The 288,358-nt window shown below is 42.6% G+C and overlaps 5 protein-coding genes, 4 long non-coding RNA genes and 2 pseudogenes across 30 annotated transcripts; 4 read left to right on the top strand and 7 right to left on the bottom strand.

Moving 5' to 3' along the window:
- Nucleotides 1-48,984: 48,984 nt before the first annotated feature.
- Nucleotides 48,985-93,956, bottom strand: LOC119873430. 2 transcript variants are annotated; one of them, XR_005364045.1, is made up of 5 exons: nucleotides 93,896-93,956; nucleotides 86,353-86,524; nucleotides 56,362-56,527; nucleotides 49,336-49,464; nucleotides 48,985-49,043 (listed from the first exon to the last, which is right to left on the bottom strand). It is a non-coding gene; the product is annotated as an uncharacterized LOC119873430 (long non-coding RNA). The 2 variants fall into 2 exon arrangements; XR_005364046.1 differs by lacking the exon at nucleotides 93,896-93,956 and adding an exon at nucleotides 88,217-88,269.
- A 28,931-nt stretch (nucleotides 93,957-122,887) lies between these two features.
- LOC609468 lies at nucleotides 122,888-124,342 on the bottom strand (annotated as a pseudogene).
- Nucleotides 124,343-141,119: 16,777 nt separating this feature from the next.
- On the bottom strand, nucleotides 141,120-183,555 carry UTP18 (UTP18 small subunit processome component). 5 transcript variants are annotated; one of them, XM_038547746.1, is made up of 14 exons: nucleotides 183,113-183,552; nucleotides 180,589-180,701; nucleotides 179,409-179,507; nucleotides 173,109-173,176; nucleotides 169,548-169,636; nucleotides 167,289-167,414; nucleotides 167,016-167,190; nucleotides 161,378-161,478; nucleotides 161,041-161,131; nucleotides 158,938-159,061; nucleotides 148,895-149,069; nucleotides 143,571-143,713; nucleotides 142,016-142,054; nucleotides 141,120-141,262 (listed from the first exon to the last, which is right to left on the bottom strand). In XM_038547746.1, the coding sequence occupies exons 1-13, from the start codon at nucleotides 183,449-183,451 to the stop codon at nucleotides 142,030-142,032; spliced, it is 1,668 nt and encodes a 555-aa protein (XP_038403674.1). In that variant the 5' UTR covers nucleotides 183,452-183,552; the 3' UTR covers nucleotides 141,120-141,262; nucleotides 142,016-142,029. The 5 variants fall into 5 exon arrangements, 4 of the variants coding, with proteins under 4 accessions (XP_038403674.1, XP_038403673.1, XP_038403675.1 ...); XM_038547747.1 differs by lacking the exons at nucleotides 141,120-141,262; nucleotides 142,016-142,054 and adding exons at nucleotides 142,080-143,119; nucleotides 182,351-182,474 and having other exon boundaries at nucleotides 183,113-183,445; XM_038547745.1 differs by lacking the exons at nucleotides 141,120-141,262; nucleotides 142,016-142,054 and adding an exon at nucleotides 142,078-143,119 and having other exon boundaries at nucleotides 183,113-183,553.
- On the top strand, nucleotides 181,281-181,996 carry LOC106559265 (60S ribosomal protein L27a-like). The gene has a single exon (XM_038547749.1). It carries the CDS (start codon nucleotides 181,583-181,585, stop codon nucleotides 181,964-181,966), a length of 384 nt encoding a protein of 127 aa, XP_038403677.1. The 5' UTR covers nucleotides 181,281-181,582; the 3' UTR covers nucleotides 181,967-181,996.
- Nucleotides 183,548-251,839, top strand: MBTD1 (mbt domain containing 1). 17 transcript variants are annotated; one of them, XM_038547733.1, is made up of 19 exons: nucleotides 183,548-183,920; nucleotides 184,858-184,921; nucleotides 187,241-187,330; nucleotides 206,904-207,105; nucleotides 214,725-214,864; nucleotides 216,162-216,276; nucleotides 217,083-217,165; nucleotides 226,535-226,652; nucleotides 229,289-229,423; nucleotides 229,685-229,773; nucleotides 229,988-230,222; nucleotides 230,832-230,887; nucleotides 231,232-231,336; nucleotides 236,439-236,586; nucleotides 237,442-237,524; nucleotides 237,983-238,217; nucleotides 238,718-238,795; nucleotides 243,321-243,512; nucleotides 248,624-251,839. In XM_038547733.1, exons 4-19 carry the CDS (start codon nucleotides 206,952-206,954, stop codon nucleotides 248,740-248,742), a joined length of 2,085 nt encoding a protein of 694 aa, XP_038403661.1. In that variant the 5' UTR covers nucleotides 183,548-183,920; nucleotides 184,858-184,921; nucleotides 187,241-187,330; nucleotides 206,904-206,951; the 3' UTR covers nucleotides 248,743-251,839. The 17 variants fall into 17 exon arrangements, 16 of the variants coding, with proteins under 16 accessions (XP_038403661.1, XP_038403658.1, XP_038403663.1 ...); XM_038547732.1 differs by lacking the exon at nucleotides 183,548-183,920 and adding an exon at nucleotides 183,960-184,205; XM_038547734.1 differs by lacking the exon at nucleotides 183,548-183,920 and adding an exon at nucleotides 184,671-184,685.
- On the bottom strand, nucleotides 191,575-195,133 carry LOC111097382. The gene is made up of 3 exons (XR_005364512.1): nucleotides 195,023-195,133; nucleotides 194,473-194,552; nucleotides 191,575-191,772 (listed from the first exon to the last, which is right to left on the bottom strand). It is a non-coding gene; the product is annotated as an uncharacterized LOC111097382 (long non-coding RNA).
- A 4,957-nt stretch (nucleotides 251,840-256,796) lies between the features above and the next one.
- Nucleotides 256,797-259,906, bottom strand: NME2 (non-metastatic cells 2, protein (NM23B) expressed in). The gene is made up of 4 exons (NM_001024638.1): nucleotides 259,781-259,906; nucleotides 258,874-258,975; nucleotides 257,992-258,104; nucleotides 256,797-256,914 (listed from the first exon to the last, which is right to left on the bottom strand). Exons 1-4 carry the CDS (start codon nucleotides 259,904-259,906, stop codon nucleotides 256,797-256,799), a joined length of 459 nt encoding a protein of 152 aa, NP_001019809.1.
- A 459-nt stretch (nucleotides 259,907-260,365) lies between these two features.
- Nucleotides 260,366-270,991, top strand: LOC119873293. The gene is made up of 3 exons (XR_005364508.1): nucleotides 260,366-260,781; nucleotides 269,405-269,690; nucleotides 270,720-270,991. It is a non-coding gene; the product is annotated as an uncharacterized LOC119873293 (long non-coding RNA).
- NME1 (non-metastatic cells 1, protein (NM23A) expressed in) lies at nucleotides 263,714-269,563 on the bottom strand. Its single transcript, NM_001024637.1, has 4 exons — nucleotides 269,438-269,563; nucleotides 265,975-266,076; nucleotides 264,796-264,908; nucleotides 263,714-263,831 (listed from the first exon to the last, which is right to left on the bottom strand). The coding sequence occupies exons 1-4, from the start codon at nucleotides 269,561-269,563 to the stop codon at nucleotides 263,714-263,716; spliced, it is 459 nt and encodes a 152-aa protein (NP_001019808.1).
- An 8,185-nt stretch (nucleotides 270,992-279,176) lies between the features above and the next one.
- Nucleotides 279,177-280,242, top strand: LOC102156713. The gene is made up of 2 exons (XR_005364509.1): nucleotides 279,177-279,644; nucleotides 279,994-280,242. It is a non-coding gene; the product is annotated as an uncharacterized LOC102156713 (long non-coding RNA).
- A 2,895-nt stretch (nucleotides 280,243-283,137) lies between these two features.
- On the bottom strand, nucleotides 283,138-283,937 carry LOC119873291 (annotated as a pseudogene).
- Between the last annotated feature and the right edge of the window lie 4,421 nt (nucleotides 283,938-288,358).

The raw sequence follows: 288,358 nt of genomic DNA, 5'->3' as shown, positions 1-288,358 counted from the left end.
ATTAACTCCAGCCCTTGTCAAAACTAACCACTGTTTTCAGAGCCTAGTAACTAACCCAGAGATTCTCCACAGGATTTTCAAACCTCTTACACATTAGAGTTGTTTGGGAAGCTTTAAAAAAAAAAAAATCAATGGTCAGCCAATCACAGATGAATCTTATCAGAACTTGTGGGATAGGTCAAGGTGTTGGTTTTTTGTTTGTTTGTTTGTTTGTTTGTTTTAAATATTAAAGTACAGGAAAAGCTCATTTTAAAAGCCTTTTTTAGGGCAGCCCCGGTGGCACAGCGGTTTGGAGCCGCCTGCAGCCTGGGGTGTGATCCTGGAGACCCGGGATCAAGTACCACATTGGGCTCCCTGCATGGAGTCTGCTTCTCCCTCTGCCTCTGTCTCTGCCTCTCTCTGTGTGTCTATGAATAAATAAATAAAATCTTTTTTAAAAAAAAATAAAAATAAAACCTTTTTATAAAGGGTGGGTTGGTGGCTTAGTGGGTTAAGCATCCAACTCTTGATTGCAGCTCAGATCATGATCTCAAAGTCATGAGATCAAACCCCAAGTTGGGCTCTACGCTGAGCATGGAGCCTGCTTAAGATTCTGTCTCTCCCTTTTCCCTCTGCCCCTCCTCCCTCCACTCACACTTGAGCTCTCTCTCTCCCTGTCTCTAAAATTAATTAATTAACTAATTAATTAATTAATTAAACCCTTTTTTAAAAAATAAATTGCTCCATGCAAAGCTTGTAAAAACCAAACATTAACCGATGCAAAAGTATAGACGTCCATTTTAATATTTTTATTTTCAATTTACTGAACAAATGCTAATCTCCTTACTTTCTTTTCAGAAGCTATTTTTTTCAATGCCTGTGCTAATTTGCTTATTATAATTTTCTAAAGATTTTATTTTTGGGACACCTGGGTAGCTCAGTTTTTGAGCATCTGCCTTCCACTCAGGTTGTGATCCCCCGGTCCTGGGATCATGTCCCACATCGGGCTCCCTCCAGGGAGCCTGCTTCTCTCTCTGCATATGTCTCTGCCTCTCTCTGTGTGTCTCATGAATAAATAAATAAAACCTTTAAAAAAAGGTCTTATTTTTAAGTGATCTCTACACCCAACATGGGGTTCAAATTTACAACACTGAGATCAAGAGTCACACTCTCTAGCAACTGAGCCAGCGAGGTGCCCCTAATTTGCTTATTATACTAATTAATTATATTAATGTTTATGTTAACTTGATACTTTCCTGTTAAGGGCTTTCTGGACTTCATATGCACTAAACATCTGAAAGGGAAACCCTGTTAGGAAGAAAGGGATGTGAAAATAAAGCAATAGGAAGGGAAGGGAAGAAACGTTCATTGACAATAATTAGGAAATATAATGTTTTATATTATTACTCTTTCAAAATCAGTTCCCTGGGCTCTCACTAATCAAATTATAGAAGTTGAAGGGATTATAACAAGAGATTACTTCAACCATAAAACTAGGTTTTTTAAAAAAAAGATTTATTTATTTATTTGTGAGAGTGGGGGTGGTAGGGGCAGAGGGAGAGGAAGAGAAAGTCTTAAGCAGACTCCATGCTGAATGTGGAGCCTGACTCAGGGCTTGATCTCACAACTCTGAGATCATGACCTGAGCCAAAACCAAGAGTTGGACTTTTCACCAACTGTACCACCCAGGCTCCCTCTAAAATTGTTTTCTAAAGCTCTTCATGTAACTGTAATATGCAACCAGGATTGAGAATCACTCCACCAACTACATGTGGTATTGAAACTTGATCCCCAAGTGGAAGCAGATCTGACTACAAACAGACTCCAGATGGGCAGCACCAAACTGGGTCCAAAAAAAGAAGAGTCCCTTCCAACATAGGCCACAGGGGGGGAAACTGGCAATGATTACAAAAGAGCATGTCAAGCTGCTTACATTTTCTAGACTGCCCCATCTTCTGCATGAGACCTTCATTTTTGTTCAGTCCCCAAGAGCACATCAAGAGACATCTAAAGAAAGAAAACCACAATCGCTTCTCGGCCTTTTGGCTAAGATCAAGTGAAGAAAGAAAACCACAGTCCAGGAATGCCTGGGTGGCTCAGTGGTTAAGCATCTGCCTTCGGCTCAGGGCGTGGTTCTGGGGTCCTGGGATAGAGTCCCACATTGGGCTTCCTGTGAGGAGTATGCTTCTCCCTCTGCCTGTGTCTCTACCTCTCTTTCTGTGTCTCTCATGAATATATAAATAAAATCTTAAAAAACCCACAATCCAGACTTCCTGTTGGACTCAATTTCCTACCCAAATCAATCAAAGAATTTTTTCCCACAAGATATATAAGACTTCATATCCTCAGATTTCAGCATCTCCAAAATAGCTTGGGGAAGACACCTGGCCTCCCAACACTGGACGCTTTTGTTAAGTTTACCCTGAAAGAACTGGCTACACTGCAGGAAATGTTTGCAAGGCAGACAGATCCTTGGTTTTATGTGCATACCCTACTGGGATATGAGTGCTATGGCATCTTTGCCAAGGTTGGTGACAGCAGCCTCAGCTTTCTCAGATCCTCCCTGTAGAGCTCAATACCAAATTTAGCATCCTTGCCCTGGTCAGGGGGACTGGCTGTGCTGAGGGTAAGCCCCAAGTTCCTCCATTCATTCAAGATTGCAGTTTCTCTTCTCTAGCTCCCCATCTCAATTCTAGCTCTCACTCAAGCCCACTCTCTGTGGCTGGGGTTCTGACAACTGTCTTGTATTTGCAAGTTCTTCCCCCTGAAAGCTAAGCCCTGTTCTCTGTGTCCCTGTTCATTGTCAGAAAACTCTGAAGGAATGTGAAAACAGGTACCTTATCCTCTTGAATATCCTTGGCCTTCTGCTCACAGGTCCACAAGGCTGAGTTCCACCACCTGCTCCATCAAGCTCAAAATGTTCCACAGCCTTTTCAACATAGGTGTTGGATCTCTAAGCCACCAGTATTTTTTTAGCATTTTATTCATTTATTTGAGAGAGAATGCAAGCAAGAGAGAGAACACAAGCAAGGAGAGAGGTAGAGGGAGAAGGAGACTCCCTGCTGAGCAGGGGGCCTGACACCCAGCTCAATCCCAGGACTCCAGGATCATGACCTAACCCAAAGGCAGACGCTTAACCTACTGAGCCACTCAGGTCCCCTTCTCAGTCATCCTATTGAATCTATTCACGTAGCTTCTTCAGGGTCCTTGGCTTCTGTCTTCCCCTTTTTTCCAGCTTTATTGACATATAACAGTATATAACTTTAAGGTATACAACATGATGATTTCGTGTATGTATATATTTCAAAATGATTACCACAATAAGGTTAGTTAACATATCCATCATGTCACACAGTTTCCTTTCTTTGTGTGTTTGGCAAGAACATTTAGATCTAATCTCTTAGCTACTTTCAAATATACAATATAGTATTGTTGTCTATAGTCACCATGCAGTACTTTACATCCCCAGAACTTATTTATCTTATAACTGGAAGTTTGTACCCCTGGACCACCTCCATCCATTTCCTCCACCTACCCTACCCCTACCCAGCCCTGGCAACCATCAATCTACCCTCTGTTCCTCTGAGTTCAGTTTTGTTACTTCATTTTTTAAAGATTTTATTTATTTATTCATGAGCGACACAGAGAGAGAGAGAGAGAGGCAGAGACACAGGCAGAGGGAGAAGCAGGCTCCATGCACTGGGAGCCCGATGTGGGACTCGATCCTGCGTCTCCAGGATCACACCCTTGGTGGAAGGTGGTGCTAAACCACTGAGCCACCCGGGCTGTCCCATTTACTTCATTTAGCATTAATGCCTCAGGAAGGATTTCCTTCTTTTTTATGGCTGAATAACATCCCACTGTGTATGTGTGTGTGTGTGTGTGTGTGTGTGTGTGTGTGTGTTACATTTTCTTTTTCCATATATTCATCACAAACACTTAGATTGTTTCTATATCTTGGTCATTGTAAACAATGCTGCAATGAACATAGAAGTAGAGCTATCTCTTCAAAATAGAAATTACATTTCCTTTGGATATATACACAGAAGAATTGCTAAATCATATAGTAGTTCTGGTTTTAATTTTTTGAGGAAACTCATACTGTTTTCCATAGTGGTCACACAAATTTACACTCCCAACAGTGCACGAGGGTTCCCTTTTATCCACATCCTCACCAACACTTGTTAAAATAGCTTGTCTTTTTGATCACAGCCATTCTAACAAGTGTGAGGTGATAACTCATTGTGGTTTTGATTTGCATTTCTCTGACAATTAGTACCTTTTCATGTACCTATTGACTATTTGCACATCCTTCTTTGGAAAAATACCTATTTAGGTCCTTTACCCATTTTTCAATTGGATTACCTGGGGTTTTTTTACAGAGTTGTAGGAGTTCCGTGTATATTTTGGATACTAACCCCTTATCAGGTATGATTTGCAAATATTTTCTTTCATTCCATAGGTTGCCTTCTCATTTTGTTGATTGTTTCTTTTGCTGTGCAGCAGTTTATATACATATTCCCACTTACCTATTTTTGCTTTTGTTGCATATGCCTTTGGTGTCATAGCCCAAAATTACCAAGACAAAGGTCAAGGAGTTTTTTTCCCCTGTGTTTTCTTGTAGTTTTACAGTTTCCATTCTTCTGTTTAAGTAGTTTTTTAAGAAAGAGAGAACTGGGGAAAGGCAGAGGGAGTAGGAGAGAGAGAATCTTAAGCAGGCTCCATATACAGCATGGAGGCCAACACGGGGCTCAGTCTCACAACCCTGAGATCATGACCCTAGCCAAAATCAAGACTCGGACATTTAACCAACTGAATCACTCAGGCACCTCCCCCTTTTTTAAATATTTTATTTATTTATTCATGAGAGACACATAGAGAGAGAGAGAGAGAGAGAGGCAGAGACACAGGCAGAGGGAGAAACAGGCTCCATGCAGGGAGCCCTACATGGGACTCAATCCTGGGTCTCCAGGATCACACCCTGGGCTGAAGGCGGCACTAAACCACTGAGCCACCTGGGCTGCCCTTGGGTGACCCTTATATTTAAGTCTTTAATCCATTTCAAGTTATTTTTTGTAAGTGGTGTAAGATATAGGTCCAATTTCATTCTTTTGCATGTCGATATCCAGTTTTCTCAACACCATTTACTGAAAAGATTATAGCTTCTCGTTGACTACTCTTGGCTCCTTTGTCAAATATTAGTTAACCATATATGTGTCGGTTAATTTCTGGAGTTTTATTAGTTTCCTTTGATAGTGTTATATGTGCCTGATTCTTCATGATCCACGTGGTCTAGCATTGGTGTCTGCGCATTGGAAAGAGCAAACAGCTCATCCAATCCTTACAGATTCGTTTTGGCAGGTAAAGACCACCCTCTGTCAGTTCCCCAGGCTGATGAGATTACCTCTGGAATCACAGTCATGCTGGGTTGGGGCCATATCTGCAGTGGGCTCTGCAGTTGGCAGTCTTGTTACCAGTCAAGCAGGCATAAATCTTGTTTGGTCCCTGGGTAGGTGACATTGACTCCAGTATCCTGTTCAGTAAGGTGGTGTGGGGACAAGGGTCCACTTTAGGGTCCACAGCTGGGTCCTTAGCTTACCTATTAGCAGCTGCATGGGTGGATATGGTTCCTGCCACATCCCTGGGAAGGCTCCTGTCAAGTCACTGGGTAGGTCCCTGGGTGGGCAGAACTAGCCCTGAACCCTGGTTGAGAGGGGCTGGAACCAAGTCCCAGGGCTGTTCTAGGATCCATACCCAAGACTGAGGTCTACAGACCTGGCTTTGGAGATACAGATGGGCATGTCTCCCACCATATTCCTGGGCAGACTGGACTGCTAATAGCCTAAGGCTGGAAGGCTTAGAACTTAGTCTAGAGTCCTTTCAGAATCTCCGTAGAGTAGAGGGGAGTGTCTCCCACTGGGTCTCTGGGCCAGCAGGATTACTGACAGACTGTCAAGCTCTGTCCTGACTTCTGGCACTTGCCCCAGATCCAATTTCCTGAGGTTCCAAGTACATCCCATGAAGATCCTTTCAGAACTGTGACTCTTGGAAATTCAGAGTTCCTCACATGGGAGGAAATGGCATTATCCTGTTACTTTGTCTTTTTCAAACAAAACAAAACAAAACAATGGGCATTGATTATACATCATGCACGACGACAGAATTTTGGACAGGAAACGATTGCTTTGCACTAGAGGGGCAAATAGCTTTCATCTCTAGCAACCCTGATCAATTAGCGATGTCCACCATGGCCAAGTGGAGAGAGTAGCAGGATGTATGTCAAATATGTGCAGACACTGAGTGTATTCCAAGTTAGCAGCAAAGTCAGGCCTAAAACCTAGATTCCCTGATACCCAGTTGTTCACACATTCAATTACCAAATGTCCAGCCAACATACATCTGAGTTTATCAGATAGAAATTGGGTATGATCTGTTGCATTGCAGAACAGTTCTTTGCCTTGAAATGTTTTTACATGGAAAATATCAAGTATTTAGTAAATTTTTTTTTAATTTTTTTTTTAATTTTTATTTATTTATGATAGTCACACCACAGAGAGAGAGAGAGAGGCAGAGACACAGGCAGAGGGAGAAGCAGGCTCCATGCACCGGGAGCCCGACGTGGGATTCGATCCCGGATCTCCAGGATCGCGCCCTGGGCCAAAGGCAGGCGCCAAACCGCTGCGCCACCCAGGGATCCCAAGTATTTAGTAAATTAAAGGGCTGCTTGGCAGAACATTAACTACTTGACAGCGAGACCTAGGAGTAGATCATTAGGGGCACTCATCGAATGACCGCCAGAGACAAATTAAGTTAAAATCTAAGCTCAGAGATGATCATGTAAACTCATAGTGAAAAACACATAGTTCAGAAGAATCCCATTTACCCTGAGCTTTTTCAGAATCATGCTCCCTGAGGGGATAAATATATACTCAAATTGTAAAGGGAAAAAAAAGCATAATATTTTATTTTTAGGTCTTCATAAGATGTGAACGTGATTCTTTTTGATATAATGATTTAAGTTAAATGTTCATTTCCAAAGTGAACGAAAGAGAAGAGTTTTAAAGTGTGAATATCCTTTGAGCCAGCAATTTTCTTGAGTTGATGGAATAGCCAGAAGTCACAAGAAAAGACTTAATACCCATCTCCTGGGAGAAGAAACCTCCAAGTGACTTTTCTAATTGTAGCTGAGGTGTAATGAGACATGATGGAATAAATAGTAAATTAAGGAAAGGTATCCAGGGACTGGTACTTGATAGACATGAGTTTTTGGGAAAGAGTAAGAGGAAAGAAGGAAGGAGGGAATTCGGTCCTGCAGACTCCCTGCTGGCCACTGAGCCCTGCTGGGCTGGCATTGGCTACAGACCCCTGACTGGGTGGCACAGGGGTCCTCAGGGGAATAAAATGATGAGGAAAGACAGTCAGCTGCCTGTGGAATTGCTGGTTAAGTGTCATTCTGGTTGATTCAGTGGCATGCTGGTGATCTGGGGTCATGCAGTGCTGGGCTCCAGGACTCAAGCCCACAGGCCAGGATTTAGGTACAGAGTCCCACACTTGCCCCCAGGGAAGACTCAGAACCGACTGCCTATCCCTGGTCAAGAGAATAGCTCACCATCACCTTTTGAATCTGCAACACAATCTAAGTCCACAGCATTTTGAAAGAACAAAGATTGCCAACAATAAATGAAGAAGGGGTTCAATATCCACAGTAGCAAGAGCAAATTAACATTTTTTTAAGACCCAGGCTACTACTCCTGAAACCAATATTGCACTGTCTGCTAACTACCTAGAATTTTTTTTAAGATTTTATTTATTTATTCATGAGAGACACAGAGAGAGAGAGGCCGAGACATAGGCAGAGGGAGAAACAGGCTCCCCTCGGGGAGCCTGATGCGAGGCCTGATCCCAGGACCCCACAATCACGACCTGAGCCAAAGGAAGACAGTCAAACACTGAGCTACCCAGGCACCCCACTACCTAGAATTTAAATAAACATTTAGGGCAGCCCGGGCGGCTCAACGGTTTAGCGCCGCCTTCAGCCCAGGGTGTGATCCTGGAGACCTGGGACCTGCCCCTTGCCTGTGTCTCTGCCTCTCTCTCTGTGTGTCTCTCATGAATAAATAAATAAAATCTTAAAAATAAATAAATAAATAGGGATCCCTGGGTGGCGCAGCGGTTTAGCGCCTGCCTTTGGCCCAGGGCGCGATCCTGGAGACCCGGGATCGAATCCCACATCGGGCTCCCGGTGCATGGAGCCTGCTTCTCCTTCTGCCTATGTCTCTGCCTCTCTCTCTCTGTGTGACTATCATAAATAAATGAAAAATAAATAAATAAATAAATAAATAAATAAATAAATAAATAAACATTTAAAAAAAAAAGACCCAAGATACTACCTATGTTATACCTATAAAGTGCAGGCATTGAAGCTGCATTGGGATTTCCATGTACAAGCTCCTCCCTTTATCCACAGATTTAATTACCTGCAGTCAACTTCGGTCCAGAAGCAAATGATCCTCCTTGTGACTTATCATCAGGTCAATAGCAGCCTGAAGCCATGTTACATACCTACATCACTCACCTCACCTTATCTCATCACATGGGCATTTTATTATCCCACATCATCACAAGAAGCAGGGTGCCTACAGTACAGGAAGATATTTTGAAAGAGAGATCATATTCATGTAGCTTTTATTATAGTATGTTGTCATAATTGCTCTATTTTATTATTAGTTATTATTGTCAATCTCTTGTTGTGCCTAATTTATAAATTAATCTTTATTGTAGGTATGTACAGGAAAAAGCATAGCATATTTTCCTGGTTTCAGGCCTCCATGAGATGACTGGGCACATACCCTTGAAGATAAGGGGGGGGGCCTACTGTATATAGACAGAGCTCACTGATTTTTTAATCTACCTTTTTTAATAAAAGGAGGCAAAACAAAATTATATCAATGATTCTTGTGGACTGGAACTGTATATCTATGTCAAGTGACTGCCTTTGGCAATTTTTTTTCATTTTTTTAACCGCATAATTACAAAGCTGCAAGGTGTACGGTGTATAATGAAGTCGCTGGTGTAACCTTAACTGGCTCCATGCTAATAGGTGTCTCTCTCGTTTTGCAAATTATAACCTGCAAAATGATGACATGCCTGGGAAGCAGTGATCGGGACTCATGAAGCTTAGCATCAAGAGCCAGAAAACGCCCATGAGAAGCCATCACAGGCAGATTTATGATGACATTAGACAAGATGTGTATGGCATTAATTAGACCCTCCGAGTTTTGCTAGATTGCAGCCCCAGACAGAGTGTCAGGCAGTAACGCCCCATCCACGGTGTCTCTCAGCCACTTACCAGTGACACCTTGACATCTTTGTCAGATGCAACCTGAAAACTAGAAGCCTCCAGGCCCAGGCCCAGAGGGCGCAGACTCTAAATATTCCATCCTGCCTCCATCTGGTGGGCAGCCAGGGGAAGCTAAGCTGAGGAGGAGGAAGCAGGGCCTCTCCCCCAAGGAGACATCTCAAGCTTGAAGGGAGAATGGATGGGCTGACTGAGAAGCTGGAAACAGGACTAGAGGGGCAGGAAGAAGGAGTTTGGAATTTTGTAGGTAAGACAAGACAGGGCTAGAAATGGGAGCAAGAAAAGAGGTGTCTTTGTATCTTTTGATCATTAACTTATTGATCCTCATAACAGAAGAGACCAAAAACTTCTAGCCAATCCTTGATCCTTAATCCCTGGTAGAACATCCCACCAAAAGCCATCCAAACCTACTTGCACAACCCTCAGCCACAGAAACTCACTACTCCCCAGGCAGCCATTTTGTCTTTGGACAACTATGATTAGCTCCTCTAGGACACCATCTTCCTGCGGAACTATCCCCCTGTAACAGACAGCTGCTGGAGGAAACGTGGAGTGGCTCTGCCCTTCTGCATGTGACATGTATATGCAAGTATTTTTGGGTTTTTGTGGGGTTTTTTAAACTTTATTTATTTATTCATGAGAGACACACAGAGAGAGAGAGAGAGAGAGACATAAGCAGAGGGAGAAGCAGGCTCCCCATGGGGAGCCTGACACGGGACTCAATCTCAGGATTTTGGGATTATGACCTAAACTGAAGGCATACTCAACCACTGAGCCACTCAGGTGCCTCACAATATTTTATAAAAGCTATTGTGTCCCACAGACTACCCTTCCTCAATCTGGCCTAGATCTGTCTCTGACCCACTGGGCCAAGATCACCCAGAGCAGTAAAGAGAAACATGTTAAATAGAGTAGTGTATAAGACATGTGGAAGAACTCACTGATAATGAGGAAGTGGTAAAGGATAATTTCCTCCTCCTCCATCTCCCCAAAAAGTAAAATCATGACTCTCCTACAGATAAATAAACATATGCTAAGGATTTTATTTAACTCATTCCCAAATGAGGAAACCGGTAAGAAATAACAACCAGTTGAGAGAAGAAACCAAAGGACAGACACACTTAAAGACAAGGAATATTGAAATGAATGGGCGGGCACATAGGAACAAAACTGGCTTCTCTCACAGTGTGGAAGGAAAGCCATCACCACCCCCCTTTGTGGCCGGAACTATCTTTGCAAGTCCATAGACAAGAATTCTTTTGCAGCTGGCTATCAGTGATTCACATCCACAGTTTAAAAAAAAAACCACTCAAAGACAACGGAAGATGTATTCGTTGTCTAGGGCTGCGTTAACAAAGTGCCACAAAGTGGGTGGCTTAAGAAATAGAAATGCACCGTGTCACAGTTCTGGAGGCTGAAAGCCCAAGATCAAGGTGTTAGCAGAGCCGGTTCCTTCTGGGGACTGTGCGGGAGGATATGCTCCATGGCTCTCGCCTGGCTTCTGGTGGTTTGCTGGCAATCCTTAGCATTCCTTGGCCTGTAGATGCATCATCCCAGTCTCTGCCTTCATGTGCACATCTATCCTGAGATCTCCCCTTTCTTCAAGGACACTGGTCATATTGGATCAGGGTTCCCAACCTATTCCAGTAGGACCTTATCTTGCGTTTGACTACATCTACAATGACCCTATTTCCAAACAAGGTCTCATTCTGAGGTATTGGGAGTTAGAATTTCAATGGATGAAGTGGGTGGCCAAGGAGGGACAAAAGTTGACCCATAATAGGCTCCAAGTCCCCATAGAATCAGAATACAATAATCTGAAAAGGTATGCTCCCATCAATACACAATTTTCCATGGAAATAGGAGGGGTTTTCTTAAAGAGCATCCATAAAACAATTTCAGAAAATATTGCAAATGTGGAGGCCTGGATGTTCAGAACTTGTTCCCGGTTTCTTTGTATGATTTGTCTAAAGAGTAAATTTTGTTCTGCTGATCATTCTCCAAATAGCCCAATGGGAAGAAACAGTCACAACTCAAAAAGGCTAAGGAAGTGCCCACTGCACCAAATTTACCCAAAAAAATCTTGTCTCTCTAACTCATTTGTAATGGAAGCTGGTTGCACTGATTTGAGGGTAGGGGAAGAATCTCTGTTATAACAATAATTCATTAATATAGTGTCTTCTAGTGTAATTCTCATGATCTTTTGAGGTAAGTTTGATCCCCATTTTTTTAGAGAGGGAAGGGACAGAGGGAGAGGGAGAAAGAGAATCTTAAGGAGGCTCCACATCCAGCATGGAGCCCCACGCAGGGCTCAATCTCACAACCCTGAGATCCTGACCCAAGCTAAAATCAAGAGTCTGACACTTAACTGATTGAGCCACCCAGGCATCCCCCCTTCCATTTTTAAAAAAGAGCTGAAGGATTCAAATTAATCCCCTAGAGCCAGAAAGCTGTATACAGGATGTATGGCAAGCATCCTTACTCTGCTTTATCTTACTGTCCTGCCTTCTTTCCCCTTTGTCCAAATATCCTTATCAGGTATTTAAACTGTTGATCAGTATTTATGTCTCATGCTATATCCCGATGCCTTCTGGAAATAAAACAAGGAATAAATAAGTTAAAAGCCACACAACCAGAACTTGAATGCAGTGCTTCTGCCTGTATCAGCACAGATACCAAGACGATGAGCCCTGCCCCCAAACACCACCACCACTTCCACACCAGGCTCCTTGCTCAGTGGGTCTGGTGAGTAACACTGGTGGTCAGAGCCCTGGGGGAAAAAACTGACAAGTGCCCCAGATTCTACATATCACACATGTAGCCAGACTTATGTCAAAAACATGAAAAAAGAAATTATAGCTCCTTGTAGCATCCTCATATCAACAAGATCAACAAAAATGAGAAGTATGGGATCTCAGGACTGCACAGTACCTGGATATGCTGTGTGGAGAAGACTCAATAAATATTAGCAGGTGCTCACTAAATATCAATTTGGTTAATTTCCCCCTTTCCACTTCTTGGGTAAAACCAGACCCACATAGCTTGCACATTAAATTCATCCCTTTCAGAACATATTTTTCATGCATTTTCCAGTGAAGTAGAAGGGATATATAGAGTATCCTTTTTAGAAGATGAAAATGTTCTGGAGCTCTGTTACATAATAATGTAAATATGCTTAACTGAATTGTACACTTAAAAATTGTTAAGATGGGGCGCCTGGGTGGCACAGTCAGTTAAGCATCCAACTCTTGGTTTCAGATCAGGTCATAATCTCAACGGGTGTCTACTTGAAATTCTCTCTCCTTCTCCTCCTCCTGCTTGGGCTTTCTCTCTCTCTAAATTAAATAAACAAATCTTAAAAAAAAAATACCTAGGGTTGGTGATACCTATATTATGCCACACTTTATTAGTTTGCATGTTGACTGCAAAAAAAAAAAAAAAGAGAAGAGAAAAAAGTAAGAAAGACATTTTAAATAGGACGGGGCTTGGTCTAGTTATCTTTAGGGAGGAGGTTTTCAAGAGATTCTCATGACAGCCACACTCTTTCTCAAGTTGCTGGTAATTTGGATGAACCATGCCCTTCCCCAAATCTCTCCACCCACCCTGACCCACCTCTGAACATACCCTTTACTTCAAACTCTCCTCTGTGAGTGAAAAGCAACAGCAAGTAGTAAAACCTATTACTCAAATATAAATTGCATGGTGACAGCAGAGGAAACGGCTGCTTTCTCTGCCCAGGTCAAGAGAGGAGAATCCACAAAGAAAGTCAAAATGGCTCTTTTGTTCATCAAATATTTATTGAGCTCCTACTATGTGCCAGATACTGTGATAGTTTCTTCAGACTATAATTCTAGGATGTGGCAGACATTTCTCTGCAGAGTTACCACTACTGCACAAGGGATGGGCAAATTTGTTCCCTCCTGGGAGCAAAACATTAGCTAATCCCTTGCACAGACAGAGATGTGAACCAGCGTTGCAGTAGAATGCAAATCCCTCTCTCCCTGGCTTAGAGTGTCTTTATATTCCTACAGCTGCAAACTACATACTTTTTCTTGCAATGAATTCATATGAATCAAAGGCTTTATCATGCTTTATAGACCCTTCACAAATAGAATTAATCCAGCAGGAAAGAGGCATGACCTGCCTGTCACCCACAGTGACAAAAGGGTGAAGGGCCACATCCTTTCACTCCGGTCTCCTCTTAAAATGAGAAGCACTGAGGACAAGAGCTGGAGAGAATTTCAGGAAATGTCCAGCCACCACGTCTTCTAGTTATGGTGGGGGTACCTCCTGAGACCCAGAGAAGTTAGGCAGCTTGCCCCCAGCCCACACAGCTGGAGCTAGTACACAGATCTCCTGACTTCATGCCAGGGACTTTCCCAACACACCTTAAAAGGTTTGGTTTAATTTTAAAGCACTCACATTTCTCCTCCTGCTGATTTTTAATACCTATCACGTTCTCCTGTGTTTGCTTGCTGTGGGTTTTATATTACTGGGGCTTTTCATAGTAAAATAAGGGAGATCTTGATTTAAGTATTTCTTTTATTTTTTTTTTTTTTTTTTTTTTTTTTTTTTTTTTTTTTATTTATTTATGATAGTCACAGAGAGAGAGAGAGAGGCAGAGACACAGGCCGAGGGAGAAGCAGGCTCCATGCACCGGGAGCCTGATGTGGGATTCGATCCCGGGTCTCCAGGATCGCGCCCTGGGCCAAAGGCAGGCGCCAAACCGCTGCGCCACCCAGGGATCCCATTAAGTATTTCTTTTAAAATTTCAGGCTAGCTCTTATGATCATTGGAGAATCACAAGCAGTAGTCTTTAACTGGTTTATTCATAACATGAAAAAATGCCAGAGCTCCTCCCCAGACTTACTAACTCTGGATCTTTTTTTTCCTAGCTCTGAATCTTAAAGAAGAGGTCCAGCTCTTGTATTAAGTGCCACCCCTCTCCTTCACCCAGTGACTCCAAAGATTGGGAATCATGGCTCCAGGTTGTTTCAGAGCAAGTTCTGCAAATGGTCCCTTCATGGGGCACATTTGTTCAGCGCAATCATTTGACAAGGAAACTAGTTCTTGTAAATATTAAGAAAATCAGATGAGGGGCTCCTGGGTGGCTCAGTTGGCTACATGTCTACCTTTGGCTCAGGCTATGATCCCAGCAACCTGGGATCAAGCCCCACCCCCACATCAGTCTTCCCACTCAGCAGGGAGTCTGCTTCTCCCTCTCTCTCTCTCTCCCCCCTCCCCATCACTTGTTCTCCCTCTCTCTCTTTCTCTCTCTCTCTCAAATAAATAAATAAAATCAGAAAGAAAAAAGAAAGAAAGAAAGAAAGAAAGAAAGAAAGAAAGAAAGAAAGAAAGAAAGAAAGTCACAGGAAAGAATACATACACATACATCCCCCTTCCACTCTAAAAACAGAAATGTTAGATATAACATTTTAAATATACAAAAATACATAGTTATGGGATACACAGATTAACTGTCCTACATTCATACAATAGAATAGTATTCAGTAATAAAAAATAATAAATGACTAAAACAAGTACCAATACGGGTGAATCTCAAAACCACTATGTCAAGCAACAGAAGCCAGATACAAGAGAACACATTGTAAGAGGGCATCTAGACCAAGTTCAAGGAAAGACAACACCTACGGTGATAAGAATCAGGTTAACTCTTGGGCAAATGGTACTGCCTGGAGGGAGACTTTTCTGGAGTAATAGGAACGTTCTCTCTTGATCTCAGGGTTGCCCCATAAGCACGCTTAAGTTTTTGTCTTTTACTGCATATAAATTATATCTCAATAAAGCATTATCAACATGAAAAGGCAAAAAGACAAAATTCAGGCCATGCTCAAAAACAGAAGAAAAGAAAAAAAGGCTGGAGGACTATCAGATTCATTTCTTTTTCAAATTCAGCAACTGCCTGTCAGGAGAGAAGGCATGGGTCCATGCACGGTGATGAAAGGAAGCTCACCTTTCTCTGCAGTGTTTCCTACCTTTGATGACAAGCAAAAAGGATAAAATAATTTTTAATTCTGGGCTATGAGACTATGGGTATTTGTTAAATTATCCTCTCCACTTTTCTGTTGTGGTTGGGTGTTTTGTTTTGTTTTGTTTTGTTTTAAGGAAAAGGAGAGATCAAAGTAAAGAGAGACCAAGGTCACAGAGTAACATGCAGAAGGCATGTCTTCTGTCACTGAGTTCAGCCACCTTTCCACTCTCCAAAGCTAGCTGCTGGGGGCATTCTTCCTCAAGCATGTGCATTCAAGCAGCCACCAGTGAAAGGGCCTCACGTGTTAAAAGATGTTATGCCTTGTAGTATTTGCATTTTATATTCTGTTTGGGTATTAATGTCTTCCCTTCATTCACTCAGATGCAAAGATGAGCCACAGCCTCTCCTCTGAAGCATGTGATCTATCTTAGTTTCCTCATCTATAAAATGAATAGATTGAACCAATGAATCTGTAAGTTTCTTCATTTGTTTGGGCAATTGGCCAGCTACCTGTTTGGAGTTTTCACTGTTTGCCAGTCTCTGACCTTATGGCCCTTTCAGGTCTGACGGTCCATGGGAGAATCAATCCAATCATTTATTCAATTTTGAAGGGACACAATTCAGCCCATAATGTGGAGCTTTGAAAAATAGCAATGCCAGGGTAGGGGCACTTGGGTGGCTCAGTTGGTTAAACATCCAACTCTTGGTTTCGGCTCAGATCATGATTTCAGGGTCGTGAGATCCAGCCCTGCAATGGGCTACAGACTAGGTGTGGAGTCTGCTTAAGATTCTCTCTCTCTCCCTCTCCTTCCACTCTCTCCATCTCCTTCTGCCCCCATCCCTCCCCTCAAAAAAAAAAAAAAAGGAAAAGAAAAATAACAATGCTGGGTCCCCACCAAACCTGATTTAGTGGGACACGGGTACTTTTTTTTTTACCATTCCCAGGGGATTCTAACATGTATCCAGCATTAAGAACCACTGGGGAGGGCTTCATTGGAGCTAAACAAATGTGGACCATAGTTTTCCCAACTATAAAGTGAACCAGCTAGACAAAATTATTTTAAAGTCTTTTTTCAACATTGAAATTTCATGGCTCAGAGAAAAGAAAATTGTCCATAGCCCAATTTTTCTTTTCATCCTAGACAATGCTACCTTTCATGGCATCCTCATAAGAAGTGGCACAACTGGGGTTCAAGAGCAAGTGTAAAGAAACTCAGAAGTTTTCAGGAGACCCAACTTCTAGCCAATGAGATGTTCCCCAGTAATACAGTCGGGCAGGATGCTCATGGCATGCTGCCCAAATGCTTTTGCAGCTAAAAGCTATCGGGAAAACATTAAGGGGCCCTGTCATTACTGTCTCCACACGGTTGCGATGGGACTCCTCTGAGAGCAAATTTGCACAAAGAGTATGGTATGCTAATTAAAATGGAATTCTGTGTGGATGTTTCATTTGTGGATTAGTTAAATGCAATTAGCATTTGGGGCAAAAGTGCTGTGGAAAAGAGGCTGAGCTGGGGACTTTGTTGGATGGAATAGAAAGGCTGAGCTTTGGCTAGGGTGCTTAGGGGAGCTGACTCTGCAGTCTCACTGGGGGCTCCGCCACAGTGAGGAGAAATCCACAGAAACAGGCTGGCGGAACCCAAAGGCCAAGCCATCTGACACATCTGCTGCCTACTTGAGCTTACACTGTCCTTCTTTCTACTTCCTGTCTTGCTCACCACCATTGGAAGCACCATATTATAATAGCAGAGTGCTACCTGACATATTCATCTGTGGCCAACTGGTAAACTAAGACATCAAATATCATGTTCTTAGAAAACCTCTACAAAGAATCTTTTTTCCAAAGGGGTTGGGGGAAGGTCCCAAAGTCCTAGATGTAGTAGATAGGGAGCCACTTGAGACAAATAGGTGGAGAGCATGTGTGAATTGGGAGAATTTCTTTTTCTTCCCTCTGCCCAAAGGCAAGATATAGAGGCCTAGAAATAAGAGACAAGGGTTGACAGAAGATGAAGCAAGTTAGAGGGAGTATAGTGGCTGAGATCCTCCAGTTAATGAGAGGGAAGTAGAGAAAAGGGAAGAAAAATATGAGAGAATCCCCAGGAGTTTGAGTGTATCTGTAAATGGATAGACTAAGGTGCTCACTCATTCATTCATTCATTTGAAAGAGAGAGAACAGAGGGAGACGGAGAGGGAGTAGAAGGTCTCCCTGCTCATCAGGGATCGATGCAGGACTTGCCCTGAGCCAAAGGCAGACACTTAACCAACTGAGCCACCCAGGTGCCCCTAAGGTGGTCTTTCTTGACTGACATTAGAAACTAAGAGTCTAGGATGCCTAAGAGGCTCAGCAGTTGGGCACCTGCCTTTGACCCAGGGCATGATCCTGGAGTCCCCAGGATTGAGTCACGCATCCCTGCATGGAGACTGCTTCTCTCTCTGCCAGTGTTTCTGCCTCTCTCTCTCTCTTTCTCTCTCTCTCTGTCTTTCATGAATAAATAAGTAAAAATAAGTAAAAAAAGAAAGAAAGAAAGAAAGAAAGAAAGAAAGAAAGAAAGAAAGAAAGAAAGAAAGAAAGAAAGAAAAGAAAGAAACCAAGAGTCTCACCAATGCCACACATATTACAAGACATGGACAAGACACCAGAGATGCCAGCAGATGTTCCAGACAGGAAATGGTCAAGAATGTCCCCACATTCCTTGCTGATTGCATCTGACATGAAGGAACCCCAGAAAATCCCTTGTGCCCAAAGGAGAGGAAGGGAGAGGCTCACAGAAGCAGAGAGTCTTGGTTGGCACCCTTGACCAGGGATTTCCATGTCAAGGGGCAAGATGATGCTGGAGTGGAAGGTTTGAAGGGCAGTCTGCCTCAGCCCCAGGATCCCAAGTTCCAGCCAGAACCAACCCTGAAGCTCCCCCAAAAGAGACTTCTAGTGTATTGGGCACAGTCCAGACAAATCATACCAGTTGTTTGTACAAAAGAGAATTTACTATCAAGAACTGTTAACTAGAAGGGGCACCTGGGTGGCTCAGTGGTTGAGCGCCTGCCTTCAGCTCAGGTTATGATCCCTGGGTCCTGAGATTGAGTCCTACATCAGGCTCCCCACGGGGAGCCTGCTTCTCCCTCTGCCTATGTCTCTGCCTCTCTCTCTGGGTCTCCCAAGAAAAAATAAATAATCTTTTTTTAAAAAGAGAGAGAGAGAGAGAAAAATGTTTAGAGAGATTTTTAAAAATCCTGAATCACTTGGTGAAAAGTCATCAGAATTTACATTAATCTCTTGAAGTTTTATCCTCATTTGTATTTTCATCACTGTGTACATCTGATAAATTTTAGAACAGTGACATTTTTGCCATTTTTCAATCATCCTAGTGTTGAATGTCTTATATTTTAGCCTCAAGTGACTTCACTAAGCTTAATAAAAAACAGTTCTGCAAATTGGGAAGGGTCACTTATATCAGATTGTACATTTTAGTCACTAATTATGTCTTCGATTGATATAGTTACTACAGTCAAATAAAGAGTTCTCAACTCCCAGACTTTTTGGGAACTTCAATTAAACCTGTTTACCAGCTGGTTCCCTTGAGAAGTCTCAAGGACAGAGCAGAGAGGGGGCAGGGTGATTAATGCAGAGGTGTCATTCTCAGTCAAGACCAGAGGCCAGGGACCCGATCTTAAGAGGGACAGAGCGAACGTGGTTCCCTCTGAAACCACAGCCTTGTTGACCACGTCCACCAAAGGATTCAGCTTCTCTTCCTCCACCCCTTGCACTTCATGCAAACATAAATGGGCAGTGGGGAAATTAATGAAGCACCTTGTGATTCCTGTCATAAATCACAAGCATGAGCATCTACCTTCGGTCTGGCAATTTTAAAGTTTATTATGTTCTGACTCATGCAGTCAAGAATGACATCAGTACCGTCTCAGTTTTGATATATAAGAGGATGACAACTTTGACGAATGCCCACTTTTACCTTCCCATTTCTGAAAGCCTATATGTGCCCTTTCTCCTTCCAGAGACAGTAAATTCACATTGGCTTAGAAGACACCTTCCCATGGCAGATGTCAAACTTTCTCTCAGAGTTTTTCTCCTTAGAACAATTGGCTCAGTGGGGTGCTCCCCAGGCAGAACTGTTCAGGGTTACTAGGACTAGAATCCCCCTCTCGGTGGTTATGACTATTGTTCCAGGGTAACTTAAAAAGTAGGCAGAAAAAAATTGGGCTGCCATCCACCAGAGCAGCTTTGTCATCTTCATGAAGTCCCATGGCCTGAAAGGAAAGTTAACACAGTCTCCAGCTTCTCTCAAAAATATCCATGTGTTGATCAACATCATGGTTGTGTGACTCCAGCATAGCCACCATCTATTCTTTTCCCCTTGCACACACATGCCACCCTCCTATCAAGATATGGAGTCTGGGAATAAACTGGAAATGTTGCCTTGGGCATTAGCTCATAGACAGAGCTTTTCTTAAGTCCTCCAGGCTGATGTGGGCACCCTCTTCCTGGTACCCATGGCGCTTGGCACATTCTTCCGTGACAGCACTTACCTTATCGTGGGTAACCGTTCCAACACCCATCAGATTACAAGGCCCTTGAGAGCTCCGAGCACAAGGTCTAGTGGGCAGGGGCATCGTAGCACAGTGATTAACTCCCAGGCTTTTGAAGACATTCAATATCATAGGTTTAATGACTGCTTCCTCCACTTGGGTGTGTGACTTTTGGCAGTTCCTGAATTTCTCTGATTCGTACTTTCTGTACCTGTGAAAGAGGGTGAAGATACTTATCTCACAGTATTGTGTGAGCATCACAATGAGAGGATATGTGTAAAGCACTCAGCCCAGGGACTGACAGAGCAAAGCCTTCAATATATGGTAGCTATTATTATTATTATTAGGTACTCAGCAAATGTTATAGAACAAATGAAAACACTTCTAAACGCTCACCTGCTCTACTGAGATGGCTCTCTATCTTATTCCTCTCCTGTCACCTCCTTCAATCAATAGCTTTCTACCTAAGCTGTACAATTACCTGGGGAGCATTGCAATGTCTGATGCCCTGGCTGCCTTCCAAGTCAATGAAATCAGGACGTCTGAGGTTGGACCTGGGCAGCAGGAGCCTTTATGGTCTCCAGGTGATTCTAACATGGGGCCAAGGTGGAGAACCACTCCCCTAAATAGAAGTGCTTCTCAAAGATTAGTCCTGTGTCCTCTGCTCCTCCTGCTTTACATGTCATCCCTGTGGGAATGCATCCCCACTCATCCTTCACAGCTGTCCCCTGGGCTGGTGACTCCGGGACTCTCCTTTAGGACCTAACTTCTGTCCCTAGTACCAAACGTGCATGTCCTTCTGCTGCTTGGCCCTTTCATTGAGATAGCTCACAAACCTTTGGACCCACAAATCCAAAACAGGAGTCTCTGTTCTCTCATCCCCACCCTCAATCTACCCTCGTCCTGGGTTCACCATCTCAGGTAAGGGCAGGAACAGCTTCCCACACACTGCTCACTCCTAACTCACTCACCTTCCAGCTTCATAGAAGTCAGTCATGCAGGGATTCCTGGGTGGCTCAGCGGTTGAGCATCTGCCTTCAGCTCAAGGCCTGATCCTGGAGTCCTGGGATCGAGTCCCACATCAGGCTCCCTGCATGGGGCCTGCTTCTCTCTCTCTCTCTCTCTCTCTCTCTCTCTCTCGAACAAATAAATAAATAAAATCTTAAAAAAAAAAAGTCAGTCATGCAGACTCTCAGTTTCAGCTTTGTGTGGCCTCTGCATCATCCCCATCTTTATGCTCAAACTGCCTCTGCCCTAAATCGAACCCCAGATGCCTCTAGCTTGGACTCTGCCATGATCTCTTATTCCAGTCTCTCATAAATCTTCCCATCTTTCTGCAAAGTGTTCCTAAAACAGTCTGGTCACACCACTTCTCTGCTCTAAGAATGTTTCCATTGTCCTCAGTCCAACCCCTTGCCTGGGCTCAGGGCTTTCTAAGATTTGAAACCAACTCCCCTTCCTTATCTCCCACCTAAACCACCCACAGCTTGCTCTCCAGCCATATGGGTTTATCCTCCCTTCCCAGGACAATTGGCCCCCACACCCTGCAATCTAGCCTTCCAACTTTCATCCAAGATGCAGCTCCCATCTCATCCTGTCTGGCTCTCTGCCTGCCTGCCTGTCTGTTTTTCTCTCTCTCTCTCTCTCCTCTTCATATTCTAGCTTTCCTCCTTCTTCAGAAGCAATGCACCACTCAAACCTCCAGAAAGAGTTCCAACTTCCTGCGTCAGCCACAAGCCATAGGAAGCCTAGCATTCCATTGGGTTTCCTCCAATGCTACTCTTATAATGGAAAATCTCATGATCCTCACTTCTCTGTATGATCCTAACCTGCCCAGATATGGGACAATTGAGCACGCTGAGGCTGCTTTCAACCCTGGATCTAAAGGGGGGTCCTGGCAAGCGGGAAGCTCATTTTCCTATTAGCCCCCATGATTGAATGAAGTGTTTTCAAGCCACTTTTTCACTATCTCAGGGCTGAGAATTTTATTACCTATCGTGCACAGGATTAAGAACACAGATTCTGGATCCAGGATGCTTTGTAGGTTCGACTCCTGGCCCTGCCACTTATCACCAGTGAATCCTTAAGCAAGCTACTTAGTGTCATTGCTTCAGCTTTTTTACTTGTAAAATGGAAATACTACTACTGACTTACAGGGTTGTGCTTGAAAATTAAATGACTTAATCTTTAAAGGTCCTCAGAAAACTGTCCAGCACATGGTAAGGTTGGCATAACTACTTGTCAAATACACAAGGAATCTTACTGAGCACATGCTAACAAGCCACCTAACAGAGTGTAAACCTCCTCGGGGCAAAAATAATGTCTATTTGTCAGGAATATTATTTCTGAGTTCGAGCTCAAAAAAATATGTGAGCGTGAGTGCTGATTGCTGGTAGAAGTGGAAACTGGTACATTTCTGGGAGATTATTGGATGATACATATCAAATTTTTTAACATAACTTCCCTTTGATCCAGTAATTCTACCTCTCAGAATGTTTTCTATGACTTAACTAAAAAATGTGAAAAGATGCAGCCATCAAGATTTTCTCTGTGTGTAGTAGGGAAAAATGGAAACAACCTTAATGTCCATAATGTTGGCTACATCAGGCATGGGACACATACATGATGGAATATCATGCATCTATTAAGAGATGATGTTGTGTGACTGTATTCTGAGGACATGGAAATATGTCTAAGATATATTACTAGGTTTCAAAAGTAAGCTACACAACAAGGCTGGGATGACTTTGTTTTTTACACATGCAGGTACATGTGTTTACATATGGATAGAAACACACTAGTAAGAATCCACATCAAATGTTAAAAGTTATCACATCTGGGCAGTGAGATTATGGATGACTTGCACCCTTTTTTCACTTTTAAATTATAAAAGGGTATGTTTTTAATTCATCTGTCCTTAAATGAAATAATATTGAAATATATGTGGTAGGAACAGTGAAGTTTCCCTCACCTTCCCTGGGCACTTACATAACATCACACCCCCCAGATGCAACTGAGTAGCGGTCTCCCTGAACACTCTCTTCTCGACCTTTGTCTATGTGTATCCACACATACTCAGGTATTACATGAGGTTTTTAGGATTTAAATAAAATTGGCACCAGTGCCCACAACTACACCCTGCAGGAGATCCAATGCCTCCCTCAAGATTTCTGCAAATCCCCAAAGACACATTGTCGTGACCTCTGTTGGCTCTCCATCCCTGTCTGCATCCATCTCTGTCTTGCTTATATCATTCATTCCCTCCCCTATATCTTCTTTCCTCTACTTTCCTCTACTCTCACCAATCCTAAGGGCTCCTTTTTCCTGACTTTGCTCAAAACCACACCCCAACCCACACATCAAGAATTTGCTGAGGGTTTGGTTGCCAAGGGTAAAGATTTATTTCACAGAAAGACAGTTTGCGATGTTGTATCAAAAATGTCCTCTTGGGGTGCCTGGGTGGCTCAGTTGGTTAAGCATCTGACTCTTGATCTCAGCTCAAGTATTGATTTCAGGGTCATGAGTTCAAGCCCCCAATGGTTTCCACTCTGAGTGTGGAGTTTACTTAAAAAGAAAAAAAAAAATTCTTGAAAATCCTCTTGTCTTTCCCTACCACTCCCCTCCAACCAATGGGGATTATTCTTCATTTCCTTCTCAGAAGATTCAAGGCTCCAGCCAGGTCTCTGGAACTCTCTGTATTGCCCAAGACCCTCCTCATATGTATTTTGTGTATTTGAAAGCTTATGAACTCTGCTCAACAAAATGTCATGTTCTTTGGGTCTCATCTTTATGGTGACATATAGAGGACCCCAAAACGCATTGGACAGCTGAAGCATCCAGATACTTCCCTAGCTGGTACCTCAAGATGAAAGTGGATGGTCACTGCATTCCATAGAACACTGGTCTATGTGGGTGATGTCTTCATGTCACCCTTCAGGAGTTCTAAAAATGATTCAAGATAAAGGATGAATATCCAATTCTCCCTGTAGAGACATCCCTCCTGCTTCATTGCCCTCTAGAGGGGCTTCTTCCTACCACTGACATTAATGTTACTCTATCTGCACAGAATCCTGAGTTCAATCAACTGATCCAAGGTGCCCCAGGCTTAGCACCAGATCATTGGGCAATCCGGAGGTATAATTCTACCTTCAGGAGCATCACCTGTCCCCACTTGCATCCTCACTGCCCACATCCCACCTCCCTTCCCTTCTCTCCTACCACTTTGGAAAGTCCCCTTAGGAATACCTCCCAAAAGTCTGAGGAAGTTGTGAAAACCCTCTGAGGTCAACCTTAAACTTGGTGGCAAGAGTGGGTAACCTGTTCAAAAGCCAGGCATACAGAGAATGAGGTCCAGAAATTTCCTTCTGGTAAAGACAGGCAAAGGAGGCCCCAAGAAGTGGGCCATAAAAATCAGCATCTATGAGACTCAAGATTTCTTGAAGGGTTGAAGTCTTTTTTTGGACTGATTAAAAATCCCTACCCAGCTCCACCTGCTGAGGCACTAGTCTGAGGAGATTGGCTGACGTGGTGCAAAAAGAAATCAGGAGCTCGATGGACTCGTGAGTAGCAGACACGGGCTGTGGGCACAGGGGAAATTCTAACGAAAGGCAATGCAGGGTCTGGGGAGGATCATTCCAATGTGTTGTTAGACACGCTCTGTCGATGTTGTAACAACACTGGCAAGGCCCCTGAACAGAGGCGTTGAGTGAGACAGTGAGGCTCTGAGTCCCCAGCTTCACAGTCGATGGCTTCTTCTGCTTCAAGGCCTCAGTCCCCACGGCTGGCTGCCTAACAACACTCAAGCAGGTGGTTGGAAATGTGGAGGGAAGTGGGCACACAGATGCTTGCATTTTGACCATGTACCAACAGAGAGGGGAAAAAAATCTCTTGGAATGTGCATGCAGAGAACAATTGCTAGAGACAGCATGGGCATTCTGAGCTGGAATTCTGAGCTGCTCGAGAGCAGCATCAGGGGGCATGCATCAAGGGGGTGCCGGGGCTCTAGGGTCTACCCTAGACATTCATGGCTCAGGGGAGTGGCAGAGGTCCCCATCTCTGTCACAGGGCTCCCAGCACAGACTTAGCCAGGCTCAGCAATCCTGTCCACTGTTTGGCTACCAGTAGAGATGGTTACATACCAACAGGTAAACTATCTCCTGATACTTCGCAAAGGGAATGTGGCAGATGCGGGACAGGGCAGAGGATGTGAACAATGCAGGTCTTGAGGATGTGGGGCTCTGAACGATCCCTGAGCCAGCTGCAGGCAGCCTTGGGATGACAGCCAGGCACTCTGGAGTTCAGCATTGCAAATACCTTACTGGATGAAGGATGGGCTTCACAGGCTCAGGCAGGGGGAAGGCAAGCCAGTAAGCAACAAGCTCCATCTGTGGATCTAAGACGTGCTGGCCCCATGCTCTTCCAGCCATGGCAGATGGGTGCTTCCAGACTCATCTCCAGCATGCTCCAGCAACAACTTTTAATGTTTGGGTGCGGGGGGGGTGGGGGGTGCGGGATCATTAAAGATACTCCTTCACATGTTGACAGCTCACCTCACTTCCAACTATAAAGCACTGTAAGTCAGTTGACCAGTGAAATCCAAACTCTCACAACACTGGTGCCAGAACCATCCAAATTAGCCAACGGTTATTGGGATCTAAGAAGCTGAGCAGGTGCATGTGCTGAGCAGAGACATCACTGTGCCAATTAAATAATCGCTAATAGAGTAGTGTTTATGGTCATCTTCCCATGTGTCACACACAGTGACAGTGCTGAATGCTCTGCACAGATAACCTCCATGGGAGGCCTACGAGGTAGCCATCTCTTTCATCACCATTTTCCAAGTGAGGAACTGGAAGCTCAGAGAGATTGGCTTATTTTTCCCCAAGCAGCACAGCAAATACGTTACAGAACTGAGAGTCCAAAGCCATGCTTTACATTGTCCCCTGGGAGGGGACAGAAAGGAACAAGCATGTATTCGGCTACTATGGTGTGCCCAGCATGCTTTTAAGGGCTAGAGAGACAAAAGTGAAAAGAAATGCTCTATTTCCTGAAGAAGCATAAGGTCTCCTGAGGAAGGAGTGCCAGTTATAAAGCAATAATAATATGAGGTCAGTGGTTTTCCACGACTTCTCCAAGAGCCCTTCCAGGCCTGCGCTGGGTGCTCACCACCACTCCCACAGCATCTTCTGTTGACTCCCCAGACGTTGCCTGTCTCTGTCTACCCTGGGCTCTGAGCGCATAGGGGACAGAATTACCGCTCGGTCAACACTGTGTCCCTGCTGTGCAGCACCAGACCTCACAAACGCCAATGTCCCAATTGAGAGATTCCTTTATTAAAATGAAAAAATCAAATACTGAATGTATATGTTAATTGGAGTGTAAAAACTGAGATGTTCACACCCTCAAGAAACAGAGGACATACAGGGACATGGAGAAGCAGACAGAATGTGAGGCAAGACCTAGTACAGAGCTCACACAAAAGCTCGCCCATCGGAAGGAAGTGGTTTAATAGTTGAAAGAGCACCAGGCATGAGTCAGAAGAGATCCTGGTTCAGCCAGGCCTCTGGTGAGATGAGGTCAGGTGGTTAACTCCAGAACCCCACTTCCATCATCTCCAAAACGGAAAGAATCGTGCTGGTTCTGCCTATGGCACACCACTGTGGCCAGGCATGCTCAGTCAAGGAGGAAGCCTGGTGTCAACAAGTACTTTCTAGGGGCGCCTGGGTGGCTCAGTGGTTGAGCATCTGCCTTTGGCTCAGGTCGTGATCCCGGGGTCCTGGGATGGAGTCCCAAATTGGGCTCCCCGCATGGAGCCTGCTTCTCCCCCTGCCTGTGTCTCTGCCTCTCTCTCTCTGTGTGTCTCTCATGAATAAATAAACAAAAATCTTTTTTTTAAAAAAAAAAAGTGCTTTCTAACTATCAAGAGCTCTTCAGGAGTCAGGGACTATGGTGGCCCATTTTCCCACCAGATGGACATGAAGGTCACCAAGGCTGGCATGGAAAGTGGCATCTCAGAGCCAGCTGAGAAAGACCTGACTAGAACCTCCTATCAGCCTCTTTCAGAAGCACTCGTCTCCCACTGGCTCCCAGGACTCCCCACAGCACCCCTTCCTCCCTCAGGCCCTGGGCCCAGTAGACAAATCAGCAGACCGGGAGCGTCTCTTCCCCAGGAAGACACCTGTGCAGCTCTACCCAGCCCGCAATCTGAGCGGAGTCATGCCAGACCCCTCGCTCCCCTGAGAGGCCCCTTCCTATGTTCTTTGCCTGAGGCCACTCAACAGTGTGAACGTCACTCACCTGGCGTGTAGTAAACCAGGCTCTGGTCTGATCTCTGCCTCATGTGGGCTGTGTTACCTGAGGGAGGGCGCTGTACCTCTTGGAAGCTATTTACACACCTGTAAATACCAAGACCAGGCTTTCTCAGTTTTGGCACCATTGACATTTTAGGTCACAGGATCCTGTGCTGTGGAGGGCTGTCCTGTGCACTGTGGGACATTTAGCAGCACCCGTGGGCTCTGCCCACTAAGGCTAGCAGTATACCCCCACCCCTAGCATGACAAGCAAAAACATTTCCCGACACTACGAAAATCGCCACCATTTGAGAACCACTGCCCTGAATGATTTCTAAGGATTTCCAACCAGTTTCAGCTTCTCCAGCCAACCAAGCTTTTGGTCCAGGCTTTCCCAGGCTTGAGACAGACACTCCCTCACATCAGCTGTCACCCCCTCTTCCACAACCACATCCAACACAAGAACATTCCCCTCTGTCTGTGGGTTTCATCAGTTATCTGCATTCTAGTATTTCATTTAAGGGATGGTCAGAGACGGAAATCGTAGCAGGAAGGATCCAGCCATCCTATCGCAGGGCCCAAAGGTAAAGCAGATTTCTGGAATGGCCCTGGAGTCAAGCAGAATCTGAACTTGAATCCTGATTCTGTTCTCTGTCCTGCCCAGATACACGGAATCTCCCCCAAGCTTTGGTTTCCTGTCTATAGAGTAAGATAATAAAATAAGGTTGGGGGAGGAGGGTTGACATGCAGATGAAATGAAGTAAGTATTGAATGGGACTGTCACTGTGTCTCTGGCTCTAGGAGGCTCTGGATGTGAGGGTGCCCCTCCCATCCCTCTGGCTGCTTAACTAGATGACTTGTTCAAGCCAATGTTTACAGCCCACGGCTCTACTCCAGCTCCCTTGGCTGTGCCAGCGTGTGGCCAGAGCGCTGGCCAGTCCTCCCTCTGGCCTCGGCAGCAGATGTCTGGTCCCTGGGCCAGATCTCCAAGATGAGAGCTGATCTCTATCTTCAGAGCTGCAACCAGGGCTGAGCGATGAAGCACATCTTTACATCCTATCGATACATCCGGACTAAGCGGGAACAGCTGCAGGGAAATTCATCCCTTGCTGAAAACAGAGTCCTGTTTTAACCCTGTCTTGCCTCCCCTTCCTGCTCGCCTTCCCTGATCCTTGAGGTTTGGTAACTTAAGGAGAAGGAAGTCGAGCCAACAGGAAACAGCAGCTGCCTAGCTGCTTATAATAAACACAGTGAAAATTCACTTCAAGAACAAATCTAGGGGCACCTGAGTGGCTCAGTCGATTTAAGCATCTGCCTTTGGCTCAGGTCATGATCCTGGGATCCTGGTATCAAGCCCCACAGGGGCTCCCTGCTCTGTGGGGAGCCTGCTTCTTCCTCTCTCTCTGCTGCTGCTCCCGCTGCTTCTGTTCTCTGTGTGTGTGTGTCAAATAAATAAATAAAATCTTTTTTTTAAAAGAACAAATCCAGGAGCACAGGCTGAGTCCTGCCTACTAATGAGGCTGTCCCTTTCCCTGACTGCAGTGACAGCATCTTCCCAGAGATAAGGCAAGGGATTCAAAAAGCACACGGATCTCCCAGTGTGTGTGTGATATGGGTCTGTCTGCCCAGTCTTCTCTCTGTCAGAGAACATCAGAGCACATCAAGTGCTTCAGGAGGCTCTGAGCAAGTTCTGTAACTGCTTCGTGTCTCAATTCCTCATGTGTACAGTGGAGGTGATGAGATCCAACATGGTGCCACAATCCGCCCAAGTTTTCTTGATTGCAGTCAACACTGGATTCAGAGGTGCTTGGGGGGGCTCAGTCACTTGAGCATCCCATTCTTGATTTCAGCTCAGGTCTTGATCTCAGGGTTATAGGATAGAGTCCTGCATCTAGCTCCACGATCAGTGGAGAGTCTGCTTGAGATTGTCTCTCCTTCTCCCTCTGTCCCTCCCTCCCTTCTATTAAAAAAAAAAAAAAAAAAACTTCAGATTCAGAGTTTCTTAAGAACTTAACATAAATATATTTTTAATCTTTACAATCATTCTATGTAGCTGGTATTATTATTTTCTATTTAATAGGCAAGAAAACCAAGACTTAAGGAGTTTTGGAGAGTTATCCAGGGCTACCCATGAGCCAAGGAGCCATGAAATATCACATCCAATTTGGCTTAGGTCTGTTTCATTCCAGAGCCTGAATATCACTGGGTGGCATGACCAGTACTCTTCAGAACTCTGGAAATGTCTGAAATTCAAAGCAAAGATTCTTGCTACAAGTTCACATTTAAGAAGTTAAGCAGAAAATTCTTCACTATTTACAGATCTATAGTGGCAAGGAAAAGAAACTGATTTTGCCTAATTATGGAAAAGGTAGTAACACCAAAGGAGATCAGAGGCTCTCAGAGTCAGTTGGAAGGCAGGACCCCAGCATGGACACTACTAGGGCATAGACAGCTCCTGGAAGGAGCAAGTAGAGGGATGGCAAGATCAAGATGCCACCAGTGGGCAACACCAGGCATTTGCAGGCTTTTCCTATTTGCTCAAGATTCTAATTCCTGAAAAGGATCATCTGATTGGCCTGGTTTGGTCACATATCCCTATGTTTATGGAAGGACAGGATGCCATCAGACTAAAAGCACTGTGGAATTGGTAATTGTCAAAAAAAGATTTTGGGGCATGGTTAGGAATGGAAAGTGGATGTTGGATGGCTGAAAGTATACCCTCCACTACCATGATGCTTCCCAAAGTTCTCACATCATGGCACTAAGAGAAAAGGAGGTGAGCTGGGCTATCTTGGGTGTAATGGAGCTAAATAAGAATCAGTTTGCTAGATTTTGAAGGAAACTTAGAATTATCCAATACACTCCCCCTTTCTTTGTTACAAACAAGGAAGCCAAGGATAATGAGTGACCTCAAATCTCATCACCAGTTAGCAGAGCTAGCACCATCCAGTGTTTCTTCCACAATATGAAAGCTCACTCACTGTCCAGAAGAATTGCCACCCATTCTGAACCCCAAGTCAAGACTCTGTGCAGTTCCAGAGATCTTTCTGGAAGATCAGATCAATCATCCTACTCTGGACTTTGTAGAGCTTCCTTCTCCTGAGGAGCCAGCCATTCACACATGTAGGAGGCAGAGAATGAGGAAGCTCAGCCAGCCACAGGACAGCCACATGCACACATTGGACCTGAAAGGGAAAACGAATTGCTCTTTGTGCATTTCTTCTTCTGCATTCCAGGCTTATGCAGTGCTTCTTTGCTGTGTCTTTCCATCCTTTCCCTTTCTGGGGGCCTTGATAGTCACTGTAACCACATTTCCCACTATCCTGATGTAGGGAAGCCTGGGGTGCCCTCCATAAGACATACCCAAGTGCCAAACTCAGATAAAGTGGGACTTGTTGGGTTTTGGTCTCTCGGATAATGACATATGGGCTGTCATTGCTTGTTATCCTCATTTAGATTCTGTATCCCCACAGAGGTGGAGACAGAGGGAAATATGTATCCCCAGATGCCAGGGCAGGGGTGGCCCCTGCAAAGATGCTCATCTTTCCAAATCCTAGCCCAGCTATGCAGCCTGTGGGGAGAGTGGGCAGGACTGTGTATAACATCATGCAAGGGTATCATTAACCTGTTGACTCCATACACTCTATTCATATACTAAGGTCAGGGTCATGAAGATAAATAATTAAATAGTCAAACTTCTGGAGAGGGAATAAAATCGCTCCAACTGCATTTTAAGTAATCTTCTGAGAATGTCAATGTCACTACCAGGAAAATGGCTTATGTGAGAGGAGATTTTTACTCTTAGATGGTGGAAAATCATGAATTACTTTATTTATTCTTCCTCCTTTCCAAATGCAAGAGAACTTGTGTTCCCCTAAATTAAAATGAGGTGCTCTCCAAAATCTTCAAGATCGTAAAAAGCAGTAAATGACTGAGGAGCTATCACAGACGGGAGGAGGCTACAGGCCCACAAGAACCAAATGCAATGTGGGATCATGGACTGGATCTTGAACTAGAAAAGGACATTAGCGGAAAACCCAGTGAATTCTGAAATATGTCATTTAGTTAATAGCATTGGGCCAAAAGATGTTCATGTTAACAGGAACTAGGTGAAGAGTATTTGAGAACTCTCCCTGTTACCCCTGCACCTTTCTGATGATCCAAAACTAAAAAAGTTCATTATAGGGGAGGGTCTCAAGTAGAGAAAAGGATGTACCACCCCCTGATATCATGCACAGAATGGGTAAAGGGGAGCCTTGAGTGAGACACAGTTGAGAGCAAATCTGGCTCAGTGTGGCTCAGGCCCTGAGCACTTAGAAACACTTCAGCAGAAATGCCAGAGAGCAGGCTAAGGGAGTGGGCAGAGATACTGTAGGAAGCAGGTAACCCCAGCAAAAAAAGCCAAGAAAGGTCAACCTGCTGCCTCTTCCCTGCCATGGGGATTCCTCTCATCCTTGTGAAAAATAAAAAGCAAATAAGCATCAAACTGGGCCAGATTGGGCACAAAGTTCCCAGATTTAAAAAAACAATAGAGGGATGCCTGAATGGCTCAGCGGTTGAGCATCTGCCTTCCACTCGGGGTGATCCTGGGGTACCAGGATCAAGTCCCGCATCGGGCTTCCTGCATGGAGCCTGCTTCTCCCTCTGCCTATGTCTTTGTCTTGCTCTCTTTGTGTCTTTCATGAATAAATAAATCTTAAAAAAATAATAAATAAAAATTTAAAAACAGTAGAGATGAGGGAGAGAGGGAGACAGCATGCAAGAGCGAGAGAGGGAGCTTTTTAATAAAGGCAAACCTTAAAAATTTTTAAGTAGCATTAAAAGTAGAGCAAGGTGATGGGTGCCTGGGTGGCTCAGTCGGTTGAACATCCAACTCTGGGTTTTGGCTCAGGTCATGATCCACGTCTGGCTCTGTGCACAGTTGGCTTCGGATTCTTTCTCCCTCTCCCTCCCCTTCCCCCCACTGTTCCTTCTCCCTCTCTCTCTCTCTCTCTCTCTCTCTCTCTCTCTCATCAATAAATAAAATAGTTAGAAAAACTAGAGCCAAGGGTCAGGGGAAAAAATGGGAGAGGAGAAAGATGAATGTGAGGGCTCCCAGGGGGAAGGAGAGATCAAGCTGAGCACACAAACTCACTGGAAAGCGGGTATGCCCTTGTGCCCTTCCAACAAGGCTTTCTGCGGGACTGTGCCCCGCCCGCCCCCCCCCCCCATTACTAGCAGGACAGCATCACACCAGTGGGCACCTGCCTGCGCAGTGAGCAGGCCGCCTCTAAACTGGGGCCCCCACCTGGCTGCACGTGAGGGCTCACAAAGCCCCACACTCTTGCCAGCACCTCCCCTATGTTGTGCAGCCACTTCTCAGCCAAACTCACCCAAGACACTAGCCAGCTGGGGGCACCTGGTGGCTCAGTGGTGTGGTTGAGCATCTGCCCTCGGCTCAGGGCATGATCCCAGAGCTCAGGGATCAAGTCCCACATGGGGCTCCCCATAGGGAGCCTGCTTCTCTTCTGCCTAAATCTCTGCCTCTGAGTCTCTCATGAATAAATAAATAAAATCTTAAAAACAAAACAAAACAAAAAAACGCAGCTATGAAACAAAGTCTGCTGAGAAAGGCTCCAGGGAGCAGTCTTCACGTTCAGGATACATCCATCTCTGGGCTTCCTCTCGGTTTTTCTTCGTTTCCCACACATCCATCAGTTGATTCAGCCATGTGCACTGCAGGTCTCAAAATTGTTGCAGGTGTGATCCTCTTATCCTTATTAAGTAGCCTGCTAGTTATTACTATCTTGGAGCTGAGGAAGCTGAGGATCAGTGGGGTTAGTAGATACTCATGACAATGATGGATGGCAGAGCTGAGACAAACACAAGTCACACTTCAAGGCCAATCCTGTCCGCAACATCACACAACCAGCATGAACTGCTTATTGTGTGTAAGGCTCTGGGGGAATATAAGAAGCTTTTTTTAATGGTCCCTGTCCTCAAGTAAATGAACAAAGAGTCCAAAATGCCCCCCCTACAACAAAGTGAATAAACACTTATTAATAATAAAATCTAAGCAAATGATGAAAATGTGAATTAAAACTGCAATGCAACTGTTAATGGATTCTTGAACTACAAAAGACATGCTCTAAGAAAAAAGGTTAATGGGGAAAAAAAAAAGAAAGAAAAAAGGTTAATGGGACACCGGGGTGGCTCAGTGGTTGAGCTCCTCTCTTCAGCCCAGGGTGTGATCCTGGAGTACGGGGATCAAGTCCCACATGGGGCTCCCTGCATGGGGCCTGCTTCTCCCTCTGCTGTGTCTCTGCCTCTCTGTCTGTGTGTCTCTTGTGAATAAATAAATAAAATCTTTAAAAAATAAATAAATAAATAAATAAATCTTTTCTTAAAAAAAAAGAAAAAAAGTTAACATAGGGGCATCTGCATGGCTTAATTGGTTAAGTATCCTACTCTTGATTTCAGCTCAGGTCATAATCTCAGGGTCATGAGATCAAGCCCCACATCAGGATCTGCCCTGGGCAGGGAACCTGCTTAATATTCTCTCTCTCTCTCTCTCTCTCTCTTTAGGGAAAGAGAGAGAGAGAGAGGAAATGAAAAGAAAAAGGAAAAAGTTAACATAAAACTAAAATTCCTAATTATTTCAACAGAACTAAAGGGATATGATTATTATTTCATTTTTGTAACCATTAGCAAAATATAAGTTTAAATATGTATATTAAATGTTTAAATGTAAACAGAATATAAATACACACTAGAACTTCCAATTTCCGAATATGTATTTGAACAAATCATAGCTGAAAACTTTCCTAATCTGGAAAGGGAAACAGGCATTCAGATCCAGGAAATAGAAAGATCCCCCCCTAAAATCAATAAAAACCATTCAACACTAACACCATTTTGAAGACCAAAGCTTATGAAAAATGCCTTGAATTGCAAGCTACTCATTCACTCTGTTATAACCATGCAAAATGAAAATTCAAGACTACTGTATCGGATGAGTAACTTTTGACCAGGATAATAAACACAATTTCAGAGAAAAAAAAAAAAAAAAGTTCAACACCTCGACATCTAATAGTTAAGCTTACAAATTCCAAAGATAAAGAGAAGATCCTTAAAGCAGCAAGAGACAGGAAATCCCTGACTTTTATGGGGAGGAGTATTAGGGTAACAGCAGACCTCTCCACAGAGACCTGGCAGGCCAGAAAGAGCTAGCAGGATATATTCAGGGTCCTAAATGAGAAGAACATGCAACCAAGAATACTTTATCCAGCAAGACTCTCATTCAAAATGGAAGGAGAGATAAAGAGCTTCCAAGACAGGCAGGAACTGAAAGAATATGTGACCTCCAAACCAGCTCTGCAAGAAATTTTAAGGGGAACTCTTAAAATTCCCCTTTAAGAAGAAGTTCAGTGGAACAGTCCACAAAAACAAGGACTGAATAGATATCATGATGACACTAAACTCATATCTCTCAATAGTAACTCTGAACGTGAACGGGCTTAATGACCCCATCAAAAGGCGCAGGGTTTCAGACTGGATAAAAAAGCAGGACCCATCTATTTGCTGTCTACAAGAGACTCATTTTAGACAGAAGGACACCTACAGCCTGAAAATAAAAGGTTGGAGAACCATTTACCATTCAAATGGTCCTCAAAAGAAAGCAGGGGTAGCCATCCTCATATCAGATAAACTAAAATTTACCCCGAAGACTGTAGTGAGAGATGAAGAGGGACACTATCTCATACTTAAAGGATCTATCCAATAAGAGGACTTAACAATCCTCAATATATATGCCCCGAATGTGGGAGCTCCCAAATATTTAAATCAGTTAATAACCAAAATGAAGAAATACTTAGATAATAATACACTTATACTTGGTGACTTCAATGTAGCTCTTTCTATACTCGATAGGTCTTCTAAGCACAACATCTCCAAAGAAACGAGAGCTTTAAATGATACACTGGACCACATGGATTTCACAGATATCTACAGAACTTTACATCCAAACTCAACTGAATACACATTCTTCTCAAGTGCACATGGAACTTTCTCCAGAATAGACCACATACTGGGTCACAAATCGGGTCTGAACCAATACCAAAAGATTGGGATCATCCCCTGCATATTCTCAGACCATAATGCCTTGAAATTAGAACTAAATCACAACAAGAAGTTTGGAAGGACCTCAAACACGTGGAGGTTAAGGACCATCCTGCTAAAAGATGAAAGGGTCAACCAGGAAATTAAGGAAGAATTAAAAAGATTCATGGAAACTAATGAGAATGAAGATACAAGCATTCAAAATCTTTGGGACGCAGCAAAAGCAGTCCTGAGGGGGAAATATATCGCAATACAAGCATCCATTCAAAAACTGGAAAGAACTCAAATACAAAAGCTAACCTTACACATAAAGGAGCTAGAGAAAAAACAGCAAATAGATCCTACACCCATCAGAAGAAGAGAGTTAATTAAGATTCGAGCAGAACTCAGCGAAATCGAGACCAGAAGAATTGTGGAACAGATCAACAAAACCAGGAGTTGGTTCTTTGAAAGAATTAATAAGATAGATAAACCATTAGCCAGCCTTATTTAAAAGAAGAGAGAGAAGACTCAAATTAATAAAATCATGAATGAGAAAGGAAAGATCACTACCAGCACCAAGGAAATACAAACGATTTTAAAAACATATTATGAACAGCTATACGCCAATAAATTAGGCAATCTGGAAGAAATGGACGCATTCCTGGAAAGCCACAAACTACCAAAACTGGAACAGGAAGAAATAGAAAACCTGAACAGGCCAATAACCAGGGAGGAAATTGAAGCAGTCATCAAAAACCTCCCAAGACACAAGAGGCCAGGGCCAGATGGCTTCCCAGGGGAATTCTATCAAACGTTTAAAGAAACCACACCTATTCTATAAAGCTGTTTGGAAAGATAGAGATGGAGTACTTCCAAATTCGTTCTATGAGGCCAGCATCACCTTAATTCCAAAACCAGACAAAGACCCCACCAAAAAGGAGAATTACAGACCAATATCCCTGATGAACATGGATGCAAAAATTCTCAACAAGATACTAGCCCATAGGATCCAACAGTACATTAAGAAAATTATTCACCATGACCAAGTAGGATTTATCCCCAGGACACAAGGCTGGTTCAATACTCGTAAAACAATCAGTGTGATTCATCATATCAGCAAGAGAAAAACCAAGAACCATATGATCCTCTCATTATATGCAAAGAAAGCATTTGACAAAATACAGCATCCATTCCTGATCAAAACTCTTCAGAGTGTAGGGATAGAGGGAACATTCCTCGACATCTTAAAAGCCATCTATGAAAAGCCCACAGCAAATATCATTCACAGTGGGGAAGCACTGGGAGCCTTTCCCCTAAGATCAGGAACAAGACAGGGATGTCCACTCTCACCACTGCTGTTCAACATAGTACTGGAAGTCCTAGCCTCAGCAATCAGACAACAAAAAGACGTTAAAGGCATTCAAATTGGCAAAGAAGAAGTCAAACTCTCCCTCTTTGCCGATGACATGATACTCTACATAGAAAACCCAAAAGCCTCCACCCCAAGATTGCTAGAACTCATACAGCAATTTGGTAGCGTGGCAGGATACAAAATCAATGCTCAGAAATCAATGGCATTTCTATACACTAACAATGAGACTGAAGAAAGAGAAATTAAGGAGTCAATCCCATTTACAATTGCACCCAAAAGCATAAGGTACCTAGGAATAAACCTAACCAGAGAGGTAAAGGATCTATACCCTGAAAACTATAGAACACTTCTGAAAGAAATTGAGGAAGACACAAAGAGATGGAAAAACATTCCATGCTCATGGATTGGCAGAATTAATATTGTGAAAATATCAATGTTACCCAGGGCAATTTACACGTTTAATGCAATCCCTATCAAAATACCATGGACTTTCTTCAGAGAGTTAGAACAAATTATTTTAAGATTTGTGTGGAATCAGAAAAGACCCTGAATAGCCAGGGGAATTTTAAAAAAGAAAACCATATCTGGGGGCATCACAATGCCAGATTTCAGGTTGTACTACAAAGCTGTGGTCATCAAAACAGTGTGGTACTGGCACAAAAACAGACACATAGATCAATGGAACAGAATAGAGAACCCAGAAGTAGACCCTGAACTTTATGGTCAACTAATATTCGATAAAGGAGGAAAGACTATCCACTGGAAGAAAGACAGTCTCTTCAATAAATGGTGCTGGGAAAATTGGACATCCACATGCAGAAGAATGAAACTAGACCACTCCCTTTCACCATACACAAAGATAAACTCAAAATGGATGAAAGATCTAAATGTGAGACAAGATTCCATCAAAATCCTAGAGGAGAGCACAGGCAACACCCTTTTTGAACTTGGCCACAGTAACTTCTTGCAAGATACATCCACGAAGGCAAAAGACACAAAAGCAAAAATGAACTATTGGGACTTCATCAAGATAAGAAGCTTTTGCACAGCAAAGGATACAGTCAACAAAACTAAAAGACAGCCTACAGAATGGGAGAAAATATTTGCAAATGACGTATCAGATAAAGGGCTAGTTTCCAAGATCTATAAAGGACTTATTAAACTCAACACCAAAGAAACAAACAATCCAATCATGAAATGGGCAAAAGACATGAAGAGAAATCTCACAGAGGAAGACATAGACATGGCCAACATGCACATGAGAAAATGCTCTGCATCACTTGCCATCAGGGAAATACAAATCAAAACCACAATGAGATACCACCTCACACCAGTCAGAATGGGGAACATTAACAAGGCAGGAAACCACAAATGTTGGAGAGGATGTGGAGAAAGAGGAACCCTCTTGCACTGTTGGTGGGAATGTGAACTGGTGCAGCCACTCTGGAAAACTGTGTGGAGGTTCCTCAAACAGTTAAAAATAGACCTGCCCTACGACCCAGCAATTGCACTGTTGGGGATTTACCCCAAAGATACAGATGCAATGAAACGCCGGGACACCTGCACCCCAATGTTTATAGCAGCAATGTCCACAATAGCCAAACTGTGGAAGGAGCCTCGGTGTCCATCGAAAGATGAATGGATAAAGAAGATGTGGTTTATGTATACAATGGAATATTACTCAGCTATTAGAAATAACAAATACCCACCATTTGCTTCAACGTGGATGGAACTGGAGGGTATTATGCTGAGTGAAGTAAGTCAGTCGGAGAAGGACAAACATTATATGTTCTCATTCATTTGGGGAATATAAATAATAGTGAAAGGGAATAGAAGGGAAGGGAAAAGAAATGTGTGGGAAATATCAGAAAGGGAGACAGAACATAGAGACTCCTAACTCTGGGAAACAAACTAGGGGTGGTGGAAGGGGAGGAGGGAGGGGAGTGGGGTGAATGGGTGACGAGCACTGAGGGCAGCACTTGAGGGGATGAGCACTGGGTGTTATGCTGTATGCTGGCAAAGTGAACACCAATAAAAAATAAATTTATTATTAAATAAATAAATAAATAAATAAATAAATAAATAACTTCTAATTTCCAACTAGAAAGAAGAAGAAAAAAAAGAATATTTCATTAATTTAATAAATACAAATAATGGGGAAATGAGGAAACAAAAAAATATATAACAAATAGCATAAAACTAAACAGCAAGAATAAGACCACACATCCTGGATGCCAAATAAATGTAAGAGAGGTGAATTCTGCTATAAAAAAAGTCAAGATTGGGCAGCCTGGGTGGCTCAGCGGTTAAGCGCCGCCTTCAGCCCAGAGTGTGATCCTGGAGACCTGGAATCGAGTCCCACGTGGGGCTTCCTGCGTGGAGCCTTTTCTCCCTCTGCCTGTGTCTCTGCCTCTCTCTCTTTCTCTGTCTGTCTCTCATGAGTGAATAAATAAAATCTTTAAAAAAGAAAGTCAAGATCCTTAGAACAGATTTGAAAAATAAAAATGGAATTATGTGTTATTTAAAAGAGGTGAACCTACGGGGTGCTTGAGTGGCTCAGTAGGTTAAGTGCCCAACTCTTGATTTTGGCTCAAGTCCTGATCTCAGCTCTGTAGTCAGCAGGGAGTCTGCTTGTCACTCTCCCTCTGCTCCTCCCACTCCTCCCTCAAATAAATTAATAAATAAATAAAAATCTTTAAAAGAGATGAGATGAGCCTAAAACAAAATGACACAGTGAAGTCGAGAAACATTGGCTGAGCAAACAGATATTGAGTAAAGCAAACAGAAATAAACAGGGGTAGAAATATTAAAGGGCTGAAGATAAAATGTTAGACCAAGAATCTAAACAGTTTAAAGGAGGATATTATAAATGACAGTCACTCCATGAAAAAGTTATAAATAATAAGTATATGAAAATGTATGGGGATCCCTGGGTGGCACAGCGGTTTGGCGCCTGCCTTTGGCCCAGGGCGTGATCCTGGAGACCCAGGATCGAATCCCACATTGGGCTCCCGGTGCATGGAGCCTGCTTCTCCCTCTGCCTCTCTCTCTCTCTCTCTGTCTCTCTCTCTCTCTCTGTGACTATCATAAATAAATAAAAAATTTAAAAAATTTAAAAAAAAAAGAAAATGTATGTAGTAAGCAATACAGAAATGTATGTAGTAAGCTGTAGAAGGCAACAGCTCTTAGAAATGCAGAGAGAATTCAGTAAAAGAGAAAGAAAAGCATAGCCAGACAGTCTAAAACAACTCTCTTCAATTTTTTTCTTTACATAGACAAAAAAGGAATAAGTATATAAATTATTTTAGCAACATAATTATCAATCTTGATTTAAAAGAGATGTAGAAAGAGAACCATGTACACTTTGTTAAAAAAAAGAAAATATTCTTCATGTCTATAGAAGATTGAAAAATAGTGATCATGTACTTGCCCGTAACTATATGTTTCTTCTCAAAAGTTAATATTTGCAGGTCATGTTCATTGACTACAATGTCATAAATTCAGAAGCAAATAATTTAAAGAGAAACAAGCAAAAAGTTTTAACCACTGAGTAAACCTGGAAATGATTCTTTAAATAACTTAGGAAATGAAACAATTTAGAAATAAAATAAAATAACAATTTATTTTTTTAGAAATAAAATTTAGGGCCAAAAAAAAAATAGACCACTTCTTTTTAATCTCTTTGGGATATGGCTATACCCATACCCAGAGGAAAATTCATAGCCTTAATTTTTTTTTAGATTGTATGTATGTATTTATTATTTGAGAGAGAAAGGGAAAGCATGAAAGCAAGTGGGGGGACAGAGAGGGACAAGCAGACTTTGTACTGAGCACAGAGCCCAAGATGGGACTCAATCTCAGGACCCTGAGATCATGATGTGAGCTGAAATCAAGAGCTGGATGCTCAACTGACTGAGCAACCAGGCACCCCCAAATTAATTATTTAATTATAAGAAAGATTTGAAAATGAATTTTACACAAATAATAAGCACATGTAAAAATATTCAGTATCATTAGTCCTCAGGGAAACTAAAACCATGATGAAATACCATTCCACACACACTAAACTTGGTAAAATGAAAATGATTGACAGCACCTGAAAAGTAACTATGATTCTCATATGTTGCTGGTGAGATGTAAAATGGGATATTCAGTTTGGAAAAATGGTTGGCAGTTTCTTAAAAAGTTAAACATATATCTACCCTCTAGTTCAGGCATTCCATCTGTAGGCATTTATCTAAGATTTGATTAATTAATTCCTAAAAAGGGTTTAGAGTCGTGCCTGGCACACCAGTACATGCTCAAGAAATGTTAATTATATTGTTTCTAAAGAAAGGAACTGGTGGCAGAGAGCCCAGATGATTTGGAAGAGTCAAGTCTTCTTGCCCTATTGTTTGGTCTCATATTTTAATGATGTGCATTGTACATGGAGATGGAGATCACACACATCAAGTAGTGTGATGACACCCTCCTCATTAAGGAATTCCTCTTCTGTTTTTTTTCTATGAACAATAACAGAAAACATCTTTTTTTACGATAGGATAATCTTTTTTTAAGATTTTATTTATTCATTCATGAGAAACACAGAGAGAGAGAGAGAGAGGCACAGATACAGGCAGAGGGAGAAACAGGCTCCATGCAGGGAGCACAACATGGGACTCTATCCTGGGTCTCCAGGATCACGCCCTGGGCTGAAGGCGGCGCTAAACCACTGAGCCACCCAGGCTGCCCTAACAGAAAACACCTTAACAGGGAAAACACCCATTAGGCCATCTGAGTCAGAAAACAGAATGTGAACTATAAACACTGTGCTGGCATTTCCTCTGATCTCCCTTTCAGGAAAAGCAGAGACTGGCTGAGGACAGAAGATCAATGCTAAGGGGAATTGGCAAGTCCCTGCCCACCTCTGCTCAAAATAACATCTACCAATGTAGACATCTACTCACCAATATCTATTCAGCAAGAATAGCACCATTTAGAGGAAACCAGCATGGATGGGGACCCTGGTCTGCATCCCAACCCTGTGGACATGGGGCACAAGAGCACCCCTTGCCCCATTTGTCAGTGTAGGGGAGCTCATCTGTGATGTTCCACCTAAACAGCACCCAGGATCAGCAGCATTCAGTACATTTTATTTCTCTGAGTCAAAGCCTAATTCTTGGTCACAGAATTCTTCTGACAGTTTAACTGCCTATATTGTTTGGATTTTGTTTACAATATATACACTATATCACTATGTAATCAGAAGAAACAACAAAGATATTCCCTCTACAGGGGGAAAAAAAAAGCAATAACTCCGGACATATAACCTTCTAAACATTTATTAGCTAATCTCTTAACAAGGCAGATTGGAAAAAGCAGACATGAGTGGGCGAGCAGCAAAAACTGCCAATAATAATAATAATAATAATAATACCAATAATACCAGTTGCATGACACTTCTCCATTGATGGGGTACTTTCTCAGATGTGATTTTGTTTCATTTGTACAGCAAAATAGCACAGGCTCTTCCCCCCAGATATCCACTTTTCCCTCACTGCCAGCCTCTGTCACCCCAATAAGAGACTCCCATGCCCACATCAGTAGATACATCTCTCTCCATTCGACCATCCCCATCCTGCTCTATATTCCTGCAGAGCACCAATCACTACCTGACCCTGAATACAGATAGATCCCTATCTATATCTACTTCTCCAGAAGTAGCTCTAGATCTAGATATTTCTCTAGATAACTATAGATATGGAGCTTATCTTTCCTACCAGAGTGCAAGCTCTAGGAGGTACAGAATCTCATGTGTCTTATTTGCTGTTGCTGCACCAAGGGACAGAGTAGGCACTCAGTAAATTTTTGTTGTATGAACAAATGACTGACAGCCTCTATGCTGGCCCTGGTGATCCCTCCTCCTGTGGTCTCCCCTCCTTGAGTGTGGGCAGAACTGAGTGACTCGGTTCTAACAATCAGGATACAGCAGAAGTGACAGGATCAGGTCCTCCAAGATCAGGTCATAAAAAGACTGTGGCCGGGGTGTATACTTTCTGACCCTCGAGGATCCCCAGCTGCCATGTAGTGAGGACACTGAGGGAGCTTATGGAGAGGTCCATGTTGTAAGGAACTGTTACAGACTGGATTGTGTTTCCCCAAGATTCAAGGCTTGAAGCCCTGACCCGCGGTCTGCCTATACTTGAAGATAGAGTCTTCAAAGAGGTCATTAAGGTTAAATAATAATAATAAAGGTGGAGCCCGAATCCAATATGACTGTTGGGATACCAGGGATTCACACGCACCGAGAAAAAGCCATGTGAGGACACAGCAAGAAGGTGACCATCTACAAGCCAAGGAGAGAGGCCATAGAAAAAAGCAGACCTGCTGGCCCCTTGATCTTAGACTTGCAACCCACAGAATTGTGAGAAAATAAATTTCTGCTATTTAAGCCGCTGGCCTGTGGTATTTTGTTATGGAGCCCTACAGATGAAAACAGGAACCAAGGCTGTGTGAATGATCTGGAAAGCAGATTCTCCAGCCCCTGTTGAGCCTTGAGATGACTGTAACCTTGGTCTATAGCTTAACGGAAACCTCATGAGAGACTCAAAACCAGAGCCACCCAGCTCAGCTGGGTCCAGATTCCCAGCCAACAGAGAAACCCAGAGATAATAAATGCTTGGTTTTTTTTTTTAACCACTACATTTTGGTATAACTTGGCACACAGCAATAGGAACTAATACAGTGGATGATGGTTCTTTGAGTTAGGTGAAAGCAGTGTTATCATTATCCCCTGTTCATGAGTGAGAAAGCTAAGCCTAAGAGGTGGAGTGCCTTGCCTGAGGTCAAACAGCCTGGTAGACCCACTCAACAGACAGTAGAGGAAGCCAAAGATGAGCTTGGCTTTCACCTAAGTTTTGCTTTGGGCTATCCTGGCAGGACTATCCAGGTGGGAGCACCAGAGGGCACCTAGAGAGAACATTCCAGAAATATCCCAGAGTGTCACTTTAATGTCTCTTTGGAGTCTTTGCTGCCAAACAGTTAAAAGAGAATAGGTATTTTAACAGGGATCACCCTGGTAATCATACCATACACAGTAATGAGGCCCCTTGGACATAGTCTAAGACAATTGCCTCCCTCACACCAAACTGCTTTTGAGGGTCATGTTCAAAAGGACCCCAGTGTGTAGGATCCTATCAAAAATTATAATAGCAATGACTTATGGAACACTAGTTATATTCTAGGTGATGTTTTAAGCGTTTTATTATATTCCTTTAATTCTCTGGAGCCATTCTGCTATTATCCCATTTTACGAACAAGGAAACTGAGGCACCAAAATGCTAAGCAATGTGCCCAAGGTTGCACCCAGCTAGCAAGCAACGGAATCAAAATTTAAACCCAAGCATTTCAGCTCCAGAGGCAATGCTTTAACATATTTTTCTCTAGGTCTTCACATTCTTTAATATCTACAATGGAATAGAAATGTGTTGGCAAGTCTCTTTACCCCATAGTCTCTCTAGTTTGAAAACATCAAAGTGAAAAATGATCACAGCACATGAAGGATATCTTGCCAGGCCCCATGGAAAGCTTTTAGAGGCTCCCCGCTGCCCTGAGTGTGACTTATGATGTCCTCCAGGCTCTGACTCCTGCCTTCCATCCCAGCCTGAACACACAGCTCCCTCCCACACGCATCCAGCTGGGTTTCCTCTGCGGACACCCGCACAGCCAGCACCCACATCTCCCTGCCTTGCACAGGCTCTATGGGAGCACACCTCCCTCCTCTCCCCTCCTGCTAAACAAACCTCATGTTTACCCCTTCAGGGCAGCCTTGCTGCCACCTTCACACCGCCTTAACCCAGCCCCCGACCCCCCACCCGTGACTCCCCTGACCTAGCCACCTGTGTCTTACCCTCCTGTCTCCCTTTCCCACTGGACTCTGATTTCTACAAGAGCAGAAACAGGTTATTTGTCTTTATATTCCCGCAATTAGCACAGCACCTGGCACCTATTAAGTACCAGTTTGTTGAGTGAACACAAGCCCCCGAAAGAACCTAGCAACATTTTTAGTTATGCACTGCAACTGTCTCCACTAGACACTCCCAGAGCACAGAGCCATACAAAAGTCACACTAGAAGAGACCCAGGAGAGATGCCTGTTTAGTCCAATACCTTCAATAAATAGGTTTACAAAAAACAGCTTCAGAGGAAAGAATCAACCTGTCTCGACTAGTCAAGGGCAAGTGTGGGAGCACAGCGGGGTCATGTTTCCAGATGTCTGAGCCCCCCAAACTCTCAAAGTCACCTTATTAGTTTCCTATTGCTGCTGTGACAAATTATCATAAGCTTAGCTTAAAAGCAACATAAATTTATTATCTTACGATTGCAGAAATGGAGAGTCCAAAATGACTCTCACCAGGCTAGTCATAAATGGAGCTGGATTCCTTTCAGAAGCTATAGGGGAGAATTGGTTCCCCTCTCTAGCTTTTAGAGGCCACCACATTCCTTGACTTGTGACCCTTTCATTCTTCAGAACCAGCAGGGTAGCACCTTCTGTCCTCCCCTCTCCTTCCTCCTCTTTCCCTTATAAGGACACTGATGACAATCCAAGTAATCTTCTCAAGATCCTTAGCTTAATCACATCTGCAAAATTCCTTTCACTGCATAAAGAAACCTATACAGATTGTGGGGATTAGGACGTGGACTTCTTCCAGGACCATTCTTCTGTCTACCACAGCATCCAAATGCTTCTGATGCAAGCAGATTCATGATCTAATAGCATCTTCTATGGGCACGATGATTAAAAACAAAACAATATTAACAAAATCCAACCTTCACCAATGTATTTTGTTCTCTTTTTCTACTTCTGGAGCTCCAGTTTAGAAGAACTGGCAGGAGGAGTGGTTCCCAATAGATTTATATAAAATATAGTCTTATGTGTGAATAAGTGCAGTCTACTCCTCTCTAGTGTTTATGGCTTAGGCGTGTGTTTCTAATATTTAAATCCTTCTGATTGATTCCCTACAGAGTCAGGAATATCTAATTTGCAAAGAGAGGGAGGGGCAGGAAGAAAGGTTTAGTGAGTCTCACCATGTGCCAGTTAGTCTGGGTCTTAGTTAATATAAAGCTCCCCATAGCCTTCTGAGCCTGGCTCTGTTATGTCCTGTTTCACAGATGAAAAACTCAGAGAGATGAGGCCGCTTATCTAACTGGCAGACCCAGTAAGTGGCACAATGGGTTTGAGGCCCATAGTTCCTTGGCTCCAGAATTCATGCTCTTTCCACGAGGCTTTGCTCCTTGCCCCCTACCCAAATTCCAACTTTCTTCTAGCTGCCAGGTTGATTGTTTGATGAAAAGAAAAACAGAGAAAGGGGAATAGGGTAGGAGAAAGAGTTGGAGAGAACCAGAAAGCAACTGTCAGGGTGGCTCGATTTGGTTGAAATTTCCCATGAGTCAGCAACGCTGGGGAAGCCCTTCCGGAGGCGATGGGTGCCCCTCCACCAAAATCTGCAGTAGAGGTCCAGGAGGCTGCTGGTTGCTAGGCAATCCCTTGCCAGCCACACTTCATACCAATCTAATTAGCAGATTTCACCTGAACTCCAACAGTTGCTAGGTAACTTTCTGGGAGGTTTTTCCCCTCCCTTCCAGGCCAATATGGATCCCAAAGACAGAGGACCACAAGGTGTTTGTGTAAAATGCATCCATATGTAAATTTCTCCCTTGCGGCCTCACTGTACCCACCAAGAGTAAGCAAATCCAGAAAATATCATTCAGTGGCACTGGCCTTGTAAAAAGAAAGGTCCCATGAGCCAATGAATTGATCCTTCAGAGACAGGAGACTAATGGGGCCAGATAAGGCCAGAGATCAGAACTGTCTTTGAGAACCACAGAGGACAAGAACTCTTACTGGCAACTCTGAAGTGACCAATCCTTTGAATCACCTAAGAGGAAAAAAAAAAAGGGACTAATATTTATGAAGCACCTGTTACTACCTGGCAATGGGTTAGATGCTTTCATAAACATCTCATTTCACCTTCGCAAAATCCCCGTGAGATGGGCACCTGTTACCATCCACATTTTAGCGATGAGCAATTACAATTCAGAAACAATAAGAAATTTCATCATGATCTGTTCCCCCACACACACCCCGGCAAAGGAACAAGAAGTTAAAGACAAGAGGGTCTGCCCAGGCCTGGGTGGCTCAGTGGTCGAGCGTCTGCCTTTGGTTCATGTCGTGATCCCCGGGTCCCGGGCTCGAGTCCCACATCAGGCTCCCCTCAGGGAGCCTGCTTCTCCCTCTGCCTGTGTCTCTGCCTCTCCGTGTGTCTCTTCTGAATTAATAAAATCTTAAAAAAAAAAAAAAAAAAAAAAGAGGGTCTGCCCAAATTCCACGCATGATCTTTCCATGACTCCCTGCATGGACTCTTTCCGCAGGATGGCAAGTATTACTGTTTGTTCAGTATAACCTCAACATTAAAACAAACTGCCTGCAACAAAATGCAAACTGGAAAAACATGAATTCTCCTCCCTTGTTCATCCAGGGATTTAACACGAATTTAAGGCAACGATTCTTAAATTCTTTGGTCCCAGAACCCCTCTACACTGTTATAAATTAATGAGGACTCCAAAAAGCTTTTGTTCATATGGGTTATATCTGTTAATACTATATTAGAAACTAAAACTGAGAATTTTTGAAAATAGTTATATATCAATTAATCTCAAAAATTACAAAAAGGAATCCATTTCATGGTTAACATAAATAATTTATTTTTATGTAAAATCACTACTTTTGAAACAAAACAGAAAAGAATGAGTAGAGCAGCCCTGTTTTACATTTTTGCAGATCCCTTTGATGTCTGGCTTCACAGGATAGCAGGGTTCTCATCCCTGCTTCTACAATCAATGTGTAGCTTTATCACATGCCAGCCACTCCCTTGGAACATCTCTCTCTCTCGTTCTCCACTGTACATTTGTGAGAGAATGGGAGTGACATAAGCAAATGACATCCGATAGTCTTATAAAAATAGTTTTGACCATGAGGACTCTCTGAAAGGGTCTCAGAGGCCCCCAGGGATCCCCAGACCACACTTGGAGAAACACTGCCTCGGGGCATACTAATTTGAATGCCAAAAATGTAGTCAGGGTTTGACTGTGTTCCTTGGCACTTTCTAGCCAACTGTTTTAGAATGTCCCACATCTCTCTTGCCTGTAGCATTTCATGGTCCCTTAAAACCACAGACTGCCCTCTCTGGTATGCAATATCTGCCACTCTGTCTGCAAAAAACAAGCTATAGATACTGCCTCCAGATTGACTGAGATGGTACAAAACAGAATCCATAGTTTATGTCTTCCCAGCTCCCCTTCCCTCACCACTTCTGATAAGTGGTGCAGAAAGAAGCAGGAGATCTCCTGGTCCTCTGTGACTAATAGAATGATGGATATAGGAGCCAGCCAGGCCAATCAGAACCCTTCCTTGAATCTTTTCACCCTGGCTTGCAATTTCTTTTTCTCCTCAAGTATTAGCATGTTATACCAGATCGTCAACTCTATGCCAGTCCTTGACAGTCATTCAGCCTGCCCTCCCACCCCAATCCCACCCTGACAGCTTCACATGTTGAGGATTCCGTGAGATGATTTCCATGGGCTCTTTAAAAAATATATATATATTTATTTATTCATGAGAGACACACAGAGAGAGGCAGAGACACAGGCAAAGGGAGAAGCAGGCTCCATGCAGGGAGCCCAACGCGGGACTCAATCCCGGGACCCCAGAATCATGACCTGAGCCTAAGGCAGATGCTCAACCACTGAGACACCCAGGCACCTCTTCTATGGGCTCTTTTAACATTGAGGTTCTGCTCTAGTTTTTCCTGCTGAACACTTCATTGTCCCTGTGAAATTCCACCTTGGCTTTACTGCCCATTAGGGTCCATGTGGCTGAATTACTCCCCATAGACTGGATGAGATGGAGCACGGATACTCTTCTCCTCACTCCCTCCCACCCTCCTGCACTCTTGCCCAAACTATTCTTCAAGGAGTCAAAGTGTTCTCTGCCTTCATGGCAGGAGTGAAGCAGCCCAGGTTGCCCTCCTGGTGCAGCTAAGCACCACCCATTCCAACACCCACACTTCCTGCTATCGTGGTATACATGGTAAATGTGCCTTGTGTCTTTGGATAAGCTATTTTCTCTGCCCTAGGAGTCAGTCTGATTCACTTCAGCAAGCACTTACTGAGTGCTTAGATATGCTGTGCCAGACACTTCGTCGAGAATACACAGTTGGGAAGATGAAACCTACCTCAAACCATGGATAGCGGGATCCCTGGGTGGCGCAGCGGTTTAGCGCCTGCCTTTGGCCCAGGGCGCGATCCTGGAGACCCAGGATCGAATCCCACGTCGGGCTCCCGGTGCATGGAGCCTGCTTCTCCCTCTGCCTGTGTCTCTGCCTCTCTCTCTCTGTGACTATCATACATAAATAAAAAATTTAAAAAAAAAAGATTTAAACCATGGATAGTACCAAATCCTATAAATACTATGTTTTTCCTCTACATACATACCTATAATAAAGTTTGATTTATAAATCTGACACAGTAAGAGATTAAAAACAATTAACTAATAATAAAATAGAATTATTATAACAACATATTGTAATTGTAATAAAAGTTATGTGAATGCAGTCTCTCACTCTCAAAATACCTTATTATACTATACTCACCCTTCTTCTTATGAGAATGTGAGAAAATAAAATGCCTACCTGATGAGACAAGGCAAGCTGAATGACTAGGCATCGTGATGTAGCATTAGGCCACTTCTGATCTTCTGACAATAAGTCAGAAGGAAGATCACCTGCTTCTGGACCACGGCTGACCACAGGTAACTGAAACTATAGAGAGCAAAACTGTGGATGAAGGGCAGTGCTATAACCACCAACTACAATAGCTAGCTAGCAAGCATCATGTTGCACATGGGACTTTCGCAGTATAAATGATAGAATAGCCACCCAAACCTGGCTTGAGCAAAAAAAGGAGGATTATTGCCTCTCCTAACTAATAAAGCATCTAGAGCAGCTTAATGTTGGTTTTCTCCATTTATCTCCCCCACCCCAGATCCATTCCCTGCCCTTCTCTATCCTGTTCTGCATGATGGAGGCTGACCTGGGCTCGATCTCTGTCTTTGAGATCATCACCCAACCAATGCAAGTACCAGCAGGAGACTGGAAGGCTTGAGTGAGGGGTGAGGTCAGATTATTTACTTCCTACCAGTCCAACCCCACTTACTCTCTGCGTGGTGAATCTGGCAATGGCTGCCCCCCTCTTTCCCAGGCTAGCCCCTGTCAGGTTCTGGCAACAGTGTTCCCTCAGCCCACCCCTTCAGAACTAAGGGTACCAGTAGCCCCCCTCTGTTGCCAGAGAGAGAGAGAGAGAGCCAGATGAAATGCTGGTAGGGTTAGAGAGAAAAGAGATCACCAGTGGTGGGGACTGACCCTCTGCCGACTCCCTGTGCCAGGAAGTTCTTGTCTCCCTTCTACATCAAAGGCAATTCTCAGCTCTACCCTGCTCGCCATCTCTCACTAAGAGGAAGCCAGCTCTGGTATGTTCCTCTATGGTTCTCTGGACTGTGGCCCTGTTCCAGTGCAGTCACAGGAACATACTTGCTGCCATTTTGTTTTGAAATAATAAGCCACCCCACAAGTTGAAGCTGATGTGCCAAACCTCATCAGAGTCAGTGACTTCTTCCAAAATTATCATAATGGGCATGGATGCATGTCAACTTCCAGATTATCAGAGATCCCATCTCATTCAGCTTAATGCAGCAAACATATTGCATGGAATTATTTGGGAAATTTAAAAGCACCATACAAATAGCAGGCATAATTAATGCTGTATTAAAGGCCTTGCCCTGGGCCCTGTCCATCACTCTGCCCTTTAAGGGAGAAATCCTGTCTCCCATGACAGTATTACATCAAAGGCAGATCCTTCACATCCACTGTCCATTCATCACCTCAGAACTGCCTGCTCCACTCACACCACATCCCAACCCCCTCCAAATTCCAAGCCCTCCTGACCTCATTGCTCTTTCTCCCCTCCCTCTTCTGACTTGAGACCTTCCTGGAGATGATGTTGCCTCTACCCTGCACTGTGAAGGCTTCCCCTGGCTACCCTGTCTCTGCCCACACAATGCAGGGCCTCCCTCTGATCCAGAATGGTCAAGCACTCCTTTCAAGATGCTTTAGGTGCTCATGTCCCCCTGATCCCTAAAAAAGAAAGTGGACAACTCTGGAATACCAAGCCATGATATGACTTCTAAGGAAAATACACTTTACTTTCCAGTGTTCTTGATATTAAGTGGTGGGAGAGGGTAATGAAATACTGCAAGCCCCTAGAAATAGCTCTGTGATTGTGAGACTTGTACACCTGTCTACCAGTATACTCAGAAAGTCTAAAATGATGGCTGATAATCTTGCAGTCAGTTCGTTGTGATCCGTCCAGAGTCAATTTGTTGTTCTTCTGTGCTTTCTCCTCCCTCTGTTTGGATTTCTACATCTATGGCTGTGTAACATAGACATTAAAAGCAAAAGTTATAGAATCATATGACCTATTTTCAAGTTTTGGCACTGTCCCACACTGGCTGTGTGACCTCAGACAACTGACTTAATTTTTGTGAGCTACAATAGTCAAGTGAGAAAAACAACTCTGCCCTACCCACCTCATAGATATCTGAAGCCTGAGACAGTGAAAGAACCCAGTTAGTACTCAAAAAAAATATGAACTATAAAAAAACATATATGAACTATGATTATTTTATTATTATAATTATTATTGATAAAAACCCAGGTGTACGTAAATTCTGTTTTCCTCCCCTTCCCATCACCACACAGCACCTTTCAAGTCACCCTTTGAATGCAGCCACCTACTTTACCCAAGACCACTGGGGAACTATTTTCCTCATAGAGCCCTCTAAAAGAATCACCACTCAGAGCTCATCTCTCCATAGAAACCCAGAGAATAAATAGAAGCAGCAGGTTTTCAGCGGTTTCCACTCTGACTGTTTCAATTAAATTAAATCCCACAAAACTCTTCCATTAGCATGTGGGTGGAGAAGACAGAGATGTCTCAGTGACCTTTGTTCCATGGTTCACTCAGACCTTCCAATTATTTTCAGCTAATATCTGATCTCCTTACCTGGTATTGTTACAAGGAAACTGCACCAATGTCTGTGTGAGGAGATGTGATTAGGACAAATCTGTTATAACCTTAACATCTCTTTCAAGGGCTGAAATTATAAATATGTTTTTCCAAATCATGAAATCCTTTATCAAGTACTTGTCCTTTTCTTCTCCTTGTGGGCTCTCTCCCATAAATACCTTTCCTCTGTTCACAGAGTCTTGATCTTACAGAAAAGTAAGTGGTAAAAGAATAGAAATGGGATTCTCTATCTCAGTTCAGATGAGAATGTGCCAGATATACCATGTATATTCAAAGTCCCATGGCTGTGAAGGCACATCAGAAGTCACTGTGCCATGTATAGGATTCCCAAATCTTTCCCCATGAGGACTTTCGTCAAGAACAGGAATGCGGACAGCAAGATCTCTCATTACCACTCAGTTATAGCCAGGTGGTATCTCAAAGGTCTGGCTTGGCTGGCTGCCGCGGGAAGAGTTTTAACTGCAGTAAGATGAAGACCTCAAGGAACAAGAAAGGAAACTCTATTGTTGGTGTCAAGAGGGGCTATAGGGAGGTAAAGACGAGGATGTTCCTGGTCCTAGCTGGGGCAAGGGAAGTGGCTCTGCATTTGGATCAACACTGAGTATGAAATAGAAAAGTGGTAGCTCTATATTGAGGAAAATGCAGCCTTTTTCAAAGAATGATCTACAGATATACATAAGCCAACATGGAAATATCTCCAAAACACATCATTAGAAGAAAAAAAGCCAGTCACCTTGTATCTACTTATCTACAGTATTCCGCACATACAGAAGACGCACATTAATTTGATTCCAAAAGCAAAAGTAGCAAAAGCAAAAATAAACAAGCAAGGTTACATCAGACTAAAAAGTTTCTACATGACAAAGGAAACCATCAACGAAATGAAAAGGCAACCTACAGAATAAAAGAAAATATTTGCAAATCATATATCTGATAAGGGGTTAATATCCTAAATCTATAAAGAACCCATACAACCCAACAGGAAAAAAATCAAATTTAAAAATAAAGGAACTAAGTAGACATTTTTCCAAAGCAGACATACAAATAGCCAATAGGTACATGAAAATATCCTCAACATCACTCATCAGGAAAATGCAAATCAAAACCACACCTGTTAGAATGGTTGTCAGTGGTGGCAAGGATGTAGAGAAAAGGGAACACTTGTGTACTCTAGGGGGAAATGTAAATTGGTGCAGCCACTATAGAGAACAGTATGGAGGTTCCTCAAAAAATTAAAAATAGACCTACTGTATGTTCTAGCAATTCCACTTCTGAGTATATAACCAAAGGAAGCAAAATCACTATCTCAAAGAGATAGTTGTATCCCCATGTTCATTGCTGCATTATTTACAATAACCAAAACAAAGAAACAACCTAAGTGTCCATCAACAGATGAATGGTTAAAGAAGTTGTGATAGATACATAGATAGAAGAAAGATAGATGATAGATGATAGATGATGATGAAGATAGATAGATGATAGATAAATGATAGATGATTGATAGATGATAGATGATTGATAAATAGATGATAGATGATATAGATAGATAGATAGATAGATAGATAGATAGATAGATAGATAGATAGATAGATAGAGGCATATTATTCAGCCATAAAAAGAAGGAAATCCTGGCATTTGTGACAACATGAACAGACATTGCAGGCAAAAGTGAAACAAATCAGACAAAGACAAATACTATTATGATCTCACTTACATGAGGAATCTAAAAAAGCCAAGCTCATAGAAACAGAGAACAAATTGATAGTTGCCAGAAGTAGAAGGTAGAGGATGGAGGAAATAAGTGGAGTTGATCAAAAGATACAAATTTCCAGATAAATAAGTCCTAGGGAAGTAACGTAGAGCATGATGAGTGTAGTTAACAATACTGTGAGGTATATTTGAAAGTTGCTAAGACAGTCTATCTTAAAAGTTGTTACCACAAGAAAAAAAATCCTGATTGTGAGATGATAAATGTTAACTAAACTTATTTTGATCATTTTACAATATATACATATACCAAATCATTATGTTGTATGCCTTATGCTAATACAATGTCGTATATCAATTTTATCTCAATAAAATGGGGGGAATTTTTTTAATAAAGAAAGAAAATCTCTAAAATTGACATAAAAATGCATGTACATGGAAAATAAAACTACTATATGTACATACATGCATAGAAGAAGATCTGAAAGATTTGACACCAAACGATTCATCGTAGATGCATCTTGGGAGGAACCTGGCCTTGAGTAATGTAGAAAGAGAACTCTGATCCCACCACTTGGGAACTGCTGCATTCTGACATGCCCCATTCTGCATGTGGGAAGTCTCTAACCTTTTCATCTTCCCTTTTATAAGCAAAGACAAGGGTCCCTGGGTGGTTCAGTCAGTTAAGCACCTGCCTTCAGCTCCAGTCATTATCCCAGGATCCTGGGATCAAGCCCCGCATTGGGCTCCCTGCTCAGTGGAGAGCCTGCCTCTCCCTCTCTCTCTGCCACTCCCCCTGCTTATGTTCTGTGTGTGTGTGTGTGTGTGTGTGTATGTGTGTGTCAAATAAATAAGTAAAATCTTATTTAAAAAAAATCAAAGACAATGTCCTTTGCTCCCTCATGCACATGTGTATACACATGCTTCTTGTTGGTGATTCTCAGATGCCACCACTTATGTGCATCATTCTGAAATATTATTTTATTTAACCTAGACACTGAATTTCAGTCTGACTTTTGGGTTCTATCAACATAGAATCACTTTACTGCCTATATCTCCCAAAAACCATTACTCCCTACCCTATTCATTGCCCCCTGTCTGCCAGAGGAGTCCATGCTTGGCACCTTTTTCTAAGCCAGCACTAGCCCCAGGTGACTGCTCAGTGCTTACCTGTACTCCTGCCTCCATGGCCACATTGGCATGTTTCTGCATCCTGGCTGTCCCTACTGTGGTCAGGTCCTACTCAACTTCCACCAAGATTATCGCAAGTGACTCCTAACTGGTCTCCCTGCTCTTACCTAATCTACCCTACATTCCACTCGAGGGTGAGTGATCTAAACCCCAGATGCAGCAACATCGCCACCTGAAATTCTTCAATGGCTCTTGTCACTCCTGAAGTGGTGGTTCTCAAGGTCAGGGTACACCAGAATCACCTGGGAGCTTCTCTAAAATGCAGATCTCTGAGGTGCCTGGGTGACTTGGTTGGTTAAGCATCTGCCTTCGGCTCAGGTCATGATTCCAGGATCCTGCGAAGGAGCCTCACATAGGGCTCCTCGTTATGCAGGGAATCTGCTTCTCTCTCTCCCTCTTCCTCTGGCACTCTCACTCTCTCTCTCTCTCTCTCTCAAATAAATAAATAAAATATTTTTTAAAAATTTAAAAAGAAGAAATCTGCTAATAAAAGACTCAACGATTCAGATCATATAAATAAATAAATAAACAAACAAACAAATAAAATGCAGCTTTCTGGGTGCCTCCTCCAAAGGCTCTGATCCAAGCACCTGGACTTTTAACAAGCACCTAAGACCTATGATTCTGGTGCAGAAAGCATGGGGATCAAACTTTGAAAAACACTAAGTGGAGACTAAGGGAAGCCCTATTTCCTTAGAAAGGTCATCAGACCCTCATAACCCGATTCTTACCTCTCCAGCCTCGCACCTCTCCCACCTCATACATTTCCTGCAACCAACACAGACACGCATTTTGTCTCCCACTCACTGTTCTGCCCCTCAGTGTGGTGTTCTCGACTGTGCCCGTGATGCCCTTTACCCTTCTCTGCCAACACGCTTCATCTGGCTAATGTTCAGACATCCTTCGAAACCCAATTCAGTCAGGCATCACCTCTCCCAGGAAACCTTCCTCAACACTCCCACATTATGTCACATGCCCCATCTTGTCCTCCGAATACTCGAGCTTTGTCAGACAACTGTTACTTCATTTCCTAGGTTTTCTAGATATCCTGGATTCTGAGGTCTTTGCAGGCTGGCCATGTCTTATTCGTCCTCCAGAACAATCACAAAGCCTAGCACACTGTGGGCAGCTCCTCTGGTACACTGCAGACGATTACACAGGGACAATGAAGGTATTTTCTTTGGGGCATGGCAAGTTGTCTGCTGATGGCTGAAAAAGCCACATCAGGGCAAGACTTTAGTTGATGCCTCTCTAAATCCTCAAAAACCAGTTGGTCAAGCAATAATACACATGCTTCCATTTCCATTTCAACCAGAGGATGGTTCTGTTCAACCTCAGGTTTGATGTTTCTTTCCAACCCCAAGGAAACAAAGACTGTGACTCAATACTTTTTAGCAGCAGTTTGGCTCCAGGATTTCAACATTCAAGATGTCATCCACCAAGCTCATGCCACCTGCACTACAATTGAGAAAGAGGATTTTGTCTGGTCCCCCTCAGCAGAGCAGACAGCTTCATACTGGGGGTGATCCTTGCTCATCCCACAACCTCCCTGTGCTACCATGCCATCCCCTGACCATATCCTCACTACCAAATAATTTTGAATTCTGGTAAGTTTTCATAAAGACCCTACTCACTTAGGGGCAAAAGTGAAAAACCCTCCCTCCTTCCTTGCTTACCTGCAACATGAATCCAGAGGTCTTCGATAAATGATTCCATGATGTTCATCTCATTCCTGGAGGATTTGTGCTAACCGGTCATAACTCTGCTCAGTTCCAGGTTATGATTCTTTAACTTGCTGCTATACATTGAGCATCTTTATTTTTCATAATGAGGTTACACTACCTTTCAACCAAAAAAAAAAAAAGCCAATGTATTTTATGTATTAAAATTAAAACTCTGATAGGTTCTCCTCACCTGTTGCTGGATTTTCCAAAGTAACAGATCATATGCAATAAAACAGGGATGTGAACAGGTCTTAATGCAAAAAAAAAAAAAAAGAGAAGTTGAGGATGAAGCAAGTTTTGGAAAGCACTTGATTAAATGATGTTAAGCAGATTTCTCTGCTGCAGAACTTCTTGGGGCCTTCAAAATATGAATGTCCGTGATAAATTTTCAAATGAGGACTAGAGCATGTGATGATACCCAAAGCCATTTGATCTCTGGACATTGTGCAGAACACTTCAAGGGACAGAACACTTGTTTGGAATCTCCGTCCTACAGGAAAAGAGAAGGAAACCTAGGAAGGCTTGCATAGCCTGGCCCAGCCCACCTTCCAGACCTCTCTCCTTCATTCTGCCTTCCTGATCTGTATTCCTTTCCTACTGTGACTGTAACAGATTACGACAACCTTGGTGACCTCAACAATGCAAATGTATTATTTTTCAGTTATAGAAGCTAGAAGTCCGACACAGATATCATGGAAGGAAAGGCAAGGTGTGAGCAGGGCTGTGTTCATTTCTGGAAACTTCAGGGAAGAATGCATTTCCTTCCCTTTTCCAGCTTCCAGAAACCCCTATACCTTCCTTGGCTCAGGGCTCCTCTCTCCATCCTTCTTGAGCTGCATCATTTTACCTCCCTCTCCTGCCTCCACTTTTAAGGACACTTAGGATAACACCTAGGCCACCACGAAGAATCCAGGATAATCTCCCCATTTTAAGGCCAGCTGACTAGGCTTCATTCCACTGACAACTTTACTTCCCTGTGGCAACAGGGAAGTAAAGGTAACTATGTAGGTAACATATTCACTTGTATCAGAGATTAGGATGCAGGCATTTGGCAGCAGGAGAACCATCTTGTGCCTCCCACACTACACTTACCATCTCTACCTATGGTACTCAGAGAAAAAGAAAATTTATTTTGTACCCCTGGTTTCCTCAGTCTCCAGTGCCCATCCCCACCCTTACCACTGTCTTCTCTAAAAAGCATCCTACTCGTCACCTGGAGCCCTATTCCAAGCTCACTTCCTCTGTGAATGCCTCCTAGAATTCCCCAGGCACAACTGGATACTCTGCTCCCAAAGTATTTCATACATGTCACCAAGATAACACTCACCACACAGTCATAATCATATAACAGCTGATGTTAATTGAGTACTTACTAAGATGGCCGGCACTGTGCCATGTCTTCCCCCTGCCGCACTGTCTCATTCATGCCTCAATGCAACCCTCTTAAGTAGGCACTCCTGATACTCTAGCTCCTCCTTCAGTCTTAAGCTGTGAGCACTTACAACTCATGAACCACATATACCTTACTCATCTTCACATCATCAACACCTCATACAGGGATTAGCACATAATTCAGGCTTGTTTCATTTGGATCCATTTAACTGCACTGCTAGTTCTTTGAGCCGAAAAAATGCTGTTAGCTACCCTATTACATGATGGAATCAAAGCTTTTCCAAAGGTCAAATTGAAGGCATGTGACACCTGATTTGTCTCAAGTCTTGGGGTCAGGAGCAAATGCATCTCGTGATGGATCACAATGGAGCCCAGCTGTTTGAAGATCACCATGCAAAGCCCACAATGACCAGGAACAGTTTGCAAAGCAAGTGCTGTGTCAGGAGCAGATTTCCGCTGCAGCATCTGCAAACACCACTGGAGTGTCCAGCTGGTCATGTGTGCCTTCTAAAAGAATGAGCCATCCATCACTGACTGATGACTCAGTTCTTAAACCAACGGGGAATAAACATTTGGTGGGCATACCCCATTATGGGTCCATACGAAATAAATTCACCAATATATATTAATATATTGAATGGTAACATTTCCTCATACAATAAATAGTTGCTGAAGACACAGCATTTTCAAGCATAGAAGATGAATAAAACCAGGCTCCTGCCTGTTCATGGTCCCCTAGGAGTGAAAGATGGGAAAATGAATCAGTACTGTGAACTGTGATATTATAATAAAGTTCTTAGACACTTGCTTGATCCCATAAACTCAGTTTCCTCATCTTTGAATTGAGAAGAATACTAATACCTACTTCATGGAGTTTGTGTGAGGGTCACAAGAGTTAATGCATGTAAAGAACTCAGAACAGGGCCTGACACATAGAAAAATCTGATCAATGTTAACAATAGACAAAGTACTGTGGAAGCAAAGAAATGGATCTGGCCTGTCTGGGGCCAGAAAAGGCTCCTCAGGAGAGGTGATGTGAGGCTAGGCCTCAAAGGATAAGGGGATGCCCACATGCCCAGAATAGCAGGAGAAGGAAGGAGAGTCTAAGAACAAAAGACACCAAGATTTAAATGATAGAGATAATGTATTCAGTCATCAAATCCATTTCTTCATCCTCGTGGGCACACAGCTAAACTACATTTCCCAGTCTCCCCTGCAGTTAACTGAGGTCACATGATTGAGCTCCAGCCAATGAAAGTGATGCAAGATCTATCTCCTAACACTTTCTGAGTACCTTCCATGGACTTTCATCCTCTCTGCTGCTGGTTGGGTGACTGGGATGAGCTTGCAGACACTTTTAGAGATAGAAGGAGCCTGGATCTCCTCATCCTGGCTTGGCGAAGAGCTGCCCAGGAACATCACATTAGACTGTATATAAGTAATATATAAAATTTTACTGCATTAAGGCACTGAGCTTTCAAAGTTTATTTGTTACCTCTGCAGAGCCTACCTTTACTTACTTACCCTGACTAACACAGTATGAAAGTTCATGTCAGGCTTGAACCATAATTAGAAGTTGTTCACTAAAATTTAGATTTATGGGGGAAAAGGCTAGAAAGATAAATTTCCAGGGATCAGTTTGCAAAGAAACCTAGATGCCTCACTAAGGACTGAAGAGTTTGTCCCATAAGCAAATTATCAGGACATTATCAAAAGGTCATAACTAGGGGAATAGCAGAATCAAACATATGCTTTCAAAAGAGCACCCTGAAAATGAGGAAGAAGAACCTGGGTGGAGGTGAGGCTAGAAGTGGAAATTCAGTTATTAATGCCCATTAGCTGTGAGGCCTTGAAGACAAGGACTGTATCATGCTCAGCATTCTATCCCAGGGTTTAGCTCCATACATGGCACATTAGCAGGCACTCAGTGTGAAATGGATGGATGGATGGATGGATGGATGGATGGATGGACGGACGGGCAGGCAGATACTATTACAATAATCCTGTTTAGAGTTGATGAGGCCCCAGGATTGTGGCAGTGGAGATGGAAAGGAAGGGATGGACTGGAGATATATTTAAGGAGTCAGAGTAGACAGGGTTTGGGGACCTATTGGCTATAGAGGATGATGGATTTCCAAGAAACATCAAGTTCGAGGTCCTAAAGTCAGAGCCCAGAGGCAAGGAAGACAAATAGTAGACAGGAGCCCTGTCGCCAGCCAGGCTTGCAGAAGGACCATCTCGAGACCTGGCCTTTTGCCAGACATTCAACACATATTTTCTCATAATCTCTGCAAACAGCCTCGCATCCCCCATAGAGACAAAGGAATTAAAGGGAGCAGATTTATCGATTTCCTAATATTTCCTGGCACGTCTTTTGGGGCTATAGCCAGGTCTGCTAAAGGTCTATATTCTCCCTTCACTCCCCTCCCGCCTTCTTTCCTTGAAAGCCAGTGTTCTCTCCCAAATGCTCCTCTTCTTCAACCTTTTGAGGGGTTCCCCACCTTCCTGATTCTGCGATTCCCCACTCTGAAATCCCTCCCACCTAAGCAGGCAGTGACATTCTATTCCACGAATCAACAAACTTTCTCTACAAAGGACCAGATAGTAGAAATTGTACATTTTATGGGCCATTCGAGCTCAACTCTGCTGTTTAGCTAGAGACAATATGGAAATGAATGAAATGAATAAATATGGCCATTTTCCTATAAATTTTACTTACAAAAACAAGCAATGCGCCCGATTTGACCCTGGGGCCATAAGTTGCCAACACCTGCTCCAGGCTGATCCAAGGCCATATTGGAGTGGAAATCACAGCAGGCAACCAGGAGACCTGAACTGTGTTTTGGTTTTATTGTGTCAACGTGAGCAAAGCATTTAGACGCTCTGGATCCAAGACAAGGGAGAACAGGGATGCTGTTGTCTGTTATGCACCCCCCTCACCCCTCCAATGTTGCAGATAAACAAGGAACAGGGAACTAACCAAACACTATCAGGTGCCAACCAGGGACTACAAATCCTACATTCCATATTTGATTTAATCCCCAGAGGAACTCAAAGATGTGTTCTCATGCCCACTTTTCAGATGAGAAAGGCAAGTCTCAGGTGATATAATGCTGTACTCTCGGTGACAGGTGCCAGCCCAAAAATAATCATCTCATCACACTGAGATGCTAAGAAATGACAGAGCTAGGTTTCTACTACAGCTCCAACCACTTCCAAGTTCAAGCTCTTTCCAGCAGATCACACTCTCTCCCAAGGAGAGATGCTGCCAGGGAAAGGCCAGCTGACCAGCTCTGGCCAGATTGGTTCTCAGCCTCAGCACCACATCCCTGGGTCTGGCCCTCAGCATGCAGGACCAAGAGCTGATGAGTCACTGGACGGACTCCCAGTAACCAAGCCCACAATGAACTAGCTATAACTCAGAACGCCTAAATGCCTCTTTCTCATGGAGGACATCATTCTTCTTTTTGTAGCCAGAATGTTCTAGTCCCTTAACCAGAACACACCCCTCCCTGTTACCAGAGCACACAAAGTTCAAATTAGAAATCACTGTGGCTAAGGAAGCAGTGCCAAATCCAAGTGGTAGTGGTGACTGACTCTGTTGCTGTCAAGAAGTAGTGTTTATTCTCACTTTGGTAACCTTTGTTTATCTCCTTTTTAGTCAAGGGAGCAAAGACAGCGCTCAGAATAACACCTATAAAAAAATTTTAAAATTAGGGGTGCCTGGGTGACTCAGTCAGTTAAGCATCCAACTCCTGATCTCAGCTCAGGTCTTGATTTCAGGGTGGTGAGTTCAAGATCCATGTTGGACTCCATGCTGGGCATTAATTAATTTATTTATTTATTAAAAATAACAAAATAAAAACACTGGATTCAAAGTGGATTTGAATTCCCAGCTCAAATCCTACCAACTCTATAGCCTTGGGGACACTGCTTAACCTCAACGTTCATCACCTGTAAATTAATTATTGAATAATGTCAACCTTAAAGACAGTTTGAGGAGCATAAAATAATGTATAAATGATAACATATGTGCCAGGCACATAGTAATGGCTTGGTAGGCATGAGCTATTTTATTATTATAATTATTATCACCACCATCATCACCATGATTACTTCTTCTACAGTATTATTATTTATTACTATTACTGTTATTGTCATGAACAGAGGTTAAGGGACATCTCAGAGCCAGCTACACTGGGAAGAATCTGGGCCTTGATAAATTTCAGCTCACCAGGGCCCGTAACAACTCCATTATCACAGCCATAAACCACTGGGGGCACCTTCAACACGCTGGCTGATATAATGCTGTACTCCGGGTGACAGAGGCCAGCCCATAAATAAATCAGACCAAGCTTCAAAGCCAGAGTATTCAGACTCCTAAAATTTAGTGGTATGCTTCTCTTCACAGCTAACACCATGCTCCCATCACAGGGACCCAAGTTTTCCATCACCGCTCGCTGGTCTAATGGAGAAGGGAGATGGGAAGGTAGAAGTAAGGGAGGCCATGAGCAGAGGGGAGGGGGCACAATGGTGGTGGTGCTGGGTCTGTCTAGGGATGGACAGACCACCAGACAACCACTACAGCCTTTCCAGTGCTCAGACCTACTGCTGTTTATTACCTGGGCCATTTGAAACTAATGGAAACTGACCAGGACACAGCATGCAGGATGCAGACCTAGGGCATAACTTTGTCGCCAGAACACCAGGTCCAACAGTAGGCTGGGGAGTAAGGTTACTTTGGTATGCCTTCCCCCAGGCTATCATGAAAACTAAAAAACAGATCTGTTCTCATTGGTCCAGGCCAGCCATCCCTGGGAGATGGGGAAAGAGGCTGAAATAGGGAAGCGAGGCAGGGAACAAAATGTCAAACGTGCAACCTGTACCTGCTCGTCACATGCCCACTTTGCTCAGAGATCAATTACATAACAAGTTTATATGCTCCAAAGTCAATCATGACATCAATTCCAAAATGAGATTTATTTCCTCTCCTGGGTGAAAAGTTGCATATTGACACACGTCTGCTACTCAGTGCCCTTCTTGTAAATTAATGCCTCTTTCCATCAGGGTCTGCATGGTGATGAGAGCAGGTGGTTGTTAGTAGCAGTCAGGCTCCAGCTGCATGGTTTGAAATGAAACTCCAGGGTGCAGCTTGATCCCAAGCGATTCACTGTCTCCAGGCTAAAGCCCACACCTTCGCGGCCACCCCCAGAAAAGGCACATTCCCTGAGCTCTGTGAGATGGGAAGTGGTCGCCTTCCCTGCTCCCTCATGCTCTTCTGCCCACGCTCACCCCTTCCTGAGCGCAGGCAACTTGGTAAGGCAGAAAAAGAGGCACTTTGCTACAATAATGATGCCCCTTGGTTCTCCCATAAGAGGGTATTTCTAATGGCAAAGTACATGTCTTTGGTCTTCACTCTGACAACTCAGCAGACCTAGAGGACCAGGGCTGGGGCTGTGAAAAGGATGGAGGAGGAGAGGATGGAGTCAGGACTCTGTGGGGGAGAAGTGAGAGCCTAAAAAGACCAGGAGGATCCCAGAATGGAAGTGCAGAAGAAGGGGAGCAATCAGAGAGAGAAGAGCCTTCCAGGGACTGGGCAACAGAGATTTAGGTATGGACTGGGAAGTGATCCAAAGCAGCAGCAAATAAATAGCTTTTACCCTCTGTGCATTCTTCGTAGCTGGCTGTGGGTTAGAATTTTCTTCCGGCAATAGTCTGCATCACCACACCTCTGCAGATGTCATGGATATTAGCAAGGTTCCCTCCTGTGCTGGTACTCTACCTGCCTTCCCCTGACAGCCCATTGAGAGCCCAAGAAGGACATCATTATAATGATAGTAATAGGGATTATAATAACAGCAAACAGGGATTTAATGCCTCCCGTGTGTTGGGTGCTGGTCTAAGCACTTTACAAATATTAACTCATTTAACTCCTCTTGAGAGCCCTCTGAGGGGTACAGCTATTATCCTAATTTTAGTAATAAGGAAACTGGAGAGCAGAGAGGTTAAGGAATTTACCCAAAGCCTCACAACTGGACAGTAGGTCAAGCTTAAATTCAACCCAACCACTCTGGCTCCAATGAATGACCACAGGCCAGGATAAAGCTGAGGCCTAGAGCTTGTGGCCATGTCAAGGAGTTTGGCACCAGGAAACAAAATGAAAAGAAGAGGTCAATGGCAAAAATGAACAATGAGGGAAGACTTGAGTGATTGCCTAGAAGATTCTCTGGCATTCAGGACTGGTTTGGTATAAAGGAGTATGGCCCACAGTGAGTGGATGATTCCACCTTGGCTGGGTAGGCTGGGAGTAGCAGACAGAGCAAGCAGCCAGCACCCATTACATTAGGGAAGGAGATTCTGACAAGTTCCCACCTGTCATCCACTGCTGCTCCTGCATGTGACCTTTTCCCCTTCTCTGACACTTTCACTATATTGAATAGGAGGAGCCCATTAGTTAGGCAACAAATACGAACTGAGAGCCTCAGCTAAGCTAAACACTGTCCTAGGTGCCTAGGGTCCATGGCAGAGATCAAGACAGAACCCTGCCCTTAATGTGCTTGTTTCCAAATGCAACCAGAGGAGTAAATTTTGAGCCAGAAATGGAGTGACTGAATAGGATGAGCACATCCGAAAGGTTGCTTTGAAAACAAAAGTCCAAATATATTCTGAGAACAAACTGATTTTTTTACAGCCTTTTTATGCCAGTCTGTAGGGAATGTTGGTGCTAAGGAAACCAATCTGATAAATTTTCATCAAAAATTGGGAAATTAGGGCTCCCTGGGTGGCTCAGCGGTTTAGCGCCTGCCTTTGGCCCAGGGCGTGATCCTGGAGTCCCGGGATTGAGTCCCACGTCGGGCTCCCGGCATGGAGCCTGCTTCTCCCTCCGCCTGTGTCTCTGCCTCTCTGCCTCTCTCTCTCTCTCTCTCTCTCTCTCTCTCTCTCTCTCTCTCTCTCTCTCCCCATGTCTATCATAAATAAATAAATAAAAATTGGGAAATTAAAAAAAAAACTGGGAAATTTTCAGGGCACCTGGGTGGCTCAGTGGTTGAGCCAATGTCAGCCCTGGGCTCAGGTTGTGATCCCAGGGTCTTGTGCTCGAGTCCCACATCAGGCTCCCCGCAGGGAGGGAGCCTGCTTCTCCCTCTGCCTATGTCTCTGTCTCTCATGAATAAATAAAATCTTTTTTAAAAATTGGGAAATTTTCTTGCAAGTGGTTCTCTAAGTCTTCTAAGGTTTAGCTGAACACCAAAAAGTTGTTCCAATAATCTCATCATAATGAGTCATTTGTATCACCTTTTATGAGTTCCATTCATTTTTTAAAATGTTTTTAAGTAGGCTCCATGCTGGGACTACAGAGACTGAACTCATTGCCTGGAGATCAAGACCTGAGCTGAGATCAAGAGTCAGATGCTTAACCGACTGAGCCACCAGGCACTCAAGTTCTATACATTCTTAAAGTGATAACATTTTAATGCACTTTGCAAATTATGGTGTCTTCCCTGAATGATATCTAAAGTTCACTTGACAGCCTTTATGTAAGCGTGTGTGCCATTCATTCCTTCATATAGTCAACAAGCAATTATTGAGTGCCTGCTCTGTGCTGGGCACTTGGAGTACAATGGTGGGAAAGACAAAGGCTTTGCTTTCAAGGGTCTGTGATATAGTGGGGACACAGATAACAAGAAAACAATTATAATACAGCATAAAATATAGCACCAAGCGGATGAGCACCCAGTAGTCCAAGGAGGACCTGGACTTGAGCAGTCAGACTGCATGAAGGAAGTGACATCTGAGACCTGCAGGCTGCAGAGAAGCAAGCATTAAAATACCCAGATTGAAAAAAAAAAAAATGCCAATACTTCTGGAAAGAACACTCAAGTTTAGGGAAAACCTACATTTGAATCCTAGCTGACCTGTTGGGTGCTGTTGGGCAGATTCCTTCATTTATCTGAACCTTGGCTTCCCAGTTGATGAGATGAGCTTATAATATTTACTCTGCAGGCTCAGGTTAAGGATTACTTATAAATTGCCTAGCACCGAGCCTGACACATAGTAAGTGCTTTCTAAATGGAAACCATTGTTTTTAGGTTAGTGAGAAGCCAATAAGCATTCATCCCTTTCAGTGCAGCAGGGGTAACCCTGAGCTGAGAAGAATGTGGTGGCCAGGGACTATAAAGTAAAAACATTGCCATATTTCCTCATTAAAATCTGGCTTCGCTTTGGAAAGGGGGAGATTTTTCCTACCTCCTCTCCCATATGCGGTGATTAACTAACCTGCTCCAAAGTGGGAGAAATGCCACTTTCCCCTCCAATAAATAATAAGGTGAAATTTTCCTACATGCTCCAGGCCACCCGGGGCTCATCTTTGTGAGCCAGCAGGAAACCTCTCCTGAGTGCTGAGGGTGACTGTAATTGAATCATTTGGCATGAAATTGGGGAAGGCACCGTAATAAATCAGACCTACTCCTGCATCCTCAAAGAAGCAGGCACCTAAGAGACCCAGATGCCAAACTAGCTGGGAGGGCCCAGCCACTGGGGCCACCAGAGGTTACATGCACTTCTGTACAGTTGGCAAATAGACACTTCCTGGAAATGTTGAAAGGAAGGATATCGAAAGGTCATCCCACCTATTTTTTGGCTCCAGGTAGCCTGCATTAACCTGCTGTACACAGATTGAGCTTTTGATGTGCTTATGAAAGAGATTCCTCAGGCAGTAGAAGCAGATAGTGGGATACTTTCCCACAGTAGTTCTGAGTCTGACAGTCTTGGAACCAAAGCTCTTTTCCATCTCTTACTAGCTGTGTGTCCTTGGGAAAGTTACCCAACCACACTGAGCTTCTTTGTTTGTAAAAATGGGGAATATAAAAATATGACCATATTAGTGTCCTACTGCTGCTATAACAAACTGTCACAAATTTAATGGCCTAAAACAACATAGATTTACTCTCTCAAAGTTCTGGAGGTCAGAAATCTGAACTCTGATTCACTAGGCTAAAGTCAAGGTTGCCTAGGTGGATTAAATCCAAGGTGAATTAAAGACCCAAATGTGGGACCAGAGACCATAAAAATTCTAGAAGGCACGGGCAGTAACTTCTCTGACATCAGCTATAGCAACATTTTTCTAGAGATGTCTTCTGAGGCAAGAGAAATAAAAACAAAAATAGACTATTGGAACTACATCAAAATAAAAAGCTTCTCTGCAGCAAAGGAAATAATCAACAAAACTAAAAGGCAACCTACTGAGCAGGAGACAATATTTGCAAATGATAAATTCAATAAAGGGTTAGTATCCAAAATTTATAAAGAACTTATCAGACTCAACACCCAAAAAGCAAATAATTCAATTTAAAAATGGGCAGAAGACATGAACAGACATTTCTCCAAAGAAGACATCCGGATGGCCAAAAGACATGATAAGATGCTCAACATCACTCATTATCAGGGAAATACCTATCAAAAGCACAATGAGATACCACCTCACACCTGTCAGAATGGCTAAAATCAACAACACAAGAAACAAATGTTGGCGAGGATGTGGACAAATAGGAACCCCCTTGTGCTGTTTGGAATGCATACTGGTGCAGCCACTGTTGAAAAACATACAGAGGTTCCTCAAAAAGTTAAAAATAGAACTACCTTACAATCCAGTAATCACACTACTGGGTATTTACCCAAAAGATACAAAAACGCCAAGTCAAAGGGAAACATGCACCCCTCTGTTTATTGCATTATTTACATCAGTCAAATTATGGAAGCAGCCCGAGTGCCCACTGATAGATGAATGAATAAAGATATGATATACATATACAATGGAATATTATTCAACCATTAAGAAAATGAAATCTCGGGATGCCTGGGCGACTTAGTGGTTGAGTGTCTGCCTTCAGCCCAGGGCATGATCCCAGGATCCGGGATCGAGTCCCACATCGGGCTCCCTGTGAGGAGCCTGCTTCTCCCTCTGCCTGTGTCTCTGCATGTCTGTCATGGATAAATAAATCTTAAAAAAAAAAAACTTAAAAAAAAAGAAAATGAAATCTTGCCATTTGCAACAACATGGATGGAGCTAGAGAATATGATGCTAAGTGAAATAACGCAGTCAGAGAAAGACAAATACCGTAGGATCTCACTTGTATGTGGACTTTAAGAAACAAAACAAATGAGCAAAGTTAAGGGAGGGGAGGAACCAAGAAATAGACTCTCACCTGCAGAGAACAAACCGATGCTTACCAGAGGGGAGGTGGAGGCAGTAGAGGAACTAGTGATGAGAATTAAAGTGCACACTTATTCTAATGAGCACTGAGTGTTGTATGGAAGTGTTGAACCACAATGTCGTACACCGGAAACTAATAGAACACTGTATGTGAACTCTACTGGAATTAAAATTTTTAAAGTTAATAAAAAAAAAAATAAAAGTCAAGGTGATCAGCAGGACTGGATCCTTCTGGAGATTCTCAGGGAGGGATCCATTTCCTTGCTGTTTTCAGCTTTTAGTGGCTGTCTGTATTTCTTGGCTCATGACCCCTTCCTCCACTGTGAAAGCATATCACTCCAAACTCTGCTTCATCACTTTGCCTTCTCCTCTGCTTCTGACCTGCTTGCCTCCTTCTTATGAGGACCCTTTTGATTACACTAACTTTATCACATCTGCAAAATTACTCAGATTCTGGGGATTAGGATGTGGACATATTAGGGAGGACCATTATTCAACCTACTGTAACCGTAAAAAGACAAAAGAAGACACACTTTCAAAGTACCTTACACAGTTCCTGGCACCCAAAAGACCCGTGGTAACTTCCCATCCTTCTCTCTTCCCTGCTCTCCACAGAACACCGGTGCCCAGAGGGACAATCGCCAGACATGCCCTGCCCTGATTTCATGGCACCAACGGTGCACTCCAGCACCAAAGCATTTTTTGCCCACCTGGAAGCTGCATATCCTCTCACTGAGACTGACTATCCCTGGCTCTGTGATGAGTCACCTCTGGCTATCACAGACCATTCTTCTGGTCAGGGGTTGTCTGCTTGCAAGGAAGAAAAACCCACTCAAACTAGATGGAGTCATTGCAGGTGAGCATCCAGGGACAGGAACCTGGGCCACAGAGAGTCCTCAGCTGTGATAGTCTCAACTCTCCCTCTGGACCATGTGCTCTTGCAGCTCTGCTTCTCTTGGCTCGTGTTCCCCAAAAACCAGCTATAAAGTCTCTACCTCCATTTCAGCTTGCCCATGGGCCTGACTGGCCTTGGCACCAGCTCTGACCCCAACACTGTGTGACTTTTCCTTGCCCAATACCACCTCATCCAGCCAGTCTCCACAGGCTTTGTTCAACTTACCAATAGAAATAATGAATTGACTCCATGCATCGCAGAGGCCTGTCTGAGTCAGTTTGTGCTGCTCTAGCAAGTACCATAGACTGGGTGGCTTAGGGATGCTTGGGTGGCCCAGCAGTTGAGTGGCTGCCTTCAGCTCAGGGTGTGATCCCAAGATCCGGGATCAAGTCCCACATCGGGGTCCCCGTGAGAAGCCTGCTTCTCCTTCTGCCTATGTATCTGCCTCTGTGTGAGTGTGTGTGTGTGTGTGTGTGTGTGTGTGTGTCTCATGAATAAATAAATAAATCTTTAAAAATAAAAAAAAAAAGACTGGGTGGCTTAGAACAATGGAAATTTCCTTCTTAGAGTTCTGGAGGCTGGAAGTCCAAGATCAGGGTGTGAGCATGGTCAGGCTGTGGTGAGAACACTCTTCCGGGTTGTAGATGGCCAACTACTCATTGGATCCTCACAGGGCAGAGAGAAAGAAAGCAAACTCTCTTGTAACTCTTATATGGGCATGAATCCCATTCATGGGGGCTTTACCCCCAGGGCCTCATCTAAGGTCAGTTACCTCCCAAAGGATCTACCTCCTAGTACCATCACACTGGGTGGTAGGCTTTCAACAAATGAATTTTGGTAGGGACACAATCTAATAATCATCTCCCTGAGTTAGGATCCACCTATGGTTCCATTAGCTGTATGTAGTTAAGGGGCCAAGATCCCAGGGCACAAATCTAGGCTCTTAGAAGGAGAAAGAGCAGTTTCCAAAAAGTCAGTCTGGGCTACACCCTCGCTTTAAGGCATACATACTTGACAACCATCCATCTCTAAAAGGGACACACAACTCTGCTAATATTCAAAAGTGATCATTAGTTTTATTAGTGCTTGGAACACCCGGGAATCATTAATAATAAACTGCTGCCTAATCGTTAAGAATGAGAACTCCATGAATTGTTAATCACAAATCCCCACTTCCTTGCCCTACAGCTGACAGCCTAGAATAGTAAAAGACACCAACAGGGCCCAGAATCTGATGCTGCCAGCTGCTCTGTCCCTCAAAGCAGAGCTGTCCATTTTCTCCAAGGATCCACGAAGCTCAACACATGGGTGAGACAGCTTGATCTCAGGACTCTAGGAATGTCGTCCTGTAATCTTAGACCTAAAACAATCATTGTAACGCCGGGACACCTGCACCCCGATGTTTATAGCAGCAATGGCCACGATAGCCAAACTGTGGAAGGAGCCTCGGTGTCCAACGAAAGATGAATGGATAAAGAAGATGTGGTTTATGTATACAATGGAATATTACTCAGCTATTAGAAATGACAAATACCCACCATTTGCTTCAACGTGGATGGAACTGGAGGGTATTATGCTGAGTGAAGTAAGTCAGTCGGAGAAGGACAAACATTATATGTTCTCATTCATTTGGGGAATATAAATAATAGTGAAAGGGAATATAAGGGAAGGGAGAAGAAATGTGTGGGAAGTATCAGAAAGGGAGACAGAACGTAAAGACTGCTAACTCTGGGAAACGAACTAGGGGTGGTAGAAGGGGAGGAGGGCGGGGGGTGGGAGTGAATGGGTGACGGGCACTGGGTGTTATTCTGTATGTTAGTAAATTGAACACCAATAAAAAATAAATTAAAAAAATAAATAAATAAATAAAACAATCATTGTCCGGCAAGACAAGAAATCTAAGCCTGATGTCTGAGCTTTTAATGAGTAATGTAAAATGTGCCTATTTAAGAAAATGTGGAGTTGAGTCTTGACCTCCAAAAGCCAAGAATTAAATAGCAGGCAGGGAAAGAGAAAGAATCTGACCAATGAAAGACCTCAGCCACATCTCAGAAATCATGGGGGACAGAGTCACCATGTCAATGGTGTTACTTATCACTAAGGTCTTGCGAGTCTCGTGACCACATGGCCATTGTCCCAAAAGGGATGTGGGATATCCTCATGTGAGTAAGCCTCCCCCGCTCCCCTCACCCCCCCAGCCCATGGAAAGGTAGCGGAATAAATGTGAGCTTGCTCCCACCCAGGCCCCACCAGACTTCCTCTGTTCCAAAAACACTGGAAAAACAGAGGTGGTTTAGGAAACTCTATTGGAACAACCAGACTCTTGCCATCAGGACAAAAAGAGGGGACCCTTCTCAGCCAGAGTTGACAGGGTCCTGCCTCTGCTGAGCCCAGTGTAATGGAACACAGAGGGAATGAGAGAGGGATGCGTGCTCTGTATGTTTATCAGCCCCTTTCCAATTTTGTGTCTGAAATCAAACAGCCAAGGATCTGTATGCTTTGAATTTTAATCTGTCCCTTTAGGGCAGTCACAGGTTATGAATACAGAGAACAAGTTCTGGGTACAGTGAACCAGCTATGTACATACATTTATCCCTGGTGTTTCCCTTTACCAAGTCCTCAGCATAGAAGTCCTCCTGCCTTATTTTAGCCAAAATTCTCATTCCCAAAAAAAATTTTAAAAAGAGAGACATTTTTATTTCCATCCAATAAAGACTATCTGACCATGCTCTGAAGGCACACAGAGAGGCTGATGAAATCTCCTTTAGTCTCTCAAACACTTAATCTACTCTGACATCTCTGTCCCCAGGTGACCATGGTAGGGAAGGACTCTGCTATCACCGGAGGTTGGCCACCACAAAAGCAGATTCTTCATTTTCAAAACATCTTATCCACAGTGGCAAAGAAGAAAAACCCTAAGTATTCATTCTGTAGGGTCTCAAAACTGAAATAGAAGTTAAAATAATTATCAAAATGTGAATATTAGAACTTGGTGAGGAGCCATTGATTTTAGATATCTTGGATTTATGTATTCCTTTTATGTTGCCTCATGTTATGTGCTCCAATATCTTTGGTCATGTTCTGCATTCTCATAAGTTATGTTGCTGTCTATAGATGTAAGAGATGGAGTTCTAAATTATGAGGGGTGGGGGGGGGGGGAAACACATTATCTGAGTAGGAAAAGATGACGCCACAAGCAGCTCCTGAAGTTCCCTATAAATCAAAGCACCTGACACTCAACTTGGCCATGAGTAGATCTGACACTCAGCCAGGTCTCAGTCTACATATTTGGCAAGTATATAATGAATGGCTGATTGGGATTTAATCCTATTTAACTTGCAAATATGAAAAGAGAAAGAAAATGAGATAAGTTTTTTCAAGGCAAATTGGTTTTATTTTTGTAGAATCAAAGGGCAGTTCTGCTTTCTTTTCCCATTTTAGACTCTATTCAAGATGTCCATTTAAATCTAATCAAAGGCTTCTTCTCTTGCATACCGCATCAGTGTTCCTGAAATTAGGGGTGATCAACCACCATACAACTCAGAAAATATCAAGCCGTGTTGTTATTTTTTTTTTTAATTTAAGATCTGCTTTTATAAACAGGTTAAACTACAGAGTGAGCCTACAGACTTCATGTGAATTACACTTCCTCTGGGATTCATTAAAAAAAAAAAAAAAAAAAGACTCAACCTTTTCCAGAGGGAAATCTTCCAGCCATGAGCCACCTATGCAAACACAATTATGAAAAAGAACCCCCCTTCGCACAAAGACATTTATCCTTGTATTTTTCCCATTTGAAATCGGCCTTAATGCTAAGTGGACCCCTGCAGTTCATTGATTTCTTTCTCTGCTGCCTTCGAGGACAAAATTGCCTAGAAAAGGGTTACTAGGAGACTCAACTCTGCAAAGTAGATGGAGAAAGTTTCAGCTGGAAAATATTCCTCCAGGGGATGAGCCATGGGGCATTTTTCTGGCACCAGGAGGGTAATCTCATTGGAAACCGAAGGAAACAGAGCTGTACCCAGCAGCCTAAAATTCTAATGATCTGCTCCTTGCTCTGTCTCTATGGCCCTTTAGTCTCTCCTCCACCTTCTTCAGCTGGAAGAACTGCCCATCCTTTGAAGCCCAGCCCATCGACAACTGCTCTCTAAAGCTGTTTTGGCCTTTTGTCCAGATGAAGACAACCCTTGAGGAGAAAGGTATTTTTCTGTGAGGATGAATGAGAAATGGTTTGAAAATAGCAATGGGGCCCAAAGAAAGACTAATAATCACTCCGCACCTCACTGAACAGGACCACTAGACTTCACCTGCCCTCTAATTTGACCACATGTTGTTAAGGGTCAGAATTATATTCCCAGAACCTCCCACAGAGCCAAAGAGACAATCTACTCTCAGAAAATTCCTGGATACCATCGTCAGTGGCTCAGTCAGCTGAACATCCGACTCTTGATTTCAGCTCAGGTCACAATCTCACGGTGGTGACATAGAGCCCTGTATCGGGCTCTGTACCCACTGGGGAGTCTGCTCAAGATTTTCTCTCTCTCCCTCTGCCCCTTCTCTCTCTCTCTCTCTCTCTCTCTCTCTCTCTCTCTCTCTCTCATAAATTAATCTTTAAGAAAAAAAGAACATGGGGACACCTGGGCTCAGCAGTTGAGCATCGGCCTTTAGGCTCAGGTTGTGACCCTGGGTCCAGGATGAAGTCCAGCATCAGGCTCCCTATGAGGAGCCTGCTTCTCCCTCTGCCTATGTCTCTGCCTCTCTCTCTGTGTCTCTCATGAATAAATAAATAAAACATTAAAAAAAAAAACACTATTGAGTAGATGAATGATGGAGGCCACCTACTCTCAGACACAAAGAAAGATGGGCATAGTGTTCTCCAAGAGCCACTGAGCATGACAGGATCCAGGGGGATTCTGAAGGCAGGAACCCCAAAAGTGGAAGGAAAGGAAAAGAAAGGAAAGGAAAAGAAGAAAGGAAAGGAAAGAGGAACGGAAAGGAAAGGAAAGGAAAGGAAAGGAAAGGAAAGGAAAGGAAAGGAAAGGAAAGGAAAGGAAAGGAAAGGAAAGGAAAGGAAAGGAAAGGAAAGGAAAGGAAAGGAAAGGAAAGGAAAGGAAAGGAAGGAAAAAAGAAGGAAGATCCAAAGTGCTGACTGACTCCACCACTCAGCTGCAAATCCTCTGTCAAGGGCCACTCTTCGGCACCTAAGGTGTTTTTGACCTATTATCCAGAACTTTGTTGCCTTTATATCCTCTCTTACCAGAGCTCACCCTGGGCCTCACCTAGCCAAATCTTAGAGAGAGCAAAAGACAGCCAGGAATATGCCTCTGATATGCAAACTAACCTATCCAGAGCCATACCCCTCCTGTCTGACCCATGCACCCCAGGAGGCAATGTTTTTATTCATCCCAGGGCCAGGTACCTAGCAACTAGGGGCCAGCTTTATAGCCTGGGGCCCATCAATAGCTGATCCTCCACTGCTTACTTACCCTGCCCTGCCTTGCCTTTGAAAACTCCTATAAACGTCAAGGCCTTGGCATTCCTCTCACTCCTGCCTTTCCACCTCCTGATCAACACTAGTGCTTCCCCATCTGGCCCTGCATGGCATGCCTCCTACTTCTGTGATGTGTGAGTATAATAAACCTCATTTTCCTGAGCTTCTCCCGGGTCTTCTCTTGTGGCTACTCCTGAGAGACCATCACCTAAAAGAACACACAGAACATGCCCTGACTCACACAACATACACACCAAAAGAGACTTCTCTTCCCTGTACAGTTCCACAAGCCGTGGGGCCAGATCACTGTGTCCTTCCTCCAGTATCACCACAACATGATAAGGCTCTTTCTACCTTTGGTTGCCCCATACTCTTTCATTCGCCACTTCTGGATTATATCTAGCCTGCAGCCAATAAAAGAACCAAATAACTCTCCACAGTGTAATCCCACAATGTAAGTTTTTCTGTTAGATCTGCAAGAAATACTCTCTTGTTTAGAGATGGGGTTGGTTCATGGAGAAAGCCGTTTCCCTCAGGAACAGGAGTAAAGCTAAATGAAGCCAAGCAGAGAGAGGTAGACATCAGAGGCCTAGAGAAACAGAGAAGCAGGCGCTCAGTTCCCAGAGTCCTGCCTTCCATTCTATGTGGCACCCCATACTCTAAATAAATAAATAAATAAATAAATAAATTTTAATTTTCTGATTTTTTTTAAGATTTTATTTATTTATTTGAGAGGGTGAGACTGAGCATAAGCAGGAGGAGCAGCAGGCAGAAGGAGAGGGAGAAGCAGATTTCCTGCTTAACAGGGAGTTTGACATGGGTCTTCATCCCAGGACCCTGAGATCATGACCTGAGCCCAAGACCAACCCTTAAACCACTGAGCCATTAAGGTGCCCCAAAATTTTAAAAAGCTGCTGTTTCAGATGCCTGGGTGGCTCAGTGGTTGAGCATTTGCCTTTGGCTCGAGTCAATCCTGGGGTCCTTGGATCAAGTCCCACATCCATCTCCCCACAAGGAGCCTGTTTCTCCCTTTGCCTATGTCTCTGCCTCCTTCTGTGTCTCTCATGAATAAATAAATAAATACAATCTTAAAAAAAAAATCTTCTGTTTCTAGTCAGCTCTATCCCTTCCCACCATCACATGCTCCTGATTTTCATCACAAGATCAGTCATATCAAACTTTGGACATTGGTACAAGGTCCTGCACCTTCTCAGCTGCAGCCTGCTTGTTGTGTTTCCTGAGAGCACCATTTCCTGTAGAATGTCCCCTCAACCACAGATTCCTCAATACTGTGAAGGACTCCACCACCCACTAAGCCAGGGAAACACTGGCATTTGGGGCTGAATTGTATCCCCTCCAAAATTCATGTTTTGTAGCCCTGATTTGTAGCTCAGAATGTGCCTGCGTTTGTCAATAGGGGCTTTTAGGAGGTGATTAAGTTAAAATGAGGGGAGCCTTGGTGGCTCAATCGGTTAAGCATCTGCCTTCAGCTCAGGTCACGATCTCAGGGTCCTGGGATCAGGTCCCATATCAGGCTCTCTGCTCAGCGGGGCATCTACTTCTCCCTCTGCTAGCTCGCTCTCTCTCTCTCTCTCCCTCTCAAATAAATAAATAAAACATTTGAAAAAAAAAAAAGTTAAAATGAGGGCTTTAGAATGGGCCTAATCCAATCTGACTGGTGTCCTTATAAGAAGAGGAAATTTGGATACAGAGAGACCCATCAAGGCACACAGACGGAGGTAAGACCACCTGAAGACAGATACAGCAAGAAAGTAGCCATCCAAAAGCCAAGGAGAAATGCCCTGGAAGAAACAAATCCTGATGGCAACTTTATCTTGGACTTCCAGCCTATAGACTAATAAATCTCCTGATTCCAGCCACCCAGTCTGGGGGACTTTGTTATGGCAACCCAAGTAGACTAACAGACTGACCGTACATCTCTTGGAGACTTCCAGTGTACACTGACAAGGCAGAGGCTCCGCGAAGTCCTGACATAAGGACGACTGTTTACCTCTAAACAGCCCTTCCCAAACTTCTGTATTTCTTCCCTGCACAGAACTGCCATTATCAAGGCTGATGGCAGAGAAAAGGCCATCTGGATATCAGTAAAAATTATGTTCTTGCTCTTCAGAAATAAAGAGGTAGGTAGAAAAAAAAAAAAAGAGGTAGGTAGATAATTATCAAAACCATTCCCAAATTATAAAGAAAGGAGGGATGCCATTAAAATGTCAAAGTCTTCTTGGTACAGTGAGAAAAGCACCAAAGCTAAAGCCAAAGTTCAGATTCCCTCTCTGCTCTTAACTGACTCAGCCACCTTGGTCAAGTCCCTTGCCTTCTCTGACCTCACTTTCCCCATTTGTAAAGTGAGTGGACCAACCCAATGATCACGTCAGCTAGATTTTGCCCAAGTCATCAAATGCTGGTGTGTCAAGGTTTCTTGGAGTTGCAGAGTTAACTTGCCAGACTCTCCTTCTCTTCATTCCTAACATTCCAACTGGAGTTCTCCTGTGGTTTACATTTTAAATTTGAAAGCATATCTCCTGACTAAGTGCCCAGTTTCTAAAGTTTCCAATGTTCCTGATCTTTAATTTTTCTAATCTTTAGCTGTTATATCAGAATAACACATTTTGATGAATAACCAGGATACCCCAACTCCATATATTTCTTTTACCCTTTGTCCTCTCTTCACAACTCTGAGCATTCATTTTATGCTAACCATCTCCAGGAAGGGATCACATAGCAAAATACAGAGAACAAATGAGTCAATTCTTGGCTTTTGAACTGAAAATTCATAAATCCTGGGTGGAATGGGGGTATAGAAGGTACATGAAGAAGAGTAAAACTGGACTGACTAGCTGGGGATTTCCTGGAAAGACTTCTGATTCCAAAATGGTAGAACAAAAATTCTTTCTACCCCCTGTCTTCCCTTCTCAAAACTCATCCCAAGATAATAAAGAGAGCAAGATACAGGAACATAAACTCCATATTAATGAGGCTACAAGTTATCTGTAAAGTCAAACCATGACATATAGAAATAGAGAAGAATAAAGGAATGAAAAATGACATGGCAGAGAAAGGTCAAAGCTGAGTGCCAGAGAAAGAGATCATAAAAAGCAAACCAGTTCATCACCTCAGACCTACAGAAAGGCAAAAAGGATTGGAGGCAAAAAAAAAAAAAAAAATAGCCTGGAACGTGGTGCATGGTAAATGGTGGACTTCTTGAAAATCCATATAAAGAACACATTGACCTTATGATAGCTGAGATCCAAGATGGCACCCAAGGATCCCCATTTCCTGCCACCCACATTTATGTTATGCCCTCCTACGCTGGACCAGGGTCAGTCTGTGTGGTCAACAGAACATCACAGAAGCAACAGTAAGTCTAGCAACTTCTAGGACTAGGTTATGAAAGACACACTGCAGTTTCTATGTGGGCCTCTCTCTCTCTCTTTCTCTCTCTGTCTCCCACCACTACCACCATGAGCTAGTTTGGGACTTTCTCAACAGCAACACTGGAAGCCAGAAAATAATGAAGCAGCATATAACATTCTGACTAAAAATTATTTTCCGTCTAAAATTCTTGCCCCCAGTGAAACTATCGACCAAGTGTGAGGTGAGGATAAAGATATTTTTAGATAGTCATAGACTCAAACATTTCATCTCCCATGGATCCTGTTTCAAGAGCTGCCAGAAGCTGTACTTGGTCAACATGAAGGACTAAATCATGACAAACAGAACCACCAGGTTGAGGAAACAGAGTTCCCAGCACAGATGAGAAATAAGGGGGCCCCCAGGAGTATGGCCATTCAGTGGGCCAGGACGGGGTGGAACAGGAGCACAAAGGACTCCAAGAACTTTTTTTCTCCTTGGGGGGAGGTGAGGGGGTGATAAAAGGTTTATATGCAAATTTGTATTAAAAACTGCCCTACCGAATTATTAGGGATATAAGGAGGTTTCACCAGGAATGCAAAGAAAACAAATAAAATGTCACAATTATTAACTTTATGTTAAAGATCTATTTATTTTAGAGAGGGGAAGACAGCAAGGGTGGGGGTAGAAGGAGAGGGAGAGAGAATCTCAAACAGACTCCCTCGCTGAGCATGGAGTCCGAATCAAGCCTCAATCTCATGACCCTGAGATCACAACCTGAGCTGAAACGAAGAGTTAGACACTCAACTGAGCCACCCAGGTGCCCAACAATTATTAACTTTTTAAAAGAGCTGTTCAGGGGTGCGTGGGTGTCTTATTCAATTGGGCATCTGCCTTCAGCTCGGGTCATGGTCCGGGAGTCCTGGGATCAAGCCCCACATAGGACTTCCTGCTCAGTGGGAAGCCTGTTTCTCCCTCTCCCTCTGCTGTTCCCCCTGCTTGTGCTGTCTCGCTGTTTCTCTCAAATAAATAAATAAAATCTTTAGAAAAAAAAAAAAAAAGAGCTGTTCAAAAAAGGACCTAGGATCAGAGTGCATTCTATAGTGAATATTAACAGTATCGTTGTGCTGTCAAAAAACCTCTAAGAAAATTGAAAGAATGAGTGACTTGAAGAAGGTGAACAAAAGCAAAAAATTCTCATCTCCCATAATAGGAATTAAGCTGAAAATGTCTAAAGTGGACAAATCAAGAGAGAGCCATAAACACATATTATTTATGATCTTGGAGAAATAGCTTTTTCCTTAAATGAAAAAGGATGCCTCGGGGGAACGGAAAGAAGCTGGGGAGGGGGCAAGGAGGGCTGGCGTGGCTCCTTTTCTTTACGAGGCTTTCAGCAGTATTTGTTCTCCATGAGCCGAGGCCTAGAGGAGGAGGACGAGGACTCCCCCCTGAAACTCTGGCATCACATGAGAGTCCTAGCATTTGTCCCACCATGGGAAAAGGGAGAGGGACCCCAGGCAGGACAGAAAGTGTCCCTCACCCAGCACAAGAGGGGCTTGAGCTAGAAATTAAATTCAGCCACACAAAAGTGAAACTCCATTTCTTAGCCAGTTGTGTGAATGACCCAAGAGGCATAGGCGTTCACTGCACGGCCCAGTAGAACTTTCTGCGGTGGTGGAAGCAGAAACTGAACCTCGCTTTCTTGTTGTTGTTGTTGTTGTTGTTGTTAAAGATTTTGTTTGTTTGTTTGTTTGTTTGTTTGTTTGTTTAAGAGAGTGAGAAAGCACAAGCAGGGGGAACAGCAGAGACGGGGAGAAGCAGGGTCCCCACTGAGCAAAGAGCCGGATGATGTGGGGCCCCTTCCCAGGACCCTGGGATCATGACCTGAACCAAAGGCAGACACTTAACCGACTGAGCCACCCAGGTTCCCAGGAACTGAATCTTTCTATTTTATTTAACTTTCATCATTTTTTAAAAGATGTTATTTATTCATGAGAGACACACAGAGAGAGGCAGAGACACAGGCAGAGGGAGAAGCAGGCTCCCTGCAGGGAACCCGATGCAGGACTCGACCATGGGACTTGGGGATCATGACCTGAGCAGAAAGCAGATGCTCAACCTCTGAGCCACCCAGGCACCCCAACTTCATCATTAAATGTAAATATCTATGGGTGGGTAACAACTATCCTCGGGGGTGGCAGAGCCGAGGGCCATCCCTGTCATTCAGTAAATAAATATCGTTGTCTCCTGTGTGCCCAGCTCTGCTCAGGGATATTGAACGAAACATCCCTAGTCTTTCTAGTCACAAGTGTACAGAGGTAGGTAAGACAATCATCACCGTGATGAGTATGTTATTGCAAATTATGTAAGTACAATTAAGGAAAAGGATGGGGTGCCACAAGAAAGTATAACTGAGACTTCTCATTTAGACGGGGGAGGCTCTCAGGAAAGAAAAAAGGAAAGCCAGGCATGACCATGTGACTGGAAGTCAAGGCACCTGCAGCCCAGGGTTGGAGAGGCCCATGGAGGTGAGACTGCACAGATGAGCCAGGATCAGACTATAAGGGCCGCCTAGGCCAAGTGGGGGATCTTATATTTTCTTCTAGGTGACAGGAGCAGAAAAGCTTCCAGTGCAAGGGCAGGCGGCTTGGGCACATTTGCACCTTGCAAAGACGGCTCCAGGACTGGTGTGGAGAATGCAGCAGAGGGGCAGAGGCTCCTAGGAGGCTGCCCCGGGCAGGGGTCTGGGGAGAGGTGACAGGGACTCTGGCCAAGCCAGAGGCAGCTGGGTAGAAAGACGTGACCAGGTTCCAGAAGTTTCAGGGAGAGTCCAGGAATGGGTTGGATAGGGGAGGGGGACGGCAAGGAGGCTCCCTGCTTCCAGCATAAGCAAAAGGGGATGCTGTGCCAGAGCTGAGCGGGTACCAGGTGAAGAAGGAGGAGCCAAATCTTAGAGGGTCAGAGTCCCTCCCTTGGCTCCCCCATGGCTCCTCCCTCCCTAGGCCTGGCCCTCAGCTCTTCCTTCAAGAGCTGCGCCCTCTGGTGGCCAAGCTCCTGCACCCACTCCCCACATGCGGGTCTCCCAGCAATCTGGGTCTCCAGGGCAGGTGCTCATTTTCACCTGGAGTTCTCGCTGCCAGTTGGTGTCTCTCCACGCCCCGTGCCTGTGCTGAAAGGGACAAGAGCCTGTCCCAGGTTTTCCGGAGCAAAGACCCCATGCTCAGGACAGGGTTGGGGCTCAGCATGAAAGGCTGAGCGTGGGAAGGACCCGGTGTCAAATTCCAGGACTTAAGTGTGACTGCAAATCCAGGAGAAGCCAGACCAATAGGGGCAGGGGGCAGGGACAGAGCCCATGCAGGATGGAAGGCAAGGGTCGGCAACAAGGCAGAGAGCCCCTAGAAAAGGTCCTGGAGAAGACTGCCCCTACCCCTCCACCATCACCCCTACCCCGGGGAAGTGGAATACAAGACAAGGGGGTCTCCTCCACCTGCCTGCAAAGGAGGTCCTGGGCTAACTCAAGGAGAACATTTCTGATTAATTCTGAAATGCTGTGCCCTTCACACAGAAGAACCACTGCACCCCAAACTCAGCAAAAGCCTCACAACCAAGGTCAGCCTGGTCCAAGCGTCTGTGCCCTGAAGGAGCTCAGTCTGCCGGCTGTTCTGGGGCTGTGCAACCCTCACCATAGCTCTTAGGCTCACCAGTCCCAAAGCGTCCCCTGTGAGGCCTCCAATGAGCTCGCGTTGGTCTTCTTGGCCCATTACCTCACTGTTAACCCAGTCTGAGCCCTCGGGTATGTATCCTTTCTTCATCTAGGACAGAGGTCTTAGAATGGTTAAACACAGAGGATTCAGGTTTGTCCTGGAAATCTGAAGAGTCACTGACACCACCCACCAGTGATTCATGTGCAAAGAAGAAATGGGGACTACCTGGGAGGGTACTGCTCTCCACCTAAGAGAAGAGGAAATGATATATATAAACTTTTGGGAAAGGTTGGTGGGGGTGGAGGCAATTCTGGCCACAACCCTGGGAAGAGGAGTTGGCTGGAATAAGAGCCGCATGACAGTCTCTGCAAGGTGATGTGAGCAGAAGCCAGCTCTGCTTCATAGCCTACATTCCATGCTTCCAGACCACAGGCCTCAGCATAAATGTCACCTCCTCCAAGAGGGCCTCCAGGAACCCCAGACCAGGTAAGTTCCCCCTGCCATATAGTCCCATAGAGCCCTATACTTCCTTCTCTGAGTTCATCAACTTTCTAGCAATTGCCTGTTGACTTATCTGCCCTCCCCAACCCTGGACGTCACCACCATGAGCTCAGGGACATCTGCCTTGTTCACTGTCGTATGCGTAGCACCTGCAACAGTGCCTGGCACAGGACCAGAACACCGGCACAAGTGTAGGCACTCTCCCCATTTCAATCCCCTGTCAATAAGGGAGTCAGTTCCTTCCTCAGGGAAGGCACCTCACCATCACTGCCCTCCATGCCAGAGACCTCCCCAAGGAGCTGGCAAGAAGCCAGAAGAGGCTGCTCTTTCATAAAAGTAGAGAAATGCTGCACTGGTGTCCCTACCACCCATAAATGGGCCTAGCTGGGAAATGCCTAGTGCACACACTTACACATCCTAAGCAAAGGATTCCAAGGTCAAGGCCATATCTCTCCCATCAGAGATTTAAAATGTTTGCACTAAGGTGTTGCAGACAGATGTATATTAATTAAAGTAACTGTTCTACCAGAAGCAACATCTCTTCAGCCTTACAGAAGCTATCAGATACCACTAAAATATTCAGTGTCGTTTTTCCCAGACTTAAATCATTTCCTCAGCCACAGAGACCATCAGTTTAGAATCTGATGTACAGCTATCAGAGAGAATAACAGACACTTGCTGCTCCAACCTTGACTCCTAAAATAAGATAATAATTCTTTTGACACCTCAGAGAATATACCATCAGTTGGTCAAAAATGAATGAAGTCATCTAACTATATTTCCACGACCCAGTGGGGGTTGATTTAAGCACATTTGTTTTAAAGAACTGAAGGCGGGGAGAGGAGATTGCTGATTCTTTTCTGGAAAAGTCATGGATTTACTACTTGACCGCAGGCTAAAACCATATTAATTTTATTTCAAATGTATGTATCCAAGCTAAGAGAGGTTGTCGTGAAAGGTTTAAATCTTAAATCAAATGTTCTTTCCAATAAGGTCATCAATGACAGGCTGAAATGTTGCAAGGGATGTATTACATGATGGATGTTTGTCATTTATTCAAAGAAAAATGCTACAGAGAGCCTAAAGGGTCATTTCCCAAACCACAAGGTATTCTCAGGAGGTAGAGCTGCCAAATGATGAAGTCCGAATTGCCCCGCTCCCTCCTCCTGCCACATTCATTACTCCTGCACTTTGCAAGGAGGAGCATCCTGCTATTGCTCTACTGTCTCCCCACATCACCTGCCTAAAAAGCTTAGAGCAGCACCGTTTGAGTGTGTGCTCTTCGGGAGATCACCAAACCCCAGGAAGGAGAGAAGGAGAGGAATTCTATGCAGTCACAGGGGTTTGGAGGCTTTTCCTGATCATGCTGTTTATGGACACTTTAGGATGCTCCTATCTGGGGATAACCGAGGATACAGAGGTACGTGTGGATTCAAATTCCACTAGTTGGTACAAGTAATAACACCACAACTATATCCCCAGCTTCTACAACAGTGATGATCAGATATTTGCAGAATCCCTGAAGCCTCTACAACAATCTCAGGCTCCACAGAGCAGAGCTCAAAGACCACTGAGGATTTTGAGTTTGCGTGGGTGGAGGCAAGGTCAGAGACTGACCCCATCACTTCCTTGTTGGGTGACCGTGTATAAATGATCAAACAAAGCACCAGCCTTCCTCCGGGGCTCCCCCAAGTCCTCCCAGAATCCCTTATTTCATGCTAAAGACTGATGGTATCCTCATTGACAAGGAACTATAATAATCAACCAGCAACAGTGATTGCAATAAGCAGAATGCCTCATAGAACAGGTCTAGGTGCAGAGAGCTTTATAGATTGCAAAGCATTTTCAACAGATGTTATCTCATGCCCCACTCCTGACCACCTTCTGTGGGAGGGAGGGAGCCCAAGGCTATCTCCCGAATTACAGACCAAGAAGCTGAAGCTCAGAGAGGTGAAACCACTAGCCCAAAACCACACAGCAAAGAAGATGTACCAGAATTAAGACCGAGAGCTCCCGTCTCCAGCTCCAGTGCTCTCTCCCCTTTGCAGGGTAGCCTCCTCACCCAGTGCCTGGAAGTTCTGGTCACACAGCACACACAGGGGTATATCACACACACGCAGTCTACTCCCCGAGGCTTGAAGTCAGCCTAGGATCCCAGGAAAAACAACTGACCACGTCACATGACTACCATGGATTGAGTTTTGTGAGGGATGGAGCCAATAACCTGGCTCTTGCATGATACCCAAACCCATTTCTTGGGCATTGCGAACAAAGTTTCATACACCTCCAAAGAAAAGACTATGCTAAGGCGATACTGTTGCTCTGGGTTCTCTGGTTAGTGATCTTCCACAATATTGATTTTCCATTCTAAAATTGCATGGAAAAGTCATTTTAAAAGGATAACCTCCTATACTCATTATAACCGCCAGTATGAACAAGTCATCTTTGTTACCATATTCAAGTGGCACTTGGTATTGAAAACTCTTTGCAATTCACAAGTCTTCTGGACTGGCAACTGCAAGCTCTCTAAGCAAAGCACAAAATCTGGAAAGTCAAATGGTAGAGCAGCCTCTTGGCTTCACACACACAGAAAACACTCCCTCCGTGCTCAGGTCTTTCCAGACTGCTGTTCTCAGAGGTAGGCACCTCCAGTTTCTAACAGTCTCGTAAGTGGCCAGCCTTAGAGGCTTAGGCTCTGGGGATGCCCCATGCTCCTTCCCAGAGGACCCCCTGTATCTGGGCTTCCCTGCCAGGAGGGATCTAGAAGATAATCTTATCTCACAACCTCATTTTACAGATAAGAAAACTGAGGCCAAAAGAATTGAAGTCCCTTGCCCGGAGACCACCAACAACTAAAGGTACAAGCTAGGGCACAGATAAGCCAACGCAGCAGGTGTGGATCCTACATGGCTATGATCATATATTCAACACTTTGGGTTTCTCCAGGATAAACATAACTCCTTTGTAGTGCCAAGCTAAGCTCTGTGCCTTATAGGATCCTTATGTCAACAGAACAAAAGACATACATTATCAGCCTCGTTTAATAAATAAGGAAGCTGAGATTGACTTGTCCAAGTCCTGAGACCAGTAAGAAGCAGAACCAGAATCCCCAGCTTTGCCTGGCTGCGAAGTGTACACTCATTCTTCCTTCCTCAACCTGGGGAGTCTACAGAGGCATTCGGTTGGGCTGGGCTGGAGGCTGGAGGTCACTTGGATTTTGGAAGTACAGTTCCAGGTAGGCTGCTGAGCCCCCTAGTCCTTGCTTTCGGAGCAGAGAACTCTTTCTGCTTAGCTGCCAGTCTAGAGCTTGCAACAGCTAGATGCTTACTGCCCACCTGAAGACACTGAGGCTCTTCTCCTGACTGCGGCCCAGAAGGTGCCTTTTTATGAACACAGTGGCTGGGAGTCGCCACCTTTAACCTGTCCCCACCATGCCAGAGCCTCGGCTTCACACGCTTCCCGTTCTGGCACCAGGCAGCTGGCCAGCTTCAAAGACTGTATCAGGAGGCATAGAAAACCTCCCAGCCCAAGAAATAGGGCCAAGGTCCAGGAGGGGCCTGCAGCTCGGACCCACGTGACTCCGCCTGCCACCTGAAACCTGTCTGACACTAGCACAGACAGCCCCCGGACCGGACAGCCTGCCTCCCCTGGGCCCTGGCTCCATGCTTCAGGAGTCTGCTCACTCAGACTGCCCCTGTTTTCTGGTGGGAAAAGGAAAGCAATTGATTTTGTTTGGGAGAATTTCATGTTAGTCCTTTTTATTATCTCAAGAAGGGTCAGGAAATCCTCTGAAGCAAAATCAATTACAGTCGTGCTCGGGGAGGCCGGAGCAGCCCTTTGGCTTATGAGCAACAGGCAGGTCTCCCGATGAGAAGCCCCGGCCTGTGAGTGGCCGCTGGTCCTCTCCCTGCTGACTTGGACTCTGCCCTCCATAGGGCAACTTCATGGGCTTATAGGATGGCCCTGCCCGCCCCCCAAGGCCCTCAGTAGGGGATGGGACTGGGAGCAGGAGGGGTGAGAACCCCTGGTCCGAGGTGGCTCACTTGATTCCTTCTCCCAGAAATTAGGGAGTGGACACAGAGCCTCAGAATGTGGTGAGAACGGAAGGGGTATTAACCTGGCATTTGGGGAGAGGGTATCTTCTTGCCACATATTATAAAAAGCAGAGGGAACCCATCTTAGCAGAGAAAGAAGCAGCTGATGGATGGGAAGAGGCAGAAAGCCAAGATAGAGCTCCGGCAAGTCTTCAGATCCTGGCAACCAGCCCCCCTGACGAGGCTTGACTGCAGGTGGGTTGGCAGTCCCTCCGCTTTCACAGTTAAGCCGGCTCCAGCCGATCTGTGCTGTTTGCAACCATATATTAGAAATAATGTTGGCGCACCTGGGTGTCTCAGTTGGGTAGCGTCAGACTTCTGATTTAGGTTCAGGTCATGATCTCAGGGTGGTGAGATGGAGCCTTGTGCTGGGCTTCGGGCTCACTGGGCGGTCTGCTTGAGGATTCTCTCTCTTTCTCTCTTCCTCTGCCCATCCCTCTGCTCACGCTCTGTCTCTCTCTAAAATAAATAAATAAATATTTTTTAAAAAATAAAAGAAGGACTAAGTTTTTTCTTCAGTTTCTTTGGTAACTATAAGAAAATTGCCCCCATAAATGTGCTCAAGAAATAGTATGTCATATGAAATATCCAGAATAGGTAAATCCATAGAGACAGAAAACAGATTGGTGGTTGCCATGGGCTGGGGAGTGACTAACTTTAAATGGGCAGGGGGGTTTCTTTTGGGATGCTGAAAATGTGTGAGAACTTGATACAGGTGCTGGTTGCACAGCATTGTTAATGTATTAGATACCACTGAATTGTACGTCTTGAGATGGATAATTTTATGTTATACAAATCTCACCTCAATTTAAAAAAGGAAACTGTGCTATACCTATGAATAATAGGAGGTCCCATTAGAGATGCAGAATTTACCACCTAACTGGCTGAGCATCTCATTCATTTGTTCCTTTATTCATTAATTCAACAGATATAGATGAAGCACTGGCTTCATGCCACTTTGCTGAGGGTGCTATGGTGAGGGCTTGGTGTGGACAGTTAACAGGCTGTAACATTAAAGTACAGCAGGAGGACTCAGTGCTTTGTCCTCTACGACTCACTCCTCCCTTTCTTCTAGAGGCAGAACTCCCCTTCCAACAGGGAATGCATTCTCTGTGGCCCAGAAAGGAGGCTCACTCCTTCCAAGAGGTCAATCAGAGGATCCCCATCTTCCTGACAACAATAATTGGTTCAGGAATGGACATGTGACTAAAGATGAGCCCCTCAGGATGTCCCTGGAGCTTTTCTGCCATTGCTACCCTGAAAGACCCTGTCTTTGCACTGGTGTTGCTCAGCAGGAGGATGTAAGCATTGGAGGCTGGTGATCTTGCCCATCAGGGGAGATAACTGGTCCAAGAAAGGGAGAGGGACCCAGAGCCCTGAAATTAGCCACGCCACTGATATTTCCAGTGATTGAGCCAAGAAACTCTCTTCTTTTTGGCTGAAGCCAGTTTGAGTTGTGTTCCATCAATTTTGTTGAAGATTCTTCCTCTCCAAGGAGGACAAGCATTGCAGCAAGATGGGTAGGGAGTGAGTGTGCCATAGAAGCTCATAGCAGGAGCTTCTACTGGAAGATCATAGGTTGTACGAGGCAACCGGTCCTAGAATTTACATTAATATTTGAGATTTTAGCATGGACTATTGAACATTTTTGCTCAAACTGTTATTGCTGTAAATCACTACATGATGATTTCTAAAATATTTAATCTCAATGATGCTTGAGAGACACTACACCACGGCATACTGTAAGCCATTGGAGAAGAGTCTACAAGGTGGATATTCCCAGGGCCTCTGTGTTTCCAGAAACCTGAGAGAATAACAGGCTGGAGCCACACTATGGTCCTGGCAGTGCAGGGGGAAACCACAGTCGACACTGGCAGCCCAGAAGAGACTGAACTGATCATGAACATTTGGTGCCCTGTCTCCCATCCTTTATCCCAGCAGGGCTGAGGTTCATTCCCTCAGGAAGGAAGCAACTCTGCTCCCTTCCTCTCCACCCACCATTGGGATTCCTCTCTAATGGTCTGATTCTCAAAGCTTCAGGGAAACTACCTTTTCCTTCCCTTAACTACCCTACAGGGATGGAATTCTCACTGTTCATGGTTTGTGGCATTTACCTAGAGCTTTCACAGTATTTAGCGTACTTTCATTTACCTTTCTTCATCAGATGTTCACTGCCACTCCCCAACATAGGAATTACTCTCTCCCTTTTACAGATGAGAAAACTGAGGGTCAGAGGGGCTGACTAACTGGCTTCAGGTCCCACAGCTTGCAAATGAAGGAGCTGTGGTAAGACAGAGAAGAAATCACCCCATCCCAACACACTGCTTTCCACATAAATACTCAGAGACCAAATACTCTCCTACCCAGGCTTCTGGACTTCTATAGATCATTCTATCATCAGCCTCATTGAAACTTTGTGTCTCCTACTGTTTTAATTGGCAGGGGCCCTGACCCTGCTTTACCAGCCTGGATGGGCTGCCCCATCCTGCCCACATTCTCGGGGATGTCTAGTCTCTTACTGTTTTCCTTCTCACCCGTGGACACCTCAGGAGGTCATGGGCTTTGCAGCAAAGAAGGCTTGACCCCAGCGGTTTCTCCAGAAGAAGGCACTGAATCAACAGAGGAGATGGTGCACGCTTGTTGGATTCAATTTACAATTCTGAGGAAGATGCCAGGAGATGCCTGTCACAGTGTCAGCAAGAGCAGTTGTCTGTGGCACGGCTGGTCATTCTGAGCCCCTTTGCCAACCCCGGGTAACATAAGTCTGTCTGGACATGACAGTACATGTTTACGCGCGCACGCGCGCGTGTGTGTGTGTGTGTGTATCCTGGGTACGTGTGTAGTTTCATAATGATGGCATCTAAATTGCTGAGTTTGCAAGTCTAAAGCAGAGAACTGCTGGCAGTTTCACTTGGTTTGACCCAATGTTTTGAAAAATGGGAAATTCCAGATTCTTGGATGATTTATTCACAAGCCTCCTCTGAAGATTTGCTTTTCAAAACCAACAAGCCACCCAAAAGAACTGTTTGGTTTTTATTTGACAAGTGTTAGCATCAGGCCTGGAAGAAGCAGGCCTCACTCCCAGTTACACCCAGGATCTGGCGACTTCTGCAGAGGGGGGGTCTCAGCTGGCCTTTCAGAGGCTCCACCTGCTGGAGTCAAGTCAGACCCTTCTCGGTGCTGCCCTGAACAGCAGTTTGCTTCATCTGCTGGTAAGATCATCATGTCCCCTCACCTCAGCCACGGATCTGGATGCAGGCCTCCCGCCTCCCACGCAGCCTGTGACCTTGCCCCTGTGTCTCTGCCTTGCTTCCCTCCTCCTTCACTTCCTTCACTCCCTGGCCAGGCCCCATTCCGGGCAGGCACCCACGGGATGGCTTTTGCGATTGCTTTTAAATGCCTCCGAATTTATTGCGATGAAAATGCTTGTCATTTTTATCCAGGTCTGCTCCCCTAAAAATGTAGGCAGTGTTGAGAATACCTCAAAAGGGCAGCATAATGGGCAGCGCCGCCCCGGTGGCCTAGCGGTTTAGCATCGCCTTCAGCCCAGGGCATGATCCTCGAGTCCCAGGATCAAGTCCCACATCAGTTTCCCTGCATGGAGCCTGCTTCTCCTTCTGCCTGTCTCTCTCTCTCTCTCTCTCATGAATAAAAAATTTAAAAATCTTAAAAAAAAAAGGCAGCATGCTGTTTTCAGAAAAAAAGAGGTTCAGGAGTACCTCCTGGATGGCTAAGTGGTTGAGCATCTGCCTTCATCTCAGGTTGTGATCAAACTTGTTGAGGACCCAGGGAAGGAGTGAAGATAGCAAACGGTAGATAGCATAGTAGATGGCAACCCAGGAAGGGGCCGAGTCTGTCAGAAGGCGGCGTAGCAAAAGGGGTGAGCTCTAAAAAGACTCCTAGAAGAGTCTGCAAGGTCTGATGTGCCCCAGGAGGGCTTTTTCAGAGAAAATACCCTGAATTAACATACCCTGACACCACTGGCAGCATAGTCCTGAGTTCCGAAGGTTGGGAAGAGGGAAAGGAGGTGGGTAGAGAGAGGCAGGAGGCTCATTTTATTGAGCTTTGGGTCCCAACTCTAATGGGAGCCCATACAACTCCCTCACTCCTTACAAAGCTGGCCATTTCACCAACACAAACCTCTTGAGTTTGCTAAGGTTATGTGAAGGGTGCAATATTTGGGCCATATTTATACAAAATATGATGTGTTGGGACACCTGGGTAGCTCAGCAGTTGAGTGTCTGCCTTTGTCTCAGGGCATGATCCTGGAGTCCTGGGATCGAGTCTTACATCGGGTTGCCTGCATGGAGTCTGCTTCTACTTCTTCCTGTGTCTCTGCCTCTCTCTCATGAATAAATAAATAAAATCTTTTTTAGAAAAATATGATGCGTTGTTTATCTGAAATTGAAATTTAACTGGGCATCCTGCATTTTATCTATCAAATCTTGGAGGGTAAGGAAGCTTCCAGAAGGGTTACAGAACCAACTGCCAACCCTGGGATGACATCCCCCCCTACCCTATACCTGTTGCCAGAGACTAACCCCACACCACTCTCAGTGCAAATGAGGGACATGCTCACACTGCAGAGGGAATGTCAAGAAGGTCTCAGGATGAATATCCGAGAGAGAATGGTGGGCTCCCCCCACCCTACATCTCCCACCTCCGTGTTCCCCAGCTCCTCACAGCCAGACTGGGCTCTGCCCCAGCACCCAGACCAAGGATCTAAGCATAAACGACTAAAATAGCTCCCCACACCTCACGCATCATTGCCAAGAGGTACTGTGTCCCTCCCCCTGTGACATCTTCTCCAAGGCACAGTCTTGGAGTTGCATTTCTGGTCCTTTCAGCAGTCTTTTCTAAGAATAACCACTTCTGTTCATTTTGACTATGCAAATGATAGATGTGAATGATTATGCAAATGATTCACTGTAAAAAAATAGAGAAAATTCTAAATACGAGAACATGACAGTGCAAGGATGCTGGTATGTTCTCTTGCCATCTTTTTATACACATCTATGAACTTCTTTTTACAAAACTGGCATCAGGCTCAATGTTTGGGGGTTTTTTCTTGCTTTTTTTGCTCAAATTGTTTTTTTCATTTAACGTCATCCCATTCAACTTTAGTTAATAAATATTTACCACGTGCCTACTATCAGCCCTGCACTGTGTGCAGAGCAGTAAACAAGCCTGACACCATCTCTGCCCTGTGAGGCTTACGGTTCGGAGTGGGGGTCAGACATTGAACCAGGAAGATAAGAAGAGAAATAGTCTCCTACCAAGTCTGCCATATAATTCAATTGTACACTTTGCTTTTGAGGAAATCTGTTCCTAAAAATACAGAGAGAATATCTTAAAGAGTTATATTTAAAGTAAATAGTCTGTATAAGATTCTAAGGGGTTGAATGTTTCAATGAAAACAGATAATGCCTGATTGTATTTTAGCCTTGATTCACAGGAGTCCTAGCTTCCTGGAATTACTGTTTAATAAAGCAGTTGATGACTGTGGGTTCAAAACGCAGCCTTCTACAGCACAATTCAGGGGCAGCCATAGAATCCTTTGTGTGAACAGACCATAAGTCTTTTATTCATTGTTGCTAAATACAGAAGTCGATTCTAAAGATTCACTTTTATACTAATGGAGCAAGGAACATCTTCAAGCCTGAATATCTGTGTATAAAAACTGACTATTGCTTTGGGATAAACTGTATAGTCTATTTCAATACTGAGTCTTGGGGCAGAGACTACCTAGTGATACACAAAACCCACTTCGTCATCCTGGGCACACACTAAGCTACATTTTCATGCCCCTGTGTAGGTAGGCATGGGCTTGAGACTCATTTCTGGCCCCTGGAATGGAGGTGGGAATAATGTCTCATGCTGGGCCTGGCCTAGGACACCTCCCATGCATGCTCTTCCATACTCCTTCACTTTCTTTTTTTTTTTTAATTTTAAGGATTTATTTATTTATCTATTTATTTGAGAGAGAAAAGGAATATGGGGTGGGGAGGGGTAGAGGGAAAGGGAGTCCCATGCAGATTCCAGGCTAAGCGTAGAGCTGGACATGGGGCTCAATCCCAGGACCCTGACATCACAACCTCAGCCTAAACCAAGTGTCAGACACTCAGCTTACTGCGCCACACAGGTGTCCCTCCTTCCCCTTCTTCTAAGAGTCCTTGGAAGCCACGTGTTGAAAATGACAGGGCCACAAGTTAGAAGGAGGCTGGGTCCGTGAATCGCCACTTGGAGAAGAGCTACCTCCTTGCTGGTCTGGATCACCCATTTTGAACATCACACAAAGAGGATATGAAATCCTCTTGCTGTAAGCCACTGAGATTTGAAGCTGCATCTATTACAGCAGCTAGTGTGGACCGATACAGGAGCCCTGCCCCTCCTTCCCACCCTGAATCTAGTCCCTACTGGGCATCCCAGGTGCTAGAGATGCAGTGCCTGCCCCCCTACCACCACCACTACCACCACTCCAGGCTTCCATCTCCGGTCACCTGTGCCTTTCCCCAATTTCACCACAGAGCCTAGGGCCCAAGCTTGTTCTCGGCAATTGTCCTCCCTGGGAATTGCTCAAAAATCTGAGCCCTCACTGAAGCTGCTTCACCCAGCCGCTCCCCTGGGAAGACTGGGCTAAAGGCCACCAGCCCCCTGTCTTGCGACTCGCCTGATAGCCTCTGCACCTGGAAGCCCAGCACCAATTTCTTTCCATTGAGCAAAAAGGAATCTACACAAGTCACAAGATAAATAGCCGCAGAGATTACAAATAACCCATTGTCCAGGCTCGCCAGCACTCATCCCGTGCCCAGAAACCTCTATGTCACTTTGTCTCCACATCTCTTTCATCAGAAAGCAAAACGGAAAATGCAGCCTTGTTCTGGGGAGAACCCTGGTGGCTGCGGATGGAAGCATCTGAACACATCTGTCCGGCTGCCCAGGGTTTGGGTCAGCAGAGCCTGTGGGCTTCGTGGTCCCTCTCCAAAAGCCCCTTCCTCCCACTGTAAGCGGGGGAGGCTCAAATGTCCCTCCGAGAGCCTGCCAGCCGGGTGCATCACTGTGCTGTGATTGCCATCTTGTGGCAGGAAGGGCTTGAGGCAGGGGAGCGTCCCTGGTAAGCATCAAGAGGACCCAACCAACAGGGCATCAGAAGGGGACAGGCAAGATCAACGTTGCTTCCTCCCACTGCCTCTGAAAGCCCTTTCCTTTGCTTGGCCAAAAACAAAACAAAACAAAACAAAAAAACAAATCCCTGCTTCTTGTCTAGCCTCCTGCAAGTCAAATGCTTTGCAGATTACCTGCAACTACCTCTTCTAGTTTATTTCATTATTATAAAACCGATAACATGCACATTATTCAAAAGTTAAAACACTACTGAAGACTTTAAAGACGACAGTCACAAATCACTCCAAATCCACCCCTCAGAAACAGCCAGTGCGAGTACCTGGGGTAAGTCATTGCCGGCGTCTCTCCTTGCCACCTGCAAACGGAGAAGCAGCGCGGCTTCTAGCAGGTCAGGGCGTGGGCTGTGGCCCCAGGCTGCAGGGGTTTCTCGCTGGCTGTGCCACTTCCTTGGGCAGGCCACTTACCCTGTTTATCTCATTTTCTCATCTTAAAAACAGAGGTAATAGTCACATCTCCCTCTCAGTTTTACTATGAGGGCCCAACCCTGAAATACAGAGCACAGTGCCCAGCCTGTGGAAACCTCACGTATTAGCCATTATTATGGTGGATGTGTGAATAGGCAGATAGGAAGGTAGACTTTTAGGAGAACGATATTTAACTATGCATGTTACTTATACATTAAAAAAAAAATAGAACTAGAGTTACCTGGGTGGCTCAGTGGTTCAGTGTCTGCCTCTGGCTCAGCTCATGATCCTGGAGTCCCTGGATCGAGTCCCACATCAGGTTCCACGCAGGAAGCCTGCTTTTCCCTCTGCCTATGTCTCTGCCTCTCTCGATGTGTGTCCCTCATGAATAAATAAATAAATAAATAAATAAATAAATAAATAAATAAATAAAATCTTTTTTAAAAAAATAGAACTACCAGGGCACCTGGGTGGCTCAGTCAGCTAAGCATCTGACTCTTGGTTTCAGCTTAGGTCATGATCTCAGCGTTGTGAGATCAAGCCCCATGTGGGGCTCTGTGCTCAGCAGGGAGTCTGCTTGAGTGAGATTCTCGATCTCCCTCTCCCTCTGCCCGTCCCCACTCTGCCCGCCACCTAGCACGCACTCTCTCTCTCTCTCTCTAAAAAAATAAATAGAACTACGATATGATCCAGCAATTTCGCATCTAAGCATTAATCTGAAGAAAATGAAACGACATACCCACCCCCGTGTTCACTGCAACACTATTCACAATAGCTAAGATATGGAAACAACCTAAATGTCCATCAAAAGATAAATGGATAAAGAAAATGTAATATATATATATATATGTATATATATATATATATACACACACACACACAATGTAATATTATTCAGCCATTAAAAAAGGGAAGAAATCTCTATTTGCAACAACACGGATGGACCTTGAGGGCATTATGCTAAGTGAAATAAGCCAGAAAAGAAAGACAAATACTGCACGATGTCTCTTCTCTGTGTAATGTAAAACAACAAACCAATAAACAAGCTCATAGATACAGAGAACAGACAGGTGGCTGCCAAAGGCAGGGGGGTCAGGGTGGGTAAAATGGGTGAAAGGGTAAAAAAATAGAAAAGTTATAAAAGCTATAAAATAAGTTTAGAGTTATAAAATAAGTAAGTCACGGAGATGTGATGTACAGCATGGCGTCTACCTAATAATACCATATTGCATATTTGAAAGCTGCTTGGAGTAGATCTTAAAAATTCTCATCACACACAATACCTGGTGGCTCGGTTGGTTAAGCGTCTGCCTCTGGCTTAAATCATGATCCCAGGGTCCTGGGATCAAGCCTCACATCAGGTTCCCTGCTCAGCTTCTGGGAGCCTGCTTTTCCCTCTGCCCCTGCTCATCCTCTTTTGCATGCTCTCTCTCTCAAATAAAAAATAAATAAATAAAATCTTTTTTTTTTTAATTCTCATCACACACAAAAAAAGATCTGTAAGTATGTGTGGGGAGGGATGTCAGCTAGACTTATTGCAGGGATCATTTCACAATATGTACACATATTAAATCATTATGTTGTGTATCTGGAACTAACAAAATGTTATCTGCAATCATACTTCGATCAAAATAAAAGCATGGACCATGGACACGGCAGGGATAGGGAATTCACAATTGGAGAGGCTAAGAACTGAGCAGCTGAATCCCTGAGTCCCCAGGTGACCCAGCTGTGTGTCTCTCGGCTGGTTCTTCAGCCCGCAGCACGCCCCCCAGGAATGCTGCACTCACTTAAGCAGTTCCCACTCAGGGGGAACAAGGAGTGCTAAACACCAACCAGGGAGAAACAGAATTAGGAGAGTAAACCCATCCTGTTGCTGGCACGAATCTGTGAGTTCCCTGAGGGCAGAGGTGGCTGTCACATACCTGGTTGTCCCAGCTCCTCTCTCTTCACCTGGCTTATCCTGGATGCTCAGCCCCATGTACTGAAGGAACAAGTGACTGTCAGGTGGACGTGGAAGGCCAGGCCTAGAGAGCCACTCCAGGGGATGCCCCCCACTGAGAACTCACTCTGCCAGAATTCCTGCTATCAACACATGTGGTCCATAACAGAGAGCTCCCAGCCAATGCCAGCAGAAAGTACCTTGAACGCACCGGTCATTTCACCCTCATGACTTAAGGGTCATGGTCTCCATCTTGCAGTTAGGTAAACTGAGGGTCAGAAAGCCAGAAGCTTACCTCGGGGCACATAGCTAGTAAGTAGCAGAGCTGGGATTTAAATTCAGGATCCATGGTGTCTGACTCCCAAGCTCTCCCAGCTGATCTAGTTCTTACAGCAAAGGGAAAGTAATAACTTATCCACTTGCTTGTTACTTCCAAAGAACTTCAGGAAGTGTCCACATCTAGTCACAACCCACATTCAGTCCAGCCAAGCAATCCAGGGGCAATTAGAAAATGGCTTTTTGATCCTTACCTCTTTTGCCAAGTACCTCATAGAGTCTAAAATCTTGGCCATCTAGAATCCTTATGATATTGGGGTTTGGGGTCACCTGGGTGGCTCAGCAGTTGAGCGTCTGCCCTCAGTCAGGTCAAGATCCAGGGGTCCAGGGATCAAGCCCTGCATCGGGCTCCCCATGGGGAACCTGCTTCTCCCTCTGCCTGTGTCTGCCTCTCTCTCTCTCTCTCTCTCTCTCTCAAGAATAAATAAAATAAAATAAAATAAAATAAAATAAAATAAAATAAAATAAAATAAAATAAAATAAAATAAAATAAAATAAAAATAGTCACCACAGATCATCCAGGAAACTATGATGGATGCAGCCTCTCCCTCTTCTCTACAATCTACTGCCAACACAGCCACTGCCTTGGTTTGGGTTGCTATCAAGGCACCATAGACTGGGTGGCTTATAAACAACAGAAATTTACTTCTAATGGTTCTGGAGGCTGGAAGTTCAAGATCAGGGCATCACTACGGTCAGGTTCTGGTGAGAACTAGCTTCCCAGTTCACAGATAGCTGTTTCCTCACTATGTCCTCACAAGCCAGAAAAATAAGAGAACTTTCTGGCGCCCCTTTTATGGACACTAATTTTTAACTTTTAAGGGCATTATTCCTATTCATAAGATTGCCTAATTATCTCCCAAAGCCCCCACCTCCAAATATTGTTACATTGGGAATTAAGTATCAATATAGGAATTGGGTGGGGGGAGACAAACATTCAGTTGCTACTAGCTACCAAAGTGACTTTAGCGTCTCTAAAATAGAGTCAAGCTTGCTACTCTCTCACTTAAAATTCTTCCCTGACTCCCTACCACTAAAGAACAAAGCCTAAGACCCCTTACATGACACACAAGAGCCTATGCCATCTGCCTCATCCACCCCAACCCATACTCCCACCTTGGGATAAATCCATGCCTTTAGACAAGCTATTCTCTGTACCTAGAAATCCTTTTCCATTTTTAACATCAAGAACTCCTCAAGGAATATCAAAGACCGGCAAAAAAGAAAACAAAATTATTATCTCTGGAAAGCTCTGATACATCTCTGACAAAATTAATCATGCCCTCCTTCGTGTTCAGCTAAAACTGACACTGCCTGGATCACCTTCATGAGTGTCCAATAAGCGCTCAACAAATGTCCGATGATTGTTTAGAACAGATAGAGAATAACCAAAGGGATATGAGACAAATTTTCAGGGAATAATGCCCTAGAAGAAAGTCTCTCCATGCCCATACATTGCCCTGTCCAGTGACTTCAATGTCACCAAGGAGGATGCAAGAAAACAAGGGGTCATTCCCATCTTTGTTAAAGGTATCTTGGGTATGGTGCCTCCTCAGAGCCCTCATCCCCTTCCCAGTGCCTGGCTTGATGCTGGTGTCTGCCCAGCCCCAAGTGGAACCTGGACCTGTCTAGCTCTGTCCACCCAAGAACCCAGAGGCAGGTGGACCCATTCCCCCTCTGAACTGTGGGCAAGAAGGTCAACTGATGCAGAGCTGACCAATGGGGCCAGCGTGCTGTCCAGTTCCACAGCTTCCCATCCAGAATGTGAAGAATGGACTTAGAGCTTCCGAAGCAGGCAAAAGAGATAGTTATAGGGCTGGAAAGAAAGCTGGAAAGCTCATAGTGGGGTCTTTTCTCCCCAGTCACTGGGATCTGACACATAGGAATGAGGCATGAAAGATTATGACCAATTCCTCTTGAAGTCTCCTAGCCCTCTGAGAAAAGGAGACTGGCAGACAAATGTGCTCTCAACAATGGCCAGCCCCTGGGGCTCTAGGGGCATGGGCACTACTTGCCCAGGACAGGGCTATATGCCCTGGAGCCACTATTACCCCTTCATCCTTTCCTCCCTCCCTCCAGTGGACATATCTACCATGTCCATATGATGAAGCACGAGGAAAGGAAGAACAGAATTCCCAGAAATCCCACGAGCCCCCAGATCTGTCACATTCAGATATCCCTGAGAGAGCCCCTCGATCTCTGTGTACTAATTTGGTTGTGTAAACAGACATTGGATTTGGAATCTGGAAACTTAGGTTCAAGTCTCAATCCAGCCACTTACTAGCCATGTGACCTTATGCGAGTCACTCCCCATCCCTGGGCCTCAATTTGCTCAGGAGCAGGAAAGGATAAATAAAAAGCTACCTCAATGGCCTCTTCCAAACCTAACTTTACAGTCCTCAGTGGTGACCAAAGTAGGAGAAAGGAGAGGGGAGTTATACATGGGGCTCCTGCTCAGCTGAGCTCATCCCCAGATGTAGCAAATGAATGACTGACTGGCTGTGTTTGCACTCATCTGGTCTACCAAAAATGTGCCTGCACTTTGAAAAAGAGATTCCTGATCTTTACCTTGACTTCATATAAAAAAAACATAATTGGGAAGGCAAAAGGGGGGTTGGGATAACTGGGTAATGGATATTAAGGAGGGCACTTGATAAAATGAGCACTGGATATTATAAGCAACTGATGAATCTCTAAATTCTACCTCTGAAACTAATAACATATGTTAATTAAATTGAATTTAAATTTTTAAAAAAATTTTTAAAGAAATAATAAGCAAAATGGCCCACAGAAGGGTCAGGGGATAATCCCCACATTTTGCAGGAAAGGGAGATGAAACCCTGGGAGGCAGAGGCAAGGCTAGGAGTGAAGCCCAGGACTCTGGGTCTTCCTCAAGGAGTGATTTCAGGTTTTCCATGTCTCATCTTCTGAATCAGACTTCCAAGAACCATGGTCAAAATGGTGTTAGAGGCACTAGCGCAGTGTGCAGAGAGTATGAACATGTGAATTGTCAATTCTAGGAATCCAGATGCATTAGAACACAGTTATTTGCGTAATCTCAGCAATGGCAGTTTCATATATTTGGAGTTAATTCCATTTTTCTCTCTTATGAGAAAGTCAGCATAATGCAATGGTTCATTCTGCAGATCTAAAGAAAGCAACAGACCCTGTCCTCCAAACACAAACACCCAATTTTGAAACTATTTCAAAGAATCCTCAAACCCAATGAAACCTGCAAATAATCCACTAGGTGTTCTTGGACCCCAGATTAAGAACTCTGGAGAAAAAAAGACCTTGGGCTTTTTAGTTAAAAGGCCAAAGTTCAAATTTTGATGCTACCACTCACTGCTTATATGATGTTGGGCCTGTTCCCAAATCCCCAATTCTCTGTTTATCATCCATGAAATGAGATAATACTTCCCACCTCCTAGCAGTTGTGGGATTGAAGGAGATGCAAAACCTCATATTATAGAGCAGTCGGTAATAAATGCCCACAGAGACTAGTACTCTCTGAGAGCCAGACTGTCTCATGCACTTTACCTGCACATCTCAACAACCCTATGAGACACGTATCATTATTATCTTTGTTTCCATAGATGAGGAGTAAGAGACACAGAGGAGCTAGGAATTTGCCCAAGATGGCATAGCTCTTTTTTTTTTTTTTTTAAGATTCTATTTTATTCATGAGAGACAGAGAGAGAGAGAGAGAGAGAGAGGCAGAGACACAGGCAGAGGGAGAAGCAGGCTCCATACAGGGAGCCCGACGTAGGACCTGATCCCGGGACTCCAGGATCACACCCTGGGCCGAAGGCAGGCGCCAAACCGCTGAGCCACCCAGGGATCCCCCGACGACATAGCTTTTGAATGGCAAGGCCATATGGTGGGCTCCTGAAAAAATGTTCTTAACCACCACACCATATTGTCTCACTGAGTGACAATTTCATTTATGCCAGAAGTGTGGTTTTAAAAAAAATAAGTAAATAAAAACGAAAGCAGAGGAAAGAAAAATGGAAAGAAACAGACAGATCTTATGAGAAATGAGTTGGCCCAAAGCCCCCTCTGCACAATTGCCCATGTTGCCATTTCTCATGGCACAGAAGCAGAGAAGCAGTGTCCTGAGCCTGGGGTGGTGGAGGCCCCTGAGGATCAGCCTCACCCCGGTTCCAGCACACTGGTCTCTGAAGACACTTACATGTTTACGTGTGCAGGCTCCACTGCAAGGATGCGTCCCATAAATCACTCTACTTAGTTCTCATTATCTCTATGAGACAGGGATACCACTAGCCTCATTTTACAGATGAGGGAACTATAACCCAGGCTAGAGAGAGGCAGAGCCAATATGAGGGTTTCCACCAATAGGATGTATCAATAAAAAAAGAGTTCCCATGCCCTTGCCCCAATTTCTGATCTTCCAGTCCTTTGTCAGCACACAGACATGATGGTAGTGCAGCGGCCCATTGCTCCCAAGCTGAGGGTCCAGTGTGAAGTGGCAGGGAAATTCTCTGCAGCGTAATACACGAAGAAACTCAAAGTCCTTGTCCCAGGAGCAGCCAGAGAACAGCTCTCAAACCAGGGTTATGTGATCAAAATCTAACTCTGCCTGTGCAGGGACAGTGGTGGCAATGAGACCTCTGCGTGGCTACAGCAACTGTCAGTGGCCCAAAAGGAAGCCTTTCCCCTGGACGGCCCCCACCCCCTCCTGCCTGCACTGCCAGAGTAAAGCACAAAGCCTGGATCAAAGAGCTAGTCCAACTTGGAAAATAACTTCTGAAAAATCATAAGATCTTAAAAGGAATTTTGAGTGATGCCAACTGGATGGGGTAAAGAGAAAAGAGATGCAGGGATAAAGCTATTTGAATACAAAAAGCAAAGAACTGCTCTTAGAGCGAGTGAAGAATTTTAACATTTGCGGTAAAAGGGAATTTAAAAACCACCACCCTGTCTGAACTGTCATGTCCACAGCAGCCTCACTCACAAGAGCCAAGACATGGAAACAACCCAGTGTCCGTCCCTGAGTCAAAGGATAAAGACGATGTGCTATCTATCTACAACATAGACAACAGGACGTTACTCTGCCTTGAGAAAGGGTAGCCAGCCATCTGCAGCAATACAGATGGAGCTCGAGGGCATTATGCTAAGTGATGCGAGCCAGAGAAAGACAAATACTGTATGACCTCACTTATGCATGTTATCTAAAAAAGTGAACTCAGGGCACCTGGGTGACTCAGCGGTTGAGCGTCTGCCTTTGGCTCAGGGCGTGATCCCAGGATCCCGGGATTGAGTCCCACGTTGGGCTCCCCCACAGGGAGGCTGCTTCTCCCTCTGCCTATGTCTCTGCCTCTCTTTCTGTGTCTCTCATATAACTAAAATCTTTTTTAAATTTTTAAAAAGGATGAGCATTACAGCATGTAACCATGAAAAACTGCCTACAGGGGCAGCCTGGATGGCTCAGTGGTTTAGCACCGCCTTCAGCCCAGGGTATGATGCTGGAGACCCAGAATCGAGTCCCACATCGGTCTCCCTGCATGGAGCCTGCTTCTCCTTCTGCCTGTGTCTCTGCCTCTCTCTCTCTCTCTCTCTCTCTCTCTCTCTGTCTCTCATGAATAAATAAATAAAATCTTAAAAAATAAAAATAAAAAACTAAACTCATAGAAACAGAGATTAGCATGATGATTATCAGGGGCTCAGGGGGGTATAGGGAGATGTTGGTCAAAGGGTAAAAACTTCCAGTTATAAGATGAGTAGGTTCTTGGGATCTAATAATACTGTGTTCTATACTTCAAAGTTGTCAAAAGAGTAGACCTTAAGTGTTCTCACCATAAAAAAGAAATTGTAATTATGTGATGCCTGAAAGAGGTGTTAGGTAATGCTGTGGTGGTAATCACATCGCAGTGTGTGAGTGTACGCCTGAAATGTACACAATGTCATGTGTCAGTTCCAGTAGACCCCTGATATCCGGGATACATTCCAAGACCCCCAGTGGATGCTTGAAACCACAGGTGGTACCAAACCCAATATGTATTATGTCTTTTCCTATACATACATCCCTGTGATAAAGTTTAATTTATAAATGAAGCACAGTAAGAGATTCACAATAAGAACTAATAATAAAACAATTATAACAATATACTGTAATAAAAGGTATGTGAATGTGCTCACTCACTCTCTCCCTCTATCTCTCAAAATATCTTACTATACCATACTCACCCTTCTTCCACAGATGCCAGATGATCAAATGCCCATGGGATGAGATGAAACGAGTGAATGACACAGGCATTATGAGGTCATGTTAGGTTACTACTGAGCTTCTGACAACACATCAGAAAGATCCTCTATTTCCAGACTATGTTTGACTACAGGGAACAAACTTTAGATAAGGAGAGATGACTGTATATCTCAATAAACCATCTCCCATTCCCACAGCTAAGAGGGCAATGAGTTCACCGAAATCATTTTACCAATAGGGAGACTGAGGTCCAAAGCCAGGAAGACTGTTCAAGGTTGTGTGAGTAAATATGTAACAGAGCCAGGCCCCAATCCTCCTGAGCCCCAGCCTGCTGCAGGATTCCTGGAAGAATTCTGTGTTCATTTGCCTCTGTAAGATGGTCACGTCCATTGGGTTGATGGGCTGACTGGATACAGTTCTTAGAAGCCATCAAGCTACGAGCCTGTGAAAGAAATCCCTACCCTAGATCGCATCCTGACCCTTCGGAGGCTAGAATGGCTCAGCCAGAAGGACCCTTCAGGGCCTTTTGCTCAAACCCCCTCATTCCACTCAGAAGGCCAGGTTGAGAGAGGGAAGGAGCTATCCTGAGAACACCACTGCATCAGGGAAGAAATTAACTGGAACTCAGATCTTCTGGCTTTAATTCTACTTTCCCATAATGCTGCAATTTTTTGGTTGTAAGTGTTATGGACTGAATGTGTCCCTCCCAAAATTCACAGGCTGTAGCCCTAACTCCCAGTGTGACTATAAAGGGAATACAGCTTGTAAGGAGGTAATTACAGTTCAATGAGGCCGTCAGGGTGGGGTCCTAGTCCAGTAGGCCTTATAAGGTCCATGATATGAAGAGAGAGAGATGGCAGGAGAGGGCTGCACAGAGGAAGGGCCATGCAAAAATATAGCGAGAGGGTGGAAGCAGGCCAAGGGAAGAGGCTCAGGAGAAACCAGCCCTGCCAGCACCTAGATCTGGACCTCCAGCATCCAGAACTATGATAAAATAAACATCTGTCATGTAAGCTACCTTGTGTGCAGCATTTTGTTACTGCAGCCCTAGCAGATTAATACAGTAAGGGTTTCCCTTGGGCCCCCTCAAGTATTGGGCATTGATTATTCTGAGGCTTGCTCCAGTCTGAGAACCCCCGGGCTCCCTCCACTGTGGGCCTGAATGGCTCTCACACAAGTTCTGTTCAATCAAGGATTGAACATACCAAAGGCAAATGAGCTAATTAGAGGCCTTTCAGAGGACTAGGGGGGAGGAATTGAAAATAATGAAGAATCAGGACCCTAGAACATCTTAAAAGAAATTGTTTCATTATTTCCAGGGTCTTAATTCATGTATAATTTTTTATTCCTGAAGTCCAGTTGTTATTTCCAATTACTATGGGCAATTATTACTATCACAGAGCTTCACACCAACAAAGAATCTCAAAACCCCCATTTGCAAATGAAGAAACAAAAGCTCAGAAAGGCTGTGGGACCTTCCAGGGTCACATAGCAAATAGGTGGCAAGACAGGGAGCTGAAATGATGCAAGTCTTGACTGCCTCCCACGGGGACGTGTGACCAGGATGGTAGCAGCCCCCACCTGCCCTCTCTTTAGAGCTGCCCACTAGGCTTCTCCATGCCACCTTGGCTCATTTGTAGCAATCCAAACCACTGGACTCAGCAAGAAGCTCCTTGACAGAGTTCCCCTTAATTTTGATGCAAGCATCCTTGGAATGGTGAAGTTCTTCTGGGCACAATCACAACACATTTATATCTTTCTCACACTCAGACTAGACAATCATGCCATTGAAAGCTCCAAAGGGGAGACTGCCCACACCCCAGCCCTCTCAGGGAAGAAAAGAGAAATGTGCCACCTAGAAGTGAACTCTGTCTAGAAATCCCAGACAAGTCACCTATGGTGGGACAGGAGCCTTGCAAGGGTGAGTGGGTGGGGAAGCATAGACTTTACAGGAGTTTAGACACCCTCATATCTACTACCACACCAAGCAGAACCAGCCCACTTCACATTTCACCTCTTCCTTTCTGGAACTTAGAAGGATTCTAAAGTCTGGACCTCAGCACCAAGAATAGGCCCAATGGCCCAAGGACAATTTCTCACATTCCCTTTTCATCTCCTGCAGGTCATCTCATTGGGTCATTTGGGCCTCTGGACACCCTTGGGAGGATATAATAACTTATCATCATGCCCATTTTATAGGATGCTGAGGGTCAAAGAAGTCAGGCAACTAGTCCAAGAACAGTTGGTTACATGGTACAGCCAGGATAAGAACTTAGAGGACCTGAATCCAAACCTGTGCCTCTCTGCCACACTAGCTCTCCCTGGAATCTCCCCATTAGGCAAATTCTATTACATCACTGCCTTGCTTGAAACTGTTTTGTGGCTCTCCCTTCCCCCAGGAGCTAGGATTCCCAGCTACTGAGCCTGTCTGGGAGCATCCTCATGACCTTACCCCCTCCCGCTTTGGCTACTGTCCCTCCCACTTTGTGCTCTACAGTTTGCCTCTGTGCCTTTCCCAGTGCTATTCCCTCTGCCGGACATGTCCTTCCCCTCCTTCTCCACTTAACAAATGTCCATTCTCCCTTTAAGGCTCTATCTTTATTCTACCAGAAGAGTCAATTCTTCCTACCTCTTCCTTTCCCTGTAAATGTGTCTGGGGTTGCAGATGCCATGGCTGCCTTGTAATCGTTCCCCTTTTGTACCAGGCTGTGAATGCCTGAAAGGCAGAAACTGGCCCTCCTCCACCTGTGACTCCCCAGCTCCACCAGAGCAGGTGCAAAAGGCTGGCTCCAGGGACTGGAGTAGATTCCAGCTACTGCCCACCAAGCTGCATAGATGGAAGGAGCCGACTCCCAGAACCAGAGACTCCTACTGAAGCAAGAATGCAAACATTCAGACAGACTCTTGGCAAAGCTACTCCTCTCCCTGCATTAGGAACACATAAAAGGCTCCAGCTTCAATCACGCCTTAAATAATAGCAGAATGTCTACATGTTCCTGAGGGCTGGAGAGCTCTTTCCCAAGGATTTCAGTCCTGCCAGTCCCAACAAGTCAGAATGAGCCAAGATCTTTGGCAGGTGCCAGAAAGACAGTCTCAGTGAAGCTCCAGAGTAGACCCTAGAAATGGAGAAAATGGGTACCTCTATACACTCAATGGGTCGTTCGGTCTTTGCTCCACACCTTGTGACACCTGCCCCTCCAAGGGTTAGAAAGGCAATAAATGAAGAGCAAAATCAAACTGGTTAACGTTGCTGCCTCTTAACGGATGACTGGGGACCACAGTGATGGATTCTAATAGGATTAACATACCTACAGTTAATCATGTTATTGTGGGGTCCTGCAGAAAGTGATTATTAAGGCTGGTGGTGGGAGGCAAAGGATCAAAGGGTCTTTAAAAAATACAGAGCTCAAGGGTATACCTCAGACTAATTAAATCATGACTTCTGGATTTGAGTCCTGGGCATCAGAATTTTTACAAACCTGGCAGGTGATTCTAATGCCCAGGTATGATTGAAACCTGCTGGCCTAGATGCAGGGCGGGGAGCAGTGGCAGGCAGGGTCATTCATTCATCCTACTTCCCTGAGACCTGTTCCTGCCAGTCACTGGGCCAAGTGTGGGCGTGGTCGAAAGAAGGGGTTGTGCTGTCTGGCTTCCCTGGCTTCTCGAAGCCCACAGTCTGCTCCCGGAGCCACAAGGCTTGGCCTCTAAGAAGGAGGCTATGAGGGATCCCTGGGTGGCGCAGCGGTTTGGCGCCTGCCTTTGGCCCAGGGCGCGATCCTGGAGACCCGGGATCGAATCCCACGTCGGGCTCCCAGTGCATGGAGCCTGCTTCTCCCTCTGCCTGTGTCTCTGCCTCTCTCTCTCTCTGTGACTATCATAAATAAATAAAAATTAAAAAAAAAAAAAATAAAAAAAAAAAAAAAAAAAAAAAAAAAAAAAAAAAAAGAAGGAGGCTATGATGGCAAGCAGCTGGGGATGGCATTCAGGGCAGGGATGCCCAGGCTTTGGGTCCTCACAGTCCTGAAAAAATTAAAAGTAGAGGAACTCAGGATAAAAGAGCTACTATTAATCATTAAGATCAATTCATAAAAGTGAATCTCATTTTAAGTCCTCTGGACTACAAGATCTTTCAGAGGACATGGGATGAGCACTGGGTGTTATACTATGTATTGGCAAATTGAGTGTAGGTTTAAAAAATGTAAAACAAAGTAAAATAAGTAAAAGAATAAAATTGGAAAAAAGATCTTTCAAAGGACAAAGTCTATCTGTCATTTTTCCCCTTTTGTTTTTAAGATTTTATTTATTTATTTATTTATTTATTTATTTATTTATTTATGAGAGTAAGCTCGCAGAGTGGGGATGAGGCAGAGGGAGAAGAACAAGCAGACTCCGGGCCAAGCTCAGAGCCCAACACAGGGCCCTGACCCACGACCCTGAGATCATGATCTGAGCTGAAATCAAGAGTCAGACACTCATCAACAAAGCCATCCAGGTATCCCCTGTCATTTTTCAGCTGCACCTCCCCGGGGCCAAGAAGGCCAGGCATTGGGATGGGATGATACTGATTGCAATAGTGATCATCACCTATGGCTATCGAACCCTGGCTCTTCTCAACAAGTGCCAGCCTAGCCATTTGGCTCTTCTGTGACCTCTCTGAGCACTCACACCCACCACAGGAGGCATGAGGGTCAGTCCAGGTTCAGTACAAGAAACTGCAACAATTCTGGATCTCATAAGCTAGGAGGGATTTCGTAAGGGAAATTAGGTGCTGCAAAGTCATTGGAAGATCAGGATGAGTGGGTCCTCTTCTAGATGCCCAAGACTGATTTCTAGAACAATAAGAACTGGTCAACTTCGGGAGATGCTTCCCTGAGGCTGACACTAGAACTTCTGAGTCCACAGTACAGCCCCATCCCTGGGAGACAGCAGGGCTTTCTGCCTCACTGCTGCCTCCATAACACCACTGACCCCAGGAGGCTAGCAACAGGACCCTAGAACATTGCCCCCAAGCCTCATGTTCCCGTGCCCTCACTTGCCAGCAGAAGAGTAGGAGGAAGGTCTGGCCATCCAAATCTTGGGCAAGTGTCTATATCAGCAAACCCTACATTGCAACCTCAACCCTTCCCAGAAAGGACATCCGGAAAATGTAGATTTTAGCTGCCCAAGCTCTGCTTACAGGAAGGCAGCTTAGAAGGAGGGTGGAACAGAGATTGAGCAAGCCAATCCACAGCAGCACTAGCCAATCCTTGGTAGTTACTAGCACTATTTCTGCATGTTGCAGATAAGGACACTGAGGCCCAAAGAGGGTTAAGTCATTTCCCCAAGGTAACACAGCAAATTAATGGTGGAGGAAAGATTCAAAAGTGAGGGCTCTGACTTTAAAGTTCCCCCTCTTAAAATGATCCCTTTCAAGAAATGACTGTCTGCAACCTTAAACAACATATTATTTTTAAAAAATGTGCTTTTTTTTAACTGCAGAAAATTACAACATAAAACTTTATTTTGGGGATGCCTGGCTGGCTCAGCAATTGAGTGTCTGTCTGTCTTTGGCTCAGGGCATGATTCTGGGGTCCAGAATCGAGTTCTGCATCGGGCTCCCTGCAAGGAGCCTGCTTCTCCCTCCACCTATGTCTCTGCCTATCTCTCTCTCTCTCTCTCTCGAATAAATAAATAAAATCTTTTTTTAAAAAAAACTTTATTTTTTGATATTATACTATCAAAAACCCCAACGATATAAGGCTTTAAATTCAGCAAACCTGACAAAAGTGGAGTTTGCATGTTTAATTTTTTTTAAAGCCATTGTATAAAATTCAGTTTCACTTGTTGATGAAGGTAGAAGGATAGAGTAACACTGTTTCTTTCAACTCAGTGTATCCTGGGAGAACAGAGAGAAGCCAAGGAACCACAGCCCCTGGGGTTGACCTGTCTTCTTGCAGGTAGGTGCCTGGAGAGGTTCCATGAGCTTCCCAGTCCAAGGCTGCTTATCAGAGTCAGAAATGTATACCAAGGAGCTATATTGAAAACCAGCAGGTCAAGTCTGAGCAACAGCTCCCAAGCCCTCACCCAGGGCACCAGCCCCAGAGGCCTGGCATGTGGGCAGTGGGGAGAAATCAGTGAGCCCCCATCATCACAGCAACTCTTGCCCCTGGTTATCTTATCTCAGGATCCTTGGATGGTTCCCCTCCCTTCTTCGATCTTAAAAATCTGCCCTTTACATGTGGGATCTAAAACTCAATCAACAAAGGAGACTGGGAAGACAGTGGAGGAGGAGGACCCTAAGCTCACCTTGTCCCACAGATGCAACTAAAGTCTCAGTCAACATAAGTCTGACTTCTTCCCTGTCTCTAACACAGACAAGAAGAGAACATTTTAGGAGAAGAAAGAGAGGCTATAAATTCAGATGAGAATAAGACTAACTGAATTTTTTTATATGTTTTTAATTCTCTTCGCTCTCTATGACCCTGGGAACACATGAGTGATTTACAACAATTATCCCTTAACCGAGCATCTCAATCTTTGCAAATTCAGTGCCATGGCATGCAGAGAGGAATAGAGATCTAGTTGGCTAGATGAATGACCGAATCAGTGGATGGATAAATTGGTAGATAGATAACACCAGAAGGAGAGGGGGACAGAGACAGGAAGAATAAATGTTTAACAGTCAACCTGCAGGGTCAGGGCTGGAACAAACAGTCTCTCCAGAAATGTCAGGAAAAACAGTGTGGTTTCAAGGAGCTTCCTGGGGCATACGTCAAAAAATATTCCAATTGTCAAAAGAAACAGCAACAATAAAAAAAAAAAAAAAATCAAGGCAGCCTGGGGGCTTAGGGGTTTAGCACCGCCTTCAGCCCAGGGTGTGATCCTGGAGACCCAGGATCGAGTCCCACATTGGGCTCCCTGCGTGGAGCCTGCTTCTCCCTCTGCCTGTGTCTCTGCCTCTCTCTCTCTCTCTCTCTCTCTCTCTCGTCTCTCATGAATAAATAAACAAAATCTTTAAAAAAAAATCACAGCCTTCCAAACTACAAAACGGCAAACGGAATAATTATGAGCCGCAGGAATTAGAAACAGACCAGGAAGCCAAATGGAAAGAGAGACCTGTGAGAAACCTTAGTGTCTCTATCTACCACCAGCTTCAAAGTCAAGTTCAAACCAATCAGTGAAACTCCTGAGAGGAGCCTGAGGCTCCAAGAAATCCTACCAAGGTCACGAATCGGTGCTCTGCTGTGAGGCAGGCACCTAACCTCCCGGCCCCAACAGCAGAGGCTCCCCGCTGCTCAGACCCCGGGGGGTTAATCCCCGAGCCTTGGAGAAACACTCCAAAATTAAAGGATCGTTTTGGCAGGCGCCTGCTCTTGGGGGGATAAGCAGTAGCAGCCAGGTCCAGCGGCCCCACGAGAGCCTAGAAGTCCACGCGCACATCCCCCCCGGCTCTGTGCCCCCTCGCGCCTCAGAGGAACAGCAGGCTCGCCACCCGGCCTTCTTTGCTGCCATCCCACTCCCATGAGGCTGTCCCAGCCCCCAGGATAGGCCTTGGCCCTGTTTCTGCCTATACAATCTTGCTCTCATAAACGGCTCCCTGGTCCTACTGTTTGTTTACTGAGCACCTGCTAGCTCAGGGCCCTCTTCCAACAGACATCCTAGCCCGCCTGGCTCCCTCCTCACTCCTGCTGTCCTTCTCCCAGAGATGGGGGCTCCTTGTTTGGTGACAGGTGCCGTGTTATTCAGAGAGAGGCCACCATGCCCACAGAATCCTAAGGATCTCCCACATCAGGGTTCCTGCAGCTGGCTTCTGCCCAACTCAACCCTCTTCACTGTATCCCAGCCCCACCTCTGCTTTAGGCTGCCTGCCAGAGCTCCACAGACACCTCCTGCCTTCTCACCAAATCTTCCTCCCTCTGCAGAGTGTTACTCAGTGGGGCAGGTCCAGACTGTAGAACCTGACGGCCCCGCCCATCTCCTACATGACCTTGGGCAAGCCTCTTCACCTCTTTGAACCTCATCTATAAAAGGAGGATAAGAGTTTTCACTGGGCCACGGAGAAAATTCAAGGCATGATGTGCATCCTTAGCCAAGTGCGGTGTCTGGCACACAGAGAGTGCTCCCCAAAGGCCAGCTCCCCTTCTTTTGCCTCCTCCCACCCCAGATGGCCTGTAACTAGTCATACCTCTCTAAATCCAGAGATATGACAGTGGTCATTAAAACAAATTTGTCACTTGATTCTATAGCCAGGTGGCACATGACAGCCATTAATTTTTCACATGAAAAATGACTCTGCTAATTGAAAAACATCAAAAAGATTGAGGTTTACACAAATGTTCAGCTCCGTTTATTTTTTCTAATTTACTTTTCAGCAGTCAGTAAGAACTTAATGAGCTCTCATTTATGGCTTCCTCCCTATTTATAGATATTAGCGCCTGTGGTGTTCTAGATGTATACGCTGAGAGCACTCGGCCTGCACTACACAGCCAGCAGGGAACAGTTACAATACCCAGACGAATTCTAGATGGGAATTCCAGTTCCTCAAATACCTAGCTGATTGACTCTCTGTTCGTCAGGAAAACACCTCAGCTGGTACACTACATCAGCTGGATTCCTTTTTTTCCTTCCTTGGCATATATATATTTTTAAGATTTTATTTATTTATTCATGAGAGAGAAAGAATCAGAGACATAGGCAGAGTTAAAGGCAGGCTCCCCTCAGGGAGCCCCATGTGGGACTCGATCCCAGGACCCCTGGATCATGACCTGAGCCAAAGGCAGATGCTCAACCACTGAGCTATCCAGGCACCCCAGCATAGGTTTTTCTGTCTTGTCTTTTACTGTTTTATTTGGTGTGAAAGGAAAATAGGTAACATTTACTGAGCAGTTACTCTGTGCCAGGCACTGTGCTGTGCCCTTGACCTGAATTATCTAACTTTGTGCTCATCATCACACTGTGAGGAAAGTGCCACTATTAACCCTCTTGCCAGAGGAGGCAAGTGAGATGTACGGGGAGATTGGAAATTCAGACACCCAGGTATCTCTGGATCCAGAGCCCACTTTTTTATTATCGGGTCTAGACAGCTTTACTCTCTTTTCAACAAGCAGAGCATCACTGATGAGCTCTGTTCGTTTGAGGAGGGAGATGGGGAGGAAAGAGCACCAGGCCAAGGGTCAGAAGATACATAGTTCAAGTCCCACATCTGCCAAGAGTACCCCTGACCTTGAGAGAACCCCTCTGCCTCTCTGCTTCTAAGTTTAGCGATCTGGAGTAGTGTTGGAGATGGAATACTGACATCTGCCCCTCTTCTCCTCCAGCTGATCAGCCACCAAAGACACATGAGGAATTAGAAAATGGATTTATTAATGGCCAGTTTTGTACCCAGCAACCACCAAAAGGAAGAGCCCTCTGACAAACCTGGAAGGGCAAACACAACTGGACAGAGGCCAAAGTGGAAGCCTCCCATCCCTCCCTACTTTAGAGCTTAGAACCTCCAGGTCATGGGATCCCTGGGTGGCTCAGTGGTTGAGTGTCTGCCTTTAGCTCAGAGCGTGATCCTGGAGTCCTGGGATCCAGTCCCGCGTCGGGCTCCCTGCATGGAGCCTGCATCTCCCTCTGCCTATGTCTCTGCCTCTCCCTCTCTGTGTCTCTCATGAATAAATAAATAAAATCTTAAAAAAAAAAAATACGAAGAATAAGAACCCCCAGGTCATGAGAATATCTCTCCAGACACACATGCACTGAGAACAGAGCTCTTTGATTCCTGGGGCAAACAGGATGGAGTGGAAACACAAGGAGCCCTGCCCACCAGTAAAGCATGACCAAACCAATCCTCGGTGAAGAAAAAAGAGAAAGAGGGCAGAGAAAGGATACTCACATGGCTGCATTTCCCTGAGCAGAGGGCCCTGATGGAGGATGTTCCCTCCTCTGCAGGCCGAGGTGGGTGCCTGGGGAGAGGAGGAGAGGGAGCCCCACCATTTCTTCCCTGTAAAGGAAGGGGCTGGGCCACTGAGGCAAGAGGCCAAGCAGATGGACTAGAATGACCAGGAGCAGAGATGGAAAGTGAATGGATTCCAGAGGTTTGTTGGCATCTGGCTGCAGATCAGAGCTGCAGTTGGGGAGACAGTGGAGTTTCTGGTTTCAAGAAATGGAGGATGACATCCCTGGAGATAAGGACCCCTTCCTATTCATTTCTGAGTCCCCTGCACCCAGCATGGAGGGAACTTGGCTCAGGCTCAAACTCAATTCAGTATCTGTTGAAAAATAAGAGAATGAATGAACAGAACAGGTGTGGTTTCAGTAGTGTCCTGAGACAATAGGCCCACGGGGTTGCTGAGATTTGATTCAGAAGCCTTATGGCACTACAAGGAGGCTGGCTCATGCTGTACCTGTTCCTTTTGACACCTTCCCGCCCAGTCACATCATTAACAGCCATGGAGGTGGCAGTCTCTACAATAGTGTCTGTGGGGAGATCATAGAAATTGGAATAATTCACTTGGGAGATTAAGGTGTTACAATTCTTGCATAATCACAGGCCTCGGGCCTTGAGAAGGCATTCAAAATTTAGCCTGGAGCCTTGGGCTCCTGACTCCTCTTCCAGTGCTCTTTCCCTGCACCATTGGGCAGGTGCAGAGGCTGCTGTGGAGGCACAGCTATACACAGCATGGGACTCTGTGATGAACTGGGTTTGTCATCCCCTCTTAGCACCGTCATCCCATAAGCACCAAAGAATCACCATCCTCTCCTGGGACTTCAACTAAATGCCAGGGACAGAGGAGTAAAAAAAGAGAAGAGGTAACCTCATCCTTCCCCTTTCCGATATTCCAAAATTCTGTTCTGCAGATCACTCACCATGGGAGATACTCCATAATGATAAGAGTTCTGAGCCCAAATACATTTGGGGAATACCAGATGCTATATCTCCTCTTGACACTTGACACAGCTTGTTAACAATGTAAAGACCCTGAGAAGTCCTGCAGTCAAGAACAAACTCATTGGACCACTTCTTTCACACCATACCTATTTAACATTCCACAGAACCCCGTCAGGGAAAGACTGCCATAAATTAATTTCAACAGCCACGTGGAAAATGCCAACTCTGACATCAGCCCCAAGGACCAAAAGCTCTTTAATAGAACAGTCTATTGCTACAAGTTTCCTATGCAGTCCCACGAGCATCGCAAATGCCCCGGTCAAGCCCCAGGCTTAAGGCACCCATCCCCGAGACCATGGGCATGCAGAATGAAGCGCACACTCCCCATTTGATCCCTGGGCAGAAGGAGGAGGAGGCATGACTCGAGCTGGCTTAACAGAGATTTACTTCCCCGGCATCCTTTGGAATGGATATCCTGCATGATTGAGCCGGGCTTTGTTCAATTCTCAAAGCAATTTGCCAGGAGTGAGAAAGGAACGCTTAGTAAAGCAAGTTGGTCAGTCCTGGATGATTACTTCTTATTCCAAAACAATTACTATAAAGGTAAAATGGGTTATGTTGCTGTAAAAAATATGACTCTCTCCAAACAGTAACACATGAATTCCCAACCAGAGGCTCAAGGCCACGGCCAAAAGCAGGCCAGGCATAGGAAGTATGGGGAAGACTTTTTTGCCCTGTCAAACTGTGCTGGTTTCCAACAGAATTAAAACAGACAAGAGAGGGCTAGATAAGTGGAGGGGGTGGGGGTGTTGTGATGCCCTGGAGACAAGTACCTACTTAGCAGTCTGAGCCCATCCCTACAGGGTGTCATGTCTTCTTCCACCCGAACCCCTAGTCTCATGAATCAACTAAAAGAATAGGGTGAAGCAGGGTTTCTCAACCTTGGCACTACTGACATGGGAGTCAGGTAATTCTTTGTCATCGCGGGGGAGGGGGGGCTGTCTTGTGCACTATAGGGTGTTCGGCAGCATCCCTGACCTCTACCCACTAGGTGCCAGTAACACCCTCAACCCTCCCCCAAGTCATCTCCAGACATTGCCAAATGTCCCCAGAGGGTAGGACGTGAGGCAAAAATCACTGCTGGCTGAGAACCACTGGACAAAAGCAATACAGGTCTGTGGGAGGCATCCCCACCAGGTCCCTGGATCCAGCACAACTCCAAGAGAAAACTATGCTCATGATTGGCCTCTCCCAGGGAGCCAAGGGGAATGTGTTCAAAGAGGCTGTCACTTTTCTGGGCACTGAGGGGAATAGGAATAGCATGAGTCCTTGGACATGCTACCCTGTGGCTGGCATCCTAGCAACGCACTTGCTCTGCAGTGGACAGTCAACATGAGGGACAGAAGCCACCAGATGCCAAGACAGCCCTCCCGACAAGCCTAGGAGACCATCCCGGGATGGTGGCTATCAACCATTCCTATGCTATTGAAGGAAGGTGGCTTAGAATAGAAAGGTGTCGAGGGGTGCCTGGCTCAGTTGATAGAATGTATGACTCTTGAGTGGTGAGTTCGAGCCCCACATTGGGTGTAGGATTTACTTTAAAAATTAAATTAAAAAAAAAAAAAAGATGTCCTGTTAGACTCAGAGAGGTCCAGCAGAAACAGTTTCAGAACCATTTCTCAATACTGATTGTTCCTCCAGGAACAACCTACAGGATGACACTGCTGTCTAAAGACCTGAGTCCACCTCCCACAGTTTATGAATAGTCTCCCATTAACACCTGCTTCCTGTGGATAACAATGAGAGGAAAGCCTGGGCTGGACTTGGACACTGTGATATGGGTTCTGGTGCTGACGTCTGCTCAAGGCCGTTCATTTCAGCTGCCCCAGTTTTCCCTCCACCCTCAAATGAAGACAGCAGCAATCCCCACCTCCTCCAGTCATTTCAAAGTTCAATCGGGTTAATGTGCATTGAAGGCACTTTGCAAGCATGGAGCACCGGGCAGGCATCAGTTGTTTCTGCCAGTTGTTTCAAGAGGTAGTGTGAAAGTTGCAAAGTGAATCCATTTTAATCCACTTGAAAGTAGATGCTGCACAGACATGTGCAGAGGAGAAGCCTGGGAAGGAATACCTGCTTTGAATACAGTGATTAAGAGCCCTAAGAGGGAAGAACAGCACGTAAGGCAGAGTCTTTAAGATTTTTAAGATTTTAAATGTGAATATTAAAACTCAGACTCTCAGGCCCATTGAGAAAAGAGAGCACTCCTCTTCAAAGTGGTCTTTTCTGTCTCTTTTTTTCTACTTCTTTAGACCTTTATTCTCCTTTTTTCCCCATTCACCTCATTTCCATCGCTGCTCAGGCACCTCAAATGCACTTAATTGTCATTGCCAGCCTCATCCAGAGCCCCTGTGAAGCATTTAACTGCTCATGGCCCTGTACCAAGAAGATTACTTTAGGTGGAGGAGGAGGTAGGGAGAGGGGGAAGGGAGGAAGTGAACAGAGGGGAAAACTGGACCTGACCTCTCGGGGGCTCTAAGCACCAGACTGGACATAAAAACATGAGAGCGGGAAGGGAAACTAACAATGACTGGGAACCCAGTGTGTGCCAGGGACAGTGCCAGGTGCTCCACACAGCTCCCTGCCTCCAATCTTCACAGCATCCTGAGGAGGGCAGCCAACCCTGAAGCATATTCCATGTAATACAAGTCCCTTCCCTGATTCTTTCATCCCAATACTGTTTACTGTGTGTTCTGTGTCAGGCACTGGTCTCATTAACAAGGAAAGCAGATAGATCGAGACTGTGCCTACTGTTTGCCAGGCCCTTTTCTCTATACGTTGATTCATTTAATCACAACTTTAGATAGATGATATTAGGGAGAGGGAGAGAGAGTCTTAAGCAGATTCCATGCTGAGCACAGAGCATAACGTGGGGCTGGATCCCATGACCCTGAGATCACAACCTGAGCCAAAACTAAGAGTTGGATGCTTAACCAACTAAGCCACCCAGGTGTCCTGCAAGTAACTACTTCTAACCAAGGGAATATGGTAAATGCATAGGTTGTCACTTCCACAATTAAGCTGTGTAAGATCACAACTTCCATCTTGCTAGCAGACCTCTCCCTTGCTAGATTTGAGAAATCAGATTGCTGTGTTGGAGTGGCCCACATAGCAAGAAACTGAGGGCCAGGCCTCCAGCCAACAGCCCACAGGGAATTCCATCCTACCAACAACCACACGGGCTTGGCATCCCATCCTTCCCCACCAGAGACTTCAGCTGAGACCCCAACTCTGGCCAACACCTTGATTGTGGCCTTATAAAAGACACCAGAGCAATGACTCAGCTGAGCTCTAGTCCCAGATTCCTTACCACAGACACTGTGAGATAATAAATCTGTGTTATTTTCAGCCACAAGGTGTGTGGGAATATGTTAGGCAACAGTCAATAACTAATACAACTAGTAAGTGGCAAAGGTGGGGTTGATACTCAGGTAATCCGGGTCCCAAGTCTGTGCCCTTTCCCACTATGCTATACTACATCTCCTGTCCTGTCTAAGGAGATATTATGGTGGCAAGAAAAATTTAGAATGTTTAGAATATTACTTGAAGATTCATATTGCATGAAGAGAAGTCTTTGAGTAGAGTCTTTATTTTGCCCACACTTACCTGATCACACAGTTCTGTTCACATGACACCTGTCACCTCCTCCCAAGCCAGGATCCCACAGAAGACATTTTCAAAAATCCTGAGACAGTCGTACTCCCATGATTTTGCAGATGAGGACACTGAGACTCAGAAAGTTTAAAGAATTGTCAGAAACCATGTATGCAGGTGCTGAGCCCAGGCAGTAGAACAAAATGGCCTGAAGAAAGCATCAGTGGATGGGTCATTGTGTGCTGCTTTAGCCTCAGACCCTCAGAAATCAGCCAGCCCCACACCCAGAAGCCCTCGGCATTCAGATGATGTCACCTGCCTACTGGGAAAGAAGGAAGTCGGGTCCCCAGTGGCCACCACTGCAAAAAAAGAGTGTAGTAAGAAAGGCTAGGTGGGGAGGCATGGCCTGGGGAGCAGAGGAGAAGGTGCCCTGGGACCTGCATCTGGTCATATGCGATCACGCCTTTCCTATCTCTTTGCTTTGCCTGACCAAGCGGCATCTGGGGCTCTGCAAGTGCTGCCCAGAAGTGATCTGCAGAGCTGCTCTCTTCTTAGACCCAGGGGCCATCAAAAATCATTCCCCATAAGGGATGCGTGAGTGGCTCAGTGGTTGAGCATTTGCCTTTAGCTCAGGTCATGATCCTGGGGTCCTGGGATCAGTCCCACATGGGGCTCCCCGAGGAGGGCCTACCTCTCCTGCCTATGTCCCTGCCTCTCTCTGTGTGTCTCTCATGAATAAATGAATAAAATATTAAAAAAAAAAAAAAAAAAGAATCAGGGACAGCCCGGGTGGCTCAGCGGTTTGGCGCCTGCCTTCAGCCCAGCGCCTGATCCTGGAGGCCCGGGATCGAGTCCCACGTCAAGCTCCCTGCATGGAGCCTGCTTCTCCCTCTGCCTGTGTCTCTGCCTCTCTCTCTCTCTCTCTCTCTCTCTCTCTCTGTGTGTGTGTGTGTGTGTGTCTCATGAATAAATAAATAAATAAAGATCTTTTTAAAAAATCATTCCCTGTTTGAGGGAGCTTCACATTATCACACCTAATTAGTTCACCTTTTCAACAGACCTCAAAGAAATGAGGGGAAGGATGGGGGAACATTGCCAAATGGTGACGCTGTCCCATGCTGTCTTCTCTCCTCCATTCTACAGATGTGGACACTGAAATTCATGAAGATTAAGGCATCTGCTCAAGGTAAGAAGACAGCAGAGCGAGGATCTAAATGCAGGTGGGCCAGAGGCCAAAGTCCAGGATTCATGAAAACGCAGCTTGAGACAGGCAGAAGTTTCGTAGACACCCCCACCCCTCTCTGCCTTTCACATACAGTTGATGAAAAATGGATGCTTTGGGAACTTGCGGAGAACCAGTGGTGCTAGGGGAAGACGCCTGCCTCTTGAGCACATGGGACACTCAATCCTTCCCGTTTCCAGAAAACCTTGGTTCTAAGAATGCCTCTAGAAAGGGGATGTTTTATCCCACTGGTGGACACATGTAGGAAAATGCCCTGAGGGCTGGCTTTGGGTGTGAGATTTGGTTTCCCTTTAATAGCCACTTGTATAAATGAAATGAAAGGAGCAACACTTCCTGAAATAACACAGAGGGAGTTTTGTCATCAGGAAGTCTTAGAAGCTGCGTGGCTCAGATGGAGCCGAGTTCGTCCACAGCAGAAGTTCGGCCTTGTACAGAGGTGTGATTGTGGTACACGGCTGGCAGAGCAATGTGAGCGGGATCCACAAACAGCCCTCCATGCAGACAGGCAGTGAAAGCAACACCTCAGTTAATATTCTGTGGGGCTACTCCTAGGCTCATATTTCCTTCTGAAAATGTGTGTGTGTGTGTGTGTGTGTGTGTGTGTGTGTGTGTGTGTTGTAAGAGTCGATCATCCCTGGATGGGCAAATAGCCTTGATTCATTCCATCAATCCACAGAGGAATGTGGAAGAGGAAATTTGCATGTAATGAATCCACCTCCACCTTTGCCATGTATTATTTTGTGTGAGGCTCAACCTGCAAGGCCCTCCCCCACCTCCTATCCCCCATTAACAAATGAGAAAAAAAAGGATCTGAGAGTTTTAGCCACCTGCACAGTGCCACACAGCTAGTCCATGGCCAAGCTGGGAACTCACCGGGTCAGTCTGGCTGCTAAACTCACACCCGTCCTCTGCACCTTGCTACTTCCCAAAGGAGAGGTGACAGAGATTGACGAAGCAAACTCAAACAGGTCCAACTGTAAGCCTAGTGTCTGTACTGGCCACTTTGCATATGCAATGCTTACAGTGATCCTGCAAAGCCTGTCTTATTTTATTCCCTTAACAGATGAGAAGGCAAAAACTTTCAGAAAGTTTCAGCAAACTGCCATGAGATAGCTGCCATCCGGACCTAGGTCCATCCAACTCCAAATCCTGGGATCTTTTGACCACCCCATTAATCCTCATGGACATAGGTCTGCCCCTCTCCCCCACCTCTCTGCCCCCTCCGACCTACCCCTTCCCACCCTGCGGCTGATTCAAGGGAGCTTAGAAACAGGGCTGGGAACCAGACCTGGCACCAACACACAGAGGGAGTTTAGGGGGATCAGTGCCTCTCTACCAGCTATGGTGAGAAATGATGGATTCCAGGCCACAGCTAAGAACAGGTTTCATTTATGGAGTGGCTTGTATGCCCTGGATGAGGGAGGGTTTGGACTAAGGAGAAAACATGCATTTGTTGCCTCTGGCCTAGTTATTGTGCTCGCTCAGCTTCAGTGGTCCCATCTGTAAAGCATGGTCAACTAACCATCCCCGAAGGCAATTAACCCTGCAGATGCACAGGCAGAGGGGAGGAGGTGGTTTCTGGACAGGAGCAGCTCAAGAGGCAAGTGTGTTTGGTCCAAAGCCAAAATCATTCAAGCACCAAGCAGCTAAAGGAAGTTCACACGAGACAATACAAGCTCATCTTGCACGCTCGCCTTCCAGAGCCCGCTCTCCTCGCCTCTCAGTTCTAGAAGATCCGGGAATGTTATATGTCAGTTTCTTGTCTGTTTCTCTTTGCCTAGATAGGAACCAATTTGCCTCATTTCAGTTGTTGGATCATATTATGTGATTCCCAGTTTAAGTTCACTACATCCATTTAGGAAAGCATTTTAGAATAATGAAATATGTTTTTAAGTAAGTGTTTTAAAAATCAGTCTCCCTCTTCTTGCAGGAGGCAAGAGATCTCAGCCGGATGTTCTGACTTGTTTGGTTTCGCCCTTGATCTCAGCACAGCAGGCTGCCTTGAGTCGTGACTCCCCATCGCATCATCCACCCATGTATTGGTTAATTCCCTCGTTAGCTAAAATGTATTTATCTATTTATTTAACAATCACCAAGTCATTGAGTGTGTTGGTTGCTTGGGAAACACGGTCATAGATGAGCAAAAAATAGACACTGCCCTTCTCCTTGTGGAATTTAAATCTAGTGGAGAAAGAAATTAATCACATACTATACACACACACACACACACACACACACACACAATAAGAAATCAGGATAAGGCCTTAGAAGGAACAATCCATGGTGCTTTAAGAGCAGATAACAGAAGGATCTGACCCAGATGGAGAAAGTGATCCAAAGAATGAGGATGGAAAAAAATATATACATATAAAAAAGAAAAAATTTTTAAAATTAAAGAATAAAAATAAAAAATAAAGAATGAGGATGGAATGAAGGCTCTGGGACAAGAGGTTGGGAGTGGTGGCAGTGGGAGAAGGTACATGCTCTAGAAAATCAGAGGAGAGCAGATAGGAGGTTATCACAGAACTCCTGGAGAATGGTGACATTTCCTTGGATGAGGCTAGTGGCTACAGGGTGGAGAACAATGCTATTACAGGGCCGCCTGGGTGCCTCAGTGGTTGAGCACCTACCTTTGGCTCAGGGCATGATCCCAGGGTCCTGGGATTGAGTCCCACATGAGGCTTCCCTCAGGGAGCCTGTTTCTCCCTCTGCCTGTGTCTCTGCCTCTCTCTCTGTGTGTCCCTCATGAATAAATAAATTAAAAAAGAAAAATAACAATGCTATTACAGCCATATCGTTGACTGAAGGGTGACAGGAGGTACAAGGATAAATGGTTGGCTTTGGATCTGGGGAAATAGATGTTCTCACTGCTCCCTTGACTGTGCTCAGAACCAGGCCACAGTGAATCTCACATCCTTTCTGTTCCAGAAAATGCCAGGCCCCATACTAGATTCAACATAGACAAAACAGGCAAGGCTCCCACACTAGTGTGGAGATGGACCTTCCTTTCCAGGCTGACCCATCTGCAGCTCCATCTGCAGCCACTGTCTCAGCCCCTTTGGCTGATGTGACCTTGCTGTCACCATCCGTTCTGTCCCAGTTTCCAGCAGCTCCTCACACATCGCACAAATCCCTATCTCAGCCACTCGTCTTGGGCCTGCATCTGATGACTGTATTTGGCCTTTCTGGTGTCAATCCTTGCACACTGTTAGTTCAGACTCTGTTCTTCCTCTGGTTCATCGCACTATCCCTGCAGGGCAGGCTTCTATAATTAAGACAAATGTAAGAGAGCAATTAAAATCCTTGTGACACAGAGCATGAGGGTGTCAGTTTTTGGTTTTGTTTTGAGGCGGAGAACAATAAATGTAAGAGAATATAACAATTATCTACATGACCCGAGATTGCCAGAAAGCAAGAATAGAAAGTGTTTGATTCTTCTGTGAAGTCACCACTGTAAAGACAGGTAGATTTTCTCGTGAAGGAATATTTACAAGGTTCTAGACGAGGACCAAGCTTGAGTCCCCACTTAGCTGTTGACTTAAATAAATAATATCAGAGAATTTACATAATCTGTCTGGATTTGGTTTCTTTTCCCTGTAAAACAGAAAACAAAATCTATCCCACAGGGTCATGATGAGGTCCAAATGGAATTATGGCAACCACAAGCCACTGCACCCAGTGGGTCTTGTTACTGCCATCGGATCTGTGGGCTCATTTTAAAGTGTCTGTCCTCATGTTCACTTTCTTCAGACATATTTCCTCTGCCCTCTGTTCAAAGGCAGAAGACTTGTTCAGAAGCTTAACACACACTGTCTCTTCTCTCTCATCCAGAGGAGAAGGGAGTGAGGCATTCCAGTCCCAGAATTTCAGCCCAGTGGGCTCTCCCTGACAAGACCCCCCAACCCTATCCATTTTTTTCGGTCAGTGAATACTTAATGTGGATCAATTTTGTGGGTGGCCACCATTTGGGTGCTAGAGGTACAGATTTTTTTAAAGAGACCACGCTTTAAGGGGCACCTGGGTGGCTCAGTCAGTTAAGCATCTGTCCTCAGCTCAGGCCATGATCTTGAGGTCCTGGGATCAAGCCCCAAGTCAGGCTCCCTGCTCAGTTGAGAGCCTGCTTCTCCCTTTCCCTCTGTCCCTCCCCCTGCTTGTGTTCTCTCTCTCTCTCTCTCTCTCTCTCTCTCTCTCTCATAAATAAAATCTTTTAAAAAAAACTTTTTAGAGGCACCTGGGTGGCTCAGTGGTCGAGTGTCTGCCTTTGGCTCAGGTCATGATCTCAGGGTCCTGGTATCATGATGGGCTCCCCGCAGGGAACCTGCTTCTCCCTCTGCCTATGTCTCTGCCTCTCTCTGTGTCTTTCATGAATAAATAAATAAAATCTTTTTTAAAAATGTTTTTAATAAAGTTAAAAAAAAAAAGAGCACACTTTAAGAAGCCCATGGTCAGGGAAAATAGGTCAACAAGCAAGTATAATGATAAGACATGCACCTTAAGATAAGTCAGGTGGGTGTTTAACATAAATGGCAACCATGAAGATTTATCCAGAATCCAAGAGAGACAGAAGAGGCAAAACCTGAATAGGGCAGGGGACAAATGCAGTCCACCTGTGATATTCATGGGGATCAGGAGCAGGAAAGAGATGATGACAGGAGGGCTTTCTTTTTTTTTTTTTTTTTTTTTCCAGGAGGGCTTTCTTGAAATCAAAACCATGTTGGAAAATAGAGAGAATCGTCCGTTAGGCTCCTCTCTGAGTGTTTTCCTGTCAGGTCAGGGTATTTTTTGTTACAGAGGAATCAAACTCTCTTGGATTGGAAAGTGAGACAATTCACTCACGCATATTGTTTTATTTGTTTTATTTTTTTTTAAGAGAGGGAATACTTTATTCAAACCCATCAGAGAAACGGACAGCTTGGGTCTATAACAAAGCATTGTGTTTTAAAGCATAGGTCAGTAATTGTATATGAGAGTATACACTGCTGAGCACAGAGCACAGAGCACAACTTTTCAATGTTCAAAACAGAATAAGCTTCCCTGTAAAAGCAGCACCTTTGTGACATTTTTAACTTTAGTATTCCTCTCTTTCTTCTTCACCCTCTCCTTTAACAGAATCCACACCAACCTCCTCATAATCCTTCTACAGGGCAGCCATGTCCTCACGGGCCTCAGAAAACTCTCCTTCCTTCATGCCCTCACCCACATACCAGTGAACAAAGGCACGCTTGGCATACATCAGGTCAAACTTGTGGTCCAGGAGAGCCCAGGCCTCAGCAATGGCTGTGGTGTTGCTCAGCATACACACAGCTCACTGTACTTTGGCCAGGTCTCCACCAGGTACCACAGTGGGAGGCTGGTAGTTAATGCCTACTTTGAAGCCAGTGGGGCACCAGTCCACAAACTGGATGGTATGCTTGGTCTTGATGGTGGCAATGGCAGCATTGACATCTTTGGGAACCACGTCGCCACGGTACAACAGGCAGCAAGCCATGTATTTACCATGGCGAGGGTCACATTTCACCATCTGGTTGGCTGGCTCAAAGCATGCATTGGTGATCTCTGCTACAGAAAGCTGTTCATGGTAGGCTTTCTCAGCAGAGATGACAGGGGCATATGTGGCCAGAGGGAAGTGGATGCAGGGATAGGGCACCAGGTTGGTCTGGAACTCCGTCAGATCCACATTCACGGCTCCATCAAATCTGAGGGAAGCAGTGATGGAGGACACAATCTGACCTATCAACCTGCTTAGATTAGTGTAGGTTGGGCACTCAATATCGAGGTTTCTACAACAGATGTCATAGATGGCCTCGTTGTCTACCATGAAGGCACAATCAGAGTGCTCCAGGGTGGTGTGGGTGGTGAGGATGGAGTTGTAGGGTCTACTACAGCTGTGGACACCTGGAGGGCAGGGTATATGGAGAACTTTAGCTTGGACTTCTTGCCATAATCGACAGAGAGACGTTCCATCAGCAGGGAGGTGAACCCAGAACCAGCTCCCCCTCCAAAGCTGTGGAAAACCAAGAAGCTCTGAAGACCCGTGCACTGGTCAGCCAGTTTCCAAATTCGGTCTAAGACAAGGTCAGTGATCTCCTTGCCAATGGCGTAGTGCCCTCGGGCATAGTTATTGGCAGCATCTTCCTTGCCTGTGATGAGCTGCTCAGGGTGGAAGAGCTGGCAGTAGGTGCCAGTGCGAACTTCATCAGTGACTGTGGGCTCCAGGTCTATAAACACTGCCCTGGGCACGTGCTTGCCAGTGCCCGTCTCACTGAAGAAGGTGTTGAAGGAGTCATCGCCTCCCCCAATGGTCTTGTCACTTGGCATCTGGCCATCGGGCTGAACGCCGTGTTCCAGGCAATAGAGCTCCCAGCAGGTATTGCTGGTCTAGACACCTGCCTGGCCAACGTGGATCAAGATACACTCACGCATGGTTGCTGCTTGGCGGCTGCCGGGCAGATGGTGGAGAAGAGGAGAGGTTGTTGCTTCTTACAGCGCGACTCTTAGGCGGTTGATGTAAGAGAACTTACGCATATTGTGTTTTTTTTTAAGATTTATTTTTTTTTATTTATTTATGATAGACATAGAGAGAGAGAGAGAGGCAGAGACACAGGCAGAGGGAGAGGCAGGCTCCATGCCGGGAGCCTGACGCGGGACTCGATCCCGGGACTCCAGGATCGCACCCTGGGCCAAAGGCAGGCGCAAAACCACTGAGCCACCCAGGGATCCCCCCCCATGCATATTGTTTTAAAACCACATTGCAATCAAACCCATGACCTGGTAAAAGCCTCCAATGAGTTGTCTTCTTTTCTTTATCCTTTTGTTTCCCCCTTTTACAGTAATGGACAAACATGATATATATACCACCCACACTGACAAACTTGAGCAGAGCAACTTTGAGGAAAGCAAATATTTTTTGCAATAATTACACACACGCAATAATCAAGAGACAAAGGAACTAGCAAACTCTTCAAGTTACATTCAAACCCTCATCCCTGTCATTTACTTGAAAATACTAAATACCTTAAGGGCAAATCACTGAAGTGGCTGAGCAATCTCTACTGCAATATTTAATGAAGCTTATAAATCCTGAAATCCTTCTGGGACCATTGCTGGATGGCAATGGAACAGTGTTGGGGGTTTCTGAAATTGCGGGTGCTTAATTATGTCTAACAAAGTCGATTATCAATAAAGTGTGCATCCATGTCTGAACTTAATTTGTCTCTGCCTCTGTCACTCAGGGTGTCCAAGAATCTGTCTGAACAGGGTTGGCAAATCTTTCCTATCAAAGTCCAGATTTTTATGTTGTTTTTTTTTTTTATATTTTATGGTTTGCTAGCCACAATGTCTTTGTCATGATGATCCAGCTCAGTCATGGTAGGATGATAGCAGTCATAGGTAACCATAGAGGTGCCTGGCTGGCTCAGTCAATAGAGCATATAACTCTTGATCTCAGGGTCATGAGTTCAAGCCCTACACTGGGCATAGAGATTACTTAAAATAAAATATTTAAGGGGTGCCTGGGTGGCTCAGTCAGTTAAGCGTCTGCCTTTGGCTCAGGTCATGATCTCAGGGTCCTGGGATCGAGCCGAGTTCTCCCTCTCCCTTTGCCCTTCCCCCCAACCCCTACTCATACTCTCTTTCTCTGTGACTTAAAAAAATAAGATCTTTAAAACAAAGTAAAACAAAAAACAAACCAAAAAAATAAGCAGGTCCATGTTCCAACAAAACTTTGTTTATGGACACAAAAATTCAAATTTCATATAATTTTAATGTGTCATGAAATATTATTCTGCTTCTGATTCTCTTTATACCATTAAAAATATGCAAAAACTATTCTTAGGCCATAGCAGTCTGGAAACAGGCAGCTGGGTGAACTTAGACTGCAGTGATAGTTTGCCCATCTCTGATTTTTGAGTGATGGATTGTACTATGTTGCAACAGTTCAAAGAACATAAATTCTGGGGCACCTGAGTGGTGCAGTCGGTTAACTCTCTGACTCTTGGGTTTGGCTCATGTCATGATCTCAGGGTCATGAGATCAAACCCCTTGATTTGATCTCGACCCCAAAGCCGAGAGTCTGCCTGAGATTCTCTCTCCCTCTGGCCCTGCCTCTGCTCTCTCTCTCTCTCCCAAATAAACCAATAAAAATAAAATCTTTAAAAAAAAGGAGGGGGTGGCACCTGGGTGGCTCAGTCAGTTAAGTGTTTGTCTTTGGCTCAGGTCATGATCCCAGGAATCCCACATGAGGCTCCCTGCTCAGTGGGGAGTCTGCTTCTCCCTCTGCCCCACTCTTATCTCGTTCTCTCTCTCTGTCTCTCTCTCTCTCTCTCATGCTCCCTTGCACTCATGCTTTCTCCCTCAAATAAATAGAAATAAAATCTTTAAAAAATAAATAAATAAATCCTGCCTTTCTGCAGTCCTTACACTTGGGCAGCCAGATGAAATCATTACCCTCCTTCAGTCTCCATTTCTTCTCTCTAAAATAAAGATAATCAGAGGAAACTGGTGAGAATTAAATGAGGTTATGTAGGTAACAGAAGTTCCAGGAAAGTCCGGAGAGGTGAGCTCAAAATTGAGTGCATCCTATGCCAGCTCTTCTTTCCCTTACTTTCTAACTATCTTTCTACTGTGTTCTTCATTTCTTTCTCTTCCTTTGTATTTAATCTTACCTTGTAGCTACTGCTTCAATAATGAAGTATGAAAATGGATTTGCTCCCAACACAGGGAAAACCAGCACCTTCCCTTGTCGACTTGAGTGCTCCCAGCCTGACCCTTTCCCTCGAGACATCAGTGCCTGGGCTGGCCCCTGGGGGGCTGGGTATCAGCTCCCATTAAATATCAGGGAAAGACTAATGAGGCCACAACTGATTCATCAAGCTGGGTCCTATCTCCCTGTGAAGGCATCCCATTAGGGACACAAGGTCTCTTTGAGAGGATTTGCAGTAGCAGCAAATGTCAGGGGCAATTATGTGTGTCTCATCTTTCTTAAAAGAACTGCCACCCACTCCCCCCCCCCACCTCAACCTCCCTCTAGCTCCCTAAGGTTTGCAATAATTACAGCTACCAATCACAACACCGTAGTCAGAACATCCTCTCCCAAGCTCAGTGTGTCCTACAGACTGGATGGAGGTGGGAGGCATCCTTCCGTATCATGGAAGGAAAAAGTGAACAATGAGACCCTAGATGAAGTGGGGGCAGGGAGGAGGGGTGGCTTGAGATTCCTGAGAACTGGAGAATGGAATCAAATTGGGTCTTCAGAACCACCAAAACTTGATCCTTTCCAACTGTGAAAATATCCAGAAGTTATTTTACAAAGGCATGCTCTGAACATACTGCTTCTTAAGGAATGGGATCAGAAGTCCTCCCGCATCAAATACTTTCTATCAGATCTTTAGAATACCCGAGGAAGTCTATTCCCACTAGCCAAGACTCCACAGTCAAACAGGTGTCAGGAGGAGTAGCTGAGGGATGCCTGGGTGGCTCAGCAGTTGAGCATCTGCCTTCATTCAGCTCAGGGAGTGATCCCAGAATCCGGGATCGAATCCCACATCAGGCTCACTGCAAGGAGTCTGCTTCTCCTTCTGCCTATCTCTCTCTCTCTCTCTGTGTGTGTGTGTGTGTGTGTCTCATGAATAAGTAAATAAATCTTTTTTTTTTTTTGAAAAAAGATTTAGCTGAGTTGTATTAGGGACAATGATTAGGAGTCATTAAAATTAGGCTTTAGAATTAGGAGTCAGTCAATGTCCACTCTGTCCACTCTGCCACTTACTGGCTTGTGGATGCTGAATTTACTTAAACCAAATAACCAATAAGACAGCAGCTTTTCAGCTGCTGGGTTTTCCTGTTAGTATTTCTTCCAGAAAAAGTCCTTCTGATGTAAAGTTCTCTCCAAAGGTTTATGCCTTCAGTGAGATTCTTTTTTTAAGATTTTATTTATTTGTTCATGAGAGACACAGAGAGAGAGAGGCAAAGACACAGGCAGAGGGAGAAGCAGGCTCCCTGCATGGAGCCCGACATAGGACTTGTTCCCTGGACTCCAGGATCATGCCCTGGGCCAAAGGCAGGAGCTAAACCACCGAGCCACATAGGGATCCCCCTTCAGTGAGATTCTTAATTCCTCCGTGCAAGGAGCCTGCTTCTGCCTCTGTCTGTGTCTCTTCCACTCTCTCTCAGTCTGTGTCTCTCATGAATAAATAAATCTTAAAAAAAAAAAGAAAGAAATTCTTAATGGCAGGGAGTACCACATATCCCTCATTATCCCCAGCAACTACCCAGGTGCCTGGACCCAGCAAAGTGCTCAAAAGGACCAAAGTCTATCTAATGACTTAAGAGTTTTGGAAAAGGGAACAGAGAAACAAGAGGGAATGAAATTATTAATGAAATAGTTCAAGATAATTTCCAGAGAGAAGTTTCCATTGAGTACCCAGAACAAGGGATGCAGAAAGCCACATACCAAGGATGTCATTATAACCCTATTTTACTAAAAATAAAGAAATAGATTCCAAAAGATTCCAAAGGAAAATATTTTTTTCCAAGTTATCTTGACAGTAAAGAGAATTTTAATATTATCCAATCTCTCAGTAACAATAGTATATGTCAGAAGAACAATGCCCTAAAATTCTAAGGGAGTTAATTTTCAAACTTAGGTAGACATTTTCATACATCCACATTCTTTTAAAAATTATCTGATACACTTTATTTTAGGAAGTTATTTGAGAATGTGCTAAAGCAAAACAAGGGACCAAGCCAGGAAAATGGAAGATGTGGAACCAGGAAACACAGGTATAACAACCAAGAGAGCAGGAGAATCCTTGATTCCAGATGGGAGCAGAAGGAAGGAAGCAGACACCTGATCTAATGGCACAGCCTGGGGTAGGGGTAGGGTAGGGTAAACATAAAGAAAAGCAATGCAAGAAATTAAATGTTATCAAAATACACCATTTCTTTTTGTAGTAAATAATATTTACTTATTTATGATAATAAAAATACCATTTAACTGAAAATAACAAAATTGCCATATTAGAAGGATTAAATAGGAAAGGGGAGACTGGTGCAATAGACATAAGTCCTCATTTGTTATAGCAGGAAGAAAACAGAATATCTAAAGATGATAGTTCATGAAACTGTAGCATGAGCATATTACTTAGAGGTCTAGAAGCAACTACCAGGAGGAAGGACTAAGGGGATTCAAAATGCCAGCTTCTAAAAAAATTTTTTAAAAAATGTCAGCTTCTAAGAAGTAGGATTGAGGTTTAGCAGAAGGGAGACAGGGAGCATCTTTTCACTGTAAATCTTTTGGTACCACTTGATTTCTTTATTTTTTTAAAGATTTATTTATTTATTTGAGGGAGAAAGAGCATGCACACAGAAGAGGAGAGGTGCAGAGGGAGAGGGAGAATGTCAAGCCAACTCCACGCTGAGCGCTGAGCTCCACACGGGGCTTGATCCCACAACCCCAAGATCACAACCTGAACTGAAATCAAGAGTTAGACACCAAACTGACTGAGTCACCCAAGCGCCCTGGTATCACTTCATTTCTTAACCATGCATATCATTGCTTTCACAAAATTTTTAAAATCTGAATAAAGCAATTAACCTGATGGACAAAGACTAGAGGAGGAACACAAATCACCTTATGTACTGGGGGCTTTGGGTAATTGTTTTCCTTCTCTTTGTTACATTTTGTTGTCATGGTAAAATTGTATATATCTATACAGATATACATATATGTTTATATGTTATATACATTATATATTATATAACTACTATTGCATACTATATCTTTTTATATCTATCTTACGTTTATTTATTTATACATTAGGCCTAATTTCAACACATGCTATAACATGAAAATGTTTAAATTATTATAAAGAGGATTCTGGAAAGCTGGTAGCAATGGGATCATAATTTCTCAATGATCTCCAAATCAAAAGAAGAAGAAGCAACTAGATAACAAAACCAAAACTGCGCCACATTTACACCAAAATGTGACAAGATAGGGCAGCCTGGATGGCTCAGCAGTTTAGCGCCGCCTTCAACCCAGGGAGTGATCCTAGAGACCAGGGATTGAGTCCCATGTCGGGCTCCCTGCATGGAGCCTGCTTCTCCCTCTGCCTGTATCTCTGCCTCAGTCTCTCTCTCTCTCTCTCTCTCTCTCTCTCTCTCTCATGAATAAATAAATAAAATCTTAAAAAACAAAACAAAAAAAATGTGACAAGGTATACTCATGAACCCCAAAATACAAATGAGTGGGAACCAACCACAAGAGCCACAAGACCATCACTATCAGCATTATTGGTCTCTTCTGTGGGGAGAAGCGACCCAGGAGCACCTGAGAGCAGGAGACCCTGACACAGGCCACAGGTGTTCTCTAGGAAACACAGAGGGCCAATCTCAAAGCAGCAGCTGCAGTGGGGAAGGGTCTGGCCCTCTCCCAGCCTGGGTGAGCAGAGGTTCTGCAGGAAAGAGCAAGGGCTCACTTCTAGCATGGGGCCCCACACGGAGGGGACTCGGCACACCAGAAAGCATGTTCATAAAACAAAATGAAGCCATGACTGGCTCCAATCAAGTTCAAATACATTTTTCAAACAACAATGCATAAAAGAACATTACAGATCAGAATTAGAAAGACTCAGAAGTGAGGTGACAAAACCCAGGGAAGAACAGAAAAGGGAAGAAAAGCACTGTTTTGGAAATGAAGACTAGACCAGAGAGAACACAAGATCAGATAGACACAACATGGTTCTTGAGAGAAATAGAAGGTGAAATGGTGGTGGGGTGCAGGAGCTGGGGGGAGTAAAATAAAAAGAAATAAAGAATGGATAAAAAAGGGAGACTGACAAATACTAATGACAGGCAAAGAATATCAGAGAGTAGAGCTCCTGAAGAAGAAAACCCACGGAAGGGAACAGAACAGATACTGCAAAGGATAATTCAAGAACACGTTCCTCAGTCGCTATGTTGTACACGTGACACTAATAGAACACAAATCCTCACATTGAAAGAGGAGACCTCACACCTGAGAATACCTACCCAGAACAACCAGCTCTGACACATTCTGACAACTGGATTTTTAAAGAAAAAAAGAAAAACTCCTTTAACCATCTGGAAAATAAGAGCATGTGACTTCCTAAGGAAAAGCAATTGAGACTATTATCAGAATTGTCCAACAGCAACACTATATGCCAAAAGGCAAAGGCATATTTAGGATACACAAGGAATAGAAATAGGAAGCCAAGATTTTATACCTAGCAAAAGTGGAAAAGGCTGTTTGTTCTCAAACTCAGGAACATCCACGTGAGAGCTGAAATGGGCCCCCAGACCCCAGACGGGGCGGGCCAGGGGAGCCAGAAGAAAGAGACAGGCTGCTCCAGATGGGCAGGTGCAGGGTTAATAAGCAAGGGAACTTACTTCCCAGGCTGGTCTAGGGCAACTGCAAGACAAGTAGATCTCCACCTCCACCCACCATAATCTGAAAAGCTTCTGTGGAGGCTTTCATGGGATTGGACCACATATATTGTCCAGATTCCAACGGATTGCTATCTCAAGGCTGCACACTTCAAGGGCCGGGGTCAGGGTGAGAGGAGCCTCCGATTGCCCCAGCCAGCTCACAGGTTCACCAGTGGTCACATCCTTTCAATGGCCTCTTCCAAAAAAAACTTAGACAAACCTTATCAACATGCAACAAAGTCACTGCCCCACCTCCAGTTCTGTCTACTGAAAATGTTGAGACCCAGAAACCAGCTTCAGTAGCAATGAGCCATCACTAGCAACCAGAGTGCATGGTCCTGAAATAGAATTCTCATTCAAAGAAAGCGGTGAGTCTCAGAGCAGTGATGTTCCTTCCAGGTCTGGAGCAAGATGAACGTGAAACATCCTGTCATACCAAATAGCGATGAAACAATTTTAAAAACCACTAGAGCAAACAACAACAACAAAAAACCACTAGAGCATGTCTAAAAATTCTAAAAAACAAAAAATCAGAAAAAAAAAAAAAACAGGAGAGCTTGTCTAAAGGACTCAGAAAGAAACTTGAAGAAGCTTCCACTGACCTGAGACAATAAATGCAATGAATTAAAACCCATCAAATATATTTAAATCCATAGGTTTGTAAATATATTTTTTTAAAAAAAATGGAAACCATCGGAGGATAGTTAGGAAATTAACTTGTCTTGAAAACTGGTCAGTAGAGGGAAATAATCAGCATTTATCCTGCCATTCCTATATGACTGGTTACCAACACTTGGTAACCAAATGATAAATGAGCGTATCTCTCTATAAAAGTATTCCAACTAATAAATGAAAAAGAAACGATGGAATTAGAGTATTACCATTTTGCAACCTTAATGAACTTAACGCATCCAAAGAAAGACCAGCAGGGATATGCTTGACTCTACCACAAGCATCCCACCCACAAAGCCCAGACTGCAGAACTCTGCCAGTCAAATGGTTGGAATTCTTCAACAGATAAATTGTGAAGGAAAGAAAGAGGACGAATAAGGAATTTACAGATTGAAAGACACTTATAAGAACTATCACATTTTTTTATGCCAATATTGTCCGGGAGCACACATTTGCATAACAGAATGAAAAAAAGCAAAGTGGCTACTACGCAAATCAGGAGAGTGGGGTTTGGATGGGGACAGTGCACATGGAGGGGTCCCCGGAGCAGGGCCAGAATTCGATTTCTTGATCTGAGCAGTGTTGATGTTATAATAAGTCATTGAGCCATGCTTTTGTTATGTGTGGCTTTTTGTATCTGTGTTTTCTTTCTCAATAAAAAATTATGATATGCTTAAGTAAAGACAGTCAGTTGGGGATTTTCACGCAGGGTCGATGAGGGTATGAACTGATAAAGGTTTTTGTAAGGCAATTTAACCATATCTATCTATATTTCAAATTAATACTGGTCCCATGTGCTTCACAGGGTCAGAAGAAAATAAGATAATGAATGTGGCTCTGCATGGATAAATGTGAAGGTCTATAGAAATACCAGATAAAGAGGAACTCCGGCTAACTGAGCACCTGCTGAATGTCAGGGACAGGGCTATGGGAGGCGCTTTCAACACATCCTCTCACTGAACCCTTTACACATCTCTGCGAGATAATTATCATCGTTTCCAATGTGACAAAAAAGGCTCAGAGGGGTTCAGTGACTTACCCAGAGTCACTTAGCCAACAAGCGAGAGAACTTTTCGCTTCAGAAATTAGTACTCCAGAGTAAGAGAACAAGGAGACACCAGCATCTACCGTGTCAATGTATCAAACAATGAAGAAGGATGAAACCCAAGGCTTTTACTGAACACAATGCAATGTTCTTAGTGACATATAAAAGCGAGAAGCCCAGAGGCCTTGCATGAGAAGTTATCCTTTGCAGAAAGTGCAACAGTGTAAAATTCATTAGTATCTTTTCAGCAATATCATACATAATTTTTTTTACAATATCTGCTTTAAGGATTAAATGGTTCTGCAATTTTCAAATGCATGAACATATAGATAGGTCTTTGGAGGGACTCGAAGTAATTCCACTCAACAGACAACTAAATGAATGCCCAGCTGAAGATTCAGGGCATCCTCTGTATTGATGGACTTACCAGCCCCGTAACCACTGAGCACCCTTCCTGATCCCTCCTGAGACAGGTCTGCATCCCATCCTGGCGGCCACTGAGCCACAGGCAGAAATTTGGCCTTTAGGCCTCTGGATGTGAGCACCAGGAAGAATTCTGGCAAGAGGAGGAGAAGCCAAAAAGAGAGAGAATTCACAAACACGAATGTGGGTCATGTAGGTTCCCAAGGGAAGACCATTCGTTCCAAAGGCCACTCTGAGAGCAGAAAGAGCACTGAACTCAGAGTCAGGACACCTGGGGGCCTGATTGCCATTTACTGGATTTGTGACCTCAGATCAAGTCATTTAACATTTCTGAAACTGAGCCTTCCCGGGGTATAAAAGGGTTAATAGCACCTGCCCTGCCTACCTCTGGAGGCAGCTCTAGCATCACATGAGGAAATAAGTATAACTGGCATTTATTTGTTCAATGCTTGCCATGTGCCGGACCATGGGGCATGGCTTTGTTGCTGTAGTGCCTCCTAATTCTCCACCAAGCTCTGGAGTGGCTCTGCTGTTCTCTCTTTTTTATAGGGCAAGAATCTGAGGCTTGGAGAGTGTCAAAGATTTGGGCTATTTAAAAGCAAGTTGACTGACTCTGTGCTCTTAACTATGACACCGTACTGCCTCCTGGAGCACATCCCCAAGAAGGCCCCATGTCTTTAAAACTGTGCAACAGGGCACCTGAGTGGCTCAGTCAGTTAAGCATCTGCCTTCAGCTCAGGTCAGGATCCCAGGGTCCTGGAATCAAGCCCTGCATTTGGCTACCTGCTCAGTGGTGAGTCTGCTTCTCCCTCTGCCTCTCTCTCTCTGTGATCTCTCTCACTCTCACTCTCTCTCAAATAAATAAAATATTTTTTAAAAATCCATAGCTAACATTTAAAAAAATAATAATAGCAGTAATACAACTTATCAAGACCTTACTCTTGCTGGACTCAATGCTAAAGTGCCATATGAACATCATAAGCAAGTTATCCAAAACTTAGAAATAAAACAAAATGATTGCTTCATGCCCTTTAAAAGTCATGTTAGGGCACTAAGAAGAGTCACTGCAGTGTCCATTCTCAGCAAACATAAGGGATGACTGAGGCAGAGCGATCCAAGAGGAGGGAGAGGTCCGCGGGAGTCCCAAGAGCTTCTCGGAGGACCCAGGGTGCCACCTAAAGAGAAGCAGTTAGGGAATGCACAGGGCATCTTCTTCATAAGAGGTTGGGGATTCCACAGAGCATGGAGGAGAAGTGGCATGAGGTGGCTGGAGGGGCAGGGGGGAGGAACTCCTCCTGTCTTCCAAACTCAATTTCAACATGGCCTCCTTGGGGACCCATTAGATCTGGTCAAGCTCCCCCCACTCCCTCCATGTTCCCAAAGCACTCTGCCCTTCCACTTTGATCACACTGGTTGAACTGGTAATTACCTAACATGGGACTTTCCCTTCATGAGGGTGGGGACTGTATCTATCTAGGACTACTAGGAATCCAGGGTGAACAACAGAACACCTGACACACGCAGTCTCTCAACTGAGATATCCTAGGGGTTGGGAGGGGTTGGGGAAGGTAGGAGATGGATGATCTGAAAATCTAGATGAAGGTACCATAGGAGGAAGGAATTATGTTGGAAGAAGCAAGGGTTTGAGGAAAATAGCATATAAAATAACAGTATACCATCTTACTGGGAATTTTATTTCACTTTACTATGCCAAGCCCATGTATGCTCTGACGGGGAGGCAGGACCTACAATGAGGGAATTTTATCACTGCTTGGCTGTCAATGAGAAAATGCATTTGCCGGCTGCTGGCTGATTCAAAGTTTCACGGTTTATTCTCAACTCATCATCTATTTTAAAAACTACTGACTTGAGCTTCGCCTCCAGCTACCTATATATAGTTCATCTCTCCTTATGCCTCAGGATTCCCTCTTAAGCTCTACTTTACAATTTAACCTCTAAAATAGTCCCAATTCCAAATATTCTGACCTGCTGTCTATATAAACCATCAAAATACCTTAGAAGTTTCATCATTTCTAATTTCATATTATACCTCTAAGATGGCTTCTCATATCTGAGAGAGGCACAAAAATCCTTAGCCAATCCATGTATCTTGATTTGGGATTCTGGAAATATGCTTTTGGTCACATTTCCCCTTTGTTCTCTCTATAATCAAGTCAGACTTTTTTAAGCTTATAAAATTATGTATCTAATATGTGGAGAAAGCATTGAACTAGATGTTGAGTTACAAAGATGAATAAAGTAATAACAGGAGAAAAATGTGTTAACAAATACAGTCAGGAAGGAGGGAGGGGAGACTACTTTCTCTGAGGAACTAGAATTAACTTCTCTTAGACACAATGTGAATTATGTAACTTTTGCTCCTTTTCCAATGGATGAAATCAAAATACAGCACAAGCAAACTCAAATGATAGCTATCATTTTTCACTCATTACTCAATATCTAGTGGTAAGATTTTTATCATTGCCTGTCAAAGAGAAAGAGGGAAGTGATTCTCTCATTTACTGTCGGTGGGAATGTCATTGTCATAGATACTTTAGACCAGAATTTCTATCAAAATTTTTAATCAAAAATTTAAATGTGGGGACACCTGGGTAGCTCAGTCAGTTAAGCATCTGCCTTTGGCTCAGGTCATGTTCCAGGGTCTAGTCCCACATTGGACTCCCTGCTCAGTGGAGAGTCTGCTTCTTCCTCTCCCTCTGCCTGCTGCTCCCCCTACTTGTGCTCTTTCTGTCTTTCTCTCTCTCTCTCTCTCTCTGTCAAATAAAATCTCTAAAAAATATTTTTTAATGTGTTTAGCCGGCAATTCTACTTCAGGTATCTCTCGTGGAGAAATACACATGTATACAAAGAGACCTATATAAGGAAGCTACTTGCAGCATTGCTTACAATACTAAGACAGGAAACTACCCAAGTGCTTTTCAGTAAGACATACTATGCAAAAGTTACAAAGAATGAGCTAAGTCCATCCTATCACATCTGTCAGATAAGTGAAATTAAATGAAAATAGTTGGAGAGTATTAAAATCTGAGACCACTGGAGCACCTGGGTGGTTCAGTCAGTTAAGCATCTGCCTTCAGCTCAGGTCATGATCTCAGTCCCACATCAGGCTCTCTGCTCAGTGGGGAGTCTGCTTCTCCCTCTTCCTCTCCCCCTGCTTATGCTTGCTCTCTCTCTCAAATAAATAAAATCTTTAAAAAAGAAAGAAAAGTGGTGCTGAGCCATAGTCTGAAAAAAAGGTTTTGTTTCTTGCATCTGAACACAAATAATTCGATGACAAAAATAAAAACAAAAAACCTACTAGGAAGATACACATCCAACTATTTATTAATAGAGGTCCCCTCAGATATGAAGGGAAAAGACTTTCAATTTTTCTTGAAGTACATTTTTTCCAAAAAACATATTTGAGTATTTAAGCTAAAAATTGAAAAAAAAAATTACAGTTCAACTTTAGTAACCATACATGGCCTACACATTTGGATTCCAATTTCTCCAGTCTTACACCTCCATTTTTCCAGACCCTGATTCATTTATCTTTTTTCTCTTCACTGTGTGTTTTGGAAAACCACTTCAAACCTTCCATAAAAAGACCATATAAACAAAGAAACAAATGCAACAAAGGGTATAGGTACCATGATAGAAGTCCATCCTGCTAGATGCGCAGTGTTTGAAAGGGAGAAAAAGAAAAGGCGAGGAGGAAGCATCCGCAAGAACAAAGGTATGGGGGAGAAATTTCAAGTAGCTCAAGATTTCTGGAGCACCAGGTAAATGAGAAAGCTGGAGAGACGGGAAGAGGCCAGATAGATAATGGGCCTCTCTACCAAATGAAGGAGCTTGAGTATCATCTTGTCCATGACTGTGGTCACAATGGATTATAACGGCAGCAGCTAACATTCATTGACAGCTTGCTCTGGGCCAGGTGCTGGTCTAGCCTGATAACTGGTCCTGCAAGGCAGCTCAATTATTATATCTTTTCTGTAGATGGGGAAAGGAAAGGATTTGGGAGAGATGAGCTGTAGGATTTTAAGCAAGAGTAGTACGTTGAGATTTGTATTTTTAAAACACATCTCTATACATACTCAAATATTTACAGATGAAGTGATACATCTTGGCTTGGCTTCAAAATTACCAGAGAGTGTGTAGGTGGGGACATAAAGATTTCCAGGAGCTGATTATTGCCAAAGCTGGGTGATCCCTCCAAAGAGGTTTATTATATTAGTATCTCTCCTTTTGAATATGTTTGAAGTTTTCCATAATAAATGTTTTTTTAAATAAAATCTCTGGCTGCAATGTGAACATCCAACTGAAAAGCGTGAAGCAGGAGGTAATGACACCCAGCCAGGGGATTAACAGATGAGGGCTGATTAGAGCTGGGGAAGCAGCAGGATAAAGAAAAAAGGACTTTTTGCAAGAAAAATAAAATGGCTTAGTAACTAGTCCTTGTGGTGAGGAGAGAGAGAGAAAAATCTCAGGTTTCAAGTCAGTCTCAGGTACCTTGTTGAAATGACTAGGTTAATGGAGGAGCTGTTAACGTGACAGGGAATGCGAAGACAAGTTTGGGATAGTGAAGGGAAGGGTGTGGAAATGTGTTCAGTTTGGGATGTGCCAGGTTTGCTGTGGCAATAGGTTAGACCTCCAAACTGATGGCCTTGAGTATATATTCCCAAAATAAACATATTTGTTTATAGATGACCCATACGATCTTTAGTATAAATACATTTTGCACAGCGTGGGAGTTGTACTATTTCCTTCCCGCCATCTATTAGGGCTGTATACTGTTAGAGTAAGCACACCCTACTTTGAGAATCAGTGATCAATTTAAGGATGATGGCTTTAGAGACTGGGATGTTCAACCTCTCCAAAACTCAATTTATTTCCCTGTAAAAAGGAAGTCTCAGGGCGCCTCGGTGGCTTAGTCCAACTCTTAGTTTTGGGTCGGGTCATGACCTCTGGGTTGTGAGATCTAGTGCTGAGTCTTCAGGCTCTGTGCTCAGCTGGGAGTCTGCTTGAGGATTCCCTCTCTCCCTTTCCCTCTGCCCCTCCCACTGCTCACACTCCCTTTCTCCCTAAAATAAAATCTTTTTTAAAAAGCTGCAACTAGGGACACCTAGTCCCTAGTTGGGACACCTGGGTGGCTCAGCGGTTTAGCACCTGCCTTCAGCCCAGGGCATGATTCTGGAGTCCCAGGATCAAGTCCCACATCAGGCTCCCTGCATGGAGCCTGCTTCTCTCTCTGCCTGTGTCTCTGCCTCTCTCTGTGTCTCTTATGAATAAATAAAATCTTTTAAAAAGTTGCAACTATAAAAAAAAAAGTATCCCTTTCCTTAGAGGGACAATGAGAATTTCATGAGATTACATGCATATACTGATGTCAGCAAAAGTACAGTGTCAAAGGCTCAGAAATGCTATTTCCACTCCACATCCTACCTTCTCCCCACACCTCTTGCCCCAGCCCCCATTTCCTCAGGAGAATGGCAGGAGAGACAATCCTTGTGTCTCACGTGATTTTTCTTTGTGATGAATTTGGAAATGCATAAAATGGGATGCCTAGTAGCCTGAGCTAGCTGGTTGCAAGCGTGGTAGGCACTTCCTTTCATGCGCATTTGCTAGTTTCCATCCCATCCTCTAGCTGAAGTGCAGAAATGCTGGTCACAAGCCCTGCAGTAGGTCACCACATTCTGTGCAGACTTGATAAGGGCTCCATAGCCTCACCAGAGACTTACATATGCACACTTACATCTGGAAAGACTTCTCATCTGTAATTTGTTCAGACAATAACAAGAATTTCAACAGATTAATAATTCTTTAGATCACTATTAGTGGGGATAGGGGAGAGATGAGTGGGATACACCAAAGATTTCAGTTTGTCATCACTCCAAATAAACCTGAGTATATCCTGTGAGGCTCTGGACGGCAAAATATCACATCACAGCTCAAGATGCCCCCCCAATCCCAAAACAGACAGGAGCCACATTCATGCTATCGTAGCAAGTGCCAAGAGAGAACTGTAAATGAGATCATGACTGTGGCTCTCAACTCCTCGAGGACTTAGCTTGGCACTAGCTACACAAAGCAATGAGAATCTGACTCAAATTCCCAACTCCCATCGAGGGTAAATAAACATTCAAAGACAAGACACAGGTTTGGTAGCCTGTCTGTAGAGCAAACAGCACATTTATCTATCTTAGAGATCAGAACTGGGAATTCTTTGCTCTGCCCCTCGCAGAGTATAAAAATGATCTAGAGGTGTTAAAAAGTAGTTAAAATTTCAACTCCTACTTCCATCATTTTCTCTAGAATGATTAATTCCTGTAAATCCTTATACTCCTAGGAACTGAAAAGCATATGCAAAATAAGCACATCAAAGGCTTGGTATCCGTATCTGAAATAAACAATGATGCAGCTGAAGTTAAAGAGGAGGTGATGGTAAACAGCTATGAAGAGCCTTGCCTTTGATTACTTGCAGTCCAATGCTGCCCTCTAGTACTTCATGAGAGGAATAACATGAACACATCAACAGTTTCAGGACTGACATTTTTAGCATTAATATCTACTACGGAAGTTGTTGCTCAGCAAGGAGGGGACAGGTAGGGGCCTCTACAATTACACAGCCAATAGCCCACCTTTAATAAAAAGTGTCTTTTCAGAAAGATCCCAGCACACGTTAACACAAGACCTATTGGGCTGCTCTAGGTCATCACCAGTAGATGGCCTACAAGGACCTTGAAGACACTGAAGATGCCCTTCACTGAGCTGTTTGTTTGAAATACAGTTAAGTGGGATCCGTTATTTCTTTGGGCAGAGTCAGAGCCATTGTCAAAAAACTTCTTCCTCTAACCTGACTTTTCCAGGTGTTCGCAAGGGGGTGGGGTGAAAGTTCTTAGACCTACTTGATACTTTGCATAACTAATACTCCTTAAATACATGGTCGATGTCAGCATTCCCTAAGAAATGGTAGAGACTGGTTTAAAACAAAGTTACACTACAACCAAATTAGGCAACCATCAGCCCTGGAACCTAAATTAAATGGAACTTTTTTTTTTTTTTTTTAAGATTTGAGAGAACGAGCGAGCATGAGCAGGGGGAGAAGCAGAGGGAGAAGACTCCCCACTAAGCAGGGAGCCCAAGATCATGACCAGAGCCGAAGGCAGATGCTTAACCGACTCAGCCACCCAAGTGCCCCTAAATGGAACATTTAAATTGACATAATAAATATTTCTAGGAAATGGAGCGGCTAATCAGGACACATGTACCCCCATAAACACCAATGACAATTTGAAGTAATATGCCCAGAAAAGTCTTATTTCCATTATCACCATTCCAAGAAAACTTGGAAGTTCAAAATTAATTCCATGAGATCTCACTGCTCTCCTATCAAGCCAAGTGACCTCAATAGCTCCAAAGAGGCTCTGTTAGCTGATACACTGAAACACGGAGAGTTCTATGCTGGGAAAGGGGGAAATAGTAATTAGGATAAACTGTGAAGTAGGAGAGTATCTATCTGTATTATTTCTGGCTCCTGACAGGTGTTTCCAATCTCTCATGTTTAGTCAGAAAAGAAATGCATCCCAAACAGTGTGTTTGTGTGTAGGTGGGAAGGAAAGAACAACATAATTTTCAAACAAAAGTTGCTATTTATTAAGACATTGCTGTTAAATAAGCACAGCTGACTCAAATCATTATACATATATCAACACACATTAGAAAGTTTCTGAAAAGATATATCAGAATGGGCTTCTCTTGTGGCTCAACTGCATCTGAGAAAAGAACAAAAGAAATTATACATGATTTACAGCTGCTAGTCATCAACAAACATACATGCTGGCTCTATAATTTGGAGAGGCAGGACAGACCGCTTTTCCCCTCTTGGCTAATGTTTTGTTCAACAATTAAACCTATATGTACTCTCAAGAGTCTCCTCAATGTGGAGAGAACATGTATGAATCTCAGAAAAGACCAACTTAGTCAATTGTGATGAACAAGCCAATGCAAAGCTCAACCTCAGAACCACCACATTTCCAAGTCAAAGATCAAGCCATGGAAAAGGGAAGCATGTCCTACTATTTTAAATACTGGGCAGCAAAACTAAGGACCAGCCATTACCTAGCTCCATGACAAGCTACTATTTAAGTTGCCAAAGAGCAAGCCATTTTTAATCTCTCAAGAAGCATAAAAATAAGGGGGTTTGAGCCATGGAAACTGTAACTGTATCTGAAGATACTTCTCACTATTATGTCTATCCTTTGTGGATTACATGTTCAGTAATAATAATTTTGATGACCATTACCGAACACCATATTAGAAATCTGACCTCAGAATAAGAGCCCAATTGTGATTGGAATAAAAATTCCCAAGGAGGGTTCAAGTCCAACTAGGCTGTTCATGATCTACTTCCATCCTACTTCCCCACCCGAAGATACAGCAACCCAGGTACAGCTAAGGTGGTCCCTTTGTTAAATGACAGCAATGGATGTAACCTTTAAAACCTAGAGAATAAAAGATTTTCTTACTTTAAATATTCTCTTTAGAAGTCTGAGTAATGGTGCAACCTGAAAAAGTAAAAGACAAATCATCTAAACAACTGTGTGATTACCAGGAGTATTGTCAATCAGATCACGGAATAGCAAATAGGAAGATTTTCAGGGGGAAAAATTGTGATCGTAATCATTCTCACCAGGCAGCTAGGTTAAGACTCCTCAATCTGACATTCTGAAGGATCCTAAAGCTAACTCCTCAGATTTTAGTAAAAACATTACACTTGTGGGACGCCTGGGTGGCTTCAGCTCAGGGTGTGATCCCAGGATCAAGTCCCATATCGGGCTCCCCCCGCATGGAGGCCTGCTTCTCCCTCTGCCTACTCTGTCTCTCATGAATAAATAAATAAAATCTTTAAAAAAAAAATTACACTTGCTCCACAGCATCAGTGGGGGTCTAGGAAATACCTCATCAGTCGTACCCAACAGACATGTTAGTCCAACTCACTTGCTAGAAACAGTCTCACTAGATAGCAGTGCTCTCAAGAAGACCCTAATGCTTCTAGTGCTTAAACTTAGAGAAAAGAGGATGCAATTATAATAAAATCAAAGCTTTGGGAGAGAATTTCTAAGTGCAGTAGGAACCTGCATGCTTTTATAAAACTTGAACTAAAAGAACCACTCCAAAAATGATTGGGAAGGAGAATGATGAAATGCATCAATTTTCCAGGTGTATCCCATTTTCCTTTCAAAGCAGAACTTGAGATCATACTGTTTGCTATATCCTCTTTTCACAATTATCTCCTCAAAACCAATTTACATTCCTCCTTTTCTTCATGCCAGATTTCAGTATCTGAAGCATACACACATAAACATAGGGTCCTAAGCAATATTCACCATCAACTCAAGGGAGCAAGGACAGAGGCTGTGACCGAAGTTACAGGCTTCCAGTTCATCAGCTCCCCCAGAAGAGCCACCTCGTCACCTGTATCTTCTAGCAACTGTGCAATTAGAGTTTGTTTGTTCCCGCTTTATAGCCAAATATGTTGAGTGCAGAAAAGAATCTGGGCAGAGCATAACTTTTAGATCTCTCTATGGTTGATATCCTTATTTACAGCTAAGCTGCGGGGAAAGCAGTACCTTTTTCAAAAAAAAAAAAAAATCACTTAAATCTGGTGGAATAAATATGAATTATCAAATCGACAAGGGTTAATCTAAACATAAGGCACTAAGAAAGTGGCATTATTAAAGTGGCTACTCTTCCTCAAATTGACATTCTCAAAATATACCTTACCACTCCCCCAAATAAATATTTTTTTAATTAATAAATAAACCTCCAGGTGAACTTTTCTTCTAGTCACATTTTATGGTAGAAAGATGCATTTTGTTACACAATGAGGAGGACAGTCAAGTTAAATTGACAAGCTTAACTCTACAATTAATCATTTATGACTGTAGTTGATCAATAAGCTGTAGAATTAATAAACTGCATTTAAGTGTTGAAATGAGAATATAACAACAGTATCTCTTCATACTCTCAAAAGAAGGTTACAAGTATTTCTGACGTTTAAAACAGATAAATAACACCCACCTATATAGCAGGGCCTTGCCCTTTTCGTTCCCCAAGGCAAAATATCCACTTCTGGGAGAAAAATCCATGGTATGAACAAGAGAAATAGTCTTCTTTTTAATGACTGGGAAGTTTGAAAATACTGTACAGGAGGGAAGGTGAACCTGTAGGAAATAGTTCAAAACTTTAAATCACAATAACTGCAAACTCATCTTTCTTCTGGAGGGTATTATGCTGACTGAAGTAAGCCAATCGGAGAAGGACAAACATTATATGTTCTCATTCATTTGGGGAATATAAATAATAGTGAAAGGGAATATAAGGGAAGGGGGAAGAAATGTGTGGGAAATATCAGAAAGGGAGACAGAACGTAAAGACTGCTAACTCTGGGAAACGAACTAGGGGTGTTGAAAGGGGAGGAGGGCGGGGGGTGGGAGTGAATGGGTGACAGGCACTGGGGGTTATTCTGTATGTTAGTAAATTGAACACCAATAAAAAAAAAAAAATAAGAGATAACTTCTCTGGAAAAAAAAAAAAAAGATGACTGTTAAAAAAAAAAACTCATCTTTCTTAAATTTTAGGTATTGTCCACCTTTCTGATGGAACAGTAAGTTCATTTTGATTGTAGTACATATGATGTACAATTCTCTCAACAGAGCAAAGTGTTCTGAAATTAAAATTTGCTTTTCGATTTGCTTTAACTAAGAGAAAGGAGGAAGAGAAGAAAAGTGTCTCCTTGATACTTCTAATGCAGCATCTAGCATGGTGCTCTGCGAGATTCTGATGTTTGCTGAGTGAATGAATAAATGAACACACACACTAAAGTAGAAGTTCACAACGGTACCCATTACTGCTGTAACGTAATGATCACGGTAAACAATACTAAAATTTGGTCACAATTGTGACCTCAATTATGAAGAGTCTGATTTTATATAACTGAAGCCTAGCAAAGTCCTACCAACTATTCCAATATCACATAATTTCCTTTCTACACTTTTATTTTCAACCTATATAATGTATTCTTGGCCTTTTCCAATCTCCTCTGAAGGAAAACAAACTCATGAAAACCTGCTTCGTCAAGTGAAACTGTGTTCCAATTTAGACAGAGCCAAAAACTCACTTCCAGGCCTGACCTAAACATGGGGCATGGGGGCGGGGACCACACAGGCTCTTTCTCCAAAAGAGTCTACTTCAGGGGAAAATGAGCCTGAACCTAAGACTGATGCAACGAGTCCTCATCCGATTTGTGGATAAACAGAACGCTAGCACAAAAGCAGTTACCTGAGTAGACTAGGATTTTAACAACTCTCACTTTCAAATATTCTCTACCTCTTCTAAAACATACTGTACCTTCATATTCCAAGATATGCGGAGAGCTATCGCTCAGCTATTTATGTTGGTAGCCTGTCACCCTCCACATGTTTAGATGAGACTTTAAACCATCCAATCAAGGTTATTTTCATAGATGAGCCCCAGGTAAAACCTAGTGATATGCACATCTGTCTATAGATTTCAGTTAGTCACTTATTAGGCCCTATTCATTCTGATATGTACCTACTGACCGTTTTGTTAAGTGTAAGAAAGCAAAGTTCAAGGTGAATCTCCAAGCCACTTCCATTCTCAACTTTCCCAGAAAGCAGAGTCTTCCTGTGCAGCATAGCATCAACGCACAGACAGTAGTACTACTGAGAAGTGGTCTAGATCCATTACAGCCAAGAAGCTGGCAGTGCCTGGACTTAATCTTAACTTTTAAAGTTCTTAAATACCATTTTCTATATAGGTTCCTTGAAAAATATATTTTTAAAAAAACTAAATATTTAAAGCAGACTAGTTATTTCAGGAGAGAAGCCACAATGTGAATATTGCAAAATTTATTTACACTTACTTTGGGAATGTGGAAATTATATGAATTTTTGAAAAGTGGTTTGGCTTCTTGTATTTTGCTTAGGCTGTTCTAAGTTTGCATCCTCCAAGCAAGCACCGACTTTAAACAGGAGATCCAAGTCATTATGGGAACAGACCATCAGGAAATAACCATTTTCTACAAGTGCCAACTGTCCTATGCCTCACTTTTGTTTCCACCCTGTATGTCACCTGGTACTTTTAAACTATGCCCCAGATATTTGCTTATTAACTTTGCTAGCATGACTTTGAAGTCTGAGAAGCTGCTTTTCTGACTCTTCCAAAATGAAACACACCAGAACTGACCTTTCCACTTGAATAACTTCTTAAAGATAATTAAGCCATCCTCTTTATTTTCTAACCTAAATTGGAAAAAACAGTCTCCTAATTTGGATTCATGTAACTTTATACTTAGGTCAATTTCTTATTACAAATAGGGAACTCACTATGGGGCAAACATTGGGGCATAAGACATAACATAAATTTTTTAAAAGCCATTTTTACCAGAAGGTCACTGTGTTATTTTTAGCTAAATAAACAGAAGAGAGTATCAGAAATACTGTGGTAAATACACATACTTAGCAAAGTTTATGATATAAATGGTGATTCCTCAGACAACAAATAACCTACACAACTGTACACAGTGGCCATGGCTTCATACAACAGGCCAGTGTGCTCCTTCTGACAGAGGATAAAAACCAATTCATCAACCACTTATTTTTATATTTTATCTCCTCTAGACTTGACTATCAAGAACAAAAACATGTTTACAGTGGTCTCCTAAGAGACCCAGCTGTATCTATTTGTGAAGTACCCCCGCCCCTAAATCAGCACTTCCTCCTTCAAACCAGCCAACTCCCACCCACCTGCTGAGACATCAGCTGTGCTCAAACCTCTCTTTATAGCCCTTGTATTAAAAGCTCTAGTTGAACTGTTAATTAAGAAAAAGCTCAAGGGCGCCTGGTGGCTCAGTTGGTTAAGCATCTGACACTTGATTTTGACTCAGGTCATGATCTCAGGATGCTGGGATCAAGCCCTGCCGCAGGATCCATGCTCAGAGGGGAGTCTGCTGCTTGAGTTTCTCTCTCTCCCTCTGCCCCTTGCGCCCAACCCCTTGCACTCACGCATGCTCTCTAAAATAAAGATTCTTTAAAACAAAAGAAAAGAAAAAAACACAACTTCTTTACTTCAGAAAGTTCCCTTTACCTCCGACACCACATCTGCATTACATTTAAGGGCCAAGGTATCAAAATTCATCAAGTAAAAAGCTCACTCATCCTTAATTTAATGGATAAAAAGTTCCATGACTTTCTACTATCAAAGATTGTAGATGCACTAACAATTTAACTTCTGAGTCTCTTACTGCCACAATGGCTTAGATTTATACTCACTGCTTTGTGCTGGGGTAACAGGATTGTTTGGATCATTATAAGAGACTGCCTTTAATGATACTAATGCTGTTTCGCTGAGGCATTCTGAAGCTGCTATGCCTGGCTTCTTTCCATTAGATATTATGGTTGACTACCATTTAAAAAATGGGATTTGGCTGTTACTAATGAATTCCTTGTGTGATTTTGCCACAGTAAAAAACCATAAATGCTGCCATGCTCACTGAAGCAAACTAGGCAGAACTAACTACGAGGCGTCTAGCAGGATATATTATGTCAACAGGAGACGGATCCCATGGTTTTCTAGAACAATTTAATACCATTAAAATGATAAAAGGTCAATGTGTGCTAGTCATCCACTCCCATTAGAGGACTGAGGACTTTAAAACTGACTTGAATTAGAACCTTCTCATGCATCAAACCATCCATTCAACATAAAGGCAGTAAAACACAATGCTGTATTTTTCACTCTTTTCCAACAGAATTCTTTGTTCCCTCCAAGAAAATCTTATGGAGAATGCCAACATACACCAATGATAACAGCAAAGCTGCTCTGTGTGATATGGGTAGGGCTTAGCCTCCTTGCTCTACTTGCCATTTGAAGGTTTGTACACATTCCAGGGAAAAGAGGAATTCAGTTGGAAAACCACTAAGTACTAGGAAGAATGGAGAATCTAGAAGCACAGTTCTGCCCTTTACTAGCTCTAGCCTTTGGGTGAGTTAATCCTCTGAGGACTGTTACTTGGCCCCAAATTATTGTGAAGAACTCTTTGTAACTCTTCGTAAACTATGTGCTGCTATTACACAAAGCTAATGAAGCATGCAAAACCTTTTGCAGCACGAACAAGATAAATCTAAGAGTCTAAGGGCTTACAATCTGGTAGTACACACGTAACAACACAGTGCAGCACTGCCATTCAGAGTACTGTGCCTTGTGTGGACCTGGTGCCTGGAGCAAGTAACTGTTAAATAATAAGAAACTGGTTCTGCCTCAAGAGTAGGTGACTTCCCGGAGACATGGTGACACGTGAGCTGGGCTCTGCAGCTGGGAAGAAAGGAGGTAACGCAGACCTGAGGCTGCAAGGGCGGCCCTTACATCACCTTTGGAAACTTGACTGATCAATAGTTCCTACACTGACTCAACACTGTCCCTAGAGGATAAGGATAGCTCCCCAGGCCTAAAGCATTCATACCACGTGCTTTCCATGGACCACCTGCCTTTACTTCTCCAGGCCTAGAATTCTGGTACATGCTAGGCAGAGGGCAACTACATGATCAACCACCAATACGGACCATGAGCACGGACTTCCTAATGATAGAGCACACTTAACATATGTAATCACAACCTCCTACAGGATTAAACATGTCCTGTGTGACTCCATTAGGAGAGAACAGAAGCCGGCACCTGGTTTCCTTCAGATTTCGCCCCAAGCGCCCCTCCCTTGGCTGACTGTGCTGTGTATCCTTTCCTTGTAGTAACTCTTGGTTACGATCTTGAGATCATATACAGAGTCCTGTGAATCCTAGCAAATCACCAGCTTGGGGAGAGCTTGGGGCCTCCTGGCATGGAGGCATATTCACAAGTACTAGCTAGCCAGGTAAGCTGTTATCTTTTTACATAATTTTCAAGTTCAATTTATTTTCAGAATCTAAGAATTGCCTCCCTTCCTCCATTAGGATAGTAGGACTTAAAAGGTAAATATAAGGAAAGACAACTGTAGAAAAATAAAGTGTTTGCTATAAACATATTCCCTAAGACAAATTTAGCAGCTACTGTGCATCATCCCTTCTGCAACTACACCCAAAAGCCATGATACTAGTAAAAGAATACTAGTAGCTTCAAAAGAAGCTACTCTTTTGAAAATAATCCAACACTCTTCTTTCCTATTATCCCTCAAAGTTTTCAACTTAAATTCTGAGGTTTTTTTTTTTTTTTTGGATACATATCCTTCAGTACATTTTAGATTTTTTTTTTTTAAATTAGGCTCCATGCCCAATGTGGAGCCCAAGGATTATCAATGATTTTTTTTTTTTTTAAAGGTAAAGCTATATTACCAATCTGACTGCTTCTTTCATTTCTTCTGAAGCAATTGCCAAGATTTCTGTAGTAGGATTGAAGGTCAGAGAAGTAACACCTGTAACCAAGTTCATTATAGCTTTTACTGGCTTTGGATTTGTTTCTTGAAGACAAGAATCTTGATTGTATATGTTTACCACTCCACAATTAGAACTGCAAAGAGAAAAGGGAATACAACAAATTAAAAAAAGAGCAAAAGGGCTTTCACAACCTAAGTGAACATAGATTTAACCCCACACACTGATATTTGCAGGAATCACTTCATATTGTGTTACAAACAGACCAAGACTGTAGAGTTCATCCCAAGGCAAAAAAGCTAGACCCACTCTACCAGTTCTACTGCAGTCTTGCTCAACTCTGTTAACTCTGGCAGCCTTTCAACTGTGAGCTAGAAAAATCCAAGATAGCACAGACTCTCCATTATTCATTCCTTCAATAAATATTTATTGAATGTCAACTTTATGCCAAGCACTAGAGTTAAGTGCCTGGGATGCAAAGGTGAACAAGACTGAGACCAAGCCTGCCACTCCCACAGTGTTTATGCCCAACGCAACATTTGAAAATGGGAACAAGAGCTGTCCTTCCCCTATTTAGAGCACCTCTTTTCTCTTTTATTCTATCATATTTGTGAGAACTGCCAAAACAGTGTGGAACAGCAGCTGTAATATGTATCTTTGTTCTCTCTCCTGGAAATATCTATAATCAATGAATGATGGAAGTGATCATGTACTGTAAGTTTACTGAAATGTTTACCAGCAGTGAATTACATCCAATACTCATAAAAAGTAAATCCCGATGACCTGCCTATTAACAGAATCATTCACAGACAAGAACTTTCAGTAAATGTTCAGACTACCTCCTGTTATGGGTATCATTTCTAAGGAATAGGGACCAGGCACTTGTAATTCATAGGTACTTAATTCAAATTTTATTGGCAAATGCAGCATAAACCTGAAAGATGTAAGAGATAAAGTCTCAAAGTCACAAGGGTGACATATGTACATTCCACTAAACACTCTCATTCCTAACACTCAGATATCTTCATTTATTCTCTTAGTACATACTGACTGCCTACAATGAACCAGACACAGTGCCTTAACAAGACCAATTCAGTTCACACAAGGTTCTGTACTTGCAGTGACAACCAAGCATACAAACAGTATGTTAGTGCATCAAGTCTTCAAACTATTTACATATCCATTTTCTCATTTGATTCTAAGACCTTTTAAGTAGAACTAACCATAACCACTCAGGAGACACAACATATATCCCTGTTTTATTTAGTTTTGTTATGGGGACGCCCTGGTGGCTCAGTGGTTGAGCATCTGTCTGCCTTCGACTCAGGGCATGATCCTAAAGTCTCGGGATCAAGTCCCACATTGGACTCCCTGAATGGAGCCTGCTTTTCCCTCTGCCTATGTTTATGTTCTCTGCCTCGCTCTTTTTTTTTTTTTAATTTTTTTATTTATTTATGATAGTCACACAGAGAGAGAGAGAGAGAGAGAGAGGCAGAGACACAGTCAGAGGGAGAAGCAGGCTCCATGCACCGGGAGCCCGATGTGGGATTCGATCCCGGGTCTCCAGGATCGCGCCCTGGGCCAAAGGCAGGCGCTAAACCGCTGCGCCACCCAGGGATCCCTCTCTGCCTCTCTCTTTCTATGTCTCTCATGAATAAATAAAATCCTTAAAAAACATATTTGTTATGGACTGAATATCTATGCTCCACTAAAATTCCTATGATGAAACCTTAATTCCACCCTCCCTCCTTATTAGGGAGTGGGGCCTTTGGGAGGGAATTAGGTCATGATGGTGAAGCCCTCCTGAATGGGATTAGAGTCTTTACAAAAGTGACCCCAGAGGCTCTCTCCCTCTTTCCACGTGAGAACACAAAAAATCGACTGCCAGAACCCAATCATGCTGGCACCCCAACCTCAGACTCCCAGTCTCCAGAAATATGAGAAATACACTTCTGTTATTTATAAGCTAGTCTATGGGTCTTCATTACAGCAACCCAAATGGACTAAGACAAATTTCATCTTTTCCTTACCCATATTTTTAACTTTAACTTGGATCAAAATATCTACTCATTGTACTTACACCGAATCTCTTTTCTTACTGAACACTGATTTATGGCTAAATCCATCTTAATTAGGTACAAAAAGTTATAATCCATATGGCTCTCTTCTATATATCAATTTTAGATCAAATCTTACTATCATGAACTTTAAATAAAGGCCTGCTCATTCTTGCTTGACTGTTGCTTAAATCTGTGGGACAAAAATGGCACAAGTTAATCATTTTGATATATAGAAACTTATTTTAATAGTAGTATTTCTGCTAAAAGAATATAACTGATTCTGGGATGCCTGGATGGTGTAGTCGGTTGAGCATCTACTCTCAGTTTCAGCTCAGGTCATGAGATCGAGTCCCACTTTGGGCTCCAGGCTCCATGCTCTATGCAGAGTCTAACTGGGTTCCTCTCTCCCTGTCCCTCCTCTTCACCCTCGTGGACACTCTCTCTTTAAAATAAGTTTGTAGGGACACCTGGGTGGCTCCGTGCTGAGCGCCTACCTTCAGCTCAGGGCGTGATCCTGGGGTCCCAGGAAGGAGTCCCACATCGTGCTCCCTGCACAGAGCCTGCCTCCCCCCCCGCCCCCACCTATATCTCTGCCTCTCTCTGTGTCTCATGAATAAATAAATAAAATCTTTTTTAAAAAATAAATGTTTAAATCTTAAAAAAATGGATATAAAAAATGGATATAAATAGATTCTAATGTCACTGACAGTGTTAGTATTTATTGAATGAGTACTGTATGTCCAACAGTACGTAATAAGGAATACAAAATATCAGAAGGAATTTATCCCAGAAAAAAAAATATCTGCATGAAACAGCCAAAAATATAAGAAAATATAATAAAGCACATTAAGCTCTGTATGTGAGCTATGTTCAGAGAAAGGAAAAATCAGTATGAGGTGAAGCTGGACCAGATGAAGCATAGTGGAAGACCCTGGACTCAAGCTGGACAAAACAAAATACCAGTATCATAGGTAAGGGGAAGAACAGAACAGAGAAATAAGCATGCTTACTAGCTTACCCCAGAACTCGTAACTAAAGAAGCAGACATGACTGTCATCCATCCACCCACAACCATAGCTGACTGAGCTAGAAACAAGTTCCTGAATCCCAGGTAGTCAATGTATTAGCAGAATAGCAACCACAGAGTGTCCTGGTACACAAAAACTTTCACAAAAAGGAATGATGGCAACAAGCCAAACCAATGTTTGTCTTATGAACTAGGACTAGGAACCAAGGTTGTGGTGCAAAAAAAGAAGAGCACAAAGAAATTAATATTATGAACAAAAGAAATTAATATTATTAACAAAAGAAATTATAAGGTAGAACAGTAGTTATTCAACCAGGGACAATTCCCCCAACCCCTAGCTAAGGGGGGCTAGGCGTCCCCCTAGCCACAGGTGTCATATAGAACTTAAACTGGCTGAACAAAGAATTCTTTTTCAAGACCAAAAAAGACCAAACTCTTGATTTTCTTCTCACTCTCAGTTACCTCCCTTCTCCAATGACTCTGGTCCCCAGGGTTCTACTTCCCACCTACCTCTAGCATCTCATTCACCTCATTTTCTCCTATGGACAAGACCACCTGTCTCCTATCCCATCCAAATCAGTGCCTTTACTCTCAGCCACACCACACTTCTGCTTGTGGGAATGAATGCACCTCTTTCAACATGCCACCTCCTCCCCGCTCATACTAAGACAAGTCCATTCTTCTGGCTACTCAGGCCTGGAACCCGAGAACATCCTGCTTCTCTCCCATCCCAATTCTCTAAGCGGCTATGACATACATCACAAACATCAATGCCTGTCTCTCTTGCGTTTGTTTGTTTTTTTTTAAGATTTTATTTATTTATTCATTAGAGACGGAGAGAGAGAGAGAGAGAGAGGGGCGGGGGGGAGAGAGACATAGGCAGAGGAAGAAGCAGGCCCCATGCAGGAAGCCGGATGTAGAACTTGATCCCAGAACCCCAGGATCACGCCACAAGCCAAAGGCAGACGCTCAACCGCTGAGCCACCCAGAGGCCCCTCTCCCGTGCTCTCATTCCCACTGTCCTCAGCGACAGCCCCACCAGGATTACTGCAACCACCTCAAAGCTCCCTGCACCTCTGCTGCTCCCCCTAAAGGCTGTCACAGGAATTGTCTACTTCAAACCCTCAAATTCAGATACAATCACGATTCTCCTCTACTTAAAAACCCTTGATACTTTCTCTTTCCACTCAATGTCAAGTCCACAGTCTTCGACACAGGGTAAAACACCCCTACAAGTTCTCCCTCTCCTGTTTCCCTCTGTAGCCGAAGCCCTCAGAAGTCATCCCATCTGCACCCCACTCAGAATCTAAACCTGAATCGTCTCCCCTCCAGACCCTTCATTTCCACTACCTGCAATGCCTTTCTCTGAATCCTACCTGGCCCTCAAATGCTTAGCTCAAGTGCCAATACCTGCAAAAATACTTTTCCAGATGACGGTTAGGACAGCCTTCACCTGTTTCCTGCGCTCTTAAAAAACACTGTATCTCAACTGCAGACCTCATGAAGACTTGTCTATAAAGAGATACATGGATATACATCTGTCCTCACCACAGGACCAGAAATCATAAGATGGTGACACGCTGTTGTTCTTCTATCTCACAGTCCCTAGCTAAATGGTCAATGTTTTTAGCAATGAAAAAAACAAGGCAGAAACACAACATTCAATAAAACAGGTTTTCCCGGCACTGTGAAACATACATGTCCTGAAGATTTTCCTGGCACTGTAAAACATATATGGCCTGAAAATTCTCTACATGAACTAAAATGAAACCCATTTTATATATTCAATGAGAGTGCTAAAATTAAAGGACAATTGGGACGCCTGGGTGGCTCAGCAGTTTAGCGCCTCCCTTCTGCCCAAGGTGTGATCCTGGAGTCCCAGGATTGAGTCCCACATCAGGCTCCCTGCATGGAGCCTGCTTCTCCTTCTGCCTAAGTCTCTGCCTCTCCCTGTGTCTCTCATGAATAAATAAATTAAATCTTTTTTAAAAAATTAATTTTTGGGGGATCCCTGGGTGGCGCAGCAGTTTGGCGCCTGCCTTTGGCCCAGGGCGCGGTCCTGGAGACCTGGGATCAAATCCCACATCGGGCTCCTGGTGCATGGAGCCTGCTTCTCCCTCTGCCTATGTCTCTGCCTCTCTCTCTCTCTCTGTGTGACTATCATAAATAAATAAAAATTTTAAAAAAATTTAATTTTTTGATAGAACAATTAATTCTGGGCCCTAAATCCTAATGAATTTCATATTTTTCTATAGCCCTGAATTATCCAGTATTTTCTGAACATAAAATCAAAATATTTGATCGAGGTTGGCAGTGTGGAAAGAACACAGAACTGGGAATGAGACAACCTGAGTTCCAGACCTGGCTCTGCCAATAATCAGTTTAATGATTAACAACCAATGAAAAAAGTTAAATTAACCAACTCTTAGACCTCTTTATCAACAAAGTGTGATTCAACACACCTTCCTATGATAATGAAATGCTCTGTATCTGCACTGTCCAAGATGAGAAGCCACTACATGCATGCAGCTACTGAACACTTTAAATGTGGTACTGGCCACTGTGATGGACATGCAGGATTAGACTAAGATGCCATCTGGACACAAACAAGGGAGGGAACAGAAACAGGACAGTAACGAGAATAAACGAATACTGAAAATATCCTACAGCACAAAGATGAAAGAGACACTTGTTCATTAGCTTTAAGTTCCAGAAGACTAGTTCTCATATTTTCCAAACCCAGAAAGGTTACTGATATCACAAAAATCCTGAAGCAAAGTCTTAAGCTAAGGATTTAAAATCCAGATTTAAGTAGAAGAAATAGCAATCCAAGGTACATTTAGAGATTTAAAGAGATAAAAAAAGAAAGCTATGTAAAAGCTGAAACAGAATAGTTGAAGCAGATTTTCCAAAGGGATTATATACATGGTACAAAAGGATTCATACTCAAGACAAACTATAAACTGTCTTTGCTTCTTATAAGATTTCTTAATCTACAAAACTCCTAGTAAACTGCCTTTACATTTTTTTTTTTAAGATTGTATTTATTCATGAGAGACACAGAGAGAGAGGCAGAGACATAAGAAGAGGGAGACTCAGACTCCCTGATGTGGGACTCTATCCCAGGACCCTTGGATCATGACCTGAGCCAAAGGCAGAGGCTCAACCAATGAGCAACCCAGACGTCCCGCCTGTACATATGTAAACACAAATGCAGAAAGGTATAGCTTCAAAACAGGCAGCAGAGTCATTAAGAGTTCGGGCTTTGCAGCCAGACTATTTGGGTTGTAACTGCTGGCTCTACCTCTTACTCTCTGTGTAACATTAACCAAGTTACTTAACTCACAATGCCTCAGCCCCCCAACCTGTAAAATGGAGATAATAGTACCCATATTGTGAAGTAGGAAATGAGACTTAATTTATATATGAAAAATATATAGATACACACATACACATATATAGTTAATATACACACACATATGTACATATAGTTATACAAGAAAAACAGTCCTTGGCACATGGTAAATGATGGGAAAAAATTTGCTGATAAGTCTTTCCATTGTAATTATTAATCAAAGTTTGAAACTATTTAGATGGGAACAATAAAGGCAATTTTATTTATTTTTTTCTAAAGATTTTATCTGAGAGTGAACACACGAGCGAGGGGAGCGGTGGAGGGAGAGGGAGAAGCAGACTCCCTATGGAGCAGGAAGCCCAATGTGGGGCTCGATTCTAGGACCCTGGGATCATGAGCTGAGCCAAAGGCAGCCACTTAATTGACTAAGCCACCAGGAGCCCTAAAAAGGCTATTTTAATTTGTGTATTTATAAGGAGCTGATAAAGGCTAGAGCCAACAAATCTCAAATCACCTGATAGAACTTTGATCTGAAAATGCAAAAATAGATACTTCTATGGCATTGACCTAAAGTTCTCAAAATGCAAAGACCCCAAAGTGGTTTGTAGCTTGCACCCCTAGTAAAGACAGGAGGCTAAGCTAGTGATTTGTGGCATGGCTGCAGGATGAGACATTCCCAACTTCCTCACTGTCAGCAGAGAAAATAAAACAAAATAAAGGAGACTCACTCAGTCACCTTATAAGGATATCTGAATTTGGTAAGCTACCTTCTGAGGTCAGAGGGGCCTCTGCACACAAAGGGCTATCACACACAAGACAGAATATGCCATGTCTCAATTCCTTTTCATTCTTCAATATACAGTGCTTTGCACCTAGTAGACATTCACATGTCTTTCTTTTTAATGACTGACTTCCAGACCAGCTAGGAAGTCACAGAACAAGACACCCTATTGCACTTACAGAAGATGCAGCAAAGGTATGACCTAACTACAGATTCCACCCAGTGGAGTGAGAGAGGTACTGCACCTGAAAAAGTGAGACTACAGGGTTCTAGGCCCTACTCTGTCAATGATTTCAGTGGTCTCCTAGAGAACACTTCAGAGCATCAGTCCCTATCCACAGAATGAAGGTAGGCCAGACATTTCCCAAGTACACTCTAACACTGATGTTGCATAAATTAATATGAACACTTTATAAAAGCATATTGCAATCCTTACATTAACAAATGACATAAAAAACAACGTAAGTAGGGGCAGCCCGGGTGGCTCAGCGGTTTAGCGCCGCCTTCAGCCCAGGGTGTGATCCTAGAGACCCGGGATCGAGTCCCAAGTCGGGCTCCCTGCATGGAGCCTGCTTCTCCCCTCTGCCTGTGTCTCTGCCTCTCTCTCTCTGTGTCTGTCATGAATAAATAAACAAAATCTTTAAAAAAAAAAAAAAAAAAAAAAAACAGAAGTGGAACTATTTACAATCTTAGTTTCCCTATCGCCCTATCAGAGCTAAAACCGCATTCAAAGCATCTACCTTATGTCAGGACACTGAATGAGAAGAATTAACAGATACAAAACAGAGGAGTTTTTAGACCAAAGGAGTCAATTCCTAACAGCAGAGGCCTAGAGAGAGGGGTTTCAGGGCAGTACTACGAGGAGGAGGGCAAAGAGGGCAGCAGAGGGAAGAGAGAGGAGAAGCAAGGCACTGACAGAAGAAAGGGGAAGGGGAGAGAAAGGGAGCCAGCACCAGCCAGTGGGGTTCAGCTACTCCTGCCTCTGGCTTCTCCACTCCTCGCTACCTCTCTAATAACCTCAGAAATTCCTCTAACAAGGTTAAGGCCTTTCTCTACAGGTATAACAATAAAAACCTAATAATGGTCTTTGACCAAGAACATCAGAATTCTATTACACTGAGGACAAATAAATCAAATGAGTTTAAACTAGTATTAGATTCTTTCCTTTTTGGGCTCTTCAAAGGGTCCAATGAATAAAATAATAAAAGTAATTCAAAAAAGAGAGGCAAGGACCAGAAAACTAACTTCACAAATTTAAGTGAAGGTCATTTGGGGGCAATTCTGCTTAAAATTATTTAAAATTAGTTTCAACGTCAGCTTTCATTTTAAAGGAGCTTTACTCCCAGAAGTTCTGCTAACCATGGACTACTGCCATCATGCACACACTGGGCAAATGCTGGGCTCACATGGGGGCATCCCTCCCTATAGGTCTGTAGTAGGTGTGGTGACTAGAGAGAACATAGGACAGGAAGGGGCCTTTGTCAAGGCCTTTATTTGGACCTGGTCTCCAAGCTCCACAGCCTGGTTTTACCTTCTTTCCCACTCCCACCCCATGCCCCAAAGGTAGTAGGTGACCAATTTTCAAATGGTGGTGGGGATGTTTACAAGGATTTGTCCCAATTTTAACCTGAAGGAGGGAATGAAGAAAGCATATGCCATACTAACAGATGGCAAGACCCACTTCATCTCTCACCCAGGGAGATTTGACTGAAGTTGTGTACACACTAAGAAAGTCATAAAAATCCACTGTCAGAAGATCTAAAGTTTCAGGTGATGAGTGGCTTGGAAAATAAGATAATCAGAAATCCAGGTAAGTCTCCAATGCCCCCTCGCCCCATGCATCTTTAGAATCAAACAGGAGTGGGCACCTGGATGACTCAGTAGCTGAGCCTCTGCCTTCGGTTCAGGTTGTGATCCCGGGGTCCTGTCCTGGGATTGAGTCCTGCATCAGGCTCTCTGTGGGAAGCCTGCTTCTCCCTCTTCCTATGTTTCTGCCTCTCTCTCTCTCTCTCTCTCTCTCTCTCTCTGTGTGTGTCTCTCATGAGTAAATAAAATAAAAATACTAAAAAAAAGAATCAAGTAGGAGAATAGAGCCATCTTTCCACTAGTGTAACAACCATTTCTTTCCAGTAACAACACAGTAACATGTTCTAGATAATATTTTCAAAGTTTCTACAATATTAACAAACAGTATTTCTTAGCAACATGTTTGATTTATACCACTAGCCAAAGAAAAAAGTGCTTTAAGTATCTTTGAAACTTAAACCTAAAGTTTAACTTATTGTTTCCTTATCAATGGCAAGAAACCAAAAGAGTAATAAGAAAACCTGATGTGATTAAATGAATATTTCAAATATAAGAAAAAATACAGGGATCCCTGGGTGGCGCAGCGGTTTGGCGCCTGCCTTTGGCCCAGGGCACGATCCTGGAGACCCAGGATCGAGTCCCACGTCGGGCTCCCGGTGCATGGAGCCTGCTTCTCTCTCTGCCTGTGTCTCTCTGGCTCTCTCTCTCTCTATCATAAATAAATAAAAATTTTAAAAAAAAGAAAAAATACAATGATATAAAGCAGTCCAGTATTTCTTTGTCAAAGAGCTGATAAGCCACCATTAACATTATTAAACATTGCATTAAGAGGTGCAAAAGACCTGGGTGTACTGATTTTTATTACTGAACAGTTTATAAATAGAACTACTTAAGCACTATCTAGTGTATTTAATTCTTTAATATTTTTCCACTAGCACAACATGATTAAGGTTACAAGAACCTCTCTTTACTTACCCACAAGCCACATACTGTCCATTCCTAGATGTGGCAATGCTTAATCCATATAAACTGCCTTCATCAACGAATCTATTAAGGCACTTTCTAGAGTTCACATCCCAAACATAAACTTCCCCATCACCTGAATTAAAGAGCCAAAAAAGAGTTTGGTTAATTTTGTTTTTAAGTTGAAAGCCAACTGAGCTGACCATCCTCAGCCCCTCTTCAATAGTACAAAGGGGCTAGAAACAAAAACTCACTATAAATATCCTACACCTAGAAAACTGGCCTAAAAATATTTCTGATATACATTCCCACATCTAGAAAACTACATTCTAACTAGCTATCTAAAAATAGTACCTTTAAGTTTAGAGTGAAAATCACTCTAAACTGAGTTTCAGCTCAGGTCATGAGCTCAGGGTCCTGGGATAGAGCCCCTTGTTGGGAAATCCTTGCTCAGCAGGGGGTCTGCTTCCCCCTCCCTCACTAGTGCACTCTCTAAAATAAATAAATCTGTAAAAAACAAACAAACAAACAAAAAAACCCAAAACAACTTTTTAAGCCAGTTATAAAATAAATCATGGAGACAATATATAATATGGTGAACTACAGTTAACAACACAGTAGAGCATATTTGTTTTTTTTTTTTAAGATTTATTTATTCATGAGAGACACAGAGAGAGAGGCAGAGACACAGGCAGAGGGAGAAGCAGGCACCATGCAGGGAGCCCGACGTGGGACTCGATCCCAGGACTCCAGGATCATGCCCTGGGCCGAAGGCAGGCACTAAACCACTGAGCTACCCAGGCGTCCCAGTAGAGCATATTTGAAAGTTGCTAAGAGAGACGTTATAAGTTCTCATCACAAGAAAAAAAATTGTAACTGTGCGGTGACAGATGATATCTAGACTTATTGTGATCATTTGCAATATATACAAACATTTAATCACTGTTGTGACTTAATATATGTCAATTATACCTCAAAAAAAGCCCCTAATGCTATGTTATCAGGTGCTATTAGCTGAAGTATAGCAAAAATTATGCTAAAGAGCCCCACAGATATTGAAGAATAGTACTCACAGGTAGAACCACTCTGATGCCTCCCACTACCAAGCAGCATGAACTACACTAAGATTATGATGGCCCCAAGATCCTACAGTTAAGGGACTAAGAGTCCAAGGCGGCACAGGACACAGGCAAAGAGCAGAAAAGTGCCAGATTAGAGACTGCCAAGAGTGAGAAATAGTTGGTCAACTGCACCACAAGAAGTCAGAGGGTTAGATCTGAATTGTCTTCCGTCAATAATGAAGAACATTCAAAACGTTATCCAAGTGAAGACATACTTCTAAAAGAAAAAGGGTGATGATTCCAAGTAACTTTCAAAAACAAAGTCTGAAAATGAATCATCTTTTAAATAAGTATTTTCTTTCCATCTTTTCCCTAAACATGGTAACATGGTTAAACAGTTAGCTCTTCACTATTACTAGTTAGTAAATAATAAGGCAAATGGCAATGACAAATTATTTATTTTTAAATTTATTTATTGATGAGAGACAGAGACAGAGAGAGAGAGAGAGAGAGAGAGGGGCAGAGACACAGGCAGAGGGAGAAGCAGGCTCCATGCAAGGAGCTGACGTGGGACTTGATCCCAGGTCTCCAGGATCACACCCTGGGCTGAAGGCAGCACTAAACCGCTGAGCCACCCGGGCTGCCCGGCAATGACAAATTCTAAAATTAAAAATGACTTTCTAACTAACACAAAAGTCTAAAATCAAACACTGTTTTTGGTTAAATCTGAAATATAAACACATCCAAAGCCTTTAAGAAAAACTTTAGGGAGATCCCTGGGTGGCACAGCGGTTTGGTGCCTGCCTTTGGCCCAGGGCACGATCCTGGAGACCCGGGATCGAGTCCCACGTCGGGCTCCCGGTGCATGGAGCCTGCTTCTCCCTCTGCCTGTGTCTCTGCCTCTCTCTCTGTGTGACTATCATAAATAAATAAATAAATAAATAAATAAATAAATAAATAAATAAATAAATAAATAAATAAATAAATAAATAAATAAATAAAATTTTAAAAAAAAGGAAAAGAAAAGCTTTAGATGATCATGTCATTAACTTACCTGAAGAGGCATATACTTTCTTGCTATCTGAAGAGAATGTGGACGCTGCAACCCTCCCATTAATTTTCATGCTACCAATCAATTCTTTAGTCTGGAAGAATAACAAATATTACTTATCAAAATGCTAAGAGGTGCATGGAAGAATCACACTGGCTCAGTGGGATTCGTAGTACCTACTCAGCTGTGTTTGTCCCTACACTCGGAAGCTCTTCCCAAGTCCCACTGTGCCCCTCTGCTTAAGATGCAGATTTCAGGACACTGTGAGTTATGGTTCAAAGACTATCCCTACACTAAAATCTTATCCTAAAAGAACAAGCAACCACTAATAATGGTTCACCTTCATCGACAACAAATGAAGATATCCAGCAACACCGTTTATCAGCAAGAAGGACCCATCTGGAGAGACTTCAAAGCTCCTCACTAGCTTCTCTTTCAAACCTAAGAGAGGAGACAAATCAATAAGAATTAATATGTTGGTTTTTTTAAGGATTTTATTTATTTATTCATGAGAGAGACAGAGAGGGGCAGAGACATAGGTAGAGGGAGAAGCAAGCTCCCAGTGGGAAGCATGATGCAGGACTCAATCCCAGGACCCCGGGATCCCAGGAGCCAAAGGCGGAGGCTCACCCACTGAGCCACCTAGGCATCCCTAATATGGTTTTCTGTAACATTATCATTCACTGGCAATTGAGAATTTCTTTTAAAACATCTAAATGCCTCAAACTAAACCAAAAGTAGGCTCACACTGAGTGAGTCTGACCCAAATAAAGGTCATTACAAAGTGCTTACTCTTCTTCTCTGTCTTGGTTAACATTCACCATTTGAACTGCAGCCAGAGATTCAGCTCTCCGAATAGTAAACGTACCAACTAATTTTCCAAATGTAAATGGTGATATCTGTAATTAACTAAAAGGATAAATTATACTTCTTTGTCACAAAGTTCATTTACCAGGAGGGAAATATACAGCCATGAGAGACAGCTAAAACACAGTAACATACTGTAACTAGTTGCTGACTACCAACTAAACAGCCCATGATGAAGCAGTCTAGTCTTAACTAGGTAGAGGCAAAAAGGAAAAACTAAATAAACAAATAAGAAAGGAAAAAAAGAAAACCACAAAGTGTCAATGTATTCAAGAGTTGATTAGCTTCCGAAAATGTGACTTGTATAACCTAATCACATGAGCTAAGTATATAGAGTATTGATTTGCTTAATTACAAAGGGACATACTCTTTTTTCCATGCCTAAAAGGCTCATACTGACCATACCGAAGACTCTATCAAGATGACTTAGTGAGCAAACTTAACTCATTAAAAAATTGTCTAATAGAAAGGATACATAAATAGGTACAACTGGCTACCTCTAGGGAAGGGAAGCAGGTGGCCAGGGAGACAGACCAGGGGAAACTTTTCACTCTTCACCCTTTTTTATGTACTGGATTTTTGCACCAAATGAATGCACTGCTTGATCAAAAAGTATTATTTCAAAAAATGTTTAAGTTGCTAAGTTAATATAGTCATCAGAATAAATACATTTAGAAAAATCTAGTGAAGAACCCTTGTTCCTCTACAGGAAAATGCTAGTTAAGGCTCCCACAGACGATCTTTTATCCTATTAACAGTTTTTGTCTAAATGGTTCAAAAATCCTACAAAACTGGGCCTCCCACTCTAGTGCTGCCCCAGGGACTATACCCTAGGTCTCTTGATGGAAATCAATCCAGATAAAATTTTCAATTACTGGGGTTACTCCTCCACTATGAATCTATTCCATCTAGGATAATTTTCATCCCCCACTCTGGTCAAAATTTACATTCTGACTACAGTATACAGAAACAGCTCCAAACAAAAGGAAAATCCCATCACATGATGAAGCAGGGAAGGGAGGCTAGTTCCAGCAGTGTAGAGCTGGAAACTCCTCCAGACCAAATCTTACTGACACAGAAGAAATATGAGAACTAAATGGCCTACAGCTGGGGACCACCACACCCACAGAGGAATACGGACTGCACATGTATCATGAGAGCCACAGGGAACAAAGTTCTCTCATACTGGGCAGAGACAGACCTGGTGTGGCAGCAAAAGGCAAAGTGCCAAAGGGCTCATTACACAGTGCCTGCTCTCTGCCCACAGCTGGCTAAAAGACCTTATGCCTGAGTAAGCTTGTTGTTCTGAGGGAACTCAAGAAAGGGGGAGGGGGGGTCTTTCAGAAGTAAACACTAGACTTGCAGCAAATTAAGTCTGGTAGTTGATTTAGCAATTAATTGAAAAAAAAAAAAAATAAGATAACAGTATTTTCATCCAAAACTTACAGCATACCAGTTATACGTATATAGCATTTTACTTTTAACCTCGCAAAAAGTGGTAATAAATGCTAATATCAACATTTTAATTACTTTTAACAAACGCTGAATCTGGGATCCCTGGGTGGCTCAGCGGTTTGGCGCCTGCCTTTGGCCCAGGGCGCGATCCTGGAGACCCAGGATCGAATCCCACGTCGGGCTCCCGGTGCATGGAGCCTGCTTCTCCCTCTGCCTGTGTCTCTGCCTCTCTCTCTCTGTGTGTGTGACTATCATAAATAAATAAAAATTAAAAAAAAAAAAAAACAAACGCTGAATCTTCCAAAATAGGAACCAGATAAAATATGTATGACCTTGCCAAAGAAAATATAATGCTTTAAAGATACCAGATATGGACATGTGGGTGGTTCAGTGATTGAGCATCTGCCTTTGGCCCAGGTTGTGATCCCAGGGTCTGGGGACCAAGCTCCACATTGGGCTCCTTGTGAGGAGCCTGCTTCTTCCTCTGCCTGTGTCTCTGCCTCTCTCTCTGTGTCTCTTATGAATAAACAAAAAACCTTTTAAAAATAAAAATAAATAAAATAAAGACACCAGATAGAAATCTTTTTACAGATCTGTGAATGAGATTTTTAGGTCAACTAATGAACAAGTGATAAGAAAAAGAATGGCCAATTTAATCATAATAGTGCCAAATTCCGTAAGATGGAAAGTGGACTGTGATGGGACAGATTATATGTTACTCCTAAAATGGTGGCAATTACTTACTGCTAACTGAGCACTTACCATGTGGTTGTACTCATGGTAAAAATTTTCTCTTTTGAATAAAGTGATGGTTACCAGAAGGAAGGGGAGTCGAGGGATGGGGGAATGGGTTAACTAGGTGATGGGGATTAAGGCGTGTACTTGTGATAAGCACCAGGTGATGTATGGAAGTGCTGAATCACTATATTGTACACTTGAAACAGAACACTGTATGCTAACTGGAATTAAAATAAAAACTAGAAAAATAAAACTAAAAAAAAATTTTTTTAATTTTTTAAAGATTATGTATTTATTCATGATAGAAAGAGAGAGACAGACAGAGGCAGAGACACAGGCAGAGAGAGAAGGAGGACCCATGCAGGGAGCTCAATGCGATACTTGATCCTGGGTCTCCAAGATAAGGTCCTGGGCTGAAGGCGGCGCTAAACCACTGAGCCACCCGAGCTGCCCTAAATTTACCTTTTTTAATATTTAGGACCCTCAGCTTTATACAAAGAGAAAACTGAAGCTCCGACATTACCACACCTTTGAGTATTATGCTTATAATCAAAATGGCTGCCTGACCAACTAATTTAATTCCCAAATGGTCAGATTCCTCATGTGTTTACCTAGAACAAGATCTCTCTTAAGAACTGTCCCTCTAGAAAAAAAAAGAAAAAAAAGAAAGAAAGAAAGAAAAGAAAGAATTGTCCTTCTAGGGACATCTGAGCGGCTTAGTGGTGAGTGTTTGCCTTTGGCTGAGGGCATGATCCTGCAGTCCCAGGATGGAGTCCCACATCGGGCTCCCTGCATGGAGCTTGCTTCTCCTTCTGCCTGTGTCTCTGCCTCTCTCTCTGTGTCTATCTCATGAATGAATAAATAAACAAATAATCTTTTTAAAAAATTGTCCTTCTAAATAATATAACAGAAACTGCTTCTGGACTAGTTTGAACTAGTAATCTGGGGTGCTCAACCTTTTTGTGTCAGTCTAGTGAAACATATGGTCCCCTTCTTGTTGTTCAAAAACTTTCTTAACTGAAGGACATGCTAAACCTCAGTTATAGGTTAGTAAAAATAAAGATGTAATATTCTTCTCAACTGACTTCACAGACCTCTAAATTCTATCAGAGAATTTTGAGTCCCTGGACCCCATATTATGAGCACCATCGGGTTAATGGAACAAACCATCAATTCAGAATTCTTTAGAATCCATCAATTCTGTATTCATTTTTTAAATTTACATTTAAGACAAATTTACATATGTATACGTTTGCATATTCTAACCAGTCAGCAATTTCTCCCTCCATCCTAACGTCCTTCATTAATTTGAGTCATTTATAGTGTTTTATAAGACTGAAAATAGTGTTCAACAACCAACCCACAAAAGGAAATACACTTAACTTTATCATTATCATCATTATTGCCAAGCTATGCTTATAGAGGAAAGAATAAGAGAGGAAATACTGAGAGGGAAAGGCAAATGCCACGTCTCAGAATAAACTAGCAATTAGATCCACACTCCTGCGTACCAGCAGATTCCATGGTAAACATCACTAACTGTATCTTGGCCAACCCCGGGTTTTGCTATTCACAAAAGGATGGAAGGCAAGGATGGAAAAAACCCTGTACCTTTTCATTTAGAAGAACAGAACGTGAAAAAAGTTAACAACTATATGCTGTTTTCTGCTTCAATACGGGTAGACTGGTTAAGCCTTTTCAACTCAAAGTGAGGTCAGCATCACCTAAGTGCTTGTTAAAAATACAGAATCAGGCCCACTTCACACCTAGAGAATCAGTCTGTGCTTTAACCAGATCCCCAGGTGATTCATATGCACATTACTGAGAAGCACGGGGTTAAAACATGCTTCAACTAAGAACCCACATGGAAAGTATCACCAAGTGTCAGGGAACACAGAAAACAGAAGACTGGAAACACTGAAAAGAAACACCATAAATGTTTCTGAAGTTGGTCTCATTCACTTTGAACAGTTAGAAAAAAAAGCTGTAAAGAGCTACCCTTGTCCTTTACAGCCCCAAACATACCTACAGTGTAACAGGGAAACTCCAGGAAGCCAGAGCATCATTAACGCCACCTCCCAACACTTACAATGCTAACCCAGCCAACCTCACTATAAGGGCCTAGGTTCACATAGGGTTCATAAAGGTGTCACTGGATTTTGTGGTGATATGCGGAGGGGAAGAATGGGAAGAGTAGAAGAAGATACATTTTCACCTAATAAAAATATTTTTTAAAATAGTCTTTAAAATACATTATGATGTCCAAAAGCAACGCTTACTTCCTTTAAATGTAAACCAAAACTCTATTATAACACACACGAGAGGAACAAGAGAGAACCCAAATTTCCTGAAGACCAGAGAGGTGAAATACTTTGAGGACTTGGGACTCAAGTCTTCTAGCTCTCAAGCTCTTGCTGCTGCATCAACTGCTAATTTTACAGCCAAGCATTTCCAGTTGCTTTTCTGCTCTAGGAGAAAAAAATTCCAATTTTCCCATAAGCACTCAATAAAAAGTTCACTACTTTCATTTGGATGTGTTATCTCAACACAATGACATACCCTGAATGCTAAAACTAAAGATACTCTCATTTTTAAGAATCCAATGGGGGGTGGGGGGGGGTGGGCAGCCCCGGTGGCGCAGCGGTTTAGCGCCGCCTGCAGCCCACGGCATGATCTGGAGACCCTGGATCGAGTCCCACGTCAGGCTCTCTGCATAGAGCCTGCTTCTCCCTCTGCCTGTGTCTCTGCCTCTCTCTCTCTCTGCATCTCTATGAATAAATAAAAATCTTTAAAAAAAAAAAAAAGAGAAAAAAGAATCCAATGGGGGGAAAGTGGTTGTAAACACTGTTAAATTGAACTCAGCTGTGGGGCTGGCAGGGAAGAGGGGTGATCAGCTGCATGTGCAAGAGAAACCTTACCTCTCACTTGATGCACAGGAATTAACTTTCCAGCCAGCATATCATAGACATAAAGAACCTTGCTGTGGATACTCGTGGCTAAAACCTCTTCTCCATTAGCACTAAAACAAGCCTTATAGATTGGAAACTTTTCCAAATAGATGCTCTGGATTTTAGGATTTGTTCTTCCATCAACCTATAAGGAAATGCAAACATTCCTTTTGGTTATTTCCTAGACTCTATATCCTGGGAGTAAATACTACTGACTATAAGTTTTAATTTAAAAATGCATACCTGAAACAGCGATACAGCATTATCTAGTGCAGCAACCATCACAACCTGAGCACGAGGATGGAACTGCACAGAGGAAATCCTAGCAGTAGTGGGACGTTCCGCATTAGCATGCTGACAGTTCTTTATCTATAGAAAAATAAACCTAGAATTTAATCACTACAAATGGGTTAACATTATTTTTTTTAAATCATAAAGAAAAGACATAACACAGCTCATGATGCAGAAGACAGGGCACTGGAGGGGTGCCTGGGTGGCTCAGTTAAGCAGTTGCCTTTGGCTTAGGTCATGATTTCAGGGTCCAGGGATCGAGCCCCCTTATCAGGCTCCCTGCTCAGTGGGCAGCCTGTTTCTCCCTCTTCCTTTGCCCCTCCCCCTGCTTGTGCTCCCTCTCAGACAGATAGATAAAATCTTAAAAAAAAGTGCACTGGAAAGGTAACCAGAAGACCACAGCTCTGCTACCAACTAGCAAGTCATTTTACTATACAATAATCCATTTTTACCTTCTTTCAAATGAAGGGATGAAATCGTTAAGGTCTTAGAGCATCAGGATACAGTCATTTTCTCATGATACACCCATATAAATTACGATACTCTGACTTCCAGAAATTTTTTACTTAAAACTGCTACTTTAGCATCTTTACATTCATGGAACAAAATAAGAGGTACTACATAATTATCCCCGTGGTTCTGTGGTTGGCATGCATAGCTTATGTTCTCCCCATAGAACACATGGCTCCTAGTTTAAAGCAATGATGACCTCATACATCTAGGCTATTTTCAGCTATTTCTTGGTTTTTGTGGGTTATTCTCTATATATTAAAACTTCAATTATATCAGGTGCCTAAGTGGCTCAGTTAGGCGTCTGCCTTCGGCTCAGGTCATGATCGCAAGGTCCTGGGATTGAGCTGTGTGTTGAGTTCCCTGCTCATCAGGAAGCCTGCCTCTCCCTTTCCCTCTGCCTCTCTCCTTGCTTGTGTGCTTTCTTTCTCTGTGAAATAAGTAAATAAAAAAATTTTCAAAACAAATAAAAATTAAAAATTACACAAAAGATAAAGTGAGTACTATGTGTATATTTCGTTTGTAACAAATGGAGTTAGAGTTTTATGGTAACTGCAATTTTGGGGAAATGAATTTACCCTATGAAGGGCTGAGTAAACTACCTTCATAAGGTAAAGGAAGCACAAATACTGTCTCCCAGTAATTTGTCATAATAGGGTTCCCTCCCCCATCTAAAGCATGCCACCATTTTATAATGGGGAAAAAAATGTATGTCAGAGAGAGATCTAATTATTTAACAGACATTTAACTGAAGCACTATGTTGGGCAGGCACTTGGTTACCACAATGAACAAGTTAGATACAGTGATGAGAAAGAAAGTAACTAGTGTGGACCACTTACACAAGATAGTCAGGAAGGACCTAAGTGTCATTTGAGGGGAAAGGTACCAATGGGCTGGCCATTAACAATGCCTGACAGACAGACAGGCAGGACAAAGAGCAAAAGTTCTAAGGCGAGAAAGGACTCAACATGTTTAAGAAACAGAAAGAAGACCTAGGGAATGTAGGTAGGAAGTAAGGGGAAAACTTCTGAGATGAAATTTCAGACGTGGGCAGATGCCAGGTTATGAAGAGCAGTGTAGAATGTGAAAAAGAATTCAGAAGTTTTGGGATGCCTGGGTGGCTCAGTTGTTGAGTGTCTGCCTTTGGCTCAGGGAGATCCCCAGCTCCCGGGATGAAGTCCCACATTAGGCTCCCTGTGGGGAGTCTGCTTCTCCCTCCGCCTAGGTCTCTGCCTTTCTCTCTGTGTCTCTAATGAATAATCTAAAAAAAAAAAAAAAAAAAAAGAATTCAGAAGTTTTCAAAAAGTGATGAAAAGTGATATGACCTGATGTTTTATTTTTGGAAGACCCTCCTGGGTAGTACTAAATGAAGAATAGGAAGAGTAAAGTGGAAGTGAGAGGCGAGTCACACAAAGTGACTGCAGTACGCGATACAGGAGGTTAAGAGATGACGACAACATAAACCAGGCTAGCGCCCGTGGAAATTAAAGAAGGGTTAAAAGAAACCTTGAAGAAGTCAAACACAATTGTCAAAAGATCCCTGGGGACCTAATTTAATCTTCTTGACCATTTCCGCAGAAGAATAAACAACAGCAATACATTTAATCCCACAGAGAACGCGAACCCATACATTTGCAATCGGGAAGCATTCTGGGTTTCAGAGGTAGTTGGGCTAGAGGCCCCATTTCCCTGACTCTCACCTTTAGGATTCCTTTAGGAAGTGAAGTTGATGTGGATATGAAATTCCCAGTCCTTTGCAACAGATCATCTTCATCCTCTTCACTTTCATCTAAGTCAAACAAACCCACAGGCTGAGCTTTAGAATCAATGAGATGGCCGTTACCTTCCCCAAATGTCTGTATTTCAAACTTCGACTCCCCCCATTCCAGCCTCCAATCTCAATCACTTTATTACGCTGCAGTTGGTAAAACAGCAAAATAAACCTGAAGGGGAGGGGGAAAATAACACAGAATCCAATATATATGGTTAAAAGAAAAGCCTGACTCTGGAATGAAACATCTACCTTCACAGACAAGGATGCAAGAAAATAAAAGTTAAAGGCAGTATTTAATTTCAGAAGAACAATTCGTAATTATGGCAAAATGGCTAATAAGATAGACAGCATATCTAGCTTAACTCACATGAAAAAGAACTAGCACGTTTAGATGAATGAGATCAAGGTCGGCAAACTGAGTATCAGAAATTCAAAGAGAGCTAACAGGGCTGCCTTCCTCCTGATGGTTCTACTAAAGAGACCCAAGGAGCTGAGCAATATTTTTAAAATACTCGCAGGGAGAAGAGACCAAAAAACTGCACAAAAAGCCCTCTGAGGTTCTTAAGGGGGTCTGGTAAACCACCAGGCTTCAGGAGGGGGTCACAAAAGGCTACTCAGGGACTAAAGGTAAAATCAAAGAATTATAAGAAAATCCTCCATGAATTGAAACCCAGCTCTCAATCTTTTCAATCTCTCACTGGAATAAGATGCTGTGGGACTGCTAGTGCCCCTTACCCAGTCACTACTCAGAAACAAACGTACAAATTCTCTGGAGGAAAATATATCCTGGTCTTCTTATTAAGCAATACTATTTACTACAGTGTCCAGCACTCAATGAAATGTAACTAGGTCAGTAATGACAAGGTAGGGCAACCTGATTGAAAACCTAAGGAATAACTGACAATCTCCGCAGGTGATCTAAATAACTGAGTTTTTCAGACATAAGCTTTTAAAACATTCTGTTGAGAGGTGCCTGAGTCAGTTAAGTGGCTGCTTCAGCTCAGGTCATGAACCCCAGCTCCTGCTCAGTGGCGAGTCTGCTTCTCCCTCTGCTGCTCCCCCTGCTTGTGCTTTCTCCTTCTCTCTCTCCAATAATTACACAAAACATTTTTTTTTTAAAGATTTTATTTATTTATTCATGATGGTCACAGAGAGAGAGAGAGAGAGAGAGAGAGGCAGAGACACAGGCAGAGGGAGAAGCGGGCTCCATGCACCGGGAGCCCGACGTGGGATTCGATCCCGGGTCTCCAGGATCGCGCCCTGGGCCAAAGGCAGGCGCCAAACCGCTGCGCCACCCAGGGATCCCCACAAAACATTTTTTTTTTTTTAATTTTTTATTTATTTATGATAGTCACAGAGAGAGAGAGGCAGAGACACAGGCAGAGGGAGAAGCAGGCTCCATGCACCGGGAGCCCGATGTGGGACTCGATCCCGGGTCTCCAGGATCGCGCCCTGGGCCAAAGGCAGGCGCCAAACCGCTGCGCCACCCAGGGATCCCCACAAAACATTTTTTTAAAGTAAGTTATTATGTTTAAAATGTTCAAGAATAATGAAAGACAATATTCAGAATTGAACCAGAGAACCAGATTATTAAAAAAACAGCTAAACGCAAATTCTAGAACTGAAAATTATAATAGTTAAAACTAAAACCCCAGTGGATGTTTTTAACGGCATATAAAAATTAGCTGGAGAGACAATCAGTGCTCTGGAAAATGGATCAGAAAAAAAATATCCAGACTAAAGTACAGAAAGTAAAAAGGATGGAAAATGCAAAAAAGAACACAAAATAGGTTTTAAAAAATAAATAAAAACATTTAACACACATGTAATTGGTGGACCAGAAGAAAAAGAAGACTGGAACAGCAACAGTATTTGAAAAGATGATCAGTGAGAATTTCCAAAACTTAAAAAAGACATCAAGTTAGATTCAAAAGCACTGTTAAGATCAAGCAGAATACAAAGCAAGCTAAAAAGATCTGGGCTGGAGGATGGGAGGAGATAAACGAACAACACAGCAACAACGAAACAATCCATCATATTAAGAAATTAACTGTTGATTTTTGAAGGCCTATGATGATACGATGATAGTATTCTAATTACACTTAAAATTTTTACAATCTATAGACTTATTTTTTCTAAACTGTATACTTTTAAAAGGTAGGACTTTTTGCCTTTTTTACTTTCTTTTACCTGTTTATCTATAATAGATGTTGCAGAAAAGATTATTGCAGTGGATAAAGTCAGACTATATCACTAATTCTTTCAACCTCTAAAGTATGTGGCTGGAAACATGGAGGTAACTTTTGACTTAGTAACAGATTGAATTTTCTAACGTAATTACAGAAAACAACAGGTTCCTTATATATGTGCTCCCTGTAGTTGAAGTCCATGAGGACGGGACTGCCAAGTAGGAAGAAAGGAAGGAGAAGTGGTGGTGGTAATCAAACAGATGCTTATCCAAAATCAAGGATGCTAAGGAGAGAGCTACTGCATTATATGGAAGGATATATTCCGACCTCCCTAATGGATTTCAAGTCAATTCCAAGTTCTAAAATATGTAACTCCAAGCACAAATCAAATCTTAGTAAGCTATCCACATTTATGATATCTAAACTCAAGGAATGGGATCCCTGGGTGGCGCAGCGGTTCGGCGCCTGCCTTTGGCCCAGGGCGCGATCCTGGAGACCCGGGATCGAATCCCACGTCGGGCTCCCGGTGCATGGAGCCTGCTTCTCCCTCTGTCTATGTCTCTGCCTCTCTCTCTCTCTCTGTGTGACTATCATAAATAAATAAAAATTCAAAAAAAATAATAAATAAATAAATAAATAAATAAATAAACTCAAGGAATGGGCAGCCCAGGTGGCTCAGCGGTTTAGTGCTGCCTTCAGCCCAGGGTGTGATCCTGGAGACCCGGGATCGAATCCTGCATTGGGCTTTCTGCATGGAGCCTGTTTCTCCACCTCTCTGTGTCTCATGAATAAATAAATAAAATATTAATAAATAAATAAACTTAAGGAGCTAAAAAGGACAAAGCAGTTATAATACAACCAAACTTAAAACCTGGAGTTGAAAAATGGGTCTTTACAAAGTGACTGATCATCTGGGCCTGATCTGACATGTGCTCCCCAGATATCTTATTTCCTAGTACACAGCTAGATTAGCTGCCAATGTCTTCAGAAGGGCTCTGAATGAAGAATAAGTCATTTTTCCTTAACCCTATGCAACATAATTCTGTTGAGAATGAAACATAATAAAACTCACCCATTGCTGTCCATACAACAGACAACATGCTATTAAGTAGTCTTATACTATTGTAAAAGAGCTTCCCTCAGAGAATTGGTAGACTTCGAAACCAAACACTTACAGGAGAGGGAAAAAAAAGACGTATTTGAAACACCAGGTTTTAATCAGCCTCATGAGAAAGCTCACGTAACAGAACAGCAACACAGATTTATTTACTAACTTAAACAGAGTTATCAATACTCACCATCTAAAGATGTTTTCTGCTTGTTAGTCTCTGCCCAGGCAGGTACTCCGCCCATGGCATGCTGGAATCTAAGCAAAAATACAAAGATGAAATTTTGTGTTAACTAAAAAATGTTCACAAAGCTTGAGAGATTTAAAGGGTATAGATTAGCTCACCCTTGAGAACATGCATAGAATCTCTGCCAAAGAAATTACGATCTTTAAGAACAGAAGGGCTACTTGCAGAGAATAGCCTTGCTTACATGGGAAACTTCTATGAACCTCTAATCATATAAACTAGTCTTAGATTTAGGACACCTGGATACATATTTGTTAATTATTTTTGTCTAGTTACATGTCTGTTTATTTGCTCATATCAACATATCTCAGATCTTAGGACTAAGTAAAGAACTCTGCTTATGGCTATAAACCAATGCTACAGTAATAGAGCACATGGTAAAACAGGTCTAAAAATAAAAGACCAGGTTGGTAAAAATATACAAAACACAATCACATATCCTTCGAATAAAATTGCACCAATTCACTCTGAAAAAAGTTAAGCTTTAGGAGAAGCGTAAGAAGCATATTCTTAAAGACTGGTTTCTGGAAGAGTACAGAGAGTCATTCTGTTTAATAGAGAAGTGCAGGCAAAGCTACCAAACTCAACCCACTGGCCATAAACAACTAGAAAACTGGATAAAATATATGAAACTGTTTTCAGAAATTGGACAACAACATAAAACTGTGATCGCTGAGAGAAAGGAAATAACAAGGTGGCGCTGCCATCCCAAGATTTTCCCCGGGAGGCAATTTTTTGAGACCCTGGCACAGAACCAAAGAGAAAAAGACTTGAAAGAGGCGGAGACAAATGAAAGTTGAGAGGCAATGGACAACAGAAGAGAAAAAGAAAGAGCCTAGGTGGTTCAGCAGGTTGGGTGACCAACTCTTGATTTCAGCTCAGGTCGTGATCACACAGTTGTGAGTTCAAGTCCCGCAGTGGAGCTCCATACTGGGTGTAGAGCCTACTTCAAAATAAGAAAAAAAAATTTAATTTAAAGAAAGGATTTACCTTAAAAAAAATAAATGCGGGTCGCCTGGGTGGCTCAGTCGCTGAGCGTCTGCCTTTGGCTCAGGGGGTGATCCCACAGTCCCAGGGTGGAGTCCCGCATCAGCCTCCCTACAGGGAGTCTGCTTCTCCCTCTGCCTGTGTCTCTGCCTCTCATGAATAAATAAAATCTTAAAAAAAAAAAAAATTAAAAATTGGGGATCCCTGGGTGGCTCCGCAGTTTAGCGCCTGTCTTTGGCCCAGGGAGTGATCCTGGAGTCCCAGAATCGAGTATCGCATCGGGCTCCAAGCATGGAGCCTGCTTCTCCTTCTGTGTCTCTGCCCCTCTCTCTCTCCCTCTCCATGTCTATGAATAAATAACAAATAAAATCTTTAAAAAAATTAAAAACTAAAATAATTTTTTTTAAAAAAAGGCACGTGTGTGGCTTAGTTGGTTAGGCATCTAACTCTTGATCTCAGCTCAGCTCTTGATCTCAGGGTCATGAGTTCAAGTCCCACATTGGGCTCCCTGATGGGCACGGAGACTACTTGAAAAAAAAAGCTCCAAAAATCTGCACAGGGGTCCACACACATTTTTGCTGAATACTAAGCTGAACATTCACAAGATGAAACTCCACGAGGTCCAGCAAAGAACCCTAGGGAGCTGGCGGATACACAACACCAGAGTTTAGACACTTGAATTCCAACCAGCCAAGGGAAGGTCCTTTTGGAAACTCAGGTCATTTAGCAGAGATGGCAGAAAGGGCATATCTCAGAAATGGGGGTCTAAATCAGCCTAGAGTAGATGCTACTCTGCAACAAAACTAAAAACCAGTCCTAAAAGTATTAAATTGATCCCCAAGCCAATTAATTGCCCCCTGATACAGACTCACTAAAAGTACTCAATCATTCAACACTCATTAAAAAGCAAAAATCAAAATCCAGACACTGATCAACTTAACATTCACACTGCCTAAAATCAAATCAAAATTTCTAGACATGCAGAAAAGCAGAAAAACATGAGCCACAACCAGTAGAAAAATCGGTCAACAGAAAGACACAGAAAACACACACATGACAAAATTAGCATACAAGGACTTCCAAAGAGTGAACACAAATATACTTAAGTATTTAAAGAGATTATAAGCGTAATAAAAATAGGAACAAAGCAAGACAAAAGGTCTCATGCTAAAAAGACCTTCTCTCAAGCTGAAAAATATACTTGAAATACAGATTCAAATGAATTTAACAATTCAAAAGACCACATACCATATGATTTCATTTATGTTTATGTTCTGGAAAAAGGAAATTTATTAAGAGAAAACAGACCAGTTGGTTGTCAGAGACTAGAAAATTAAAAGTTGGGGAGAGAGCATGGACTACAGAGGCATAAGAGAAGTTTCTGGTGGTGATGGCCATATTCTGTATCTTAATTCCTTAATTGTGTTTACATGACCGTATGTGTTTAACACAATTGACAGAAAAATACTTTAAGAGGGTGTATTTCGCCCTGTGTAAATTATACCTCAATAAACCTGCTTTAAAAAAGTTAGTGAAGGAGATCCCTGGGTGGCGCAGCGGTTTGGCGCCTGCCTTTGGCCCAGGGCGCGATCCTGGAGACCCGGGGTCGAATCCCACGTCAGGCTCACTGTATGGAGCCTGCTTCTCCCTCTGCCTATGTCTCTGCCTCTCTCTCTCTCTCTGGGTGACTATCATAAATAAAAAAAAATTTAAAAAAAAAAAAAAAGTTAGTGAAGGACACCTGGGTGGCTCAGCGGTTGGGTGTCTGCCTTTGGCCCAGAGCATAATCCTGGAGTCCCAGGATCGAATCCCACATCGGGCTTCCTGCATGGAGCCTGCCTCTCCCTCTGCCTATTGTCTCTGCCTCTCTCTCTGTCTCTCTCATGAATAAAATCTTTAAAAAAAAAAAAAAAAAGTGAGTGACAGGGGCACCTGAGTGGCTCAGTTGGTTATACATCTGCCTTTTGGCTCAGGTCATGATTCTGAGATCCTGGGATCGAGCTCCACATCAGGCATCCTGTTCAGCATGGAGTCTGCTTCTCTCCCCCCCACCGGCTCATACTCTCTCTCTCTCTAATAAATGAATGAATGAATGAATGAAAGAAGGAAGGGAGGAAGGGAGGGAGGGAGGAAGGAAGAGAGGGAGGGAGGGAGGGAGGGAAGTGTGTGACGGGGCGCATGGGTGACTCAGTCAGTTGAGTATACAACTCTTGGTTTTAGCTCAGGTCATGATCTCAGGGTCATGAGTTTGAGCCCTGTGTCGGACTGGGCTCAGTGTGGAGTATGCTTGAGATTCTCTCCCTCTTCATCTGCCCCTTCCCCAACTCACACTCTCTAAAATAAATAAAACTTAAAAAAAAAAAGTGAGGGATACCTGGGTAGTTCAGTGGTTGAATGTCTGCCTTCAGCTCAGGGAGTGATCCCAAAGTTCCAGGATCAAGTCCCACATTGGACTCCCTGCGAAGAGCCTCCCTCTCCCTCTGCCTAGGTCTCTGTCTCTCTCATGAATAAATAAAACCTTTTTAAAAAAATTAAAAATTGAAAAAAAGTGATAGGTGATAGTGCAATGAATCTATACGAATACAAAAAAAGTTGTCAAGGGATGCTTGGTAGTTCAGTGTCTGCCTTCAGCACAGGGCATGATCCTGGAGTCCCAGGATAGAGTCCCACATCAGGTTCCCTGCATGGAGCCTGCTTCTCCCTATGCCTATGACTCTGCCTCTCTCTGTGTGTCTCTCATGAATAAAATAAAATCTTTAAAAAAAAAAAGAGTTGTCAAAACTAATAAAAATTCTTATTAATTTTTTTAAAGTAGAATCTAAGTCCAGTGTGGGACTTGAACTCATGACTCCGAGATCAAGAGTCACATGCTCTACTGGCTGAGCCAGCTGGGTGCCCCTAAAAATTTTGAGTTTTAAATGTTTTTAGGGGAATCTGGGTGGCTCAGTTGGTTAAGTGTCTGCCTTTGGCTCAGGTCATGATCCTGGAATTCCAAGATGGAGTCCCACATCAGGCTGCCTGCTCAGTGCGGAGTCTGCTGCTCCTTCTCTCTCTGCTCCTCCCCTTACTTATTATGCCCTCTCTCTTTCACTCACTCTCAAATAAATAAAATCTTTAAAAATACAAAAACAAAATGTTTTTATCCACAACTATATAGTCAACTCATCTTCAAAAAAGGAGAATTTCTAATAAAATACAGTCTCTTCAACAAATAGTGCTGAGTAAACTGGACAGCAACATGCAGAAGAATGAAACTGGATCACTTCTTTACACCACCCACAAAAATAAACTCAAAATGTATAAAAGACCTAATGTGAGACAGGAAATCATCAAAACCCTAGAGGAAAACACAAGCAGTAACTTTTTTAACCTCAACCACAGCAATTTTTTACTAGAGACAAGGAAAACAAACACAAAAATGAACTAACTACTGGGATCTCCATCAAGATAAAAAGTTTTTGCACGACAAAGTAAACAATCAACAAAACTAAAAGGTAGCCTGTGAAATGAGAGATATTTGCAAATGACGTATCCAATAAAGCAATAGTATCCAAAAATCTGTAAGGAACTCACCAAACTCAACACCCAAAAAACAAAAAATCCAGACACTTTTCCAAAGAAGACATCCCGACAGCTAACAGACACATGAAAAATTGTTCAACATCACTCATTATCAGGTAAATATAAATAAAAACCATGATGAGATACCACCTCACACCTGTCAGAATGGCTAAAATTAACACAGGAAACAACAGACGTTGAGAAAGAGATGTGGAGAAAGAATCTTCTTGCACTGTTGGTGGGAATGCAAACTGGGGTAAGCGACTCTGGAAAATAGTATGGAGGTTCCTCAAAAGATTAAAAACAGAACTACCCTATGATCCAGCAATTGTATTATTAGGAATTTACCCAAAAGATACAGATTCAAAGGGGTACAAACCTGCCAACATTTATGGTAAAATTATCAACAATAGCCCAACTATGGAAAGAGCTCAAGTGTCCATCAACTGATGAATGGATAAAGAAGATGTGGTATATTTATACATTGATTATTACTCAGCCATCAAAAAGAATAAAATCTACCGTTTACAATAATGCACTATATTAACACAGTGTACTATGCTAAGTGAAATCAATCCAAGAAAAACAAATACCATATGACTTCACTCATATGTGTAATTTAAGAAACAAAAGAAATAAACTTTGGGAAGGGGAAAGACAGAGAAAAGGAAAAAAACCGTAAGAGACTCTTAAAGATAAAAACAAACAGGGTTGATAGAGGGAGGTGGGTAGGGGATGAGCTAAATGGGTGATGAGCAATAAGGAGGGCACTCATAATGAATACTGGGTGTTATGTGCAAGTGATGAATCACTAAATGCTACCCTGAAACTGTATGTTTACTAACTTGAATTTAAAATATTGAAAGAAAAAAAGTATTTCTGAAGATCTGTAAATGTGAATCGGAAGAATCAGGATGAAATCTTTTAATTTGATTTCTCTCTTTTAAAGAGAAAAAAAAAAATTTTTTTTTTGAAGATTTTATTCATTTATTTGAAGGGGAGGGGGGAGTGCTTACAAGGGGGGTAGGGGGAACAGAGAGGAAGAAGCAGACTACCCTCTCAGTGCAGAGGCCAACACAGGGCTCGATCCCGGACTCTGAGATCACAACCTGAGCCGAAGTCCAATGCTTAAAAGACTGAGCCACCTAGGTACCCCCATGAAATCATTATTTTAAAATACACATCCAGGACGCCTGGGTGGCTTAGCGGTTAAGCGCCTGCCTTCGGCCCAGGGCCATGATCCTGGAGTCCCGGGATCGAGTCCCATATCGGGCTCCCTGCATGGAGCCTGTTTCTCTCTCTGCCTGTGTCTTTCATGAATAAATAAATAAAATCTTTAAAAAATAATAAAATACACATCCATTTCCCAGCTTTGTTCAACTAAAGGAGCCTAGAAAGAGCCTATGGGAAAGAGATGATTTACCATAAGCAAATAAATGAGCAAGCAAGCGCTATTATCACTGATTATATGTGGATGGTAGGATTCCAAGAGTCTCCAAAATTCTTTTGTATTTGTATTCACTCTCCCTCCAAAATACCAAAACTTAACCATTTCTTCCAGTAGCAATGTTCTCACTACTTCAAAATGGAAATCGCACTGCCCAAGAAACTGTTATAACCAAAGACTCAGTGAATCCAAATAAACCAATGATTATAAGTTAAAGCTTGGTAAATTATATGGAAAAGGACACTTACTCTTCCTTCAGTCTCTTTTGAAGCTTGTCTTTTGAAAGTTGGCTTTCACCGGTATTTTTCATCATATCTTTCCGAAACCTATTGTTCATCATGTCAACCCTATTAAAAACAGAACAGTATTGCTTAAAATTACTAATTTTAAAGATGTCAGAACTAATTGTTCCCTTTAATAATTTAAGAACACATTTAATCAAATATAGGTCAAGATTTGCAAGGTCTGGAATATGAAATACACATTATTTTTTAAAAAAGATAAACACGTAAAAAGAATGCTCTGAAAAAATACCAATACTTAATGACAAAAAACACACAAATTAAGTACTTATTTCTTGCCCATTAAACTGGCAAAGTCTGAAAAAAGATAAGCATTGTTTATGAGAATGGAGTGAAATGCACACCATTCAATGGGAAGGTAAACTGGGAGAACCTCACGGTCTGGCAGTTTTTATCAAGAATCTTATATGTGCCTATGCCCTTTAAGTAATTCTACCTCAGAACATCTTTCTTACAGAAATAAATATAAAGCAGAAGGCTTATGCAGAAAAATGCTTGTCTCAGTATCAACTTACTGAAGGGAAAAATAGGAAATCTTTTCTGACAATACCTATGTAAATTAGTTAATTCAAATAATAGACTATAATCTATCCATTTAAAAACATTTATAAATGATCTTATTCTTAAGTGAGGGAGAAATGGTTGCAAGATACATTCTCATCCCTTAAAAGTACAACATTGGGTGTGCCAGTTTTTCTGCCTTTTCTATTTCAGACATTGTGCTAAGAGCTCTGCATACACCATTCCACTTAATCTCAAGAGCCTTCTGATATTACTATTATTACCTCCGTTCAAAAAAGAAAAGGCAGGTTCCAAACTTGCCCTTGGTCACTTAGGAACTGGTCAAAATAAAAGGCAAACTCAAATGTGACAGCAAACACTATGCTTTCTTTGCTATTGAATGAAGTATACAAGAGAAGAGAGCAGGAGAGAAGAATGCCAACATGTTGGCATCCCTTGGGGTGGGTTTATGAATGACCTTTTCTTTCCTCTCCTTTACAGTATTTTTCAAATCTTCATGTAATCAGAATGTAGTAAATCACAACGAAGAGAACTTCTTTAAAACTTGCAAAGTAACTTTTAAAGTATCCAGAGAGATTCTGTGAGGAAAAACTAGGCAACCTACATTTCATCATCTTCATCTTCTTCATCCACCCAAACTGGCTTCTTTTGAAATAGAAAATTATCTTTTGGTTCCTTCTCTGCTTCCGAATCATCTGAGTCTTCCTGTGCTTGAACCTAGGAGACAAAATGCCCTCAAGCACTGAGTTTTTCAGCAGACAACACACCTTACAGTTAGAGGTCTTGTAGAATGCTTTGTAGGCCCTCTTATCGAATAATGGGACAGAATGCTACCACAGCAAATGCTGGCGGCAGAAGAGAAAACAGATTAGACAAAGGTACCATACGCTGGACAAGTAGGTAGGACCAACAGTCACGGAGAGAAAGCTGACATGCTGAAAGCAAAGGACCAAGTAAGGCAAGAACAAAAGGTTAAGTTGAAAGATAAGGAAAGGAGCAGGAAAAATCCTGGAACTACAGAAATCACGGGATCCAGAGCAGACTAGTAATCAAAAATCACGACCAGCATTTCACGTTCTTAGACCTACCTCTTCTCCATTGCTCCATCACCATTTTTGACACCCTACCTTAAGAAAACTTATACCAGACTATCAAACCTAAATCTAGATCACAGGGACGCCCGGGTGGCTCAGCGGTTAAGCGTCTGCCTTCAGCCCAGGGCATGATCCTGGAGACCCAGGATCGAGTCCCACATCGGGCTCCCTGCATGGAGCCTGCTTCTCCCTCTGCTTCTGCTGTGTCTCTGCCTCTCTCTGTCTCTCTCTCATGAATAAAGAAAGAAAATCTTTTAAAAATATAAATAAATAAACAGATAGATAGATCTAGATCACAGAATACTCCCAGATGTGAGCTTGAGCTTTCCCAAGACTACTAATACACGTCAAAACATTTTCCTGCGGAGTCTCTTGGCTCCGCCCCCGTCGTCGGTAGCTCGCGAGATTTCGCAGACACCTCCCTTTTTCCTCTGGGCCAACACGCCCTGCAGAGGGAGGAAGACCCGGAAACTTCGGGGCCACGTGAGCCATCGCCACGGCCACATGGGCAATCACCGGAAGCACCCCGGAGGCCGGGGTAATGCTGGTGGCATACATCATCACAGGATCAACTTCGACAAATATCACCCAGGTTACTTTGGAAAAGTCGGTATGAGACATTACCACTTAAAGAGAAACCAGAGCTTCTGCCCAACTGTCAACCTTGATAAACTGTGGACCTTAGTCAGTGAGCAGACACGGGTAAAGGCGGCCAAAAACAAGACTGGAGCTGCCCCTATTATCGATGTGGTGCGATCAGGCTACTACAAAGTTTTGGGAAAGGGAAAGCTCCCAAAACAGCCTGTGGTCGTGAAGGCCAAATTCTTCAGGAGAAGAGCTGAGGAGAAGATAAAGGGTGTGGGGGACGCCTGCGTTCTAGTAGCTTGAAGCCACACAGGGGGAGACTCATTAAATGCCAACAAGTGCTTTTTTCTTGCTGGTCTATTACCAACTTATGATCCCTCAAAGTCCAATAAACCCCACCTCACCCAGATTCTTCCTTCTCTCGACTATGAAACTGTCCCACAGGCCAGCAGCTTTCCAGTAAGAGTTCTCTATCTCCCAAGGAGATTTTTGCAGCTTCCCTCATTACCACCCACAGGAGGTAGTGACAATCAATGGACACTGGCCACTTTCCAGGTCCGCATTCATTTACCAAACAGCATTCTCCTTGAGGCTTTGCTTGGCCATCCTATGTAAAATTTCACCTGTCTCTACATACACTCATCTTCCTTTCATTTTTCTTCTCTTCCGCACTCGTCACTGACATACTCGCATTTTACTTTATCTTCTTCTTCTGCCACTAGTACACATGCTCCAAGAGAGCGAGGGATTTTTGTCTAGTTGTGTCCATTGTTGTGTCTCCTCCATTGCCTAGAACGATGCCTGGAACTCCCTGTCTTGGGAGAAAAGCCAGGTAAGGCGTAAAAGGGATAACTTAAAGTGTCCCCAAAAAAGTGATTAAAATAAATGGGGAAAAGGGGGACGATAAAAAGCACGCGGGGTTTTCACCGTCAGGAAAAGGACGTGGCCCCAGCAGACTAACAACGATCTGGTGAATAAATATGCACGATCGTTTTCAAAAGTTGGCGAGCCAGCCACTGGAGAAGCTGTTTAAAAACGCACATTCTGATTCCACAGCTCCCGAATCACAACAGGGCAGGGGATCGAACGGCCACGAGGAAAGAAACCCTGGGTTTGGAGAGAGAGACCAGTGGGACCGCGCCGCGAAGAACGCTCACGACTGCCGCGGGCTACGCGTACGCGCCGAGCGCCTGCTGAATACGGGGCGGGGGCGCTCCCCGGGGGCGGGCGGGGAAGGCGAGGTCTCCGCCCAGCGGAGGTTCGCAGCCCCGCAGCCCCGCAGCCCCGCAGCCCCGCAGCCCCGCAGCCGCCGGCGCCCGCGTTCCCCGGCGCTCGCCGACCTGAGCGCGCCCGGCGCCGCAGGTCGCCCAGGCTCCGCCCCCGGAGGCTCGCCGCCCACCGCGCGCCCCGCCCGAGCGCGCCCAGCCCGCGCGCCGCGGCCTCCCTCACCCGCGAGCCCTGCAGACGCCGCAGCAACGCGTCCTCGTCGTCCTCGACGTCGCCGAACACCAGCTCCTCCAGGCACCGCTCCACGGCCGGCTTGTCCTCCTCCAGCGCCAGGCGGTTCCGCTGCCGGAGCCGCCTCTCCTCCTCCGCCGCGACTGCGATCGCAGCGGCCGCTGCGCTCGGCCGGGCCGGCGGTTTCCGCTGGGATGAAGGAGCAGCCTTGCGGGGCGGCCCGCCCGGCCCTGCTGCGGCTCTCCGGTCCGGCTTCTTTCGGCTCTTGCGGTCCAGCCTCGCTCCGGCGCTCCGGTCCGGTCTCGCTCGGCTTCTACGTTCCGGCGGCATCGTTGGGCTTGAGAAGAAACGCAGGCGCTCACGTGGAGCCTCGCTGCGCGTGCGCCGACGCGGGGCGTTCGCCGCGGCCGCTGAGGCCCCGCGGGGTCGGAAGGAGCCTGCGCGGCCCGCTCGCACGTGACCAGCACTCGCTCCCTACGTAACGCCCACTCCCCTCCCAGCCCCTCCCCGTAGGGGAGTTCCTCCGGGAGGACCAATCTTCCGGGTGGAGGGGGAAGCGGCGTGACCGGAGTGGAAATTTTTTTCCAACACAACTTCGCAGCTGCAGCTGATTGAAAGAAACGCAGGAAAGCCGGAGTGTCAGCTGGGATGACTGAATGAAACCTCTGCTCCTCTTCCTGACTTGTTAGCCACTCGACCTCCCTCGAGCCGCGGTTGCCTCTCCCACCCCTCGTCTTGGTACGGCCCTTGGAGTACGGAGCCTGCGGAGGGTCCCACGCTGGAGGAGCGAGAGAGGAGGGTATGTAGGGAAGTGGGCCAATCGGGGCGCGGGTCACGGCGCAGGCGCGCTGGGGAGGGAGGGCTATGCTAATGTTGTTGATATCCTGGGGCCACCCGAGTTAAAGGGGGGAAATCCGGGGGCTGCCGCCGCCGCCGCCGGTCTGGGCCCAGCGGGGACCCCCCTGTAGTCGCCGTAGTCCCAGGGAGAGGCGCCTGCCCCCAGCTCGGGGAGGGGGCGCCGCGGGCCCGGGGAGCACGGACAACCCCTACCCATGAGGCCCTGATGGAAAACACAAAGGATCTGGTGAGAGCCGAGCGCGGCAGCCGCTTTGTGTGCCAGGTGGGGGGGACGCCTGCAGCTCCCCGACCCCAGGAACCCCTGCAGCTCCTTGACCTCGCTCCCAGGCCTGCTTCTCCATCCCACGCCCCCTCCACCTCCAGAGTGCCCCTCCCCCTACCGGCCGTTAAACGATTCGGGGGGGTTCCCCTCCCCCCGCCCCTTCAGCCCCCGGACTCGGCGGGGTTCCCTCTACTCCCTTCACTCTCTGGGAGAAAGATCTTAGAAGAAAGTTTTTCCCCTGCGTCCCGCCCCCCCTCCCCCCCTTCAGCTCTGGCTGGTGGGGGGAGGGAGGATGGATTTGAGACTTTTCCTTTTTTAGCCGTCCAGGGTGGGAGAGTGGAGTCCTCCCTTGGCCCGGGGAGGGGGGGCCTAGTTGGGGTGCTTTGCGGGGAAAGGTGCCTCTCCGCTCCGGGGCGAGTGCCGCGAGGCGTTTCGCACGTGGAGGTGGAAATACTGAAAGGGGGCGGGGTGGGCACGTGTGGGAGGGAGGGAGGGAGGGGTGGGAGTGGTGTTGGGGAAGCAGCCACCTGGGCCGCTCGTTTAAGAGGGTTCTAGGTCGGTGGGCTTTCGGGACCATGGCGTTCTCTCTTGTGAAATAAGAATCCTAACATTTCAGAGTCGGAAGAGACATTAGAGGTCACCCAAGGCAGCCGTCCCCTCCGCAGCCTCTCTGACAAGTGGTAGGTAGTCTGGCCTCTGCTTAAACCCTTCCCAACTCCGAACGCTCTCTGCTGCCCAGGAAAAGCCCGTTCCGTTCGAACTGTTTGCCTGCCCGCATGAGACCCTTCAGTCTCATTCATGTCCTTGTGAAGTTGCTCCCTTTTTTACTTCTCAAATTTTCTCTCACATCCTCCTCACCCACCCACCGCTCATTGGCCTATATTTTGTGTGCCAGAAAAGAACAGCAGGGAAGTGGAGGAAGGGGGGGGTTGAGAGATAGTGAGGGCCAGCTGAAAACTTGGCTGGGTCATTTTCTATTGCGCTGGCTTGTATGTTGATATTTTTCGACAGGAAGCTTGGGAATTACAGTCTGGGATTTCATGGCCGTTTTCTCTCACTAGTGCATCTTTTCGTAGGTAGAAAATTCAGCAGCATCTCTGTTTCTCTCTCACAGCACATTTGCGTGTTGCCCAAATCACTTTCCCTAAAGCTGCCTAAAATGGTCTTTTGGGGATAGTAGTACTGAAGCTGTTAGAAGCATCTCCTGGTACAGACGCGGTCAGAACTGCCCCCACGCCTTGACCTGCGTCTTCCTTTCAAGCCGGGCTTCCTTCTCAAGGTCCCTCCTTCACAATACTTTCCTTTCTTTATTTATTATTACTTCCTTTTGCAGTTCTTTTATGAGATTTGAAATTTTGGGAACACTTATATTTGCTTACAGTTTGCAATAGTTTTCATGTTCTTTACGTTAGTATATGCCATTTATCACTCAGTAGTTGAGATAGTTCCATTTCTGCTGTTGTAAGTAAACGTTTTTCTGATGTTCTTCATTTGGTGAGCTGTGCTGCCTCCGAAAGTAGTTTTTTTGGCATAAGAATCCTCAGGGCACTTGTTTTTCTTCTTCCTAATATAGTGAAAAGTCAAGACATAACAGATTAGATGTAGAAGTAAGGAATCAGGTCTAAAAGCCATAGAATAAATCTCCTTTTAAAATACCAGTCGTCTCTTTAAAACACTGAAACACATTTTTCTCTCTTCCCCCTCTCATGACTTAGAGACTCTAGCTGTGCTCTACCCTGCTTACTGAAACTGTGGTTTTTTTGTTTGTTTATGTCAACAACAATGAGTGTTTAGAAAGAAAATAGCAGTCTTTATTTTTTTATTTATTTTTTTTTTTTTTGCACCATCTTTCTCTGAATAACAAGTAGCTTCTATTTATATAGACCCCATCCTCAAGGCTTCTTGGTGCCTTGCAAATTATGGCAAAACTGTCTTGAATAAGTATTTGTTTGTAAGTATCTTGTGTGGGGCCATTTTTTCAACAATCCAGTTTTTAATTTTATAGAGTTTGACATCAATTTCACCTAAATCCAGTCACTAGAATTTAACATGGAAATCAATACTAGGTACTGAAAAAAACTGATAAAACTATATGATTCTGTCTTTAAAGTTTTAATTACCGTGAACTTCCAGGTTATTTTCCTGCTCACTTTAAACATGAACTGTCATGACTTAAGCTGACTGACTTGGAGACATTTGCATTCTGAACATACTAGACAGGAACAACTGGTTTTATTTTTAAAGAAGACACTGTTGTATTTTTTGTGACTGGTTATATGTTGACCTGATTAGACTCCAACAAATCTTCCTACAGATTCAAATGCTTCGAGTCCCTCAAATTGTTTGAAAATATAACATAGTCAAAAGAAGGTAGAGCTATAGGGTTACAAGTGAAAACAACATATTAATGTCAAATACAAAACCACTAGATTACTGAAAGCCAAGAGTGCTCAGTGGTTTGAGTGACCACATTCTAAAAATAGAAAGTCACTATTTTTTGGTTGCTCCTTATTTCTTAATTTTCATATTTAAAATGTTTGCTGAATAAGAGGTCACTTTTTCACATTTAAATATTAAGGTAAGCCACTTAAAATACAACATTAGTTTCAGGGTTTCGAGTCCAAGAGAAAGGTGAAAACATCAAGTCAATAGAAGAGGATGGAATTTTTTTAAGATTTTATTTATTTACTCATGATAGACATAGAGAAAGAGAGAGAGGCAGAGACACAAACAGAGGGAGAAGCAGGCTCCATGCTGGGAGCCCGACCTGAGACTCGATCCCAGGACTCCAGGATTGCGCCCCGGGCCAAAGGCAGGTGCTAAACCACTGAGCCACCCAGGGATCCCCGAGGATGGAATTAAAATAGTTAAGATTTGCCTTCTAACACTAGGTTATTCATAACTGTCCAACACTAACCTTTGGTTTTATATAAAAATTGTAGATTGGTTTAGATTTAATCATGATTGTTTAATGACTTTTTTCTTTTTTTTTCTTTAAGACTTACACAAATTTAGACTTCTTTTTTTGCTGGAACCCACAAGAAAGAGTGGAAAGAAAATAATTCCCATTTGAAAAAGCCCAATTTGAGGTAGGATGAAATGATTAAGAGAGGTACTGGCCAACTAGGTTAGTGTTTCAATTCTGCCACTGACTAGCCTCCCTGCACTTGTCAGATGAGATCCTAAGCCTCAGTCTTCTCATCTCAGAGTTGAAGGGCTGGTCTAGAATCAGCATTGTCCAAAAGAACTCCTTGCGGTAATAGGAATGTCTTATATGTGTGCTGTCCAATATGTAGCAGCCGCTAGCCATATGTGGCTTTTGGGCACCTGAAATGTAGCTAGTGCAATTAAAAGACCCAGTTTTTTTCTTTTCATTTAATCAGTGAAAATTTAAATAGCCATAGATCTGCCATGTTGGACATGCAGATATAGAAGAGTGTTTTCCAAGCTTACCTAATCATTAAAACCATCTCTTAGGGGTCTTGTAATAATACAGGACTCTCTTCTGGTGATTATCATTCAGTAGGTCTGCAGTGGGGCTTAGGACTGTTTTTAATGCATGCCCAAAGTTTTTATCAGATTGATCAGGGAAACACCGTATTTGAATATTTCTGAACTCCTTTCTAGTTCTCACTTTAGTGTTGACAACTTAAAGTTTAACGTAGTAGAAATAAGCTCTAGACAAAGTTGGCAAACTGGCCAGGCTCTCGCTCTGCTACCTCCTGACCTGTGATCTTAAGCAAGTTGCTTAACCTCTTCAGGTGTCATCTTTCTCACCTACCTGTGGGCCAAGCTGCAGCCCTGCCTCATTCCCAGGGTTTCTGTAAACCAATCAGATATGATGACCAGCATATAAGAAATTGTGAGCTGGCATTAATGATACAGTATTAAGAGATGATCTCAAAATCCCTTTTTCCTTTTTCACTATACCTGTTACTACTTTTTATGGAATAGGTCACATACAATAACTTACTAATTAATTCAGTAATTTTTTATTCCCCCAACTATTTGACCAGTTTGTAGTCTCTGTAGAGGACATGCATAGTAAATCTAGCCCTTTTTTGTGTTTCTGTTGCTTAGCATAATCTGTCTATATTGCTCAATAAATATCGGATGGTATCATCTATTGCTTTACTTTTAGACCTCAAAACTTTAGTTAGCTGGTCGCAAGATTATTGTATACACCAGAAAAATAACTCCCTTGTGTGTATGTATGTGTTTAATCCTATTTTAATTGCTTCATTGTTAATAGCCCATGATTTATTATTGTTTAGTGATAATCTATCTTTTGCACAACCAGCTGCAAATATATTTTCAAAGACAGACACCAAGAGACTATCATCATCTTAGGTCCATGTTTTTAGGTTGTATCACACCTGTTTAACTTATTTTTTGCTGTGTTAACATATTAATAAATGAGCTCATTTGATTGCTCAAACTACATTTGTACTACTGCAATTCCAGCCGTAGCATGAATTCTATTATTTGCCTTAGAGTAGATAGCTGATAATGATCTTAAAAACCCTCTTGGCTACTGCCTTTCAGGCTTAATTTTGACCCGGTCATCTTATTTTTAATTAGCTTTTCAGGTTCATACTTAAGGATTCATAGCTTTCTTTTGAAGAACTGAAAGCCCATCTGTGTGAATTACTTTATCATACGTCCTGTGTAGTAAGTGATGTTTTCCTTATTTAGAAGAGAGGGAAACTGAGACCCAAGTAATTGTAACATCCAAAGAGTCATGATAAAACCAGAACTTGAACCCAAACTGATAGAAATGTGTACTTTTTGTATATCCAAGAAAAGCTCCCTTTTGCTCACTGTTGCTTTAAACTGTAGAATACTGTTGTGTGGAATACTGTCCTCTCCTGTTCCTGGATATTTTTTTTTTGTTTCTTTGAGGGGGTTACTTATATTACTGCTTTCATTTCCTCTGATTGTATCATTGACATGAATTTATTCTTTCACATTGGTTTTGTGGAAGACAAAAAACCAGTAATCCCAAATCCTCACCATTCATCTTCCTCTTAATAGTAAGCTGAAAACGAAAGAAGGCATATCTGTTAAGGCCAGTGAATTTTATCACCATGCCAGACTGCTTTTCATCCTGATGGCAAAATGAGGAAAACCAGTAAGAGCTAAATAGCTCCTATTGAGTCCAGTCATCACATCTCTTAATTCATTTCGTTTTAACTTTGAGTGTACACAACCTTCAAATTCAAGGATTTAGGAAACTTATATTTCATGACTAATATAAAACCTGGAAAATGATGTGGGCCCCTATACTGCCCTATTGGTTTGGATGATGAGGAGCTGATTAATTTAGGATGAGTATTCATATTGAAATTATACTATTATTACTTGGTTGTGTATTCATGCTTGCATTTAGAATCTCAAATATTTTCTGTAAAATTTTTCCTAGAAAAATTTTACATTTCAATTCCTTTGTAGATTTTATAGGGTACAAGATTTCATCAGGGCAATAATTATAGCAGGGAAATGGAATTTTACTGTAATTTATGGTTTTTCCTTATATTTTGTCACTATAAAAACTTTATTTTTTCACTAAAGAAATATTACACATTTGTTCTTTAAAAAAAGAAAAAAAACATAGAAATATTAAAATTGTCCTCCCATTCCATTCTCACCCTGTTAATAGTTTAGCTGTTCCTCCTAGGATCTTCCTAAATGCATATATGAATGAAGATACATCAATCTGTGCATATGCCAGCATACATTGTTTCTTTTAATAAAAAGTGAGTCATGCTATTCCTATTTTGCAATTTACTTTTTTCACTCAGTATCTTACCAATTACTAATGATTCCCCTACTGTTGGTTAGATTGTCTCCAGTTTCTCACTATTATGTTATCACTGCAAGAAACCTCTTCCCATATAGGTTCTTGTTTCCTATGGAGTATTTCTAAAGAACAGATTCCAGAAAGTGGAATTACATGGTCGAAAGGCATACTCTTGTGTTTTTTTGTTTGTTTGTTTGTTTGTTTTTAAGATTTCACAACTAATGTCAAATTGTCTTCCTAGAAGATGGCATAAGTTTTCCTTCCTGTCAAGGATCTATCAGGACTATTTCACACATACATTTGCCATGCCAAATATCATCAATCTTTCCATTTTTATCAGTTTAATGAAGCTTTTAAGTATTTTATTTATTTGAGAAAGAGAGCATGAGTAGGGGGAAGGGCAGAGGGAGAAACAAGCAGACTCCCTGCTGAGTAGAGAGAGCCCAGGTCTCTGGCATCATGACCTGAGCCAAAGACAGACACTTAACCATCTGAACCCCAGGCACCCCATCAGTTTAATGAATTATTTATTTGAGAGAGAGCTAACACAAGTGACAGAGGGCAAAGGAAAAGGGAAAAGCAGACTCCCCACTGAGCAGGGAGCCTGATGTGGTCCCATGACCCCTGAGATCATGACCTGAGCCAAAGGCAGATTCTTAACCAACTGAGCCACCCAGGTACCCCAGTACTTTTAATTCTTTTAGGTTTTTTTACCTAGAATCCATCTCCATAATTCTAAGTATTAGGCATATATCACTCAGTATATGAATTCTAGATATTTTGAGTTCCTTTGTAATCCATATGTGCCACAGTATTAGGTGAGATTTCTCCTCCTGCAGTCATCCTATCACCTTCTACTCAAGGTCTTAAATAGTCACCTAACGTGATTTTACAGTTTTATTTTACAGAGCAGTGTTCAAAAAGGCACATTACTTGAAGTAGTAGTTTTTGATCATTGCTATGTAAGCTTACAGAAGTTGGCCGACAGAACAATAAGAAAGGGAAAAAATAGAGAAAGGTTAAAATTTAACATTGGTCTAAGATCATTTTCTTGATTCATATTGTTAGTGTTCATTTTAGCTGTATGACCTTGGGCAACTTGCTTAGCTTTTTGGAGCCTCTGCTTCCTTATCTGTAAAATGGGAATAATAGTAGTTATGAGGATTAAATGCATACTATACATTAAGTGCTTAGAATGTCCCTTGCACATACTGAGCGTCCTGTAAATATTATATTAATTGTAAGAGACTATTTATTTATTTATTTTAAAGATTTTATTTATTCATGAGAGAGACAGAGAGAGAGGCAGAGACACAGGCAGAGGGAGAAGCAGGCTCCATGCAGGGAGCCCGACGTGGGACTCGATCCCGGGTCTCCAGGATCACACCCTGGGCTGAAGGTGGCGCTAAACCGCTGAGCTACCCGGGCTGCCCTGTAAGAGACTTTCTACAAATTACTAGCAAAAATAGTCCAGTAAGACATTGTTGCAGAATTTATGAACTCCCATAGGACAAAACATGTTTCTGAGCCAAATTAGATGAAAATGAAGTAGATTTACTCTGGAAAACAGATGACACAAAAGGTAAATCTGATGATAGGTAAAGTGTTTGAAAAAATGGCAAAACCAGTATTTCTTTGATAGTAGTACTTAATTATGTATGTGTAGACTTCTAGTTTTGGAGAACATTGGCAGCAGCCTGATCCAATTTCCCCATGCACCTTTCTGTCAACCTATAAGGCAAACAGAGCACGTATCCATCACACATCACCCATAATTCTTCAGCATTATGAAGAAACATTACCACAATCTTCAGATTATCTCTAAGAGAAATAAGTTAGATTCCATGAGCTCCTTCTGCCCAATTCTTTGGATGTGAAGAGTGAGAGAAGGCTTAACAGATTCACTGATAGAGTTTAAGGCCACGAAAGACTTAGATGAAGCACAGATTATCACTTCCAAAAGAAAATCCAACACTTAAGTTCCAAAGTACTGAACATAGGTTTGAAATTTGGTAGTTTGCAGCTTTAGGCACAGAGAAAAGTTTAAAAGTAAGCAGTGCCAGAATTGGTAACTTAAGTTATAAGCAGTGCTTCATAGGGAAGGGGTGGAGACATGGCAGTAAAGAGAAACAAGGAAGAGGAGGAATTAACACTCCTTCAGAAAAAGAAAGAGAAAGTAAACTTAGAAGTGTTCTTGAGCCAGGAACTCTTGACCATGAAATGAATACAAACAGGAAAGAATGGACTACACACAGAACTACTATAGGAAAAAAAGTAAATCAGAGCATTTCAAGTGGTGGAAATCTTCCCCTCCCCCACCCAAAAAACATAAGAAAATTAACATAACAACACTCAAAATGAAATAAAACATCTTCAAACCCATGTTTGGAGATATGGGGAAAAAAAACCTTGAATCAGAAATATAAAACTAAGAACAGAAATGAACAAAAAAAAATAGGAAGAAATAAAATCAGAATAAACTCAGAAAAGAGAAGGCAAAAAACCTCAGAAATGAAGCTTAAGTTACAAAGGTTCCCATCAAACAGTAGATTCAAATGCAGATATAATAAAAGGCATAGAAGAGAAGCAGGAGAGCAGTCAAGAGAATGAAAATAAGATTTTTTTTTTTTTTAATTTATTTATGATAGTCACACACAGAGAGAGAGGCAGAGACACAGGCAGAGGGAGAAGCAGGCTCCATGCACCGGGAGCCTGATGTGGGATTCGATCCCGGGTCTCCAGGATCGCGCCCTGGGCCAAAGGCAGGCGCCAAACCGCTGCGCCACCCAGGGATCCCAGGAGAATGAAAATAAGATTCTTTTTTAACTGACACTTTAAATGGAAGATGGGTCTAAAAAGTCTAATGTGTGCCCCCCCCAAGAAGGAAAAAGAATAAAACCATAATATCCAAGAAAACTTTCTGGAAATAAATATCTAAGTCTATACATCAGAAGTTCATACCATGAATGTAAACTGCAGGACTTAAATGATACAGAAAAATTCTCCAGGCTTCCAGGCCAAAATGATGAAGTACCTTACAAGGTCCAGAGAAGTAGACTGGTATCCAGTTTCTCAAGAGCAAGATAATAGTGGAGCAGCATAAGGAAAGAAAATGCCAACCAAAGATTTTTATATCCATTCAACTATCTCTCAAAGATTAAGACTATGAACAAAGTTTTAAACATACCAAGAATTCAGTGAATTCTGTACTCCCTAACCCTTCCTGAGGAAACTGTTGAAGGATGAGCTTCATCTAAAGAGATGTGTGGGAAATTTTCTACAAAAAGATAGGATTTCATGTTTCTATTTGAACTAAGGTTAAAATCAGGAGTAGGGATGTAGGTAGAATAGTACATAAATGTTTTAGGTTCTGAGAAAGTAGAAAGAAGGCAACTAAAAAATACGGGAGGGGAAAGGAAAAAAAATTAGATAAGACTAATGATTATAGGTTAAATATCAGCAAGGAAATCAGATGATACGATCTGAAACTGAAAAGATTAAGAAAAAGGATACATAGGGGATCCCTGGGTGGCTCTGCGGTTTAGCGCCTGCCTTCAGCCCAGCGCGTGATCCTGGAGTCCTGGGATCGAGTCCCACATCAGGCTCCTCCACGGAGCCTACTTCTCCCTCTGCCTGTCTCTGCCTCTGTGTGTATGTGTCTCATGAATAAATAAAATCTTTAAAAAAAAAAAAAAGATACATAGAAATATAAAAGATTCAAAAGTAAGCATTAGGAAAAAAATACAAACCTTTGAAAACACCGAAATGTTTCAAAGGCCAAAGAAAACCCATCAAGAAAAATCATGATGCAATTGAAATCAAACCTACCAGTCACATCCATGAGGATTCTTTCACCAATAAAAAGATTTTCAGATTGGCTCAAAAATCAGAACCCAGCAAACTATAATGTCAGTTATATTTCAATAAAAAAGAAGGAACAAAATCAAAATCCAACTTTTTAACATAAGAGACCCTTAAGACAGTTTAAAAAGATAGAGAAAAATCAATCAAGCAAATAGAAATAATAGGAAAGCAGGATTGGCAATGATGAAAGCAAAATAGAAGTCAAACCAAAAAGCAATAACAAAGGAGAACAGTCTGTAATGCTAAATCCCTAATTCACAACAAAAATGTGACAGTTACTAGTATATATGTATGAAATAACAGCAATAATCTTTATAAAGCAAAAACTAGAAATGCAAGCACTAAAAAGCACAAAAATTGGACGCTGACACTTTGAGCACAAGACAGGTGTAATACAAAGTAGGGATGTAAGAGATCTAAACACAATGAAGCAGATCTTCAGGTGTATCTATCACTACATCCTAAATACAATATACTCTCTCAAACACAAAGTGTTCACAAAAATCGGTCATATGTTAAGAAAACATCAGTAGAGCCTATACAAGAAAACAAAAAGAGCATTTCCACCTTGAAATTTAGAAGCCTCCTTGTTCACCTCATACAAGAATGTTCATAGTGACTTTATTCAACATTCAAAGTAGTCAAATCTGGATAGAGAACGGATAAACATACACTGTTAAAGTACAATATTAGTAAAAAGCAATGAACCATTTATACATACAATAACATGGATAAGTCTGAGAATACTGTGCTGAGTAAGCTGAATTCAATATAAAAAGCTCCATCAAGTTTTATTCCATTTAAATAAATATATCCAAAATTAACCTGTAGTACTAGAACTAGTACTAGAACTTTTCTGGGAGAGGAGAAGGATTAAATGGGAAGGGACATGAGGGTCTGACAAAATTTCTACATCTTGATACACATTCAGAATTCTGCCTTATTTAGAAGAGGATAACGTCCTTGGGTAAAGGAGGAACGTAAACAAATTACAGAGATCCTAAAAAATTATGATAATGAAAATATTACATGCAACTGTGTGAAGTACATTGAGCAGAGGAAAATTCATAGTTCTAAATATTTGTTAATAAAATTCAGTAAATTTTTAAAATCTTACAGGCTCTATTTAGTCATTGGTAAATTGTGCAGCATCCAATCTAGCAGGTAGAAAGGCGCTCCGATCAAGTTCCTTTACAAAACGAGAAATTTTTATAAACCAAAGTGTGTGGGAACAAGGAAGTTTACACTGGGCACTTGCTGATTGGTTAAAGCTGATTGCTTTTCTTCCTGGAGCAGAGGGAAGTCTTGGAGCTGGGTCAGGCATTGTGTGTTCTGAGCAGGCACTCACTGATAGTTTACTTAGGCTTGCCTTTTCAGGGAGAGAGGAACATAACGACTTCATTACTTGCTAAGGTGGCTTTAGCCTAAGCAGCTCCATCTTGGGCCTAATCAGTTTACTCCATCACAGTAAAAATAAAACAATGAAAATAAATAATTCCCAATTCAATAAAAATAAAATAATTCCCAACTCAAAAATTAAAAAACAACAAAGTAAGCCCCATTAAAAAAAAATAAATAAAGATAAAAGTGGAAATTAAGGAGTTAACAGAAAAACTGTACACCAAGTTGATGAATCGATCCTGGACCTTTCGGGGAAAATTCATAAAATGAATAAGCTACTGGTTTCATCAAGGCAGAAAAGAGAAAGCACAAAATATACCAAATAAGAAATGAGGTCAAAGAACATGATATGGAAGACATTGAGAAAGTCACATGCAACTATTTTACACACATCTATGCAAATAAATCTGAAAACCTAGATGAGGGACACCTGGGTGGCTCAACAGTTAAGCACTTGCCTTTGGCTCTGCGTGATCCTATAGTCCCACATCGGGCTCCCTGCATGAAGCCTGCTTCTCCCTCTGCTCTGCCCTTCTCTCTCTGGGTCTCTCAATAATAAATAAAATCTTTTTAAAAAAAAAAAAAAAAACCTAGATGAAATAGATTCTTTTTTTTTTTTTTTTTTTTTTTTTTTTAAGATTTTGTGTGTCAGCACAAGCAAGGGGGAGAAGAGGGAAAGGGAGAATGACTCAATCACAGGACTCGGGATCTTGACCTGAGCCAAAGGCAGATGCTTAACCAACTGAGCCACCCAGGTGCCTCTCTAAAGATTTAAAAAAATAAACTTTGAGTGCCAGAGTGGCTCCATCCATTAAGCATCCACGTCTTGATCTCAGGGTCAGGAGTTAAGGCCCCATGTTGGGCTCCAACACCAGGCATATAGCCTACTTTAAAAGGAAAGGAGAGGGGCGCCTGGGTGGCTTAGTCAGTTAAGCGTCAGAATATTGATTTTCAGCTCAGATCATGATCTCAGGTTGGGAGATCAAGCCCCATGTCAGGCTCCACACCAGTGTGGATCCTACTTAAGATTTTCTCAAAAAATGAAAAAGATTTTTAACTTAGTTTTAGTAGAAGAAACAAATTTGTCAAGGAGCTAACCCACAAAACACCAAACCTACGTGATTTCACAAAGGAATTCTACAAAAGCTTTACAGATCATACCTTCCCAATGCTACATGAATTACTTTAGAACATAGAAAATGCAGAATAACTTTGCAATTTTTATGAAGCAAAAATAACATCAATTTCTAAACCTGATAAAGATGGCACAAAAATGAAAATTATAGATCAATATTTATGAATATCAGTGCAAAATCTTAAATATTGTGCAATCTAACAGCACATTAAGAAAATACATCATGATGAAGTGAAAGCTTATATAGTAGGAACATAAGGATGATTCAGTATTTGGAACTCTTGCTATAATCCACCATATTAATGAGCCTAAGGAGAAAAATCATATTCTCTTTATGGATGCTGAAAAAAATCTGGCCAAATTCAGCAAGCATTCCTAACTCAAAGGTTTTGAGAAGGGTAGCCCAGGTGGCTCAATGGTTTAATGCCGCCTTCATCCCAGGGCCTTATCCTGGAGACCCAGGATCAAGTTCCACGTCAGTCTCCCTGAATGGAGCCTGCTTCTCCCTCTGCCTTTGTCTCTGCCTCTGTGTCTCTCATGAATAAATAAATAAAATCTTAAAAAAAAAAAAAAAAGGTTTTGAGAAAACGGAAATGGATACATCCATCAGGTGATTTTCATAAATACAGATGCATAGATGCATATATATACACACCTAAATCCTAAGACTAGCATTTTAATAGACATTAAAGTCAGAAACAAAGTAAAGATGCACATTGTCTCTGATATGTGACATACTGCAGATATGTACAAGTACAGATAGGAAAGAGAAAACAATTGTAGACATAGTAATGGGAAAGAAATAAAAGTTTCTTTACAGGCAGCATGGCATTGATAGTTCATCTGGAAAGCCCCAGAAAATCAATGACAAAACTATTTCAAAGTATTTTAGGAAGATTGAAGGATATAAAATAAACCTTTATGTACTCAGTAAACAATTACACAATGTAATGAGGGGAAAATGCATTACAATAGCAAGAAAAAGGATACTTAAATTTCTAAGGATTTGGTTTTAACAATAATCATAAAAATCTATATGAAGCAAACTAGAAAACATTTCTTGAAGACACAAGGTGAAACTAAACAATTGGAACAACATCCTTTGTTTTTGGTTAAGACCTCTCAACCTTATGATGTCACTTTATTCCTCAATTAATTTAATGAGATCCTAATACCAACAATTTTTGTATAGAGCTAAACTAGTTAATACTGGAGTTCATTTGGAAAAATAAGAATATCAGAACATTAAGGAGAAGATCTTTGTGATATAACCCTAACAAATAGCAAAATAGGTAGCCTGTATAATTTGAAAAACAAGACATTGGCACATGGATAGACCAATAAAGTACTATAAAGTCCAGATACAGATACAGCTACATATGGAAACCCAATGCTTTATTAAAGTAGTATTTCAAATCACTGAAACAAAATGGACATTTTAATAATGCATGTTGGCACCATTAGATAGCCCCTTAGGAAAAGATGATATTAGGGTCAATTCTTCACACCATGCATAAGAATAAATTCCAAATGGATCAGAGGTCAAAATATTTAAAAATGCACAAATAACAAAATATGGGTGAACTTTTCTATGCAGTGATTATAAAGAAAAGTTTTCAATGGGTCAAAATCAAGTTTTTGTTTTTTAAGATTTTATTTACTTAAGAGAGACACAAAGAGAGGTGGACACAGGAGAAACAGGCTCCATGAGAGACATGGAGAGAGAGGCAGAGACCTAGGCAGAGGGAGAGGCAAGCTTTCCTCTGGGAGCCCCATATGGGACTTGATCCCAGGACCCCGGGATCACACCCTGAGCCAAAGGCAGGTGCTCAACCACTGAGTCATCCAAGCATCCCAAAATCAAGTTATAAAAATAAAAATACTGATAAATTTTACTATGTTTAAAATTTTTTTTAATTGCATGACAACTTTATAACAAAATTTGCGATATGTTACAAAAGGTAAATTCTTAAATACACAGAGCTTTGAAAAAAACATAGGCTAAAACCCCTAAAGATAAAGGGCAAAAACACACATCACACAGACCTATGAAAGAAGACAAAAATGGCTCTATATGTATAAAACCATACTGAGCATATCCTGGTTTTTAATGCCAATCCCCACTGAAAAGAATGAGAGCACCTTGGAGAAAGGGTTGATTGAGGATTGGAACAACGTAGGTACAAAATGATACTGGAATATCTTGATATGTCAGAAAGTAAGTCAATACCCAGCACTATTGATGGGAGCTTTTCAATGGGATGCAGTGCATAGGAATCCAAGCAGCTGAATATGGGATAATTTGAGCCCCAAAATAAGTGAGGACAGTAATAGATTATAAACCGCTGTAAATGAGGTGTGAATTCATACCGATTTTAAAATTTGCAAGATTGCTTATTAGTTGCAAGGAAAAATATGGTAAGAAAAATGGGACAACAGCATGAAAGAGTGATTAAAATTAACATTGGCAGAGAGGGCCCAGATAAGCATCTTATGCCTCTAAGATGTAATATTCTAAGAAAGTTATCTCATGGTATTATGGGGATACATAACTTGATGTAATGAAGAAACATGAGGATCCTCAAATGAGAAACATTCTGTTAAAAAGATGGGAAAGGAGCCTGCAATCTTTGAGATTACAGGAAACTAAGGGACAAATATGACCTGTGATCTTAGACTGAGGGGAAGAAATGCTATATAAAGGACATTATTGGGTCCATTGGACTAAGGTTGGTACATTGGGGAAAAGTATCGCATTGATGTTTAATTTCCTGAAACTGATAACTATGTGCTGTAATTAGGAGAGAACAATTTTATTTTTAGAAAATGCATACTAAATTTTAGGCAAACAAAAAGATATGATGTGTGTGACTTACTCTCAAATGATGTAGCAAAATGTCTATGTTTAGAGAGAAGTATAAAACAAATGAGGCAAAATGTTAATAATTGGCAGGTTAGAGTAGAGTACACAAGATTTCATTGTACTAGTCTTCCAACTTTCCTAGAAGTTTGAGGTTCTTTCCAAGTAGAAGATTAAAAAAAAAAAAAAAAAGACCACACTGACATACCATTTTTCATCTGTTATATTCGCAAAAACACTCTCACTGTTGGTCGTGCAAATGCAAAATGGTAAAATTTCTATGGACAGAAATTTGGTAATACTTAATTAAATTACATACACATTCACTCTTCTACCCAAAGAATATACTCTGATGGTTTACCTCAAGTAGTTTTAAATGTATATGCACACGTGTGTAGGTTCGTTTATTGTAGCAATACTCATAACCACAAAACATTGAAAACTGCTAACTGTCCAAACAAAGGAGATTGAGTAAACACACACATGTACTGTACAGCTGAAAAAAGAATGAAGAAAATGTATATGCACTAAAATGGAGTGATTTCCAGGATATGTTTCTGAATTAATAAAAGCAAAGGACAGAGAAATTTTAAATTATGTGTGGCCTTTTCTGTAAGAAAAACAAAATAAATATACTTCTTTACCTTTTCAAAATATACAAAGGAAGGATGAACCAGAGAGCAGTAAAGTTGATTACCTGCCTACAAAGGTGAATGATGGAGCAGGGAAGGAAATGACATTTTTCCAAGTTAAAACTTCACATATAGTTCTTATACTTGGAAGCAGGGCAATTTTTTAGGCAGTCCCCAGAAATGAAATTAATCGGGTAAGGATAGTAGGAAAGACTAAAAACCAAACTCGACTTATTTCAATAAATAACAACACGTTGAAGGAGGGAGAAATAAATAATCCAAGTAACTCTTAAACTCATTACTCTGACCTTCAGTTTAGGGAGATGGAACTACAAAGAAATTCTAGACTTATAAATTTGTTTCTTGTAGCTTATGGATGTTGTGCTTCTGAAACTATTTAAATGTATAAAAAGACTGAGCAAATGAGTACATGTAATTTGTGTGAGAGCCAGGGTTTTTCACTCTGAAAGAACAGAGTTCCAAATACAGATTTGGGGAAATAAGGAAAAACCCTGAAGCATGGATCAGAATTGGAGTTGAAAGTCTGAACTCATGATTTTCTAAGATACATACGTGTATACATATGTCACATACACATAGGTGTATATTCCAACTCCCATCTACTGAAGAGCCCAGAGACAAGAGACCTCAATAGCAATGAGCACATGGTGTACCTGTATCTTTATTTCTGATATCTCTCACTAAAAGAAACCGGGGCTCTTTGAAGAAATGGTTGATTCTAAGGTTGGGACAGGAAAATGAGTATAGGATAAGGCTGGAATGTCTTGTTATGCCAGAAAGTTAAAGAATTGCTCAAATAATGATAGAGGCTTGTTGGAATGACATGAGGCTTAGGTTCCCATTGGCTGAATCTGGAACAGTTTGAGTTCCCAGATAATTTAGGATTATAAAGAGTTACAAGCCACTGAAAAGTAGGAATCCATGAGTGGTGGGTACCCATAATAGAAAAAAGAGGGATCTTCCCTACAGAAGAATGTCAACTGAAAATATGGAAGAAAACTCTGGGGCTGGAAAATCATATTTACAGATTGGGCAAGATAATCATTGGATGCTAAATCTAGAGTGAAATTTTCATGAACAGAATATTTGCATGGTCTCTAAGTATCTCCCTGTAAATTGTTTACTAAAAGAGGGGAAATAGTAAGACTACAATGGAGAACCAGACCACACCTATACCAGATTTTCAAACTTCTCATAACTGATAAAAGGCAGGTGGAAATCACATAATCTAGATTTGCTACTTTGAGAGACAGCATCAGTTAGAGAGTATTTCAACTGGAGATATACAACTGGAGAGAAAAACCTCACATAAACCCAAAAGGTGGAAATAACTTATTTTAGAAAAGGAGAGGAAATCTATTTGGAAGAATTCCAAATTGTGTGGATGCCCCACTATTGAGGAGAAGGGAGCATAGCTCCCCACTTCCTAAGTGTGGAGTTCACGAAGTCCCTTAAAAAGTACAGTATGCAGGGGGGTTAGGAAGTCATTTTATAATGGAGAAAAACCTGAAAAATACTGCTGCAGGTAGAGGTGATCAAGGTCAGTACCAACAGAGGTGAGTCATGTGAATAGAATGTTTCCTTGTATGATTTGATACAAAGGGTACTTTATAGTACCTCTGATTTGTTTTCCGAAAACTACCCCAGTCTGTTCATGAGGAAATTATGAGACAAATCCTAGGAGAGGATCATTCAACAAAATACCTGACCAGTAATCCTCAAAACTGCCAAGGTCATCAAAAACTAGGAAAACCTGAGAAACGGTCACAGCCAAGAGGAGCTTTAAGGGCATGACAACTAAAAGTAATATGGAATTTTGGGATACAAATAGAACATTAAGTAAAAATGAAGGAAATGCAAAAATAGTTTGCATTTTCTAGCATTTTATATAGAATTATACAGAATGTGCTCTTGTCTGGTTTTTCACTCAGCATATTTTGAGGTTTCCATGTTATGTGTATCACCTCATTCTTTTTATTGCTAAGCAGCAAGATGGAATCACTGTGGATATGCCGTAATTTGTTTATTCACTCATCTGTTGATATTTGGGTTTTCAATTTTGAGCTATTACAACTATTCTTATATATGTATGTCTTTGGACATATTTTTTCATTTATTTTAGGTAAATAGGAGTGGAATGGGTAATATGTGGTTTACATTTAGCATTTTAACAAACTGCCTCTTTTGCAAAATGCTTTTGTTCTATTTACTTTCCCATCTGCAATGTTTTAGAGTTCCATTTACTACATAGACCATAGAGGGGTTTTTTTTTTTTTTGTTTTTTGTTTTTTAATTTGGGGCAATCTAATAACATCGATGTATGAGTATCTCATGGTTTTAATTTCCTAATGACCAGTGATGTTGAACATCTTTTCATGTCCTTATTTGCCATCCATAGATCTATGAATTGTTTGTTGAGATGTTGTGCCTGTTTGTTTTTTAATTGGACTGTTTCAGTTATTGGTAGCCCTGTATATATCCTAGATACCAATCCTTTATCAGACACATGACTTGCAAATATTGTTGTCCAATCTGTGTCTTGTTTTATTCTCTTAATAGAGAATAAGGGAAGCCTGGATCAGTTTTTAATTTTGATAAAGTCTAACTTACCAGTATTTTTCATATATGGATCATACTTTAATGTTATACTTTAGATGTTATACCTAAAAATTTTATGCCTACCTAAGGTCATAAAGATTTTTTCCTATATTTTTTCTAGGAGTTATATAGTTTGAATTCTTACATTTAGGTCTGATCCATATTTTTTTTTGTAATTCATTTTTTTAAGACTTTTTTAAATTTATTTATTCATGAGAGACACAGACTGAGAGGCAGAGACATAGGCAGAGGGAGAAGCAGGCTCCTCACAAGGAACCCCATGCGGGACTCGATCCCAGATTCCGGGATCTCAACCTGAGCTGAAGGCAGGCGCCCAACCGCTGAGCCACCCAAGGGTCCCTGTAATTCATTTTGAGTTAATTTTTATAGATGATGTAAAGTACAGATCAGAGTTGGGGGTTTTCTTTTGTTTTGTTTTTTTAATTTGGTAACTTATTTGATCCAGCACCTTTTGTTGAAAAGACTGTCTTTTTTCCACTGAATTACCTTTTTTCTTTTTTTCTTTTTTCTTTTTAACTTTTTTACTTGGATTTGACACAGTATTACATTAGTTTCAGGTATATGACATAGAGATTATTTTGCCTCTTCCGTTTTTAAATTCCAAGATCTCGTTCACCAATGATATCCTATTATGTCCCTGAAGAATTAATTCCGTTTTTTGAAGTTCTTTTTTTTTTTTTTTATTGCTCTCTGTATTGCTTCTGTTTCCTATAGATTCTTCTTCACATTCTCCGAGGCCTTTCTTTAATGATTGATTGGTGATCCTCGCCTGTCTGTTCATACTTAAGGGTTAGTCACTAAGCAACTGATTGAACTGAATGAGCCTGGAATTGGACTTTTTGAGAAGTGAGATTCACTTGGTGATTGATCCCTTTTTAAATCTTCTCTTTTTTTTTTTTTTTTTTTCATCTTCTCTCTAGTATTTTGGAGTGATACTATGATCTGTTTAAATGTGGTTTTCTTTTTCTTGTGTGTCAAGGGGCACTAGTGGCCTGGAACTACTTTAATGTCTCAACCTGGGAATTTCCATATTAACAGAATTAATTATCATAATACTTTCATTTTTTTAATGTTAACAGCCTGTAATTTCGACACTAAGATGTTCGTAATCATTGACGCCCTGAAATTTCAGGGTTATAGTCACTGACCAGGATAGTCAGAATAAGATGTTCTGTGCTGATATTTAAGGGTCAGTAAATATGCATTAGCTCCTAACAGAACTGGCTGTAAAGTGGACAAGCTTACATGAAAACTATGGGTATTTGCATGGACATGGGCAGTATGAATCTTCTAGAACTTAAAATTCTAGCCTAAATAAATAAATAAATAAATAAATAAATAAATAAATAAATAATAAATGTCTATCCAGTGTTTATTAAGTGTACATTCCAGACACTGTGATAAATATTTCATAATGTCTTTCCTTTGCCCTCAGGAAAAAGGAAGTGTATCACTTCTTTACCCTGGCCTTCAAGGGGGCCCCATGATATGGTCTCTGTATCCTCTTCCAGCCTCATCTCTTACACTTCTCACACTGGCCTTTCAGTGTGCCAAGTATATTCCAACCTGAAGGTCTTTGTCTTGTTCTTTGCTTTGCCTAGAACATCCCAGCACCAGCTATTCAATTGGCTGCCCTTTCTGACATCGGAGTCTCATCCTCCCAAGGCCTTTCCTCACCCCTGAATCTTAGCTGAGTACTCTTTACTCCTGCTCAATTTGACTCTGCCTTCACGTGGCCTTGCTTGGATTCCTCCTGCCAATAAACTAACCTTTGTGAAAAGCATGAATCTTGTCTGCTCTGTACACCATTCTATCTTCAGCCTCTGCTACTGTGAGATACACAAATGTCTGATAAATAGTTGTTGAATGTTGAATGAGTAAGAGAAGAGGCTCATAACTTGTTTCAAAGCTAAAGAACAGCAAAGCTGAGACTCAAACACATGGCTGTCAGAATTCTCCGCTCGTAGCACCACCCTTCACTCAGACAAGGACTCTCCCATTCCTTATCACCTCATCAGTTCAAAATGTTGCTATACTTTCTTCTGGCATTGCCTTCAGAATCTTGTTCTTTTGAAATCCAGTGGTAGCAGATTTTGATTCTTTGAAAATACATTTGATTTTTTTTTAACTTGTTTAAGATGTTATTTACGTAGTTTTGAGAGAGACTCCTTGCGGGGAGCCTGATGTAGGGCTTGCTCCCAGGACCCTGGGATCACCACCGGAGCCAAAGGCAGACACTCTGATCCACCGAGGCACCCCACATTTGATTCTTTTTAAATACCTGCGGATTATTCAGATCCAAATTTGTTAAAACTATTGAGGGAAATTGAATAATTACAAAGTAGCCACATACAATAGGGTTTTCTTTTTAAAATTGGATCTAAGAGAGTTCTAAAAGAAGAATACTAGGGCACCTGGGTGGCTCAGTTGGTTAAGCATCTACCTTCAGCTCAAGTCATGATCCCAGGGTCCTGGGATATAGCCCCACATCAGGCTCCCTGCTCAGTGGGGAGCCTACTTGTTCCTCTCCTTGCTTGTGCTCTATGTTGCTATCTCTGTCTCTCAAATAAAATCTTTAAAAAAATTTTTTTAAACAAAAAGAATATTATAAGTTGGAGGTAGTGGCAACAGCATTGTAGCAGTTGTAGAGCCTCCTAAAGGGCCTTCTTTTAAAAGAGAGTATTCATTTTAGTATAAAATATTTCCATTGTTTGGGTTAAGAAACTAATTTTGTTGCTTTCATAGTTACACCTGATACAAGTAAAAATCAGTTTTCCATTTTAGTGCAAATGTTTCATACCTGTATACCTGAAATGCACCTGTATACCTGAGATGCATTTGCTTTTTGTTTTGTTTTGTTTTTAAGATTTTATATATTTACTCATGAGAGACACAGAGAGAGAGAGAGAGAGGCAGAGACACAGGCAGAGGGAGAAGCAGGCTCCACACAGGGAGCCCGATGTGGGACTCGAGCCCAGGTCTCCAGGATCACACCCTGGGCTGAAGGCAGTGCCAAACCACTGAACCACCCAGGCTGCCCCTGCTTGGTTTTATTTTGTCAGGATTTCATCTTTGTTATTGGTCATGGTTGGAAGTTAAATTAGCCAGGAAATAAAATTGTGCATAAAGAGTAAAATACTAAAAAATACTAACTGAAGGAAAAGAATAAGGATAGGTGCCAAACTCTAAAGATTCTTTGGTTGATACTTTTCACTCTAGTTGTAACTCTCTGTGTATTTATATCTTTTTTTTTTTTTTTACGTTTTCTTTTGCTGTTTCTTCTGTTTCCTTACAGATTCTTTTTTCCTGAAGATTTTTTTTCTCTTCGTTAATTTCCTATTTTCTTTTTACTTCTTATTAAACTTGAAGTTTTGCAGTGTATTTCAGGAAAGGTTGGAGTTGGCAATACTACATTTTGGTGGTTTGGGTGGCTTTGAGAGAGGGCATATCTTTTTGGAAGAACAAATGTGTAGCGTTCACTGAAGATAATTGGTGCTTTTGTGCTTTTCCTTTAAAAAAAAATAACATTGGGGTGTTTGGGTGGCTCAGTGGTTGAGTGTCTGCCTTCGGCTCAGGGCGTAATCCCGGAGTTGTAGGATTGAGTCCCGCATCAGACTCCCCACAGGAAGCCTGCTTCTCCCTCTGCTTATGTCTCTGCCTCTCGCTGTGTGTCTCTTCTGAATAAATTAATCAATTAATTAATTAAAAAAAAAGAAAATTTTAGCTTGGAGTTTTTATAACCATTGTTTATGCTAAGGGAAAAAAAAGAGATACATAATGTACAAATGTTTTCTATAATTTTTGAAATAGGTAATATCTATAAACTATCTCTAAAATTAAAAATTCTTAATCCCTCCAGAGCTCTTAGCAGTGATTTTTGAAAGCATCTGTGTATTTTCTGGATGCTCTAAATTATTGTAGAAATCTACAGTTTCAGAGCTGAAAGGCAGATTGAGAAATCATTATGGGTATTTCATCATAACTTTAAAAAAAGATCATCTAATCTCCTTTCTTACAGAGAAATGACCCACCTCATTTATGGCAAAGCTTGAGTTACGTGGCCTGATCCTATTCAGTGTTCTTACTGTCTCTGTTGATATTCTTATCAGTTAACATGATAGCTAATAAATTTGCACCTTGTAGAAGGGGAAGCCTCCGTTATGAAACAAACATTTCATCACAGAATAAAATTATCGTTTCTCAGAGCTAGATCTTCATTTTTCAGTTATCACTTAAACAATTTGAGCTAAGTTCTTTCCCAGGTGGAGGGCGGTGGCAGGGGGTGTGTCTGTGCTGTGTCATGTATTATTTGATTTCTTCTACTTTTAAGACTGAACATTCTTCACGCTCTGAAAGGAAAAGAAGAGACTCGTTCGGGATGTTTGACGGTTATGATAGCTGCAGTGAGGACACAAGTAGCAGCTCCAGCTCTGAGGAGAGTGAAGAAGAAGTTGCTCCTTTACCTTCTAACCTCCCAATTATCAAAAACAATGGACAAGTGTACACATACCCAGATGGTAAATCTGGCATGGGTGAGTATTTACAGCCTTCTGCTGTTACTCAGCTTCATGTTGGAGGTTATGTTTTGGTTCCATTTTTTCTGTCATTCACCTTCCTTAGAATTTTTCAGGGAGAAAAGAAACACAGTCTGACACTTTGAGTTGTAGATAAGATCACTAGATTTCTTTTGGATCTCTTTATCTTGCCTACCTGCTATGTTCTGGCAGAAGGCAAGGAGAACAAAATAAAAACAAAAGGCTATTGAGAAACATAATGTGGACATAAATTCAGTCATTAGGTAGTAAATCCCCATGTAACTGAAAGTTTGCAGGATCACAGGTTTGTAGAGTTGACAGACATTTGCAGGGTAAAATCTCCTCTATAACAGTTCCTTCTGGGAAGTTTTCTTTTTAATACTTCCAGTGATAAAGGTATCTGTAATTAACAGAATATCCTTTATATTGCACCAAAATTACCCATCCTCTAAATTTGCCTTTGGGTCTTAATTTTGCCTTTTAAAGGTACACAGAAGGGGCACCTGTGTGGCTCAGTGTTTAAGCATCTGCCTGTGGCTCAGGTCATAATCCCAGGGTCCTGGGATCGAGTCCTGCATCAGACTCCCTGCAGGGAGCCTGCTTCTCCCTCTATATCTCTGCCTCTCCCTCTGTGTCTCTCATGAATAAATAAAATATTTAATAAATAAATAAATGTACACAGAAAAAAAAGAAATGTACACAGAATAATCCTAATCCTTGTTACTATGATATCCCTTCACACTAGAACACTCTTTGGTAACTCTAGTTGTTGCTTCAGTGATTTCTCATAGTATCACAGTGATTTTAATTCATTGGTACATCCTGCTCACTGTCTTCTGGACATACTTCGGATTACATGGGAGTAGGGTAACAGCTTGTCCTATCTTGCTGGAGACTGTCCTCTTTTTAGGATTGTAAGTCCCATATCCTAGAAAGCACCTCAGGCAAATGGCTGATCACCTATGTAATTAGAACAGAAGATAGTTCTGCCTTCATCTCCCTTTTTCAGGACACTGCATTTCCACTCATGCCACAGAATTGCTTTAGCTTTTTTTTTAAAGTAATAATGATTTTTGCATTTAACTGAAACCCTTCAGTCTTTCCTACAGCTTTACTAGTAAACCAATTAAACCAGTCTTGTGCATTTGCAGTTGACTTTTTTTAAGATTTTTAAGTAATCTCTCTACCCATTGTGAGGCTTGAACTTAAAACCCCAAGATCAAGTGTCAGATGCTCCACCAACTGAGTCAGCCTGACACCCCAACTTTCTATTTTTTAATAAATGATATGAGGCCGATTAGAATATACTTTTAGGAAAGGCACAAGCAGGGGCCATGGGAACATGAAGGACAGGTGATGAATTCTCACTGGGTCCAACCAGGGAGGGCTTCACAGAGCAGGCAGCCTTTGAACTGGCTTAGAGACAAAGGTGGAAGCTGTGGGAGAACCCTGTGAAAGGAGGAACTATATGAGCAAAGATGGGAAGGTAGGACTTTGAAGGAATAATGCTGAGCCATTCAGTTGTGCCAAGCACATAGATGACAGACGACAGGAAACGTTGCTGAGAGATGAAAGATCTGGAAATACAACCATCTTGGGGCCTGCCGTGTCTGAAAGCATATTTTTAAATCAGTCAGTGCTCACTGAGGGCCTCCTGCGGGTCCTGGTTTCTGGTACTTGCTGTCAGCAAAGAGACTTCCTATTGGCAAAAGCTGAAGGACACACTCCCACTTCACTTGGGAGCCAAACCAGGTCATCTCCAAGGACATCACAGAGACTAGGGCACAGGAGAAAGAAGGTGGATCGGGCAGATTTGGAGTTAAATTTTTGGCCTTGGGCGGGCTTCTAACCCACTGAGCCTGTTTTTCCATCTGTACCGTTGGGGTGTGGTTACCTGCTAGGCGGGGTGGCTTGAAGGCAAGGATGAGAGGAAGAATCCCAAGAAGCCCTGGCTGGGGTTGCATATACCAGGGATGCCTGGAAACACTGAATGGGAATAGGACCCAGCTTGTTTGATACCACTTAGATTCAGAAGTGAGTCTCCTGTGATATCATTCTGATTTTAACAATTGAAAAATGACTCAGGGCCTGAAAAGGGCCGAGGAGTGATCTCAAGCCTCCTCTCAAGTTGGGGCTGTAGATGGACCTAATTGATGAGATCAGCTTTACATTTCTCTTAATAAAGGGAAGCGGAGTAGCAGTGATCGGGCTACACTAATTGTCATAGAACCTCAGCAGCCAAAAGCCAGGTTGAGAGGTCCGGCCATGGGTCTCAGGGCAGAAGACCGGCACTGACGTCCCCTGGCCTGTCCATCAGGATGATGGGCAGCATGTATGGCTAAGAGGTTCCCCCTTTGGACATTGGTTGAGCTACACACTATACTGGTCCTGGGAGACCTGTCTCTGAATGTGGCAGGATATCTGGGAAGAATTAGGCACCTCCTCAGTCCCCAGGCCCTGGATTTGGAAAGCTTCTGGGAGCTTTCCTTTTGAGACCTGCCAAGTTCCAGCACCTTTCCAGCTGCAGTTGATTTTTTAAGATTGTATGTATGTGTGTATTTATTTATTTATTTATTTATTTATTTATTTATTTATTTATTTGAGAGAGCAAGCATACATGCAGGGTGGGGTTGGAGGGGCAGAGAGAGAAGCAGGCTCCCTACTAAGCAGGAAACCCACTGTGGGGCTGGATCCCAGAACCCTGGGATTATGACCTGAGTCGAAGGTAGATGCTTAACTAACTAAGCCACCCAGGTGCCCCTGCAGTTGATTTTTTAAATCCAAGGTTTAGGACTTTAAATTATTCCAGGGGCACCTGGGTGGCTCAGTCAGTTAAGCATCAAACTCTTGATTTCGGCTCAGGTCATGATCTCAGGGAGATGAGATCTAGCTCTGAGTTAAGCCTGCTTAAGATTCTGTCTCCCTCTCCCTCCCCCTGCAAAATTAATTAATTAATCCACATCATCTTTTTCTTACTAAATTTTGGTTGTCTAGAAGCTTTTTATTTTTAATTCTGTCATTTAATATTGAAGGTTGTGTTGTATAATATTCTGGTTTTATATAATTTGTAGATTTGATAATGGTGCCCTATAGGCCATATTCTAGTCTTTTTTTTTTTTTAACTTTTATTTATTCATGAGAGAGAGAGAGAGAGAGAGAGGCAGAGACACAGGCAGAGGGAGAAGCAGGCTTCATGCAAGGAGCCCGAGGTGGGACTCGATCCCAGATCCTGGGATCACGCCCTGAGCCAAAGACCGATGCTCAACCACTGAGCCACCCAGGTGTCCCATATTCTAGTCTTTTGATTAAAAAGTTGAATTAGCATGCAACCTGGTACAGAGTCCTGCAGACTATCAAAAAACTTCCCATTCACAGGGGTACCTGACTGGCTTAGCTGGTAGACCATGCAACTCTTGATCTTGCGGTTGTGGATTCAAGTCCCACACTGTGTGTAGAGATTACTTACAAATAAAGTCTTTAAAAAAAAACTTCCTGGACAGCCTGGGTGGCTCAGCGGTTTAGCACCGCCTTCGGCCCAGGGTGTGATCCTGGAGACCCGGGATCGAGTCCCGTGTCGAGCTTCCTGTATGGAGCCTGCTTCTCCCTCTACCTGTGTCTGTCTCTCTCTCTCTCTCATGAATAAATAAAATCTTAAAAAAAAAAAAAAAAAAACTTCCTGTCATTTATCAGGAACCACCAGTTGTGGTCATCTAGTCAGTTAAAACTTACCTAGATATCTTCTGCTTCACCTTGAATTTCTCAGTCATTATTGACAAAGCTGCATGAGAGATTTTATCAGATGTATTAACTCCAAGAAAAAAAAGTTACTAACTCTATTAATACATAGTCAACCCTCAACACAGGTTGGGAGTGCCGACCCCTCACATAGTCGAAAATCCATGTGTAAATTTTGACTGCACAAAAACTTAATTACGAATAGCCTACTGTTGACCAGAAGCCTTACTGATAACATTAACAGTTGATTACCACATTTTATATTTTTTGTATCATATATTCTATCAATAAAGTAAGCTAGAGAAAAGAATATTTTAGGACAATCATAAGAAAGAGAAAATACATTTATAGTACTGTATTGTATTTATCAAAAAAAAAAAAAAATCCACATGTAGATGGACCCATGTAGTTCAAACCCATGTTGTTCAAGGGTTAGCTGTTAGCTCTTGCCATGGTTTAGTTATACCAGTCCAGTAATATTATCACAACAGGAAATAAGGTTTATTGAAACTTTATATGTGCCAGGCTCTATTTTAAATACTAGAGATACAGGGAACCCTGGGTGGCGCAGCGGTTTAGCGCCTGCCTTTGGCCCAGGGCGCGATCCTGGAGACCCGGGATCGAATCCCACGTCGGGCTCCCGGTGCATGGAGCCTGCTTCTCCCTCTGCCTGTGTCTCTGCCTCTCTCTCTCTCTCTCTCTCTCTCTCTCTATCATAAATAAATAAAAATTTTTAATAAATAAATAAATACTAGAGATACAAAGAGAAACCATGTAAAATGGTCCCTCCCCTAATGGAACTTAAATCCTAGTTGTAGGAATTATAGTTTGATATGTATAATTCTTGACAAAGATTCACTGTCCCTTGGGATCATAACATCTTTACCTAGATGGTCACAGATTTTTTTGATTATCTATAATTTTCTATAATTCTATAATTATAATTTTCTCAACATAAAACCATTCAGTTTTTTCCTCTCCTTAAGCACTCATTTCTTCATCTCTCATCCTCTGGTACCTTATCTTTCTTCCATGATTTCTCAGTAGATTTATAAGTACTGGTTAAACTATAGGTCTCTTCAGTTTAACTACTTGGGTGGGGAGAATTGAACTCAGGCAGTTGTTTGCTGTGTTACTTGTTACTTTCTGGTTGTTGTGAGGTTTTTTCCTAATTCTTTTGAAGAATAAATGACAAATATAGTTGTATTTATTTAATATATACAATGTGATGATTTGATATATATACACATTGTAGAATGATTACCAAAATCAAGATAAGTAACCTGTCCATCTCTTCATATAGCTAGCTCTCTTTTTGTGTGTGGAGTGATCGAGAAGAACACAGGTATCTACTCTCAGCAACTTCCAGTGTGCAGTACAGTATTATTAACTTCAGTTGCCTCCATGCTGTTTGTTAGAGCTTCACGATTTATTCTTCTTATAACTGAAACTTTGTACCCTTTGACCTACCTGTAACCCTCCCCTTAGCCTCTGGCAATCACCGTTCCATTTTGTTTCTATGAAATTGGTGTTTTTGTTTTTTTGTTTTTTTTAAGGATTCCATATGTAAATGATCCCAATATACTACTTCACTTAGCATATGCCCTCTAGGTTCATCCGGGTTGTCACAAATGGCAGGATTTCCTTCTTCTTTTGTGAACGAATAATGCTTCATTATAATGAATAATGTTGTATATATGTGAACATGCCACATTTTATATATCCATTCATCTGTCAAAGGACATTTAACTGTCATCTTTATTGTTTTGGCTCTATGACTAATGCTGCAGTCAACATGGGAATGCAGATGTCTGTTCAAGATACTGATAATCAGTCAACTAATTATTGACAAGGGCACCAAGAATACAGAATAGGGCAAGGACAATCTCTTTAATAAATGATATGTGCAGCCCGAGTGGTTCAGTGGTTTAGCACTGCCTTCAGCCCAGGGCATGATCCTGGAGTCCTGTGATGGAGTCCCACGTCACGCTCCCTGCATGGAGCCTGCTTCTCCCTCTGCCTATGTCTGTGCTTCTCTCTTTGTGTCTCTCATGAATAAATGAATAAAATATTTTAAAAATAATAATAAATGGATTAGACTTCCATGTAAAACCTAAAACTAAAAATCTAGAAGAAAACATGGGGAAAAGCTTTTTGACATAGGTCTTGGCAGTGATTTCTTGGTTAATCACCAAAAGTACAGGCAACAAAAGCAAAAATAAACAAATGGGACTACATCAAACCGAGGAGATCTGCACAGCAATGGAAGCAATAAATTGAAAAGACATATTACAGAATGGAAAAAAATATTTGCAAGTCATATCTGATAAAGAATTTACACAACTCAGTAGTAAAACAAATAATCCAGATGAAAAATGGACAAGGACCTGCATAGACATTTTTCCTAAGAAAAATGGGTGGCTCAGCAATTTAGCACCTGCCTTCGGCCTAGGTCGTGATCCTGGAGTCCTTTGATTGAGTTCCACATCAGGCTCCCTGCATGGAGCCTGCTTCTCCCTCTCCCTGTGTCTCTGCCCACCCCCCACCCCCATGAATAGATAAATAAAATCTTAAAAAAAAAAAATGTAGATACATGAAAAGGGCTCAGCATTACTAAACATCAGGAAAACACCAATCAAAACCACAATGAGGGGATCCCTGGGTGGCGCAGTGGTTTGGCGCCTGCCTTTGGCCCAGGGCGTGATCCTGGAGACCCGGGATCGAATCCCACGTCGGGCTCCCGGTGCATGGAGCCTGCTTCTCCCTCTGCCTGTGTCTCTGCCTCTCTCTTTCTCTGTGTGACTATCATAAATAAATTTAAAAAAAAAAAAAAAAAAAAACCACAATGAGAAGGGCACCTAGGGGGCTCCGTCGGTTAGGCATCTTCAGCTCAGGTCATGGTCCCAGGATAGAGCCCCACATGGAGCTCCTTGCTCCGTGGGAACCTGCTTTTCCCTCTCCCTTTGTGTGCCGCTCCCCCTGCTTGAGCTCTCTCTCTTCGAATAAATAAATCTTTAAAAACACACATGATAAGATGCCTTACGTTTGTTGGGATGACTGTTATGAAAAAGATAAGAGATAACAAATGATGAGGATATGGAAAAAAAAAATTCATACATACTGGTGTGGGAATGTAAACTGGTATATAGCCATTACAGAACACAGAGCAATTCCTCAAAAAAATTGAAACTAGAGCTGTCGTGACCTAGCAGTCCCTCTCCCAGGTAGCTATCTGTTTATCTACTCTGAACTTCAGAGTAGTTCACAAGTAGTTCTTGTGACCCTTCTAATTCTAGCTTTCAGATTATTGTCCATATGTGAATTTATAAAAGAGGCATATTAGTAGTCAAAGTCTTGTTTTCCTCTGTTATCAAAGTAAATAATCAAGCACCTACCACAAACTCTGAACCTCTCCTTCTGGTCCTCTGAACATAACTTGAAAGAATGTATTACCCTTAGCATTTTTTCAAGACTTGGCTCTTTTTAGGTTGCACTTTGTGTTATCCTTAGTTGTGTTGCACTTCTTTTCATCTTTTGTTTAGAATCCTTTCAAAAGACTAGAGCTCTTAATATATATGAAAATGCCTGGCACATGGTGAGCCCTAGGACATATAAGTGGAATCTGCTTTCTATTTGTGGGTTTAGCCCCTTTCTGAAGCCTCTCAGACCTTGAGCTGTGGTCAGGCTTCCTGGAGCTGTAGCCAGGCATCATACCAATCTTTTCTCTAACTTTTGTGGAGGCTTTTTAATCATTTGTGTAACAAAAGACATGTTCTGTTTAATGTTTAAATTAAAAGCTTCAGATAATAAGTTAGGAAACTGTTAGGTAAACGGGTTTTATTATATGATCATGACACCAGTGTTTTTGTTTTCTTAATTAGCTACCTGCGAAATGTGTGGCATGGTTGGTGTGCGAGATGCTTTTTACTCCAAAACAAAGCGTTTCTGTAGCGTTTCATGTTCACGAAGCTATTCGTCAAACTCCAAGAAGGCAAGCATTTTGGCCAGACTTCAGGTAACGGTACAGAAACCTTCTTATTCTTTATTTCTTTTATTACTATGGCTTTCACTGTTTATCTGCCATTTGATTGTGATTCACTGCACTCCACCTCTACCCAGTTGACCAGTTACCACTTTATACCCCACAATTTTTTTCAATATGTGGTCTCCAGAGTTTGTTCAGTCTATAAAATTGAACAGCTATTATAGACAAGGCATACTCTCCAAAGTAAACTATGAGCTGTTTGTGTAATAATGAATTGAAAATACTTACTCTTTTTTCTAGATAAGTATAAATATAATAAACACCTTGTTATATACAGAAACTGAAACCATTTTTCCCCCTTGTTTTCTATTGAGGTAACATCAAGATAGAATCAGTCATTCAATATTCGGGGGGAAATGATTTACCCTTTGGTATTCTCCATCATCTTTGCTTTGTAGTTTTGATTATAATCTATTTGATACCTTGAACAAATGTGTTTGGTTAATCCAACTAACCTTTTTGAAACGTTCATGGTATAAAAAGAAATCTTTCTTTTAAATGTACATCAATGCCTACAAAATGGAGATTTGACCATTTGACTAAGTTGTTGCTATTGTATATAAAAAATGTTTTTAAGACATTTAACTGATTTCTGTAATATATTTTATTTGAGTGATCACATCTTTCTTACTCTCCTTTAACTTATTGTGATCATTACGTAGCACTAAAAGGATTATATAAATTCCCCAAATTAAGGAAATACATCACTTAGATGTATTTCTATATTTCAGATAGACAGTACGTAAGATCCTGAGCAGTGGTCTGTACCCAAATGGATGGCAGTTTGTCACACTGTGAATTTGGCCCATGATCATTTTGTCATTGATCTTTTGCGTTAGCACTAAAGGTATAAACCTCAGTCACTTGCTCTTTAAACATTAAATTATCTTCTCTTACCATATAAATAGCAATGCTTGGCAACCTGCATGAGTGAATAACCACTGGTTTTATCTAGTATAAGAAGGAATCAAGTATCCACCACAGCCTATATTTTAACCTCTTATGGGATATAATTTTTTATTAACATATTAATTTGCATATTGCTGTTTTAGTCTGTGCCAGCTCTGCTACCCATGTTAGATGTCTACATCGTAGCAGAACTCCAAAAAACATTTCTCATGTTAAAATTCCTTGTATGTTTCCTCTGCTTTAATAATTTTCTAAACCCTTGATGTTACTTAAGCAGAATGAGTAGTATGCAATCAGGTTAATTTTTTCGGTGGAGGGGGGTGGATGAAAAAGAATCCTATTTACTTAACTCTTCTTGTTTTAGGGTAAGCCTCCAACAAAGAAAGCAAAAGTTCTTCAGAAACAACCTTTAGTTGCTAAACTAGCCGCATATGCTCAGTATCAAGCTACCTTGCAAAATCAAGCAAAGACTAAAGCAGGTAATACTGGTGAATGTAATAGAGGTGAAATATTTGATACTGCTTCATCTAATTTGAATTAATAACAGTTTAATTTTGAATTTTGTTAACTAAGCTATTTCTAGGCCCTACTAGTACATTATCACACGAGGCTTCCTGATAATGGTTTTGGTTTCAATAAATTATTCTAGAAGAGAATAGTTGTGTTCACAAGTTCAGTGCTTGGGGCAGTATCCTTATCATTTTTTATTTGGTTTATCATTTTCCATGTACAGATTCTCTATGTTGTGAATGGTGGGGAGCATTGTGGAGATAAATTTAACAGGCTTTGAAGGGAGAGAGAAGAGAGTAGTAAGGAAGAGATTGAGGAAAGGATCACTTCTGATAGAAGATTCTTAACAGGAAGGCAGAAGCAGGGGGTGTAGGAGAGAGTAAAATAATGAAAAACCCTAGTGAAGGTATCAGTGGCAGATACTGGATGGGAATCTCATTGAGGTGCCAGGTAAAAGCTGCATAGGAATAAAAACCTAAAAGCCACCATGGCATTTTTTGTTATCCTGAACACTTCTGCTCTCAGCTGTTCTTTGCTGCTTATTACTAAAGAGCTCTTTCTTACTTCATTTCCCAGTTTATGCTGTGTATAGAAGAGTTAAACTATTTGTTTGCAGATAGGATCTATGCAAAAGTTCATGTTTATTTGAAAAGTTCTTAAATCTTTACAGGAAAAAACTTTCAAGGTGATAAGTTAATTTTATAGCATTTCACATTTTCTTGTGAATAAAAGATTTGAGAATTGTAATATATCTAAATTTAATTTTTTTCAACAGCAGTCTCCATGGAAGGCTTCAGCTGGGGTAACTACATCAATAGCAATAGCTTTATAGCAGCTCCAGTTACCTGCTTTAAACATGTGAGTATGGAATTTCTCACTTGTATTGAAATGCTTAGTCATTGTTTAAAGTCATTGTATCTTCAGCTTTAAACATAACATCTAAATGTCTTGTCTTTAGAAGATCTTTACTGTATCCATTGTCGTAAAAATGTTTCTTTTTATTATACTTATTAGTAGCTAAAAATAACTTCTAGAAGTTTTACAAGTAAAAGTGTCCTTTAAAGAAATTATAATTTGAAATTTTCTTACTAAGCTGAACCATATACAGTTGCTGATTTTGTATATCATGTGTATTGGCAGTGTTGTATGGTTCAAAATAATCCCATGTTGCCTAAACCTTTGTGATCTGACCTGATAATTCAGAAAAGGATCTTCCTTCTGGTTATGTTTATATTTCTAAAGGTAAAATCACAAAAACAAGGAACTATCAGTAATAGAGCATTATGGGCTGAAATATGTGATACATACCAGAAAACCCTTTGCAGGATATTTTTGGCAAATAGATTCTTACAGAGTAAAAAAAAAATAAAGATTCTTACAGAGTATACTAAGTAATTCGGAATTATGTTAAAAAACGTTCTCAGAAAATGTTTGTTTCTTTGGATCCTCTCCCTTTTTATTCAGTGATCTGTGATTGATTCTCTCAAATACTTTTTTGACCTTACTACAAGTTTAATTTATATTTAAAGGCTCTATATGCTAGAAGGAAAAAAAAAGATTCTATCTGCTACTATGTACAAAAAGAACAGAGAATTTAGAAAATTAATGAAATTTTGCTTACATTAAACATTTTGTTAAATTAGGACTTCACTTTTAAATAACAGCATGTGGACAAAACTGAGCTTGAGTTCCTGCTGTAGAAACCCAAATGAATTTTCATTTGTTCACAGCCAATACAGACTCTTGATCAAAGCCAAGCACATGAAATCAGTGGTAGAAATATAAACTAAAGCTGAGTACATTAATTTGCTAGTTTTCTTTCCTAAAAGTACAGGTGCTCAGCCCATAGTTGGTGGCATGCTGACTCTGAGGCAGCCTAAGTGGGATCCTAGATACTCAGTGTAAAGTAGGTGATGTACTTCACCATAACGTGTATGGTAGTGTCACATTTGTGAAATAGATTAAATACACAGCAACAGCAACATTAAAGAGAACTGGAAAGCAGATCTTTGTCTTTCTCTCTAGTTCTTTCTGCTTTTGAGAAGCTCAAACTCAGATTAAGTTCTCAGTTATAATAACACCTTTCTCCCAGATGCCTGGAACATTTATAGTCTCTTGTGAATAGCCTTTATCTCTTTTCCTATCTTTAATTTAATATTCTGGGGTTCTTTTATATTTTGATACCATAAACCATGTAAAGCTGTGTTATGTAAGTAATCAATTTTTTTAAAGCTTTTGAAAATCCCAAAGGCATATTTTATTTCATGTCCATGTCTTTGAATAATAATAGTAAAGTTCTTCGTAAGAAAATCTATATTATAATAATGAAACTGATTTTGTTTTCAGCTCTGCTTTTTTTAAGATTAAAGTGTTCTATCATATAGATCAGGGCAACTAGCCTTATTGTATTATTAATGATGATATTGTGCAGGCTCCTGTTTCTTGCTGAGAAACAAGGCATCTCTTCACCCAGTGTCTACCTGCTCCACTCAACTTTCTTTACTGCCTTTTTCTTACCAAGTAGGAAAATGACTGATAGGGGTAATTTCTTAGTTCATTTTAGCACAAGTGACTGCTTTGTTGCCTTAACCAGCACCTGCACGTGAAGCCATTTGATTTAGGTCAGACCTCATACTACGTTTGATTTCATCCTTTAGAGCTGACTCTTCCTGGTTCTTCCCCCACATAGTTTTCTAGGTCTCCAACAAGAGTTACTGGCTTTGACTTTAAAAAGTCTTTGTCAGGAGCTCTTGGGAGCGCGAGGCCCTGCCTTGTTTCATCCATCTTCTAGTCTTCTAAGACTCAAACCACCTGCCCTGACACTGGTGCACCAGTAAGGCCCGCTTCCTCTAGACATCACATCTGCCTTGTCCCCATCTTGAGCACAGGTTGGGGGCCTTTTCCTGTTCCTAAGGGATCCTTTTTCAAACATTTTAAGAAACATCCAGTGTGTAACATAGAAGCAGAACTGTTCTGACTGAACCAAGAATCGGAGCTGGCAGCAGTGTCAGAGCTCTATGAATGCCTTGCTGCTTTAACGTAACCCAGGCTCTTCTGGAGTAAGGGTCAAAGGTTTAAAAAAAAAAAACACTTTATATTTTCTGGCACTTAAGTATATTTGTGATTGGTTCTAAAATTGTAGGATTTCACAAGTGGAATTCTTTTTCCACAGTCTCTTTCAACTTCTGGGAATGAAGCTTCTGCAAAGTGTATCATAGTACTGTGTCCTCTTTGATAGTTGCTGTAATGCACAATGCTTTATACTCGGTCACTCAGAACAGTGTTGACATTTTTTATAGTTAGTGGAAATCGAGCCTCAACTGTTACTAAATATATCTACTTCAAATCTCTATCATGATTGCCATGTATCTAGTATATCTTTCCCTTTGTCTAGGTGGTACTTTGGTAGTTTTGAGACTTTTTCTTTTGGGGGGGGGGTTGGTTTTTGGGAGTTTGTTCATTTGCTTGTGTAAGCTTCAGAATTATTACTCTTTTCCCTAATAGACATAGTTAGAATAAGAGGAAGCTGCACTGATTGATTTAGCAAGGGTGGGGTGAGGTGGCCAGAGCCTTGGCCCCTGATTGTTCTTCCCCCTTCCTTGGTAGTCTTGGAGGTTGGAAACCACTGAATTAGGTAATAACACTTTCAGTTAATCTTAAATCACATGGTCCCAAAACTGTAAAGTATCTTAGGAATCATCTAGTTCATCTGATCCATCTCTTGTTGTAAATGAAACTCTTACTACTTTTTTCAGTAGCCAGATTATAAATTCAATTTGAGGATTTAACCTGCTTTTTATAAGTTAAAGTTTTGGGGGGTTATTTGGTGTAGTTTTTAATTAAGTCCCCATAGGAAAAATGCTCATGTATTTCTTTCACTTATACATTGTTACCACACAATATTTCTGACACCAGATATGCAGATACCAATCAGTAGTCCCAGGCTGTTACCCGTGCTTCTGCCCAACTAACTATAAATCAGAGTTTCCGTGACCTGCTCCTTAGGTTCAGTAATTTCCTGGATGGTTTACAAAAGTTAGGGAAACAAATACTTATATTTGCTAGTTTGTTATAAAGGGTATAATAAACAATACAAGTAAACAGCGAGGTGAAAAGGTACATAAGACATGGTTGTAAGAAGGGGCATAGAACTTCATGCCCTCTCTGGGCATGTCACTCTCCTAGTACCCCATGTGATCACCAACCCAGAAGCTCTCTGAACCTCGTATACAGATTTCCCTCGCTATCTGAAAGTCCACTTTAGGGACGCCGGGGTGGCTCAGTGGTTGAGTATCTGCCTTCAGCTCAGGGCGTGGTCCTGGGATCAAGTCCCACATTGGGCTCCCCCCGAGGAGCCTGCTTCTCCTTCTGCCTATGTCTCTGCCTCTCTGTGTGTGTGTCCCATGAATAAATAAATAAAATCTTAGGGAAAAAAAATGAAAGTCCACTTTATACCACTTCACTTTTGCAAAAGACTTGCATTGGTACCTGTTTACACTAACCAAAAGAAATCAGAAATGGATTTTTGCTCTCAGGAAATGGTGAGTGCTTCCTCACTTTATGCCATTTTGGCTTACAAAAGGTTTTATGGTTATAGTAATTGTTTTACTTACTTTCGGATGGCAGGTGAAGCCTATATTTTGGGTTTCTGATGAAGGCTTCATTATATAGACATGATCAATCATGAACTCAGTCTCCACTGAGTTCTCCCAGACAATGGAGACTGGGGCTGAGGGTTCTGAGCCTCTTCTCATGGGCTCATCTTTCTGGTAACCAACCCCCCCCCCCCATCCTGAGGCTATCCAGGAGCCCACCCAGAGTCTTCTCATTAGAACAAAAGATGCTCCCTATCATTTAAGAGATTCCAGAGGATTTAGGAGCTCTATGTCAGGACCCAGGTCAGAGACTAAATAGAACAAAAGATGCTCCTAGTGCTCTTATCATTTAGGAAATTACAAAGGTCTTAAGAGCTCTGTGCCAGGAACAAGGGTCAGAGAGACTGAATTGTGTGTGTGTGTGTCCCTTTTTTTTCTTCGATTTTTATATATATTTCCTATTTTTTCACAGCCTTCTAAAAGCAGTATCCATATCTATCCTAACTGGAAAAATCCAAAATATCACTGCAATACTGATGCCAGTTAGGTACACTATACATTCATGAAATACACAGGTGATATTTTCTTCTAGTAATTTATGTTTGAACCCAAGAGAGTCTCCAGTTGATCAATGCATATGCAGAACATTGAGCCTAAAACGTTCTTAATGTTTTTAAAAGACCATAGTCTTTAAGATTGATTGATTTAAGATTTTATTTTATTTATTTACTTATTATTTATTTTACTTATGTATAAAGAGAATGTAAGTCAGGGGAGGAAGCTGAGAGGGAGTGGGAAAGAATTTCAAACAAACTCTGCTGAGTGCACAGCTCAACACAGGACTCAATCTCAACAACCCTGAGATATCATGCATGACCTGAGCCCAAACCAAGAGTTCAATGCTTAACTACCTGAGCCACCAGGCGCCCCAAGACTGTAATCTTTTAAATTGAAGCAGTCCTATTTCCCAATACTTTAAAGTCAACTAAAACACTTCTTTCCTAGATATATAGCACAAGCCAAAATGTGCAAATATCAAGTGGATGTGAAACATATAAATCATAATCCTTTAGTCATATATTTAAGACTTGAGATTTCTTTCGTTTGATATTGGACTATATACTCTGGTCTTGTTGATAACTCATTGCTAAGACCAGGAATCATCTTTTTTTCTCCCTTGATAATAGTTTCATTTTTTTTAAGATTTTATTTATTTATTCATGAGATATATATATAGAGAGAGACAGACAGACAGACAGACAGGCAGGCAGAGGGAGAAACACGCTCCATGCAGGGAGCCCGACGTGGAACTCAATCCCGGGACTCCAGGATCAGGCCCTGGGCTGAAGGTGGCGCTAAAGCACCGAGTCACATGGGCTGCCCTGTTTTATTATTTTTTTAAAGGCCCTCTGTATACTTATATTCCATAACTTTATTTTTTTAAGATATTATTTATTTATCCATTAGAGAGGCAGAGACACAGTATACGCCATAACTCTAAAGCTGACTTTACTGCACAAATATACCTCGTATCACTGACGCAGTACATTCTAATCCTCTCTTTGATGCCTGACCTGTATGCCAGGTGTTTTGAGAAGGTAAGATTATTTGCACTTTTTTGCAATATGTATCACAAATGTATTTTTGGGTTTTAAAGTAAAGCAAAAGTCTTTTTGTGTATGTACAATAACGGTTTCTCTTTTAGTAAAACTCATGATCCATTTCTCAAGCATGCATTTAATAGTAAAATAATCTGTATCAAGTAAAATTACTTTCTGGCTTTTTTTCCATAGCCTTGAACACACATAACACAACTCCACTGAAAGTTGAAGATAGATATCCATGTCGGTTCTAACCAAAGTTAGAATCTTCAGTTTGTCATCCTAGATTACAGAATTGTATTTTAATGGAAATAAAATTTCAGTTAGTTTCTGGCACTTATTAGTGCTCCTTCTGAGTTAACTATCACGGGTCTTGCCATGAAATTTCTACAGAAAAACAATGGATTCTAAAATAATAAAAATCACCTGTTTTTTATGTTTTAAAGAAAACCTAAGTAATCTAGATTATTTTAATGTTGGTCTTTTTTTTTTTTTTTTAAGATTTTATTTATTCATGAGAGACACAGAGACAGGCAGAGACGCAGGCAGAGGGAGAAACAGGCTCCACGCAGGGAGCCTGATATGGGACTTGATCCGGGGACTCTGGAATCACACCTTGAGCCAAAGGCAGACGTTTAACCGCTGAGCCACCCAGGTGTCCCTGTTGGTCTGTTTTTTAAAGTGGTTCTTGATTTTCTGTTGGGATCTCCCAATTCTTTTTTTTTTTTTTCCTTAAGATTTTATTTATTCATGAGAGACACAGAGAAGCAGGCTCCATGCAGGGAGCCCGATGTGGGACTCGATCCCGGGACTCCAGGATCACACCCTGAGCCAAAGGCAGACACTCAACCGCTGAGACACCCAGGCGTCCTGCATTCTCCCATTCTTAATCTTGCTTCCACTGCACATATCCCATCTTCCTTTTATACTGTCCTTACACTCGTCCTCATCCTGTAGCTACCACCTCAAAAAGTAGATTCTGGTCTCAAACCAAAAGGTGAGTGGACTTTCTGCAGAAAGAGGGAACAATTTTTTTCCTATTTCAATGTACCAATTCCGGCAAGTAGCATTTAGGAGTTCTGATTTCTTTCCGGTGAATTTCCTCTAATGTTTTCTTTCCCTTTTGGCCAAATAATATTTCATCTTTCCCAACTAGATGAACATTAATAATCATATGCCTGTTAGTCTCTCACTGTTAGTTTGTACATTTGCAATGTCATCATTGAGATAGATTCTTTCTTGGTTACCCACTGCAACTTCTGCAGCTACCCACTTGTTGAAGATTGTGGGTGGTTATCATAATTGGTTGGCAGTTCTGTGGAGGGAGATTCGTATTTCTGCCATGAAGCATCATGTGTTCAGTGTATCAGCCCTCTGAGAGTCTAAATACTAGCCATCTGGGCTGTTGGACTATCTGGAATGTTCTTGAAGTGCAGAAAATAAGACTCCCCACCCAATTTTTTATAGATAGTCAGGTGAAGGTTATCATTCATTTGTGCTGGGGAGTCCTCAGCATTTGGATTTGGCCATGTCCTACAGGACCTGATGACAGCTTACCTTGCAGGGAAGGAGAGTCGCTCCCAGATAGCCCTCACGAGTGGCCCTGGAGCAGGAAGTGGTGAAGCAGATCTTCCTGATTTGGGAGGAGCCTGAGGTGGACCTCTCGTCCTGAGTCTGGAAGGTAAATTTGTTGTTACCTGTAAATTATGGTTCTGCTAGTTCATGCTATGCCAATCCAGACTTTCAGAGGTATCCCTCCTGCCAGCAAGAGAAGACAGATGACTTGGATGAAGATGGCTGTCAAGCCCTGGGTCATTTAGTCTTCCACACTTAAGAGTGTTCATTTTAAACAAAAGGGCAGATATATCTGTGAAATTACCTTATTATTTCAACACATTGAGCACATGCTATGTAGAAACTATGGTGCTCTTTTTTGTTGTTTTTGTTTCTTCATTTTTTGTTCTTAGAGTGAACCATATGGATTGGTTTAAGAGGGCCTAGCAGAACCACAACCTTACAGGCAAGAACAAATGTCACTTTCTGCTACTTTCTCCTATACCAATCCAGACTGTAGGGACAAAAACGTAATATCCCCCAATGAAGTGAATATCATCCTTATTTTTTAAGTGAGCATATTGATACTTTATTTTCTTTAATAAAATGTGACTGAAAGTTATTTTCTAAAAATAATCGTTAAGGCTAAAAAAATTTGGTATGAAATTGTCATATCTAGCTCTAAGAGAAGTACTGTATACCAAATTCACTTAGCTGTATGCCAACCTAACCCCCAATTTATCAGCATAACCATGCTTCTTTCTTCTCAACAATAACAAAAAAAAAAAAAAAAAAAAAAACATTCCACAAGATTTGGCAACCAAACAAAGAAGGGTGGATACCCTAACTTAATTTAGTGCATATATTAGCTGTATCTATCTGCTCTAATTGGTTCATCCTCACAGAAATGAAAATATGGTCTTTATGTTGATATATCTTAGCTTAATCTACATTACTATCATCTTTCCAGCCTCTCCTTTTCTGATCATATCTGCTGGCAATAGGGATGGCCCTACAGTCTAGAATGATATAGGGGGAGATAGCAGAACCTGAAGAGTCCAGTCTTTCAGTTAAAAAAATATTAGAGGTAGTCGTCATAATGGATGTACTGTTTTTTGCACAGCTCAGGGAGATAAGTTACATGTTCTCTTCCAGAATCACAAATATTTGAGATAGGCCACGGTCTCCCAAGTTACTGAGGCATATTCATTGCTTGTGCTACTTAAAGTAATAGTCATAATTTGATTCTATCTTTGGTGTCCAGACTTACTCTATCTAGTTCAGGATTTGACCTTTTCTTCCATCATGAACTATTGAGAGGACAGAGGTTGAGTACTGTTTTAAGCTAATCCTCCTATGGATTGGCATCCACCAAAGTAGGAGAAGCCTTGCATGGAAGACATTTAACCAGTGTTCAAATTGGCTAGATCGTGTAACTCTTAGATATCTTTGTTTGGTCATCTTTGAACTCTGAAACTGTATTGTCTTTCCCTGGTTTGTCCATATTATCAGGTCTTTTATAACCTCACCCAGTCCTTTTCTCTATGTTCAAGGTTCTAAATTATATTTAACAAGGAGCTGTTAAGGCCACAGAGACTGTTTAGTATTTATCAGCATTTGTATTCCTAAATTCACTTATTTGATTTAATTAAATGTTGCATAAATTTCAAATAACTGTAAATGGCCTCAAGTTTTAAGGATTAAAATGTAATGGAAATTGTAATTTGGGCATGTTAGACTTGGGAAAATCTCTTCACTATACTCATTTAATCAGCTTTCTGAGTCCCCATTCTAACCATGTGGTATGAAGGCTAGCGATTACCAGTTCTAAGTTTGAAAGTTTCCTCTTTGTTTAGAAATAATAAATTATTTAACAATTTACATGGTATGCATCTCCAAAAACTCTTCAATTCCACCTCTTTAATAACTATCTGGTGCTTTTGCCACATATAGTTTTAACAGACTATATTTTATTAATTTAACTTAAGTTGAAAATACATATAACTAAATTTTGTTTCTCCTATTCGAAACCACATTGATGGTTGGAGATTTTTTTTTCTTTCTACTCTTTGGACGGACCCTTTAAAATTAGAGGTTAAGATGAAGTGCATTCATTCAGCATATATTAAAAATAGTAAGTTTCTCTGCTTTATCCTATGAAGTCTATTGAGTTTATGATTTGGCTTTTACAAAAATTGCTGCTCAGGTCTTACATTAGGACAGTATTGAATTTTGAAGTTGACATGGATCTATTCTAATATATGTGAAATTCTCTTCATCTTGAGATTGCCCCTGACACTGGCTTTTTCCAAGTAGAGTTCTGTGGAAAGGGAAATAACAGCTCTATTTTTGGAGAAAAATGAATGAGTTAAATGGCATTTTTAATATTTCCATTATTGATGAGAATGCTTATTTTAAACAATGTGTTTAGGCTTTTATGTTATTAAGATGATAACTTAATAATTTTTATATGACAGGCACCTATGGGGACCTGCTGGGGTGATATCTCAGAAAATGTGAGAGTAGAAGTTCCCAATACAGACTGCAGCCTACCTACCAAAGTCTTCTGGATTGCTGGAATTGTAAAATTAGCAGGTGAAAGCACACATAATAATTTACCAGAAAATGCCAGTTATGTTTTTGTAATTTGTAAGAAAGCATATTTGTAAATTTTGCAAGTGTTGACAAGTAAAAAATGAATACAGTAATAGGGCAGAGGTTAGCAATTTTTTTTTATAAAAAAAATAGATGGTAAATACTTTTAGTTTTATGGGCAGATCAATCTCTCTCACAGTTCCTCAGCTCTACCATCGTAGCATGAAGGCAACCATAGCAATATATAAATGGATACATGGCTGTGTGTTAGTGACACTTTATTTATGAGCATTGAAATTTGAATTTTATGTAACTGTCACATCATGAAATGTTATTCTTCCTCTGATTTTTTCAACCATTTAAAAACATAAAACAAACAAAAAAAAATTTACAATGTAAAACCATTCTTAAATGGCAGACCAAAAAAAAAAAAAAAAATCAGGCAATAGGGCAGATTGTGGGCCATTATATAGTTGGCCAAACTGTGGTATAGGGAAATACTTTGAAAAGTGAAAAAAGTTGAAAGAAGACTGCTTTCCAGTGCTAAGAAGACTGAAAGTAAACTAGTGTTAATTTCATATTTCTTGGGTTCTTCTTCACTCCCATTGCTTGCCATGTACCCTAGTCCTTGTTACCTTATTGCTCATCACGTAACTGCGTTAGGTGTGTAGAGTACTGTGTTAACCACTATGGGCAGGTGATGCGCAGAAGTATAAAACCTTGCTTATTCCATTGGCCGCCATCTGCCAAACGCTGACTACATTTGTGACGTGGTGCTCAGGAGTGGTGTGGTAGGACATTGTAGTACTCTATGGGGCAGCAGGGTAGGAGGGTGCAGCTACTCAGATAAGTCATCCTTCAATTAGTCAGCGGTATCTAATGCATCCTACTCTTTCTATTCCTCTCTCCAGCCATTTTCCCCCAAATGCCCTGCCAACTTGATTATTTACTGTAGATGATCTTCTATTTTTCTGCTCAGGCATCTTTTTTCTGGGTCTGCTCAAACATCTTTATTTTATTTTTAAGATTTTTTATTTATTTATTCATGAGAGACACAGAGAGAGAGGCAGAGATACAGAGAAGCAGGCTCCATGCAGGAAGCCGGATGTGGGACTCGATCCCCAGACTCCAGGCTCACGCCCTGGGCTGAAGGCAGGCGCCAAACCACTGAGCCACCCAGGGATCCCCTGCTCAAACATCTTTAATCACTTCTTTGTCTTTAAGGGATCAAGATAGTCAGCATTTACAGCTGATGATGAGTCGCTCCATAGACCACTGGCCCAAGTTTTGGCTGCTCCCCAACATGAATGCTATCTATGTTCTGATGAGGCTAGTTCTCCTTCCTCCCTCATAGAGCATGTTAGCACCTCTGTGCCTTTGCACATTTACCGAGTTATGTTCCCGCCTTTTCCTTGAAACATTCCCCCAGCTGTATAAGCATTCTGTAAATGGTTGGGTGTTCTCTACACCATAATTTAGAACAATGTATTCTTTCTGTCCTAGATGTTTAAGCCAGTTGCATTTAAATAGCTCTAAAGATCAATGCATTTAATATCAATAGAATTATTTTTACCTTCTGTCTCCAATTTTACATTTCCATTTTATCTAATTGCATAACATATTTTAAGCCACTTAAATGACATTTCAGAATTGAGCCTGATGTTAATCATGAACAGAGCTCTGCAACAGTGGGCAAACTCATGAATTATTCTGTGAATTATTGAATTTTGAAACTAAAGATTTAATGTTATAAATTTTCATCATAGATCTTAACACATGAAAATGCTGACTGAACTTAGCTCCGCGCCTGGAATAGTTTGTTGGGCCTTTTTTTATTCCCCTGAAGGCCTTAAATTAAATTGTAATCTGTTACCAACAGAAGGTTTATTAAATTATAAAGAGGATATATCATAGTTTTTGTTCTAAAAAGTAAGACGTCCTGTTTGCTTAGTACATACAGTTTTTAAGTCATTTAACATACTTTTATTTGTGTTTATTGAACTTTGTTACCTAGCATTTTCACATTTTATTTCCAAATAAATAGTACAGAAAAAATTAGATGCTTGAGATAGCCAAATCCAAATTATCCAAAAATATTTGGTCATCTAATCCGCTGGATAAAGCAGTTTCTTTGAAATGTTACTTTAACTATATTGCTGTGACTTGACAAGGTTTTCCTAACTTAATATAACCTTCTTTCTTTTATTTTCAAAACTACACATTCTGGTAGGACTTTCTCCCCTGTTTCCACTGAGAATTTCTTCTCTAGAACTTAAGAAACTGGGGGTAAAATCAAAGTACATTAAAAGGGAGGAAGCCATGCTCTGAAAACAATTAAGCTAATGACATTAAACAACTGGTTCTCAAAGTTGGAGCCATACACTAGTATCTGCAGCTTCACCTGGGGACTTGTTAGAAATGCATATTCTCACACTGCCCCTAGACCTAGTAACTCAGTCTTAGAGTTGGGGGCGGGGCAGGGGGCTGGTGGTGCTGACTGCTCACATGCCCTGCATGGGATTCTGTTGCAGGTGCATATTAGCAAGTGACACCCACCCACCCAATGGCCAGCAGTTGTGTCCTGTTTTGTTTCATTTCATTTTCTTCTTATGTGGTGATTGATTTGTTGGTTTCAGGTTATAATGCCCTTTTAAGATATGAAGGATTTGAAAATGACCCTGGGCTAGATTTCTGGTGCAATGTCTGTGGCTCTGACATCCATCCGGTTGGCTGGTGTGCAGCCAGTGGAAAACCTCTTGTCCCTCCTAGAAGTAAGTATAATTTAAATATGTGTACCTCAGTGCAGTGTCACACAGAATAATATTCAAGTGATATCAAAATTACAATATTTTTTGGTTTCATGTAACTTAAATACTGGCAAGACATATTTGTTCTGTTTTTGTTAGTCTTCTTCAGAACCTTAATGCTCTGAATTGCAGGGAAAATTGTTGTGGTTTTTTTTTTGAAAAAAATAGTTTATAAAGCAATTCTACTCTTTGCTAAAGTGTAACTGGTTATTTCTTTTGTTTTAGCTATTCAGCATAAGTATACAAACTGGAAAGCTTTTCTAGTGAAACGACTTACTGGTGCCAAAACACTTCCTCCCGATTTCTCACAGAAGGTAAAGACAGGATCTTAGAAAGGACTGAAGTGTCAATTGAGAGCTCTAAAAAAGGAATAGCCTGGAAGTTTTTTTAAGGAATTGTTTTAATTTAGTGAGCCAGATGATCTAGTTAAATGTCAAGTGCACTCATTATTTTTAATGGTACAGTACTGAAATTATTTGTAGACCTTTGTCATGAATTCCAAACAGTTTTTGTCTGTTTTTATTTAAGGTTTCAGAGAGTATGCAGTATCCTTTCAAACCTTGCATGAGAGTAGAAGTGGTTGACAAGAGGCATTTGTGTCGCACACGCGTGGCAGTGGTGGAAAGTGTAATTGGAGGAAGATTAAGACTAGTGTATGAAGAGAGTGAAGATAGAACAGATGACTTCTGGTGCCATATGCACAGCCCGTTAATCCATCATATTGGTTGGTCTCGAAGCATAGGCCATCGATTCAAAAGATCTGGTAAGCACTTGTCACAAGACCACCTGTTGAAAACATCATTGAAGCTAAATTGTACTACTTGGTTATTTTTTCTCTACAGAATAGTAGAGATCAGAAATAGCATTCTAGTTATCTGGGCTGCTCATTCTATCTTAATTTAGGGAAGGTTCACACCAGAATATGAGTGTCCTAATATATTTATATTCCTTCCACTTGTTCTCAATTCAAATATAATGTACTTTTCATCACAACTACATTGTCTTACACTTTTCCTGTTCAGCCCATTTGAAAGATCTAAAGGTAGCCATTCCCTTTGCATTCAGTTTTAATCAAAAGAGGAAGATTAAATGTGGTTAGACTTAATACTGAACACACGTAAAGAATACTTCTAAAGTTGTGATTCCCTAACTAGGGAATTACCAGCATTCTGATTGGCTGAATGTATTTAATAGCACATGTACTCAGAAGAAAGAAAGACTATAGAGGATATTTTTCACCATATATGTAGAAGGCATGTATTTCTGCCGTGTTTTAGAGTATACATACCTTGTGGGTTTGAAACCTTCAAAGAAACGTGGTTTTGGTCTTCTCACAAATGCTGACAGATTAGTATGTAACTTTTCCTTGTAGATATTACAAAGAAACAGGATGGACATTTTGATACACCACCACATTTATTTGCTAAGGTAAGAAGTTTTTATAAGAACCCTCATTTGTAAATTAGGTTTGAAAGAGGGTTGTGGGTTTTTTCCTAAAATAATGGAAATCACAATTATATTTGTTCACTTATAAAAGGATTAAGACCTTGTGATCCATAGGTGTCACAACTATTGATTATAATTACTCTTAAATTCTGTCTATTTGCCTGAATTCTCTATATTCTCTAACGGAGGTTTGAGTTATAATATTAGGTAGGTAGGAAAAGGCATTTTGGTATTTTCATCTGATAAACATTTTCAGTTTGGTAATATTTTAATTATTAAAATGATAACATTTGTAATGGTGGATGTGCTTTCATGTAATTCTTTAGGTAAAAGAAGTAGACCAGAGTGGGGAATGGTTCAAGGAAGGAATGAAATTGGAAGCTATAGACCCATTAAATCTTTCCACAATATGTGTCGCGACTATTAGAAAGGTAAGACTATAGGTTTTAAAATACAGAAATGCATTTGTAAGAACTGGTCTTAAGGTAATAGGAGGAAGAGGCCCTTAATATACTCATTTTGACATACAAGGTGTATGTATCTGGATCTTCACTAGGGAGAAGGATACTAGTAATTTCAAAATAAATTTCAATTTTCATACCAGTGTTTTTATGTGGCTTGTCAAGATTGTCATCTTGAGTCTGCTGCCTTTATTTATGGAAATACATATATCTTGAGTTAAGAGGAAGAATATTTAAGTTACTTTCTGCTCAAAGCTAATCCAACAGAGAATTATTTTTTTGTTTTGGGAGTTTTTTGTAAAGATTTTATTTATTAGAGAGAGAAAGAGTATGAGCAGAGGAGAGGGGCAGAGAGAGGAGAAGCAGACTCCTTGATGAACAGGGAGCCCAACATGGGGCTCATTCCCAGGACCCCAAGATCATGACCATAGCTGAAGGCAGACACTTACCGACAGAGGCACCCAGGTGCCCCCAACACAGAATTGTGACTAGGCCAAGTTTATCTTCAGTTTCCAGTTTATTTCCTTTTGTGCCTTTATTATTCTTTTGATAGTACTTTATTTCTTCTTTTTTTTCTTCTTCTCTTGTGAAGCTGCTTTTGTGAAAAAATCAAGAAGTGTGGTTTTCAATTTAAGTAGGCATCAGAATACCTTGGGAAACTTAAAGAAAAATACAGGTGACCAGACCTCTTAAATGCCTACCACGCGTGTTTTGATTTCATTAGTCTGCTAGGGAGCCCTAGCATTGGCCTTTTTTTTTTTTTTTTTTTTTCTTGTAAGTCCCCAGGTAATTCTCCAGTACAGCCATGGTTAAGAACCACTGATCCAGAGTCTGTTTACATAAGACTACAGCTTAAATTGTGATTTGCATTTCAACCTAGTTTAAAGCCTTGAGCCAAAAGAATTAAAATTATGATTATGATTGCTGCCATGTCCCAGCCTCTTATGCTCAAGGTCACACAGCTAGATGAGATTGGCACCAAGCTTTTATTCTTCCTCTTTACTTGACTAGTGATCAGAATCACCTACTATGATTTAAAACAGATTTCCCAGGCACCTGGGTGGCTCAGTCTGTTAAGCATCCAACTCTTGCTTTCAGCTCAGACCATGATATCAGGGTCATGAGATTGAGCCCCACGTTGGGCTCCGTGCTCAGCACGGAGTCTGTTTGAGATTGTCTGCCTCTGCCCCTCCCCACACACACACTCTTGCTCTCTCTCAAACCTAAAAAAGGGAAGAAAAAAAAAAGATTACCTTTAAGGGCATCTGGGTGGCTCGGTCAGTTAAGCCTCTGCCCTCAGTTCAGGTCATGATCCCAGGGTCCTGAAATCAAGCCCCACATCAGGTTCCCTGCTGAACAGAGAGCCTGCTTCTCCCTCTTCCTCCCTCTGTGTCCCTCCCCCTGCTTAAGTTCTCTCAAATAAGTAAATAAAATCCCTTTTTTTTAATGTAAAAATGTTGTTAAAGATTATTTTTAAAAATAAATACATAAATAAAAAACAGATTTCTGTGATCTACTCTGTATCTGCTTAATCAGAATCACAAGAAGTATTACACATGATAATGTATTTGTCTAAAAAGGATGAAATTCTCTCAGTGATTCTGAGAGTCAGATATGGGAAACAGTGCAGTTAAACCATGCTCTGTGCCATGAAAGGAGAATGAAGTGTCCAATGAGTATAGCATCAAACTTTGCTCAAAAATTACTTGGTTTATACATGCCATGCTAGGTTCAGTTTGGACTCTAAAAAGCCTACAGTCTTATAGAACAAGGTAAGATATGTACAAAGAAGTTTGATTCCGGATCAACTATAACTTAAGAAAGGTATGCAGTAGGGATGCCTGGGTGGCTCGGTGGTTGAGCGTCTGCATTTGGCTCAGGGCATGATTCTGGAGTCCCAGGACAAGTCCTACATCAGGCTTCCTGCATGGAGCCAGCTTCTCTCCCTCTGCCTGTGTCTCTGCCTTTCTCTGTATGTGTCTTTCATGAATAAATAAATAAAATCTTAAAAAAAAAAAGAAAGAAAGGTACACAGTACTGTTGGAATTCAAATAAAGGATATATTACAATGTCTCAGAGAAATTAGGGAAAGCTGGATAGAAGAGAAGAGATTTGAAAACTTCGCCTTGACGGTTGGGAAAAACAGCCCCGCAGAGATGCAGGAAGGAAACTTATGGAAAGAGGATATGCACAAATGAATTAAGGTGGGAAGGTGTAGGCAGGGTGTAGGGTAAGACAAGTTGTTCACACAGTGCACATCAAACCAGTTGCATCCAGCTCTTGGTTTCGGCTCAGGTCACGATCATGGGTCGGGGATCAAGTCTCATGTGGGGCTCCGCACACACAGCCTGCTTAAGATTCTCCTTTGAGACAACTGGGTGGCTCAGTGGTTTACCGCCTGCCTTCAGCCCAGGGTGTGATCCTGGAGTCCCAGGATCGAATACTGCATTGGACTCCCTGCATGAAGCCTGCTTCCCCCTCTGCCTGTGTCTGCCTCTCTCTCTCTCTTTCTCATGAATAAATAAATAAAATCTTAAGAAAAAAAGATTTTCTCTCCCTCTTCCTCTGTCCCTTCCCTGTGCATGTGCTCGCTCTACCCACCACTGCCTCCCTACTCCCCTGACAAAAGGCTGCCCTGAGTATCCTGGTCAAAGCTTTTATAAGGAACAGCAACTCCCTCAAGTTAACTTTAGGAGAGTTACCCTAAGGACAGGGCAGTCTCATAGACAAGCAAGGACACAGGGATGAGAACTGGAAAGCCATAAACTCAGTGGTAATTTCTCCATATCTCGGGGCCTCTTTGTTCCATCCCTTCTCTGCTCTGAGTCTCTGCCACTTTCCTTTCACTCTTTTGGTTGGAGTTCTACTCACTCAGTCTTCATGTGTGGCTGCTAGCTCCATTCTGTATGATGGGCGTTCAGTTCCAACTCCAGCCCATGATTTGACAGCAGTCTCTGTGTCTGTTGATCCTAATCCTGAGAAAGATACTAGCTGAGCTCAGCCTCTGGCTTAGTCTCTAAAGGGTAGGCACTAGTCCCCACTTCAGTCAGCTGTAGTTAGAAAAGGGGAAAGGAATCCCATGTGAGTGAGGGTAGCCCTTTCCCAAGGTGCAGACAAATCTGTTAAGCTGGAAGAGGAAGTTACTATATATATCCAACATAGGAGAAACAACTAGGAGAAAGGCACATGAAGGTAGAGACTAAAAGGTAATGTGGAACCAGGTCACACAGGCTTGGGTATTGTTTTTTAAAAAAAAAATTGTTTATTGGCTCAGTGGTTGAGCATTGGCTCAGTGGTTGAGCGTCTGCCTTTGGCTCAGGTCATGATCCTGGGGTCCTGGAATCAAGTCCCCCATTGGTCTCCCCAGAGGGAGCCTGCTTCTCTCTGTGCCTATACCTCTGCCTCTCTCTGTGTGTCTCTCATGAATAAATAGTAAGATTAAATTTTGCTTATTTATCCTAGAGAGAGAATGAGAGACAAAGAGCACAGGGGGAGGGACATAGGGAGAAGCAGGCTCCCTGCTGAGCGGGGAACCTGACATGGGGCTCAATCCCAGGACCCTGAGATCATGACCTGAGCTGCAGGCAGATCCCTGACCGACTGAGCCACCCAGGTGCCCAGTCATTCAGGCTTTGAATATTTGGCCAGGCCATCTTAACTTTCTCTAGTGAGCAGGTAAGTTGGAAAGGCTTTCCTGTGTGAACAGAGGTCATAACAAAAGAAAGTTAAGCTGTGTAAGATGGGAAATGTCCAAAGAGGAAGCCTGAAAGCATTGTTCTCAAACGGTGTGGTGGAAAGGGAGTTCATGACATACACAGAAGGAATGACTTTAAGGGGAGTCATGAGACCTGGTGCTTGCTTACCTTTGAAGCTGGCTCTGACACCCTGTATGGACTCTCAGAGGGTGTGTTCAGCACACAAGTAGGGGAAAGACAGGACTAAGAGCCCGCAGAGGAGACAAACTCCTGATAAAACTGGAGGAGATGTGGGCCTAGCGTTGGTTTCTGACACAGTGTGTGGGGGTGTTACCACCAACACCGAAAGAAAAGGGCCAACATCAGAAATGTAAGGGTTGGAGGTAAGAGGATGCCACCAACAGGACCATCACCACACAGGAGAGGTGGAAAGATTGGCCAGTAAACTACATAATGAGAGTCAGGGAGAAAACATTTTAGAAAGCTGAGAGTAGTCAGCAAGTATGAGATACTTCAGGGAGGCTGAGATTTGAGGAGGGTAAGTGTTGCAGGAAAGGCAATAGATCTGACAAACTTGGTCACTGGTGAATTTAGCATTGTAGAAGGTTTGGGACAGAAGTCAGACTGCAAAGAGTTACATAGAATATACCTGGAAGTGGATCTCTGGGTAAAGTATGTAGAAGTTCATCATACTGTTGTACCTTTTCTGTAAATGTGAACTGTTTCAAAATAAAATATTTTAAAATTGATAGTGAAAGACATTAGAGTATAAGAAATAGTGTTTGTGGAGCAAAGTTCCAGCAGTAATAGGACATGATGGAAAGGTTTGTGTTGGGGGTAGGGTATTACATCTCAAAACAGGGGCACGAAGAAAGGAGTATGGGGACCCTTGCGCAGGGTGGCCTTAGATTCTTACACAGGAGCATGGGTATCTGTAGCATAAGAGAGGTAAAGTGGAGGATTGGTAAAGGTGGGAAAAAGTTTGGAAAAAACCCTTTCTGCTAAATCAGAAGGAAAGTTATACTGAGTAGGACTCAGAACCCTACCGAGACTAGACAGTTAAATTGGAGAGGAGCACTGGGCCCTGCTTCATGGGCCACAGCAGCCAGCACCTTACTATTGGCAAAAGGCACTGTTTGTCCTAGACCTCCGAAGTCACTTCTGTGTAACCCTGCTTTTGTTCTGGTACACACCGCAATCTGTGGAGGTTTCTCGTTACTATTTCAGTTACTAACACAATTCAGTGAAGAAGCATTTTTCACTTTTAAGAGACCTTTATGTAATACATTTTCCTTTCTTTTAGAATGTCACTTAAAGGATCACTTTTATAGTAGTGATATCTAATTTCAAATACTTGGAATTCTCTTCATTGAAAAGGTGCTGGCTGATGGATTCCTGATGATTGGGATCGATGGCTCAGAAGCAGCAGATGGATCTGACTGGTTCTGTTATCATGCAACCTCCCCTTCGATTTTCCCTGTTGGTTTCTGTGAAATTAACATGATTGAGCTCACTCCACCTAGAGGTACTTCATCCTATATGTACACTGGGTCATCATCCTTGCCCTCTTTTTTTTGCGTGGTATTTACTAATATCATTTAACACAGCCCTGGATTTTCTACTCTGTGAACCTATGATACATGTGTGTATGTACATTTAAACGTACATACCCATACCAAGCGCTGAGGGGTACTCTAAAAATATAAGGCACTGTATTCTAGCTAGCTTTAATAAATTACATTAGTATATAAGTTTTCCTGAGCATCTGTACATTTTATAATATGAATTGGTATTCTCTAAGCCCTGTGGAGATGGCGATGTAGGTAATTGTACACATGAACTTTTGTTAAAAATAGATACATGCTAAAGCCTTTGAGGGAAAGCAAGTTTCCATCTTTAGAATATCATGTGGCTTAAAAAAAAAAAAGACTTACCCTTAAATAGCTTTCAAGGCTTAACCAGTGTCTTTCCTAATTTCAATATCTGAGCCTCGTGTTTTTCTCCTAAGAAAAGAACAGAGGTCTATAAAAATAGTATTTACCCAACCAGTTTTCTTACTTGAAAAGAAAGAAAAATATCACTGTGAAATATGAAATGCTATACTCTCCTACGTGTAGGATTTTAAAAGCAAAGGTCTGTAAAAGGATTGAGACACTTTTGCGTTAGGTAAGTAGGTGCACCTGTGTCTGTCTAGAAATGGAATGAAATCCTTATAACACAGAAGAATGACTGCATTTGACAATATTAGAGCAAGAGTTAAAAGTTTATTATAAAATCTAAAACCTGAGATCTTAGTGTGTAATGAGTCAGTTTTTTATCTACATTTTAATATTTTGCTAATTTTAAATGAACTGCTGATTAAATCAGGTGTGTTTTTCAGGTTATACAAAACTTCCTTTTAAATGGTTTGACTACCTCAGGGAAACTGGCTCCATTGCAGCACCAGTAAAACTATTTAATAAGGTAAATTTGAATAATGGCATAATATGTACAGCTTTTTGATGCCTCACAAATGCAAATCATTGTTGATCAAAATGTCTTTGGTTTATATTAGAAATTCTTTTTTTATTTTTATTTATTTATGATAGTCACTATATGAGAAATTATTAATGGAAATTAGTATAAACAAACATATTTATAGTAATAAAACAACATATTTTCTTTACCTAGGAAATGAAGCTTATTTTCAAACTTTGCTTCATTTTTAATCTGAGTAAAATAGAAATGAATACATTTCCTAATCAGTTCTTAAATACTTCTCACCTACATATGTTTTAATAACTAAAGAATCATTTGCAATTTTTTTGGTTTAAATTAGGTTATCTGGTTATGTTGCTTTTTTTCTTTTTTTCTCTCTCGGTGATTGTGAACTCATGCATTCTTTTTTTCACCCATGGTAATATTCTGCTTCTCTGTGTCAGGATGTTCCAAATCACGGATTTCGTGTAGGAATGAAATTAGAAGCAGTAGATCTCATGGAGCCACGGTTAATATGTGTAGCCACAGTAACTCGAATTATTCATCGTCTCTTGAGGATACATTTTGATGGATGGGAAGAAGAATATGATCAGTGGGTAGACTGTGAGTCCCCTGACCTCTATCCTGTAGGGTGGTGTCAATTAACCGGATATCAGCTACAGCCTCCGGCGTCACAGTGTAAGTTGGTATACAGAAAAGGTGTCCTTTTGTAAAAATCCGCAATTCTCCAGAGGACTGTTTCACATAAGTCATCTTGTGAGCTCACAGGACAAGAATATACCTTTGTCTGATTGGTTGCCAGGTAAGATCTTAAGACTCAACAACAATATCACAGAATCAGACCATGAGTACCACAGCAGTGTGAACTCAGTAGTCAATTACATGATGACTATAGAAAGAAACCCCACAGTAAGAGTACCCACCAAAGTCATCTAGACTTGTTTTAATGAGTTTGAAATTACAGGCTAACATTTACTGGCATATAATAAGTTCTTATTGAATAAATAATGGAATCTGTCTGGTGTCATGGGTTTTACAGAACAAGCGCCCTTATTTTCAAAGCATCTTGTACTTTTTTAAGTATAATGGCCTTGGTAAAGATAATTCATCTTAAATTGTATTTAGATTCATGTGTTTGCAATGCTTACTTGGTACCAATTTTCCATTTTATTTTTCAGCATCAAGAGAAAGCCAATCAGGTTCATCAAAACAGAAGAAAAAGGCTAAGTCCCAGCAATACAAAGGACATAAGAAAAGTGGGTCACCACATGGTGTTTATATACATTTCCTAAGTTGTTAACCAATTGGGGTCACAGTATTCTTGCATAGAAACTAATATCCCTGTGAGAACCTATGACTGTGCATTATGTATTTTGCTTAAAGGTGCAGTATGCCATAAAAGGCAAACCTTTTCAATAAACAGAAACTCTTACATTTTAACGGACAGGAAAAATTATCACCATAATATTTTAAAATATATATGGTAAAGAATACAGTACAAGTAGTTCTTGAAATAATATGTAAACCTACTGAAAATTAATCCTTTTTTTAATCTTTTAAAAAAAAAAAGTTAAAGAAATGCTTGATATTTACAACAGACTTAAAGCCTAAGAAACCCATCCTTCTTATAAACCAAAACTCTCTTTCTAGAATGAGACTTACAAGAAAGTTGATGGCTAACAAAGTCAGGCTTCAGAAAAATTTTCTAAATTTGCTTTCTATGGATGCCTGGGTGGCTCAGCAGTTGAGCGTCTACCTTTGGCTCGGGGTGTGGTCAGAGTCCCGAGATCAAGTCCCACATCGGGCTCCCTGCATGGAGCCTGCTTTTCTCTCTGCCTGTGTCTCTGCCTCTCTCTCCATCTCTCTCATGGATAAATAAAATCTTTTTTAAAAATAACAAATAAATAAATTTGCTTTCTATGTCCTATTTTACCTTACAATGAATGCTTATTGGCTTTAGTAGCCAAAATAATATAGAATATATTGACAGCTCTATTTGATTATTTTAAATTTTTTGCCCCACACCCTAGGAAGCCACAGGTTTTTCTCTTCGTGACACTTGTCATGAAATATTTCATTCTGAAATAAGACTATTTTTTTTTTAAGATTTTATTTATTCATGAGAGACAGAGGCAGAGACATAGGCAGAGGGAGAAGCAGGCTTCCCTCAGGGAGTCCAGTGCAGGACTCAGTCCCTAGAGAAGAAGAGGATCACGCCCTGAGAGCCACCCAGGCGTCCCAAGACTATTTTTATATAAAGATGTTTTTAAAAGTCAAAAGTAGGGATCCCTGGGTGGCGCAGTGGTTTAGCGCCTGCCTTTGGCCCAGGGCGCAATCCTGGACACCCGGGATCGAATCCCACGTCGGGCTCCCGGTGCATGGAGCCTGCTTCTCCCTCTGCCTCTGTCTCTGCCTCTCTCTTTCTCTCTCTCTCTCTGTGTGACTATCATAAAATAAATAAAAATTAAAAAAAAAAAAAGATTTAAAAGTCAAAAGTACATTTAAGGTTTTAAAGTAAAACCTATTTTTCCAGCTGACTTGCCACATGTTCAAATAAGTGTTAATCTCTCTCTCATTAACAACCAAGAAACTGAAGCAGCGTGAAGAATCAAATATACCCTTACTTTCTGATTATAGTCATTTGTTTATAGTTGTTTTCCCTGGGTGACTAAAATCTTATACCAGCCACTGCCATGGTGTTTTCGTGTCCTGGCATGAAACCCACATCAGCCTCCATAGCCATAGCCTCCAGGCCTTTCTCTCACCCTCTCTTTTATATTAGAGGTATAGGCCTCCTATTTGTCTAGTTATTTTGCTCACTAGCCACTTGCCAGGTTTGATACTCACCTGAAAGAACTTGAGAGAATATTGTCAGATAGGCAGATCAAAGTAATTCTCATGTGTCTGGAAATGAGGAAGAATTCACATGGTGGTTTTGTCAATGGACAAACCATACTGCATGTGGTCACTAAAGCTTTTTCTGAGGTTGGATGGCACAGGCTGCACTAGCTTGTCTTTTCACTTTCCACTGGACAAGACCAAGATTTCAGGATTTTCTTTACAAAGTGCTGAACTAAGAACATTTCTTACTCTATGCCATATTTTTTAGAAATAATTTCTGAAAAAAAAAAATTTCTGAGCATTGAGTACACAATTCAAATGCCTCCCTCAATGTGACTCTTGCTGGTGTGTTTTCCAATTTAAGGGTTTAACAATTTTGAATTAATGGGCCAGGAACCATGGGAAGAAGTATGAAACTAATAAAGTGACAACAGCAATATGCTAGGTTTTTTTGTTTTTTTGTTTTTTTTTTTAAGATTTTATTTATTAAAAAAAAAAAAAGATTTTATTTATTTATTCATGAGACACAGAGAGAGAGAGGCAGAGACATAAGCAGAGAGAGGAGAAGCAGGCTCCATGCAAGGAGCCCGATATGGACTTGATTCCAGAACCCTGGGATCACACCCTGAGCTGAAGGCAGGTGCTCAACCACTGAGCCACACAGGCATCCCAATATGCCAGTTTTTAGTAATGTTTAATACTACCACATTTCTGGATTAACTGGGAAAATGAATTTAGCTGTAAATATATCATGTTCTTTATCTGTAACATTGTAATAGCTCTTCGTATTACAACATCATCTCTAATGCCTTTAAATTGTCCTTTAGTCATAGAATTAGTCGTAGAAAGGGAAAGGACTATGAATCCACAGTCCTTATTAGAAATCCTTGGGACCAGATGTGTTTTGGAATTAAGAACTTTTCAGGTTTTAGAAAAGTACAGTGTGTGCAGCATATATTATGTAACACCCCTTACAGACTCTGGCACATTTTCGGAAGCAGTATAAATGTAAATGTTTACATTAAAGGGGCCAAATAAAGATTATAAATAGTATCACCAGTGAGGTCTGGTTTTATTGCCAAAGTCTTACAGAAAAATTGTGAATTTTGGAATTGAGGATAGCAAATTATAGTGCCGTGAGAATAAAGAAGCAATCTTCATTGCAAGGGTATTCTTTTATTTTTTTGCATTCATCACCAGATAGTTCACTAGAAATTTTTCCTGCAAAACTTGACTTGCCCAAATAAAGAATTTGGAGTCTGTAAACCTAATTTATCCATTGCATGCAGTATCATTAGCAGATCAGCCACAAACTCCTTCGTTTTTAAGTTTGCTTACAGATTATTATATTTTGGCTCTGGTTTCATCTTCTAGCTTTTTGGGCTTTATGTACCTAAAATCATCCATCAGTGTGTTCTTTGGTAGTGTTTTTGTTTGGTTATTGTTGGTGTTTTTGTTTTTTAACTGAAATAGATACTTGATTGGCTTCATTGTTCTGGCTTGTTTTGCAGTGATCTGTGTTCATGCTATAAAGAGATAACTATCAACTAGTGCTTTTGAAAAATAAGAGTAATGTTCTGCCACTCTGCCAGGAGGATCAGATAGACAGTTGTATGCATGTGGTCTGTCCAATCTGGAAAGCCGTATTTTTCAAGGTTTAGTAATTCTAGCGCAGGGCACCCAGCACACTGATTTCTGAACCATCTTCAGGGGCTATTTATTATAAATAGTAGAGAGTTGGAGAGCCTCTTTGGATGTTTACCTCTAGGTGTGTCTACATTAGGAAAGGTGTAAATGATTTGCTGCACATGATTTTGGTATGGCAGTTGGGAGTTGAATGTGTACTCACTAGCAACTTAGTTTCCAGACCATTTACATAGGCATACTGTCTGACATAGATTTATCTTTTAGTCCTGATTTCGTGAAGCATAATCTCTGATTGCACTTGCCTGGGTCATTTGTATACTCTGGAAGAAAACATAATTTATAGCCCCAGAGATATGTAAGTATCCTTCAGCTTTCAACCTGACTAATGCAATATGTTGGTTCAGTATTTGCAAAGTTTAGATTACTTTTTTTTTTTTTTTTTTTGCTGGTGAAAGCATCGTGTAAATCTTTGAAGGCTTATATTTGCTTATGAAACTGTAACCAAAAGGTGTTTCAAAAGAAATTAGATTGCTTAAGTACTTGCAGGCAACAAGCTTTCAATTTTAGAAATGCTTTTCAGAGTAAGAATTATAAGTGTTTTCTAAAAGACTGGATTATAAACCAAAAGGTAGGACAACACATTTCATATCAGTAAAATTCTGCCACCCAGATAATCCATTATTCAACTGTCGGATTCTCCCTGAAAGCCAGTGTTGTTTGGCTTTGTATGGGCAGTGAAATGCTACTCTACAAGGAGAGTTTCAAAACTTTCTTTCTCTACCATTGGATTTTCAACCCCCCTCAGATAAAATTTTTTTTTTTTAAGATGTTCTTGAAGGAAGTTAGCCAGCTATTCTCCACACTGAATGTTCTAGGTAGTTCATTTTGCTTTGTTTTATTTAATTTTTTTAAGACGTTATTTTTAAGTAATCTCTACACCAAGTGTGGGGCTCAAACTCACAGCCCCAAAATCAAGAGTCAGATGCTCCACTCACTGGGCCAGCAGGTGCCCTCCTTTGGTTTTTTGTTTTGTTTTGTTTTTAAATTGATTTAAGAGTCAGGAGCCAGGATTACCAGGCTCTCAGAGACTAGAAATAATCTCCCCGGACATTCCTCTGAACATCCACCCCCACACGTACACACATTCACATTCCTTGTTTTCAGAAATACAGACCTTGCATAGTTGGTTCTCTTTTCAGAGTATCCTATGCAACACAGTCTTTCCTAGTTATAATGCACGTTTCTTACCACACGTGTAAGTAAAAGCTTACTTTAGTTTGACTTGATATTTAGAGAGGAAGATGCCAGTTGGGAAGAAGCCTGTCAGTTTGTCGAGCCTGCCTATGACAGGTGGGGTGCGGAGGAGCTTCTCTGGTGACGAAGAGTTGACTCCTCCTCCATATCGAACCCTTCCAGCACAGACAGCCCCGGAGGCCTTCCCACCTCCCAGCACTAGCCGAGAGTTCAGTCCCAGCCTCAAAACAGGTAATAGTCATATCAGCACCTCAGGTACTACAGGGGGTGAAGGTCTGGGCAGGGTGGTGGGAGACAAAGCATGATCCGGCATGACAGATGCTGACTCATTAAAATTTTCTTTTTCTTTCAACTAAAAACTTCATCCTCACTAGTCCTTGGTAGTCACATCACTAAGTTGAATCATCAGGGAGAGATTTTTATTTTCTTTTAAACCACTTCTGAGCTTCAGTTAGGATCAAGCTCATCATTTCAGTTGATGGAATTGTGAGACAACTTGTACTGTTTCATGGTTTTATTAAAATAGTTGAACATTTTCCATCACAGAATTCCATGTGACTTGACCTGGGGGAAAGATACACCATTAGGGATCAGCCTGATTAATCAGAGCCAAAGATGAGGCTTTGCTTATAGCATTCCACAGTGTCTCATTCATTAGGAAGAATGTGTTTTGCGTTTCTATGGAATTTGGGTCCTGGTGGTGACACTGACCACCATCGTAGTTGAATAATATGAACTTGTATCTCCAATATTTTGGTGTTGAATTTGACTAACCTCATTCCCATAACTTCATGTTTATTTTACACTGATTCAGTAAGTGACACTTAATTTGAATTTAATTGGTTTGGCCAAGCTAGTAGATTGTCAGGAAAGCTGCAAAAGGTTTTACCTTTTTGCTGAGAACAAACGTATTATCATAGAATATCAGAAAGCTTCACTTGCATGTGATGAACTTCAGACATGAGTATGGAGAGACAGCTTCACGGCCAGAGTCGTCCAGGCCTTGGCATATATTCTGCGGTGTCCTAACTGTTGCTTTTAAACTCGATGGCTTTATTTAATCAGTAGTCCTCAAAATGCCTTTTGTATATTGAAAATGCTGATGGGACTTAATACTCTGTTTTCTTCTTCTCCCTCTGTTTGATAATATCTTTATACCTAAAGTTTTTAGGGGTTTTGGTTTTTCTGGGATTTTGGGTTTGTTTGGTTGGTTGGGTTTTTTTGCCTTTTAAGATGTGTGCTTTAACTTTTGCCTCCATACCAGTGTATTAAGTTATCTTCTTCCTCCCTAGTCCATCTCTCTGAAGGTCACTTTGTTACCCTTCTATCTAGAGGAAATTACTATACCTTTTTTGTATAAAAAAATAGGTTAGGACTGCAAATCTAAGTTTTATCTGTTCTTTCCTGGAAAAACGCTCAAAGTCTAAAGAGCACTTCAATTTCTTTTCTTGTCTCTTTAACTTTGTTTTTATACTTGCTTTTTTATGAAATAGTCTTCTTTAACCTAAGTAATTGAGTATAGATCTTGTGAGCTCTCAATATGTTTGAATTTTTATTGGACTTAGGTGTTTTCGTTGAGCATTAGGCTGATTTGGAAGATGTATATCAAAAAAAAAAAAAAGGAAGATGTATATCGGGTGTTGTGAGAGGTTATTGATTCGTATAAAACAGAGCTTCTAGGATTGGCAAAACCCAAGAACTTGGATAGACACATGGGATGGAAAGCACCAGGTCTCCTTCTTCCATCAGTGTCTGTAGTGTCTTCTGAGCTGGGGGTACATCTTGTGGGGCTTGGTGTGATTCTACTCTGCTAAAACTGTGTGGGCACTGTGTTCCTGTCGTAACTACCTGAAAGCTGCAGTTTGATTAGCTACTGAGAGTATATTATTTGTGGACTTCCAGCTAGGAAAATAGGACTTTCAGCTTCAGTTTATCTCCTGAGATGTTCGTGATTAGAGTCAGCAAGGTGAATTCCTTTTAAAAACGGAGCTAAGAAAATGCACTTGCATGGAAGGTGACATTCACCCACAGGACCTATTTTATTTTATCCATCATTCTTTGAGAATAAGGCCTGGAAAGGAGAGATGATTAGCATAAAGATACCAGACAGGTTTTATTTTAGGTTTCATGAAACAGGGAAACTTTACATCAAAGCATTCCACATCTGAGTGAATGTTTCACCTTTATCTTGAGTTACTTTTTTTTAAGCACATTGTTTTCATATTTTAACATGCATAGAAGCATAATACAGAAATTCATTAATAATAAATGCAAATAGTTTCAGAACTTTAGAATCTCAACTTACCTTTCTGACATTCAAGAAACAAAACAAATTAACATCCATTTGAATGGAACATGTTTGGTCTTGAAGCACGGGAGTTCTTTTCTCATTCATGTAGCCATCTGACCATCTTATAATAAGATTTGTTTTAATCAACCTTTTATTGTGGGTACTGCACCTTTAATGAAACTTGGGGTTTTTCTTTTGTGTTTATTTTCATGGTATTATTCAAATGTCCTTAACAATTAATATGTATTGGTTAGATTTGAAAGATAACTATTACATACTCAATACTCTCCATAAAAGCATTTTTAATTTAAAAAAAAGAATTGCACAGTTTTGTTTGCTTTTGACTTTGAACAGTCTGATTAGTGTTTGCTATTACTGCAGGCATAGTATATTCGCTTTTCTGTCTTTGGGCTATGAAATTCCATTACCAAAACAAGTACCAAAGTAAGATGAAATGAATTGACATCTCTCAAAAGATTATTCTTTATTCTTTAAATTATTAAATAAGATGTCAAAGACCACTGTTTTTTTAAGGTTTTTTTTAAGTACTCTTTATACCCAATGTGGGGCTTAAACTTACAACCCCAACATTAAGAGTTGCATACTCTGCAGACTGAGCCAGCTAGGTGCCCCAAAGACCAGTTTTGGGAACTAATCTTTTCTAACTATAAGATCAGGATGAAAAATATTTTTCTATGACCATATTATTTGACTTGAGAGTGTAACCATTTTAATATTTTTCCAAATGCTGACACTGTCTACTTAGTTTTTCATGAAACTTAATTGACTTACTATTCATCTAAATATTCTGAGTCCTAAAAAATAATAACAATAAATAAATAAATAAATATTCTGAGTCCTAATTCTTCTCATAAATTGACCATTTTTTCTATGTATAAGCAGCTCCCAATTTACATTCTGTATATGTGTGAATCCTTTCCTTCCAGTTATAATGGAAAGACCCATACAAGAAGAAACGATCTGCACCTTTTATTTGGAGGGTAGTGCCTGCAAGAAGCAGACAGGTTACTTCAGGGAGTAGTAGTACACCAGCAGGAGTGTGAGTCAAACGTTGCACGTAAACGTTTGTGACAGGCACCGGGGCAAAGGGGGGCCCAGCTAAAGAACATAGCAGCCAGCGAGCTGCCACTGATTACAGCCCCTAGAGGATGCTGGCCTCCTGTTGCTAAGTCTCTCTGCTTTCCCAGGTCTTTTTTTTTTTAAGATTTTGTTTATTTATTCATGAGAGACACAGAGAGAGAGAGGCAGAGACACAGGCAGAAGGAGAAGCAGGCTCCATGCAGGGAGCCCGACATAGGACTCTATCCCGGGTCTCCAGGATTAGGTACTGGACTGAAGGCAGCGCTAAACCACTGAGCCACCAGGCCTGTGCTGCCTTCCCAGGTCTTACGTGAAATCTCTTATTTCAGAATATTTAGTCAAATTCAAAAGAACCATGGGACACAGGTGAGGGGAGTGGGAAGGACACAGTTTGTGACCTCTGATGTAACACATCTGTGTGCTAAAGAAATGGGGAAGAAAACTAGCACTGCTCACCATGGGGTTAGATTCCAGTCAGTATTACTTACTGTTAACCTTACAAGATCACCCATTCTTTCAAATATTTGGAATTTGACCAGCTCAATTTTGGTTAAACAGTAACATTTAAAGAAACCTGGACACGTCTCTGAGAGGTTGGTAATGAGACTAATTTTTAGCACCAAGCTGAGATCATTTTTATTTAAAAAGTAAGGAAGTAATTTTTTGAAAGGGGAGAAGTTCTGTAGGAAGTACCAGTGGGCCATGAGCCTCGGTGGATTCAGAGCAATCTGAAGTTACTGGGTAATGATGTTGAGGGACAGTAAGTTAAAAGGCATTTATAAAAAGAAAAAGAGATAGGAAAATCTCAAGAATTAAACAGTCTAAAGTTTTTGCCCAAGACCACTGCTAGGCCCAACAAAAAAATTTTTCTCTTCATCTTTGCCCATGCATTAGAAAGAGCCCTCCCTCTTGTCCCTAAGGATTCTGACTAGCAGAACTTCAGTGGCTATCAAGAAATCTCAACCCCACTGAAAATATTACAAAATGATAAACAGTTGTCCATGAAAATAAAGACCTACTGGACTATGACCTATTTATCAATTGAGGACTGCCTATACTGTTGGTGGTTTTCATTAAAAAGTCACCAGGGGCGCTGGGCTGGCTCAGTTGGTAGAGCATGTGATTCCTAATCTCAGGGTTGTGAGCTTAGGCCCCACGTGGGGTGTGGAACCTACTTTAAAAAAAAAAAAAAAAAAAAGAAGAAGAAAAGGAAGTCCTCAGATAAGGACTCAGGCAGTACTGCTGTTGGGTGATGCCATTGGCAGTGTTAGCTGTTTCGTGCCAGTGATTTTCACATTGCCAATGCCAGTAAAGTTTTATTTTACCTAAAGTGACTACTTGAGGTTTTCCATGATTTTAGTTTTAATATAGTTATCTAATGTCAGATTTATTATTTGTTTTTATAAGTATGTAAATTATGTATACACATAATACTCATCTTAGAGATGATAGAATACTTAGTATGATTTATAGTACTGTTTTAATATTATCAGAATTATATCTTTTTTTCTACAGGGAGTCTAATAAAGGTGCTCCTTGGAAATAATATTATATTGAGGTCATATTTTTTACATTACTTATCTTAAACATTCTAGTTTAAAATCATGAGAAAAACGTCATTGTTTATAGACGTTGACATAAAAGTGAATACTTCATTTGAAGCCAAATTCTAATAATTCTCACCAAATCAGTGTTATTACCTTGACCATTTCATTGAAGCTGTCCAGCATGCAGTATTTTATTGTTCCTTTTCGGAACTTACCCTAACTGCTGATTTCCTTGAAAAATTAAAATGAATTAAATGTTCATACTTCAGGGGGTTAATTTTAAGAATTATTGAAGACATGAAGAAGTCTTACTAACTAAAGCTGATGGAACCTGAAGATTGAAAGTAACCTGAATATCCTGGAAAAGCTTACTAACATCCCACATATTTCTCTCTTTCACACAGTGACTGCATTGCAGCTGAAGGAGGAGTTGATAGACGGAGAGGATTATCACTTCCTCCAAGGAGCATCTGATCAGGAAAGCAATGGCTCTGCCAACTTCTACATCAAACAAGAGCCCTGAGGAGGCTCAAGAACTGAGGGCGGGAGGGGAAGAATTTTACACAGGACTGATTTATTATCAATCGAGCTGTACAGCGGGGCTATTCTACTGGGACATTTTGCTAAACATAGAAAATTTCAGTTCCAGATTTTTCAGGTGGGTGGGGAAACTATTTTAGTCGTGGGGGGAAATTTTTCAATTTATAAAGATGGACAATTTTTGTGTTGTATTTGAAGCTTTTGAAAGAATTTTGTAATATTTTCCAAGTTTGGATTTATGTGCATTGTTAACAACTGAAATTCTAACTTTTTGGTAAGATTAAAGTTTAGGTAGCAGGATTAAAGGAAATGATTTAAGAAGGATATAGTTGTAAATGCAAACGAACTGTCATTACAAATGAACCTTTTTGGTACCTGTTGGGAGATTTTGGGATTTTAGAAGTTAGGCCAGTCACATCTCCAGCTTCCTTTGCTGCAGAAATATGCAACTGAACCCCCCCCCCTCGTGGAGGGTTCGTCACCACATAGATCATGGAAGGGGTAATTAATTCTGCTTGTTGGCATTTATCGCAGCCCATTTTAAATGTTTGTACAGAAATGTTTTTCATTCTGTGAAAATTTATTTGGAGTTCTATATGAAACTGGAAGAACTCTGGATACTTTTATATGTTCTCTTTTAATTAAAAAATGATTAAAATTATCCTAACACTAAAGTGTTAAACTGGAATGGTTGACAAGATCAACAGGATCTCAGTCTACATGTTGAGGGGTTGGGGAAAATGCAATATTGTCCTTCGTCCATTTTCTTTTTCTTACTGAGAGATACCCCACAAGAGGGATTCTGATCAGTTCTCTGCCACTTCCCTCCATCTGCTAGATAATACTTGGTATCACCACACCCCAAAACAGATGTTCTTCTGTATTACCAGTAGGATCAAATTAAAAGTTGTCTAAAGCCAAAAATCAGTTTAGAATTCAAAATCATTCCAGCTCTGCTTTTAACTATCCTGGATTTGTTTTAAAAAAAAGAAAACTAATTTGAAAGAGAATTTAATTTTCTTAAAATTCCATATATATAAATATATATATATATATATATAGTATGAATTGTCTTTTAATTGTATTCAAAATTAATTTTAATAGTAATAACTGATTTGGACCATTTCAGACATTCCCTGACTTTAAAATTCACATGGCTTCCTTTTAAAAAAGGATACAAGGGTAAATTGGTGAAAGGTTTGCTCTCTGCATTTTTCTGACTTTCTGAGTTGTGACTGAATGAGAGAGCTCTAGCGTTTACCAGTGAGGTTCATAAACTAAACTCTCAGGAATTAATTGCATCTGTTCTAGAAGTGCTTCTGGGTCTTAGCCTGGCCTCTTCAGAGTGGTAACATTGGCCATCTCCTCTGGAATATAGGTAGGGCTACTTAGAAATTAATCAAAATGATTAACCTCTAAAGTCCTTTAGCCTATGGAATGCTTTAAAAATAAATGGTAATGGAAAGCCCCAGGAGACTGTTTTAGGTAAGATTTTTGTTTGAATTTTAAAATGCATAGAACATTAAAAACCAGCAATTTATTTTCTAAAATATTGCTCTACTTTTGGGAATAATAGCATTGGTAATACGCACAGGTTTACCTCATTCTATGCAAGAGGGGTTAATAACATAAGGTTTTGTAGTTGCTACTGGAAGTAAAATTTGTTACTTTATAGTGTAAGAATGTATGGAATTGCATGTCAACATTTCTTAATACTGACTCTTAGGGGCATAAATGCAGATCATATCAACGCCAAGTTGATTCTCATGTGTCAAATATATGTGAATTCAGCTGTTAAATTACTGGATATTTATCTTAAACAACCTTACTGAGAGGGACCTACTGTAAATGTGACATCCTCACACTTCCCAAATCTTTAACTTTAAAGAATCTTCCCGTAAACTTAAAGCCTAGAAGACTTCCAACGCAGGGCTTAGCACGATCTTTGTTCTCAGGCTCTGGTTCCATGACGGGGGCACAGGATGCCAGCTGCATGGCGTGCCTTGGGCTTACGGGCTCTGTGGGGAACTGAGTAAACCAGGAGAGATTTGATTTGGAGCCTGGTTAATTAGCTCTGTGTACAATGCTCATTTGTAGCCAGGTCTTAGAAGCTTCCAATCATAGAGCAAAACCAGGCTCTGTGTGTTCTCGAGTGTCCCACCTGTTCATGAAGTGTTTCTCGTCTTGATCCCACAACCACCAGTTAAAGGTTGGCGAGGACTTCTGCAGTCTAAACACAGTCTGAAGCCCTCCTCAGAGTTCAGGCTCTAACTCCTGCTGCTGCTGAACAGAAAATAAGTTAATGCAGGGGAGGTTGACGTCTTAGCCATAACTCCAGTCGTACCACCCAATAGCCCCGTTCTCTTTTATGGTTCAAAACGTACTGCTGACCTTGGGTTTGTTTTCGTTTTTTTTCCTGTTAGGATTATTTGGGGATTTTTGGTAGTTTAAGCCCTTTAACCTTTTCCTTGCTGTGTATGAGGAAAGCTAAAGCTGTTATCAACTTCTACGGATACTAACACGGGTTTTCAGTGTTTGTTTGTTTTTATTATATTAATTTTGCGTGATGTGAATACCCTCTCCCATCAATCCTTGTATTATGGTGCTATATATTTGGTAATGATCCTTTACTATTGGGAAGGGATTTTAAAAATACTGTGATGAAACTGGGTTTGCTTCCTTTGACTTTCATATTTTAAATAAAGCCACAGTCATTTATACAAAAGAAAAGCATCTGTCCCTGGGCAAACCTTTTGAGGACAGAGGTCAAAGTAAACTGCATAAGGTTTTTACATCATTTCTGTATGTATTTGATATCTAGATCAATATCTGTACAAATTTAATCTTTTATTTTCTTGGTAACTCGTGATCATTGAGAAAGTATTTGAGACTTTCTCACGAAGTGTATATATAATGGCGTGAAAAATTCCTTCGGAGAAATTTATGTTCCTTTCATTTTTACCAAACTGCAAATTTTCAGCATGGATGTGAAAAGCATTAAAATTATAACTTTGTGTACAAGATGAAAATAATTCACTAAATTTGCCCTTTTTTTACACAAAATAAAACGTTAAAGTTAAGTCGTATCGGAGCAATTCTTTAATACGCTTTGGTCTTCGAGGGGTTTCCTTTTTTATTCAAAATCCCAAGTGCCTTCTGTAAGCAATCATGTGTCCTGGAGAAAGTGGGGGTGGGGGTGGGGGTCCTTCCTCACCAAACCTGTGACCTGATAAGGGGAAAGCGAGCACAGGTGTGAGGAAAAGTTTACCCCTGGCTGACGAGAGAGGAACAGTATTTGGGGCCTGTGTGGACATGGCTGCGTCTGAGGCAGGATTTCCCAGGTAAATGGCAAGGTTTACAGCACAGGCAGGTGAGAGCATGGACCACTGGTGGGAGAGCCCATCACTATAACTAGAACATGGTGGTTCAGGGTTGGCGTGCTGGTGGGGGCGGTGGGGGCGGGGTGGGGGGCGCTTTTCTTTAAGCTCCATTAACTTCAACAGCAGACAGGATTCATGGGATGTAAATGGTCCCAGCTGGCTCTTACTGTCTCTATGAAGAGGAAATGCAAGACACACTCCTTTACCAACAACTAACTCATTAGGAGTTCTTCAACTCCTAAAGTTTTTTTTTGTTTTGTTTTGTTTTGTTTTTTATTTATGATAGACATAGAGAGAGAGAGAGAGAGGCAGAGGAGGAGGGAGAAGCAGGCTCCAGGCCGGGAGCCCGACGCGGGACTCAATCCCAGGACTCCAGGATCGCGCCCTAGGCCAAAGGCAGGCACCAAACCGCTGAGCCACCCAGGGATCCCCTCAACTCCTAAAGTTATTCAACTTTTCCTAAAAGAGCAGTTTGTAGAGAATTTTATGGATGTAAGATAATAGATGGATTGGGTCTTCTGGGGTTAATTTCATCATCACACTTTAGAGAAATAGAACACACTGCAAGAAAAATATAGAACCTAATTTCTGCCCTGCTTTCCTTCCTTAAATGGCTTGAACGGTCGCCTAGTACGTTGCAATTCCCAGCTTGGTTCTCATTTACGGTCCCATGAGCTTTGAGATACACATATTATTCTTTAAACCATCACATGCCTCTTGGGAAAACTAGTTTCCTGTGTGCTTAATGCCCAACATATGTTTGAAGAGTACCGAGTGTTTCCCCCAAACAAGTAACTTTACTCCTGTGGTGGTTATCCAGCCTCGTGTGATCAGGGGACAACAGTAAAGGATTTCCTCTTGCAGGCTGTTACTGGGGCTAGGGCTACCCATTTTGGCCTGTTACAAATTCTAAGCCTCACAAGCAGCCAAAAAAGGGCTATGTAAAAATAACTATGTAAAAAGTAATGCATTTTTTAAAGATTTTATTCAATTATTAGAGGAGGTGGAGAGAAGGAGGAGAGGGAGATAGACAAGCAGACTCCACCCTAAGCACAGGGCCTGGAGGCAGACATGGCTCAGTCCCACAGCCCTAAGCTCACAACCTGAGCCAAAAATCAAGAGTGGATGCCCAACTAACTGAGCCACTCAAGCACCCCAACGGTAATACATTTTAATTTTTTAAAGATTTTTTATTTATTTGAGGGACACCTGGGTGGCTCACCTGCCTTCAGCCCAGGGCATGATCCTGGAGTCCGGGATCGAGTCCCACATCGGGCTCCCTGCATGGAGCCTGCTTCTCCCTCTGCCTGTCTCTGCCAGTCTCTCTCTCTCTCTCTCTCTCTCTCTCTCTCTCTCGAATAAATAAAATCTTCTAAAAAGTTTTTTTATTTTTTTAATTTTTAAAAAATATTTTATTTATTCATCAGAGACAGAGAGGCAGAGATAGGCAGAGGGAGAAGCAGGCTCCATGCAGGGAGCCCGATGTGGGACTCGATCCCGGACTCCAGGATCATGCCCTGGGCTGAAGGCAGACTCCCTCAACCACTGAGCCTCCTACACGTCCCTAAGAAAAATATTTTTAAGATTTTTTATTTATTTGAAAGAGAAAAATCGAGCAGGGCTGTGGGGAGATGGGGAGCAGAGAGAGAAAGAGAAGCAGACTCCCTGCTGAGAGCCAGCCATGGGGCTCAATCCCAAGATGTTGGGATCTTGACCTGAGCTGAAAGCAGATGCTTAACTGACTGAGCCACCCAGGCACCCCAAGTAATGCATTTTAAAGAAGAAATACAGGGCAGCCCGGGTGGCTCAGCGGTTTAGCGCCACCTTCAGCCGAGGGCCTGATCCTGGAGATCTCAGATTGAGTCCCAGGTCTGGCTCACTGCATGGAGCCTGCTTCACCCTCTGCCTGTGTCTCTGCCTCTCTCTCTCTCTCTCTCTCTCTCTCTCTCTCTCTCTCTCTCGTGAATAAATAAATAAAATCTTTTTTTTTTTTTTTTAATAAAAAAGAAATACAGGGACACCTGGGTGGCTCAGCAGGATCCGCTCAAGATGTGATCCTGGAGGGATCCCTGGGTGGCGCAGCGGTTTGGCGCCTGCCTTTGGCCCAGGGCGTGATCCTGGAGACCTGGGATCGAATCCCATGTCGGGCTCCCGGCATGGAGCCTGCTTCTCCCTCTGCCTGTGTCTCTGCCTCTCTCTCTCTGTGTGTGTGACTATCATAAATAAATAAAAAATTTATTTAAAAAAAAAAAAAAAAGATGTGATCCTGGAGTTCTGGGATCAAGTTCCACATCGGGCTCCTGTATGGAGCCTGCTTCTCCTCCCTCTGCCTATGTCTCTGCCTCTCTCTCTCTCTCTGTCTCTCATGAATAAATAAAACCTTTAAAAAAAGAAAAATACAAATGGCCATTAGGCACATGAAAATATGGGCTCATCATCCCTTATCATCAGAAAAATACAAATCAAAACTACAATGAGGTATCACCTGACACCTGTCAGAATGGCTAAAATTAAAAACACAGGGATCCCTGGGTGGCGCAGCGGTTTGGCGCCTGCCTTTGGCCCAGGGCGCGATCCTGGAGACCCGGGATTGAATCCCACATCAGGCTCCCGGTGCATGAAGCCTGCTTCTCCCTCTGCCTATGTCTCTGCCTCTCTCTCTCTCTGTGACTATCATAAATGAATAAAAAAATAAAATAAAAATAAAAATTAAAAAAACAAAAGTTTAAAAAAATTAAAAACACAAGTATTGGTGAGGATGTAGAGAAAAAGGAATCCTCTTGCACTGCTGGGATTGCGCACTGGTGCAGCCACTCTGAAAAACAGTATGGAAGTTTCTCAAAAAGTTAAAAATAGAAGTACCCTAGGGCAGACCCAGTGGCGCAGTGGTTTAGTGCCTGCCTTCAGCCCAGGGTGTGATCCTGGAGACCGGGGATTGAGTCCCATGTCAGGCTCCCTGCATGGAGCCTGCTTCTCCCTTTGCCTCTCTCTCTCTCTCTCTCTCTCATGAATAAATAAATAAAATTTTTTTAAAAATAGAAGTACCCTACATCCAGTAGTTGCATTACTGGGCATTTATCCATAGAATACAAAAACACTAAGGCAAAAGGATTCTTGCATCCTTGTATTCATTTGCAGCATTATTTACAACAGCCAAATTATGGTAGCAGCCCGTGTCCATCAGTAGATGAATGGATAAGATATGGTGGGTGGATAGATACATATGGAGGACTATTTAGCTATAAAAATAAAAAAGAATGAAACCTTGCCATTTGCAACAACATGGATGGAGCTAAAGTATAATGCTAGGTGAAGTTGGAGAAAGACAACTACCACATGATTTCACCTCTGTGGAATTTAAAAAGCAAATGAGCAAAGGGGAAAATAGAAACCAAGAAACAGCCTCTTAATTATAGAAAACTGGCAGTTACTAGAGGGGAGGTGGGGAGAATTAAAGAGTATTTACCATGATGAAAAAAAAAATAAATGAGAAAGTAATGCATTTTTTTTTTTTTTTTTTTTTTTTATAGGGAGAGAATGAGGTGTGCAGGGGTCAGGGGGCAGAAGGAGATAGAGAATGACAAGCAAGCTCCATGCCCAGCCCGGATCCCCACACAGGGCTCAATCTCACAGCCCTGAGACGGTGACCTGAGCTGCAACCAAGAGTCAGATACTTGACTGACTGAGCCACCCAGGGTGCCCATAGTCTCCAAGTTCCAAACCAGACTCCAAGGGACACCTGGGTGGCTCAGTGGTTGTCTCAGGTTGTGATCCCAGGATCCAGGATCGAGTCCTGCCGTCAGGCTCCCTGCAGGGAACCTGCCTCTCTCTCTGGGTCTCTCATGAATAAATAAATATTTTTAAAAATTAAAAAAACCAACTCCAGGTGATCATGATCATTTAAACTGATGGGTGCTATTTGGTATTATCTTACAACCGTGCCATTCTAGTGAAATTAACCTTAAAAGCAGGCAGTAAGAATTTTGTAACCATTGCATGTAGCCCAGAAAACAGGCATGATAAATATCTCACCCTAGGGAAGAGTAGTGGAATAAGGTTTCAGGGAACAGGGGCCCGAGAGGCTAGGCACTAGATCCGTTCTTTCTTTTAAACCTGCATTGCAGGGGTATATCCTCATTTTACAGATGTCTTTAGGCTTCCGTTTCATCATTTGCCCAGTCATCAGTCAACAAAAATGTGAATCTGGACAACTTGACTGCTCTGTGTTTCCCTTGAATTTCAACAAACTCTTTGTACAGAAATACACATTTCTAATTCCTCTAGGGAGATTGAATATTTATTTTCATTACTTCCTTTTTAGTTTAGACACACAGTGCCATACTTGTCCTCTTCAGCCTCTCTACTTGACCTCCTAGAGTCTAAAAGTACACTCTGGTGCTGAGAAGGGTCACATCATTCGTCCATGGTAAGCGGGATGATTTAGTTCTGTATAATGCTACGAAAGCCCAGGAAGTCACTTCTTCCAGGGTAGAATCAAGCAAGCACAGTAGACTACACCAGTTTCCAAAGGCTTTATTGGTTAAGTACGTTTTAGAAAAGAAAGATTGACTCTATTACTTCCAAGTCACTGGAATGAAGAGCTATGTCCAGGAACATATAAAGTGGTGCCAAAGGGAACTAATGCTGTGTCCATCTTTTATTCATAGATCCAGTCAAAAGCACAAGACTTGTAGTCAACCAACTCTTCAGGCTTAAACCATAGGCTGATTTCTTTCTCTGCACTTTTTACTGAATCACTACCATGAATGATGTTCCTAAGAAAGAGAACAATTATTAGTTACCATATATTTTGTTTTAAAGTAGGCTTCACACCCAGCTTGGAGCCCAACGTGGGGCTTCAACTCATGCCCCTGAGATCAAGACCTGAGCTGAGACCTACTGAGCCACCCAGGTGCCCCAAGTCACCACATTTTAAAGTGCAAAAGTCTGTTTATGGCTAAGGCAAAGGATAGTCACTGCAGACCTTTTCAGCCAAATTGCCATATGAAGCAGGAGACTACCCCCAAAGTATTTCCTCTTAAACTACAAATATAGAAGGAGGGTTGGGGGGCTCAGGCAGTGAGTGTCTGACTCTTGATTCTGGCTCAGGTCATGATCTCGGGGTCACGAGATGGAGCCCTGTGTGGGGCTTGGCACTCATTGAGGAGTCTGTTTAAGAGTTTCTCCCTCTGTCCCTCCCCCAATCAGCTCCCCATTCCCTGCACAACAAAACAAAACCTGCAACTATAAAATAATAGATTTTTTGATCAAAAGTATCCCCTGGCTCAACTTTATTATACTCCCAAGTTTCCAAAACAAAGCTTGTACCCCAAGACTATGTCACAAACAACTACTTCTCAAATTTTGAAAATAGGGATAACCAGACCAATATCCAAACTACACGAGGTACATTCATTATCAAGGGCCATTTCTGCAGCATTTTCTTACTAACACTCATTTGCAAAGCCAACCAAAACATTCACATTCACTGACAATCCCTTTATTCCATTTAGATCTTTATACAGAGTTTTTGTACAGATTTCATATAGTGAGGGAACCAAAAGGTTAGCGCCACCCCCATGGACACAGTACAGCCAAGAGCAGAGGCTTTTCCCCACTGGCTTTCTGCTGTGTCCCACAGGACCTACCACATGCAGCTCCCTTGGGTGAGGTCTCAGTTAAAATTTTAAGTAGCCAAGGGAAATAATTATTGAAGAAAATGTCCATCCAGTGATCACTATCACCCACTTGTAAAAGTTCAAGTTTTCCTAAAATTGGGATATGCCAAAAATATCCCATACCCCTCATTTAAGTGGCTTTGAGAAAAAGTCTCAGCGCTCCTCAGGACTTACCTGCCAACTTGAATGCAGAAGTCCCCACGAATGGTGCCTGGCTTAGAATCTGCTGGGTTGGTCTCCCCAAGCATCATTCTTCCTGTCTTCACCACATTCAGTCCCTCCCAGACCTGGAAACCAGTAGGGCAAAGGAACCACATAAGATCTGTCATTTGGGACCATTGGGAACAAAGTTTCACCCCTGCCTCAGAATCAGAGTAATAGCTGACCCGGTTCACCGGCTCACCCCCATAGACCAGAGGAGCTTGGAGATGGTCTGCTCTCCAACCCGAGTGCACTGCTCAGGTACATGGACACCATCTACCCAACATGGGGACTTCCCACCTAAGAGGAAGCTGAACAGGACTGAGGAACCTCAGGCGGCCACAAACAGGAGGAGAAACAGTGAAGGGGTAGAGGAAAGCAAGCAGGTGGGATGGGGTCAGTGGGAAGGACATCAGGCCCTGGGCCGAAGGCGGCACTAAGCCGCTGATCCAACCAGGCTTCCCTAAACAAAATCTTTAAAATAAAAAAAATTTTAAAAAAAGGAATTTAAAGTAGCTGGGAAAATGTCTAAAAAGAGGACACCCCAGGGATTCCTGGGTGGGATCAGCAGTTTAGCGCCACCTTCCACCTTCTGCCCAGGGCATGATCCTGGAGACCGGGGATCAAGTCCCACGTCGGGTTCCTTGCATGGAGCCTGCTGCTCCCTCTGCCTGTGTCTCTGCCTCTCTCTCTCTGTGTATCTAATGAGTAAATATATTTAAAAAAAAAAAAAAAAAAAAAAAAGGGACACCCCAGCACTGAGCAAGCCGGGTTCTGTAGCAGCCCGCATTAGTGCTCCCCACACTCCTGCCCCACACCCACCCCATCTCCCTGCCCGCCCCCACGAGCACGTGCCATGGCCACAACAGGTCCGGAGTGCATGTACTTCACCAGCCCCGGGTAGAAGGGGCGGTCCTTCAGGTCAATGTAGTGCTCCTTCAGGAGGTCCTCTGAGGCCTGGCATGGAACAGGAGGTCGCAATTAGGAAGTAAACTGGATAAAGCTGAATTATGGCTCTATCCCATCCTCAGAATCCCCCCCCACCCATTCACAAGGCAGGTTCTCCAAAAATCCAGTTGCATAAGTTAGCCCACATCTAAGGGGTTCGTATATAAATCCTATCCAAGCTCCATACTCTTTTAGCAGAAAGACTGTTCTGATCATGAAGAAACCCTCAAAATGTCAATGGTATTAGGGGTGTTATAATCCTAAAAAGTAGGTGGTTTGAAAATCCAGATGTGGAGGGTTAAGTAAGCGTTGGCTGCCGTTGAAGGAAACGGGTCAGAGAGAGATCATAGCCACTCTCCTGGCCCATCTCCCAGTGTCCTTTCCAACATTTCCGATGTTAACTGGAACGTTCTCCTCTTCCCAGATGGGCTTGGTCAAGAAGATTTCAATAGTTCTCCCTTAAAGTCCAGTTCTGTGCCCCAAGCATAGTGCGGAAATGCCGGGCACTGCCCTAAACCCGGGGAGGAGAGCAGACGGGGATGGGGACGGGGGACGGGGGCCGGGACGGGGAGGGGGGGGGGGGGGGGGGGCAGGCTTTGCCCGCGGGCCCCGCGCCCCGGCTCCCCGGCGGCCGACACGTCACCTCCGTTAACCTTGCGAGGGCGCCCGCGCTCGCGGGCCTCGGGGCCGGGCAGGGGCGGCGGGGTCGCGGGGGTCGCGGGGGTCGGTGGGCGGGGGCGGGGGCGCGGGCAGGAGGAGGGGCGCCCGCCGCCCGGGGTCCGGCGGGCCGGGGCGGGGGCGGGGGCCGCGTTACCCGCAGGAACTTCATGGCCACGAGGCGGAACCCCTTCTGCTCGAAGCGCTTGACGATGTCGCCCACGAGGCCGCGCTGCACGCCGTCCGGCTTGATGGCGATGAACGTGCGCTCCTGGTGGGCCATGGCCTGCGGGCGACAGGCCGGCTCAGGGCCCCGCGGCCGCGCGGACCCAGGCCCGGGGCTCGCCCCCGCCCCCCCGCCCCCCGGGACACGCGCCCGCCGGCCGCCCCGCGGGAGGGGGGAGTGTCCCCGCCGGGAGGCCCGGGGGCGGTGGGGGAGGTCCCGCGGCGCCCTACCGGGAAGCTGGCTGCGCGGCGGGCCGGGAGCGAGGCGGGGAGCGCGCGGCGGGGCCCGGGCCGGCTCGGGAGGAGGGCTGCGCGACGGCCACACCCCGGACGCCCCGTCGCCCAACCCGCGAGGCCGACGCGGCCCGGGCCGCTGTCCCCGCCCCGGGGGCTCGGGGGCCGGAAGTGGCTTCGTCGCCCGGCCCGGGTGTGGGTCCCGCGGCGGGAGCCCCGGCGGCCGGCCCCAGCTCCGCGCGCACCCCCTGCCGCGCACGCGCACGCGCACGCGCCCTGTGCGCCCAGGCTCCGGCCCCGCCGGGGACGCGTCCCTGACAGGGTCCCGGGCTGCCTGACAGGAACCAGACCTGCCCGAGGGCCGAGGGCACACAGCGCCGCGTTCCTCTCCTCGCCGCCGGAGACCCCGTCCCGCCGTGCGGAGGCCCCGTGACGGGCCGCCTCGGGACAGCGAGCAGGCGGCGGGAAGCGCACCCTCCCCGAGGGCGCCGGGCCCTGCGCTGATAACCGGTCGCTGCTGGCCTGAAGGACCTGGCTACCCCGTGCCGGGCTCGGCCTCTGCAGCCCCTGACCGCCTTCCGGGTTCGCTCTCAGCCCGGCGAACGGCGACGGGAACCGACACGACCCCCTCGAGCAACAAGGACTCGCAGGGCCGACCCCGAAACACGGACGGATTGGACCGCCACTGCCCACATGCAGGTACCCACTGACCTCTGTCCCACATTTTCCTTCTAGAGAACTGGAAGTTGGGGCGCCTGGGCGGCTCAGGCCGTAAGCGTCCGCCTTCAGCTCAGGTCATGACCGCAGGGTCCCGGACGAGCCTGCCTAGCGGGGAGCCTGCTTCCCCCTCGGTGCCTGCCACTCCCCCTGCTTGTGCTGTCCAATAAATAGAATCTTTAAAAAAAATAACAGTATTTTCAGCGCTTGAGAGCTGGTCTTTCAGACGTTGGTCCAGTCCTCCTAGTGTTGGCCTCCCTGAAAAACATTTTCCTCCATGTGACCAGTCTCCACACCTTTCAGTTTTGTCAGCCCGGAGTGATGGAACCTGCTCTATGTGGGCCCCCTGGACCCAGGTGTCCTTGCACCCCTGCACCCTGGCTGCAAGAGGCCAAGCCAGCCCGGTATTACACCTTGACTTCCCAATTTCTGGTCGCAGGGCATTAAGTCACAATCCTGGGGGACCCTGGGGGACTCGTTCGGGGAAACGTCTGGCTTTGGCTTGGGTCATGATCTCTGGGCCCTGGGATGGAGCCTTTATCAGGCTCCCTGCTCAAATGGGGCATCAGCTTCTCCCTCTTCCTCTCCTCCCTGCTCGTGCTCGCTCTCTCACTATCTCAGATAAATAAATCTTAAAAAAATAAATAAATAAAAGACACAATACACTCTGGGGAAGAGACAGCCAGTGTTCTCTTGGGCTTCCAGGTGAAGCACTGGAATTTGGACTTCCTTCTCAGTTACCCAGTGTCAACTGTGGGAAAGAATCTGGGAATTTCACTGCAGATTTCTCTGGAGAGATGTTTGCCCCCTTTGGTCCCATCATCACAGGTCCTGCAGTACAGTGAGCAGCAGCCTTTTGCCCTTTGCTTTCCTCGTCCTTCCTGGAGGGCACTTAACTGAGCAGGGTATTACCCTGCTGCCTCACCACACACGTATCCCTTTCCGGAAGGTACTGGTACTTTACCTCACTCCCCTCACCAAAAACAGGCCATGTTTTGTTGTATGAGATAGAAATGCATCTAGTCCTCAGCTGTGTGGAAGTCCTAGCTCCCATGGAGGAAATTCTTTCACAAAGTCTACATATGTCAACTCTCACTGCACACTTCAAATAATCTTACAATTTCGTCAGGTACACCCGAGAAGCTGGAAAAACACGGCTCCCAACTCCCCTCCTCTCCACTGCCTCTACCAAAGCCAGGTGAACAGGGAAAATACCAAGAAACACTAACGTCTGAGGCCAAAGTAATTGTCCATCATATGTATTCTCACCTTCCCCCTTCTAGGAGAGCTCCTGAGTATTCTCTAGGCATAAGGTTGCCCAAATAAAAATACTTTCCACTCTTGCAGCAAGAGACTTTGAAGTTCTGGCCAATGAGATGGGTGGAGAGCAAAGGTGGTACAGGGTTACACCTTCTTTTAAGGGTTCCTTAAAAGAAAGGAACAATCTACTTCCCTTCCCAACTTGCCGTTAGGCACACATACAGGTGGTAAGGCGTGTTACATTGCTGAGAAGGAAATCGGTCCCCAAACTCAAGGATCAGAATCTCACTGCCATCACCACCCCTACATACCTACTTAGACATTTTTGCAGCTTTTTTGAGGTATAACTGGCAAATAAAACTTGTTATATATTTAAGGTATACAACCTGGTATTTTAATTTACGTATGTTGTGAAACGATCACACTTAAGCTAAGGAACATATCACTTCATATAGTTACCATTTTGTGTGTGGTGAGTACACTTAAGATCTACCCTTAGGGACACTTGGGTGGCTCAGTGGTTGAGCCGCTGCCTTTGGCTTGGGGCGTGATCCTGGGGTCCTGGGATTGAGTCCCACATCAGGCTCCCCATAGGGAGCTGGCTTCTCCCTCTACCTATGTCTCTATGTCTCTCATGAATAAATAAATATTTTTTTTTAATTTTTATTTATTTATGATAGTCACAGAGAGAGAAAGAGAGGCAGAGACACAGGCAGAGAGAAGCAGGCTCCATGTACCGGGAGCCCGATGTGGGAATCGATCCTGGGTCTCCAGGATCGTGCCCTAGGCCAAAGGCAGGCGCCAAACCGCTGCGCCACCCAGGGATCCCTCTCATGAATAAATAAATAAGACCTTTAAAAAAAGATCTACCCTTTTAGCAAATTTCAAGTACACAATACAATATTGTGAGCTATAAACACAGTGCTGTACATTAGATTTCTAGTTTAGACTTTTAAATAGAAGATAAGTAAATTTCCATCTTGCTTCTGTTAAAGCAACCAAATCAGTGCCCTAACAAATCAAAGCTACTCCCAAGATTTCACCTGTTTCTTCTGAGGTCATCCCAGGGATCCAGGCATACTATCCTGTTTTGGAATAGTTACAAGTTCTCACACTCCCCCATCCACAGAGTCCCTGACAGCTTCTCAAGAGCAGGAAGGATATCTTTTATTTCCAATGAATCCTCTGCACCCAGTTACAGTCTTGGTAACCTAGACCACTTTCCTGGTTGAATGCTGACTGGCTCAGTGGCAAAAGTGGATGGGATGCAGGGGTGAAGAGAGGGACAGGCAAACAGAGAGAGACAGAAAGAGACTATGTATGTGTGATCTCAGGCCAATAAAAATAATTTACATAGTATTTACATTCTCTGTTAGTTCAGGTTAGCCAGAGTAAATGGATAAGAATACAAAATACAAAGCAATAGAGCAATACAAAGAAATCAACTCAATGAATCCTACAGTGGGATGAAACATTTTAATCTGATGGCAGCCCATAATACTGTACGGGAAGCACTCCCAGCTCCAAGAGGTCCCCTCCAGGTTATAAGGAAGTTCTCAAAAATCACTGGATTTGCAAGAGCCTGGCCCCTTGCTCATGGGAGGGAAAGGGAATGGAACGGGCAAAGCACTGAGGTCTGCTCCCTCATCACTCGTCACTCATAAATCCAGTTCTGAGCACAGCTCTTGTAATCCACCAGCTCTTCAGGCTGGAACCACAAGCCAATCTCCTTCTCCGCACTCTCCACAGAATCGCTGCCATGGATAATGTTCCTGGACAGGGAAAGAGATGGCCAGGTTACCAAGACTCAAAGCATTAAACTGCCCAGAAGCCCCCCTCATTCCCACTGCCAGAAAGCTTACAGCCCCTGCAGCAGAAAAAGCCAAAGCTCCCTGTACATGAGTCCACATTAAAAGAAAAAGCCCACAACTGTAGTTAAAACTGGTAAGGATGAAAAATGTCCTGCCTGCACTCCAGTCGCCAGAGGACTCTGGCCAACGAAGTGTGTTGTACCAGTTCTACCCTCTCAAGACAGGCACAGCCACAGTGGTGCCGATGGCCAATGGCAGAGAGCTCGCTAACCCAAAGCCAATTTCAGAGGGAAAAAAACAATGAACTGATGTTAAACTGATGTGCATACGGTATCATGTCCATCCCAATCTCAGGAACCCAAATCTCTTTTTTTAACATTTTTTAAAAAGTAATCTCTAGGGGCACCTGGGTGGCTCAGTGGTTGAGCATCTGCCTTTGGCTGGGGTCAAGGTCCTGGGATCAAATCCCACATCGGGGTCCCCATAGGGAGCCTGCTGATCCCTCTACCTATGTCTCTGCTCTGTGTCTCTCATGAATAAAAAAATAAAATCTTAAAAAAAAAAAAAAAATAGGGACGCCTGGGTGGCTCAGCAGTTGATTGTCTGCCTTGGGCCCAGGGCATGATCCTGGAGTCCCGGGATCAAGTCCCACATCGGGCTCCCCATAGGCCTGCTTCTCCCTCTGCCTATGTCTCTGCCTCTCCCTCTATGTCTCTCATGAATAAATAAATAAAATCTTTAAAAATAAATAAATAAATAAATAAAATAAAGTTAAAGTAATCTCTCCACCCAAAATGAGGCTCGAACTTATAACCCCAAGATCAACAGTCACATGCTCAACCAACTGAAGCAGCCAGTGCCCAAGGAACCCAAATTCTTGTGTCACCTCAGATTTTGGAAAAGGGCAAAAAGCACCAACTCCCACCTGCCAACTTGGATGCAAAAGTCCCCACGGATGGTCCCAGGTTTGGAGTCCGCCGGGTTGGTCTCCCCGAGCATCACTCGGCCTGTCTTCACCACATTCAGGCCCTCCCACACCTCCAAGGATAAAAAATATATGGTCAAGGAAGAAAACCAATCTCAGCAGAAAATCTGTAAACTACTAATTCAAAGAAAACAAAAAGCCCCCTTAACATTGAAGAAATAGTTACAGAGCATCCACTTGTTCCAAACTGGAAGTACTCATCTCTCTGCCCCAACTCCTGCTTTTCTACAATCCATTTTTGACAAAGCAGCCAGAGCAGCCTTTTAAAAATGACTACTGTAGGACCTCCCATAGCATCCGTCCTGGAGCTCATGAAGTACATAGCCAGCACAGTCCTGCCTACTCTGGCCCGGGCCTGTGCCTCTGGACTCCTGTTACCTGACTTTCTCTTTTACCCACCAGGCTCTAGCTACTCCAACCTTCTTTCTGGACTTCAAAAAGTCCAGGCCCTTTGCACATGCTGTTTTCTTGATGAGAGTGCTCTTCAACATGATTTTGTGTATGTCTGGTTCCCTCTTCTCACTCTAATCTCAGCTTGCAAAGCATGTTCCTTGACCACCCGATCTAAAGTGGCCACTTGCTGTCACCTCATCCTTTTTCATTTCTGTGCATATCACTGCCAGCTTTTATATATATATTTTATATCATATATATATTATATATATACACACACACACACATTTTTATTTCTTCATGATCTGCCCATCTTCCCCTGTCAAGATGTGTAGGCAAGCAAACCTATGAAAAAAAGGACCTATTTTGTCTTCATTCTGGACTGTATCCCCAGTGTCTAGAACAAAGCCTGGCACAATCAGGACAACTAGTACATACTTGGAGAATTTCTGCAATAAGCCAGAAACAATCTCCCTGCTCTCCAGAAGTATACTGACCTCTCCCAATTGCTCCCAGCTATGAGTCACTATGGGTCTTCAGTTCAACAAACAGATATATGTTGCCTTTGGTGGGTCAGAGAGCCAACTCACACCTTAACTGCCCAATCCTCCCAGCCCCCATTTCATCTGTATCAATGAGGACCTGGCATCAGATGCAGGAATCACAAGCCTGACTCTTGGCTCCCAGCGGGGTCATCCGATCAATATCCCATATGTGCACACTCACCATGGCAACCACAGGCCCTGACTGCATGTACTTCACCAGGCCGGCAAAGAATGGACGGTCCTTCAGGTCAATATAGTGCTCCTTGAGAAGGTCTTCAGAAGCCTAATCAACAGGGCAGAGAATGAGAATTGGCCCCCAAATGACCTAAGAACCAGCAATCTAGTCATTTCCCACTGCTGTCTAAACTGTGAGCCTTGGCTCACTGACTGTTATAACCCAATCCAGTCCCAACATGACTGGAGGGAAGCAGTGCCAAGAGACTAAAAGTGCTTAAGCTTTATATCAATTCCTCCCTCACTGGCCTTGATTGATTGGAATACCACAGAACCTTAGAATCAAATCCAGCCATCCCATTTTAGACAGTAAAACAACATGATGACAGTAAACAACATGATGACTTTCCATTCATTGAGAGCAAGCCTCAACTAAAATATTAGTGGAAAGGGGGTGAGAGGGCAGCCCTTGGCATTCGATGAGAAGTAAATTGAACCCAGCCACTTCCCAGGACCACTTCACATTTCTTCAGATGATGCAGGCCAGGGACCGGGTGTGGCAATTATGCAATTCCCACAAGTATTTTACAAATCACTCCAAAGTACATGACATCTAGCAATAAATAATTTTGCAGAAGAAGGAATGAGAAACTCTCACATTGCAAGGCTGGTACGTGGGAACAAATCAAGTTAGCTAGAGAGCAAACCAGCTGCTTGGCAATTCCGACTACCTCGGCTGTGTTCTTTGCCACTGCGCACAGGGCCTGTTCAGGGTCTAACAAGGACTCAGTTTTTCCAGTTCTATAGTACTGCACACTGCAGGGAGACCCACACATGGGCAGATCTGCTGCCAGAAAGCACATCCAAATCATCCTACCATTCAGCCTCTTGTTGATTGTTACTTGCCAAAGTAAAATGACACAGCCACATGACCAGCCGTGTTAGCAATTCCTCTCCCATCCCCTCCAATCCCCCTGGAAGACTACTAGGGGCAGTCTCCTGACACACACTGACTTGACCTTCCCTTCCCCGAACACTGTTTTAATTCTACTAATTGGTTCTGGTTATCTTTAATCTGCAGAACAGATTACAGGGTTTTTTTCAGAGGGGGGACATCAAGTTTCCCCTCTCCACCCTTCTCCATGTCAGATATAAACAACTCTGTAGGCTCCTGGCAGCTGTCCATCTTCATCAAGCCCATATCCTTGATAGGAAACTGAGTGTAGTGGAAAAAAATGCATGCACTTAGGGGTCAGAGAGACCAGAGTTAAAATCCATGTTCCATCACTATGTGCCTTCAGATACATTACTTAACCTCTCCAAGCCCCAGGTTCCTCATAACTGACAACCATAGGCATAGAAATAAGTACGTCTCTGGGTTGTCATGCGAGCCAGAAAAAACACATGTCTAGCACACGGTAAATGCCCAATCAACAATACTTTCTAATTTCACTTTGCCGGGACTCTTGGGTGGCTTAGTGGTCGAGCGTCTGCCTTCGGCTCAGGCCGTGAATAAATAAAATATTAAAAAAAAAAATTTCACTTTGCCTTCAAAACCTAATTTAATATACAAACTCTCTGGAAAGCCATACTTGTCTAACACCTGGCACTAATCATTCCATGATGTACCCCCCTGCATCAACATCCATCTACTCCATTTTATACTAAAGCAGTTTTCCTAAAACATCACACAGGAACTAAATTGCAAATCAAACTAAACTTAAAATACACTAGCAGACTCCAAAGATGACTCTACTGGGGCACCTGGGGGGCTCAGTCAGTGAAGCATCTGCTCAGCTCAGGTCATGATTCTAGGGTCCTGGGATCAAGCCCCTGCTCAGCGGGGAATCTGAGTATCTCCAACTCCCCACCCCCTGCTCTTGCTCACTCTCTTTCTCTCTCTCTCTCAAATGAATAAAATCTTAAAAAATTAAAATTAAAAAAAAGATGACTCTATAAATAGGAAAAAAAGACCATTCTCTAATTTATAGGCTTTGAGAATCTGAATTCTCATTTCCCAGGTCTGTCTGAAAAAGGATTCTTGACTAATTAATCCTTTTCATTTTGGGGGTGGGGGGGTTGCGAGGTTTTAAAAAATTTTTCTTAAAGATTTATTTATTTGAGAGAGAGAGCGAGAGAGAGAGAGAGCGAGAAATGAGCAAGAGGAGCAGAGGGAGAGACAATCTCAAGCAGCCTCCTTGCTGTGGGCAGCCTGACATGGGACTCAGTCTCATGACCCTGAGATACCTAAGCCGAACCCAAGTGTCTGACGCTTAAGAGACTGTGCCACTCAGGTGCCCCCTCCTTTTCATTTTTTGAAATACTGCTTTGTAGGTTTCTTGCAAGTGCCATTTCTCTCTGCTGTTTTCTTTTTTTTTTTTAAAGATTTTTTACTTATTTATTCATAGAGATGCAGAGAGAGAGAGAGAGAGAGGCAGAGACACAGGCAGAGGGAGAGGGAGAAGCAGAGGGAGAAGCAGGCTCCATGCAGGGAGCCTGACGTGGGACTCGATCCAGGGTCTCCAGGATCACGCCCTGGGCTGCAGGCGGCGCTAAACCGCTGCGCCACGGGGGCTGCCCTCTCTGCTGTTTTCAAGTGGGCCTTCCAAAGGACAAAACCACAGCTTTCCCACAACATGCCCTAATGGTGCCTAATATGCTAGACACGAAGTGGGTGGTAAATAAGGATGGAAAAATCTCCTTGCTGACAATCAACCTGCCTGACTCAAAGAGAGGAATGGAGGAGGGGGAATTTCTCTGAAATTATCTGCTCAGGAAGCTCAAGACTGGGTGCTCAAACACGCCCAGGGCTCTGAGTCAGAAATCACAGTGTTCTCCTGAAACCAAAATTGCATGTATGTTACCTAACTAGAATTTAAATAAAAATCTGAAGAAAAAAATAAAATAAAATAAAAATTTAGGAAAGAAAGGGGGACGCCTGGGTGGCTCAGCAGTTGAGCGGTTGCTTCTGGCTCAGGTCATGATCCTGGGGTCCTGGGATCAAGTCCAGTATTTGGCTCCCTGCAAGGAACCTGCTTCTCCCTCTGCCTCTGCCTCTATGTCTCTCATGGATAAATAAAATCTTTGAAAAAGGGCAGGGGCAGGGGCGCCTGGCTGGCTCAGTCAGTGGAGCCTTGATCTCAGAGTTGAGTTCGAGCCCCACATTTGCTGTGGAGATTGCTTAAAAATAAAGGAAAGAAAGAAGAAATCACAGTGCTGCAGTAGTAATATGTGGAACTCCGCACTGCTAAAGGAAAGGGGGAGGCTATTCCCAGAAGTCCCAGAAACTGGGTTTGTGGTAGGACTCAGCCACAGTGCTAGCCACCAGTGAGTTTCCAGCTTTCAGGATGCTTGTGTTCACCCTACATGAAGAAGGCTAAAGAGGAGGGGAGGCGAGAACAGGGAGGCTAACCTACAATGATCCCTTGTACTCCAAGAAAACAGAAATATGAAGAGTGAAGTCCACTTACCTGGATTAATTTCATAGCAATGAGGCGGAATCCCTTTTGCTCGAAACGCTTGATGATCTCTCCCACAAGGCTGCGCTGGACTCCATCAGGCTTGATGGCAATGAAGGTGCGTTCACTGTTGGCCATGGTCCTGAGGATAAACAGCTGGGAGGATGAAACGGCACGGAATATCCTGCCTACATCATTATCCATCGCAAGCCGATTACCCCATAAAGCTGGTTTAAATCTGTCATGCCAACTCCAAGTCTCTCAGGTAAAAACCCAATGCCTAGTGTGCTCACCACGCTGTGCTACTTTTAAGACAACTTTAAAGATATATGTATACACAATGTTCCTACAGTGCTAGTCGTATATACCAATAAGAACAGTGTGCTAAAGGGGTATGAGGGCAGCTCAGTCGATTGAGTGTCCAACTCTTGATTTCAGCCTGGGTCATGATCTCAGGGTCAGGGGACTGAGCCTCACACTGAGAGCCTCAGAGAGCAGTCTGCTTCAGATTCTTTCTCCCCTCCCCCTCTGCTCCTCCCTGCTCATGCTCGCATGTTCTCTAAAATAAATTAACAAAATCTTAGAAAAAAGAATAGTGTGCTATTGCAGTGTACGAATGTATTCATTACAAGGTGCTATACGGACAAAACTCTGGAGTAGCCTGTGTGTAAAAAATGTTCCTAAGGGGGGAAAAAATTTTTCCCTAAGCAAACACAAACCCCCCAATTCCTTCTCAGTCCCCTTATTCCTGAACTAATATCCCAGGGTGGGCAAGGGTCCAAAAGCAGGGGCTATTTTTTCTATCCCATTTGACTTAAAAGCTTCTATTAACCTGTACTGTGGCATAACTAAGGTAGTGGATGTTTAAAACAAAAAGAAAAGAAAAGATACTGTCCTTCTGATTTATCCAGATAAGAAACTACAGTGATAAAGTGGTGTCAGGTCCAAGGCAGAATGAAATACAGTCTAACCCACTGCCACAGTCATGGTATTAGAACTGGGAGGGGTTTTGGAGATTATTTCATTACAATCCCCCTCATTTTGCAAACAAGAAAACAAATCTAGAGCACCAAAATGAGGGCCAAAAAATCTGGATTTCCCAACTGGATACAATTTATTTTTTTTTTTTTTTTTTATTTTTTTTTTTTTGGATACAATTTATGCTACATCATAAGACACACCAGAGAAAGGTGGATGGTGGAAGAACTAGAGCCATTAGTAGTATCTGAGCTGGGACATCACGCAGGAACGAGTCTGCCTAGAGAATGTCAATCTCGTATCTTGCCTTTTACAGAGAAGACTGGGCTCAAGACTTGCTCTGCCTTCACAAGAAGGGAAGGAGGAGGCCCCTGACCTTGAAGGTCAATCCCTAATGAGGACAGCCACACCACCTCCTGGCTCTATCTTCCTGTAGGTTAGTTAACCTCTTATTATGACAGCTTAATATATTTTAATTTCTGGAAGGCCTGGGTGGTTCAGTGGTTGAGCCTTTAGCTCAGGTCTTGTTTCCGGGGTCCTGAGATCAGAGTCCCCAATCGGGCTCCCCACAAGGAGCCTGCTTCTCCCTCTGCCTAGGTCTCTGCCTTTCTGTATGTCTCTCATGAGTAAGTAAAATCTTTAAAAATACATATATATTATCTTTAGTTTGTGTTTCTCCCCCCCCCGCCCACACACACACACACACACACACACACACACACACACGGGTCTGCGGCCTGTATACGGGGATGGTTTGCTCCTGCGTCTGTCCCTGGTACCTAGCCACATGATCTCGCATTCGGTAAGATCAAAGAAAAGGTCTTAAGGGGGATCCCCGGGTGGCTCAGCGGTTTAGCACCCGCCCCTGGCCCAGGGCGTGATCCTGGAGTCCCAGGATCGAGTCCCACATCAGGCTTCCTACGTGGAGCCTGCTTCTCCCTCCGCCTGTGTATCTGCCTGTCTCTCTCTCTGTGTCTCTCATGAATAAATAAAATATATATATATAAAAAGACAAGGTCTTAAGTGGTAACCGCGCTGCCCCTCCAAGAAAAAGAGACAAAGCCCAAGGACTGCCGAGAAATCCCAATGGAAGCTGCGGACAAGTATGGATTCCCCAGGAGAAAATGGGGCTACCGAGCCACAAACAGTCCCTATACCCATCCCATTTATACCCATAAACGTGCTCCATTCCAACCCAGGCACACACACGTCACTCACTCATTCATTCATTCATTCATTCAGCAAGCACTTACAGAACCCCAACCCCGTGCCCAGCTCTGCGTGCGCTGGAGGCAGACAGGGCACCACCCGGCGGACGTGGCCTGCTGGCAAAGGCAGCCACGTGGGGCGGGACTGCGCGGCCAGGTCTGCACCTGTCCGCGGGCGCTGCCGCCCTTCCCTCCCATCCGATCCCTCGCGCCACCGCCCGGAGCAACACTCAGCCCACCCCATCGCCGCCCCCCTCTCCCGACCCCAGCACTCTCCCCTTCTTCTCAAGACCCCAGAGCCTCTCACCTTTCCAGCTGCTACCGCCGCAACTCCTTCTGGCGCCGCCGGCACCGGAAACACGCCCCGGCCCCACGTGGTTCCTGGCACCTACCGGCGCGGAACGCTTCTTTCCGGATCGGCTGCCGAGGGAGCCCGTTTTACAGAACACCCCTGGGCCACGTTTCCCGCTTCCTCTCGGGAGTCGGATGTCATTCTAGTGAGCAACATTCCTAGGTTTAACTTCCGGCACTGTTCCTCGTCCTTCCGGCTCTCTGCCCTTTTCTCCCCCCGGCCCCGCCCCGGCCCCGGCCCCGGCCCCGGCCCCGGCCCCGGCCCCGCCCCCGCCCCCGCCCCCGCCCCCGCCCCCGCCCCCGCCCCGTAAGACTGTCTGACTCACTTCCTCCGTTCTCGAGTCAGTTGGCTGCCCGAGAGGTGGCGCTCCCACTTTGCATGAAGTCCGGACGGGCACCTGACCTAGAAATAGACCGGTCTTTCTCACTTTACAATTACTCATTCTTTCCAGCCTAGCAAGCGCTGCATTATTACCTGAGCACCTACTGTGTGCCGGGCGCTATTGCAGGGCCTGAGGGGACAGCAGTGAACGCTCTTGGAGACTGTGGTAGGGTTGGGAATGGGGACAAAGAGTAACCGAGCAAGTGGTATAGGGCACGTTGCCTTACGGTCGTGCAGCCAGAAAAGGCAGGCAAGGGGCGCCTGGGTGGCTCGGGTTGAGCGCCTGCTTCGGCTCAGGGCGTGACCCTGGGTCCTGGGATCGAGCCCTCCCCCCTCCGCCCCACTCTCTGCCTCTCTCCGTGTGTCTGTCATGGATAAATAAATAAAATCTTTAAAAAGAAAGAAAGAAAGAAAAAAGCACGGCAAGGGAGAAAGACTGAAAGCAGTAAGCAATTTTAAAAACGTTGGCTGGAAAAAAAAAATCTGAGAAAGTGACAATGGACTAGACCTGCCTGAAGCGAGGGAGCAAGTCTGGTGATTATCTGCGGAATATTACTACAGTGGGCATCCCATGGCAGGGAATGGCATCGGAGAGAGGCCGGGTTATGTTGCGGTGCCACGGGAAGGTTTTGAACAGGGAGTGACATCATCTGATACATGTAAAAAAAAAATCACACTGACTGCCATAGAATAAATGGGTGCGGCCAAGGTACGAAGAGGAATCAGGTGTCTTATCAACAGCTGGTCCTGTGACTCTGGACTGGCTCAGTCTGTACAGTTGGAAAGTCCTGATCTTGAGGTTGTGAGTTTGAGCCCTAGGCTACTTGTAGAGGTTACTTAAAAAAAAAAAAAAAAGTATATATATATATATATATATATATATATATATATATATATATATATTGCTGAAGGAATTGGACATATGCAAGCAAAGAAAAAAGGAAAGAACATCTACCTACACCTCCACCTTAAACAAAGGTTCTTTCAAAATGGATCATAGGGGATCCCTGGGTGGCTCAGTAGTTTAGCACCACCTTCAGCCCAGGGCGTGATCCTGGAGACCCGGGATCGAGCCCCACATCTGGCTCCCAGCATGGAGCCTGCTTCTCCCTCTGCCTGTGTCTCTGCCTCTCTCTCTGTGTCTCTCATGAATAAATAAATAAAATCTTAAAAAACAAAACAAATGGATCATAAAGGGGCACTTGGGTGGCTCAGTTGGTTAAGCATCCTACTCATGATTTGGGTCAGGTCCTGATCTTTCGTGAAATCCAGCCCACTGTGGGGGCTCTGCCTCTGCTTCTGCCATCCCCTGACTCCTGCACAAGCTCTCTCTCTCTCAAATAAATAAATTTCTAAAAAATGGATCACAGATTTAAGTGTAAAACTATAAAAAGTTTAGGAAAAACATGGTAAAAAAAATCTTCAGGGACACCTGGGTGGCTCAGGGGTAGAGGATCTGCCTTTGGCCCAGGGCGTGATTCCGGAATCCCAGGATCGAGTCACACGGCGGGCTCCCTGCATGGAGCCTGCTTCTCCCTCTGCCTGTGTCTCTGCCTGTCTCTCTCTCTCTGTCTCTCATGAATAATAAATAAAATCTTAAAACAAAAACAAAAACAAAAACACTTCAGGACTAAGAGCCAGCCAAAGAGTTTTTAGACTTGCCACCAAAAGCACAATCCATAAAATGAAAGGGTTGATATATTGGACCCTAACAAAAATAAAAACATTTTCCCTTTGAAAGACCCTGAGAAGAGGATAAAAAAAAAACAAGCTGCAGGGTAAAAGAAAATATTTGCAAATCATGTATCCAATACAGGCCTTGTATATAGAACACATAAAGAATTTTCACAACTCAACAGTTTAAAAAAGTCCGATTAGAAAAAGAACAAAAGAGGGGTGCCTAGGTGACTCAATTGGTTAAGTATCTGCCTTCGGCTCAGATCATGATCCCAGAGTCTGGGATCAAGCCTGAGTCTGGCTCCCTGCTCAGTGGAAAGCCTTCTCTCTCTCCTTCTGCAACTCCCTGTGCTTGTGCTCTAGCACATGCTCTCACACACTCTCTCTCTCAAATAAACAAAATCTTGAAAGAAAGAAAGAAAGAAAGAAAGAAAGAAAGAAAGAAAGAAAGAAAGAAAGAAAGAAAGAAAGAAGAAAGAAGAAAATGAACAAAAGGCAAAAATAGACATTACACTGAAAGGGATTTACAGGTGGCAAATAAATACATGAAGAGTTTCTCGACATCATTAGCCATTAGGGAAATGCAATTAAAAAAAAAAAGATTGTATTTATTCATGAGAGACACTCAAAGAGAGAGGCAGAGACACGGGCAGAGGCAGAAGGAGGATCCCCACGGGGAACTTGATGCGGGACTCATCCCAAGACCCTAGGATCATGCTGTGAGCTGAAGGCAGACGCTGAACCACTGAGCCACCCAGATGTCCCAGGAAATGCAAATTAATACCACAATGAGGTAGCACTACACACCTATCTTAATGCTTAAAAAAAAAAAAGAGCACCCCACTAGCTCAATGGGTAGAGCACGGGAGTCTTGATCTCACTGTAGTGAGGTTGTAAGTTTGAGCCCCATGTTGGATGTAGAGTTTACTTTTAAAAGGAGGGAAAAGGGGCTCCTGGGTGGCTTAGTGGGTTGAACATCCAACTCTTGATTTCAGCTCAGGTCTTGATCTCAGGGTCCTGAGTTTACACCCCATGTTGGGCTCCAGGTTGGGCTCCATGGTGGGTGTTGAGCCTGCTTTTTTTTAAAAAAAAAAAAAAAAAAGGGAAAAAAAATAGTGACAGTGCTGTTGAAGAGGTGGAGAAACTAGATCCCCTCATACATCGCTGGTGGGAATGTAAAATGGTATAGGCCCTCAGGAAAAGTTTGCCAGTTTCTTATAAAACTAACCAGGCACTTTCCATATGACCTGACAATTGCCCTCATGGGTGTCTATTCCAGAGAAATTAAAGATTTATGTTCTTTTCACACAAAAACCGGCATACAAATGTCCTTAGCAGCTTTATTTGTAATAGCCAAAAACTGGAAACAGGGACGCCTGGGTGGCTCAGTGGTTGAGTGCCTCCCTTCGGCCCAGGGCCTAATCCAGAGTCCCAGGATCAGGTCCCACATTAGGCTCCCTGTATGGAGACTTCCTCTCCATCTGCCTGTGTCTCTGCCTCTCTCTCTCTGTGTCTCTCGTGAATAAATAAATAAAATATTTTTTAAAAACTGGAAACAACTCAAATGTCCATCAAATGAAAGCTTAAACAAACTAGTCTCTATCCATCTGTACCATGGAACATTACTCAATAATAAAAGAATGGGACACCTGGATGGCTCAGCAGTTGAGCATCTGCCTTGGGCCCGGAGCATGATCCTGGAGTTCCCACATCAAGTCCCGTGTCGGGCTCCCTGCATGGAGCCTGTTTCTCCAACTGCCTGTGTCTCTGCCTCTCTCTCTCTCTCTCTCTCTCTCTCATGAATAAATAAATAAATAAAATCCTGAAAAATAAAAAAAAGTAATAATAAAGGAAGAGAGGCGCCTGGGTAGCTCAGTTGGTTAAGCATCTGCCTTCAGCTCAGGTCATGATCCCAGGGTCCTGGGATCAAACCCCAGAGCCCCAAGTCAGGCTGTCTGCTTATCATGGAGCCTGTCTCTCCTTCTCCCACCACCTGCTGCTCCCCCTGCTTGCGCTCTCTCTGTCAAATAAATAAATAAAATCTTTAAAAAATAATAATAAAAGAAGAAGAAAAAAGCTATTGACACACAACAACTTGGATAGATCTCAAGAGAGAGTATGCATTATTGCATTTATATAATGTTCTTGAATTCACAGAATTTTAAAGATAGAGGACACATTAGGAGTGTTCAGGAGTTTGGGATGCGGGAGAGGGCATGGGGTATTCCTAAAAGGGTAGTAAGAGGGAGCCTTGGAGTGATGGACTACTTCTGTATCTTGATTGTGGTGACAGTTACATGAATCTACACATGTGATAAAGCTGCATAGAATTATACATACACACAAATGAGTGCTTGTAAAACTGATGAAATCTGAATAAACTCTGCAGATTATACCAATGTCAATTTCCTGGTTTTGATATTGTTCTGTAGTTATGCAAGATGTTACCATTAGAGGACACTGGGTTAAGGATACATGAGACTTCCTTGTACTTTTTTTTTTTTTTTTTGCAACTTCCCATAAATCTTATCTTTTCTTTTAAGTGAGCTCTATGCCCAACCTGGGGCTTGAACTCATGACCTTGAGATCAAGAGTCGCATGCTGCACTGACTGAGCCAGCTAAGCATCTTGCAACTTCCCATAAATCTATTATTTCAAAATTTAAAAATTTAAATAAATAAATAAATAAATAAATAAATAAATAAAAATAAATAAATAAATAAAAAAATTTAAAAGGGATGCCTGGCTGGCTTAGCCAGAAGAATGTGCAACTCTTGATCTTGGAGTGGTAAATTCAAGCCCCATGTTGGGTGTAGAGATTATTTAAAAATAAGAGTTTGGGGATCCCTGGGTGGCTCAACAGTTTAGCGCCTGCCTTTGGCCCAGGGTATATCCTGGAGTCCTGGGATCAAGTCCTGCACCGGGCTCCCTGCATGGAGCCTGCTTCTCTCTCTGCCTGTGTCTCTGCCTCTCTCTCTGTGTCTCTCATGAATAAATAAATAAATAAAATCTTTAAAAAATAATAAAACAAAGGCTTAAAAATAATAAAAAAATAAATAAAGGCTTAAAAAAGATAAAATAAAGAAATGTTATAAAAAATTTTTCTTCAAACAGAATCAGGAAAGCTGATGGAGTCTATACCATTAGTCTAAGTGGGAAATTATGGTGGTTTGGAATATGTGATGAGAAAGAAAAAAGAGACAAGTGGCTAGTTACAGGACGTATATTCAAGGTTTGGCACATAGGTCTTACGGATGGATAGGATAGGGGACATGAAAAAAAATAGATGTTGGCTCCTAATTTTCTTTCTTTAAGATTTTATTTTAATTTGTTAAGGTTTTTTTTATAAGATTTTATTTATTTATTCTTAAGTTTTTTTAAGATTTTCTTTTTTAAAGATTTTTAAAAATTTATTTATTCATGAGAGACACACAGAAAGAGGCAGAGACACAGACAGAGGGCGAAGCAGGCTCCATGCAGGAAGCCTGACATGGGACTCCATCCTAGGACCCCAGAATCACCCCCTGGGCTGAAGGTAGGTGCTCAACCGCTGAGCCATCAAGGCTCCTTTAAGAGTTTATCTTTAAGCAATCTCTACACCCAGTATGGGACTCGAACCCACAACCTTAAGATCAAGAGTTGCACCCTCCACTGGCAGAGCCAGCCAGGTACCCCCTAGTTTTCTTTCTTACTTACTTTTTTTGGTGGCGGAGGAGAGGATGCATTAAGTATCCGTTCAATAGTTATCTACAAAGCTCCTTTATAAGTTGTTGGGGACCGCTGCACTAGTGCTTCTAAAACCTCTATGTACAAACAAATCACATAGGGAATTGTTAAAACAAAAATTCTTCTTTTTTTTTAAGATTTTATTTATTGATGGGATCCCTGGGTGGCGCAGCGGTTTGGCGCCTGCCTTTGGCCCAGGGCGCGATCCTGGAGACCCGGGATCGAATCCCACATCGGGCTCCCGGTGCGTGGAGCCTGCTTCTCCCTCTGCCTGTGTCTCTGCCTCTCTCTCTCTCTGTGACTATCATAAATAAATAAAAATTTAAAAAAAAAGATTTTATTTATTGAGCAGCCAGGGTGGAGTTTTTTAAATAAATAAAAGATTTTATTTATTTATTCATGAGAGACACACACACAGAGAGAGAGAGAGAGAGAGAGAGAGAGGCAGAAACACAGGCAGAGGGAGAAGCAGGCTCCCTGTGGGGAGCCTGATGGGGCACTTGATCCCAGACCCTGAGCTGAAGGCAGACACTCAACTGCTGAGCCACACAGGGATCCCTAAAAAGCAAATTCTGATTCAGTACGTCTAGAGTGAAGCCTGAGAGTTTGATGATTCCAAGGTTGTCGATCGATAGACTCTACAATACCATCTCCTGGAGGCAGGTTCCTTTAAAAATGTTATAAGCCTTATTGGGTGGGGAGGATCTTGCCCAGGCAGAATCTGGAGAAGGGGAATGGACAGTAGAAAATAGGAAGATTTCATCTCTTCCTGGAAGCCATCCTAATTACATGACTCGCCCAACCCTTCCTTGCCCAACTCTATACACAACCCTTCAGGCTTCTGTAGGTAAATGTTTCAACAGAACAAATTAAAAAACAATAAGAATTTAAGCTAACACTAATCTTTTTTTTCAAGTTTTATTTATTTATTTATTTATTTACTTACTTACTTATTTATTTATTTATTTAACTAATCTCTGCCCCCAATGTGGGAAGCAAATTCATGATCTCAAGATCAAGAGTCACATGCTCTTCTGACTGAGCCAGTCAGGCACCCTGAAACTAATGGACGTAATGGACATATGAACCCATCTCTCCAGAAACCCTGAGAAAGGGTTTCAGTTTCTTTTCTTTTTTTTTTTTTAGTTTCTTCTTGAAACTTCCGGGAAGGGGAATCCACTACCTCAGACATCAGATCCCTGGCCTTCCACCCTCCCCTTGTTTAAATAGCAACAACAACAATAAACTTGCAAATTTGAATATATTCACCCTCCCCCAAAATAATAACAGGAGTAATGTTTAGTGAACTGCACTAATGACACCAACTCTTGTGGAGAAAGAGTGGTCACTAGGCTGCCTTGGTAGCATAGGGGGAAGGTTTCACCGAAGTATGATTGGGATGCACAGAGAGAAGATGGCAGATAGGCAAGTCTGTAGGTTCTGGGAGACAAGGAAAATAGCCAAGAGCAAAGGATGCAAACAGGAAAAAGTAAAAAATGTCAGAGAAACTCATTAGACACTCCTGATAGAGTGCTTCTAGAATAGTGGGGGAGAAGACCAGCAGATTAATGACAAGCCTTGAATGCTAGCCCAAGAAATTGGGACCGTAGTTAATGGAGAGTCATGGAAACTTTGAGTGTAGAACAGTGACCTGAGAAACATCTTAAAATTCTAGAACTTAATAAAACTGTTGTGGCTATCTAATTCACTCACTTTATAGGCATACACACAGACCAAAAGAGATGACTCGATTTATTCAGGATTACATTGGTACATGGGGAATGCTATGCTTTAGAACAATGAAGAATCTAGCTATAGTCTGGAGGGTAGATTGGATAGGGAGACACTGGAAGCAAAGAGGCCCATAAAGAAAATGCCAATGTCATCAATAATCAAGGTATGAGGATTAAAGTGGTCAAAGGGATGTTTGTGCTAAAACTCATAGGCTAAACTAACAAGGTTTGGGAAGTGATTGAATATGATTGACAAGAGCTGGAAAGGAACTCTATCACAGCAATGATAGTGCTGAAGATCATGAGTCTGTTTTCAAGTGATGTGGGGGCGATTCTTGGATCAACTACATATTAATTATGTGATCTTGGTCAAGACATCCAATATCGCCAAGCAAACCTCAGTTTTTGTCATGACATCATAAGAGTGTTGAGAGGATTTATATAAAGTAATGCAATAAAATTTAACACAGTGTCTGGCACAAAGTAAATAATAAATATCTGGTTTTTTTATAGCTATGGATGACAGAATTTTACACCTAAGAATTGTGATAATAATGATATTATTCAAATAGGGAAGACCGAAAAAGCCAGCTAGAGGAAGATGTAATGCATCTGATGGAGGTGATACAAGAGAGAGAACGTACGGTAACCAACTGAAGACATTTATCTGGGGTTCAGAAGAGATGCTAAGCCTAAGAAGAAATAGGTGGGGGTTATTTGCATAAAAGTGTTATATAAATACCTCAAAGCCAAACATGAAAACATTGACAATGTTCTTTTATTTCAAAGGCAGACTTTTTGTGATTGTGTAGATATAAATTCCAATATCTGACAAACAAATATGCATTCTAACAATACGTCAAACGTGTCTTCTAGAATTTTTACAATATATAATATGCTATTGCTTGCCAAGCGTAGAGCCTTTTTTTTTTTTTTTTAAGATTTTATTTATTTATTCATAGACACAGAGAGAGAGGCAGAGACACAGGCAGAGGGAGAAGCAGGCTCCATTCAGGGAGCCTGATGTGAGACTCAATCCTGGGTCTCCAGGATCACATCCCAGGCTGCAGGCGTTACCAAACCGCTGCGCCACTGGGGCTGCCCAGGGTAGAGCCTTTTAGAAATTAAATTAAAGAGACACCTGTGTGGCTCAGCAGTTGATCATTTGCCTTCGGTTCAGGGCTTGATCCCGGGGTCCTGGGATCGAGTCCCACATCAGGCTCCCTGCATGGAGGTTGCTTCTCCCTCTGCCTATGTCTCTGCCTCTGTTTCTGTGTCTCTTATGAATAAATAAATAAAAATCTTAAAAAAAAAAACTAAAGAAATGAAATTATATAGAGACACCTCGGTGGCTCAGTCAGTTGAGTGTCTGACTCTTGATTTCAGCTCAGTTTATGATTTCAGTGTTGTGGGATGGAGTCTCTTGGGCAGACTTCCACTTGAGATTCTCTCTCTCCCTCTCCCTCTGCCCCTCCCCACCTCACCTGCACTCTTTCTCTCTCTCAAATCAATAAATCGTAAACAAAACGAAATGAAATTATATAAAAAACAGGGATCCCTGGGTGGCGCAGCGGTTTGGTGCCTGCCTTTGGCCCAGGACGCGATTCTGGAGACCCGGGATCGAATCCTACGTCGGGCTCCCTGCATGGAGCCTGCTTCTCTCTCTGCCTGTGTCTCTGCCTCTCTCTCTCTCTCTCTCTCTCTTACTATCATGAATAAATAAATAAAATCTTAAAAAAAAAAAGGAAAAAGTATCTTAAAAGGACCAATAATTGCCATTCATTTGTTACACAAAAATGAATGATAATAGACAACATATATTGAAGGATTACTCTGTGCCAGGCACAGTGCTTTATTTATAGTAGTATGCACAACCACTTAGTGTGGTAAATACTATTATTGTCCTTATTTTTTAGGTAGGGAAACTGAAGCTCATGGAAGGTGGGTGACTTGCTCAAATTCAGACAGCCAGAAGAAGTGGAACGAGGTGTTTTTTTTTTTTAAGATTTTATTTATTCATTCATGAGAGACACAGAGAGAGGCAGAGACACAGGCAGAGAGAGAAGCAGGCTCCATGCAGGAAGCCCAATGCACCACTGGATCCCAGGACTCTGGGATCAGGACCTGAGCTGAAGGCAGACACTCAACTGCTGAGCCCCACCCAGGTGCCCCAGAACTAGGATTTAAAGCCAGTCCATGCAGGGCCAGAGCTTCAGCTCTAAATTACGTGTGTGCTTCTTCACCACGTGGAAGGCTTTTTTCTAAAAGTCTCACTTTCCTGAGGGATCACTATGAGATGCACTATGAGATGCAAAGAAATCATAATCAATAAGACAGCAAGCCCTAACACTGTGCAAAGAATAGAATTGATTCAGGTCATGTCTGTCCTGCTATTAATGATTTAAGGAATCAGAGCAACTAACGCATTATGCCCACATGTGAGAAACAGAAAGGCATCCTGGGATGCAGGGCAAAGAGAGGCCATTCATAATACTAATTAGGAATGAGTCCTGTGGGAATCTTCACTGCCCTTAATCAAGAATGAAGTATGAACCCTCCCACTTTTGACTCCAGAGTCAAACTACAAATCAAACAGCACGATCATTTGGTGAAGGTAATTGCCTATGTTTCGGGAAAAAAATTGCACACAGGTCATTTGTCTGTCTCTAGCTCTGCAATATGGTTAAAAAAAAAAAACTGCATCATCAATCTTCTGAGTGAGGCCCTGATCCTTGAGGGAGGGAGGAGAAGAGATTTTTTGGGGAAACCTGCAAAATTTGCTGATGAGAGAAAGAACTTGTAAGAGGCTCCTCACATAGTCTGGGGTAGCAGCTATATGAGGTGGGCCTGATTCTAACTTTTATTTTTCAGGTGGGGAAAATGAGGCCCAGAAAGGTTAAATAGTTTAGCCAAGACCACAAAACCAGTAAGTGGCAGAGGCTGGCTGTCAATCCGTGCCACTCTTGCTCCAGAGTTCATGTTAACTACCACACCATGCCATTTAACATTGTGTCCTCAGGAATTATATGCTTTTCCGGCCCAATAAGATGCCAAGGATTACAAGGCAACCCCAATGGGATCAGTTATCTCTTTTCTTCCTGTTCAACTACACTGCCTTCTTCTGACACTCCTAGTTTCTGCTCATGACTACGAGAGCGATGATTCTAATGCCATTGATTTTTTTCTCTCTCCTTAAGCTCCTCAATCCCACTTATTTTCACATTCTCTTACAACCCTCCTCTTGTTTCCACTTTCTAAACTTAGATATAATAAAGCCTTTTGCAAAGACATGGGCTCTTTGCCTGGAAAAGTCTCTCCACTTGCCTTGACCCTGGTCTAGTCTTAACAGACTAAAATTCTCTGGGGGAAGCCTGAAGAGGTTCACCATTCAGAGCAATGATTTCACATTTGTCTCCCTCTTGCTTTCTTGTCATCTGACTTTCCAAGACGCCTACTGGGAGTCTGTTACATGGGCCTGGTGTCTTTTGTCTTCACTGATGATGATCATAATGCTGGACTGGTTTGGTTTGTCTCTCCAGTCTCTCCCAATTGGGGCTGGATATCACATAATCTATAACTTCTTTTTTTTTTTTTTTTTGCATTTTATTTATTTGTTTGTTTTTAACAACAGATAATCAATTTATTAAAAAGGTTGATTTAAGCATCTGCAGTGGTGACTTCAACCTCAACTCCAGGCTCAATACTGATGGAGGTAATCTGCTTAACAGTCTCAGAAAGACTGTGCAGATCAATGAGTCGCTTGTGGATCCTCATCTGAAAATGATCCCAAGTCTTAGAACCTTCACCACTAGGAGTCTTTCTCGCAATGATTCTCAGAGTCTTGGTAGGCATCAGCACTGGTCCTTTCACTTTGAGATTCTTTTCCTTTGCACCTCTGATCAAGTCAGCACATACCTTTTCCAAAGATTTTACATTGCGGCTGGTTAGAGTAATTCTAATTCAGTGAATCGCCACCTCTGATTCCAAGGGTGTCTCCCGGTGTCTTTAAATGCCATGGCTGCAGTGTGGCTTCCTGACCCGCTTGTTCCTCAGTGAGAGCGAACAGCGGTGAGTCAGGAGCAGGAGCGGGGCATCCTGGACTCCGCTCTGGTGGAGACCACGTCTTCCTCCTGATTTATTTATTTGACAGAGAAAGAGAGAGAGAGAGAACAGCAAGCAGAGGGAGAGGGAGAAGTAGGCTCTCAGCTGAGCAAGGAGCCCAACACAGGGCTCAATCCCAGGACTTTAGGATTATGACCTGAGCTAAAGGCAGACACCCAACCAACTGAGCCATTCAGGTGCCCCATAATTTCCGTAATACTATGATTTTAGCACCTTTTGTATTAGTCAAGATAGGCTAGGTTATGCTAGAGCCAAAAGTCAATCACAAGTCTCAGTGGTTTAATGATACTTAGTCCATCAGGCTTGGATAACAAAAACACAATAGACTGGATGACTTATTAAAATTATGTGTGTATTTAAAGTTGGAAGGCAGCTCTGTGATCTCCTCAGAGGCTATCTTCAGTAGGGGCTTCAGATCCAGGTACTTCGAGCCTTCTTCTCATGTCAGGGCTTTAGGTCCTGTCTCCAACTGGGCCACTACCCCTGAACATACCTGGCCTCTGTAGTTTTCGAGAGATGATATCATGCTGCAGAAATCCTTCCATGAGAATGCAGACACACAGGGTGTGATTTGGTAACAGACTCCTAGTAAGAAGAGATGCCCATAGGAGATGGAGCTGGGTGTGGCTCCTCACTAATAATCCGACAGGAATTAAAAATGTAGTTTACATTTACTGAACACTCCTGTGCCAGCCACTATTCAAAATGTTTTGTGTGAAAAAAAAATGTTTTGTGTGTATTATGGCATCGAACCTTCACAACAACCCTGTAAGACTAGTACTCATATTCTCAAACTCATTCTACAGAAGAGGAAACTATGGTACAAGAGAGTAACTTGTTTAAGAAACACAGCTAGTTAAGTGACAGAAGCATAATTCAGACCCCGGGAGCTAACTCCAGAAACCTTGTACACTCTCAATCACTTGTGTTTATTGCCTTGTGCTTGGCCAAGATTTTGAATTTTAACTTTTTTACAAAACATTAAAGAACACATTCCTCTAGGGGCACCTGGGTGGCTCAGTGGTTGAGCATGTGCCTTCAGCTCAGGGTGTGACCCTGGGGTCTCAGGATGGAGTTCCTCATTGGGCTGCCCACTGGGAGCCTACTTCTCCCTCTGCCTTTGTCTCTGACTCTCTGTGTGCCTCTCATGAATAAATAAATACAATCTTAAAAAAAAAAAAGAATATATTCCTCTGAGTCTTGATTTCTGCTAACTTGATAGTAAACAATGTTATTCCCTTATATGCAACATTTATATAACAGAATGGGAGATAGGCCAGGATATGTCCTCTTCTTCCAGACATATGATCTTATATCAAATGTATGATACTTGGCTTCTGATTTCAGAATTTGAAAAATAGAGTCCTGAATGTGGCATTGAGCTTAGTCCAGTGTTAGATACTAGCTTCAATGAAGCCAGAAGGTGACCATGGATGATTCCTCACTTGTAAAAGGAGGGAATTAGATTCCACTGCTAGCTAAGTGACCTCCTAATGTTCAGATCTCATGTCCAAAGGAGTAACTCTCCGCAGGGAGTTCCCAGCACCAAGGCAGAAGGAAAGAGCAAATATATATCTTGAAAGAGGCCGACTCTCTGGTGCCCCTCGAGTCACACATATCCAATTGAAATGAACAAATGAGTATCTGTTCCCTGCTTCCGATGTGTGAGACTATCAATTGGCAACGGCTACTATGCTTAGGTTTTTAACTGGCTCTGTTGCCCTTGCTAAAAATAAGCTGCTAGTGTTAGTGTTGAGTCATTTTCATGCATGAATATGTGGAGGAAAAAAGTGACAAAGGTCATAGAGGCTGTGCATACGATGATTTCCCTTCTGACCAGATACCACACCTTGTTCCCAACCAGCCCTCTTTTTCTGTTTTATTTTAGATAAGCCATATACCTTAAATAGAAAATAGATTCAATAGTACTTTATTGTGTTTTAGTTTATTCATATCCTGTTCTCTACTTGTGGGCTGGCCTTGTCCTCATTGCTGGATTTTTGTACTTTTCTGAGGAATAAACGATGTTAACAACTACAGTTTGCACAGTGATTACATATGCATATATGCATACTTTCCTTTGAACAGTCAGCCCCGGTCTTGCTGACGTGGCAACCTGTGGATGGGTTCCCAGCTTTCTCTAGAGGTAGTAAAGTCTTACCAGGACAGGCTCCATTCTGGGCAGAATTGTAATGTTTCATTTTCAGGTAAATTTTCTATTTCATTTTTGAGGATTCTTTTTTTTTTTTTTTAAGATTTTATTTATCTATGAGAGACACGGAGAGAGAGGCAGAGACAGACAGAGGGAGAAGCAGGCTCCCTGCAGGGAGCCCGATGCAGGACTGGATCCAGGGGCCCCCGGATCACACCCTGGGCCACAGGCAGACACTCAACCACTGAGCCACCCAGGTGTCCCTTTTTTTTTTTTTTTTTGAAGATTCTTCTGTTTCATTTCTGGGATCTCTATCCTTCACCTCCTATCCCTGTGGCCAGTGCCCTTATTCTGCTTTCTAATCAAAGTTTCTTTCTCTCTTTTTCTTTTTTTTTAAGTAGGCTCCACACCCACTGTGGGGCTCAAACTCACGACCTTAGATGAAGAGTTGCACGCTCCATGGACCGCACCAGCCAGGTGCCCGAAGTTTCTTACTCATTAGGTCTTCATCTCATTGGTATAAAATGAGAAGAAAGTTGGAGGAGAAAGACTTTCTTTCTTTCTTTCTTTTAGAGAAAGGAGGCAGGGGGTAGAGGGAGAGAGATTTTTAAATAAAATCTTTAAAAAAAAAAGCCGTTTCTTCAGAGTTGCTGATTTCATCTAGCTTTTTGGTAGAAAACAGTTGATTACACAAAGTATAAAGGGTGAAGGGGCTTTTGGTAGCTTTTCGGTAGAAAACTGTTGATTACACAAAGTATAAAGGGTGAAGGGGCACCTGGCTGGCTCAGTCAGTAGACCTTGCGACTCTTGATCTCAGGGTTGTGAGTTCGAGACCCATGTTGGGTATAGAGATTACTTAAAAAAAATCTTTAAAAAATTCAAAAATATAAAAGGTGAAATTGGACCATGTGTTTCATAAAATGATTCATCCTAGGAGTATTGTCCACAAATAAGTCCTAACTACATTCATAAGTTCATGGGTTTTTTTTTTTATTAAGATTTTATTTATTTATTCATGAGAGACAGAGAGAGAGAGGCAGAGACACAGGCAGAGGGAGAAGCAGGCTCCATGCAGGGAGCCTGATGTGGGACTCGATCCTGGGACTCCAGGATCACACCCTGGGCCGAAGGCAAGTGCTAAACCTCTGGGCCACCCAGGGACCCCATAAATTAATGATTTCAAATGGTTTGTCCAGCTATCATCTTTCTTTGCGATCCAGTCCAGAAGCTCCTCAAACCATAAGTATCCCAAACAAACTTATTTTAAAGATTTATTTACTTAGGGAGACAGAGAGAGCAGGAACAGAAGGGGCAGAGGGAAAGGGAGAGAATCTCAAGCAGACTCTGTGCTGAGCACAGAGCCAAAACCAAGAGGTCAGGTGCATAACTGATTGTACCACCCAGGTACCCCCAAACTTATTTTATTTTAAAAAGCAAACTTCCGTCCTGAATTAGCTCTCTAGATTGGTGGTACCACCATTTACTCATTTGCCCAAGCCAGAAAACTGTAAGTTCCTTTCTGCCACCCTCGAAATCTGGCAAGTTCTGTCCATTGGCTCTTTCAAATATTTCTCACGCCCATAACCATGGCCATTACCTTAAGTAACATGGGCATGTGGAGGCGGGAAGGGAGATTGGACAGATACTGATGGAATTCTAGGGGAAAGATCTAAGATCAGCTGACGCATATACACCAAGACATTAACAAACTAGACAAAATTCTTGCCTCTTACCCACAGTATTTTATTCACTTCCCCCACCTCTGTGCACCCCTGCATTTTAGCATAAAAGTGACCTCGCCTGCAGGGCTCCCAAGATGGAGAGAAAACACTTTTGATTCCTGATAAGATTTAACCAGGAGTTGAAGATGAGATGGAGAAAGAACATATGGAAAAAGGCTTCACTTATTCAGACTGGAGGATTGGTAGGATAGGATGGAGCAAAGGAGGAAAGGTATGAAGAACATAAAACTATCACGTGTGTCCTTATTTTTGGGAGCCCATGCTTGTTTCAGAGAGTAAGAGGTATGTTGAATAAATCAAAGTAGCACTGAGGACACTACCTTCTTCTCATCTGGGGCTCAGGAAAATGCTGCCCTGAAGATCCCCCATATTAACCTAAGGAACAAGTACATCAAGTCATCTGTGCTGTGGAGTTAGGCCCTGGGAGGCCTAGAGGCTTAGCTTTGCAACCCTAGCCTGGGAACTTGGTGGCAGAAGTGGATAGTACATAGCAGGTGGCTCTGAGGTGAGGGCTGCAGGGAAGGCTGCCATCACAGCCAGACTTCAGACATCTCACATAACATCAGAGTCAGAGGAGGCCAAATGAGACACGGAGTGACACATGGGGGATGGGGAATGGGGCATGGGTTCTAGTAACTCAAAATTTTAACTTTGAAGGAAAGCTGAATATCCAGAGACCAGGCAAGCAAGAATATCACTTGCTTGAGACCAGCAAGAGGCCAGAAGACAAAGATCAGAGGTCCCTTCAAGGATCCAAAGATCCCATTCACCTTTATCCACCTCCATCAAGTGGCTAAAGACACAATTTTTCCTCGTTTTTTTTTTTTTAATATTTTATTTATTTATTCATGAGAGACACACA

The sequence above is a fragment of the Canis lupus genome, chromosome 9, assembly GCF_011100685.1.
Source record: "Canis lupus familiaris isolate Mischka breed German Shepherd chromosome 9, alternate assembly UU_Cfam_GSD_1.0, whole genome shotgun sequence".
NCBI classification, from domain to species: Eukaryota; Metazoa; Chordata; class Mammalia; order Carnivora; family Canidae; genus Canis; species Canis lupus.
Note: the sequence above shows the minus strand (reverse complement) of the source record. Positions and strands in the feature narration are given on the sequence as shown.

Excerpts from the sequence above, each read along its gene's own strand:
- LOC106559265 (XM_038547749.1), top strand. The coding sequence starts at position 181,583 with ATGGGCAATCACCGGAAGCACCCCGGAGGCCGGGGTAATGCTGGTGGC.
- NME1 (NM_001024637.1), bottom strand. The coding sequence starts at position 269,563 with ATGGCCAACAGTGAACGCACCTTCATTGCCATCAAGCCTGATGGAGTC. Across the intron at positions 266,077-269,437 it reads TTGCTATGAAATTAATCCAG|GCTTCTGAAGACCTTCTCAA; the intron begins GTAAGTGGACTT and ends CCTGTTGATTAG. Across the intron at positions 263,832-264,795 it reads TTTTGCATCCAAGTTGGCAG|GAACATTATCCATGGCAGCG; the intron begins GTGGGAGTTGGT and ends TTCCCTGTCCAG.
- MBTD1 (XM_038547735.1), top strand. The coding sequence starts at position 206,952 with ATGTTTGACGGTTATGATAGCTGCAGTGAGGACACAAGTAGCAGCTCC. Across the intron at positions 229,424-229,684 it reads ACCTCTTGTCCCTCCTAGAA|CTATTCAGCATAAGTATACA; the intron begins GTAAGTATAATT and ends CTTTTGTTTTAG. Across the intron at positions 230,223-230,831 it reads CCATCGATTCAAAAGATCTG|ATATTACAAAGAAACAGGAT; the intron begins GTAAGCACTTGT and ends TTTTCCTTGTAG.
- UTP18 (XM_038547745.1), bottom strand. The coding sequence starts at position 183,451 with ATGCCGCCGGAACGTAGAAGCCGAGCGAGACCGGACCGGAGCGCCGGA. Across the intron at positions 179,508-180,588 it reads GAAGATGAAGATGATGAAAT|GGTTGACATGATGAACAATA; the intron begins GTAGGTTGCCTA and ends TGTTTTTAATAG. Across the intron at positions 169,637-173,108 it reads GCAGAAAACATCTTTAGATG|ATGAAAGTGAAGAGGATGAA; the intron begins GTGAGTATTGAT and ends TGTTTGACTTAG.
- NME2 (NM_001024638.1), bottom strand. The coding sequence starts at position 259,906 with ATGGCCCACCAGGAGCGCACGTTCATCGCCATCAAGCCGGACGGCGTG. Across the intron at positions 258,976-259,780 it reads TGGCCATGAAGTTCCTGCGG|GCCTCAGAGGACCTCCTGAA; the intron begins GTAACGCGGCCC and ends GTTCCATGCCAG. Across the intron at positions 256,915-257,991 it reads TTCTGCATTCAAGTTGGCAG|GAACATCATTCATGGTAGTG; the intron begins GTAAGTCCTGAG and ends TCTCTTTCTTAG.